At 42.9% G+C, this 243,793-nt stretch overlaps 3 protein-coding genes across 21 annotated transcripts; all 3 read right to left on the bottom strand.

Moving 5' to 3' along the window:
- Positions 1–818: 818 nt before the first annotated feature.
- On the bottom strand, positions 819–235,581 carry LOC143824016 (protocadherin beta-16-like). Of its 19 annotated transcripts, none has more exons than XM_077310818.1 (3): positions 221,282–223,864; positions 218,892–221,060; positions 819–2,895 (listed from the first exon to the last, which is right to left on the bottom strand). In XM_077310818.1, the coding sequence occupies exons 2-3, from the start codon at positions 220,866–220,868 to the stop codon at positions 2,776–2,778; spliced, it is 2,097 nt and encodes a 698-aa protein (XP_077166933.1). In that variant the 5' UTR covers positions 220,869–221,060; positions 221,282–223,864; the 3' UTR covers positions 819–2,775. The 19 variants fall into 19 exon arrangements, with proteins under 19 accessions (XP_077166933.1, XP_077166914.1, XP_077166932.1 ...); XM_077310799.1 differs by lacking the exons at positions 218,892–221,060; positions 221,282–223,864 and adding exons at positions 84,556–84,639; positions 85,480–87,842; XM_077310817.1 differs by lacking the exons at positions 218,892–221,060; positions 221,282–223,864 and adding exons at positions 9,733–11,732; positions 12,123–15,260.
- On the bottom strand, positions 193,442–201,668 carry LOC143823738 (protocadherin beta-16-like). Its single transcript, XM_077310305.1, has one exon. The coding sequence runs from the start codon at positions 196,947–196,949 to the stop codon at positions 194,442–194,444; it is 2,508 nt and encodes an 835-aa protein (XP_077166420.1). The 5' UTR covers positions 196,950–201,668; the 3' UTR covers positions 193,442–194,441.
- LOC143823869 (protocadherin beta-16-like) lies at positions 207,264–210,279 on the bottom strand. The gene has a single exon (XM_077310559.1). It carries the CDS (start codon positions 209,808–209,810, stop codon positions 207,384–207,386), a length of 2,427 nt encoding a protein of 808 aa, XP_077166674.1. The 5' UTR covers positions 209,811–210,279; the 3' UTR covers positions 207,264–207,383.
- Positions 235,582–243,793: the final 8,212 nt, after the last annotated feature.

Here is a 243,793-nt window from a genome sequence, read left to right as displayed (position 1 = left end):
GAGATGTGTTTGTTACCAGTTCAGGCGAGTCAGCATGCAAATCTGAGGCTAGCTCTAGACCCTGAAAGGACGTTGTGGAGGCTACCAAGCAAAGCAATGGATTTTCTCTCCTGCTGGTTTCCCCATTAACATCTAGTAAAACAGAGTGCAGAAAATGCAATGGAGGATGTTTGATGGGTTTGCCACATGCTGCAGGGATATCATTTTTTAAAACTATTTTAAACTATTCTTGCAGGAAGAAAGAGGACAGGGGGCCTACGGCAAGCCAAATTGTTCCTGTAGCATCCGCTTTTGTGTTGAGTTCCCATGTGTTTTAAGTTTATATATTTCTATCTTGGATTTTTGGCATTTCAGGATTCCAGCCACTGAGAGGATAGTATGACACACAAGATAATCTGGGGTCTAAAGGAATACTGTGTCTCAGCGTGGATATAATGATAAGCTGAGACACTTTGCAGATATATGCCAGCTTGGTTTGCCAGCAAATGAAGACCAGGGAAGAAAACCAGGCATTTCTCAACCTAGAACTGACAACCCTCGGAGGTGGAGTCAGTGGGGAGGGAGGGCCTTCAGCAGGTTATAAAGCCATTAACTCCTCCCTCCCAAGCAGCCATTTTCTTCAGGGGAACTGATCTTGGTCAACTGTAATAGTGGGAGATCTCCAGGTGGCACTGGGAGGTATTTATGGGCAGATAGATCTCTTTTGGGGAACAAATATTTCATCTATGAAATGTTTCCCATTGCTTGAAAATGGGCTAGGAAACAGCAGCTTCTAATGCTGGGATTTCTGCTTCAGAAATCATCATTGATCCGTACAGTTTTTAAGGAAGTGGTTTTATTATTTTTATGAACATACAAACATAATATCGAAATCTGGCAAATAATATGTAAATGTTTCCAGCATTTCATTTTCATCTCAACAGAGAGGAGAGAGAGAGCACACAAAAGAAAGGGTTTTCCAGCCTTTCATAACTCTACAAAATTAGGTTCTTACTGGAGTTTCGGATCAGTCGGCATCCTTTGAAATCATCAGGTTGGCGTTAACGATTCCAAGGGAGCCAGGCTCCCTTGAATGGGTCTCCTTGCCTAGTGGAAGGGAGGCCTTAGCTCTAATGCAAAATTTCCCCATTGGTTGCAACTGGCAATGGGATGCCGACCTCATCACTTTTCAGCTAGTCCATAATACCACCTGTTTACTCTCTTTCATCCAGAAGTCAAAATGTTTTGCCGTTGTGAGTCTTCCCCATTGCTTAAATAGAGTATACTTCTCAAAATACAAATGTTTACAAAAGAAGACCTAGTCCTAACCCACACAATCACATAACCACAACTGTGTAAGCACACCACTGTCACATACTCTACTATTCTTTTGTTAAGATGTGAGCGCTTTCCCATGGGCTTGTGCCTGGGCTTACCCCCAAGCTGTCCCTTTGGCAGAAGAGATCAGACTGGTGGCAAATCCAATTGGGTTACCATGAGAATAGTTCCCCCAGCACTGTGTGAGCCAGCATCTGAAGGATGCACAGATGGCTCCAAAAGGAAAGGCGGGTAAAGACTCCTTTTGACAAGCAGCATAGTTCATCCTTCCTCGGACATTGCAAAGGAGGAGGGACAAGCCGGCGTGATTTTTCCTCACCGTGAGGTACATAAGAACAATTAAATTTCCTGAGAGTTGAGCCCGGACCAGCCGTTACTATAGGGCTCAATCCCTTGAGCAAAAAGGGATCTCCGCTGCTGCGAATAATCACAGCGTTCTTGGTAACACGTGAATCCCATGTAATAACGTCACCCCTTGTACCTCTTGCATTTGGGGGCCTTTAGACCCTGCCATTAAGATATCCCCCCCCCCCCTTTCTATAGCTGTCAGTATGGAATCTCTGTCTAGCAGCTTCATCTGAGGCAGGGGACGGTAGTCTATGAGCGTTTCTCCCGGAATACCCAATTTGTGGGGTTTGCTCCAACAGACTGATATGGCTTCTGGGATTAATTTTCAGCGAATAAGTGTTTTGTGTCTCTGTGTGTGTGTGGACACTACAAAAGAGAAGTTTCTAGCACATGGCTAAAGAAAAAATAAAGGACAGAATCAAAGAGTTTAAAAAGTAAGTATACACACAAACTCAATATGATTCAGTAGCTATGGGCACTGCTCACAGGAAGATTCTCCCCCCTGAAATAAGCGGCAGCCGAGCGCCGGCCATCCCTTCCGCTGTGGCTTGGGAATGTCCCAATGGCTCTTTCTCGCTTTCCGCTCTGTGTGTACGTACTTATTCGCTCAGGACTTCCAAGGAAGGGGCAGGACACAGGGAACAATCAGGGGCCAAAGAAGGGCAGGCAGTGGAATTTTGGGACGATTGCAATAAGCATTGGAAATACTTTGAAAAGCAGCAAGAATATCCACAGTCATAAACTGAAGATAAGGAAGGATCACAAGCAAGCATGCAAGAGTTTCTCTTAGGCTTCCTTCACAGCTAGCTCAACAGGGCCACTGTCTATTTTCAGACTGGAACAAGCAGAAATAATGAAGCAGCGGTAGAGAGGGAAGGATCTGGGTTACAGTCCACCGAGAAGTTCTCCTGGGCAAGCCCTTCTTGAATGGATGGCAGGCGAGTGAACTGGGCTTGTGCAGGAGAACTGCTGGGTGCTTTGGCCTGGTGTCTTTCTCTTGGACGTCTCCTCGTGGGGAGGCAGGCTTCAGGCTTCTTGTGCGACGCTTGGTGTCCTGCTTCTTATTTGTCCGACAGTGCTGGAATGGCGGGCAGAGTTGGTCTTCCTCGTCTATTGATAGGAAAGCCAGTCATTTTGGCCAAGGTTTGCGTTTGCAGTTATCGGCTGGTTCCCTGTGCCACCCGGCCCCCCAGGTCTGGCGGCTGCGTCTTCAGAGGCAGCACCTCGGGCCTGCAAAGGATATAAAAGGATATGGTAAGCATTTCGGAATACGGCATTTTGTTCTCTTGGCAGGAATGCTATCAGTCAAAATCACAAGCGCTCAATCTGAATGGGTCTCGGTTACTGTAAAAATCAATGCTGAGGCTTAAATCAATGCTGAGGATTAAAGCTGTACCCGAAGGACCATCCCCTACCCAATGCCATGCCATCAAAAGCAGGTATGTTCAGTTTATACTGCAGCAAAAGATAGCATTAAGAGCTTGGCTGCTAAGATCTTGGCAGAAAACAGTTGCTGGAAGGTAGCATAGAAGGGTTTAAGGGAAGCTGTGAATTTGAGCCAGGATAAAACCAAAATCCTTCAGACTGATTCAAATGGGTAGCCCTGCATGTGTGGCCAGGACCACTAACACTTGGAAACCACATTCCTCTAGAAAAAGCTATATCAAAAAACCATACAACACTAGGTTAGGATTAACTCAGATGCAACTGTTCATTCCAGTTGGCTTAAACACCAAGTTGCTGTATTTTCATAATGAGAATAAAAATTGCCATATTCCTCTGAGTTTCTGCAAAGGCTATACCTCCCTACTTGTGCCCTTCTCTCCACAGTGATCCCCACTCAGGTCAAATGTTGGCTACCATGATAATATCTCAGCCTTCTGGTATCATAGTGCAGAACTAGACTGTAGGTCACTGCAATGAATTCAGCTCCAGCACTGGACCCATCAAATACTCTTCAGTATAGCTTTGGATTCCTTCAGGGTCTTGCCAAATGTCATTTCTCACATTTATTTCTTTTCTTTCTCTTTACAACATAACAACAATTACAAAAAAAAAATTAAAACGTTATAATTCATGCCCCCCCGACTAAAATCCCGATGGGGGAGGAGCCAATCTTCAGCATTCCTTCTCCCTTCCTCCCCTAGTGGTGAGACCAGCCATATATGGTAGATGTGATTTTTGGCCTCAGCCATAAGCCTGGTGGAACACCTCAATTTTGCTGGCCTTACTTTACATACGAAGAGAAAGAAACAAATTTTGCAAAAGAAGGAGAAGAGTTGGTTCTTATATGCCGCTTATCTCTACCCAAAGGAGTCTCAAGAACAGGGATCTTGAATGGTTGAATAACCCCTACACTTTTTGTGTTCCCCTTCATCAGGGGGATTTACTTCTATATATATTTTTTCAGTTCATTTCCATACAACACTTGAACCATGTATGTATGGAAAGGAATTGAAAAAGTATCTAAAAATAAATTCCCCACAAAACGTGTAGAGGTTATTCAATCATTCAAAATCCTTTTCCTTTTGCACCTTTTGTTTCTTTCTCTTTGTTTTGCCTTGTAGCGTCTCCCTTTTCTTTCAACTTATAACAGAGAAAATAACATGGATTGAAGAGAAGCCAGGGAATGGCTGCCAACACCGACAGCATCCGATTGTCCTACATGGATGGCCCAGCTAATGCAATCTTGTCAGATCTCTGAAGGTTGCTACGCAAAGGCAGGCAAGGGCAATCCACCCCTGTAAGCCTTCAAAACACTACGGGGTTATGATGAATCAGATGTGACTTGACAGTACTTTCTACCACCACCACTATCACCACACTGCAGTCGGTTATTGAAGTTATTGTTTAACTGTCTGGTTGAACTACGCAGAATGATCAAGTCACCAGAATCCACCCACATTCTTGATAACTTCCTATGACCGTTTATGCACTGGAGGTTTCATGTTGGGCTGCAGGGTGGAGTTTTAGTCGTGGTAGGTTGCCCCACCTTTTCCTGCACCCACATGGGGGAGCATTTGGCGTGGTGCACCTCATCTGCCCCAGATCTGTGCTCCTACATGGGGGCTGGGGCAGTGAAGTTCCCAGTGCATAACCGGTCTATGTCACACCCCTTAAAAAAACAGCTCAAGGCCCTGAAGCATAAGATGGAAACGGAGTTTTGTGGCACTTTGAACCACATAATTTGTTGTATCTTTAAGGTTTATCTATATGATTTGTTAGATTTAGCATCTCTCCAGCCTACGAAACCCCCACTGGAACCCCCACTGGAACAGAGAAAGAGCAGATGAATACAAAAAAGGGAGGGCTTCCACACAGGAGTAAGATTTTTATTTATTTATTTATACTTTGATGATTTTGAGGTCATCCTTCCTCACAAACAGGCCCAAGGCAGCTCGCATCACACAATCACATGGAAACCATATTTAAAACATGATAGAATCATTTAAAACTTTAACATTTCACTGTTTTCAGTCCCCACTGTCTGTTCAGTCATCATATCTGACACCATGATGGATTCCGCAGGTGTGGCGGAAAGGAAAAGGGAAAAACTACTTTTATGTTTTCTTTGGCACCTGTCTGGAAACACACTGTGGCATGCATGCTGATTGATAGACTACAGCCACACTTACTTGCAGACCGATGGCTTTCCTGATCAGCCACCAGTGGGGCTTTCTTATATCAATAGCTTAATATGCCGCTTGAAGAATCATAAACTGAGAATACATGCATGTGAGGGAAGTAGAAAAGGCTTTCTAAACAATAATCAATGGAAGCAGTCTTTTATTGTTTAAAAGTTAACCTCTGACCACATTTATTTGTTTGTTTGTTTGTTTATATTTATATACCACCTTACCCTGAAGCTTATGAAGATGATGATAATGATGATTATTTAAATTTCTTACGTGTCACTCTCAAGAAGCTGACTCACGGCGGGTTACAACATAAAAGCCCACAACAATAAATCCCATTAAATCCCCCATTAAAACAGTACAAAACATTACAACATGGCGGAAAAACCCAATCCTTCCCCAATGGTACTCCTGCCACCAGGGGGCAGCAGAGGGCTATGATGCCCTGAAGAGCAAGCAACCTGTGTGAGGGAACATCTGTTTCCCTTCTCACCTCATGCTTAGGCTATTCACTACCCCAGATAGACACAGTGCAGATGTTTGCAGAGTTCAGTTTTCCCCCTCTGGATTGGGCCATTATTTCTACAATTATGCAACATAATCCAGTGCGTTATTTCACTATGTCCTGCATACTGCACGGGGTTGGACTAGATGACCCATGAGGTCCCTTCCAACTCTATTATTCTATGATTTACTTAGCTTTCCCCTAAACACATTTGTGGCGCAGAGTGGTAAGGCAGCCATCTGAAAACTTTGCCCTTGAGGCTGGGAGTTCAATCCCAGCAGCCGGCTCAAGGTTGACTCAGCCTTCCATCCTTCCGAGGTCGGTAAAATGAGTACCCAGCTTGCTGCTGGGGGGTAAACGGTAATGACTGGGGAAGGCACTGGCAAACCACCCCGTATTGAGTCTGCCACGAAAACGCTAGAGGGCGTCACCCCAAGGGTTAGACATGACCCGGTGCTTGCACAGGGGATACCTTTACCTTTTTGAACACATTACACATAAAATTTTTGGCTTTTCCTTACCTGAGAGTCATTGTTTGATGCCACAGGAGCTTTAAGATCCACACCTAGTGAAGGCAGCAGAGGGCTGAGAACTTTAAATTCGTTGGTCCCATAACCAGCCGTTAAGAAGACCTCGTAGCAGTTTGGATGGGAAAGAGTCCCAGAGCCATTCGGCCCAGAAGAATTAGGAACAAAGTCCGCATCACAGTAGAAATTCCCAGAAGAAATGTGACTTCCTTTCTCGCAATTCCTTCTTTTGTGTAGCCAAAGGACTATCACCGTTACCACAGAAAACAAGAAAAGAAAAGAAATTAAACATAAGGATATTATTAAATATAAAGATAGGGGATTGTTCTGTTCTTCCTCAGGAGGCAGATCCACATTTTGCATATGTGAGTCTGAAAACCCATCCACCAGAAGGACATTAAGACTCGTCGTGCTGGACTGCGGGGCTTTCCCGTTGTCTTTCACCACTATGAGGAGTCTCTGCTTAAAAGCATCCTGACTGGTAACCACACGGGTAGTCCTTACTTCTCCATTTTGCATTTCCACTGAAAACAGACCCAGTTCTGTGGCCTTCAGGAGCTCATAGGAAAGCCAAGAGTTCTGACCGGAATCTCTGTCCACTGCCACTACCTTGGTGACCAGGTAGCCAGCCTCTGCTCCCCGGGGGACCAGGTCATTAGATGGGGAGGTGCCATTCTGAAGGGGGTACAGGATGAATGGGGCATTATCATTTTCATCCATGACAACAACTCGGACAACAACTTCAGAGCTCAAAGGAGGAGAACCACCATCCACAGCCCTCACAGTCACATGGAAATTTTTCACCTGCTCATAGTCCACTGAGCGGATGGCATACAGATTCCCAGTTTCAGAGTTGATGGAGACATAAGAGGACACGGGTTGATCACCGACCTTCCCAGGCAAAAGAGAATAGGTCACTTTGGCATTCTGTGCTGTATCCAGGTCCTTGGCTTGGACCAGACCTATGAGGAGACCTGGAATATTGTTTTCCCGTAGCTGCATATGATACAGTGACTTCTCAAATACTGGAGAGTTGTCATTGATGTCAGAGATCTGAATGTTAATTATTGTTGAGGAAGACAGCCTGGGAGAGCCCCAGTCTGAGGCTGTGAGGGAGATGTTGTACTCGGGGACCCTCTCTCGGTCTAGGGGCTGCTGGGTCACCAGCTGGTAGTAGTTATTCACTGAAGGCTTTAGCCCAAAAGGGAGGCCTGGTTCAATGGAGCAAGATGTTCTGCCGTTGTCTCCAGAGTCTCGATCTGTGACGCTGAAGAGCACAACTATCACATCTACAGGGGAATCCTCAGGCAATGTGCTGGTGTGTGATACGACCACCACTTCTGGGACATTGTCATTCTCATCTTCAACCAGCACCGAGACCTTGCAGACCCCTGAAAGACCCCCTCCGTCTGTGGCTTTGATGTTCATGTCATAGCTGGTTTCTTCTTCATAGTCAATTGGTCCCAAAACAGTGATTTCCCCAGTGCTCTGATTCAGGCGGAACAAGTGATGAATTTTCTCAGGCACCCGATGGAACGAATAGGAGAGCTGCGCGTTTGAACCAAAATCCAAATCCCTGGCTTCCACTTTCAAGACCAGAGTATCACGAGGACTGTTTTCCTTGAGCTTCACTTTGTATTCAGATTGTGTAAACTGAGGGAGGTTGTCATTGAGGTCCAGAACATTTATGTTTATTTGAACTGTGCCCGTTCTCTCTGGCACCCCTCCATCAACCGCTGTGAGAATCAGCCGAAGCTGAGACTTTTCCTCCCTGTCTAGAGACTTCTCCAGAATGAGGTCCACATATTTGCTCCCAGTCTCATCGCTTTGTACATCCAGCCTGAAATGCCCATTGGGACTGAGAGTATAGTTCTGGATGCTGTTTTCACCCAAGTCTGCATCCTGGGCAGATTCCAGGGGGAATCGTGTATTTGTAGAAACATGTTCAGATATTTCAAATGTGAATTGATTTTGAGAGAAGGCAGGAGTGTTGTCATTCACATCTTCTATCTCCATCTCCATACTGTAGATTGTTAAAGGGTTTTGCAGCACAATTTCGCACAACAGAACGCAAGAGTCCATTTTGCCACACAAGGCTTCCCTGTCTATCTTTTCATTTACAAAGAGATTCCCAGAATGGGTGTCCAGCTGGAAATGCTGCTTATTGCTTTTGGAAACCAGCTGGGCTCTGCGGGCAGAGAGCTCCCCTGCTCCTAGTTTCAAATCCTTCAGCACATTCGCCACCAGAGACCCACTTTTCTTCTCTTCAGGCAAAGAATAGCGAATGGAGACACACACCACTCCAGACAGAGAGAGTAAGAACAAAAAGTACAGACCTTTCATGATCCTGAAGGTATTGGTTCCAGACTCTCCCTGCTTAGATGTTCTGTCTCTTAAATCAAAATCTTCTGATTTTTATTGAGTGAATGATAGTTCTTCTGCAATGCCGACTACTGCATGTCACTGCCGACAACTCCCTCTCCTTTGGTATTGAATTCTCCATCTATCGGCTCTTTAAAAATAAGAGGCATGTCTCCCGCAAATCTCTTTGCCAATGCTGCCACCATGTGGCTAAATTGAGAAAAAACATGGAGATTGTACATTTTTCTCCAAATGGCAGCTCTATGCACAATACACCATTAAAAAGAGGAAATATAATACATTATTTAATATGTTATGTTTGAAATAGTGAGATGTCCAGGTAATAGTCAGCTACTGTGGCAGTTCCTGTAGAGGAAGTCAAGATTTTGGACCAAATATTCCCCAAACTTACAGTATCTATCAGTGATGAGGGCAGCATAGGGGGAAGTGAGGAGGTAGAAGAGGACCGGGCTGGTGTCTGATGTGCAGGTCCAAGAGTCAATGATGGGCATAAACCATGGCCATTGTTTTCTCAAAGACAATTTTCCCCAGAAGAGCGGCTGGCACCTGGCTTGCTGGATCCTAGCAGAAGGCTCTTTGATACGTGTGTTGGGGTTGTCTATCCCAAGGCTGATATGGCAACTCCCTGACACTGAACTGTTCTCCTGTTCCTCACTGCTTTTGAAAAACACTGTGTCCTACACAGTGACAAATAGTTCAAGAATGTAAGGAACGCAAAATGGAGGACAATAAGGAGGGCAATCCTGTCCTATAAGATCTTGCACAACATAATTATTCATGTAAGAATGGGGAAAATGTAGACAAAGAGAAAATATGGAAAAAGAGAAGGAAGCATTTCAAAGCATCAGTAATATTTTCTGAAATGCGGTACACTTGGGATTAAGAGATAAAGAGTCACCAGGTCAAAGACGTGGAAAATTACCACTGGAATGTAGCTACCAAGGGTTTTGTATAGGTTTATATATTAAAGATGTTTGTGCACCTACCCATAGGAATGGGACAGCAATTATATTCTTACCTGGCTCATGAGTTGCCCTTCTGCAGCATGACCAGGAACTTCTTGGGAACCAGATGAAATCCTCTGAGGCCCCTGGGATTGAGCAGGTTCCACAGAAATCACAGGAAAGAGAGGCCTGAGAAACCGGAACTCACTGCTCAGAGATCCACCAGCTAAGCACACCTCATAGTTGTAAGCCCGGGAAAGGGATCCACCATCAGCATCTCCGCAGTTCTCTGGGAAATTCGGTCCCACTGGGAGATTCAGGGCAGAGCTCTCTATGAACTTCCTCCTTTTCTGAATTTTGATGGCAACAAATGCCAACATGGAGACCAGAAAAATGGAGAAGATGACAGCCAAGCATATGACCAGATACATGGTCAGGGTTCGGTCTTCTTCCCCCACCACTTCCTCCTTTGGGATCTCCACCATTTTCATGTAAGGGTCAGAAAAGCCATCCACAAGAAGAATGCTTAGCGCTGCAGACGTGGACTGGGGAGGATGACCATTATCTCTGACTCCAATGATAAGTTTCTGCTTCAAGGTGTCTCGTTTGCTAATTGGTCTTGTGGTTTTCACTTCTCCATTCTGGGCCCCCACACTGAACAGACCCGGTTCGGTGGCCTTCAGGAGCTCGTAGGAAAGCCAGGAGTTCTGACCGGAATCTCTGTCCACTGCCACCACCTTGGTGACCAGGTAGCCAGCCTCCGCCCCCCGGGGAACCAGGTCATTGGATGGGGAAGTGCCATTCTGAAGAGGGTATAGGATGAATGGGGCATTATCATTTTCATCCACGACAACAACTCGGACCATAACTTCAGAGCTCAGGGGAGGAGAACCGCTGTCCACAGCCCTCACAGTCACATGGAATTCTTTCACCTGCTCGTAGTCCACTGCGCGGATGGCATACAGATTCCCAGTTTCAGAATTGATGGAGACGTAAGAGGACACGGGTTGATCACTGACCTTTCCAGGCAAAAGAGAATAGGTCACCTTGGCATTTTTGTCCTTGTCAGGGTCCTTGGCTTGGACCAGACCTATGAGGAGACCTGGAATATTGTTTTCCCATAACTGCATTTCATATGTTGGCTTCTCAAACACTGGAACATTGTCATTGACATCTGAGATCTGGACATTGATGATTCTTGTCGAAGTGAGCCTGGGAGAGCCCCAGTCTGTGGCTGTGATGGTGATGTTGTACTCTGGGACTCCTTCTCGGTCCAGGGGCTGCTGGGTCACCAACTGGTAGTAGTTATTCTCAGAGGCTATTAGCGTGAAGGGCAGGTTTGTTTCGATGGTGCAGGAAGTTCGGCCATTTTCCCCAGAGTCTTGATCTGTGACGCTGAATAGGGCTACAACAGTATCTTGGGGAGAATCTTCTGGCAAGGGACTAGTGAGGGATGTGAGCATCACCTCTGGGGTATTGTCATTTCTGTCTTCAACCTCCACCATGACTTTGCAGTAATCAGAGAGCCCCCCTCCATCTGTGGCTTTGATGCTTATCTCAAAACTTCTCTCCTCTTCATAATCAATGGTTCCTGCAACAGTAAGTTTCCCAGTATGTTTGTTTAGCTTGAAAGAACTGAGCACATTTTCTGGCACCTCGCTGAAGGAATAAGTCACTTGGGCATTAGAACCAAGATCCTGGTCATTTGCTTCAACTGTGGTGACCAATGTCTCCAATCGGCTGTTTTCCGTTAGTTTCGCTTTGTACAGAGACTGACGAAAACAAGGGGCATTGTCATTCGCATCTAAAACATTGATCTTTAATTTTGCCGTTCCAGTTCTCTTTGGGACCCCTCCATCCTCAGCAGACAGAATCAGCAAAAACTGTGGTTGCTCTTCGCGGTCTAATTGACTGTGCAATACCAATTCTGCATATTTGCTCCCATCACTGCGACTTTGGACGTCCAGTCTAAAATGGTCATTTGGGCTAAGGCTATAATTCTGAACCGCATTTTTTCCTGTATCTGCATCTTGAGCTTTCTCCAAGGGGAATCGAGCATTTGCTTGAGTCTGCTCTGGTATTTCAAAAAAGAATTCTTTTTTAGAAAACCGCGGTGCATTATCATTCACGTCCTCTATTTCAACTTCTATTCTATGTACTTGCAGTGGATTTTCTAGGACAATCTCTGAGAGCAAGAGGCAAAGATCTTTCTGACCACACAAAGCCTCTCGGTCTATTCTGTCCTGTAATATCACATTCCCAGAGTGTGGGTCCAGCTGGAAATATTGCTTGGTGCTTTTAGAAGCCAGCCGCGCTCTGCGAGCAGAAAGCTCCTTCACTTCCACCTTCAAGTCCTTTAGCACATTGGCCACCAGGGACCCACTTTTCTTTTCCTCGGACACTGAATAGCGGAAGGACTCACAGATTGCCCCACACATGCAGAGAGACAGGGAGAAAAACCAACCTTGCCAGATGCTGCTGTGAACTGCCATTGTCTCAGCCTCCTTCAGCACAGATTTCACACAGGATGTTGCTTATCAAGCTGCTGCATTCATCTCCAGTATATTCGAGAGTATATCTCCATGTGCTGCGTACCAAAGCCCCTTTCTTGATCAGTTTCCAAAGATGCTCACTCTTGAGTCCTTGCCTTTGTCTTTCAGACTGTTGCGATGATTACAGCTTTCCGGGAGATATTTCCGAATAAGCCTTTACTTGAATCGTGTTTTGTATTGTGCAACAGCACCACCTTGTGTTTATGCTGCAATATAACTCCAAAAAATGTTCTCATTTACCAGTTTTCCTGGAAATCTGTAAAGAACATTCTTTCTAGATATAGACATAGCAATAGATGTTGAGGGTTGAGGAGACCTGGCTGCAAAATGTGCACAAGCACTGGCAATTGTTCTCATGAACTGGTAAGAAGGGAAGAAGGCAAAGAATGAACATGCCAGAGGATTGGACAGATTGCTTGGAGAATCCAGATAGCTGCCTGCCGACGTAGGCAAACTAGCTACCACACTGGAGATCTACAATGAGGCCTGGGGAGAATATTTGTATTGCTGTTATTCAAAGCACTGATAAAGCTGTTCTGACCAAGCAGAAATATCAGGGCTCTCTCAGCCTCACCTCCCTCACAGGGTGTCTGTTGTGGGGAGAGGAAAGGGAAGGGGATTGTAAGCCGCTTTGAGCCTCTTTCGGGTAGAGAAAAGCGGCATATAAGGACCAACTCTTCTTCTTCCTCAGTAATCTCAGGGCTCTCTCAGCCTCATCTCCCTCACAGGGTGTCTGTTGTGGGGAGAGGAAAGGGAAGGGGATTGTAAGCTGCTTTGAGATTCCTTCAGATAGAGAAAAGCGGCATATAAAAACCAGCTCTTCTTCTTCTTCAGTAATCTCAGGGCTCTGTCAGCCTCATCTACCTCACAGGGTGTCTGTTGTGGGGAGAGGAGGAAAGGGAAGGCAATTGGAAGCTGATTTGAGACTCCTTCGGTTAGAGAAAAGTAGCATATAAGAACTCACTCTTCTAACTCTAAGGACTGGTTGAAAATATCAGCAGCATCCTTGGAATTAGGTGGAGAAGAAATATAGAGCTGGATGTAATCGATAGATTGGTGATAATGTAGCCAAAACCTCCTGATTACCTTTTCCAACAGCTTGGATTACCTTTTCATACACATATGAAGTACCATGCGGGCACAGACGAAACCCTATGGAACCCACAGGTCAATGGCTGGCGGAGCAGGAATCCCTCAGCACCACCTTCCGAGGTAACCCCCCCCCCCAGATGGGACTCAAACTATTGTAACACAGTGTCCTCCAGTCCATGTGCTGTTCAGTAGGATGCTGTGGTCAATAGGATCACAGGCCACTGAGAAATCCAGCAGAAGTAGCTGGATCCCACTGCCTTTTCTAGTTCTCAGCAGAGGTCATCAACTAAGGTGACCAAAGCAGTCTCTGTTCCAAAGTTCATCCTGAATGTCAGATTGAAATGACTCCAGAAAAATCATTAGTTGCCAAGCCTAGAAGAAAGCCTTTTTGACTTCCAGCTCTATCAAGCCTTGAGCCTTGCATATCTGAGCATATCTGAGCATATATACTCGCTCCAATTCTGAGCACATATACTCGCTTTAATTCCCTGCAGGAGGTTACCATGTATCGCCATTGTGCATTTTCTGACTAATGGTTAGCAATTTTTAAATCTATGGATGGTGTTTTTGTTTTGCTGCTTATTAATTGTGTTTTTTTTTAAGTGTGTCTTAAATACATGGCAGTTCTCTTCATCTGCTACCTTGATCTCTATGGAAAGGAATGCAATTCCTTAATGATTAGTTAACCTGTGATATTGATAGGAAAGATAGCAAGACTGACAGGGCTAATGCATTTTTAAGAGTGTATAACTTGAGTTCACAGGCTAACTTCAACTTTGGTTAAATTTTGCAGCTGTGTAAAAAGTTACTGTGCTAAATAGGATTTGGCAAAATGGGTAATATCAAGCAAAATATCCGGGATCATGGCAGAATAAGCAGAACTACTGATACAGGGAGATAAGGGAACTCTTTTTTGCAAAGCTTGTATTTGTAAGTCTACAGAAAACCATAAATATATTACATAATAAGGGAAAGAAGATATGTTTGTACTTGACAATATGTTCTTATACAGATGTGGAAACGTCCATGTTGAAAGATCTGCATGTATCTAAAATGTGTTTGTCACATTATATAAAAAGTTACTGCTAATGCTTCATTAGAATCCGTGGGTCCTTGCCACCTAGAGCCCCTTTATTGCAATAAAGTTCTGTCTACTTCTGGAATGTCCCTGTTATGGCCTTCATTGGCAATTGGCAGACCAGGCAAAAATGCTCATTTGAGTAACAATATGTTACACAATAGTTTGGCATGTTCAATTGAATGAAGTCCCATTCCTGGTAATTTTGCTGCATATGCAGGGCTGTATAAATGGCTGCAATGGGATGGGAAAAAAACAGATTGCAGCAATGAGTGAGTAGATAGCAAATGTTCCGGCTTTCTGAGATCACAGCCCAAGGAAACCTTGAAGGTGTAGCTCTATCCACAGTCTCTTGAAAGTTCTTATATTGAAACAACGGCTGTTACAACCACATTCAACCATCCCTACAAGGCCACCGCAGAGAATAAATTAAATAAATAATAATATCTCGCTTTAATTAAGAGGCTAAAAATCAATGCTCCAGTTAGAACATCCACATAAAATTTAACATAGATTGACACATCTGTGCTTTCAAATTCTTAAAAAGCTACTTCTCTCGGCATCAAAAATGTACTGTATTTGGAGAATGAATTATCACTGAACAATAGGAACAGCCTTAGGGCTGCAAGTGAGAGTCCTGAGCTTGAAACGTAAAGCAACAAAATCCATTTGCTCTGCTGAGCTCAGTTAGGAAGTCATAACAATTGTTTTCAGCAGGGACAATGAAGACATGACTATAAGAAAGACACATGCCAATACCCTTAGTTGGAATAAAATCATGTAAGTATGAAAAGAGCTGCTTCAAACTACAAATGCAAACATGGATTTACAATACCAGCAGGCTAAAATTATCAGTGACCATCAACTGAAGAAGGGAGATGTAAAGAATCAACTATGACGTTTTGCCTAGCACTATGAGGTATTCAAGAACAATATCTGACTTACCTGTTCTCTTTGTATTTGGCCCTCTGCCTGCTCAGGTGTGTCTTGAGAGAGAGAAGAAATCCTGTGATTCTGAGAGACATTTGGGTCCCCCATGGAGAAAACAGGAATGAGAGGCCTAAGGAATCTGAACTCGCTGCTTAGCGATCCACCCGTTAGGCAGACATCATAGTGGTAAGCCCGGGAGAGTGATCCACTCTGAGAATCCACACCAGTCTCTGGGATCTCGGGTAAGGCAGGTGGGAACTGAGGAAGGGCAGAGAGAAAGCCAGACTCCTTCTTGTGCAGTTTGATGACGACAAACACAATGATGCAGATCAGGAACACAAAGGACACTGCAGCCAAGCAGATCACCAGGTACATCGTCAAGGAGCCATCTTCCTCCCGGGCTTCATCGTGACGGACACTCGCAATATTCAGGTAAGGGTCTGAAAAGCCATCCACCGGAAGGACATTCAGGGTTGCAGTGCTGGTCTGGGGAGGGTGGCCGTTGTCCCTCACTAGGATAACCAGCCTCTGCTTGCTGGTGTCTCGCTCTGTCAGGGGTCTCCTGGTTTTCACCTCCCCGTTCTGGGCTCCGATGCTGAAGAGGCCGGGGTCGGTGGCCTTCAGCAGTTCATAGGACAGCCAAGAGTTCTGGCCCGAATCCCCATCCACAGCCACCACCTTGGCCACCAGGTAACCAGCCTCCACTGACTTGGGCACCAGGTCGTTGCAGGGGGAGGTGCTGTTCTGGAGCGGGTAGAGGAAGAAGGGCGCATTGTCATTTTCATCCAGGATGACAACTCGAATGGCAACTTCCGAGCTGAGTGGAGGAGAACCCCCATCCGAAGCCCTGACTGTCACTTGGAATTCTCTGATCTGCTCATAGTCCAGGGATCGCAGGAGGTACAGATTCCCTGTCTCAGAGTTGATGGAGACGTAAGAGGCCACAGGAGCACCGCTGGCATTTCCAGGCACAAGAGAATAGGTCACCTGGGCATTCTGCTCCATATCCAGGTCAACAGCATGGACTGAGCCCATCAGCAGGCCTGGAATATTGTTTTCCCACACTTGCATTTCATACTTGCCTTTCTCAAACACTGGAGGGTTGTCATTGATGTCGGAGATCTCAACCCTAATAGTTCTTTTTGAAGTGAGCCTGGGAGAGCCCCGATCAGTAGCTGTGATGGTGATGTTATACTCAGGGACTCTCTCTCTGTCCAAAGGACTTTGGGTCACCAGTTGATAATAATTATTCGTGGTGGTTTTTAACAGAAAAGGCAAGTTCATGTCCACAGAACAGGAGGTCCTGCCATTATCTCCAGAGTCTCGGTCTGTGACACTGAAGAGCACGACCAGCGTATCTAAGGGAGAGTCTTCTGCCAAAGGGCTGGTGAGGGATATGACCGATATCTCAGGAGCATTATCATTCTCATCCTCAATTTCAACCAGGACCTTGCAGTGGCCTGAGAGGCCCCCTACATCTGTTGCCTTAATGTCGATGTGATAGCTGGCTTCCTTTTCATAGTCAGCGGGTCCCAATATGGTGATTTCTCCTGTTGTTTGATGCAACTGGAACAAGGTGCTTATTTTCTCAGGAACCCGGTGGAATGAATAAGAGATTTGTGCATTTGAACCAAAATCCAAATCTCTGGCTTCCACTTTTAAGACTAGCGTATCTCTAGGACTATTTTCCTTTAATCCCACTATATATTCAGATTGCGTAAACTGAGGAAAGTTGTCATTGCTGTCCAGTACATTAATTTTTATTCGAACTGTTCCTGTTCTCTGGGGTATCCCTCCATCAACTGCTATGAGAACCAGGCCAAACTCAGCCTCTTTCTCCCTGTCCAGTGGTTTCTCCAGAACAAGGTCCAGATATTTCTTTCCACCTCTGGCACTCTGCATTTCCAAATGAAAATTCTCATTGGGACTTAGCGTGTAGTTCTGGACACTGTTTTCACCCAAGTCCTCATCTTGGGCAGATTCCAGGGGGAATCGAGTACTTGCAGGGACGTGTTCTGGAATATCTAGTTCAAATTCATTTTCAGAGAATTTGGGAGAGTTGTCATTGACATCTTTTATCTGAATCTCAATGCTGTGTATTTTCAAAGGGTTTTGGAGCACAATTTCAGACAACAGCAAGCAGGGCTCCATCTCACCACACAAAGCTTCCCTGTCTATTTTTTCATTTACAAAGAGGTTCCCAGAATGGGTGTCCAGCTGAAAATGCTGCTTATTGCTTTTGGAAACCAGCTGGGCTCTGCGGGCAGAGAGCTCCCCTGCTCCCAGTTTCAAATCCTTCAGCACATTTGCCACCAGAGACCCACTTTTCTTCTCTTCAGGTAAAGAATAGCGAATGGAGACACACACCACCCCAGACAGAGAGAGTAAGAACAAAAGGTACAGACCTTTCATCATCCTGAAGTTATTCATGCTGTTGGATCCTTCCAGGTTAGCCACTTAGGGTTGTGAAATCATATATCAGCTAAGTACTATCTAGAGACAATTTATCCAGTTGGAAAAACTGTTTTCCCCCCTTCTGTTCACTGCTTTCAGTCTTTAAATCAGCCCGTACATCCAGCCTTCTGGTTTCAGATTCTCTCTGTTCACAGCTTTCTGCTGAGTGCGGCTACAAAACTAGGCTCTTTGTGAAATGGCATCTGCAACTCATCTGCTTGCTCCTGCTGCCATCTTGTGGCACAACCTGAAGAAAACCATAAATGTTCCATGTTGTTTCATAAACTACCCAGTTTAAAACCTACTCTGTCTTTTTTGAAATCTACTTGTGGAGTAACTCCATGGAGTGTTCCCACAACCTCCATGTAAAGTGCAAGAATGTCATATCAAATGGACAAGATTATTTCACTTTTATTGTTCTCTATTTATTCAGCTAATCGGTATTGAACAGTAGGTGGCATAAGGATCTCATGGCTGTTTTCCTCATAATCAACAGGACCTCTAGCCTGTCATAACTTCTGGTAAGTCTTTTGTTCAATATCAGCATTGAGAAATGTGTAAATGCTCATCATGAGAGGAAAGGTTGCATGTTACAGCTGGATCTCATCAGTTCTTGGAAGCTAACCAAGAGGGGAGACCACCAAGGAAGACTCTGCAGAGGAAGGACAGTGGCATACCACTTCTATTTCTCACGTACCTTGAAAGTTCCTTGCTGGGATTGCCATAAACTGGAAGTTAAGAAAGGAGACCACCAAGGAAGACTCTGCAGAGGAAGGACAGAGGCAAACCACCTGTGCTTCCTATTTCCTTGACAGCCCCTTGTTGGGGCCACCATAAATCAGCTGGGCAGTGGTTAAGAGTCTCAGCCTCTAATCTGGAGAACCAGTTTGATTCTCCAATCCTCTTCCATGTGCAGCCTCACCTACCTCAGAGGATAACTGTTGTGGGGAGAGAAAGGGAAGGCAACTGTAAGCCACTATCCCTCAGGTAGTAAAAAGTGGGGTATAAAAAACATCTAGATAGTATAATATTTTAGGCATATGTTTGTAAATAACCCTTCCCTCTCCAGAATAAAATCCCACCCCTGAATACTGAACACATGGAGAAATATCAGGCTTACAGGAGCATACAGTGAATTTATTGTTTTATTATTTTATTTTAATTGTACTTCAAACTGATTTTATTTTCTTGTAAACTGCCCCTAGCCTGTCCACAGAGAGGGGTGGTATATACATTTAATAATTTAGGCTTGAGAAACAGAATTTGGCTGGAAGTTCAGTGGGAAGTTCAGACAAGGTGCAAGATTTTGTCTCTTTATGGATGCAGGCCAGGATTGATGAGACAGTTATCAGAGCAAGCAAACAAAGGAAGAGGGGGCACCGAAATAAGGCAGCTTCTCCCTCTTTCTCCTGTTCCCTCTGGGGATGAGCCAAAAACTTCCTTTTCCAAATCCCCTCATTCTTCTGCCACCTTTCTGAACTCCTGTCCTGTGAGAGATCAGCCCAATTTCAAGTCATGATTTACAGTACCAAACAGTCACACGGTCCTTATCTTTATGCTAACTCAGCATTTATATTTTACCTCAACCTTCCATTATTATTCTTTTATATATTCCCCTAAGAAGTGCAAGAGAAGACAGAGAAGAAGAGAAATGCATGCAGGAAAGAAAATACCATATTATTATTATTATTATTATTATTATTATTATTATTATTATTATTATTATTATTATTATTATTATTATTATTATTATTATTATATCATACTCCAGTCCCATTGATTCACTAGATTTCAAGCATCAAAGACTTACACTGAACTAATAAAATCATAGAGTTGGAAGGGGACATACAGGCCATCTAGCCCAACCCCCTGCTCAATCCAGGATCAGCCTCAAGCAACCTTGAAAAATGCCTGTCCAGGTGCTCCTGGAAGATCTACAGTGAGGAAGAGCTCACTATCTCCCTGGGCAGCCCATTCCACTGCTGATCTACACTACACTACAAAATAAAATCCTAATATTCAGCCATATGAATGTGGTTATGAATGTGGTTATGAATTCAGCCATATGAATGTGACCCTGGAATGGATGCAGCTGATGTATCAGGTGAAGCTGTGCAAAAGCATTCCAGAGCTCCACAGCCCTCTGGTTTCCCCATGTGACCGCTGCATTAAGTAGCCCTCCAAACCTGTGATATGGAAAAATTAATGCCATTTTAGGGTGCATACCTTGAGCTTACAGGCTTACATCATCTTCGATTAACTTTTGCTACTATGTAAAAGGTTACTATGCAAAATAGGATGTGGTGGAATGGGTAAGAAGGTAAGAAGTCAAGTAAAAAGCTTTGGAATACAGGAGATAAGGGAACTATTTTTGTGAAACTTGTTTTTACTAATGCTACCATAAATGTGTCACATAAGGGAAAGATATATGCATACTTGACAAAATGTGCTTAAACAGTTATGAAGGAAATATGCATGAAGTCATTGAAGGGCACCTGCGCATATCTAAAATGGGTTTGTCACAATGTATAAAAAGTTATTACTCATGCAGTACCAATGGAAACCTCAGGTCTTTGCCACCAAGATCGCCTTTATTGCAATAAAGTTATCACAGTCAATTTCCCCTGATACTGTACCCTGGTCTAATATTTTACTAGGCAAAATGTGCTTACAGATATGAAAGAAATATGTATGTAGTCATTTAAAGACATCTGCACATATCTAAAGTGAGTTTGTCACACTGTATAAACAGTTATTGCTAGTGCCTCATGAATGGAATCCTCAGGTCTTTGCCATCGAGATCCCCTTTATTGCAATAAATGTCCGTCTACTTCTGGAATCTACTTCATCTTGAAGTGGCACGCTAGGCAAACAAGCCTATTTGGGTAACAATATCTTACACATTTTTTTAGCATATTCAATTGAATGAAGTCACATCCCTGAGACTTTGGCTGCATATGGAAGGCTGTAGAAATGGCTGCAACAGGATGGAAAAACAGATTGCAGAAAGGAATAAGCAGGCAGAAAAGGCTCTATCGTTTCTGAGATCATAGCCCAAGAAAAGCTTAAGGGTGTAGCTCTTTGAAAGCCTTTCTTTAGAAGCCCTGGGCATACCACCACATTCAACCATCCGTATGTGGCCACTGCAGGCACATCTTGTCTTAATTGAGAGGCTAAAAATCAATACTCCCAATAGCATATCCACATAAAATGTGCAGCCCAGATTAGTTCTTTTATATCCATCTGTGCTTTGACATTCTTAATAAACTACTTCTTTCTTTTACCAGAATTTCATTCCATTGGCCTCAGGGAGGACATAAAAATAAGTACTACAATTTGGAAAATATGTTATCATTGGATAATAGGAACAGCCTTAGGGCTGCAAGTGGAAACTAAACCTAACTATTCTTGACTTTGAGAGCCCTGTGCTTAAATCTTAAAGAACAGGGGGTCATATCATGCTGCTCTGCTAAGTTATAACAATGGTTTTACAGCAGGAACAATGAAGACATGACTATAAGAAAGACACATACCAATACCCTTAGTTGGAATAAAATCATATAAGTATAAAAGAAGCAGCAACAAACGACAAGGAATATCTGTGATTAGAAAGAAAAGAACTATTTCAAAAATGGATTTTCACTACCGGGAGGATAAAATCCTCAGTGACTATCAACTGATAACTGGAGACGTAAAGTATCAACTATGACTTTTCTCCTAGCACAATCAATGTCCCCTAATACTGCGTGCTATTCTAATACAATCAGATGAGCTAATGAAGAATATCAGACTTACCGATTCTCTTGGGTTTTGGCCCTCTGCTTGCTCAGGTGTCTCTTGAGAGACTGAAGAAATCCTGTGGTTCTGAGAGACATTTGGGTCTCCCATGGAGAAAACAGGGATGAGCGGCCTAAGGAATCTGAACTCGCTACTTAGTGATCCACCTGTTAGGCAGACATCATAGTGGTAAGCCCGGGAGAGTGATCCACTCTGAGAATCCACTCCAGCCTCTGGGATCTCAGGTAAGGCAGGTGGGAACTGAGGAAGGGCAGAGAGAAAGCCAGACTCCTTCTTGTACACTTTGATGACGACAAACACAATGATGCAGATCAGGAACACAAAGGACACAGCAGCCAAGCAGATCACCAGGTACATCGTCAAGGAGCCGTCTTCCTCCCGGGCTTCATCGTGACGGACACTCGCAATATTCAGGTAAGGGTCTGAAAAGCCATCCACTGGAAGGACATTCAGGGTTGCAGTGCTGGTCTGGGGAGGGTGGCCATTGTCCCTCACTAGGATGACCAGCCTCTGCTTGCTGGTGTCTCGTTCCGTCAGGGGTCTCCTAGTTTTCACTTCCCCGTTCTGGGCTCCGATGCTGAAGAGGCCGGGGTCAGTGGCCTTCAGCAGTTCATAGGACAGCCAAGAGTTCTGGCCCGAATCCCTATCCACAGCCACCACCTTGGCCACCAGGTAACCGGCCTCCACTGACTTGGGCACCAGGTCATTGCAGGGGGAGGTGCTGTTCTGGAGCGGGTAGAGGAAGAAGGGCGCATTGTCGTTTTCATCCAGGATAACAACTCGAACACCAACTTCCGAGGTCAGAGGAGGGGAACCCCCATCCGAAGCCCTGACTGTCACTTGGAATTCCCTGATCTGCTCATAGTCCAGAGACCGCAGGAGGTACAGATTCCCCGTCTCAGAGTTGATGGAGACGTAAGAGGCTGCAGGAGCACCGCTGGCATTTCCAGGCACAAGAGAATAGGTCACCTGGGCATTCTGCTCCACATCCAGGTCGACAGCATGGACCGAGCCCATCAGCAGGCCCGGAATATTGTTTTCCCACACTTGCATTTCATACTTGGCCTTCTCAAACACTGGAGGGTTGTCATTGATGTCGGAGATCTCAACCCTAACGGTTCTTCTTGAAGTGAGCTGGGGAGAGCCCCGATCGGTAGCTGAGATGGTGATGTTATACTCAGGGACCTTTTCTCTATCCAATAACATTTGGGTCACCAGTTGATAATAATTATTTGTGGTGGTTTTTAACAGAAAGGGCAAGTTCATGTCCACAGAGCAGGAGGTCCTCCCATTGTCTCCGGAGTCTCGGTCTGTGACACTGAAGAGCACAACCAGCGTATCTAGGGGAGAGTCTTCTGCCAAAGGGCTGGTGATGGATATGACCGATATCTCAGGTGCATTGTCATTCTCATCCTCTATCTCCACCAGGACCTTGCAGTGGCCTGAAAGGCCCCCTCCATCTGTTGCCTTAATGTCAATGTGATAGCTGACTTCCTTTTCATAGTCAATTGTTCCCAATACAGTGATTTCCCCAGTCATTTGGTTCAACTTGAATACATGGCTTATTTTCTCAGGCAACTGATGGAATGAATAAGTGATTTGTGCATTTGAACCAGAATCCAAATCCCTAGCTTCCACTTTCAAGACCAGAGTGTCACAGGGACTATTTTCTCTTAGCTTCACTTTATATTCAGATTGTATAAATTGAGGGAAGTTGTCATTGGTGTCCAGAACATTGACCTTCAGTTGAACAGTGCCTGTTCTTTGGGGCAGCCCTCCATCAACAGCTGTGAGAGTCAACCCAAATTGTGCTTCCTTCTCCCTATCCAGTGGTTTCTCCAGGACAAGGTTTAAGTATCTTTTGCCACTAGCGTCACTTTGCAATTCCAGCCAAAAATTCTCATTGGGACTTAGTGTGTAGTTCTGGATGCTGTTTTCACCCAAGTCCTCATCTTGGGCAGATTCCAGGGGGAATCGAGTACTTGCAGGGATGTGCTCAGGAATTGCTAGTTCAAATTCCTTTTTAGAGAATTTGGGAGAGTTGTCATTGACATCTTTTATCTGAATCTCAATGCTGTGTATTTTCAAAGGGTTTTGGAGCACAATTTCAGACAACAGCAAACAAGGCTCCATCTCACCACACAAGGCTTCTCTGTCTATCTTTTCATTTACAAAGAGGTTCCCAGAACGGGTGTCCAGCTGGAAATACTGCTTATTGCTTTTGGAAACCAGCTGGGCTCTGCGGGCAGAGAGCTCCCCTGCTCCCAGTTTCAAGTCCTTCAGCACATTAGCCACCAGAGACCCACTTTTCTTCTCCTCAGGCAAAGAATAGCGAATGGAGGCACAAACCACTCCAGACAGAGAGAGTAAGAACAAAAGGTACTGACCTTTTCTGATCCTGAAGTTATTCATGATGCCAGATCCCCCGAAGTTAGCCACTTTGTGAAATCATATACCAGCTGAGTACTATCTAGAGACAATTTATCCTGTTGGAAAAACTGTTTCCCCCCCGTTTTGTTCAATGTTTTCAGTCTTTAAATCTGCCCGTCCATCCAGCCTTCTGGTTTCAGATTCTCTCTGTTCACAGCTTTCTGCTGAGTGTGGCTACAAAACTAGGCTCTTTGTGAAATGGCATCTGCAACTCATCTGCTTGCTCCTGCTGCCATCTTGTGGCACAACTTGAAGAAAATCGTAGATGTTCCATGTTGTTTCATAAACTGCTCATTCTCAAAGCTTTTGAAGTGGGTCCCACTTTAAAATCAGCAGTCTTTTGAAGTCTACTTGAATAGCAACCCCATGGAGCATTCCTGCTACCTCCAGCACCTCCATGTAAAGTGCAAGAATGTCATATCAAGTGGACAAGATTATATTTTATTGTTCTCTATTTATTCATAGAATCAGTATCATGCAGCAAGTTGTATCAAGATCCCCTTGACCATTTTCCTCATAATCAACACAACCTGCAGCCTATCCTACCCTCTGGTAAGTCTGTGGTTCGGTATCAACATTTATAAATGTGTTAATGGACAACATGGGAGGGAAGGCTGCATGGTATAGCCGCATCTCATCTGACCTTGGAAGCTAAGCAGAAATAGGAGACCCCTAAGCTAAGAATTTGGATGGGAGACCACTAAGGAAGAGTCTGCAGACCACCTCTGCTTCTCACTTGCCTTGAAAGTCATAATCTGGAGAATCAGGTTTGATTCCCCATGCCTCCCCCACATGCAGCCAGTTGCATAACCTTGGGCCAGTCACAGTTCAATCAAAACTCTCTCAGCCCTACATACCTTTCAAGGTGCCTGTTGTGGAGAGAGGAAGGGAAAGCGATTGTAAGCTTCTTTGAGAGTCGTTTAGGTAGTAAAAAGTGCGGTACAAAGTCCCCAGCTCTTCTACATAAACAAATGCACATCATGTATTTAAGTGAATGCATGTTCAGTTCAAACTATTACAGTCGTTCAGACCAAGTTAAAGGTAAAGGTAAAGGTATCCCCTGTGCAAGCACCGAGTCATGTCTGACCCTTGGGGTGACGCCCTCTAGCGTTTTCTTGGCAGACTCAATACGGGGTGGTTTGCCAGTGCCTTCCCCAGTCATTACCGTTTACCCCCCAGCAAGCTGGGTACTCATTTTACCGACCTCGGAAGGATGGAAGGCTGAGTCAACCTTGAACCGGCTGCTGGGATCGAACTCCCAGCCTCATGGGCAAAGCTTTCAGACGGCTGCCTTACCACTCTGCGCCACAAGAGGCTCTCAGACCAAGTTATATGAAGTTAATACATGACCAAAAGAATATGGTCATTTAATGTAATACAATTTAAAACAGATCATAAAATAGAACTTAAAATTATGCTACTCTAGAGCATCGGATTTTTATGGCGGCGGCACAAAACTTAGCCAGCTGAGTTGTCTCCTGGGGGACTCATCACTTAGCAGCCTCTTTGCTCGATCTACACCATGTATTATATTTTAGGCATATGTGTATAAATAATCCTTCCCTCACCAGAATAAAATCCCCACATGGAGAAACAGTGACCAAACTGGAGCATTTGGTGTATTTATTGTTTTTATTGTATTTAAAACTGATTTTAACATGTTGTGAACCGTCTGTAGCTTCTCTACACAGATGGGTGCTATATAAATTGAATATACCTCAAAACCGCAAAATGTTACATGTCAAGGGGCTCCGACTTTCTTGGCTTGAGAAACAGGATTTGGCTGGAAATTCAATGGGAAGTTCAGACAAGGAGCCACATTTTGCCTCTTTATCGATGCAGGCCAGGATTGACACGACAGAGTCCCAGAAAAAAGACGGGAGGGCAATGAAATGAGCAGCTGCTCCCTCTTTTCTCCTGTTCCCTTTGGGGGTGGGATCCCAAAGCTTACTTTTCCAGATCACCTCATTCTTCTCCTGCCTCCGGAGAGAGATCAGCCCAATTTCAAGTCATGATCTATGGTACTGTACACTTACACAGTGCTTATGTTTATGCTAATGCAGCATTTATATTTTACCTTAACCAATGGTCACCTTCCATTATATTCCCATAAAAAGTACAAGAGCAGTTGGAGAAGAAAAGAAATGCAAGAAAGGAAATACTACTACTACTACTACTACTACTACTACTACTACTACTACTACTACTACTACTACTACTACTACTGTATCACACTCCATTGCCATTGATTCACTAGATTTCAAGCACTGATGACTTACACTGAACAAATCTTTAAAAATAGAATAATAAAGTTGCTAGGGATCATACATGCCATCTAACCCAACCCCCTGGTCAATGGAGGATCAGCCTAAAGCATCCTTGAAAAATGCCCACCCAGATGCTGCTGGAAGATTGCCAATGAGGGGGAGCTCACCATCACCCTAGGCAGCTGGTTCCATTGCTGAACTATGCTTATTGCTAATTTTAAAAAATTCTAATTTACAGACAGACCTTTTCATACTACTTGTGCTTGATTTACGGTGCTAGACCAGTAATCAAATTACAATGTAAATAAAGTATTTATTTGTAATTAAAATAGTATAAAATTTAAAACATTCCAGCTAAAAGAAACCTTTTTGTACATAATTTAAACCAAATATTGGGAGTTCTATCCTCTGTTGCCAACAGAAAAGTCTTCCTGAACTCCTCCAAGTGACAACCTTATAAATGCCTAAAGAGAACCATCCTGTCCCCCCTCAACTTCCTCTTCTCCAGACTGAACATTACCAAGTGCCTCAGCCTTTCCTCAAAGTGCTGATAGAGACAGTACATTAAATTATTCTCACCTGGTTCATGTGCTCACTTTTCTCTGCATGACTGGAAAGATCTTGGGAACCAACTGAATTCCTTGAATCCCCCTGATTTTGAGCAACTCGCTGTTCGAGGACCCACCAGCTAAGCACACCTCATAGTTGTAAGCCCGGGAAAGGGATCGACCATCAGCATCTCCACAGTTCTCTGGGAAATTTGGTCCCACTGGGAAATTCAGGGCAGAGTTGTCAATGAACTTCCTCCTTTTATGAATCTTGATGGCAACAAATGCCAACATGGAGACCAGAAAAATGGAGGAGATGACAGCCAAGCATATGACCAGGTACATGGTCAGGGTACGGTCTTTCTCCCCCATCACTTCCTCCTTTGGGATCTCCACCATTTTCATATAAGAGTCAGAAAAGCCATCCACCAGCAGAATGCTTAGTGCTGCAGAGGTGGACTGGGGAGGGTGACCGTTATCTCTGACTCCAATTAAAAGTTTCTGTTTGAAGATGTCTCGTTTGTTAATTGGTCTTGTTGTTTTCACTTCTCCATTCTGGGCCCCCACACTGAACAGACCTGGTTCGGTGGCCTTCAGGAGCTCGTAGGAAAGCCAGGAGTTCTGACCGGAATCTCTGTCCACTGCCACCACCTTGGTGACCAGGTAGCCAGCCTCCGCCCCCCGGGGAACCAGGTCATTGGATGGGGAAGTGTCATTCTGAAGAGGGTAGAGGATGAACGGGGCATTATCATTTTCATCCAAAATAATAACTCTGACAACAACCTCAGAGCTCAAGGGAGGAGAACCGCTGCCACAGCCCTCACAGTCACATGGAAATCTTTCACCTGCTCGTAGTTCACTGAGCGGATGGCATACAGATTCCCCATTTCAGAGTTGATGGAGATGGAAGAGGACACTGGTTGATCACTGACCTTCCCAGGCAAAAGAGAATAGGTCACTTTGGCATTTTTCTCTGTGTCTGCATCCTTGGCTTGGACTATACCCATGAGCAGACCTGGGATATTATTTTCCCACAATTGCATTTCATATGATGACTTCTCAAATACTGGAGCATTGTCATTAACATCTGAGATCTGAACATTAATGATTCTTGTTGAAGTGAGCCTGGGAGAGCCCCAGTCTGTGGCTGCGAGGGTGATGTTGTACTCTGCGACTCTTTCTCGGTCCAGGGGTTGTTGGGTGACCAACTGGTAATAGCTATTCATCATGGCTTTTAACATGAAGGGTGCATCTGACTCAACGGTGCAGGCAGTTCTGCCATTATCTCCAGAATCGTGATCCATGATACTGAAAGGGCTACCACTGTATCTTGGGGAGAATCTTCTGGAAAAGGGCTGTTGAGGGTCGTGGGGGTCACCCCCGGGGCATTGTCGTTTCTGTTCTCAACCTCCACTATGACTTTGCAGTAATCAGACAGCCCCCCTCCATCTGCGGCTTTGATATTTATTGCATAATTTTTGTCCATTTCATAATTAATTACTCCTGAAACAGTAAGTTCCCCAGACCATTGGTTTAGCTTGAAAGATCTGAGCACACTGCCAGGTATCTGGCTAAAATAATAAGTTATTTCTGCATTGGTAACCAAATCCCTATCAGTGGCTTCTACTTTAAGTATAACTGTACCTGCCGGGGTGTTTTCCATTATTTTCACATGATAAAGAGACTGATGAAAATGAGGAGCATTGTCATTGACATCCAGAACATCAATGAGAATGTTTGCAGTTCCTGTTCTCTTTGGTGTCCCTCCATCAACTGCTGACAGTACAAGGAAAAGCCGTGGATCCCTTTCACGATCTTAATGTTTCTGCAACACCAATTCCGCATATTTGCTCCCATCGGGGTGACTTTGCACATCCAGCCAAAAATGGTCATTATCACCAAGTGGAGAGCGCTGAAGATCTAGACAAAGGTGAAAATGCTGTTCAGAATTACACACCAAGTGTATCTTCAGCACTCTCCACAGGGAACCGAGTATTTGTGAGAGTCTGCTTCGGTATTGCAAAAAGGAATTCTTTTTTAGAGAACTGGGGGGAGTTGTCGTTCACATCCTCTATTTCGACTTCAATTCTGTGCACTTGCAGTGGGTTTTCCAGCACAATTTCAGAATGTCAGACACAGGGGTCATTCTGACTACACAAAGCCTCTCGATCTATTTTTGCCATTAAGAGTACATTCCCAGAGACGACTGAAGATAGCGCCGTACTAGCTGGGCTTCTGTCCGGCTCTTAAGCCATGCTGAGGGTCAGGAGCAACCGCACCTGGCAGACCTGAGCAGATACGCAAATCTTGCTCGCCGGTCGCCCCAGGAACCAGGAACGGCATCCTGAGGGTCCTACAGATCCGTGGAGAGGGAGGGAGACTAAGCTCTCCGGATCGCCGCAGCATGTGCTCAAGGTCATGATGGCGCCCTTGTTGTAAATAATTTTCTAAGCTTGAAACGACCAGCTGACCCTACATTCTTCCCAGATCATCTCTTACCAGACTGACAGGAGCTGAAGTCTGCAACAGTAAAGACTGTGAGTGTTCTGGTTTTTCCTTTCTTTTCCTCACAAGCTCTTCCCCCCCTTCTCAACCAATTTACAAGTGAATTCTTTCGTTAAGTGGGAGCTCCCAGATAATCACACTCATTAATCAAACAAAGAGAGAGCTTAAAGAAAAGAGAGACTTTAAAGATTTGTTGGAGAGAATTCAGTGGGGGACGTTGACTTTATACGGAGATCGACAAACTGTTAATTTTGGATCACTCGAGCTCCCGCGAGACCTCACGAGACTTTCTGTTTATAATCTGTGACTGCCTAGAACTATGGAAGAATTAACTAAGGCACAGCTTTTCCATTTGTTATGCGAAGGGAACTCCAAGATACTGAAAGCAGTCAACAAGCTGGAAAATGAAATCCAAAAGACTAAGAAAGAGCTTTTAGACAGAACCGACGGTTTGGAAAAAACAGCTGATGAAAACACAACTCAGCCAACAATACTTCAAATGAGAATTCAATGTCTGGAAGTGAATCAACAGGAGGGGGAGAGAGCTAGGGACGTAAAAATCCAAAGCACCTTGGAAGAACTTGGGAAAACAGATTTAAGGAAGGAAAGCTCCAAAAACCTGGAAGTCTATTTAGAGCAGGAAGTGATTTGGATCAACAAAATAAATAGAGTCTATTCAAAGGCGACAGCACGCAGGAAGCTATCAGGAGATATCTCTGAGCGACCAGAGGAAGAGATCCGGATTGACAAAGAATACACAGCCTACTTAAAGGCGACTGCAAGCAAGAATCAAGCAAGAGACTTCGTTGGCCCTGACAGAAGGGCCAGAAATACTCTATACAGGAATTATCAGGCGACACTATGGAAAAAAATACAATTTCATTTTCTGCGACCACCTGAAGGATGTGATGAACAGTGGAGCATTCTCCCGGTTTCCTGTGGGAAAGACAACAGCAGTAACTTCTAGGTCAGGGCCAATATATGAAGGGAACTGATTTTATATTACCTAAGACAATAATATAATATATTCTTATAATAGATTATACTCTCATATGTATCAACAATTACTCTGCTAAGAAAGATGGTAATAACTTCTAGATCAGGATCAATAAGTGATGGGAACTGAATATGTATGCTAATATGTATGCTAAAAGAGGACGGCAAACTATACTTCATATGTATCAACAAGACAGCAGTAGTAACTCTTAGGTCAGGGCCAATATATGAAGGGGACCGACTTTATATCACTTAAGATAATAATAGAATATATTCTTATAACAGATTATACTCTCATATGTATTAACAATCATTTTGCTAAGAAAGATGATAAAAACTTCTAGATTAGGATTAATATGTGATGGAAACTGAATATGTATGTTAAAAGAGGATGGCAAACCATATCAGCTGGTCGCTTTTTTTCCTCTTTTACTTTTCTGTAAATACTTTATATAACAATAAATAATAAAATTATTACAAAAGAAAAAAAGAGAGTACATTCCCAGAGTGAGCGTCCAGCTGGAAATACTGCTTGGTGCTCTTGGAAACCAGCCGGGCTGTACGAGCAGAGAGTTCCTTCTCAGCTGCTTTCAAATCATTTAGCACGTTTGCCACCACAGACCCCCTTCTCTTTTCCACAGTCTTTTCCTCGAGCACTGAATAGTGGAAGGACTCGCAGATTGCCCCACACATGCAGAGAGAGAACAAAAAAACACAACCTTGCCTGTTGTTTGGGTGTGTTCCCATTGTCTCAGCCTCCTTCAAGACACATTCAAAGCACGGGATGGTTCTTTTTAAAGCTGCCGCAGGAAGTGATTATCTCTTGTACGTTCGCAAGGGACGTGTGTCTGTTTCTGTTGTTCCTTTTGGTGGTATAATGGCCTCCCCCCGCTCCTGAAATGTTCGACTCTTTGCTTGCTTTTAAGGTGTGCTGTTTTCTCAATGAGATCCCTTCTGTGTGAAGTGTTGGTATAATGTACCAAGTGACAGCTAACAGCGTGAAGTTGATCAAACTGATCTAACTGACAGGTGCTGATCATGTGAGAAGTGTCAGGTGGACAGGAATGACACAGCACAAATGTTTCTATTGGCTGGATAGAAAGCTGATGCAATACTAGAGAAGGTTGCATGTACATAGGTTGTGTATATAAGGAGTGATGGGGAAGCTGTCTCTGCCTCTCTAAAATGCCATTGTGCGCGCAGCACTCTGCTGGATAACATGTAAATATTCTGTACATAATATAACTGTTAAGGAACCTACAAACCTGTGTTTGCTTGTGTTCATCTGTCACATAGAAGTGACAAACCACTACAACGGCTTCCGCTTAACAACAACGCCAACAGGGTTATGGGCCCAGAGGTTGCAGTGGTTGCAGTGGTGAGTTTGTGGCAGTGGTGTTATCCTGAGTGCTTGGATGTCTGCTGAGGAGCAGCAGTTATCTGCCGGTGCTGAAGGTACGGAGGCAGGTGGGAAGAGAGACGTGTTGATGAGTTCTCCAGCTGCGATGGCGAGCACAGCTGCTATCCCCGTGGAGAAGCTCAACTCGGAAAACTACAATGTGTGGGCGCTGCGGATGAAGCATTATCTAACCAGAGAAGGGCTCTGGAGGTATGTGGAGAATCCCCCTCCCAAACCGAGTTCACAGGAAGAGGTGGCTGATAAGAGGGCTCTTGCTACAATTGTGTTAGCTGTGGATGATCAACAATTGCTGCATATCTACAATGCTGACTCTGCGAGCGAGGCATGGACTGCTCTGAGCAATGTTTATCTCCAGGACTCGGCCGGTACGCTGATATCTCTGTCAAGGAGGTTGTATAGAACTCAGATGCTGCCAGGTCAGTCTGTGAGATCACATATTGATGCTCTGGGTGAGTGCTTTCGTAATTTGGAGCTTAGAGGAAAAGATACCTCGAAATTGGATCGCATTTTCATTCTGCTTTCATCTCTGTTACCTGAGTTTGAACCAGTCGTTTCCAGCCTGGAGGGCTATGAAGCACGTGATTTGGAATGGAGCCAAGTCACTGGGCGACTACAAGATTTTGAGTCCAGGCAAGTTGCCAAGGGAGTCTTATCTGTGTCTGGGCATATGGCCAAAGGAAAAGAGTATTCCGGCTCCCAGGTGGCTGCTGTCTATGCGAGCAACTTCCAAAAGCAGGAGAAGGTGTCTGGGAGAGTGAGAAAGTGCTGGATTTGTCAGTCAACCGGACACATTGCTCGTTTCTGTTCAAAAGCTAATTCCCAATCGGTGAAGGATGTTACAAATAGTGCCCAGAGGATAATGGGTACTGCTACCATCAAGCTCGTGAACACAGCATTACCCTCAAGAGGGGACTGGGTAATCGACAGCGGAGCTACAGGAATCTTCTGCAATGACCAGAGGCTGCTGACAGACATTCAGACATCTCAGCTAAAGGAAGTGCGGCTGGCTGATGGACAAACAAGAGAAGTTGTCTGTATGGGTTCACTATATCTCCCACAACTTAATTGTACTTTTAAGAATGTAATGTGTGTTCCCTCACTTCGTTCCAATCTCCTAAGTGTGTCTGTCTTAACAAGGGAAATGTTTAATGTCATATTCACTAATAAGGGGTGTTCAATTTGGAAAGAAGGAAAGGAGTTGGTGCAGGGGTGTTTGTCTGATGGTGTGTATCTGTTGAAGGAGACTTCAGAAAGTGCACAGGTTGTTGATAACACTCCCATTCACAATAATTGTATACATTTATTGCACCGAAGGGCTGGGCATATAGGATACTCAGCATTGAAAAAAACCTTAGATATTCTTGGGGTTGGTGACATCTCGGAGTGTACAAATTATTTGGATTGCCAGGTGTGTAAGGAAGTAAAAGCCAAGGCGTATCCAGTGGCTAAAAGAAGCACAAGAGTAACACATAGACCTCTTGAGCTAATACACATGGATCTTATGGGAAAGATGCCATCTAGTGTCTCAGGACGGCAGTACATGCTTTGTATAGTGGACGATTATAGCAGGTTCTGCTGGACACTAACTATGAGGCACAAGTCAGACACATTCAAGCTATTTAAAACCTGGTGTCTTAAAACACAAAAGCAGTTGGGGTGTCAACTGTCCTCCATACAAACAGATTTTGGGGGTGAGTTTATTTCTCATGATTTTGAGCAGTGGCTGGAGAAAAATGGCATCAGCCATAGGATAGGAAATCCTGGGTGTCCCAGTGAAAATGGAGTGGCTGAAAGACATATAGGCAGACTGCAGACAGTCATGTGGTGTATGTTAAAAGACACAAGGTCGTCTACCTGTCTGTGGGCAGAGGCTGTCAGTGCGGCCTGTTATGTATGTAACCGTGTGTGGTCGAGTTCTGTTAATCACATTCCATACTTCCTATTGTATGGAAAACTGCCTAAGTTGAACTACTTGCGAGTGTTTGGGTCTGGGGCTTGGGTGTCCATTCCCAAAGCAAAGAGAACTAAGGCAGGGCCACGGTCAAAGTTTCTGAAATTCATTGGCTATCAGTCTGGAATGAAGGCATATCGTTTTCAAGAGGGACAAACTGGAGTGAGGTTCAGCCGTTCTGCTTCATTCAATGAGCAGAATAACTGGTCTCACATACAGAGTCCTGAAATGGCTATGCTGCCAGTTACTCCAGATGCTGGTGAAACAAATCACAATGACCAGGGAGGTCAAATGCCTGTTCCATCTCAGCAGATGCAGGCAAGCTCAGAGACTAAGCCAAGTGTCAGAGCAACTCTTAGAAAGACTGCAGGGGTTCCACCAAACCGCTTGCAGTATGAGACTCTGGGAACTCCAGTGATAAACTTTGTTGGCACACAGGAGCCAGAGAGTTTCAAGGAAATTCTGAGTTTTGCAGAACCAGAAAGGGGCGCCTGGCTAGGAGCCATGCAGGCGGAATTTGACTCACTGGTAAACAACGAAGTATTCACAGAGGCAGAGTTACCTGAAGGAAAAAAGCCTGTATGTATAAACAAACATGAACTGTTTAGTAACATGTTAGAACTTCACTCTGTTATCTGAGGAGGGGTGTTGGTATAATGTACCAAGTGACAGCTAACAGCGTGAAGTTGATCAAACTGATCTAACTGACAGGTGCTGATCATGTGAGAAGTGTCAGGTGGACAGGAATGACACAGCACAAATGTTTCTATTGGCTGGATAGAAAGCTGATGCAATACTAGAGAAGGTTGCATGTACATAGGTTGTGTATATAAGGAGTGATGGGGAAGCTGTCTCTGCCTCTCTAAAATGCCATTGTGCGCGCAGCACTCTGCTGGATAACATGTAAATATTCTGTACATAATATAACTGTTAAGGAACCTACAAACCTGTGTTTGCTTGTGTTCATCTGTCACATAGAAGTGACAAACCACTACAACGGCTTCCGCTTAACAACAACGCCAACATGAAGACGGCAGCTTTGTGGGAGTCTCGATACTCCCTGGATGTCTGCTCTTTGTGGCACCACTGCACCACCTTGCGCTCAAACAATAATATGACTTCCTTAAACTATAGCGTGCCAACATGCACATGATTATATTCTGTTGTAAGTGAGTGGACTGTGTGAGCTCTGTCATAATGTACACTCCCCTAACTCAAACCGTGCAGATTCCGTTTTTAAAGATGTTTGGAATCTATTGAAACACTTACTCATCCCCCTCCCCAGAACTATTAGTGTATTGTCCCATGGACTTCCCTGACCTGGATGGCCCATGCTAACAGCAGCAGCATTATCATTGTTACTGATAAGAAATTAATTAACTAACCACCCTTTCTCCTAAAACACAGGATGGTTTGCAATAGAATAAAACATATAAAAATGATATAATATATAACTCTAAATATGTATATTATAGATTAAGTCATAGCATTAAAAACAGTATCTTGTCAGATTTCAGACACTTAGCTGGGCTGGTCCTGGTCAGCTTTTGGATGGGAGACCATCAAAGAAATCGAGAGGTGCTAAGCAGCAAACCACCCCCACCATCCCACCAGCTAGAACCCTTATCAGGATACTCTGATTTCTACAGTAGATTTAAACCAGTCTTTCTCGACTTTTTCACCTTTGAGAAACCAATGAAACATTCTTCAGGTTTTAAGAAACCCCAGAAGTGGCGCGATTGTGCAGAATATGGTTGGGAAGCAGAGCTGTGTACATGGCCACCTGGGCCCCTCTCCTCCCCTCCCCACCCCCTCCAGGCCTATCATTGGTTATTTTTTTTTTTTGCTCTTCTGCTCGTTTTTCGAATGAAAAGATTTAAGTATAAAGAACTGCAATCAAATAAATGCACTACTGTTTAAACCAGGGGTAGTCAACCTGTGGTCCTCCAGATGTTCATGGACTACAATTCCCATGAGCCCCTGCCAGCAAACGCTGGCAGGGGCTCATGGGAATTGCAGTCCATGAACATCTATAGGACCACAGGTTGATTACCCCTGGTTTAAAATATTAGACTGGTGTTACTCTGTTTAGGATGACTCTGTAAATTACTTTAATGCATCTCTAGCCCAGGGGTGGCCAAATTGTGGCTCTCCGGATGTCCATGGACTATTTCTTGTGCTGGCAGGGGATCATGGGAATTGTAGTCCATAGACATCTGGATAGCCACAATTTGGCCACCCTGGTCTAGCCCTTTCTGTTGCGGAGGCATGGGGGTGGGATACGTGATTTCATCTCCACAACAGAAAATGTTCTTGATAGGCAAACACAATTAGCACCAGAAATACCTAGACAACATACCTATATTTTAAAATGCCTGCATTGACCAAATCAAGCTCCCAGAATCATACTCATGGATCCTTCAAGGTTCACATATGCCATCACTACATTCCAGGTGCATGGAGTAATTGTGATTACCACACAAAGACACATTTCATGAGACAGGATCCAGAGGTTAGGGGACCAAAAGGCCAGGTATTAGGTAGACCAGCTCTTTTCAACCTTTTGACTATGGAGGAGCCCCTGAAATAATTTTTCAGGCTTCGAGAAACTCAGGAAGTGGTGTCAGTTGGCCACACCTCCCTGCCACGCCCTGGGAAGTGACATGTCCCCAGAAGTGACATCATCACCCATGTTAACAGGCAGGCTTCAGGAGGACTGACCATGGAGAGACAGGAGGTGGTTTAAAGCAGGAGTTGGCACGCAGGTGAGCCCTCTCCAGACGAGAGCTCACTCATGCTCATACAGGGGAGGGGGACAATGAAAGCAGCTGGTTCCCTAGCTTGTGGCCAAGTCGATTAAGGCATGGGGGAAAGGCTGCAAACCCCCTCTGGAGCGGCTGTGGACCCCTGGGGGACCATGGGCCCCTGATTGGGAATCCCTAAGGTAACCCGAAGACAAACTCCCCAGCTTAGCAATGCAGTGGAAAAGAGGCCTCTGAGTAGACTAAGATGTTCAGTGGAAACAGTCACTGAATGGCAGCAGCACTGTCATCTAGGGATGTGCAGCTAAAAAGATAACATTGTTTCCCCCCCAAATCTGGATCTCAGGCAGCCAAAAAACCTGAAAAGCCCCAACTTATATACAATCGTGAGCAATGTATCTTCCTACCAGTGCGCTCTATTGGTTTGTTTCGATTTATACAGACTGGATCCAGAGATGGGGATCTAAGCAGCGCATTGGTCAATTACATTTCCCAGTCTGATCCTACCTCAGACCTCAAGCTCAGTCCTAGGTAGAATTGTTAACCACATTCCTAACATAAGCCCATCATATTTTGAGACATTATTTTCTAAACAGTATCAACATCCAAGTATAGCCATCAGTTCTCATTATGAAAGGATGAGAAACCAGGAGAGATATACACAGTCGCAGCCAAAATAATCTGGTAATTAAATTGTTTTTAAAAAATGCTAAGGAAGAGGCAGTGCTATACACCAATGATGGAAGGTGCAGAGTGGGTGGAATGTAATTTGGGCGAGGAGTGATCTTTAGGGGCAGCAGAAGGTTGGAGGGAATCCATATGCTTTTGAATTACTTTCTGCTTGGTTAGAAAAACAAGGGGGAATTAGCACAAAAGCACTCTCAGAAAACCTGGGGAAACAGCAACCAGAAAGCAAACTGAGTGCTGAAGGAAGGAAAATCAATGCAGAATGACAAAGAAAACCTGACAGATGTGCATGGTGAAAGCAAAAGAAAGGCTCCTTAAGGAGCCGCTGGATGTAATAGACCATAGTTATGGTACTAAAATTGTCTTTTTTATGTTCTACTATATAAGAGGGAGCTGATTTAGTAAATAGACGGTTATATAATTGTGTGTTTCTGGATTTCTTTTTAAAATCAAAAAAGGAAACCATGACTGAAGACACAGCATACAGAAGAAGCATGACCCAGCTATAAAGTGTTGGTGGGCTCAGAGGAAAAATCTCTTCTGGGTCTTAGGCACAACAAGGAAAAGAACAATAAAGGGATAGGCCAAAAGGAAATGGAGTGCAGCTGAATGTCACATTCTGAGTGTAAATACATAAACTATTCTTAAATGGCACATATCTAGTCCCAAAACATCTCCAAGCAACTGTCCCAGACTCACCTGGGGCTGTGTTTGTGGCCTGAGGCTCAGAGAAGGAGGGATATGGCTGTATCACTAGCCATGAACTAGCTGCATGGGGCTCTAGTTAATGTTCCCTGCAGCAGCCCTAGCCAGCCAATCAGCTGGTTTCTGGCAGGGTGGAATTCCAAGAAGATCTGGTATTCAGTTTCCACTCTGATCTGCCACATCCCCATTTTACCTCGACTGCTGTTGCTGCAAATGTGTGCTCTCCCTCCCACCTTCACTTGGATTCTCGTTGGTTACAGGTTTGTTTAGGCCAACTTTGCTTTGAGTTTGCTGCATTTTTGCCACCACTTGTTTGGGCATTGGGGCAGGTCCATAGGAGAGGAGGCTGTGCCTGAGCACATGCCTCGCCCAGGCTGGAGACTTCCTTAAAGAGCCTTGGGGGTGGAGACATTCAGCAGCGTACCCAGCCTTGGGGTTTGGCTAGCTGTCAAGGGAATCATGCAGTAGCTTGTGCCCCCAGGGCTTGACGCTCCCCAGCAGGATGGGGTCATATCAGGTGGCAAGTGGGTCGCGCAGTGCTGGATCCATCCCAAATGCTCCTGCAGTAGTCAATGCTCCTGCAGTAGTATTCAGTAAGGCTGTTGCTTGTCCCCACCCCCTTTTCTGGACATGCTGCTGCTCTTCCTCATTGCCCTCATTCCTGCTCTCACTCCAGGTACTCAATAAGGAGATACATACAACTCAGCTGAAATTTCCTTAAACATGGGGCTATTCATAAAAACTAAAATTATAGAATCACAGAGTTAGGAGAGGCCATAGAGGCCATTTAGACCTACCCCCTGATCAATGAAGGATCAGCCTATAAGATCCATGCTAAGTATCTGTCTAGCCGCTGCTTGAAGACCGCCAGTGAGGGGGACTTCACCACCTCTACAGGCCACCCATTCCACTGCTGGACTGCTCTTTCAGGAGCATAGTTAATGCTGTTACCCAGGTTTATAATCTGGTATCATCTGGTGGATCTATCTATACCCTGTGAAATCTGCCCCCCCAAAACCAGCCTGTACCGTTCTACACGTAGTTTAAACACATTACTATAGGTCCTACCATCTACTGCCAACTGGAACTACTCCCTGCCCTCCTCCAGGTGACAAATTTTAAATACTTAAAGACAACTATTTACTTACCTGTTCTCTTAGTTTTTGGCCCTCTGCTTGCTCGGGTGTCTCTTGAGAGAGAGAAGAAATCCTGTGATTCTGAGAGACGTTTGGGTCCCCCATGGAGAAAACAGGAATCAGCGGCCTGAGGAATCTGAACTCGCTGCTTAGTGATCCACCCGTTAGGCAGACATCATAGTGGTAAGCCCGGGAGAGTGATCCGCTCTGGGAATCCACACCAGTCTCTGGGATCTCAGGTAAGGCAGGTGGGAACTGAGGAAGGGCAGAGAGAAAGCCGGACTCCTTCTTGTGCAGTTTGATGACGACAAACACAATGATGCAAATCAGGAACACAAAGGACACTGCAGCCAAGCAGATCACCAGGTACATCGTCAAGGAGCCGTCTTCCTCCCGGGCTTCATCGTGACGGACACTCGCAATATTCAGGTAAGGGTCTGAAAAGCCAAACACCGGAAGGACATTCAGGGTCGCAGTGCTGGTCTGGGGAGGGTGGCCATTGTCCCTCACCAGGATGACCAGCCTCTGCTTGCTGGTGTCTCGCTCCGTCAGGGGTCTCCTAGTTTTCACTTCCCCGTTCTGGGCTCCGATGCTGAAGAGGCCGGGGTCGGTGGCCTTCAGCAGTTCATAGGACAGCCAAGAGTTCTGGCCCGAATCCCCATCCACAGCCACCACCTTGGCCACCAGGTAACCGGCCTCCACTGACTTGGGCACCAGGTCGTTGCAGGGGGAGGTGCTGTTCTGGAGCGGGTAGAGGAAGAAGGGTGCATTGTCGTTTTCATCCAGGATAACAACTCGAACGGCAACTTCTGAGGTCAGTGGAGGAGAACCCCCATCCGAAGCCCTGACTGTCACTTGGAATTCCCTGATCTGCTCATAGTCCAGAGATCGCAGGAGGTACAGATTGCCCGTCTCAGAGTTGATGGAGACGTAAGTGGCTGTAGGAACACCGCTGGCATTTCCAGGCACAAGAGAATAGGTCACCTGGGCATTCTGCTCCACATCCAAGTCAACAGCATGGACTGAGCCCATCAGCAGGCCTGGAATATTGTTTTCCCACAACTGCATTTCATACTTGGTCTTCTCAAACACAGGAGGGTTGTCATTGATGTCGGAGATCTCAACCTTAATCATTCTTCTTGAAGTGAGCCGGGGAGAGCCCCAATCGGTAGCTGTGATGGTGATGTTATACTCAGGGACTCTCTCTCTGTCCAAAGGACTTTGTGTCACCAATTGATAATAATTATTCGTGGTGGTTTTTAATAGAAAGGGCAAGTTCATCTCCACAGAGCAGGAAGTCCTCCCATTGTCTCCAGAGTCTCCATCTGCGACACTGAAGAGGATGACCAGTGTATCTAGAGGAGAGTCTTCTGCCAAAGGGCTGGTGACAGATATGACCGATATCTCAGGTGCATTGTCATTCTCATCCTCTATCTCCACCAGGACCTTGCAGTGGCCTGAAAGACCCCCTCCATCTGTTGCTTTGATGTCCATGTCAAAGCTAGTTTCTCTTTCATAGTCTGTTGGGCCCAAAACAGTGATTTCCCCTGTTGCCTGATGCAAGTAGAACAAGCTGCTTATTTCCTCAGGCATCCGATGGAAGGAGTAGGTGATCTCTGCATTTGAACCAAAATCTAAGTCCTTAGCTTCCACTTTTATGACCAGAGTATCACGAGGGCTATTTTCCCTTAAACCCACTATATATTCAGATTGTGTAAACTGAGGGAAGTTGTCATTATTGTCCAGAACACTGACCTTTATTTGAACTGTGCCCGTCCTTTGGGGTACCCCTCCATCAACAGCTGTGAGAGTCAGCACAAATTGAGCCTCCTTCTCCCTGTCCAGTGGTTTCTCCAGAACTAGGTCCAAATGTTTCTTTCCACCTCTGGCAGTTCGCACTTCCAAATGAAAATTCTCATTGGGACTGAGAGTGTAGTTCTGGACGCTGTTTTCACCCAAGTCTGCATCTTGGGCAGATTCCAAGGGAAATGGAGTATTTGTGGGAACATGCTCAGGAATTTCTAGCTCAAATTCATTTTTGGAAAATACAGGCGAATTGTCATTCACGTCTTTTATCTGTACCTCAAGATTGCAAATTTTTAGGGGGGCTTGGAGTACAATTTCAGACAGCAGTAGGCAAGGCTCCATCTTGCCACACAAAGCTTCCCTGTCTATCTTTTCATTTACAAAGAGATTCCCAGAATGGGTGTCCAGCTGGAAATACTGCTTATTGCTTTTGGAAACCAGCTGGGCTCTGCGGGCAGAGAGCTCCCCTGGTCCCAGCTTCAAATCCTTCAGCACATTCGCCACCAGAGACCCAGTTTTCTTCTCTTCAGGCAAAGAATAGCGAATGGAGACACACACCACTCCAGACAGAGAGAGTAAGAACAAAAGGTACAGACCTTTCATGATCCTGAAGCTGTCTTCCATGGTGCCAGATTCTCCCAAGTCAGATATTTATGGTTTGTAGAACAAGGAAGCTGGGTATTTTAACTTTTTGGGGAAAAATAATTCTGAGCTGCTGTATTCAGTGCCCTCCTTCACTGTATCCAGCCTCTTCCTCCCTTCTGCAGACAAAACGGATCTGCCTGTTAGGTTTCTGCTTGTGCTCCTACCAATGAAATGTCTGAAAAGCCATTTGGAATTCATCTCTTTGCTCATACTGCCCTCTTGTGGTACTACCTGAAGAAAACCATGAAAATTCTATATTTATTTGTTTATTGCAGCACCAGTTCTCCAACTTTCGGGAGCAGATCTTACACTTTCTTTTGCCAAATTGCTCCATCCTATTCCTGCTCCCCTATGAATGCAAAATGTAAGAATCTCACTTAATTTTGGGGGGAAGGTATATGTTTTATTTCAAAAGTTTATTAACAAATAGCAATAGTGAGCCACAATCTCCATAAGACCTCTCATCCATTGTGCACTTTTTAAATGCACACCTACTTGAACACAACTGCAGCTAATCACTCCCACCTAATCAAGGTGTTCAAACCTTCTTACTTACACAATATTACAAGTACGTGTTGGAATACATCATGTGAGGGAGCTCCTATTGCCTTGGTTGACAAAGCAGCTGTGTCCCCGAAAGACTAAGGAATAAAGAACAGAGCGCCTCCCCACTGATTGGGAAGCCAAGGAAATTCATTGGCTTTTCCAGCAAATCAGCAGATCACACCCGCATTATCGATGTGCTCCATGCTTTCATTTACATACCATGACAATTATGAGTACATCTAAAACCGTAACAGGTGAAATGACTCCTACTGCCATGGTTGACAAAACAGACTTCAGCCAGAAAGATGAAGGAACAAAGGGCAGAATGGCCCCCCAGTTAATGGATGCCAAAGACAGGAAGGGAATTTCATTTCCTTTTACAGCCTGTTCTAGCTTTCTTTCCCCCTCTGCCCCCCCTTCTGGTTTTGCAACACCAGTCAAGACAATATGATCCCAATCCAGAGTTTGAGAACACTGCATAAACAGTAAGCCAGTGTACATTATACTTATATCAGTGCTAGTTACTGGCTTGGCAACCTCACGTGGCTCTTTCACATGCCACTTGTGGTGCTTCTAGGCACCGTTCTCTGATGCAGCAAGACTATTGCACAGTGTTTCCCATCTTGGAACAACTGCCATTGGAGGATGACTGAAACAGGAGTCCTCCTGAGCTTCAGACCTTATGTCAGAGACAGAAAGGTCCAGCAACCACTCCCTTTTCCTCTGCAGCCTCTATGCTCTTATTACAACACCCAAATCACTTTTGATATATGGAACCACTGTTCTACAACACCCTAGCTAATTAAAAGTTCTGGAGAACTTTAAAGTTTGCACACCATTTTATGACATAAGTCTGTCTTGCAAATTTTACGTTTTCTCCATATGTTCCAGGACTGCCTATGGATCAGCCGTGAGGAGAGAGAACCTTTCATGCTCAGAGTTATTCTGCCACCTGAAATGGTTACAGGTATAGTTACATATTTAATATTAACGGGTAGATCTTATGGTATGGGTTTAGTTCTGTGGTTCTCAACCTTCCTAATGCCGCGACCCTTTAATACAGTTCCTCATGTTGTGGTGATCCCCAACCATAAAATTATGCAAGGGTTCTTTCACAAAAATTAAACCAAATCTGACCCATGGCGTAACGATCCATTGTTCATGATTGTATATAAATTGTTTTTCCCCCCAGGGATTCTCAGTTCGGTTCTGCCTCTTTTCCTACCATGCCGATCTTGCTCTTTTCCGCTGCTGACAGATGAACACTCTCTCGATCTACCCTGCAAGGCTGTTGTGTGGATGGTGCCCCCCCTGGCCAAGCTGCTTACCCTACCGCAACCCCTGTGAAAGGGTTGTTCGACCCCCAAAGGGGTCCCGACCCCCAGGTTGAGAACCACTGAGCTGTGGGGAGAGAACCTTTCATGCTCAGAGATATTCTGTCACCTGAAATGGTTACAGGTATAGTTACATATTTAATATTAACTGGTAGATCTTATGGTATGGGTTTAGTTGGTATGGTGGAACAGAGGACATGCAGCAATTGCAAATGTGGCTCTCCATGGGCCATGCAGTCGGTACTGCTTAATTAGTTTTATATTAATTTAATGTTTCAGTTCTTTCGATTCAGTGGTGTTAGAATGGGAATGGATTACATGGAACCATCACTAATAATAATACTGGGATTCAATTATTACTAATTTTATGGCAGATCTATTCTTCTCAAATGATTCCTAATCTGATCTTCTGTGCAGTGACCAGAAAGTCTTAAAATCCTCTGATTTTGAGTAGGCTACAGAGGAAAGATGGGAAAGAAAGTCCTGAGAAACTTGTACTTGCTGCTCAGGGACCTAGCCGACTAAACACACCTCATAGTTGTAAGCCCATGAAGGGGTTCCAGCAACAGCATTTCTGCAGGTGTTTGGGAAATTCTCACCAGGCTCCTGAGCTGACCTTCTGCTGCATGACTGGGCACTTCTTGGGAACCAGGAGAAATTCCTTGAACTACCTTCGACTGAGAAGGCTCCACAGAAAAGACAGGAAAGAGAGGCATGAGAAACACTGTTCAGAGATCTGTCAGCCAAGCACACATCATAGTGGTAAGTCTGGGAAAGAGATCCACCATCAGCACCTCCAAAGTTTTCTGAGAAATTCAGGGTGGAGTTCCCCATAAACTTTCTACTTCCTTGAAACTTGATGGGGACAAACACCACCACAAAAACCAGAAAAATGAATAAGACGGCAGCCAAGGATATGGCCAGATACCAGGGCATGGTCTACCTCTTCCACTACCTCATCCTTCAGGATACCCACCAGTTTCATATAAGGGCCAGAAAGTTTTAGTGCTGTAGAGGTGGACTGGGGAGGGTGACCATTGTCTCTGGCTCCATTGGAAAGTTTTTATTTGAAGGTGTCTTAGAATCATAGAATCATAGAGTTGGAAGGGGCCATACAGGCCATCTAGTCCAACCCCCTGCTCAACGCAGGATCAAACCAAAACTGACCCATGTTTGTTAATTGGTCCCATGGTTTTCACATCTTTGTGTTGGAATACAATCAGCAAGTTATTTGGAACAGGACTACCTTGTAGGGCAGGTTGTCACAAACTGCAAGGTCCGGTTCATGTGCTCAGCAGGGATACCTGGTGGCTGGAGTAACAGGAACTGCAGACAATGTCAAAAGGCATACTTGGATGTTGCCGATGAGTCATCAAAGCTTTTGTTTCAGATGGGAATACCCTTTTCCTCTTGGAGGGGGCTTTGTTCCCAGGCTCTGAATTTGACTTTGTGTGTATGTTCTTCATCTTACAACAGCATGTAAAGACTGTTTCTGCTGTAACTTGCAAGCTTTTGAAACCCTGATCTTGCAAATGGTTCCGGATCAGTGAACATGATATATTTGTACAGCAGGTAAACTTTATTCTCGGTAAGTTCTCTAAGATCCTTCCCTATGAGCCCCAGAGTTCTCTCCTGGGTCACATGACAGTTACCACTTTGCTTTGAAACTGAAAACAGAGCTTCCTAGAAGGCAAATAATGACTGCAGGATGCAAATGTGAGGATGGAACAGGGTGGATTTATCTGGATTCAGAGCTAACACCATGTATGTAAACTGATGTCTGTAAACTGATGGGAGCCTTATGGGAGGGTGGTACAGAAATTCAATAAATAAATAAAATTTTGATTGGAACTATACTGGTTATATGGTTGTTAGCCACTGGGAGCTGGCTGTGCCAGGAGCAGCAGGATAGAAATCCAGTAAATAAATAAATAAATAAAATAAGTAAATAAATAAATAACGGATAGATAGATAGATAGATAGATAGATAGATAGATAGATGCATATATGTATATATGTGTGTGTGTGTGTCTTAACTATATGTGTGTGTATATGTCTTAACTAGGCTCACTGAGAAACAGCCTATAAACTATCAATTCATATAACGTCATAAACTTCTATATATAGACAACTATAATAGCAAAGTTAAATTAAATTAATTTCGTCTACCAAACTTTAAGATACTGTACATACCTAAGATTAATTATATACTATTTTCTTTTCCTAGCCATCTGTTATTCCACAATCAGTCCAGCCACAGCATATAAAAATGACAAATTTTGAAAACATCAATTTGAATATCAAGTTCTATTTTCTAAAAATCTAAAAACAGCTTCCAAGATTCAGAGAAGTTTGTTTGTCCTCCCATTTTTCAGCTTAATCTGATCAGTCAATTTAAATAATTTAGCCAACTCCTATAATTTACTTATCTAAATCTTTACATTTAAACATTTTGCCTCTTTTCAGTAATTAGCTAATAATGTTTGGTGTTTCTCAATAACTCAAGAATCATGTTTATATGTTTTATACATAAATCTCTACACAAAATTCTCAATCTAGCAACATTTCCAGCAGGATATAATGTTCACATGTAACATATGATTTAATTTCTGAGGGAACAAATACCATTGATAAACAACTTCATAATAAATTTCCTTCTTTCCTAAATTAATTACTGATGGGGCTGAAGTAAAAATATTAAACCGTTCCTGTTCAGCTAAAAAAATCAACTATGATTTTTGCCAACTTTTAAAAACAGTACATTGTGCCAATGGGGTAGTCATTTAGAAAACACTGATATATGACTGAAACTAATCCTTTTGAACACATTACGTATATATCAATATTTCACATTGTGACAGATGCCAATGAATTTGATTAAAACCCCCAAACCATTTAACCCCATTGTTTTTCTGCAGCATATGTGTCTAGAATAATCACCATTAGAAGTGTATCTATAAACTTTGTACAGTCACTGGCAATACAACTTGTACAAGGAGGCATAAAGGAATGGTCATATAAATGATTGTAATAATGACACTGATGGACTCATTTTTTTATGTCAGAGACCCCAGATGTTTCTGCCATTATTCATTGGGAGGTAAACATATGTAAGACATTTTTTCTTCTTCCTCTGTTTTAACAGCATGCCATGGTCACGGAGTCAAAACAATCTTACATTGAGCTTATTCAAGTAAGGAGCCCCAAAGCATCCCTTTAAACATCAACCCATTTATTAATTGTTTTAATATCACCACTTGATATAATTTCAATAAATTAGGAAATGACAAAATTCTAATGCTACTCTAGGCTTCTTATTGATCCAAACACATTTCATAATTTCCCTTTGCCAATCCTGTAATGTTGCTTCAGATAGAACAGTTTTGATATTTTCTAATTTAAAAAGTAGATACAGGGCTACAAACATTTTATGGCAGTAATACTACAAAACTGAGACAAATTAATATTTATTTATTTATTCATTCATTCATTCTTTCTTTCATTCATTCATTCGATTTGATTTGTATGACCGCCGCTCTCGGAAACCGGCTTGTGGCGGTTCACAATATTTCAATACAAAACAGTACATTAAAAACCATTAAAATGCCTCATTAAAACTCCCTTAAAACAATGACTCAATCACAATGATGGCGGCAATTAAGAAAAACTATTCACAGGATTCGACTGAAGATGGCGCCGTAACAGCTGGGCTTCTGTCCAGCTCTTAAGCCATGCTGAGGGTCAGGAGCAACCGCACCTGGCAGACCTGAGCAGATACGCAAATCTGCTCGCCGGTCGCCCCAGGAACCGGGAACGGCATCCTGAGGGTCCTACAGATCCGTGGAGAGGGAGGGAGACTAAGCTCTCCAGATCGCCGCGGCATGTGCTCAAGGTCATGATGGCGCCCTTGTCGTAAATAACTTTCTAAGCTTGAAACGACCAGCCGACCCTACATTCTTCCCAGATCATCTTTTACCAGACTGACAAGGAGCTGAAATCTACAACAGTAAAGACTGTGAGTGTTCTGGTTTTTCCTTTCCTTTTCCTCACAAGCTCTTCCCCCCCCCTCAACCAATTTACAAGTGAATTCTTTCGTGGGAGCTCCCAGATAATCACACCCATTAATCAAACAAAGAAAGAGCTTAAGAAAAGAGAGACTTTAAAGATTTGTTGGAGAGAGTTCAGTGGGGGGACGTTGACTTTATATGGAGATCGACAAACTGATAATTTTGGATCGCTCGTGCTCCCGCGAGACCTCACGAGACTTTCTGTTTATAATCTGTGACTGCCTAGAACTATGGAAGAATTAACTAAGGCACAGCTTCTCCATTTGTTATGCGAAGGGAACTCAAAGATACTGAAAGCAGTCAACAAGCTGGAAAATGAAATCCAAAAGACTAAGAAAGAGCTTTTAGACAGAACCGACGGTTTGGAAAAAACAGCTGATGAAAACACAACTCAGCCAACAATACTTCAAACGAGAATTCAATGTCTGGAAGTTAATCAACAGGAGGGGGAGAGAGCTAGGGACGTAAAAATCCAAAGCACCTTGGAAGAACTTGGGAAAACAGATTTAAGGAAGGAAAGCACCGAAAACCTGGAAGTCTATTTAGAGCAGGAAGTGATTTGGATCAACAAAATAAATAGAGTCTATTCAAAGGCGACAGCACGCAGGAAGCTATCAGGAGATATCTCTGTGCGACCAGAGGAAGAGATCCGGATTGACAAAGTATACAGAGCCTATTTAAAGGCGACTGCAAGCAAGAATCAAGCAAGAGACTTCTTTGGCCCTGACAGAAGGGCCAGAAATACTCTACTATGGAAAAAAAATACAATTTCATTTTCTGCAACCACCTGAAGGATGTGATGAACAGTGGAGCATTCTCCTGGTTTCCTGTGGGAAAGACAGCAGCAGTAACTTCTAGATCAGGGCCAATATATGAAGGGAACAGACTTTATATCATCTAAGACAATAATAGAATATATTCTTATAATAGATCATACTCTCATATGTATCAACAATTACTCTGCTAAGAAAGATGGTAATAACTTCTAGATCAGGATCAATATGTGATGGGAACTGAATATGTATGCCAATATGTATGCTAAAAGAGGATGGCAAACTATCCTTCATATGTATTAACAAGACAGCAGCAGTAACTCTTAGGTCAGGCCCAATTTATGAAGGGGACTGACCTTATATTACTTAAGATAATAATAGAATATATTCTCATAACAGATCATACTCTCATATGTATTAACAATCATTTTGCTAAAACAGATGGTAAAAACTTCTAGATTAGGATTAATATGTGATGGGAACTGAATATGTATGTTAAAAGAGGATGGCAAACCATATCAGCTGGTCGCTTTTTTCTCTTTACTTTTCTGTAAATGCTTCATATAATAATAAATAATAAAATTACAGAAAAAAAGAAAAAAAAAGAAAAACTATTCCCATACAGGCCTACTGGATGAGCAGAAAGGAGTGGATGGATAATTGGGCATAGGGTGGAACATCCCAGGGAACAAGGCCAGTTCTATTTGATAATAATGATTTTGTTAGAGCTAAGCCAACATTATGTCCAGCCAAAGTGATTTTAGTAATTCCTGATTTACTTCTAATTAATTCAATGAATGGATCCATATTATTAGCAAATACCATGCTGACAATGGACGACTCTGACATGTGCCTCAGTATATCATTATCACAAGGTTGAATATATATGGTTCTTATAATATGCAAAAATGTCCCTTTAATATAAAATGCCTCAAGATTTTTGCACAAACTCCATTCAATGAAGTCAAAAGCTTTTTCTTTATCAAGTAGCATTAAAGTCATTTTTAGTTTTTTGACTCCACATAATTCAATATGGGGATAACTCTCATAGTATAATTTGATAAATAGCTACCCATCATAAATCCAGTTTGATCATACTAATAACATTAATAAAATTATTTAGTGTACCTGCTAGAATGGATGTAAAGATTTTGTGATTTACATTTAGCAGAGATATTACATACAAATCATTCTTCTCTGGATCAATATACCCAGAATATTATCATTCCTTAAGGAATCATTTAAAAGTTTCAATACAAGAATATTACATCACTGTCATTACTTCATAACTATCCAATCCATTTTTTAAAAAAATTTAACTACTTTTTAGCCTCATTAACAGTAAACTTGAAAAATTCAAACTAGGCCTATCTTGCTAACATAAGGCTCACAATTTAATAGGTTAATAATTTTATTCCAAACAACCTCAGATATGCAGATGATACCACTCTAATGGCAGAAAGTGAAGAGGAACTAAAGAGCCTGTTGATGCGGGTGAAGGAGGAGAGTGCAAAAGTTGGCTTGAAACTCAACATCAAGAAAACAAAGATCATGGCATCCGGCCCTCTCAATTCCTGGCAAATAGAAGGGGAAGAAATGGAGATAGTGACAGATTTTATTTTCCTGGGCTCCAAGATCACTGCAGATGGGGACTGCAGCAAAGAAATTAAAAGACGCTTGCTCCTGGGGAGGAAAGCTATGGCAAATCTAGACAGCATCCTAAAAAGCAGAGACATTACCCTGCCAACAAAAGTGCGTTTAGTCAAGGCTATGGTCTTCCCAGTTGCAATGTATGGCTGCGAAAGTTGGACCATAAGGAAGGCCGAGCGTCAAAGAATTGAGGCTTTTGAACTCTGGTGCTGGAGAAGACTCTTGCGAGTCCCTTGGACTGCAAGGCGAACAAACCGGTCAGTCCTCGAGGAGATCAGCCCTGACTGCTCTTTAGAAGGCCAGATCCTGAAGATGAAACTCAAATATTTTGGCCACCTCATGAGAAGGAAGGACTCCCTGGAGAAGAGCCTAATGCTGGGAGAGATCGAGGGCAAAAGAAGAAGGGGACGACAGAGAATGAGGTGGATGGATGGAGTCACTGAAGCAGTCGGTGCAAACTTAAATGGACTCCGGGGAATGGTAGAGGACAGGAAGGCCTGGAGGATCATTGTCCATGGGGTCGCGATGGGTCGGACACGACTTCGCACATAACAACAACAACAATTTTATTCCCTGACATTTCACCAGTAACTGTGGCTGGCTTCTTCAGGGGTAGGACACAGCAAGATGGGAATCTCTCCATGCCAAAATGTGTTGAACTCTGTGCCAAATTTCACACTTTGGCATGGAGACATTACCATCTTGCCATTTCCTACCTCTGAAGATGCCAGCCACAGTTACTGGTGAAACATCAAGGACTAAAACTAACAGGATATGACTACACAGCCCAGAATACCCACAACAGCTAGTTGACTTTAACTGTGAGAGCCTTTGACAATTCATCAAACACAAACAACTTTCATTCCCTCACTTTCACATTACCCTGAAACTCTTGGGAATGTATCACTCTCTATTCCCATGTCCTATAGGACAGCCCCATTTAAAGTTCTTTCTTTGTTTAATGATGTTTTTACACCTAGACAGGTGCAGTGATCAGGACAGACAGTGCTCTCCACAGGATATAGAGAGGTGTCAAAAACAAGGTTGATATAAATTTGTTTGCAGCCATCTTGGGCGGCTTCAAGCCATATCAGACAAACATAAGCAGAACAGGAAATCTATTGTTAATATACCCACCCTTTACAATGCCTGTATTCCCACCCACACAGGAGTGTATGAAAATACAAATATATGTTTAACTCCATAGCTTTATTGAGTGACATGCTGGCATACATGGAGAAGCTGTAATCTTCCCACAAATTCAAGAGCCAGCCCTAAGAGTAATAAGGTACAGAAGGTCAAAAAGCTAATGATCAGGAGGAAGATGCATTGAAGAAACAATCTCAGTGGAGATTGGAGGGAAGGACAGAGCTCTAAAGAAGAGTACCTTCAGGTTACTAGGCACTGTAGATCAATCATAAGAAAGGCCAAAGCTGAAGGTGAGCTAAGATTGGCCAGGGAAGCCCATTGTAACAAGAAAAGATTTTTCAGCTATGTGAGGAGCAAACGTAAAGTGAAGGAGGCAATAGGCCCACTGTTGGGTGCGGATGGACAAACTCTAACGGAAGATGCAGAGAAAGCAGAAAGGCTTAGTGCCTATTTTACATCTGTTTTTTCCCACAGGTCAAAGTGTTTAGGCACATCTAGAGATGGCCATAGCCAAAGGACAGTGTCTGGGTGGCAGGTTAACATGGATAGAGAGGTTGTCGAGAGGCATTTAGCTGCACTGGATGAGTTCAAATCCCCTGGTCCGGATGAAATGCACCCGAGAGTACTCAAAGAACTTTCCAGAGAACTTGCACAGCCCTTGTCCATCATCTTCGGAACCTCTTTAAGGACTGGAGATGTCCCGGAGGACTGGAAGAGAGCAACTGTTATTCCGATCTTCAAAAAAGGGAGGAAGGATGACCCGGGAAACTACAGACCAGTGAGTCTGACCTCTGTTGTGGGGAAGATAATGGAGCAGATATTAAAGGGAGCGATCTGCAAACATCTGGAGGACAACTTGGTGATCCAAGGAAGTCAGCATGGATTTGTCTCCAACAGGTCCTGCCAGACCAACCTGGTTTCCTTTTTTGACCAAGTAACAGGTTTGCTGGATCGGGGAAATTCGGTTGATGTCATTTACTTGGATTTTAGTAAAGCTTTTGACAAGGTTCCCCATGATGTTCTGATGGATAAGTTGAAGGACTGCAATCTGGATTTTCAGATAGTTAGGTGGATAGGGAATTGGTTAGAGAACCGCACTCAAAGAGTTGTTGTCAATGGTGTTTCATCAGACTGGAGAGAGGTGAGTAGCGGGGTACCTCAGGGCTCGGTGCTCGGCCCGGTACTTTTTAACATATTTATTAATGATCTAGATGAGGGGGTGGAGGGACTACTCATCAAGTTTGCAGATGACACCAAATTGGGAGGACTGGCAAATACTCCGGAAGATAGAGACAGAGTTCAACGAGATCTGAACACAATGGAAAAATGGGCAAAGGAGAACAAGATGCAATTTAATAAAGATAAGTGTAAAGTTCTGCATCTGGGTCAGAAAAATGAAAAGCATGCCTACTGGATGGGGGATACGCTTCTAGGTAGCACTGTGTGTGAACGAGACCTTGGGGTGCTTGTGGATTGTAAACTAAACATGAGCAGGCACTGTGATGCAGCGGTAAAAAAGGTGAATGCCATTTTGGGCTGTATCAACAGGGGCATCACATCAAAATCACAAGATGTCATAGTCCCATTGTATACGGCACTGGTCAGACCACACCTGGAGTACTGTGTGCAGTTCTGGAGGCCTCACTTCAAGAAGGACGTCGATAAAATTGAAAGGGTACAGAGGAGAGCGATGAAGATGATCTGGGGCCAAGGGACCAAGCCCTATGAAGATAGGTTGAGGGACTTGGGAATGTTCAGCCTGGAGAAAAGGAGGTTGAGAGGGGACATGATAGCCCTCTTTAAGTATTTGAAAGGTTGTCACTTGGAGGAGGGCAGGATGCTGTTTCTGCTGGCTGCAGAGGAGAGGACATGCAGTAATGGGTTTAAACTTCAAGTACAACGATATAGGCTAGATATCAGGAAAAAGTTTTTCACAGAGTAGTTCAGCAGTGGAATAGGCTGCCTAAGGAGGTGGTGAGCTCCCCCTCACTGGAAGTCTTCAAGCAAAGGTTGGATACACACTTTTCTTGGATGCTTTAGGATGCTTAGGGCTAGTCCTGCGTTGAGCAGGGGGTTGGACTAGATGGCCTGTATGGCCCCTTCCAACTCTATGATTCTATGATTCTATGATTCTATGATTCAGTCTTCAGCAATGGCCTTGAGTAAATCGACAAAATAACCGGATAAGCCAGCTTCAAAAGGATGTTTGGTTCAAAGCTAAAATCTTTCATAGGTTTGACACCCAGGAGAATCTGACAACAAGGACTACAGCTTAATAAGGAAAACAACATGGAAAGTAAAAGGATAATCCTAAAGGAGATAAAGAAGAACAAATAAATAACAGGAATTCAATGCAAATGCATGCAATCTTCCCAATAGGTGCTTATCTACTCAAGGTAGACATCTCCATTAAGGAGAAATACAATGAATCAACAGAGAAGCAGAAAGAATAAAATAATTTAAAAATGTGGCTGAGAGTTTACCAGCTTCCTGCAATTTGTAAAGTCATATAATCCTGCTGTATTATGTAGCACAGTTAAGAACCCAGCAAACCTGGCTATTTACTTACCTGTTCTCTTTGTTTCTGAGCCTCCAACTCCTCAGGTGTCCCTTGAGAGACAGAAGAGATCCTGTGATTCTGAGAGATATTTGGGTCCCCCATGGAGAAAACAGGAATGAGCGGCCTAAGGAATCTGAACTCGCTGCTTAGTGATCCACCCGTTAGGCAGACATCATAGTGGTATGCCCGGGAGAGTGATCCACTCTGGGAATCCACACCAGTCTCCGGAATCTCAGGTAAGGCAGGTGGGAACTGAGGAAGGGCAGAGAGAAAGCCGGACTCCTTCTTGTGCAGTTTGATGACGACAAACACAATGATGCAGATCAGGAACACAAAGGACACCGCAGCCAAGCAGATCACCAGGTACATCGTCAAGGAGCCGTCTTCCTCCCTAGCTTCATCGTGACGGACACTCGCAATATTCAGGTAAGGGTCTGAAAAGCCATCCACCGGAAGTACATTCAGGGTCGCAGTGCTGGTCAGGGGAGGGTGGCCGTTGTCCCTCACCAGGATAACCAGCCTCTGCTTGTTGGTATCTCGCTCCGTCAGGGGTCTCCTGGTTTTCACTTCCCCGTTCTGGGCTCCGATGCTGAAAAGGCCAGGGTCGGTGGCCTTCAGAAGTTCATAGGACAGCCAAGAGTTCTGGCCCGAATCACCATCCACAGCCACCACCTTGGCCACCAGGTAACCGGCCTCCACTGACTTGGGCACCAGGTCGTTGCAGGGGGAGGTGCTGTTCTGGAGCGGGTAGAGGAAGAAGGGTGCATTGTCGTTTTCATCCAGGATAACAACTCGAATGGCAACTTCTGAGCTCAGTGCAGGAGAACCCCCATCCGAAGCCCTGACTGTCACTTGGAATTCCCTGATCTGCTCATAGTCCAGAGATCGCAGGAGATACAGATTCCCGGTCTCAGAGTTGATGGAGACGTAAGAGGCCGCAGGAGCACTGCTGGCATTTCCAGGCACAAGAGAATAGGTCACCTGGGCATTCTGCTCCACGTCCAGGTCGACAGCATGGACCAAGCCCATCAGCAGGCCTGGAATATTGTTTTCCCACAACTGCATTTCATACGTGGTCTTCTCAAACTCTGGAGGGTTATCATTGATGTCTGAGATCTCAACCCTAATAGTTTTTCTTGAAGTGAGCCGTGGAGAGCCCTGATCAGTAGCTGAGATGGTGATGTTATACTCAGGGACTTTCTCTCTGTCTAGTGAACTTTGGGTCACTAATTGATAATAATTTTTCAGTGTTATTTTTAACAGAAATGGTGACTGAATCCCTACAGAGCATGAAGTCCTCCCATTATCTCCAGAGTCTTGATCTGTGATACTGAAGAGCACGACCAGTGTATCTGGAGGAGAATCCTCTGCCAAAGGGCTGGTGATGGATATGATAGAGATCTCAGGTGCATTGTCATTCTCATCCTCAATTTCCACCAGGACTTTGCAGTGTCCTGAAAGATCTCCCCCATCTGTTGCCATGATGTTCATATTATAGCTGGTTTCTTTTTCATAGTCAATTGGACCCAAAACAATGATTTCCCCTGTAGTTTTATGCAATTGAAACAAATGCCTTATTTCCTCAGGCACTTGATGGAAGGAGTAGGTGATCTCTGCATTCGAACCAAAATCTAAATCTCTGGCTTCCACTTTCAAAACTAGAGTATCTCGAGGGCTATTTTCCTTTAAACTCACGGTGTATTCAGATTGCATAAACTCAGGGAAGTTGTCATTACTGTCCAGAACATTGACCTTTATTTGAATTGTTCCTGTTCTTTGGGGCACCCCTCCATCAACAGCTGTGAGAGTCAGCCTGAATTGAGCCTCCTTCTCCCTGTCTAGCGGTTTCTCCAGAACAAGTTGCAAATGTTTCTTTCCACTCCTGCCATTTTGAATTTCCAAGCGAAAATTTTCATTGGGACTGAGGGTGTAGTTTTGAATACTGTTTTCGCCCAAGTCTGTATCTTGGGCAGATTCCAGGGGGAATCGAGTATTCATGGGGACAATCTCAGGAATAGACAGGTCAAGTTCAGTTTGAGAGAATGCTGGAGAATTGTCATTTATATCTTCTATCTGCATCTCAATGCTGTAGATGGTTAAGGGGTTTTGCAGCACAATTTCAGACAACAGCAAGCAAGAGTCCATTTTGCCACACAAAGCTTCTCTGTCTATCTTTTCATTTACAAAGAGATTCCCAGAACGGGTGTCCAGCTGGAAATACTGCTTATTGCTTTTGGAAACCAGCTGGGCTCTGCGGGCAGAGAGCTCCCCTGCTCCCAGTTTCAAATCATTCAGCACATTAGCCACTAGAGACCCACTTTTCTTCTCTTCAGGCAAAGAATAGCGAATGGAGACACACACCACTCCAGACAGAGAGAGAAAGAACAAAAAATACAGACCTTTCATGATCCTAAAGCTGTCTTCCATGCTCCCAGATCAGATATTTATGGTTTTCAAAACATCAAGCTGGGCAGAATCCTGAGATATTGTATCTTTTTAGAATAATCAATTCTGATCTGCTGTGTTCATTGCTTTTCACCCTTCAATCTTCCTGGTTATCCAGCACCTCCCTTCCCTCTGCATTCAAGAGTCTCTCTGCCTGTTCGGTTTCTGGTTGTGTTGCTAGAAATGCAATGTCTGAAATGCCATTTGCAACTCATCTCCTTGCTAATGCTGCCATCTTGTGGTCCTCTCAGAAGAAAAACATGAACATTGTATATTCTTTATTACAGGACCATTTCCCAAAGTTTTGGGGGCAGATTGACTACTTAGTCTCTTTTTCAGAGTCCACCTGCAAAGTCATTCCCTGGTATTCCTCCTGCTTCCCAGGCACACAAAGCATAAGAACCTCCTTTAAGTTATGATTGAACCAGTTAATATTCAGGTTTATTAAGGAGTAGCAATAAAGAGAAACAGTTTGTATAAGGATCTCTGAGACATTTTGCACTTAATGCCTATAAAGTACATCCTCACTTGAACAGAAGTGCAGCCAATCACATGCACCTGATCATGTGTTCGGTGTTCTCATTTACACACACCCAGTTATCACAAGATCTAAAAATGCAACATATAAAATGGCTCCTACTGCCCTGGTTGATTAAAAAGACCTCTGCTGGAAAGACCAAGGAGCCCTGGGCAGAGTGCAGCTCTACTCAATGGAAAGCCAGGGAAAGGCAGGGAATTGCATCCACTTTTACAGCCGCCTCTTCTTTTTCCTCCACCTCCCGTCTGGCCTGTCAGACAATACAGTCCCAACCCGCAGCTTGAGAATCACTGCAGAAACAGTAAGGCATTGTGCATTTGGTTTGTGGCTTGGGAACTATGTGCCTCTTTGACAGGTCACTTGATCATCATTCCCCAATGTGTCACCCACCACATATTTCAGGAAGAAGGCCAAGGCCACTGCTCAGATGGGTTAGTGGCAAGCAGCTGGTTCCCATCTTGAAATAGCTGTCACTAGAAGACAGCAGAAATGGGAGTCTCCTTGAGCTGCAGGCCTTGTGTCAAAGATAGAATGGCCCAAGAACTCTCACCCTTCTCTGCAGGCTCTGCTTATTTAAAGACTCCAGTTAATAAAGCATGCTGGAGAACGTAAAAGCTTGCATGCATGCTTGTTTCATAAGTCTGATGTCCCCTCTCTCCAGATACTCTAGGGCCACCTAAAGCTCAACAGTGGTAGCGAGAGAGAATGTGTCATGCTTACAGTAACTGAAACAATTGTATAGTTATGTGTTTAGTATTAATTCATATATCCAATAGTATGTGTTTGGTTAGGGAGATGGTACACAGAGGATTGAGATGTGCATTGGATAGATCCAGGAGGAAAAAAGGAAGAGAGGCTAGAAAATGTGAATTTGTTGTTCAGAAATCCACAAGCTAAGCATGCCTCATAGTCTTAAGTCTGGGAAAGGAACCCAGAATCAGATCTCTACAATTCTGTAGGAATGTTAGTCCCACTGGGAAATTTAGGGCAAAGTTCTTAAAGAACTGTCTTCTTTTCTGAAACTGGATGACAATAAATTCCACCAGCGAAACCAGAACAATTACTTGTATGACAGCCAAACATATGACCAGATATATAGTTAGGATACAGTTTTCCTCCTCCACCACTTTATCCTCCAGGACATCCACAATTTTCATATAATGTTCAGAAAAGCCATCAACTAGCAAAATGCTTTGAGTCATGGAGATGGACTGGGGAGAATGATTCTTCTCTGACTTCAATGATAGATTTCTGTGGCTCATTTGTTAATTGGTGCCATTGGTCTTGTCTGTTAAATGGTCTCAGGTTTTTCACTGAGAAGCCATGCTGTACAAACCCAGGTCTGTAGAAAACAAAGAGTTACTTCCAGAATCCCTGTCCACTGCTGCCATCTTGCCCTGGAAACCAGGTCATTAGATGGGGCTGTGCTATTTTGAAGACAATAACTTCAGGGGCCAGCCCTAAGAGTCATAACTGAGAAAGTCATAACAGAGAGAGCATCTAACTCCTTATGCCCTGCAAAGTTCATTGTACTCTGCAGTGAAAAATAGACTGGAGGCTCCTGGACTACGCAAAATCCACCTAGCAGAGCCAGGGCATTTTCTGCCCTGGTTTCGGCGTGGTGAAATGAGCTCCTGAAACAGCTGACGGCCTTGCAGGAGCTATCAGAGCTTCAAAGGGCCTTCAAGATGGAGCTATTCCATCAGACCTTTGGTTGAGGCCAGGTTGGAGGAAGAGAAGGAAGATCTAGCCCTTCTCTTGCTGTATTTCATCTTCCCCAGGGTGGTGGGGTGGGGAGGTGGAGGTGCGATATGTTGGGGCTGGTGTAAGAGGGGGTAGGAAGTGGGAGGGTTTAAAAATATGTTTAATTGATTTTTATACGTTGTGATCTGCCGTGAGCCAACTGCACTGGGAATGATGACCTATAAATATGAATTCATAAATAAACAAACAAATTAAAATACAGCTAATGATCAAGAAGCAGAAGTGCTGAAAAAGAAATCTCCGCATTCAGCACTGGGGTTGGAAAAATGAGCTTGAGGAAATGATCTGTGGAAGAAGAGGTCCAATTAAAAGAGAGACGAAGGACCAACAACCTTGAAGGTTGAGCCAGCTACAAAAGGGTGGCTGGCTCAAAGGAAAAAACTTTCAGGGGTCTTAAACACAAGTGGATCTGACAGTAAGGAGAACAGCCTACTGAGGAAAAGAATAGGAATCATGAACGGACAGCCCAAAGAATATGGAGTAGAGTGGAATATCATGTACCAACTGAATGCAAATACATGTACTGTTCCAAAATGGCACTCCTCTATCCACAACAGATGTGTACAGAAAGGAGAAATACATTGAGTCAACAGAGAGAAGAAATTAATAAGATTCAGATTGAGATTAGTTTTACTGCATTAGTTTTACTTTCTCAGCCTGGGTTTCATGTAACTCTGGGGTTTGATGGCCCTGGAAGGATTTCCTGAATGGGTGGAAGTTAATTAATTATTGCACATTTTTTAATTTGTTAAACATTTATTGGGGGATATGACACAATATTGGGCCTGGAGAGGCCTCAGGTGGGCGTGTCCACAGGTATGCTTCCCAACCATATTCCTCCGCTTTGGGGGTTTCTCGAAGCCTGAAGAATATTGCAGAGGTTTCTCAACAGTAAAAATAAATAGAGAAAGGCTGTATTAGCCACCACTGTCCTTCCAAATATATAGAATGAAATACAATGCATAAATTCTAAAATCAACAACTGTTAAGATTAAGAAAATAATAAATAAAAATATATGGCTGGTAGTCCATCAAAAAGTACTTCTACAGTCCTATAACCCAGCTGAATTTCCCCTAGAACATGGAGCAATATGAGAGAAAACTATTTACTTACCTGTTCTCTTAGTTTTTGGCCCTCTGCCTGCTCAGGTGTCTCTTGAGAGAGAGAGGAAATCCTGTGATTCTGGGAGACATTTGGGTCCCCCATGGAGAAAACCGGGATGAGCGGCCTAAGGAATCTGAACTCGCTGCTTAGTGATCCACCCGTTAGGCAGACATCATAGTGGTAAGCCCGGGAGAGTGATCCACTCTGAGAATCCACACCAGTCTCCGGGATCTCAGGTAAGGCAGGTGGGAACTGAGGAAGGGCAGAGAGAAAGCCAGACTCCTTCTTGTGCACTTTGATGACAACAAACACAATGATGCAGATCAGGAACACAAAGGACACCGCAGCCAAGCAGATCACCAGGTACATCGTCAAGGAGCCGTCTTCCTCCCTGGCTTCATCGTGACGGACACTCGCAATAATCAAGTAAGGGTCTGAAAAGCCATCCACCGGAAGGACATTCAGGGTTGCAGTGCTGGTCTGGGGAGGGTGGCCATTGTCCCTCACCAGGATAACCAGTCTCTGCTTGTTGGTGTCTCGCTCCGTCAAGGGCCTCCTGGTTTTCACTTCCCCATTCTGGGCTCCGATGCTGAACAGGCCGGGGTCGGTGGCCTTCAGCAATTCATAGGACAGCCAAGAGTTCTGGCCCGAATCCCCGTCCACAGCCACCACCTTGGCCACCAGGTAACCGGCCTCCACTGACTTGGGCACCAGGTTGTTGCAGGGGGAGGTGCTGTTCTGGAGCGGGTAGAGGAAGAAGGGCGCATTGTCGTTTTCATCCAGGATAACAACTCGAACACCAACTTCCGAGGTCAGTGGAGGGGAACCCCCATCTAAAGCCCTGACTGTCACTTGGAATTCCCTGATCTGCTCATAGTCCAGAGATCGCAGGAGGTACAGATTCCCCGTCTCAGAGTTGATGGAGACGTAAGAGGCCGCAGGAGCACCGCTGGCATCTCCAGGCACAAGAGAATAGGTCACCTGGGCATTCTGCTCCATGTCCAGGTCAACTGCATTGACCGAGCCCATCAGCAGGCCTGGAATATTGTTTTCCCACACTTGCATTTCATACTTGGTCTTCTCAAACACTGGAGGGTTGTCATTGATATCGGAGATCTCAACCCTAATCGTTCTTCTTGAAGTGAGCCTGGGAGAGCCCCGATCGGTGGCTGTGATGGTGATGTTATACTCAGGGACTCTCTCTCTGTCCAAAGGACTTTGGGTCACCAGTTGATAATAATTATTTGTGGTGGTTTTTAGCAGAAAGGGCAAGTTCATCTCCATGGAGCTGGATGTTTTTCCATTGTCTCCAGAGTCTTGGTCTGTGACACTGAAGAGGACAACTAGTGTATCCATAGGACAGTCTTCTCCCAAAGGGCTCGTGATGGATATGACCGATATCTCAGGTGCATTGTCGTTCTCATCCTCAATTTCCACCAGAACCTTGCTGTGGCCTGTATGACCACCACCATCTGTTGCTTTGATCTTCATATAATAGCTGGTTTCTTTCTCATAGTCAATTGGGCCCAAAACAGTTATTTCCCCAGTCTTTTGCTGCAATTGGAACAAGTTGCTTATTTTCTCTGGCACCTGATAGAAGGAGTAAGTGATCTCGGCATTTGAACCAAAATCCAAATCTCTGGCTTCCACCTTTAAGACCAGAGTATCTCGAGGACTATTTTCCTTTAATCCCACTAAATATTCTGATTGTGCAAATTTAGGGAAATTGTCATTGATGTCCAGAACATTAATATTTATTTGAACTGTGCCAGTTCTTTGGGGTACCCCTCCATCAACAGCTGTGAGAGTCAACCCCAATTGAGCCTTCTTCTCCCTGTCTAGTGGTTTCTCCAGAAAAAGGTCCAAATGTTTCTTTCCATCCCTGCCACTTTGAATTTCCAAACGAAAATGTTCATTGGGACTGAGGGTGTAATTCTGAATACTGTTTTCACCCAAGTCTGTATCTTGGGCAGACTCCAGGGGGAATTGGGTATTTATGGGAGCATTCTCAGGAATTGTCAGGTTAAGTTCAGTTTGAGGGAATGCTGGAGAATTGTCATTTATATCTTCTATCTGCATCTCAATGGTGTAGATCATTAAGGGGGTTTGGAGCACAATTTCAGACAATAGTAAGCAAGGCTCCATCTCACCACACAAGGCTTCCCTGTCTATCTTTTCATTTACAAAGAGGTTCCCAGAACGGGTGTCTAGCTGGAAATGCTGCTTATTGCTTTTGGAAACCAGCTGGGCTCTGCGGGCAGAGAGCTCCCCTGGCCCCAGTTTCAAATCCTTCAGCACATTTGCCACCAGAGACCCACTTTTCTTCTCTTCAGGCAAAGAATAGCGAATGGAGACACACACCACTCCAGACAGAGAGAGTAAGAACAAAAGGTACAGACCTTTCATGATCCTGAAGGTATCATCCATGCTGTTAGATCAGATACTTATGGTTTTCAAAACATCAAGCTGGGCAGAATCTTGAGCTATTGTATCTTTTTAGTATAATTAATTTTGACCTGCTGTGTTCATTGCTTTCCCCTCTTCAATCTTCCTGGTTATCCAGCACCTTCCTTCCCTCTGCATTCAAGAGTGTCTCTGCCTGTTCGGATTCTGGTTGTGTTGCTAGAAATGAAATATCTAAAATGCCATTTGCAACTCATCTCCTTGCTAATACTGCCATCTTGTGGACCTCTCAGAAGAAAACCATGAAAATTGTATATTCTTTATTATAGGACCATTTCCCCAAATTTAGGGGGCAGATTGACTGCTTAGTCTCTTTTTCAGAATCCACCTGCAAAGTCATTCCCTGCTATTCCTCCCCAAGCACACAAAATGTAAGAATCTCATTTAAGATGTTATTCAACCAGTTAATGTTATATTTTAAAATGCATTAAGAAATATCAATAGCGAGAAATTTTTTGTATAAATATCTCTCAGCCATTTTTCCTTTTATACACATAAAATACATACCTAGTTGAACAGAAGTGCAGCCAATCACACCCGCCTTATCAATGTGTTCAATACTCATTTATACACAAAATTATTAGTTCATCTCAAAACGCAACTTATGAAGTGGCTCCTACTGTTCTGGCTGTTTAAACAGATCTTTGCCAGAAAGACCAAGGAACCCAGGGCAGAGTGCAGCCCTACTGAATAGGAAGTGGAAGAAAGACAGGAAATTTCATCTACTTTTACAGTCTCACAGCTCAACGTTTCCCTCTGTCTCTCTTGTGGCATTGAAACTGGCCTGTCAGACAATACAGTACTAACCCACAGTTTGAGAACCACTGCATTAACAGTAAGCCAATGTGCATTTTGCTTAAATCAGTGATGCTTAGCAGCTTGGGAGCTCTATGTTAATACAGCTTGAGGTTCTGCCACTTGATGTTCTGAGCACCATTCCACAATGTGGCACCCACCACCTATTTCAGGAAGGAGGCCAAAGCCTAGTGGTGTTATTGGCAAGCAGGTGGTTCCCATCTTGAAATTGCTTTAATTAGAAGACAGCAATAATGGGAGTCTTCCTGAGCTGCAAGCCTCATGCCAGGGTCAGAACGGTCCAAATCACTGTTCTCTCTGCAGGCTCTGTTTATTTAAACACCCCAGTCAATAAAGTGTGTTGGGGAATTTGAAAGCTTGCTTATAACTTTGAGTCATAAGTCTCACATCCCCTCCCTCCCTATATTCCAGGACTGCCCAAAGTTCAACAGCGGAGGGGAAAGAGAATGTTTTATGCTTAGAGGTAAGTAGGGGGAAATGCAGTAATAGTTATGCATTCAGCATTAATTCATATATCGAATAGTAGGTATTTCATTAGGGAGATGGTACAGAGGGGAGTTGGGTGTGCATTTGGATATATCTGAGCAAAAGAAAAATAAAGGATTCAACTAAATATACATTCCAAGATAGTTTTGGCTATCAAATATAGGCGATCATGAAAAATCCCCAAAATGTTTGCGATTATATGAGAATGTCAGTTGATGATGGTGACGTTAGCCATTCAGTTGAGTCCAACTCTTGACAATCCTATGGCTCAACTATTGCCACAATTTTTGATCTTGCACAGCTTCTTTTAGTTGTGTAAAGTTCTTGCTGGTATCCATTTTGATTGTATCTAAGCACTGTGTTCTTTGTTGGCTGGGTTTCCTTTTTCCGTTGACTAACCCTACTATAATTGCTTTCTCCAGTGAGTCAGATTGCATGATATGGCCAAAGTAAGTGAGCTGAAGTTTTGTGATTTTGCCATCCTGTGATATATCAAGCTTTACGCGCTGTAGTATTTCCTTGTTAGTGAGGTTTGCTGTTCATGGAACCTGCAGAAGTCATCTCCAACACCAAAGTTCAAATGAATCCATTCTCATTTTGTTGATTTTTCATCATCCATCTCTCACAGCTATAAGTGGCTACTAAAAATATGATAGATCAAACTAATCTGCAATTATTAACCAGGCCTATATCCTTGCTTTTCCATGTTCGGTTCAAGCTCATCCTTATTAATGACATTTTATTTCCCTATTCGACATCTTATTTCCCTACTGCAACCACCACTCTCATCAATTTGTGATCCCAGAAAAATGAATTCTTGAATGCATTCATTCTCTTCACCATCAATTGTTATTGTGATACGTCTTGGTTTTTGCAGTGGCCATTATTTTTGTCTTTTTAGTGTTTTAAGAAAAATCCAAATTTCTTGCTTCCTTCATTGACCTGTGTAATCAGTTGTTCTTAGCCTTCTGACATCAGTATACCAAATATTACTTATATTCTTTCCTCCAATCTTAATTCAATCTTTGATTCTTTGAATTCAATCTCTCTCATAATGATCTCAGCATACAAGTTAAACAGGAAGGGAGAAAGAATACAACCTTGGTGCACTTCTTTCTCTATTTTGAACCAGTCAGTGTCACCAGATGGTGTATGTACAATGGTTTCTTGATTTGTGTAGAGCGACTATATCAGCTTGATCAAATGCACTGGCACCAGAAATTTTGCAGGGATTTCTACAATTTGTTGTGATCCACACAATCAAGTGCTTTCTTGTAGTCAATAAGGCAGATATAGACATCCTTCTGTATAATTTTAAGCAGGATCCTACTACTATGAGAAATGAGGGCTATTGTACGGTAATTGGAATAGTTTTTTGAATCACTCTTTTTCAGTAGTGGGATGGACACAGATTGTTTCCATTCTTCTGGCCAGTTATTAGTTTCCCATATTTTCTGGCATGAAGCTGTAATGGTTTGTGCCAGATAGTCACAGTAAAAGGGCATATAAAGGGATCACAGTCCCTTAAAGTGCTGTCCAGGTGAAGCATTAGCTAGGAGAAAGCATTTAAAGGGACCAAGGCCTTTTAAATGTCTTTGGAGTGAATATATAGCTTGCAGAACACATTTAAAGGGACAAGCTCTTTAAAAGTTTTTCTCCTTCAGTGGAAACAATGGAAACTTTTGGGGCCCCACAGAATTGTATCACCCGATATAATTGTTTTGAATTTTGGTAGTTCATCTGAAGAGAGGCACCAGCAGATAACCCTCAATAGAACCCATTATACCCTATGAGGACCATTGACCATAATGGTCTCCATAGGCTATAAGGAAGCCAGAAAAAATTGGGATTCCTGAAAAATCCCATATCTGAATACCATATTAGTACTGGAATTTAGGAATATTAGTGCCATTACACCAAAAAATGATGAATTTGTTTTTGTTCACACCCCTACAGGGCATGCAGCATTCAGATGGCTCTTTTACTTGATAGTAGTTGCAAATATGGTTCTCCATAAGCCTTGCAGTCAGTACAACTGGCTTAGATTTTTATTTGTTTGCCAGTTGTAATATTTTATGTACTTAATGCTCATATGAAATTTCCTCTGTATGTGCAAAATGAGAAACAAGTGCAAAAAAAGAAGAGAGAGATTTTAGGGTGCAATAATTAATAATGAACACATTTGTTTCAGTTCCATCGATTCATGTGTCTTAGTAAGTAGATTGCACTGAACTGTTATTAATATTAATATTTGTGGGATTCAGTTATCCCACAAAGTGTTATGATAAATTAAGTCTTCTTGCCTGACTCCTGCATTGATCTTTTGCAGGGTAACTGCAAATCATTGAATCTTCCTGATTTTGCGCAGGTCCCACAGAAAAGACAGGAAAAGAGGCCGGGGGAACCTGAATTTGCAGTTCAGCAATCCACCAGCTAAGCTGGTGTCAGTCTGGGAAAGGAATCCCAAACCAGATTTCTACAGTTCTCTCAGAAATTCAGTACCACTGGGGAATTCAGGGCAAGGATCCCTAGGAACTTTTTTCTTCTGTGACTCTTGATGACAATAAACGCCACCAAGCAACCAGAAATATTATTGAGATGACAGCTAAACATAGCCTCCTCAACCACTTTCTCTTCCAGGACATTCACATAAGGCAGGGGTAGTCAAACTGCAGCCCTCCAGATGTCCATGGACTACAATTCCCAGGAGCCCCTGCCAGCGGACTACCCCTGACATAAGGATCCAAAAAGCCATCCACTAGCAAAATGCTTAGAATTACGGAGATGGACTAGTGAGGGCCATTCTTTTCTCTGACTCCAATGATAAGTTTCTGTGGCTCATTGGTCTTGTCTGTTAATTGGTCTGTTTTTTTACTGACCCCCATACTGTACAAACTCAGGTCTCTGGAGTTATTTTCAGAATCTCTGTCTACTGACACCATCTTGCAAACCAGGCTGCCACCCTCAATACCCCTGGGAACCAGGTCATTGGATGGGGAAGTGCCATTTTGAAGACAATAACTCTGGAGCTCAGTGAAAGAGAACTGTTCTCCACAGCCCTTAAATTCAGATGAAATTTCACATGTTCATAGTCCAGTGATTGGATAACATATAGTTTCAGAGTTGATGGAAGCATAAGAGAACACAAGCTGACTGCTGACCTTCTCAAGCAAAAGAAAATTGGCAACTTCAGCATTTTATTTTGTGTCCAAATTCCTGGCTTTGACCAAAACCATGAGCAGACCTGGAATATTATTCTCCTATAACTGCACTTCATAAATTGGCTTTCAAATACTGGAGAGTTGTCATTGACATCTGAGATCTACGCATTAATTATTCTCACTGGTATAAACCTGGTTGAGCCCCAGTCTGTGGTTGTAAGGGTGATGTTATATTCTAAGACTCTTGGCACAAGTACCTTGCTGGCTCTTTTCCATTAGTTTCACTTTCGACAGAAACTGATGAAGCTGAGGGACATCATCATTGTTGTCATTGTCATCCCCTTTTTTCTTTGTAGAATTTCTCATGCTATTCTAGGCTTCATAATTATCCAGGCATAATTTCCCATTGCTAATCTTGTAATAGATAATAGAATTATTTTCAAATAATAATCCTACTGAAGGAAGTAACATTTAACATGGTCCACTGGACCAGATTCAGCCTTCTCTGATGCCATAGTGATCATTATTACTATTTTGTATGAGAGCAAAGCCAAGAACTCAGGTATCTCCCAGTAGTTTGGGAATGATTCAATTCCAATACAGCTGAAATCCCTTTTTGTATGTTTTCAGCTAATTTCAATCCAATTAAACATTTTATTTATTTTCTCTTTGTATGCCACCCTTCCCTTGTGGGCTAAGGGTGTTCAACATAATAATATAACATTTCACAATAAAATAATATATAAAATTGCATTGGGCAATTGAGGACCTTATACATTATGTTTTTGACTCTTCTCTGCACGGCAACCTGAGAAACAAATACATTAAGAAATTACTGCCCACTGCTTGGGGTACAGAAAAATCAAAGTGTATGAACTTGTTTTTAGATATCAATCCATATATTTCTAACAGAGTTGCCCTATTTGCTCTTGCCACTAAGAAAATTAGGTCTATCTATCTGAACAAATTGTGTTGCCCTAATAATTTTAACTCTGACTCAGTATCTGTTAGTCAATTTTAGTTTTATCAATTTTAGAACTTTTAATTTTATTCTATGTCATTTGTGTACTCTTTAGACTGGATAAGATTTTGGTGACTAATGGCTAATACAATAAAACTAATCTTCTATCAAAAATCTAAAATTATAGTTTTGTGAATTAAAATTAAAGATTAAATCCCAACAGTTTCAGAGTAGCCACCTCCTTCTCTTTATAGAGAGGAGTACATCTTTACTGATCAATATGTGAGTGTTCTGAATTTCCTCAGGTAGGAGGACCAGAGAATTGATCATAGACCTGATGGAACACCTCTGTCTTATAGGCCCTGCAGAACTATCTGAGGTACTATGTGGCCCTGATCTCTTTAAGCAGATTGTTCAACCAGTCCAGCGACAGGGTTGAAAAAGCTTATGAAGTTGCATATTAATAGTATTTGTTTAATCAGAAATTAAATCACATTTTACACATGAATATTATATCCTGATGGAAATCTAGCTAGATGTGGACTATATACATTTTTTAAAAAATTATGAAGTTTTGAAGTGACAGAATTAGGAAATTTTAAAAATCATACAAATAACTTATATGTTTATGACTGGGAATTTTGTGTAGAGATGTATGTATAAAACATATAAGTATGATTCTTGAGAACCACCAAATATTGTTAGCTAAATACTGAAAACTAATGGGTCAATTAGCTTGACTCTATGATCAATCAAAGTGGTGGATGCAGCCGTGAAATCAAACGGCAAATAACACTGGGCCAGAATGCAATGTTAGGCATGAACCTAATATGGAAGAGTAAGGATATCAGCCTTAATACAAAGTGCTGGCTAGTCAATACCATTTTCTTCCCCATAACAACCTACGGATGAGAAAGCTGGACCCTGAAGAAGGAAGACAGGAGGAGAATAGATGCTTTCGAATTATGGTGTTGGAGAGAATGCTGCAAATACCACGGACAGCCAAAGTTACCAACAAGATAGTTTTAGAGAGGAGCAAACCAACTATGTCATTAGAAGGCAAGATATTACGGCTAAAGCTCACTTACTATGGACACATCATGCGATCAAACTCACTAGAAAAATCATTAATGCTCGGCATGGTCAGCGGCAAAAGGAAATATGGTTGCCAAAGGATCCGCTGGCTCAACATGATAAAGCCGATACAGGGATGACCATGAACCAACTAAAAGAAGCAGTCAGAGACAGGGGCACGTGGCGAAGTCTTTCTTATAGAACTGCCGAGGGTCGGACACGTCTGAACAGATAACATCATCATCAATGGGTCAATATTAACAGCAAATAAAATTGCTGGCAATGGACAACTCTGACATGTGCCTCCATTAATCATTATCAGAACTGATCATTTATTTACCTGAAGACGCTCGTTGACTCATGGCTCGTATAATGTGTAGGAATTTTCTTTTAATATTAAATGACTCCAAGATTTTTGCACAAACTCCATTCAATGCAGTCAAAAGCTTTTTCTTAATAAAATAGCAATAAAGTCATTTATAGTTTTTTGACTCTACATAATTCAATATGGAGATAACTCTCCAAATATTATTAGATAAATTGCTACCCATCAAAAATCTAGTCTGGTCATAGCGTATATACCCCTTTTATGCCATTAAAGGTTATCTGACATTGTAACCTGCCACAAGCCTTCGGGGAGTGGTGGGAAATAAATTGCAGTAATAATAATAATAATAATAACAACAACAACAACAACAACAATAACAACAATAACAATAATAATATATTATTATTATATTCATTTTTGGATTTGTATCCTGCCACTCTATAGAGATTTGTGGCACCTTACAATATACCTTTAATAACATTAGTTCAAGAGCCTCTTGTGGGGCAGAGTGGTAAGGCAGCCGCCTGAAAGCTTTGCCCATGAGGCTGGGAGTTCGATCCCAGCAGCCGGCTCAAGGTTGACTCAGCCTTCCATCCTTCCGAGGTCGGTAAAATGAGTACCCAGCTTGCTGCTGGGGGGTAAACGGTAATGACTGGGGAAGGCACTGGCAAACCACCCCGTATTGAGTCTGCCATGAAAATGGTGGAGGGCGTCACCCCAAGGGTCAGACATGACTCGGTGCTTGCACAGGGGATACCTTTACCTTTACCTTTAACATTAGTTAGTCTATCTGATAGAATGGATGCAAAGATTTTATGATTTACATTTAGCAGAGATATTAGTCCATATAAGCTTGAATTTGTAGAGATCTTATCTTCCTTAAACATACAAATTACCCATGTCTGGTACAATGTAACCAAAATACTACCATTGTTAAGCAATCATTAAAAAGTTACAATACAAAAATATTATATTGCTGTCATTACTTCATAACATTCCAAAATAACACCATTCAGTCCAATTATTTTTAATTAGCTTTTAAACTGTATTTTCAGCCTTATTAACACTAAATTCTTCATTCAAACTATGCCTATCTTGTTAAGGCTATCAATCTAATCTGTTTTTCTTAATGCTTTTATTTTTTTTAACCTCTGCTTTATTCTGAGCTGCATGGCTGTGGTTTCATAGTCTTATTCCCTGATATTTCATCAGAAACTGTGGCTTCAGAGGTAGGAGAAGGAAAGATGGGAATCTCTCCATGCCAAATTGTGTTGAACTCTGTGCCAAACTTGGCTCTTTGGCATCAAGGACTAAAACTACCAGATCACAGCTACACAGCCCACAATACCCACAAGAGCTAGTTGACTTCAGCCATGAAACTTCTCAAAATTTATCAAACAAAAACTACTTTCCTTCCCTCACTTTCACATTAATCAGAAACTCATGGCAATGTGTCCCTCCCTATTCCCATGTCCTAAAAGATCACCACATTAAAGTTATCTGTCTGACTGTTTATTTAATGATGTTTGTACATCTTAACAGGCACAGCAATCAGGCAGGAATTGCTATGGCTCCACAGGAAATTGAGAGGACACAAAAACAAGCTAAGGATGAATTTGTTTGCAGCTATCATAGGGGAGCTTCAAACCATATGAAGCAAATATAAGAAGAACAGGAAATGTTTTAATAATATACACACATTTTAAAATGCCTGTGTTCCCACTCACATAGGAGTGTATGAAAATACAAATATATGATTAACATTCCATTGCTTTATTTGTGACTTGCTGGCATACATGGAGAAGCTGTAACCTTCACACAAAGCCAGGAGCCAGCTCTAAGAGTAAGGTCAAAAAATTAATGACCAGGAGGCAGAAGTATTAAAGAAACAATCTCAGCATTCAGCGCAGGCCTAGAGTAAATAATCAACAAAATAGCTAGATAAGCCAGCTTCAAAAGGAAGGTTGGCTAAACAGGAAAACCTCTCATAGGTCTGAGACAAAAAAAAAATCTGACAATAACAATTACAGCCTAATAAGGAAAAAAACAGGGATAATAAAGGGACAGACCTAAAGGAGATGAAGAATTACAAATTTATATCATGAATTCAATGCAAATACATGCAATGTTCTTGATTGGTGCTTATCTAATCAAGATAGACATCTCCATTAAGAAGAAATGCAAAAAATGAAAAGAGAAAAGCAGAAAGAAACAAATAATAATAAAATTTGTGGCTGAGAGTTTACAAACCCACCAGAATTTCTGAAGTCACATAACCCTGCTGAAATTTCTGTATTATATGGGACAATTAAGAACCCAGAACCCCCAACTATTTACTTACCTGTTCTATTTGTTTCTGACCTGCTGCCTGATCAGGAGTCCCTTGAGAAACTGAAGAAATCCTGTGATTCTGAGAGACATTTGGGTCTCCCATAGAGAATACAGGAATGAGAGGCCTAAGGAATCTGAACTCACTGCTTAGGGATCCACCCGTTAGGCAGACATCATAGTGGTAAGCCCGGGAGAGTGATCCACTCTGAGAATCCACACCAGTCTCTGGGATCTCAGGTAAGGCAGGTGGGAACTGAGGAAGGGCAGAGAGAAAGCCAGACTCCCTCTTGTGCAGTTTGATGACGACAAACACAATGATGCAAATCAGGAACACAAAGGACACAGCAGCCAAGCAGATCACCAGGTACATCGTCAAGGAGCCGTCTTCCTCCCGGGCTTCATCGTGACGGACACTCGCAATATTCAGGTAAGGGTCTGAAAAGCCATCCACCGGAAGGACATTCAGGGTTGCAGTGCTGGTCTGGGGAGGGTGGCCGTTGTCCCTCACCAGGATAACCAACCTCTGCTTGCTGGTGTCTCGCTCCGTCAGGGGTCTCCTGGTTTTCACTTCCCCATTCTGGGCTCCGATGCTGAAAAGGCCGGGGTCCGTGGCCTTCATCAGTTCATAGGACAGCCAAGAGTTCTGGCCTGAATCCCCATCCACAGCTACCACCTTGGCCACCAGGTAACCGGCCTCCACTGACTTGGGCACCAGGTCGTTGCAGGGGGAGGTGCTGTTCTGGAGCGGGTAGAGGAAGAAGGGCGCATTGTCGTTTTCATCCAGGATAACAACTCGAACGGCAACTTCCGAGCTGAGTGAAGGAGAACCCCCATCTGAAGCCCTGACCGTCAGTTGGAATTCCCTGATCTGCTCATAGTCCAGAGATCGCAGGAGGTACAGATTCCCAGTCTCAGAGTTGATGGAGATGTAAGAGGCCGCAGGAGCACCACTGGCATTTCCAGGCACAAGAGAATAGGTCACCTGGGCATTCTGCTCCACATCCAAGTCAACAGCATGGACTGAGCCCATCAGCAGGCCCGGAATATTGTTTTCCCACACTTGCATTTCATACTTGGCCTTCTCAAACACTGGAGTGTTATCATTGATGTCGGAGATCTCAACCCTAATGGTTCTTCTTGAAGTGAGCCGGGGAGAGCCCTGATCAGTAGCTGTGATGGTGATGTTATACTCAGGCACTCTCTCTCTGTCCAAAGGACTTTGGGTCACCAGTTGATAATAATTATTTGTGGTGGTTTTTAACAGAAAGGGCAAGTTCATCTCCACTGAGCAAGAGGTCCTCCCATTGTCTCCAGAGTCTCCATCTGCAACACTTAAGAGGACAACCAGCGTATCTAGGGGAGAGTCTTCTGCCAAAGGGCTGGTGATGGATATGACCGATATCTCAGGTGCATTGTCATTCTCATCCTCAATTTCCACCAGGACCTTGCAGTGGCCAGAACGACCCCCTCCATCTGTTGCCTTGATGTTCAGGTAATAGCTGGTTTCTTTCTCATAATCAATTGAGCCCCAAACAGTGATTTTCCCTGTAGACTGATCTAAATGGAACAAATGCCTTATTTTCTCAGGCACATGATGGAAGGAGTAGGTGATCTCTGCATTTGAACCAAAATCTAAATCTCTGGCTTCCACTTTCAAAACTAGAGTATCTGGAGGGCTATTTTCCTTTAAACTCACGGTGTATTCAGATTGCATAAACTCAGGGAAGTTGTCATTACTGTCCAGAACATTGACCTTTATTTGAACTGTGCCGGTTCTTTGGGGCACCCCTCCATCAACAGCTGTGAGAGTCAACGCCAACTGAGCCTCCTTCTCCCTGTCTAGCGGTTTCTCCAGAACAAGTTGCAAATCCTTCCTTCCACTCCTGCCACTTTGAATTTCCAAGCGAAAATGGTCATTGGGACTGAGGGTGTAGTTTTGAATACTGTTTTCACCCAAGTCTGTATCTTGGGCAGATTCCAGAGGGAATCGAGTATTTGTGGGAACATTCTCAGGAATAGACAGGTCAAGTTCAGTTTGAGAGAATGCTGGAGAATTGTCATTTATATCTTCTATCTGCATCTCAATGTTGTAGATGATTAAGGGTGTTTGCAGCACAATTTCAGACAACAACAAGCAAGAGTCTAGCTCACCACACAAGGATTCTCTGTCTATTTTTTCATTTACAAAGAGGTTCCCAGAACGCGTGTCCAGCTGGAAATACTGCTTATTGCTTTTGGAAACCAGCTGGGCTCTGCGGGCAGAGAGCTCCCCTGCTCCTAGTTTCAAATCCTTCAGCACATTCACCACCAGAGACCCACTTTTCTTCTCCTCAGGCAAAGAATAGCGAATGGAGACACACACCACTCCAGACAGAAAGAGAAAGAACAAAAGGTACAGACCTTTCATGATCCTGCAGGTATTATCCATGCTGCCAGATTTTCCCAAGTCAGATATTTATGATTTTCAAAACACAAAGAAGCCAGGTACTATCCAGAGATGTTTTATCTTTTTGGAATAATCAATTTTGCTCTTTTGTGTTCATTGTTTTTCTCCCTTCAGTCCTCCTGGTTATCCAGCACCTTCCTTCCCTCTGGATTCTGTGTCTCTGCCTGTTCGGTTTCTGGTTGTGTTGCTAGAAATGAAATGGCTGAAATGCCATTTGCAACTCATCTGTTTGTTAATACTGCCATCTTGTGGTCCTCTCAGAAGAAAACCATGAAAATTGTATATCTTATATATGTTTTGGGGTCAGATTGACAGCTATCTTAGTTTTTCAGAATCCACGTGCAAAGTCATACCCTGCTACTCCCCCTCCCCAGGCACACAAAATATAGGACCCTTATTTTTTTATTAAACCCATTTATGTTTTATTTTCAAGTATTATTAATAAGCAAGAATTGTGAGAAACCGGTTACATAAAGATTATGCCATTATGCACTCTTGTCATGTAAAAGACACACCCACCTGAACAGAAGTGCAGCCTATCACACGCACCTGACCATCGTGTTCCGTGCTCTCATTTACATACACCCAATTATCAGTACATTGAAAAACGCAACAATTGAAGTGGCTCCTACTGCCCTGGTTGATTAAACCGACTTCTGCTAGAAAGACCAAGGTACCCAAAGCAGATTGCTGCCCCACTGAATGGGAAGCGGAGGAAAGGAAGGAAATTTCATCCACTTTTACAGCCACCTGGATTACCTTTTCCTTCGCCTCCCTTCTGAATTGCAACTGACCTGTCAGACAATACAGACCCCACCCACAGCCTGAGAACCATTGCACAAACACTAAGCCAGTGGGCATTTTGTTTAAAGCAGTGGTACTTAGCTGCTTGGCAGTGCTATCTGCCTCTCTGACGTGCACTTGAGGTTCAGAACCCCATTTCCCAGGGTGGGACCCACCACATATTTCAGGAAGGAAGCCAAGACCACTGCCCAGTGGTGTTATTGGCTGGCAGGTGGTTTCCATCTTGAAACAGCGATCGTTAGAAGACAGCAAACATGGGAGTCTTCCTGAGTGACAGGTCTCATGCCAGGGATAGAATGGCCCAATAGCCCCTCACCCTTCTCTACAGGCTCTGCTTATTTAAACACCCCAGTTAATTAAGTGTTCTGGAAAACTTGAAAGCTTGCATACACTTTTGTGTTGTAAATCTCAGTTGCAAGCCTTTCCCGTCCCTCCAGATACTCCAGGACTGCCCAAATTTCAATAGTGGTGGGAAGAGAGAACATTTCATGCTTAGCGGTGACAAAAAATTGCAGTTACAATTATTTATTTAATGTGAATTGATATAGCTTATTGTATTTCTTTAGTGAGATAGAACATAAGGAGTTCAGAGATATCTAAGGTGGTGGGGGGGGGGGATATTCAACCAAATATACATTCCAGGATTTTTTGAGTTATCAAATATAACTTATCATGAGAAATCACAGTTAAAAAGCAGTAAAAGATATCATTGTCCCTTTAAATGCCTTCCGGGTGAAGTAGTAGTTTGGAGACGACATTTAAAGGGAACCAGAGTCCTTTAGATGTCTTTGGAGTGGATTTATGCTTGCAGAAGGTATTTAAAGTTCCATTGATTCAGGGGTGTTAGTAAGTAGGTTACATGGAAGTTATTAATATCAATATTTGCAGGATTCAGTTATTACCAATTCTATGTTAAATCTCAAATACTTTGGCCACCTCATGAGAAGGAAGGACTCCCTGGAGCAGAGTCTAATGCTCGGAGCAATTAAGGGGAGCAAAAGAAGAAGGGGACGACAGAGAATGAGGTGGCTGGATGGAGTCACTGAAGCAGTCCACGCGAACTTAAATGGAATACGGGGAATGGTGGAGGACAGGAGGGCCTAGAGGATCATTGTCCATGGGGTCGCGAGGGTCGGACACGACTTCACTCCTAACAACAACAATGTTAAATCTATTCTTCTCACTTGACTCCTGCACTAAAGAACAATAAAGAGAGGCCTGAAAAACCTGAACTTGCTGTTCAGAGATCCATCAGCTAAGCACACCTTATAACTGTAAATCTGGGAAAGGAATCCAGAACCAGAACTGCCACACTACTCCTAGAAATTCAATCCCACTGGGAAATTCAGGGCAGAGCTCTCTAGGAATGTTCTCTTTTTCTGAAACTTGATGACAATAAACTCCACCAAGGAACCAGAAGAATGAATGAGACAACAGCCGGACATATGGCCAGATGCATAGTCATAATATGATCTTCTTCCTCCACTACTTCATCCTCCAGGATAACTACCATCCACCATTTTCATATAACGGTCAGAAGAGCCATCCACTAACAAAATGATTAGAGTTGCAGAGATGGACTGGGGAGGGTGACTCTTACCTCTGATTCCATTTATGAGTTTCTGTTTGAATGTATCTCATTTGCTAATAGGTCTCATTGGTCTTGTCTGTTAACTGGTTTTCACTTCTGCATTCTGGGCATCCATACTGAACAGACCCGGTTGTGTAGAAAACAAAGAGTTCTGTCCACTGCCACCACCTTGGAACCAGGTAGCCAGGCTTAATCCCTCAGGGAACCATTGGATGGGGCTACTCTGAAGAGGTGATTGGGGCATTCTGAAAATGTAATTGGGGCATTATTATTTTCTTTCAAAAAAAGAACCTCAAGCAATAACTTTTGGAGCTCAGTGGAAGAGAACTGCTATCCACTGCCCTTATGTACACTGGAAATCTTTCACCTGCTCATAATCCAGAGATTGCAGGGCAACCAGATTCTCTATTTCAAAGTTGATGGAGACATAAGAGAACACAGACTGATCATTGACCTTCCCAGGTAAAAGAGAATTATTATTATTATTATTATTATTATTATTATTATTATTATTATTATTATTAGATTTATTTCCCGCCTCTCCCGATATGCTCGAGGTGGGTCACAACAACTAATCCCATTAAAATTCCCATTAAAACATCAATCTACTAACATGACGGCTAAAAATCCCATCCCTCCCCCAATTATCAAAGAGGTGAAGATGAAAGGATAGGGGAGTAGCGTACACTCAAACTCCTAGGGGGGGAGCAATGTCCCTGATTCGCTGACCCCAGCCTCAACCATAGACCTGGTGGAAGAGGTCCATTTTACAGGCCCTGCGGAAAGCTGACAAATCCCGCAAGGCCCGCAGATCACCCGGGAGCTCATTCCACCAGGTAGGGGCCAGGACTGAAAAAGCACTGGCCCTGGTCGAGGCTAGGAGCACTTTCTTCGGGCCGGGGATGACCAACAGGTTCTCACCCGCAGAGCGTAAGGCCCTGCGGGGGGCATAGAGCGGTAGGCGGTCCCCCAGGTATGTGGGTCCCAACCCGCATATGGCCTTGAAGGTTAAAACCAAAACCTTGAACCGGATCCGGGCAGCAATTGGCAGCCAACGCAGCTGCCTCAGCACCGGCTGGATGTGGGCCCTCCAAGATGTTCCAGTGAGGACCCTGGCAGCTGCACTTTGTACCAGCTGTAGTTTCTGGGTCAGGGACAAGGGTAGGCCTGCGTAGAGCGAGTTACAGAAATCTATTCTGGAGGTGACTGTCGCATGGATCACTGTGGCCAAGTGGTCAGGGGACAGGTAGGGTGCTAGTAGCCGGGCCTGGCGAAGGTAGAAAAATGCCTGGCCCGCTACTCTCTTGACCTGAGCCTCCATAGTCAGGGAGGCATCAATGGTCACACCCAAATTCCTAGCTTGGGGCACGATGGTAAGTTGCACCCCTGCTACGGTGGGTAAACACGCTACCTGTTCCCACCCCCTTCCCCCCAGCCACAGGACCTCCGTCTTGGAGGGGTTGAGTTTCAGGCGACTCTGCTCGAACCATTCTGTCACCGCTTCCAAACATCTGGCAAATGGTTCCGGGGGGGAGTTCGGGTGACCGTCCATTAGGAGATAGAGCTGGGTGTCATCAGCGTACTGATGGCAACCCAGCCCAAAGCTCCGTACCAGCTGGGCCAGAGGGCGCATAAAGATGTTAAACAATGTGGGGGAGAGGACCGCACCCTGAGGGACCCCGCAAGGGAGTCTATAGGGCCGCGAGAGCTCTTCCCCCACAGCAACCCTCTGGGACCGGTTATGGAGGAAGGAGCGTATCCAGCACAAGCCTGTGCCCCGTATCCCCGTACTGGCCAGGCAATGGACCAACAGTTCGTGGTCCACGATGTCAAAGGCCGCTGATAGGTCTAAAAGGACCAACACGGCTGACCCGCCTCTATCCAGCTGGTGACGGAGGTCATCCAGCAGGGCGACCAAAACCGTCTCCACCCTGTGGCCAGGGCAGAAGCCAGACTGATATGGATCGAGTGCTGAAGTTTCCTCCAAGAATGCCAGGAGCTGGTCCGCTGCCAGCCTCTCCACCACCTTGCCCAGAAACGCTAAATGTGACACTGGGTGGTAGTTAGCAGGGTCCAGCGGGTCCAGCGATGGTTTCTTCAGGAGAGGGCGGACCATCGCCTCCTTGAGCTGCTCAGGAAACTCTCCCGTACTCAGGGAGGAGTTGATGATGTCTCTGAGCTGGCCTCCTATCTTCTGGCCACCTCCCTTGAGGAGCCAAGAAGGACAGGGGTCGAGGGGGCAGGTGGTCGCCCTGACCGAACCTAGCAACTTGTCCACTTCAGAAGAAGAGAGCCGCCTGAAGCCATCAAACCTCACTACCAATGGCGGCCAACAGGTCTCCAGTGTATTAATTGTGGTGGGAAGGTCGCGGCAGAGAATAGGTCAGTTCAGCATTTGGTTTTGGTTCCAAACCTATGAGCAAACCTGGAATATTATTTTCCTGTAATTGCATTTCATAAACTGACTTCTCAAATACTGGAGAGTTGTCATTGAGATCTGCACATTAATTATTCTTGCTGATATCAGCCTGGGTGAGTCTGTGGCTGTGATGGTGATGTTACATGCTAAGATTCTTTCTTGGTCTAGGGGTTGCTGGTTCACCAATCAGTGATACTTATTCACTGAGGTTTTTAACGTGAAGGACTGGTTTGTATCAATATTGCAGGAAGTTCTTGATCAGTCTCGATCGGTGACACTGAAGAGGGCTACAAAACTATTTTGGGAAGGAATCATCTGGTAAAGGATTGGTGATGAATGTTGCACTCATCTCTGTGGCATTGTCTTTTCTGTCCTCAACATCCACAATGATTTTGCAGTAAGCAGATCACCCTCCTCCACTGGTAGCTTTGATATTTATTGCATAATTCTTGTTCTCTTCATAATCACTTAGTCCCACAACTATATATTTCCTAATCATCATCTTGAAAGATCTGAGTACATTTTCTGGACCTCGCTGAGGTAATAAATTATGTCCCTAAAGAAACCAAGATCCTTGTCAGTCACTTACACTCTCGGTCTGTGTACTTGGCTGGCTGTTTTCCTTTAATTTCATTTTATACAGAGACTGAAGAAATTGAGGGACATTATCATAGCTCTCCATTATCATTGTAGTCGCCTTTTTCCTTTGTAGAAGTTCTCATGCGACTTCAGGCTTTTTATTTATCCAAACACATTTCACAATTTTACTTTCCAATTTTGCAAAATTATTGTGATAAAAACCATAGGATTATTTTCAAATAGAACTACTGAATCCTACCAAACAAAGTAAAATTTAACATGGTCCATCAAGCCAGATTCAACTTTATCTGATGCCGTACTATTGATAATTATTATTACTTTGTGTTTAAAGAAAACCAAGCAGTTTGGGATCAATTCATGTCCAATGCAGCTGAAATCTCTTTTTATATAGTCTCGCATAAATTCAGTCCAATTAAATCCATGCTATATTTGATAATTCCATAACTCTAAAGTGCACTAGATTCCTCTATGCATATCAGCTAAAATGGCTCTAAAGACATGTTAATTAATGTTCAACAAATATATTGATCTATATGAGCTTCAATTTGTAGAGTTCTCAACTTTCTTGTGCATGTAACTTCCCCTTGTCTGATTCAGTGTAGCCAAAATATTGCCATTTTAAAGAAAACATTAAAAAGCTTCAACATAGGAGTTAATATGACATAACTCTCAATACTTTACACAATTTTCACATAAAACTATCAATCCCATTTTAACCTGCTTCTTTAGCCTCATTAACAGTAAAATCTAGTAACATTTGTGAGGGTGAAAGAGTAAAGATAATAACAACTGTAAAACTTGTTCAGTTCATTCAAACTTGTTCAGGGCCTCTTCTGCATGATGGATAAGCTGATAACAACTCACTAAATACATGGTTGTTTTTCTGATCTCTGCACAGAAGAGTGAATTTACTCCGGAAATCTGATTTTGCTCTGCATGGTTACATTAGATTAGATCTAGTGCCCCACCCTAAACAAGAAGGGATTATGAGAGATTATGGTCACCATTGTGATTGTTATTTTAATGGAGATTTTATTTGGGTTTTATAGTTTTAGAATTTTATGTGTAAACCGCCGCGAGGCTGCGGCAAGCGGCGGTATAGAAATCTAATTGATGATGATGATGATGATGAACTGCCTCTTCGGTGCTTTGTCTTTTAAGCGTTGTTTCTGAAAGATGCTTTTCACCGATTCGTTTCTCTCTTGCCTGCCTGAGATGGGCTATTAGCTATGCAGAGAAGCTCCTTAGTTATGCATATTAGTGACTGCACTAGAGAACAAAGTGGAGATGGCAAAACTACAGGAGGCAGGGCTATGAATTGTTTCATGCAGAGAGCATTGCAACTTAGTTTTTCAACAGACTATATTCAATGTAGAACAACAATTGTAATATATTAAAGCTGTCTAAACTGGTTGTTTTTTAAACTGTGTTATTTGACTCCATGCAGAATACCTCTAGTTAAGGCTCTCAGTCTATGCTGACGTAAACACAAATCTGTTTTCCTAGCTAAACTTTCCCTTGCACATAGCAAATGCAAGAAAAAAGCAACTATCTACCTACCTGATCTCTTCGGTTTTGGCCCGCCATGTCCTCAGGAATTTCTTGAGAGACTGAAGAAATTCTGTGATTCTGAGAGACGTTTGGGTCCCCCATGGAGAAAACAGGAATGAGAGGCCTAAGGAATCTGAACTCGCTGCTTAGTGATCCACCCGTTAGGCAGACATCATAGTGGTAAGCCCGGGAGAGTGATCCACTCTGAGAATCCACACCAGTCTCTGGGATCTCAGGTAAGGCAGGTGGGAACTGAGGAAGGGCAGAGAGAAAGCCAGACTCCTTCTTGTGCACTTTGATGACAACAAACACAATGATGCAGATCAGGAACACAAAGGACACCGCAGCCAAGCAGATCACCAGGTACATCGTCAAGGAGCCGTCTTCCTCCCGGGCCTCATCGTGACGGACACTCACAATATTCAGGTAAGGGTCTGAAAAGCCATCCACCGGAAGGACATTCAGGGTTGCAGTGCTGGTCTGGGGAGGGTGGCCGTTGTCCCTCACCAGGATAACCAGCCTCTGCTTGCTGGTGTCTCGCTCCGTCAGGGATCTCCTGGTTTTCACTTCCCCGTTCTGGGCTCCGATGCTGAAGAGGCCGGGGTCAGTGGCCTTCAGCAGTTCATAGGACAGCCAAGAGTTCTGGCCCGAATCCCCATCCACAGCCACCACCTTGGCCACCAGGTACCCGGCCTCCACTGACTTGGGCACCAGGTCGTTGCAGGGGGAGGTGCTGTTCTGGAGCGGGTAGAGGAAGAAGGGCGCATTGTCATTTTCATCCAGGATAACAACTCGAATGGCAACTTCCGAACTCAGTGGAGGAGAACCCCCATCCGAAACCCTGACTGTCACGTGGAATTCCCTGATCTGCTCATAGTCCAGAGATCGCAGGAGGTACAGATTCCCCGTCTCGGAGTTGATGGAGACGTAAGAGGCCTTAGGAGCACCGCTGGCATTTCCAGGCACAAGAGAATAGGTCACCTGGGCATTCTGCTCTACGTCCAGGTCAACAGCATGGACTGAGCCCATCAGCAGGCCTGGAATATTGTTTTCCCACACTTGCATTTCATACTTGGTCTTCTCAAACACTGGAGGGTTGTCATTGATGTCAGAGATCTCAACCCTAATCGTTCTTCTTGAAGTGAGCCTGGGAGAGCCCCGATCGGTAGCTGTGATGGTGATGTTATACTCAGGGACTCTCTCTCTGTCCAAAGGACTTTGGGTCACCAGTTGATAATAATTATTCGTGGTGGTTTTTAATAGAAAGGGCATGTTCATCTCCACAGAACAGGAGGTCCTGCCATTGTCTCCGGAATCTCGGTCTGTGACACTGAAGAGGACAACCAGTGTATCTAGGGGAGAGTCTTCTGCCAAAGGGCTGGTGACAGATATGGCCGATATCTCAGGTGCATTGTCGTTCTCATCCTCAATTTCCACAAGGACCTCGCAATGGCCTGTATGACCACCTCCATCTGTTGCCTTGACCTTCATATAGTAACTTGTTTCCTTTTCATAGTCAATTGCATCCAAAATGGTGATTTCCCCGGTCATTTGATGCAACTGGAACAAGTTGCTTATTTTCTCTGGCACCTGATGGAAGGAGTAGGTGATCTCGGCATTCAAACCAAAATCCAAATCTCTGGCTTCCACCTTCAAGACCAGAGTATCTCGAGGACTATTTTCCTTTAATCCCACTAAATATTCAGATTGTGTAAACTGAGGGAAGTTGTCATTGCTGTCCAGAACAGTAATATGTATTAGAAGTGTGCCGGTTCTTTGGGGTACCCCTCCATCAACAGCTGTGAGAGTCAGCACAATCTGAGCCTCCTTCTCCCTGTCTAGTGGTTTCTCCAGAACAAGATCCATTTTTTTCTTTCCATACTTGCTACTTTGAATTTCCAAGTGAAAATGGTGATTGGGACTGAGGGTGTAGTTCTGAATACTGTTTTCACCCAAGTCTGTATCTTGGGCAGATTCCAGGGGAAATCGAGTATTGGTGGGTGCATTCTCAGGAATAGACAGGTCAAGTTCAGTTTGAGAGAATGCTGGAGAATTGTCATTTATATCTTCTATCTGCATCTCAATGCTGTAGATGGTTAAGGGGTTTTGAAGCACAATCTCAGACAACAGTAAGCAAGAATCCATCTCACCACACAATAATTCCCGGTCTATCTTTTCATTTACAAAGAGGTTCCCAGAACGGGTGTCCAGCTGGAAATGCTGCTTATGGCTTTTGGAAACCAGCTGGGCTCTGCGGGCAGAGAGCTCCCCTGCTCCCAGTTTCAAATCCTTCAGCACATTCGCCACCAGAGACCCACTTTTCTTCTCCTCAGGCAAAGAATAGTGAATGGAGACACACATCACTCCAGACAGAGAGAGAAACAACAAAAGGTACAGACCTTTTCTCATCCTGAAGCTATGGTCCATGGTGCCAAACATGGCCAGCTATTTATAGTTTTCCAAACAGGAAGCAGCCTGGTACTGTCCAGAAGAAAGAATTAATTTTCATCTTCTGTGTTTATTGCATTTCTTCCTGGAATCTTCCCATCTATCCAGCACCTCCCTTCCCTCTGCATTCAAGAGTGTCTCTGCCTGTTCGGTTTCTGGTTGTGTTGCTAGAAATGAAATGTCTGAAATACCATTTGCAACTCATCTCCTTGCTAATGCTGCCACCTTGTGGTCCTCTCGAGAGAAAACCATGAAAATTGTATATTCTTTATTATAGGACCAGTTCCCAAAGTTTAGGGGGCAGATTAACTGCTTAGTCTCTTTTTCAGAATCCACCTGTAAAGTCATTCCCTGCTACTTCTCCCCCTTCCCATTTATTATTAAAATAGTTAATGTTTTATATTCTGGTTTATTAAGGAGTAGCAATGGTGAGAAACAGTTTGGATAAGGATCTCTCAGCCATTTAGCACTTTATACCTCTAAAGTACATCCTTTCTTGAACAGAAGTGCAGCCAATCACACACCTGATCGAGGTGTTCTTGTGGTCCTCACTGAAGAAAACCATGAAAATTATATAGCTTATTATTGTTGTTGTTGTTGTTGTTATTATACTATCTTTGTCTTTCAGAATCCATGAGCACAGTCATTCCCTGCTACTCCCCCTCACCTATGCACACAAAATCTTATTTAAGTTATTATTGACCAAGTTAATATTTTGTTTTGAAATTTTATTAATACCAATCGTGAGCAATAGTTTGCATACAGATCTCTCAACCATTTTGCATTTTAGGTATTAAAAATGTACACTGACTTGAACACAACTGCAGCCAATCACACCCCCTTGACAAATGTGTTCAAACCTAACTTCTGCGCACAAAATTATTAGTACGTCTCAAAATCCATAATGTGAAGGAGTTCTATTGCCTTGGTTCACAATGCAGATGTCTCCCCGAAAGACTAAGAAAAAAAGGGCAGAGAAACTCCTCACTGAATGGGGAGCCACGGAAATTTCACCTCCTTTTCCAGCCTCTTCTTCTAGCTCATCTTTCCCCTCTGCCTCCCTTCTGGCATTGCAACTGATCAGCCAGACAATATAGTTCCAAACCCACAGTTTGAGAACCATTTCATAAAACAGTAAGCTAAGGTATATGATGCTTCACTCAATGATACTCAATAGCTTGGGAACTGTAAGTGGCTCTTTGACAAGCCACTTGTGCTTCTGATCTCCATTCCCTAATGGGCTACCCACCATGTCTTTCAGGAAGCTGGGCAAGGCTCCTTGCTCAGTGGTGCGATTGGCAGGCAAGTGGCTCCTATCCTGAAACAGCTGTCATTGGAGGATGCCTAAAATGGGAATCCCCTGAACTGAAGGCCTCATGTTGGCGCCAGATAGGTCTAACAGCCCCTGACCAATCTTTGCAGTCTTTGTGCTCTTATTGCAATACCCGAGTTGTTTTATGATTGATACAACTCAGCTAATAAAGAGTGCTGAAGAACTTGAAAGTTTGCACATATTTTTTTTGTCATACATCTGTCTTGCAAGCCCTTTCCTTCCTTCCTTCCTTCCTTCCTTCCTTCCTTCCTTCCTTCCTTCCTTCCTTCCTTCCTTCCTTCCTTCCTGCCTGCCTGCCTGCCTGCCTGCCTGCCTGCCTGCCTGCCTGCCTGCCTTACACTCCAGGATCAGCTGTGATGGGGTGACATTTCATACTAGAAGTTTGCACATACTTTTTTGTCATATGTCTTCCTTCCTTCTACTCCAGGATCAACTGTGATGGGGTGAGAGAATCTTTCATAGATGTTTTCTGCTACCTGAAAACGTTACCAATATAAGGCTTAAGACTTATACAGTCCAAGACCATCGAGATAATATCAGAAGAAATGTAAAATATAATACAGCTTGTCAAGTAAAAGTGCTTACATGAAATCAACAAAAACCCATACATACTTGCAGATATTTTTGGCTACCTAGGATCTGTATATCTAAATTTTAAACATTCTTTCTGACATTATATAATCAAACTACCATATTTAGCCATGTTGAATGTGATCTTTTCATTCCCACCTTTTATCTTTCCTAAGAATTAGTGTGCAAAGGAATCTATGAGAGTTTCTCACATGTGCTTGGACAATTGACACTCAAACATAAAATGCTCCAAGAACTCAACCTTTCAGTTCCTGCACACACATAAGTGGTCTTGATATAGAAACCTCCTAAATTAGCCATCCAGTATGGTGGTGGGTAAAGCATCTTGTCTTAGGAGAGTAAAAGCTAAGCTAAGGTCTGGATTGCCTCAGCTTTTAGACAGCCCATTGTAATAACCCTATTAAGATTATTCTGGCCAAGTAACTTGCTCTTAACCCGATTTAGAGTGTGCTCCCTTTCAATATCTGATATGCTTTGTTTAACAAAGACCTTGGCTTGCCTGTATTCCATGCTTAACAGAAATTGATGGGACAAACCATGATAGCCCAATGTATTCTTTACCAATCTCACCAACAGGGAAATTACAGATACATATACATAATACATAATATTGTTATATTTTATTTATAGTGTTTGGTTGGTAAGGTAGCACACAGGGTGTACAACTCAAGTATCTCTTTTGTAGGTAGTTGCAAATAATTTTATGGTAAAACAATTATTCTCACCTGCCTCCTGGTTTGATCTTCAGCACAGTTACCAGAAATCCGTGAATCCCCCTGATTTTGAGCAGGCTCCACAGAAAAGACAGGAAAGAGAGGCCTGAGAAACTTGAACTCGCTGTTCAGGGACCCGCCAGATAAGCACACTTCATAGTTGTAAGCCCGGGAAAGGGATCCACCATCAGTATCCTCACAATTTACTGGGAAATTCGGTCCCACTGGGAAATTCAGGGCAGAGTTATCTATGAACTTCCTCCTTTTATGAATCTTGATGGCAACAAATGCCAACATGGAGACCAGAAAAATGGAGGAGATGACAGCCAAGCATATGACCAGGTACATAGTCAGGGTACGGTCTTCCTCCCCTACCACTTCCTCCTTCGGGATCTCCACCATCTTCATGTAAGGGTCAGAAAAGCCATCCACAAGAAGAATGTTTAGTGCTGCAGAGGTGGACTGGGGAGGATGACCATTATCTCTGACTCCAATGATAAGTTTCTGTTTGATGGTGTCTCGTTTGCTAATTGGTCTTGTGGTTTTCACCTCTCCATTCTGAACTCCCACACTGAATAGACCCGGTTCAGTGGCCTTCAGGAGCTCGTAGGAAAGCCAGGAGTTCTGACCGGAATCTCTGTCCACTGCCACCACCTTGGTGACCAGGTAGCCAGACTCTGCTCCTCGGGGAACCAAGTCATTGGATGGGGAGGTGCCATTCTGAAGGGGGTACAGGATGAATGGGGCATTATCATTTTCATCCATGACAACAACTTGGACAACAACTTGAGAGCTCAAGGGAGGAGAACCACTGTCCACAGCCCTCACGGTCACATGGAAATTTTTCACCTGCTCATAGTCCACAGATCGGATGGCATACAGATTCCCAGTTTCAGAGTTGATGGAGACATAAGAGGACACGGGTTGATCACTGACCTTCCCAGGCAAAAGAGAATAGGTCACTTTGGCATTTTTGTCCTTGTCTGTGTCCTTGGCTTGGACCAGACCTATGAGGAGACCCGGAATATTATTTTCCCATAACTGCATTTCATACAATGGCTTTTCAAATGCTGGAGCATTGTCATTGACATCTGAGATCTGGACATAGATGATTCTTGTCGAAGTGAGCCTGGGAGAGCCCCAGTCTGTGGCTGTGAGGGTGATGTTGTACTCTGGGACTCTTTCTCGGTCCAGGGGCTGCTGGGTCACCAACTGGTAGTAATTATTCTCTGAAGTTTTTAAAATGAAGGGCAGGTTTGCCTCAGTGTTGCAGGAAGTTCGGCCATTTTCCCCAGAGTCTTGATCTATGACACTGAATAGGGCTACAACAGTATCTGGGGGTGAATCTTCTGGAAAGGGGCTGTTGATGGATGTTACAGTCACCTCTGGTGCATTGTCATTTCTGTCCTGCACCTCCACAATGACTTTGCAGTAAGCAGAGAGCCCCCCTCCATCCGTGGCTTTGATGTTCATGGCATAATTTTTGTCTTCTTCATAATCAATGGTTCCTGCAACACTAAGTTCCCCCGTATGTTTGTTTAATTCAAAAGATCTCAGCACATTTTCTGGCACCTGGCCGAAGGAATAGGTGATGTCTGCATTAGAACCGAGATCCCTGTCCGTTGCTTCAACTTTAGCTACAAGCGTACTTGGTTGGCTGTTTTCCACTAGCTTCACTTTGTACAGAGATTGCTGAAACTGAGGGACGTTATCATTGGTGTCCAGAACATGAATAACAATTTTTGCTGTTCCTGTTCTCTTTGGGGTCCCTCCGTCAATTGCCGACAGAATCAAGAAAAACTGTGCATTTTCTTCACGGTCTAATTGCCTCCCAAGTACTAATTCTGCACTTTTGCTACTATCGCTGTGACTCTGAACATCCAACTTAAAATGGTCATTGGGATTAATTGTGTAATTCTGAACAGCATTTTCTTCTCTATCTGCATCTTGAGCACTCTCCAAAGGAAATCGAGTATTCAGTGGAGTTTGTTCAGGTATTTCAAGAAGGAATTCCTTTTTAGAGAAGTGGGGGGAATTGTCATTCACATCCTCTATTTGGACTTCAACTCTATGCACTTGCAATGGGTTTTCCAGTACAATCTCTGAAATGAGGATGCAAGGGTCCTTCTGACCACAAAAGCCTTCTCTGTCTATTCTGTCCTTTAGTAACAAATCCCCAGAATGAGAATCCAGCTGGAAATACTGCTTGCTGCTTTTAGAAACTAGCCGAGCTCCACGAGCAGAGAGCTCCTTCACATCCACATTCAAATCCTTCAGCACATTTGCCACCAGAAACCCACTCTTCTTTTCCTCAGGCATTAAATACAGGAAGGATTCGCACATTCCCCCACACATGCAGAGATACAGGAAAAAAGACCAACCTTGCCTTTTGTTGAGATGCCTTTCCATTTTCTCTCCTTCCTTGAAGGCAGCCCTAACTCTCAGGATGGTTCTTTGAGAAGAAGGCAGTTGCTGGAATTGGCTTTGATGTCTTTTCCCAATGAAAATGCCTCTTTTTCCTGTATTTGTTTTCTATAATAGCTGCAGTGGCTTTTTCCTTCCAAGATTTCTGACTATGCCTGCAATGACGATTGTCTTTGGTTTCTCTGTGAGATCCCTCCTATGCTCTTTTGAAAACCCAATGCTCCCTGAATGCCTGCTGTTTGTTGTGCAATTGCACCACCTTGTGTTGGAACATGTCTATGACTAGCATAAACCACCACCAACCAGCATTTAATGAAATATGTCTTGCAATACTTTTAATAGTTCACAGACCTCTAGTTGATAAGTTTTGAAGACAGTTTGGATTCAGTGAAGCACACGTTAAAATAAATGTTTACTGGCCTTCCCACAAGCTAAATATCTGGTCAATTAAAAAACTAAAAAATCTCATTGTAGTACCTAGCCAATATGAAGTTTGAGGTCCCAAGAATTCTGCTGATAGCTGCTCCTCTCTTCCATATGGTGACCCATTATTGGCCTAGAAATATGAACCCCCATTACTCCAGCTTGGTTTAGTGCAGGGGTGGCCAGACTGTGACTCTCCAGATGTCCGCAGACTACAATTCCCATAAGTCCCTGACACATGTGCTCATGGGAATTGTAGTTCATGGACATCTACAGAGCCACAGAGTGCCCCACATGTGTGAGTCACAGAGTACCCCCGGTGTAGTGTTTAAGAGAAGTGACTCCTGATCTGGCAAGCCAGGTTTAACTCCCCACTCCTCCCCATGCAGTTATATGGGTGACCTTGGGATAGTGCAGTTCTCACAGAGCAGTTTCTCTCAGAGCTCTCTCAGCCCCACCTACCTCACAGGATGTCTGTCATAGGGAAAGGAAGGGAAGGCGATTATAAGCTGCTTTGAGTCTACTTCGGATAGTGAAAAGTGGGGTATAAAATCCAACTCATCTTCATAGTTGTGTTTTATTTTCTTTCTTTGCACAGTCTCTGTGACAGTGGAGAAATTATGATGGTAGTGTGATGAGAAGTCTTCCTTCTCTTGCCAACCTGTCATTCTGTTTAATACTTACAAAAGGGAAAGTAACATGATAGCCCTCTTTAAGTATTTGAAAGGTTGTCACTTGGAGGAGGGCAGGATGCTGTTTCTGTTGGCTGCAGAGGAAAGGACATGCAGTAATGGGTTTAAACTACAAGTACAACGATATAGGCTAGATATCAGGAAAAAGATTTTTCACAGTCAGAGTAGTTCAGCAGTGGAATAGGCTGCCTAAGGAGGTGCTGAGCTCCCCCTCACTGGCAGTCTTCAAGCAAAGGTTGGATACACACTTTTCTTGGATGCTTTAGGATGCTTTGGGCTGATCCTGCGTTGAGCAGGGGGCTGGACTAGATGGCCTGTATGGCCCCTTCCAACTCTATGATTCTGTGATTCTATGATTCTATGATTCTAACATTTGACTGAGAATCTGAAGTGAAATCCCTCTGAAGAAGCTTGACGCAAACCGCATTGAAATTTCACATATATTAAAGATTATTTCCCTACAAGCACCATTTTTTTCGTGTTTTCTACATAGGCTTGAAGAGAGGTCATAGATTTTAACCAACTATGTTAGGTTATATAGGTAGTGATTTCCCCCACCCCCTTTCTTTAAAGGTTTGCTTCCCAAACTGTGGGAAATAGATGGCAGACATAGCATGAATTTGGTCCTTCAGCTTTTCTTCTTCCTCTCCAAGCAGCCATTTTCTCCAGAGGAGCTCTATTGCCTTGAGATCAATTATCTAATAGCAGAAGATCTTCAGATCTGGAGGTTGGCAACCTTGATCATATGTTATGCATTGGTGTAATTTGACATTTGAGTTACATCCATGTAGATTTTTGTTTCCAATCCCAATCCAGTGCACGAGATGTAACTGCACTATATCAATAACTATAGAAACTGCACAATGTATCCATACTGGTTCTGTTGTTGTTGTTGTTATTATAATAATTATTATTATTTCAATTTATTTCCCGCCACTCCCAAATGGCTCGTGGTGGGTTACAGTGTCTTAAAACCCCATTAAAACTCCCATTAAAAGACTTTAAAATATCACAACATGGCGGCACAATAATAAGATCCCCTTCCTACCCCCCTTCCTAAAAAGGGGGGGGGTGGAGGAGAAGGAGGTCAACGATGTTCAAGAAGAAGCCTGGGGGAGAGCTATTGACTGGGATGGCAATTCTTATGTCCGTTCTGTTGTGTCGTTTTCCACATCTGTGATCTTAATCCTACAGCATTGCTCAATCGAGGTTTTTTTACTGTCATACTGAATTGTTTTGCATAATTTGTAATCTTGCTTGCCTCTCAGTGAGAAAGGCAGGCTGTAAATCAGGGGTGGCCAAACTGTGGCTCTCCAGATGTCCGTGGACTATAATTCCCACAAGCCCTTGCCAGCATATGTGTTTGCCCACCCCTGTTGTAAATGAAATGAATGGTAACAGTAGCAACTGATTTATGAAAGGGATGAAGAACTGTCAGCATTTTAGATGTTAATTGTTGACATGACAATGTAAATATTTCTGTATCCACTGAGAGCATCGTTTTGAGCTGACATGAAGTCGAAGGATGAGAAGGAGGTCCTTATATCTACCTGGAGTCTTAAAGTGGCTTATATTCACCTTCCCTTTCCTCTCCCCACAACAGACACCCTGTGAGGGAGGTGAGGCTGAGAGAGCCCTGATATTACTGAAGAAGAGGAAGTTGGTTCTTATATGCCACTTTTCTCTACCCAAAGGGGTCTCAAAGTGGCTTACAATTGCCTTCCCTTTCCTCTCCCCACTACAGACACAACAGCCTGATATTACAGCTCAGTCAGAACAGCTTTCTCAGTGCTGTGATGAGCCCAAAGTCACCCAGCTGGTTGCATGTGGAGGAGGAGCGAGGAATCAAACCCAGATTAGACATCAGCACTCCTAACCATTATGCCAAGCTGGCTCTCATAACAGAAAAAGAGGAGGAATTAGGGAGTTCTGTAACTACAGTTGATGGAATAGTAGATCATGAGCAGTGGATTTGGGGGCTCATCAAATTTGTGCATAGCAATGGGGTAGGGGAGCCAGAGTATGTAAGTGTGTGTATCAATGATTAGTTCTGCTATTGTTTATTTGAGGGCGGACTGTGCTACTCAGACTGTCCATGGCTGCCTTTGTTCTCACAAATCCACCCCAGCATTATTTAACTTCCGCCACACAACAGAGTGCTAAGAGGTGCCCAGCCCTCACCGTGAGGCACCAATAAGCCACTACCAGGTTAAGGAAGAAGTTACTCAGCACCATCGGCACTCCAGCAAGTGATGGACTGGGTGCTCATTGTTTATCCCTGCCTAAATGAACAAGCCTGATAAACTAGTTATGACCTGAACCTTTAAAGACCAGCCTACTTAATCCTGAATTCATTCATTCATTCATTCATTCATTGTAGGATTTCTATTATACCCTGTCTTTGGAAACTCAGGGCAGATTGCACATTCACTTTACTAACAAATCCCTATAAAGCTCACAAAATTAACAGTTAAAACAATTATATTATCCATTTTAATAAAACATTTTAAAATAATAAGTACAGTATTAAATAATTAAAATTGACCACTGTGATTTCTTAATGAGATTTCTGATTAAAAGCTACGGTGCAGGTTTCCAGTCTGCCCAACCCCAGCAGACTGGAAACCTGTGCTTTTAATCAGAAATCAGACACAGTGGTCTCTGATGTTACTAATGTTACCTCTGGCCTCAACCATAGACCTGGCGGAACAGCTCTGACTTACAAGCCCTGTAGAACTGGGGAGGGTCCCACAGGACTTGGATCTTTGAAAAGTGACTCAGGACAGAAAGCTGACTATATACAACTTTAATAATATGCAAGAATTTACTATTAATAATCAATGCATCATGGATTATGGACAAAAAAACCCTCCATTCAATATGTTCAAAAGCTTTTTCCTCATCAAGTAGCATTAAAGCCATTTTCTCCTCTTTCTGCTCAACATAATTCAACAAGGAAATAACAATCCAAGTGTTAATTGCTAAATATCTACTCTTCATAAATTCAGTTTTGGCATGATTTTTATACCTTTCTTTCAGTCTATCTGCTAGAATGGTTGTAACTATCTTATAATTTACATTAAACATTATATGGTTCTGTATCAACTTGCATTTGTAGAGTCCTTACCTTTCTTGTGACTGGAAATTACCCTTGCTGGATTAAATATAGCTGGGATATTACCATTTCTTAAGGAATCATAAAAAGTTTCAACACAGGAGTTAATAATACATCATTCTCATTATGCTGCCAATTTTCTAATTGAGTATATTCTGTTGCTGGATTTATGTGTGCCTTATCATCCTATATCAACAATGACAACATTTTCCAAGAAAAGAATAGAATAGTGACTGTTTGAACAATCTTATGGAAGAAAGAGAAGCCTCTATTAGGGTAGATCTTACTTTTTTGCCCATCTCCACCGAGCAGTGACCCTGGTTGAGAAAGCCTGCTCTAGAAGTTTCCCAAACTGGAATTAGCAACTCAACTACTTCAATCCCTGCCAATGGCCAGGGGAAACCTGGCAAGCCTATAATATTAGCACATTTTTTAAATGCCTGTATTCCTAGCCACATGGATATGAGTGTTCAAAACTGCAAATGTATCACTAACACTTCATAACTTTATTGTGGGGCATGGATAAGCTATAATTTTCTCACAAAGTCAAGAGTCAGCCTTAATGGTAATAAAGTCCAGTCACAAATCTAATTACCAGAAGTGTTGAAGAAAGAATCCTGGCATTCAACAATAGGGCTGAGGAAATGATCTATAGCACAAGAGGTCCAATAGAAAGTGGGGAAGAGGACAAAAAAAAATAGAAGCCAGCTTCAACAAGATGGTTGGCTCAATAGAAAAATGTTTAATTGGTTCTAGACACAGGGTGATCTGACAGTAAGGAGTACAGTCTAATGAGGAAAACAGAAGGAATCATAAAAGGACAACCCTAACAGAAATGGAGAGAAACAGCTGAATTTAATGCACTTAATGAAAACATACACTATTCTCCAATACCACATATCTAGTCACAATAGATATCTCCAATAAGGAGAAAAGCAGTGAATTAATAGAATAGAGAGAAACAAATACTGATAGTTCATCAAAAATATTTCTCATTTCATACATACAACCTAGCTGAAATTTCCGTACTTCATAAAGGAATCAGAAAACAAACAAACAAATTCTTACCTTTTCACTTTGTTTTTGGCCCTCTGCCTGTTCAGGTGTCTCTTGAGAGAGAGAAGAAATCCTGTGATTCTGGGAGACATTTGGGTCCCCCATAGAGAAAACAGGAATGAACGGCCTGAGGAATCTGAACTCGCTGCTTAGGGATCCACCCTTTAGGCAGACATCATAGTGGTAAGCCCGGGAGAGTGATCCACTCTGAGAATCCACACCAGTCTCCGGGATCTCAGGTAAGGCAGGTGGGAACTGAGGAAGGGCAGAGAGAAAGCTAGACTCCTTCTTGTGCACTTTGATGACGACAAACACAATGATGCAGATCAGGAACACAAAGGACACTGCAGCCAAGCAGATCACCAGGTACATCGTCAAGGAGCCGTCTTCCTCCCGGGCTTCATCGTGACGGACACTCGCAATATTCAGGTAAGGGTCTGAAAAGCCATCCACTGGAAGTACATTCAGGGTTGCAGTGCTGGTCTGGGGAGGGTGGCCGTTGTCCCTCACCAAGATAACCAGTCTCTGCTTGCTGGTGTCTCGCTCCGTCAGGGATCTCCTGGTTTTCACTTCGCCGTTCTGGGCTCCGATGCTGAACAGGCCAGGGTCGGTGGCCTTCAGCAGTTCATAGGACAGCCATGAGTTCTGGCCTGAATCCCCATCCACAGCCACCACCTTGGCCACCAGGTAACCAGCCTCCACTGACTTGGGCACCAGGTCATTGCAGGGGGAGGTGCTGTTCTGGAGCGGGTAGAGGAAGAAGGGCGCATTGTCATTTTCATCCAGGATAACAACTCGAACGGCAGCTTCTGAGATCAGTGGAGGAGAACCCCCATCCGAAGCCCTGACTGTCACTTGTAATTCCCTGATCTGCTCATAATCCAGGGATCGCAGGAGGTACAGATTCCCGGTCTCAGAGTTGATGGAGATGTAAGAGGCCGCAGGAGCACCGCTGGCATTTCCAGTCACAAGAGAATAGGTCACCTGGGCATTCTGCTCCACATCCAGGTCGACAGCATGGACTGAGCCCATCAGCAGCCCCGGAATGTTGTTTTCCCAGACTTGCATTTCATACCTGGCCTTCTCAAACACTGGAGGGTTGTCATTGATGTCGGAGATCTCAACCCTAATAGTTCTTCTTGAAGTGAGCCGGGGAGAGCCCCGATCGGTAGCTGTGATGGTGATGTTATACTCAGGGACTCTCTCTCTGTCCAAAGGACTTTGGGTCACCAGTTGATAATAATTATTCATGGTGGTTTTTAACAGAAAAGGCAAGTTCATGTCCACAGAGCAGGAGGTTCTCCCATTGTCTCCTGAGTCGTGGTCTGTGACACTGAAAAGCACGACCAGCGTATCTAGAGGAGTGTCTTCTGCCAAAGGGCTGGTAATGGATATGATTGCTATCTCAGGTGAATTGTCATTCTCATCCTCAATTTCCACCACAAGTTTGCAGTGGCCTGAAAGGCCTCCTCCATCTGTTGCTTTAATGTCAATGTGATAGCTGGTTTCCTTTTCATAGTCAATTGGACCCAAAACAGTGATATCCCCAGTTGTTTCATGCAAGTCGAACAAGTATTCTATGTTCTCAGGTACGCGATAGAAAGAGTATGTGAGCTCTGCATTTGAACCAAAATCCAAATCTCTAGCTTCTACTTTAGACACCAGAGTACCACGAGGACTGTTTTCCTTTAGCTTCACTTTATATTCAGATTGTATAAACTGTGGAAAGTTGTCATTGCTGTCCAGAACATTAATATTTATTTGAATTGTTCCTGTTCTCTGGGGCACCCCTCCATCAACAGCCATGAGAGTCATTCGAAATTGAGCTTCTTTCTCCCTGTCCAGTGGTTTCTCCAGAACAAGGTCTACAGATTTGCTTCCAATTTCATCACTTTGAACATCCAGTCTGAAATTCCCATTAGCACTGAGTGTGTAGTTCTGAACACTGTTTACACCCAAGTCTGCATCTTGGGCAGATTCTAAAGGGAATCGGGTATTTGTAGGGACATGCTCTGGAATTGCTAATTTAAATTCCTTTTTGGAGAATTTGGGAGAATTGTCATTCACATCTTTTATCTGAATCTCAATAATGTAGATAGTTAAGGGATTTTGGAGCACTATTTCAGACAACAGCAAGCAGGGCTCCATCTTGCCACACAAGGCTTCCCTGTCTATCTTTTCGTTTACAAAGAGATTCCCAGAATGGGTGTCCAGCTGGAAATGCTGCTTATTGGTTTTGGAAACCAGCTGGGCTCTGCGGGCAGAGAGCTCCCCTGCTCCCAGCTTCAAGTCCTTCAGCACATTTGCCATCAGAGACCCACTTTTCTTCTCTTCAAGCACAGAATACCGAATTGAACTACACACCACTGAAGATACAAAGAATAGGAACAAAAGGTACAGACCTTTTCTGATCCTGAAGCTGTCCTCCATGTTCTGAGTAACATCCAGTGATTATTTATATTTCTTAGAAAATTGTTCTGTTCTTTTGATGGTTTTCTTTGAATGTTTTATTTCCCATCCATCCAGCACTTACCCTTCCTGTAGTTTCAGATTCTAACTGCGGATATGTTTCGGATAGTGCTGCTACAAAATAGAGGATTCTTTTTTCAAAGGGCTGCTGCAACTGATCTGTTGGCCAATGCTGCCATCTTGTGGTATGCTCTTAAGAAAACTATACAAATTATACCTTTAAAGAAAAAGACCACTGTCTTTCAAAGTTTTTCAACTGGGATCCATTTCTAGGTATAGTTGGTCTTTCAGAACCCACAGGCAAAGTCATTCTATGTAACATGACATCAACCACCGCCACCACACACAAAAATGCAATGCGATAATATCAATTAACTTAGTAGTGGACAAATGTCTCCTGCTCTGTGGGCAGAAGAAACAAGATTATGCAAGGCAAACACAGGAACTATTCACATTGCCACTTACTGGGAAATTTAGTCTCCAGCACTCAAAACAAGAATAAATGGATTTTATACTATGATTTTCACTACCCAAAGGAGTCTCAAAGTGGCTTCCAATCGCCAGCCGTTTCTCTTCCTGCAGCAGATACTCTGTGAGGTAGGTGGGGCTGTGGGAGCTCTGACAGGGCAGCTTTGTGAGGACAGCTCTATCAGGACTGTGATGAGCCAAAGGTCACCCAGTTGGCTGCATGCGAAAGAGTGGGGAATCAAACCTGGTTCTCCAGATTAGAGGTCGCTGCTCTTAACCACTACTGAAATAAAGCAATTCCTCCCCCCTTTTCTCCTTTTCACTCTGCTGGGATGAGATGAGTGTGCTCCCTCCTCTTCAACTTCACCTTATTTCTTCTATCTCCTACTGAGGTCATGCTTAACTTGCAAAACAGTGTCAGCTAACCTTGGCCCATGCCACAAAGCTTTTACCTGAAGCATATACTAGTTTAGCATTTATATAAAAACTTTAAACATGGTTCGCACTCATAACAGAGAATATAATTTTTGTAAGTTTCTATAAAAAACACATAAGCAGACAGAGAAAGAAGAGAAATTACATGTGGGAATACTGAAAAAGAGTTACCTTTGGTTATTATTATTAACATTATAATATTAGAAACTGAATAATTAGGGATTTACAATAATTAATTACTCTCACCTGATTTAAGAGTTCACTTTCTGCTCCATGACTGGGAACTTCTTGGGAACCAACTGGATTCCTTGAATGCCCCTGATTTTGAGCAGGCTCCAGAGAAATCACAGGAAAGAAAGGCCTGAGAAACTTGAACTCGCTGTTCAGGGACCCGCCAGCTAAGCACACCTCATAGTTGTAAGCCCGGGAAAGGGATCCACCATCAGCATCTCCACAGTTCTCTGGGAAATTCGGTCCCACTGGGAAATTCAGGACAGAGCTCTCTATGGACTTCCTCCTTTTATGAATCTTGATGGCAACAAATGCCAACATGGAGACCAGAAAAATGGAGGAGATGACAGCCAAGCATATGACCAGATACATAGTCAGGGTTCGGTCTTCCTCCCCCACCACTTCCTCCTTTGGGATCTCCACCATTTTCATATAAGGGTCAGAAAAGCCATCCACGAGCAGAATGCTTAGGGTTGCAGAGGTGGATTGGGGAGGGTGCCCACTGTCTCTGACTCCAATGAAAAGTTTCTGTTTGAAGGTGTCTCGTTTGGTAATTGGTCTTGTGGTTTTCACTTCTCCATTCTGAGCCCCCACACTGAACAGACCCGGTTCTGTGGCCTTCAAGAGCTCGTAGGAAAGCCAGGAGTTCTGACCGGAATCTCTGTCCACTGCCACCACCTTGGTCACCAGGTAGCCTGTCTCTGCTCCTCGGGGAACCAGGTCATTGGACGGGGAGGTGCCATTCTGAAGGGGGTACAGGATGAATGGGGCATTATCATTTTCATCCATGACAAGAACTCGGACCATAACTTGGGAGCTTAGGGGAGGAGAACCGCTGTCCACAGCCCTCACAATCACATGGAAATCTTTCACCTGCTCGTAGTCCACTGATCGGATGGCATACAGATTCCCAGTTTCAGAGTTGATGGAGACGTAAGAGGACACGGGTTGATCCCTGACCTTCCCAGGCAAAACTGAATAAATTACTTTGGCATTATGCTCTGTGTCCAGGTCCCTGGCTCGGACCGACCCTATCAGCAGCCCTGGAATGTTATTTTCCCATAACGGCATTTCATATGTTGACTTCTCAAATGCTGGAGCATTATCATTGATATCTGAGATCTGAACATTAATTATTTTTCTTGAAAGGAGTCTGGGCAAGCCCCTGTCTGTAGCTGTGATGGTGATGTTGTAATCAGAGGCTTTTTCTCTGTCCAGGGCCTGCTGGGTCACCAGTTGGAAGTAATTATTCACAGAAGCTTTCAACAAAAATGGTAAGTTTGCCTCCGTGGTGCAGGCAATTCTGCCATTGTCACCTGAATCTCGATCTGTGACACGGAAAAGGGCCACCACTGTATCAGGGGGAGAATCTTCTGGCAAGGGGTTTGTGAGAGAGGTGAGGATGACCTCTGGGGCATTGTCATTCATGTCCTCAACCTCCACCATGACTTTGCAATACGACGAGAGCCCCCCTCCATCCGTGGCTTTGATATTTATCTCATAACTTTTCTCCTCTTCATAATCAATGGTTCCAGCAACAGTAAGTTCCCCGGTCTGTTTGTTTAAACTGAATGCTTTGAGCACACTTCCTGGAACCTGGCTGAAGGAATAAGTGATGTCCCCATTGGAACCAAGATCTCTGTCAGTTGCTTCAACTTTAGCTACAAGTGTACTTGGTTGCCTGTTTTCCATTAGTTTCACTTCGTACACCGACTGATGAAACTGAGGGACATTATCATTGATGTCCAGAACTTTGACAACAATGTTTGCAGTGCCTGTTCTCTTTGGGGTCCCTCCATCAACCGCATACAGAATCAGGAAAATCTGTGCATTCTCCTCACGGTCCAACAGTTTCTCCAGTACTAATTCTGCATATTTGCTCCCATCACTGCGATTTTGGACGTCCAGTCTAAAATAATCATTAGGACTAAGTGTATAGTTCTGAACAGTATTTTTTCCTATGTCTTCATCTTGACCTTTCTCCAATAGGAATTGGGTATTCAGGGGGGTCTGCTCAGGTATTTCAAAAAGGAATTCACTTTCAGAGAATTGTGGGGAATTGTCATTCACATCCTCTATTTGGACTTCAATTCTGTGCACTTGCAGTGGGTTTTCCAGCACCATCTCTGAGAATAAGACACAAGGATCCTGCTGACCACACAGAGCCTCTCGGTCTATTCTGTCCTGTACTATCACATTCCCAGAGTGAGGATCCAGCTGGAAATACTGCTTAGTGCCTTCAGAAACCAGCCGGGCCCTGCGAGCAGAGAGCTCCTTCACATCCACTTTCAAATCCTTCAGCACATTTGCCACCATAGACCCACTCTTCTTTTCCTCAGGCACAGAATAATGGAAAGTCTCACACACCACAATAGCAAAGCAGAAAAACAGAGAGAAAGACCAGACTTGCCTGTTAAGGTGGCTCCTTTGCATTCTTGCAGGTTTTCCCAAGGCAGAAGTGAAACACAAAGAGCTTCTTTGTAAAGTACCTGATTCCCTTTCTTTCTCTTTGGCCTTCTTATTACTGAAAATAGATTCAGAAGCCTTTCCCTCCTAACAATTCTGACTGTTATCTTGCAGTGCAGAGCTTCTGCCTGTCTCCATGCTCCTCCTTTGTCTAATGGCCGCAGCTTTTGCAAAGAGAATTCATTGTTGGACAATTTTTGTTCTGTTGGCCAACAGCACCACCTTGTGCTTTAATAAAAATACAGCAGTGGTACATTTTCCAAATTTTTCCAAATTATTATTATTAAAACAATCCTCTGGAATAAGAGATTGCAATGGATTTATTGCATAATGATCACACAGATGTCTTAGAAGTAAAAATTTAAAATCTTAGGTACAGAAAGTCTGGATGACACATTAAAATCTACTGATTTTTTTCTGTCATTATTTCCCTTCTGCTGCTAATGAAAACCAGATATAATTTAAAAACAAACATCAAACAGAGGCAAAACATGTTATAAATAAAATGATTAAAGAACCAAGATAACCGAAATGACCCAACTAAGGTAAATAAAATTAGGCTGAGGTTGAAAATATTCTCCAAATGAATGCAAATGTTAATTTTGGTGTCTACTTTATATCACGTGGTGTCTCAGGCTGATGGCCTGGTTTCATTCATTACAAACGAAATCAATCTCTGGTTGTTAGAGTACAGCAAGGCTCAGCTCAGTCATGGCGAGAGAGGTTTTACCTCTCACTCATGATGCTTCATTGTGGGACTCTGCTAGAGTTTCCAGCCCCCTCCCCCCACCCACTGGTGGGTGGTTTGGAGGGGATGGGTTGGCAGATCCACACTGAGAAACTCCTGGATAACTGGAGGTGGTGCCTGGAGCGGACAGGGACTTCAGTGGGGCACAATACCACAGTCCACCCTCCAACCATTTGTTTTCTTTAAGGGAACTGAAAATGAGCTGTAATTCCAGGGAATCCCCAGGTCTCACCTGGAGGCTGGCATCCCTATACTCTGCTGCAGTTACTGGGATTCAGGTTGGAATTAAACTTTATGGAACTTTGGGTGGGGGTGGACCTCCAACAACTTAAATCTTTGTCTTAGATTTGGTATCAGCGGCCACACTGTGATTAACATTTGAAGAGAAAATAGATTGGGATAGAGTTCTGTATTCTTTTTGAGGATGACTCTTACTGGACAGGGGCAGGGGATAGAGGCATTTGCAGAGAGTTGGATTGGGTGGGGGGATAATGTGTGCATTGTCTGATGTGTATCGACAAGAGATGATGTTGCTATCTTCTGGAAGCCATCATCCTTATCTTCATCATCAGCCTGGAAACTGTGTCAGCAAGCTAGGATGTAACATTATGTGTGACTCAGCTTTATTGCCCCTTTCACCTCATTTGTTAAACTTCTGCTGCAATCACTTCAGTGCATTCCTGTTTTGTTTTAAATTGATGACACTGTCTACACCAGATTCTCTGTAATTCAGTTTATCTTGGGGTATTTCCGCACATCTAAAATAATAGTGTTGCACTAAAAATAATCCTGCCTTCGGCCATTCCTCACCTTCTGCCTGTCTTGCTGTTGTCTGCCGCCTTTTCACACTTCTTACACTCCACATGCCTGCTTGAAATGGCAGAAGAAATGGCACTTTATACGCGACTCTCTTCCACCTGTCAATCAAGCCAGGCAACCAATCTCCTTTCTCAACCTTTTAAAGGGCCCGCAATGTCCGCTATTTTTTAAAATCAATCCTCCTCCATTGAAATGCCTATGCATCTAATCAGAGGCGCATAGTGCTTTTTGAATGCCACCCATTACGGACTCACAAGACTTGATATCTTGATCGTATTCCTGATTTTGGGGGGGGGAGTTTAGAGAGGCATTCCTTGTGTGACAACGTGGGAAAAATATTTTTGGCTTTGCCTGCACACTTGTATGCGCATTCATTGCTCCAGGCAGTTTGCTTTAAAAAAAAAAAACCGTCCCCGGGAGAAGGGAGAGAGAGGCAGGTGTGAGGGCGGGATACTGGAGGCAGAGATAGTGCATCTTCACCTCCATACATTTCTTTAGCATGTGGCCTGCTGGTTGTTCTCATGTAGCTCGTGCTACATAGGTTGGGGAATCTACTTTATGCGATTCCCCAGCTAGCGCTTTAAAATGGAGGATGTAGCTAGCGATTTGCTGCTTGGATGCTGGATGTTGGCGACATCATGTGAAATGCCAAAAATGTAGCGTCTTCACCAGGTAAGCATTTCGCTATATTTATGTTGTGTGGAAAGGCCCTTGGATTCTCCATTAGTATGGTGTAGTGGTTACAAAGCTGGATCAGGATCTGGGAGGCCTAGATTCAGATTTCCACTCTGCTGTGGGAATAGGGATAGGCGCAAAGCAGGAAAGTGCAATTCAGTTCATGATTCATGGCATGCCCAGTTCCCCAATCATAGACTGTCATGAACTATTAAGCATTGAGCAAACTAGTTCAGATTGTGAGGTTTATAACTTGGCAGAATGTTGCACTGTGTGCCAGAGACACCAAACTTGCAGGAGATCCTAGTTGGAGACGACCAGGTTTGCAGAATCCAAATCACAGTTCCCCAAAGAAAGTGCACCCAGAAAAGTTATTTCTGAGGAAATAATGGGTGTAAGTTCAGGAGGTTCTATTCTTTTTCTCTGCCGTTTCTCCTCTGCAATTGCTAGTTCCAGAAAACTCTTGCCAGTTTCAAGATGGGCCCCCCACTCTTGACCAACATACATTTCTGCCCCCCCCCCACCAGGTGTGTATTTCTTCTGACGCTGTGCTTTGAAAGCAAACAGTCGTTCAGCTTGCTTTGCTGTAATGGTATTGGATTCTGCTGGGCATCTTGTACATTGAACTGGTTGTATTGAGCTTGAAAAAGCCCCCTCACACATTTTTTATTGCACAGATTCTGTGGTCTGATGATAGTCCTCTTTTGCCTGCATAGCTGCAGTGACAGGAGTCTACAGAACAACTCAGGAACAAGCCAGTGACACCAAACTCACAGGGAAACTTCCACCTCTCCATTGCTTTCAATTTTGCTTTGGATTTTTTAACAACTTGATTGAGCAGAAACCATCTGAAAATGTATAATGTATTCATTCACAAACTACAATGAACCTCTATGAACAGCTTCAAAGTTCATGGGAAATTTGTGACGGTTGACCTGTTATGGACATGACTTCACAAATCATGAGCCAGTGAAAATTCATGAAGAACTTTAGTTCATGAGCCAGCTCATGCCCATCCCTACTAAGGAAGCTTGCTGGCGACTTGGGGCCAATCACACACTTAGCCTAATCTACTTCGTTGTAAGGATAAGAAGAGAACAATGTAAGCCACTTTGGATCACCATTGAGAAGAAAGGCATGATATAACGGAAATAAAATGATAAAGCCATCAAAATCCGTTTATATGAAATGCAACTGTCAATTGAATTGCAATTAGATATCAGAGGCAGAAGAGTGTTCTAGCAGAGTAATTCCTACCCAACTATATATATATATACTTCCCCCAGATCCTAAATACCTTATGGTCCCCACCACAAGAGAAAACATATGCAAACATTTTCCCTCCACTAAATGTACCTCTGCAACAATCTCAGGCAAAGAAACAGCAGCCCCCCTCTCATATAGTCAATATTAATACATTTCATACATCTAGCAACCCCGCCCAAAATATACACCTACTCTAGTACTTTTGTTGCTAATTCTATCAAATACTCCCTACTATGATTGCCTCCACCCCTACCCACTTCGAAGTGCCATCTATTCCTATATATCTCTTTCCAGTTTTTTTCACATGAACCATCCACAAGCACTTGCCCTAATGCACACTTGCCCCAAGTACTAACTGTGATTTTGACCATCATTGCCAGAATATTGAATTAATTGCTGGAACGTGTGAGTGAACACTATATATCTTCAAGCTTCTACAACAACTGAAAAACAACTGTTTTAAAAGTGCCTAAAGAGGGCCACGTTTTAAACCAAAATGTGACAAAATTATTAGTCTACTTATATATATCAAAAGTAAATATTCAAAGGTAAATTAAGAAATGTTAACTTTAATGCAATCTATTTTGGAACAATATTTTACTGTGGAATCATTTTATTTGGCTACACATGCTTACCTTGTCAGTGTAATTTTTGTGGCTGTTTTCTGTTAGCCAAGGCATTGATGTCCAAGTCAAGGTTTGTGACAGACACTATTAAAATGTCGTGTAAATGTTCACCTGTAAGATTTGACCTACACTTTGATTTCACAATTTTCATCTTGGAAAAGGTTTGTTCGCAGATGTATGTGGTGCCATAGACTGTAAACATGCCTACAGCAAATGTCTTTAAGTTGATAAATATATCAGGTAGACCAGAAAAGAAATCTAACAGAGTATTTTCCTTGTAAATGTATCTGTGATGATCGCTGGCTTCCAAATCAATTTGTTCTATCTGAAAAAAAGTTACTTGCATTTTCTGGTGCTACTTCAAATGGATTTTGGAACATTCTTATTTCCTTTCCAAGCTTATGGCAATCAGTGAAACTATTCTGAAATTCCACCTGCAACAAGACCAATGCTTTGATGTGTCTTCCAACATTGAATTGTAAACTCCCATCCAGCTCAAACTTTAGTCCAATGCAGCATGGTAAGTTTGAAAAGTTACCTTCACTAACTTGCTTTACAAAAATGTTTAGTTTTGCTTCAAAAGCTTTCAGTTCAGCATACATGTCACACACAAGATTTCCTTTCCCCTGCAACCTTAGATTTAATGTGTTCAGATGCTTTGTGATATTCGTTAAGAAAGCCAAATCAAAAATCCATTCAGGGTCAGAAAGTGTTTTTTTACTTTTTTCTTTCTCCTTAAAGACATCAATTTTATAATTAAGACTTTAAAAATGATTGAGGACTTTGCCTCTGCTAAGCCACCTGACTTCTGCATGGTACAATACATCCCCATATTCTGCATCTATCTCTGAGAGAAATTTGAAACTGATGATGAGCAAGGCCATGATGCCTGATGTAATTAATGTTGGATACAACAATATATATCACCACTTTCCCACTTAGTACACAAGTTTTGTTGGTGGATGATGGAGTGAAATTGCATGGGAAGTATACCGTTCAATATCTCTTAATTAATTTTTGCAACTATACCGGCTTTACTTACTAAACTATTTCTGACACTATCAGTTCCAATGCGTTTCAATTTATCCCAACTTAGACCAAGATTTGTTACTGATTTACACACCTTAAATAATATATTGTCTGCATTTGTGGTTCCTTTCAAACTCTGCAGTGAACACAACTCTTCTGTAATTCTGGTTGGAATCTATCCTCCTGATAAAAATTAGTAGTTGAGCAGTTTCTATAATGTCATTGGTCTCATCTAATGCCAAAGAAAAAAAAATCAAAACTTTTTGCCTTGACAGCCAGTGACATATGCAACTCTTCTCCTAGTTCTTCAACACACCTGGTGATTGTAGATACAAATAAACTGAATCCAGTGGCACCTTTAAGACCAACAAAGATTTATTCCAGGTTTGAGCTTTCAAGTGACACAACTTACACTAGACACCTTCTCACGGCACATTTCCTCAATAAAGCAGTGTCTATGATGTCATTGCTTTCATCTATTAGAAAAGAAAAAAAATCAAAACTTTTTGCCTTGTTCTTCAACACACATGGCGATTGTAGATGCAGATAAACTGACACAATTAACACAAGATACATTCTCAGGGCACATTTCCTCCATTACTTTAACCATGCACTTTTTAACGAATTCACCATCAGAGAATGGTCTACCACTCTCAGCAATACATTTACTAGCCCTCACAGTAGATAGGTTCTCTTTAACATGCTTTCTAGAACTATTTTGGTGCAAAAACATTATTTTTAACAGTGTTTATCTTGTTCACTTGCAACTCTCCTTGATATATTGAGTAGCTATTGTGACAGGATTCAAAGTGCCTTTTAATATTGTACTCCTAAAATACTGAGACAGTTTCAAGATATATCAGGCAAACTGCTTTATCCTTGTTTAAAACAAAGAAGTACTCAGTAGTTCATTTGTCATTAAAGACACGGTGGTCATCGGCAATTTTTCATTTCTCTGAAACAGAAATTCCTTTTGCAGACATCTTACAGGGTTTTTAACAGAGCAGTAATTGTTTCAATGTTATCCTTGAATAAATAAAAAATATTAGTATAATTTTAGGGGCCTAACTCCTCCTTTTCCCATTAAATCCACTCTACTATAGCTGCTATTAGCTGGGGATTTTCAATGTGACCATGGCAAATAATAGAAGAGAACCCTGCCCCCCCCCCATCCACTACAGTTCTCAGAAGCACTGGGCTATACACAAAGGCTAGGAACAAATGGATTGTGAATCTGGCCTGCCAGATGGTAGAGTTGCAATCCTAAGTACATTGAATATTATGAGATTTATTTCTTAATAAATACAGTCCCTTGAATTTTAAATATAAACCTGCTAATATGTTTTAATTTTAATACATTAAAAATTGGGGGCCCTCCAAAAATGGGCAAGTAGACAGAAAGAGTGAATGAGGACAGCCTTTCCCCAAGAACAGAGGATGTGCCACCAACTTGGCTTCAAATAATATGCAGAGTACACATGCACATAACTGCTTGCCAGCCAAAACTCAATCATGAGAAATAAAATGGCAGCCAGAAGGAGGGGAACTTGGCTGAAGTAAGATGTGAGAATGTATCACAGATGTATAAGAAGACTCCGAGCTGGAGTGATGAAAGGAGGAGAGGCAGTAGCAAGCAAGGCCAGAAGTCAGAGCAACCAGGTCTTGTTGTGGAAAGAAGAATGATTTTGCTTGCAGCAGCAAACTAACCAGTAACTTTGGAAGCATTTGGGACCCCTGCTTTAGAGCCAGTTATTAAACAGGGTTGGAAAACCAGCATAGTATAATGGTCAGGAATGGCCAACTTTAGTCTGGAGAACAGGGTCTGGTTTCCCACTCCTCCACATGAAGCCTGTTGGGTGTGGGCCAGTCACAGCTCTCTTATCTCACAAGTTCTCTGTTGTGGGGAAAGGAAGGTAGAAGGAGAGTCTAAGCTAAAGTGACCAGATCATCCAACTTTTGGAGGGACATCTGGGGGTACCTGGCAAATTGTACTTATGTTGAAATTAAATATATATATATTACAATACTATTTTTGTGTTCTATGCATTCTATGAAATTTTTTGTAGCTCCATATAGACCAAATTTTTAATCAAGAACCCCCCCCCCCCAGTCAATGGTATCCTGCTTTACCAATGTTAAAATCTGGTCACCTTAGTCTAAGCTGCCATCATTCTGTATTTGTATTGATTTGAAATCTCTTCTTGTAACTCAGCCTCTACATCTATAGTAAAACAGAAGTTGAGATCCAGCTGCTTATAATAAAGACTATGCAAAACCGGAAAAAAAAGTGTAATAGCCCTGCATTAGGCCTCACATATTACATAGAAGCTTTAGAGCTACACGTATTTCACTTCATTTTAACTATATACAAATGGAATTTGATGTTGTCAACCACCCCAAGCCTGCTCGTAGGGACAGGTGATCTACAAATAAAATGAATAATAAATAAATAAATTATATTTTACAAATTAGTAATCATTTGCTGAACTCAATTCGATATTCTATTTATCTCTGTCATACTTGTGTGTGTCCCAGACTACAATGAAAATAAAAGTACCGGGGCAAGGAGTAACCAGAAATACCATACACAGCCATCTTTACTGGGAACAAAGAAAAAGTTAATTCTCAGACTCTAATTATTTTTTTTTAAAAGGCTTGGAGATCAGGAATGGAGGAAAAGATGAGAGGAAAAAGAGAGGCTCATGGGCAGAGAGACTGGAGATACATTAGATCAGGGGTGGACAATCTGTGACAATCTGTCCATGGACTACAATTACCATGAGCCTCTGTCAGTACTGTGGTACTCTGTCAGTACTGTGGTACTCTAGTCCCTGGACGTTTGGAAAGTCACAGTTTAGCCATCACTGTGTTAGACTGAACAAGGATGATCAGTGTAAAGCGTGGCAGTAAGCGGAGAAAGAACAGTCACAGGTTACTCAGGTGCAGAAGTGTTGCATGCTGACATTGAGGAACAAAGTCTAGGAGAAAAGGGAACTGGGAAAATAGATAATGGAAAAGGAGATGCAGGAAGAGACTGGATGCTGCAACACAGGCCAGAGGCCAACAGCTGCCTAATCACCATCCAGGGAACATTATTGGAAAAAGGGATGGGAGAAATGATTAAATGTGACAATTCAACAAAAACTATACTCAGCAGTGCATTCTTGCTGAAACGTTTTAAAAGGAATGGGAATAAAAACACCTACTTACTTACCTGTTCTGTTTGTTTTTGGCCCTCTGCCTGTTCAGGTGTGCCTTGAGAGAGAGAAGAAATCCTGTGATTCTGAGAGACACCTGGGTCCCCCATGGAGAAAACAGGAATGAGCGGCCTGAGGAATCTGAACTCGCTGCTTAGGGATCCACCCGTTAGGCAGACATCATAGTGGTAAGCCCGGGAGAGTGATCCACTCTGGGAATCCACACCAGTCTCCGGAATCTCAGGTAAGGCAGGTGGGAACTGAGGAAGGGCAGAGAGAAAGCCAGACTCCTTCTTGTGCAGTTTGATGCTGACAAATACAATGATGCAGTTCAGGAACACAAAGGACACTGCAGCCAAGCAGATCACCAGGTACATCGTCAAGGAGCCGTCTTCCTCCCTGGCTTCATCGTGACGGACACTCGCAATATTCAGGTAAGGGTCTGAAAAGCCATCAACCAGAAGGACATTCAGGGTTGCAGTACTGGTCTGGGGAGGGTGGCCGTTGTCCCTCACCAGGATAACCAGCCTCTGCTTGCTGGTGTCTCGCTCCGTCACGGGTCTCCTGGTTTTCACTTCCCCGTTCTGGGCTCCGATGCTGAAGAGGCCGGGGTCAGTGGCCTTCAGCAGTTCATAGGACAGCCAAGAGTTCTGGCCCGAATCCCCATCCACAGCCACCACCTTGGCCACCAGGTAACCGGCCTCCACTGACTTGGGCACCAGGTCATTGCAGGGAGAGGTGCTGTTCTGGAGCGGGTAGAGGAAGAAGGGCGCATTGTCATTTTCATCCAGGATGACAACTCGAACGGCAGCTTCCGAGGTCAGTGCAGGAGAACCCCCATCTGAAGCCCTGACTGTCACTTGGAATTCCCTGATCTGCTCATAGTCCAGAGATCGCAGGAGGTACAGATTCCCCGTCTCAGAGTTGATGGAGACGTAAGAGGCCGCAGGAGCACCGCTGGCATTTCCAGGCACAAGAGAATAGGTCACCTGGGCATTCTGCTCCACATCCAGGTCGACAGCATGGACTGAGCCCATCAGCAGCCCTGGAATATTGTTTTCCCACACTTGCATTTCATACTTGGCCTTCTCAAACACTGGAGGGTTGTCATTGATGTCGGAGATCTCAACCCTGATTGTTCTTCTTGAAGTGAGTCGGGGAGTGCCTCGATCAGTAGCTGAGATGGTGATGTTATACTCAGGGACTCTCTCTCTGTCCAGTGGCCTTTGGGTCACTAGTTGATAATAATTATTCACAGTGGTTTTTAACAGAAAGGGCAAGTTCATCTCTACTGAGCAGGAGGTCCTCCCATTGTCTCCAGAGTCTCCATCTGCAACACTGAAGAGGATGACCAGCGTATCTAGAGGAGAGTCTTCTGCCAAAGGGCTGGTGACGGATACAACCGATATCTCAGGCGCATTGTCGTTCTCATCCTCTATCTCCACCAGGACCTTGCAGTGGCCTGAAAGACCCCCTCCATCTGTTGCTTTGATGTTCATATTATAGCTAGTTTCTTTTTCATAATCAAGGGCACCCCAAACGGTAATTTCCCCAGTGTTCTCATTCAGGTGGAACAAGCTGCTTATTTTCGCAGGCACCCGATAGAATGCATAAGAGATCTGTGCATTTGAACCATAATCCAAATCTTTGGCTTCCACTTTCAAGACCAGAGTATCACGAGGACTGTTTTCCTTTAGCTTCACTTTATATTCGGATTGTATAAACTGAGGGAAGTTGTCATTGCTGTCCAGGACTTCAATAGTTATTCGAACTTTGCCAGTTCTTTGGGGCATCCCTCCATCAGCAGCAGTGAGAGTCAGCAAAAACTGAGCCTCCTTCTCCCTGTCCAGTGACTTTTCCAGAACAAGGTCCACATATCTGCCCTCAAACTCATCGCTTTGTACATCCAGCCTGAAATGTCCATTGGGACTCAGAGTGTAGTTCTGAATACTATTTTCACCCAAGTCTGCATCTTGGGCAGATTCCAGGGGGAATCGAGTATTTGCAGGAACATTCTCAGGAATTTCTAGATTAAATTCAGTTTTGGGGAATTCAGGAGAATTGTCATTCACGTCTTTTATCTCAATCTCCATATTGTAGATTGTTAAGGGGGTTTGGAGCACAATTTCAGACAACAGCAAGCAAGAATCCATCTCACCACACAAAGCTTCTCTGTCTATCTTTTCATTGACAAAGAGGTTCCCAGAACGTGTGTCCAGTTGGAAATACTGCTTATTGCTTTTGGAAACCAGCTGGGCTCTGCGGGCAGAGAGCTCCCTTGGCCCCAGTTTCAAATCCTTCAGCACATTTGCCACCAGAGACCCACTTTTCTTCTCCTCAGGCACAGAATAGCGAATGGAGACACACACCACTCCAGACAGAGAGAGTAATAACAAAAAGTACAGACCTTTCTTGATCCTGAAGCTGTCTTCCATGGTCCCAGACTCTCCAGATCAAAATCTGCAGCAGCTGGGTACTATCCAGAGACAACTGATGGAAAAATTAATCTTGATGTGTTATGTCCATTGCTTCCCTTCCTTCAGTCTTCCATTGTAGCTCCCATCTGCTTACTGAATCAGTCTGTCTGTTCATAGGTTTCTCCTAGGGCTGCTGGAATAGAGGATTCTTTCTAAAATGGAAGTTACAACTCATCCATTTGCCAATACTGCCATCGTGTGGTCTGAGCAGAAGAAAACCGAAAGGATTGTATGCTGTCTGTTAAATAAAGCTGCTCTCAGATTTTTGGAAGAGAGATCCTTGTCTAAATTGTATGACTCTATTCTGACCCACTTGCAAAGTAACCCAAATAAACTAACCCACACACATAAGAGGCACGAATCTCTTATCACTTAACAATGAACATATTCATTTATTAAGATATAGCAATATTGAGCAACAAGCTATGAGAAGATTTCATGGTCCTTTTGCAAACCATGTAAAGTCATTCCCAAATTTGGCACTCACTACAGGATCATCAGGATCTGCAGCCAGCCACGCCCTCCCAAGAGATCCAGTGCTCACAGCTATACATGGCCAAATTCAATTTGCATTTTTAGGAATACACATAAAATTATTTACACCTAAAATGTAATGTGTGCAATGGCTTCTACTGGGTTGTGTGAGGAAAATGAAGAACAACGGGCAGAGTGTGTCATCAATGAATAGGAAGTGAAAGCCACAGGCATAGCTTTAAAGGGGATTAGATAGATTTAGGGGGAATAGTTCTAACCATAGTGACTAAATAGAACCTCCACATTCAGAAGCAGTAAACTGCTGAATCCCAGGGCCACAAAGAAACATCAAGGGAAGGTGACAGCTTCTATGCCTTGTTGTTGATTACCTAGAGGAACTCGTTAGCCCCTTTGTGAGACAGGATGCTGGACTAAATGGAACACATCTAATCCAAGAAGAAATTGCATCTGTCTATAGCATATTTTCTCCTATGGAGAAGAGCAATGGCTCAGTGCATCTCCTTGACCAGCAGAAGGTCCCAGGTCCAATCCCAGCATTCACAGTTAAAAGACCAGGTAGGAAGTGTTATGCAAGTCCTCTGCCTGAGTCCCTGACAGTCTCAGTAGACAAGATTGACTCTGATTGAACAAGGGTTTGATTCAGCATAAGGCAGCTTGATATGTGTTCTTCTTCTCTCCTGACAGTAGGACCTCCCAATGGACAATATTGACCCATTTTATGGTAATTTAATAATCTGGAATTAAACAGTAATCCAGTCAATATTATGCTTGATTTACACTAATGTCTCAGGTATATTATTTCATACATGGTTCAATTTCATATGAGGTACTATTTAATTTTTGCATGTTTAAAAAGAGGTACAAGAGCAGACAGATTGGAAAAGGATTAATTTGAAGGCAGTGAAAAGCATACCCTATCACTTCAAATGATTCAATAAAAATCAAAACTCAAATACTTACCTAAATTGATTAGGCAGGATTAATTCAATAATAATCTTACATTAAATTAGTGTTTCTCACTTGGCTCATTAGCTGACTTTCTACTGCCTGACTTTGCACTTCTTGGGAACCAGAAGAAATCCCTCAAATTGCCTGCAACTGAGCAGGAAACAGAGGCAGGAGAAACCAGAATCTGCTAGCTCAGTGCACCTCATAGTTGTAAACCCAAGAAAGCGATCCAGCATCAGTATCTCTGCAGTTCTCTGGGAAATTTGGTCCCATTGGGAAATTCATGGCAGAGCTATGAAGCTTCCCATTTTATGAATCTTGATGATGGCAACAAACACCAGCATAGACACCAAAAAAACAAAAATTGGGATTAGACATGAGTACCATCAGTATCCCCTCTCCACTTGCTAAGGGGGAATGGGTAGTTGATTAGCCGCTCTTGCCAGGTAGTCATTAATATTGACATGTTAATTGGTTTTAATGTATTTTATGGGGTTTATACTGTTGTAACAGTATATGAGCCTCTTGTGGCGCAGAGTGGTAAGGCAGCCGTCTGAAAGCTTTGCCCATAAGGCTGGGAGTTCAATCCCAGCAGCCGGCTCAAGGTTGACTCAGCCTTCCATCCTTCCGAGGTCGGTAAAATGAGTACCCAGCTTGCTGGGGGGTAAACGGTAATGACTGGGGAAGGCACTGGCAAACCACCCCGTATTGAGTCTGCCATGAAAACGCTAGAGGGCGTCACCCCAAGGGTCAGACATGACTCGGTGCTTGCACAGGGGATACCTTTACCTTTACCTTTACTGTTGTAACCCGCCACGAGCCGCAAGGGAGTGGCGGGAAATAAATTCAATAATAATAATAAAAATAATAATAATAAAAAAACCCAAAGGTGATGACCACCAAGCATATAACCAAGTAAATGGTCAGGGTACGGTCTTCCTCCTCCACCACTTAGTCTTTCAGGATCTTCACCATTTTCATGCAAGGGTCAGAAAAGCCATCCTCGAGCAGAATGCTTAGTGCTGCAGAGGTGGACTTGACAGGGTGACCATTGCCTCTTACTCCAATGATGAGTTTCTGTTTGAAGGTCTCTCGTTTATTTATTTATTATTATTATTATTATTATTATTATTATTATTATTATTATTATTATTATTATTATTATTATTATTATTATTAGATTTATAGCCCGCCACTCCCTAATGGGCTTCATGGTTTTCATTCTGGGTCCCCACACCAAACAGACCCGGTTCTGTCACCTTCAGGAGCTCAAAGGAAAGCCAGGAGTTCTGACCAGAATCTCTGTCCACTGCCACCAACTTGGTGACCAGGTAGCCAGCCTCTGCCCACCAGGGAACTGGATCATTGGATGGGGAGGCGCCATTCTGAAGGGGGTACAGGATGAAAGGGGCATTATCATTTTCATCCATGAAGACATCTTAGACCATAACTTGGGAGCTCAGGGGAGCAGAACCGCTGTCTGCAGCCTTCACAATCACATGGAAATCTTTTAGATGCTCATAGTCCACTGAGCAGATGGCATACAGATTCCCCATTTCAGAGTTGATGGAGACATACAAGGACATGGGTTGATCAATCACCTTCTCAGGCAAAAGTGAATATGTCACTCTGGCATTACGCTCTGTGTTCACGTCCCTGGCTTGGACTGACCCTATCCGCAGCTCCGGAATATTATTTTCTCATACGTGCATTTCATATCTTGTCTTCTCAAATACTGGAGCACTATCATTGACATCTGAGATCTGAACATTAATTATTCTGGTTGAAATGTGCTGTTTGTAGCTATAATGGTGATGCAATCACAGGCTTTTTCTCTGTCTAGGGACTGCTGGGTAAGCAGCTGGTAATAGCTACCCACAGACACATTTAAGACGAACTACAAGTTTGCCTCCGTGGTAAGGCAGTTTTGCCATTTTCTCCTGAATCTTGATCTGTGTCACAGAAAACGGCAACCCCTGTACAAGGGGGAAAGTCTTCTGGTTAGGGGCTTATGAGCAATGTGACAATGACTTCTTGGGCATTGTCATTCATGTCCTCAACCTCCACCATGACTTTGCAATAAGTAGAGAACCCCCTTCCATCCATGGCTTTGATGTTTATCTCACAACTTCTCTCCTATTGATAATGAATGGTTTCAACAAAAGCTGAATGCTTCAAGCACATTTTCTGGCACCTGAAAAGGAGTGAAGGTTGAAGCGTTTGTAAAGAGTTGGATTTGGTGGGGGGATAACATGTGCATTGTCAGACTTGCATTGACAACAGTTGATGTTGCTATCTTCTGGAAGCCATCTCACCACTGCTTGCAAACCATGTCAGCAAGCTAGGATGAAAGATTATGTGGGACTCAGCTTTATTACCCCCTTCACCTCATTTGTTGAACTTCTGCTGCAATCACCTTAGTGCATTCCTGTTCTGCCTTAAATGGATGGAATTTTTTAAAACAGAACTGCAAAGCCTCTCTGTAATTCAGTTTATTGGATTCTCTATTAGTGTGGTGTAGTAGTTAGTGCTGGACTAGGATCTTGGAGGCCTAGATTCAGATCTCCACTCTGCTATGGAATAGGGATAGGAACAAACCAGGTAAGTGTAATTCAGTTCATGATTGATGGCATGCCTGGCAAACCATAGATTGTAACAAAAAGGAGTCAAACATGACCGGGAAGAATGGCTCACTGGCATGTTAGAGACACCAAACTAGCTGGGATCTCCAGCTGACTCGCCTCTACCTGCTCTCCAAGTCGATGAGGATTGGATTTAGGAAATTTGAATCATGCCCCCCCAAAGAGTGCTTTCTGAGTGCACAAGTACAGGAGGTTTTGTTCTTTTTTCTACTTCAGGGTTTCTCCATTGCTTGTTAGATCCAAACAACTCTTGCTGAACCTAATCCCCCCTACCCAATTTCTTTTGACACATTGCTTTGGAATCAATCAGTTATTTAGCTTGCATTACCATAGTGGTACTGGATTCTGCTGGACATTTTGTACACTGAACTGGTTGTACTGGGCTTGAAAACCCCCCCCCCCATTTTTTTTAGTGCAGAGATTCTCTGGTTCAATATTAGTTTTCTTTTGCCTGCATTGCTGCAGAGACAGGCATCTACATAATAGCTCAGGAACAAGCCAGTGGCACTCAACACACAGGGAAACTTCCACCTCCCCTTTGCTTTCAAGTTTGCTCTGAAGTTTTAAAAACATCTTGATTGAGCAGAAACCATCTGGAAATGCATTCATTCACAAACTTCAATGAACGTCTATGAACAGTTTCAAGGTTCATGGAAAATTTGTGCCAGTTTTCCTGTCACAAATCATGAACCAGCCAGAATTAATTCGGAAGTTTAGTTCATGAGCCAGCTCATGCCTGTCCCTACAACGGAAACTTGCTGGGGACCTGGGGCCAGTCACATACTTAACTTAATCTACGTTGTTGTGAGGATAAGAAGAGGAGAACAATGCAGGCCACTTGGGATCACTATTGAGAAGAAAGGCATGGTATAAAAAAAATGATAAAGCCATCAAAATCCATTTATATGAAATGCAATTGTCAATTGAATCGCAATTAGAAATCGGAGGCAGAAGAGTGATCTAGCAGAGTAATTCCTAGCCAACTATATATATACTTCAACCAGAGCCTGCATACCTTATTGTCCCAACTGCAAGAGAAAACATACAAACATTTTACTACCACCAATTTCCCCAAATCTTGCTTGAAAGAAATACACGTCTTTTCCTCACTAAATGTAACTCTGCAACAATCTCAGGTAAAGAAACAGCACTCCCCCCTCATATATTCAATAGTAAAGCACTTCATACATCTAACAACTTTGTCCAAATATATACCTTGTTCATTTGTTGCTAATTCTAGCAAATACACTCTACTATGTCTGCCTCAACCCCTACACACTTCATAGTGCCATCCATTCCTATATATGTCTCTTTCCAGTCTTTTTCACAAGAACCATCCACAAGCGCTTGCCCTAATGCACACTTGCACCAATGCCTGGATGTTCCCAGTCTTCTCTCTCAGCCCCTATTCACATTTTATTAGAAGCATATCATAATAAGTAATAAATGCATAACAAGCAACTTCCAAATAGAAGAAGAAGAGTTGGTTCTTATATGCCGCTTTTCCCTACCCGAAGGAGGCTCAAAGCAGCTTACAGTTGCCTTCGCATTCCTCTCTGAATATACAATAATCTGAATATACAAAATTTGTGGGTTGGGATAAGGGGCAGGAGAATGTACTACTTTGATTTTTATTTAAATAACAGCTTGGTCTGTGGAGTCTAATTTTAAGTCTGCTCCAACACTATAAAAAAATTCTCTTTTGCATATACTGAGAAGGCATTTGATAAGACTGAGTAGAATTTCCAAATTAAGGTTTTCTTTAGATTTGGATTTGATCAGTGGTTTAGAAATTAGATTCAGTTTATAGTGTAAATGCCCCCATGTAAAAAATTAACCTCGTCTTATATTGGGGCACAACAAGTTCTGAATAACATTACAATTGGACACAAAGAATTTTTCTCTGTTGGAGAACTGTTGTATCAGCAATGCAGTACAGATTACTTGGAGATAGCTGTCTTTTTTCTCATTCTTCTTCTGCATCTCACACAGTTTAGGGTTCAGGACAGGTTCACCTTTGCGGAAGGGAACATGAGAAACTGAAAGAAATCTGATGGGGGATGTCTTGTGGCACAGAGTAGGAGAGCCCCTACTGCCAAGGATGAACCAAGTGGAAATTCATGAAAGAATGGTTTTGAAGTTCTTGTGCAATGGCAGCAAGTTGAGAGAACTTTCCCATTAAGCTCCTTCAGCTCCCCTATTCTTGGGCTTAAAAGGCAGGCAGAAGGAAGGAAATGCTGCTGGGAAGTAGCTGCAATATTGTATGGTTTTAATTAGGAAGGAGATTTAATGTTTTGCTCCTAGTTAGCTAGAAACATCTTTGCAGATACAGAAGTAGTTTCACATTGCTGTAAGAGATAATTGCGTTTCCACCCAATATTTTACTTATTTGCTTTCACTTATTAAAAACTTACTTTGCTTTCCTTATTTCAAAACTCTTTTTTTAATAGCAAAATTAACTGTTTTAAATTTTTTGAACTTAGCCAAGTACTATCTGGAACTTTGAACATCATTGCTTGAATATCAAATTCATTGCTGGAATACTTAAGTGAACTCTATATATCTTCAAGCTGCTATAACAACTGAAAAACAACTGTTTTAAAAACTAGCTTTTAATAAGTGAAAGCAAATAAGTCCTCTTTTAAACTATTGGAAACTGGCCAAGTTCAAACTGGAACTTCAAGCTTTGCTGTCATGACATTGAATTAATTACTAAAATAAGACTGAGTGTATATTTTCAGGCTACTATATTGATTGTCTGTGATGCAATACTTTCAGTACAAAAAAAGTCACAGCATAAACTGGACAAAATAGCCGGATATTTTGACTTTCTCCTGGAGTAAGTAACAAGGCTGATTAAGATTATCTTGAATTTCTATTCAATGGGAATTGTTGCCTCCTACTCGTCAGAATTAATATTTTGAAAATGGATCTTTCCAAATTAGATTTTTTAACTCAAAGTCTGCCTAACTCAAAGCTATTTCTACACAATTTGGAACTTTAATAATACAAACAAAACAAGAGAACTATAAAATTCACACTCGGTTATCACAGATGTCAAAATCTCTTTATGATCAGTGGACACCGATTGCTACTCAACAATATCAAATCAAAGATGATAATGAGAAGGAACTCACTGGATCACCAAAGGCAAACTGAAGTGCTGTGAACCTCCGACTGCCTCAAGAGATGGAAAATATTGAGACAAATGTAACAATAGAACAATGGGAATATGTATTCCTAAGTTTACTAAAATTCCTAAAGTTTACTAATAGTCAAATTCTTAAAGAAAATGGGTATAAAATGTTTTACAGGTGATATGTGACACCAAAAGTAGGTTCCTTCTTTCATATGTAGTGGAAATGTGAAAAAAATTATAAATTTGGGGCTAAAGTACATAGTATTCTGGAGAAAATGTGGACCCAAAATTTTCCTTTCAAACCTGAATCTATGTTATTAAGTATACCAACGCAGTGCTTTCCAGTTGAAACCAAAAATCTTTTCTTCCATGTGACCACTGCAGCAAGACTGGTAATGGCCAGAAAGTGGAAATCGCAAGAATTATCCTCAATTGTTGCTGCTTATTGATAATTGCTTGGAGACCACTGAACAGGTAGCCAAGTTTTTATCTATAGTAATGACCCACAGGGTAAAGAAGTAAACGTCACTTCTTTTTATCTTTTGTATTTGCTGCTTCCTTGCCTGCTGTAATTTTCCTTACAGCTTTTTAGACTTGTATTACAGAATTGAATTTGTATATTGTTTTGTATTGTGGATGCCATTAAAGGTTTTGTATTGTATCGTATTGTTGTACCTTCAATTGAGGATTGGTTGGATAAACTGGCAGATCTCGCCAAAATGGCTAAACTAACTTTAATGGTCAATGGGAAAATAGAAGATGTCTTTCAAGAACAATGGGGCCCATATCTGAGCTAAGATAAAGCAAAATGAGTTATTGTATGGTGGGGGGTATAACAAAATATATTGTATACTTAATAATTGATAGTTTTTCTTAACGGTATTAAGTTAGATTTGTGTACTTGCAGTTAGTGTGTATTTTTTCTATCTTGTATAAAATGAAAATGAAAATATATGTTTAAAAAATGAGAGATGGAAAATCAGAGAAAATCTTAAAACCAATGGTGAACCTGAGAGACTTTCTCCAGCTACAGGACAGCCAGATCTACCTAAACCCTTGAACCAGAAAGGGAGAGGTATAGAAGGTGGTAGGTACTCCGTGTGAGTGAAGGAGTGTCCCAAAGGTCTTCTTGAAAGAGGTCTGTGTCTTAAAATCTGTGCCACAAGGGCTGCTGTAGAGAATGATACTCATGTTCCTTCAATGGAAACAGCCATCACTCTTCTTTTGAGCTGCTGACCTCACTTTAGCTGGCCGTTCACATAAAACATCATTCTGTTTCAAAATCTCATCCTCTAACTCAGCCTGCACATCTATAGTACAATAGAAGGGTGAGATGCTTACAGTAAAGACTACTGCAAAAAATGCTATGCAACAACAGGGGGGGGGAAAGTATAGATTATAGTCCTACATTTTAAAGCACCTCATATATTACATCAGAGCTTGTAAGTAGATGCTTTTACGATACATGTATTTCATTTCATCTTACCTATGTATGAATGAGATTTTATGTTCTTAACAACCCCATGCCTAGGGAGGGGCAGTTCTAAATTAAACAAACAAATAAATAAATTACACCTTACAAATTATAGATCCCCAAAATTAACATACAATGCCATCTTTACTGAGAACAAAGCTCAAGTTAACTCCCATATTTGGTATTTAAAAAAAGGCTTGGAGGCCAGCAAGGGAGGAAAAAGAAAGGTCCATGGTCACAGGGACAGGAGATACATTAGATCAAGGGCAGCCAATCTGTGACTCTCTAGACATCCATGGACTCTGTCAGTACTGCCAGGGGCCTGTGGTAACTCTAGTCCATGGACATCTGGAAAGTCTGGACACCTGTATGTTAGACTGAATGAGGATGATCCATGTACAGCATGGCAGTAAGCTGAGAAAAAATACTCAAAGACTACTTAGGTGCAAAAGTATTACATGCTGACATTGGGGAACAAAGTCTAAGAGGAAAGGGAACTGGGAAAATGGATAATGGAAAAGGAGATGCAGGAAGAGACTGGATGCTGCAACACAGGCCAGAGGCCGACAGCTCCCTAATCACCATCCAGGGAGCAATATTGGAAAATGGGATGGGAGAAATAATTAAATTTGACAATTCAGCAAAAACTATACTCAGCAATAAATTCCTGCTAAAACGTCTGTTAGCAGGAGTGGGATTAAAAACACCTACTTACTTACCTGTTCTGTTTGTTTTTGGCCCTCTGCCTGTTCAGCTGTCCCTTGAGAGAGATAAGAAATCCTGTGATTCTGGGAGACATTTGGGTCCCCCATGGAGAAAACAGGAATGAGAGGCCGAAGGAATCTGAACTCGCTGCTTAGTGATCCACCCGTTAGGCAGACATCATAGTGGTAAGCCCGGGAGAGTGATCCACTCTGGGAATCCACACCAGTCTCTGGGATCTCGGGTAAGGCAGGTGGGAACTGAGGAAGGGCAGAGAGAAAGCCAGACTCCTTCTTGTGCACTTTGATGACGACAAACACAATGATGCAGATCAGGAACACAAAGGACACTGCAGCCAAGCAGATCACCAGGTACATCGTCAAGGAGCCGTCTTCCTCCCGGGCTTCATCGTGACGGACACTCGCAATATTCAGGTAAGGGTCTGAAAAGCCATCCACCGGAAGGACATTCAGGGTTGCAGTGCTGGTCTGGGGAGGGTGGCCGTTGTCCCTCACCAGGATAACCAGCCTCTGCTTGTTGGTGTCTCGCTCCGTCAGGGGTCTCCTGGTTTTCACTTCCCCGTTCTGGGCTCCGATGCTGAACAGGCCGGGGTCGGTGGCCTTCAGCAGTTCATAGGACAGCCAAGAGTTCTGTCCCGAATCCCCGTCCACAGCTACCACCTTGGCCACCAGGTAACCGGCCTCCACTGACTTGGGCACCAAGTCGTTGCAAGGGGAGGTGCTGTTCTGGAGCGGGTAGAGGAAGAAGGGCGCATTGTCGTTTTCATCCAGGATCACAACTCGAACGGCAGCTTCCGAGGTCAGTGGAGGGGAACCCCCATCCAAAGCCCTGACTGTCACTTGTAATTCCCTGATCTGCTCATAGTCCAGAGATCGCAGGAGGTACAGATTCCCCGTCTCAGAGTTGATGGAGACGTAAGAGGCCGCAGGAGCACCGCTGGCATTTCCAGGCACAAGAGAATAGGTCACCTGGGCATTCTGCTCCACGTCCAGGTCGACAGCATGGACTGAGCCCATCAGCAGCCCCGGAATATTGTTTTCCCACACTTGCATTTCATACTTGGCCTTCTCAAACACTGGAGGGTTGTCATTGATGTCTGAGATCTCAACCCTGATTGTTTTTCTTGAAGTGAGCCGGGGAGAGCCCCGATCGGTAGCAGTGATGGTGATGTTATACTCAGGCACTCTCTCTCTGTCCAAAGAACTTTGGGTCACCAGTTGATAATAATTATTCGTGGTGGTTTTTAACAAAAAGGGCAAATTCATCTCCACAGAGCAGGAGGTCCTCCCATTGTCTCCAGAGTCTCGGTCTGTGACACTGAAGAGCACAACCAGTTTATCTAAGGGAGAGTCTTCTGCCAAAGGGCTGGTGATGGATATGACTGATATCTCAGGTGCATTGTCGTTCTCATCCTCTATCTCCACCAGGACCTTGCAGTGGCCTGAAAGACCCCCTCCATCTGTTGCTTTGATATTCATATAATAGCTAGTTTCTTTTTCATAATCAAGGGGACCCCAAGCGGTAATTTCCCCAGTGTTCTCATTCAGGTGGAACAAGCTGCTTATTTTCTCAGGCGCCCGATAGAATGCGTAAGAGATCTGTGCATTTGAACCATAATCCAAATCTTTGGCTTCTACTTTCAAGACCAGAGTTCCATGAGGACTGCTTTCTTTTAGCGTTACTTTGTATTCAGGTTTTGTAAACTGAGGGAAATTGTCATTGATGTCTAGAACCTTAATGTTTATTACAATTGTGCCTGTTCTCTGTGGCATGCCTCCATCAATAGCTGTGAGAATGAGCCCAAACTGAGTCTTCTCCTCTCTGTCCAGTGACCTTTCCAGAACAAGGTCCACATATCTTTCCCCAAACTCATCACTTTGTACATCCAGCCTGAAATGTCCATTGGGAATGAGGGTGTAGTTCTGGATACTGTTTTCACCCAAGTCTGCATCTTGGGCAGATTCCAGGGGGAATCGAGTATTTGCAGGAACATTCTCAGGAATTTCTAGATTAAATTCAGTTTTGGAGAATACAGGAGAATTGTCATTCACATCTTTTATCTGTACCTCAAGATTGCAAATTTTTAAGGGGTTTTGGAGCACAATTTCAGACAATAGTAAGCAAGGCTCCATCTCGCCACACAAGGCTTCCCTGTCTATCTTTTCATTTACAAAGAGGTTCCCAGAACGTGTGTCCAGCTGGAAATACTGCTTATTGCTTTTGGAAACCAGCTGGGCTCTGCGGGCAGAGAGCTCCCCTGCTCCAAGTTTCAAATCCTTCAGCACATTTGCCACCAGAGACCCACTTTTCTTCTCTTCAGGCACAGAATAGCGAATGGAGACACACACTACTCCAGACAGAGAGAGAAACAACAAAAGGTACAGACCTTTCATGATCCTGAAGCTCTCTTTCATATTGCCAGTCTCCCAGGTCAGATACTTATGGCTTTCAAAATGTGAAGCAATTGGGTAATATCCAGACACAACTGCTAGAAAAATTAATCTTGATATGCTTCCCTTCCTTCATTCTTCCAATGCATCTCCCCTCTGGCTTCTGAGACTGTCTGTCTGTTCACAGGTTTCTTCTAGGGCTGCTAGAGTATAGGATTCTTTCTAAAAAAAAACCCTGCATGTTACAACTCATTCTTTTGCCAATACTGCCATCTGGTGGTCCAAGTGGAAGAAAACCCAAATGCTGTCTGTTAAACCAGCAGTCCTCAATTTTTTTTGAAGAGATCCATGTCTAAATTAAATTACTCTACTGGGACTCACTTGCAATTTAACCAAAATAAACTAATCCACAGACATAAGATGCAAGAATCTCATATCACTAAACAATGAACATATTTATTAATTTACAGCAAAACTGAACAACAAGTTGTGTAACGATTTCATGGTCCTTTTGCACACTAAGCAGAGGCATCCCCAAATATGGCACTCACTACATGCTCATCAGGATCTGCAACCTGTCACACTCTCCAAAGACTTTGTCATCCAATGCTCACAGCTATACACGTGCAGATGCCAAATTCAGTTTGCATTTTTAGGAACACACATAAAATTATTTACAAATACACCTAAAAAACTTAATATATGCAGTGGTTTCTTCTGGGTTGTGTGAACAAACAGACCAGCTGGAATAACAAGAACAAAAGGGCAGAGTGCGTCACCAATCAATAGGAAGTGAAACTTTAAAGGGGATAAGACACATGTAGGGAGAACAGTTCTATCATTCACTACTAGACATATTTTTAAATATAATACTAGCCATAGTAAAAGGCAAAAGATTTATGTGATCTGAAGAGAAACCAGAGTATTAATAATACTAGTCATAGCTAATAAATAGAAACTCCACATCCAGAAGCACTAAACCTCTGAATCCCAGTGCCAAAAGGAAACATCAGGAGAAGGTGTTTGGCCCTACAGAGGAACTGGTTAGCCACTGTGTGAGACAGGATGGAACACTGGTCTGATCCAACAGGGCTCTTTGTATGTCCTTTGTCAAACACTTTGGCCACCTCATGAGAAGGAAGGACTCCCTGGAGAAGAGCGTAATGCTGGGAGCGATCAAGGGCAATAGAAGGGGACGACAGAGAATGAGGTGGCTGGATGGAGTCACTGAAGCAGTCGGTGCAAGCTTAAATGGACTTCTGGGAATGGTAGAGGACAGGAAAGCCTGGAGGATCATTGTTCATGAGGTCGTGATGGGTCAGACACAACTTCACAACTAGCAACAACAATAACAACAATAAAAGAAAAAAATTACATCTGTCCCTAGCAACTTTTCTTTGATGGGGAAGGGAAATGGTTCAGTGCATCTCCTTGACCCGCAGAAGGTTGTGGGTTCAATCCCAGCATCCACAGTTAAAAGGCCAGGTAGGAAGTGCTATGCAAGTGCCTCTGCCTGAGACCCTGGAAAGTCCCTGACAGTCTCAGTAAACAAGACTGACTGACTGAAAAAGGATCTGATTCAGCATTTATGTTAAGCTCATCCTGGTTATTCTGATCATGTGACCTCCCTATGGACAATGTCGACCCAATTTATGATGGTAACCCAGAGTTTGAGAACCGTGGAAAACTAATCTGAAGCAAAAAGGATTAAATTAATAATAATTGTATGTTAATTATTCTCACCTGGCTCTTGAGCTGACCTTCTGTTGCATGACGGGGCACTTCTTGAGGACCAGGGGAAATCCTGTGAACTCCCTGGGACTGAGCGGGCTCCAGAGAAATCACAGGAAAGAGAGGCCTGAGAAACCGGAACTCGCTGCTCAGAGATCCACCAGCTAAACACACCTCATAATTGTAAGCCCGGGAAAGGGATCCACCATTAGCATCTCCACAGTTCTCTGGGAAATTCGGTCCTACTGGGAAATTCAGGGCAGAGTTCTCTATGAACTTCCTCCTTTTATGAATTTTGATGGCAACAAATGCCAACATGGAGACCAGAAAAATGGAGGAGATGACAGCCAAGCATATGACCAGGTACATAGTCAGGGTTCGGTCTTCCTCCCCCACCACTTCCTCCTTCGGGATCTCCACCATTTTCATGTAAGGGTCAGAAAAGCCATCCACGAGCAGAATGCTTAGTGCTGCAGAGGTGGACTGGGGAGGGTGACCATTATCTCTGACTCCAATGATAAGTTTCTGTTTGATGATGTCTCGTTTGGTAATTGGTCTCATGGTTTTCACTTCTCCATTTTGAGGCCCCACACTGAACAGACCTGGTTCTGTGGCCTTCAAGAGCTCGTAGGAAAGCCAGGAGTTCTGACCAGAATCTCTGTCCACGGCCACCACCTTGGTGACCAGGTAGCCAGCCTCCGCCCCCCGGGGAACCAGGTCATTAGACGGGGAGGTGCCATTCTGAAGAGGGTAGAGAATGAATGGGGAATTATCATTTGCATCCATGACAACAACTTTGACAACAACTTCAGAGCTCAAGGGAGGGGAACCGCTGTCCACAGCCCTCACAGTCACTTGGAAATCTTTCATCTGCTCATAGTCAAGTGAACGGATGGCATACAAATTCCCAATTTCAGAGTTGATGGATATGTAAGAGGCTGCAGGTTGATCACTGACCTTCCCAGGCAAAAGAGAATAGGTCACTTTGGCATTCTGCTCTGTGTCTAGGTCATCAGCTTGTACCAATCCTATTAAAAGGCCTGGAATATTATTTTCTTGTATTTTCATTTCATACTTTGACTTTTCAAACACTGGAGCGTTGTCATTAACATCTGAGATCTGGACATTGATTATTCTTGTTGAAGTGAGCCTGGGAGAGCCCCAGTCTGTGGCTGTGAGGGTGATGTTGTACTCTGAGACTCTTTCTCGATCCAGGAGCTGTTGGGTCACCAGCTGGTAGTAATTATTCACAGACGCTTTCAACATAAAAGGCAAGTTTGCCTCAATGGTGCAGGAAGTTCTTCCATTGTCTTCAGAGTCTGGGTCTGTGACACGGAAAAGGGCCAACACTGTATCTGGGGGAGAATCTTCTGGCAAGGGATTAGTGAGGGATGTGAGGGTCACCTCTGGGGCATTGTCATTCGTGTCCTCCACCTGCACAATGACTTTGCAGTAATCAGAGAGCCCCCCTCCATCCGTGGCCTTGATGCTTATCTCATAATTTCTCTCCTCTTCATAATCAATGATTCCTGCAACAGTAAGTTCCCCCGTATGTTTGTTTAACTTGAACAATCTGACCACATTTTCTGGCACTTGGGCAAAAAAATAAGTGATGTCCCCATAGGAACCAAAATCCCTGTCCGTTGCTTCAACTTTAGTTACAAGCGTACTTGGTTGGCTGTTTTCCTTTAATTTTACTTTGTACAGAGATTGTTGAAAGTGAGGTACATTATCATTATTGTCCAGAACATGAATAACAATGTTTGTTGTGCCTGTTCTCTTTGGGGTCCCTCCATCAATAGCTGACAGAATCAAGAAAAGGTCTGCATTCTCTTCACGGTCTAATTGTTTCCCAAGTACCAATTCTGCACTTTTGCGACCATCGCTGTGACTCTGAACCTCCAACCTAAAATGGCCGTTAAGACTAAGGGTATAGTTCTGAACAGTATTTTCTCCTTTATCTGCATCTTTAGCACTCTCCAATGGGAATTGAGTATTCAGAGGAGTTTGTTCAGGTATTGCAAGACAGAATTCCTTTTTAGAGAATTGGGGGGAATTGTCATTCACATCCTCTATTTGGACTTCAATTCTATGCACTTGCAATGGGTTTTCCAATACTATTTCTGAAACCAAGACACAAGTGTCCTTCTGACCACACAGAGCTTCTCTGTCTATTCTATTCTGTAACATCAGATTCCCAGACTGAGGATCCAGCTGGAAATATTGCTTGGTGCCTTCAGAAACCAGCTGAGCCCTGCGAGCAGAGAGCTCCTCCACATCCACCTTCAAATCCTTTAGCACATTTGCAACAAGAGACCCACTCTTCTTTTCCTCTGGCACGGAATAGTGGAAAGACTCACACACCACAATAGCAAGGCAGAAAAACAGAGAGAAAGACCAGACTTGCCTGTTAAGGTGGCTCCTTTGCATTCTTGCAGCTTTTCCCAAGGCAGAAGTGAAACACAAAGAGCTTCTTTGTAAAGCACCTGGTTCTCTTTCTTTCCTTTGGTATTCTTATTGTTGGAGATTGATTCAGAAGCCTTTTCCTCCTAACATTCCTGACTGTTATCTTGCAATGCAGAGCTGCTGCCTGTTTCCTTGATGCCTCTTCATCTAATGGCTCCAGTTTTGTCAAGCAGGATTTACTGTTGGACTATTTTTGTTGTGTTGGCCAACAGCACCACCTTGTGCTGTATGAAAAATACAGCATCTGTTTGTTTTCCAAATTATTCAACTTTCAATGATTAGCAGCACAAAATATTCCTCTACGTTGAGAGATTGCAATGGTTTTATTGCACAATGCCTACACCCATGTAAACACAAGAAATGTTATATAAGAAAGGCGCAGATGCCACATCATAGTCTATTGTGCACACATGGATATACACACGTAGACAGAGTCTTAATCCTAAAAAATTAAATAGATTATTTGTAGTAGGAAAAGAAACTTCAGACAGAGAATAGGAAATGGCTACGTCCTCTTCATAAGGTAGCATGACAAAGGATGCAGTGCTGGACACCCCGGACTGGAATGGGTAATATCTTGGTTTTATTTTGTCCACTTGTGTTTTTTGCTATGTTTTCATCTCACTCATCTATGTGGCACAGATGGACATTCAGAAATCAATCATTCCAAACTATTAATAGCTTTAACAGACCAAATCCGATAGCTAAAAATTAACAACCTTCAATAATTTCTGACATTCTCCAGAAAGTATAAGGGAAGAGCAAGCAGTGAGAGGGTCAGTGAGAGGAGAGGCTTCATCAGCAGAGAGTGTAACTGACAGGGTCCTTTTTCAGCCCCAAGAGTTAATGGATACTTCCACTCAAAAATGCAGGCAGCATTTGCACTTTACCTCGATCATGGCATCCTCTGAAGGGCTTCAAGATGGTTTTATTTATGCTATCGAAGTAGAATTCAGAGAGGGGCTGTGGCTCAGTGGAAGAGCCTCTGCTTTGCATGCAGAAAGCCCCGGGGATCTGCAGTAGGTGATATGTAAAAATCTTGAGGCACTGAAGAGCTGCTACCTGTCTGGGAAACAATACTGAACTTGAGGGAGTGATGGTCTGATTTAGTGTGAGGAAGTTTGAGGTGGAATAGGTTTTTGTATTTAAAAAGTGGGCATTCTAATTTAAGCAAAATCTAAGGAGACAGGTGCTGGGAGTCAAGACATGCCTCCTTTTCTGCCTTATTCCAGTACTTGAAGCCTTTCCGCCCCACCTCCCAGCCTGGTCTAGAGGCAGGAATTATCTCTCACGGCCAGAAAAAGCCCTAAAACACTTGTTTCTTATCTGTTTCTGGCCTGTCCTAGATATTGGAGACCTTTGGGCAAGATGCTTTCACCTGGCTCTTTCTCATTCACTTCATTGCAGGTGGCCTTCTGCCTCAGCCATCCATGCACTCAGGCAGGAGATGGCTCCTCCTGACCACCCTTCCTGTTGCAGCCACACACAAGCATTTTCAGAAAGCCAGCAGATGAACAAATGGTGAAACTCAGCTGCAGCAGTGCTCCAAGTCGTGGTTGGCCATTCTGGGCTCCTGAACATTCAGCAGGTGAGTGCTGTCTGCATCCCAGTGAGATGCATTAATGGCGGCTTGGTAGGAGGGGAACTGGCTTACAAGGCAAACCTAAACAGAGTTATACTTCTAGGTCCAGAGACATCAATTAATTTAGAAGAATTTAACTTTTTTTAAGGATTACATTGTTAAGGAAAACCTGACACATACCTATCCTTGTTTGCAGGAAAAAAAAAAACATTGGTAGAGATTGAGGAAGGGGGGATCAGATGCACCTCTGACCTATAGAGCAAACACACGATATTGCTATCATTCCTGCCACTGCCTGGGGAAAATGGCAACAAAGCCTGGCATGAAAGTCTGTTGAAGACCCAGTTTTATTGCCCCTCTCAGCTCTTTAGTTAAACTTCCCTCCAGTCCTCCCAAAGCTTTACTGTTCTGCTGATGACTTTTTAAAATCTCCAAGCCACAAGAATATCTCTGCAATTATCTTGTATTCTTCATTAAATACACAAAATCACTTCCATATAAAAATTGAAATGATTATCCTGGCGTTACCATCTGAGATTTCCATCTGTGAACAACAAAGATCAGTTAGGATTCTCACTTCCGGTTTCCAAACCTACATGCTGAATGGAGGGGGGAACGTTGATGTTTTATGGTTCGCCATCTTGTTAGTGTGATGTTATATTGTTTTTAAGGGTATGGTTGGAAATTGTATTGCATTTTATCAATTCTTTTAAACTGCTGCGAGACATCCATGAGCGGCGGTATATAAACTTAATGATAAATAAATAAAATAAATAAATATCCTGCAATTCAAATTGCATATGGAACTTCCTTTCGGTTAGGAGGTTGGCAAGTCCAAATTTCAAAGAAATCATATGAACAAGGGATGACCTCTTGCCATTTTAAAAGCAGAAACTGATCAACCGGCTACACCAGTAAAGCCAATAAGCGAAGTCCTCTTTTATTCCAAAAATAAAGGGTGCAAGAATGCAGACCGGTTATTAAACATTTTCAAATGTATTTTCTTCAGTGGCAGATCAACTAACAATATTACAAAGAAATTGTTCTATTTTATACAGGACCAGTATTAATAATAATCTAAACACCATAGTTCAAGTGAAAAGTCTTCAAAAATTATTCTCATATGTAATAGAGTCTTATTCCAGCTAGTTCGGGTGGCAAGCAAGTGTGGCAGAAGCCACACCAATGCCTACCCACTTATGTTTATGAATCACGTTTATGAAGTCTTTGCCACTTTGGCTGGGGTTAAAGGTTCCGTTTTTATTACGGTGAACACAGACAGGATTACCTCTATATTTATGTAGACACTACACTTTAATCATAACTTTAATAATAAATAATATTAATAAAATATATAAATACTATTATAAGAAACTATATGGAGACTAGAATTAAGTTTTGTGGTAGCAATAATACATATATTCTCTAAAATACAAAACCCTAAAGGCTGAAATATGAGTCTCATTCCTAAATATTTGGAATGACACCTAGAACTAAAGAAAATGTATCAACACATGGCTTAGATGCTCCCAGACCTTCATCACACAATGGCTGTCCTGCCTCTTCCTGTGCTCACATGGGCCCATTATGCACGGCCGCCGAAACAGCGATTTCGGGTCACATGGAAAATGCGGAGGGGGAAGACACGACGCACACCGGTTATGCACGGGGCGGGGCGCGATGGTGGCAAAACCCAGAGTAACCAATTATGCACGCGGCGATCCGGGCGCCGCTTATGGTTGCGCCCCGGTCACCCGGAAGCTGCTCTTTCTTCCGCGTTTCACTGATGCGGCTTTTTTGGCGGCATGCACCAAAGCTGCGGCCGGTTGCAGCCGGCTCCGTGCGTTATCGGTGATTTTAGTCGCCGCCATTCCACCCCGAATGTGCGCTAAAACCCCCGTGCATAATGGGTCATGGAGGAGCATTGTGCTGATTGCATCTTGTCCACCCTGGATTTGTGCCCCCACATACGAGCCAGGGTAGTGAGGTTCCACTGTGCTATGGGATGGCAAAAGCCTTTTCCCCCTGTTTACTAACTTGGTATTGCTTTGGCTCTGCACAGTGTGGCAGACCTGGCTAGGGCATTTTTGTCCCTTCCTGGACAACCTGATTCTTCCCTTCCAGGTGACCCAGATCAGACATAGACCCTGTTGAAGCCTGGGGTAAAAAAAGGAATGCATATATATTTGTGTTCCCTTGCCCTGGGACAACTGAGGGCTTGAGTCAGGCCAGGCCTGGGATGGCCCCAGCCCAGCACTGACATCAAGTAGAACTGGGAATCTGTCCAACCACCAGATGAGTGATGAGTTGGGGGAAATTCCTGGTGTGGATACAGTCCTACTCTCTCTCTTTCTTCACATGCATAACCATAATGTCTAAATAAGCCTTGACATATGTAATTGATACATTTGGTATAAGCTTCAGCTTGATCTGCTGAGCCAAATTTTAAGTCCATCCAGAGAGTTACTCCATTCATACTCAGAAATTCTATTTTACAGACACTGAGAAAGCATTTGATAGGATTGAATAGAACTTATTAAGAGAAGCTTTACTAAAATTTGAATTTGGTCAGTGATTTAGAAATTAGATATAGTGCACTTACTGAAAAGGCAGACTTGGGCCTCTAATATCAGGACAAAGCGTGTTTGATATATGTATAGAAGGTTTAGTAATACAGACCTGATCTGGACCAAATTTACAAGGTATTGTATTCTGGAGAAGATTACTACAATCTTTTTTAAAAGGTGGTATAGTTTTCATAATAAGAGACACTTGGGGTTCATTTTTCATTGAAATAATAAAATAATATAATTTGAAGGCTTACTATCGATATGGATAAACTGTGAAGGTATTAAGAATTAATAGATAAACTGGATTTGGGAAATTGGATCTAGGTAAAAATCTAAGGGTATCATATATTTCACAGTATAGCTCTCAGATTTAGTGAAACCTTAAATGAAAGATAATGTAAACCCTTCTTTAAAATAGATTTCTAAATTCAAGAATATTCAATAATTAAAATATTCCCTCAAAAAAGGATCTGAATCATGCAATATAGTATCTGCAGATATAGTGTCAGAAGGATGATAGAAGTTGAAATCAAATGTCTCAAAAGCCACTAAAAAAAGTCTTTCAATAAACAGGCCAATAGACTATCTGATTGAACCCTACTTCACTCAAATCCAGACTGAAAGTCAGAGTGATCCGAATTTAGATTACTGTGACAGCAAAAGGGCAGAAATCTACCGGTAAAATGCGGCTGGAGACTCACCGTAAGCCGCCATTGACGCGGCGGCGTGGCGGGAGGGGAAGGAGGATGCTCCCAGGAGCATCGGGGCAGTGTGTGCGGCTCAGGGAGCCGCATCACGTGGGAGACATGGGCTCGCAGCGCCTTAAAAGGCACCACATGCTCTGAGCCCAGCCTTTTCCCCCACCGGCAGCAGAACGAGCAACAACCCACCCTCCCTCCCTGTGTTTGGTTATGCCAGATTGGCGGTTTATGTTGTTTTCTTCTGTCACAGCTGGGCAGGGATTGCAAGGGAATGGAGCCTGAAGATGGTCAGGGAGTCTAGAAGCAAGAAGGGACTCCCCGAAGGTGATGCCGCCTCAGGATTGAGGGGTAAATGGGTGTTGAGCTTACCCGGCTGGGAAGCTCGACGGGATCCAGAGGGTGGATAACCTGTGATGGGCCAAGGGAGGTCTATGCCTCCCGAGGCATCACTGGCATCCACTCTATGGGTCAGAAACCCCACAGCAAGGAGCCCCGGAGATCCAAGGGGATTCTGGTCGGGGTCTTCAGGCAGCTGTGGGTTGTTTGGGTTTATAAATAGGCCCGAGGGGCAGGGTCAGGCTCCCTCTCCCCTTCCTGGCCAACACAATGTTGGAAAATTTGTTGAGGTTAATAAAAGCTGTGGCCTGTTTTGCCAATGTTAAATGGTGTGTGTGTCTCCTTCCTGAGCAAAATGCCCACCTGCAAGTCAAAAGGTTAACAGTGTGTATTATTGCAATTTCTCATTCATTAGTTTCAACCAGGATCTTGAAAGTTCCACTTCCATTTGTTACTTTCATGTTTATATGAACACATGTTTATATGAACAAAATCAAATTGCCCATGGTGATTCCTTCAGTCTCTTTACTTACTTACTGCCCAAACATTATACACCAGTGCTAGTGCATTGCCAACTGTACATAGTATACAGTTTGTCAGTATCCCACTCTATGGAGGAAACAAATGTGAAACAAAAATCACTTACTGAGACACAGAGAGCATAGTGATTGCATGGGACTCCACAATAACCCCCCAAAATATCCACCAGTCACCATACATGTGTTATGGTTCTGGTACTGCCATGAGTGGAAAACAGGAAAGTACATGATAGAACGCAGCTGCCAGGGTCCTCACTGGCACACCTTGGAGGGCCCATATCCAGCCAGTGCTGAGGCAGCTGCACTGGTTGCCAATTGCTGCCCGGATCCGGTTCAAGGTTTTGGTTTTAACCTTCAAGGCTTTACGCGAGTTGGGACCCACATACCTGAGGGACCGCTTATCGCCCTATGCCCCCCGTAGAGCTTTACGTTCTGCGGGAGAAAATCTATTGGTCGTCCCCGGCCCTAGGGAAGCACGCCTGGCCTCAACCAGGGCCAGGGCCTTCTCGGTCCCGGCCCCTGCCTGGTGGAATGAACTCCCGGGAGAGCTGCGGGCCCTGCGGGCCCTTCCATCGTTCCGCAGGGCCTGCAAGACGGAGCTCTTCCGCCAGGTTTACGGTTGAGACCAGGCTTAACATCTACGCCCCCCCAGGACCTGAGGATTGGGATTAGACACGAGTACCATCAGTATCCCCTCTCCACTTGCTAGGGGGGGGAATGGGTAGTTGATTAGCCGCTCTTGCCAGGTAGTCATTAACTATTGACATGTTAATTGGTTTTAATGTATTTTATGGGGGTTTTATACTGTTGTAACCCGCCACGAGCCGCAAGGGAGTGGAGGGAAATAAATTCAATAATAATAATAATAATAATAATAATCCATGTAATATCCTTTATTAGGACCTACTCAATGAGACATAACAGCATGCAAGCTGTTGGCAATCAGAAAAGCTCCTGTCCTGCCACAAATTTTGTTAGTCTTTAAAGTGCTATTGTATTTTTGCTCTTTTCTACTGCTGCAGGCAGACTAACATGGCTACTCTTTGTCATGCCTCATGTCAGAAAATTAAAAAATTTAAAAAATTAAAGTAGCCAACAGTACATGTTTGTGTGCGCACACAGTGATGTCAGACCTCTGCTCCCAATTAAAGGAAAATATTGAGGAAGTGAGCTAACAGAACACAGTCTCCTCCACTAGAAGAAGCACACCAGGAAGAGACCTGAAGGTACTCCAGAGAACTCTGCGGATGTTACTCAGTTATAACTGTGAAGGGCTTGATAGCCATCCAAAACTCATTGGATATTGCATTTTTATTATCCTTTTAATTTTCTCTACATACTCAAATTAATAGCTGATGGTCACATTTATACCTAAATCCCAATCTCCAGCTTCTATTTTCAGAGATCAGAATGCCTGAAGGCTGTTTCCCCTTAATTTCACTTCGTATGCAGATAATGCAAGGTAATCTGAGACTAATAAGCAAAGGACGTCGATAAAATTGAAAGGGTACAGAGGAGAGTGACGAAGATGATCTGGGGCCAAGGGACCAAGCCCTATGAAGATAGGTTGAGGGACTTGGGAATGTTCAGCCTGGAGAAAAGGAGGTTGAGAGGGGACATGATAGCCCTCTTTCAGTATTTCAAAGGTTGTCACTTGGAGGAGGGCAGGATGCTGTTTCTGTTGGCTGCAGAGGAGAGGACATGCAGTAATGGGTTTAAACTACAAGTACAACGATATAGGCTAAATATCAGGAAAAAAATGTTCACAGTCAGAGTAGATCAGCAGTGGAATAGGCTGCCTAAGGAGGTGGTGAACTCCCCCTCACTGGCAGTCTTCAAGCAAAGGTTGGATACACACTTTTCTTGGATGCTTTAGGATGCTTAGGGCTGATCCTGCGTTGAGCAGGGGGTTGGACTAGATGGCCTGAATGGCCCCTTCCAACTCTATGATTTTACGATTCTAAGGTTCTTCATTACAAAAGCATTTCTACAGCAGTTATCAAGCTAGAAATGCTTCTTCAAGCTTGTTGAAGGAAGTTGGGCACTGAAAACACAATTCTAGTACCAATTATCAATCTTCAGCACATTCGCCAGAATCCCACTTTTCCTGTCTTCAGGCACCTAATAAGAAATTGATATGCATATTATGCCAAACAAAGGAAACAGTATGTCTTTTTTGAAGATATCATCAATGGCACCTAAGTGCACAACAAAAGTGGAACCTTTCAGCATTGGGGAGGGATATATTTTTTTCTTGTTGGCTGACATTTTTCCAGAGCCTTCAGATCCACCAGGTTTATTGGGAATATCCCCAAAATTCTCAACAGCTCTAAGTGCTGAAACAACAGCAACAGTTAGTGAGGGGTTAAAAATCCTCACTAGGCAGAGGAAGTCATAGCAACAGGTTCTGAGTCCTGTGACTGGACAGCTGGGTGGAAGTTGATTTACTGGCTACAGGGAAGAGAATTCAGTCTGAGACTGATAGGAGAGAATCTGATTCTGACTGAACTTAGCTGAAAAACTCCTCTAAGGAAGAACTCAGTGTTTTCTATTGAGAGCTAATCCACATAGAGTCTGGACAACCAGAGCAGTTATTGGCAGAGAGAATTAGAGCAATCAAGTGTTTACTTCCAAAGTGGAAGGTGATTCCTTCTAAGGATGAGGAATCCTGCCTAGTTATTTTTTTTTAAATGTATATCCCACTACTCTCAGTGAACTGGCTCACGGTGGGTTACATATGAAACCCCACAATACAATAATATAAAACCCATCCACCATCTGTTCCATATAATATATTTCAGGTAAGGGCTTGGAGGAGGAGCATGCCACATGGCTTAAGTGCCACTCAGTGTTTAACACCCACTCAGGGAGGCTGAGTACCTCCTCCTCCAATCGGCTTGCCTGTCCGTCCTCCACCCCTGATCACCCCTCCTCCTTCCACTTCCTTCAGAGGTTCGGAGGCTCCAGATCCCTGCTGTGTGAGAGCTGCCCCTACCAGTGAGTTCCCTAACAACTGCCTGCAGTCTTTCCAGATCCTGGGGGAAGGGAGAGGCTGTCTGCGGAGTTCTCCACCTCACCCCAATCTAACACCTGTTGGATTCCTGAATGCAACGGGACTGGTCCCTAGTACAATTATAATCTGTAGCATGGCAGAAGGAAAACAACCTCAAAAATCTGAAAAAACCGTTTAATTAAGAACTAGAAACTGTGAACTGATTTCTGTAAAGAAAATTGAGTCGTCAATTCCAATTCCCCTTTACCTTTTTGCAAATAAAATCTTAAATATTTTTGTTGGTAAAAATGCCTCAGTGCCATTCTGACAAAGGGTGAATTAAGAAAAGGCAGATCTGCAACCTAACAGGTTGGGACAATGAGCTTAATTTATTATTATTATTATTATTATTATTATTATTATTATTATTATTATTATTATTATTATTATTATTATTATTATTATTATTATTAGATTTATATCCCACCACTCCCTTGCGGCTATTTTTATAACAAAGAAAACTACTCTACTGAGGCAACTCTGTAAGAGAACAACATTTCTTTTGGGAAGGAAAATTTACCTCAGAGTAGAGAAGTGAGTGTAGAGGCAATTGTCATAGCTCTTTGCTGAAAGGGAAATAATTTGGTTCTATAGGAATAAATGGGTTCCATTCTTCAACCAAACCTCCATTCATTTTAATTCAGTCTACTTCTCATGATGGTAGCTTCACAGCAAGATTCTGTGTTCTAACAAATATATACTGCAATTCTACCAGTTTTTATTTTGATGAGAAACATAGCTGAGTAACATATACTATTAGGAGGATAAGCTTAAATTTACGCTCAGTTACCTATTATTTTTTAAAAACCACACTATATGAAATATGACAATAGTATACTTATTTTGTCCTAGAAAAAGTTTTTTATCCTCCCATTGAAAATGTTTTCAATACAGAACAACTGTGCTTAACTCCTATGTAAAAACCAACTAGATAGTGGCTAAGAGATTTTAGTTACAAATTCAAATATTATAAATTTCTATTCGAAAATATTTAGCCATTCAATGGAATGCGAGTGATATTCTCACCTGACTCCTGACCTGGTCTGTTTCGTGAATGGAAAGATCTTGGGAACCAGATGAAATCCTTTGAACTCCCTGGGACTGAGCAGGCTCCAGAGAAATCACAGGAAAGAGAGGCCTGAGAAACCGGAACTCACTGCTCAGAGATCCACCAGCTAAGCACACCTCATAGTTGTAAGCCCGGGAAAGGGATCCACCATTAGCATCTCCGCAGTTCTCTGGGAAATTTGGTCCCACTGGGAGATTCAGGGCAGCGTTCTCAATGAACTTCCTCCTTTTATGAATCTTGATGGCAACAAATGCCAACATGGAGACCAGAAAAATGGAGGAGATGACCGCCAAGCATATGACCAGATACATGGTCAGGGTACGATCTTCCTCCCCCACCACTTCCTCCTTTGGGATCTCCACCATTTTCATATAAGGATCAGAAAAGCCATCCACGAGAAGAATGTTTAGCGCTGCAGAGGTAGACTGGGGAAGGTGACCATTGTCTCTGACTCCAATGATAAGTTTCTGTTTGAAGGTGTCTCGTTTGTTAATTGGTCTTGTGGTTTTCACCTCTCCATTCTGAACTCCCACATTGAACAGACCCGGTTCTGTGGCCTTCAGGAGCTCGTAGGAAAGCCAGGAGTTCTGACCAGAATCTCTGTCCACGGCCACCACCTTGGTGACCAGGTAGCCAGCCTCTGCTCCCCTGGGAACCAGGTCATTGGACGGGGAGGTGCCATTCTGTAAGGGGTACAGGATGAATGGGGCATTATCATTTTCATCCATGACAACAACTCGAACCATAACTTCAGAGCTCAGTGGAGGAGAACCACTGTCTACAGCCCTCACAGTCACTTGAAAATCTTTCATCTGTTCATAGTCCAGTGATCGGATGGCATACAGATTCCCAGTTTCAGAGTTGATGGAGACGTAAGAGGACATTGGTTGATCACTGACCTTCCCAGGCAAAAGAGAATAGGTCACCTTGGCATTCTGCTCTGTGTCCAGGTCCTTGGCTTGGATCAAGCCAATCATCACACCTGGAATATTATTTTCATGTAATTGCATCTCATACAACGATTTTTCAAATACTGGAGAGTTGTCGTTGATGTCTGAGATCTGAATGGTAATTATTTTCACTGAAGTGAGCCTAGGAGAGCCCCGGTCTGTTGCCAAGATGGTGATGTTATATTCTGAGACCTTTTCTCTGTCTAAGGGTAGCTGGGTCACCAAGTGATAATAATTATTCACAGAGGCTATTAACAGGAAGGGAAAATTTGGCTCAGTAGTGCAGGAAGTTCTGCCATTATCTCCAGAGTCTTGATCTGTCACTCGGAAGACAGCTACCACTGTATCTGGAGGAGAATCTTCCGGTAATGGACTGGTGGGGGATGTGAGGGTCACCTCTGGGGCATTGTCATTTCTGTCCTCAACCTCTACTATGACTTTGCAATAAGCGGAGAGCCCCCCTCCATCCGTGGCTTTGATGTTTATTGCATAATTTTGATTCATTTCATAGTCAATATTCTCTGCTACCCTAAGTTCCCCAGTATATTGGTTTAACTTGAATACTCTTTGTACATAATCTGGCACCTGGCTGAAAGAGTAATTGATCTCTGCATTGGAACCCAAATCCTGGTCAGCTGCTTCCACTTTTGTTACAAAGGAGCCTAGTGGGCTGTTTTCCATGAGTTTCACTTTGTACACATTTTTATCAAAATGAGGAGCATTATCATTTGAATCCAGGACTTCAATGATAATTTGAGCTGTGCCTGTTCTCTTTGGGATCCCTCCATCAACAGCCAACAGAGTCAGGGAAAGATGTCCTTCCTCTTCCCGATCTAATTGTTTCTTTAATACTAATTCTGAAAATTTCATTCCATCAATGTGACTTTGAACATCCAGTTGAAAATGCTCATTTGGACTAAGCGTGTAATTCTGGACAGCATTTTCTCCTCTGTCTGAATCTTCTGCACTCTCTACAGGGAATCGGGTATTTGTTGCAGTGTGCTCAGGTATTTGAAAAAGATATTCCTTTTTAGAGAATTTGGGAGCATTGTCATTCACATCCTCTACTTGAACTTCAATTCTGTGCACCTGCAATGGGTTTTCCAGCACAATTTCAGAGAGTAAGACGCAAGGGTCCTTGTGGCCACACAGAGTTTCTCTGTCTAGCCTGTCACCTAATATCACATTCCCAGAATGAGGGTCCAGCTGGAAATACTGTTTGGTACCTTCAGAAACTAGCCGGGCCCTGCGAGGAGACAGTTCCTTTGCATCTACTTTCAAATCCTTCAGCACATTTGCCACCACAGACCCACTTTTCTTTTCCTCGGGTATTGAATAGTGGAAGGACTCACAGATTGCCCCACACATGCAGAGAAAGAAGAAAAGGAACCAACCTGGCCTGTTGTTGAGATGCATGTCCATTGTCTCAGCCAGGCACATTCAATTCATAGGATAATTCTTTGTAATGAAGCTGCTGGAAGTGGCTGTCTGTCGTTTGATTCCAAGGCAAATTTTTCCTTTTTTCTGAACTTGCTTTTGGTTAAAGAGAGCAGAGGCTTTTGTCTCCTGAAATTTCTGACAGTCTGCCTTCTATGAAGGCTGTTTTCTATTTGAGATCTCTTCTATGTGAAGACAGCAGCTTTGTAGAAGAGCTGATGATATTCCCTAAAAAGTGTGTTTTCTGTGGTGCAATTGCACCACCTGGTGTTTGAACAATGATATGATGTCTCTAAATAGCCTTTTAGTACTGAACAGGAACCATCTATTCAAGGAGATTTTGCATTGTTTGTTCATCCATAATGCATATTCTTCTAACTTACAATTAAGTGGCTTGGCTTCTATAGGCCTCCCTTAAAATGTCCCCCTCCCCACAGAAAAAGTTGTTAGTGTACTTTGCCTGAGAATGGACAACTGATTCAAGACAGGGTTTGTTAGAAAAACATCAAACTGGGATTTCATCTCTGTATTCAACTGTGGATTTAGAATTCTAATCAAAAATACTTGTTGGACAGCTGAAACTTCATCTTGAGAGTCAGTGTGGTCTAGCTGTTAACACTAGCAGACTCAAATCAGGAGAACCAGGTATGATTCCCCACTTTCCCACATGAAGCCTGCTGGATGACCTTGGGCCAGTCAGTTTGCTCAGAGCTCTTTCAACCCTACCTGCCTCACAAGGTGCCTGTTGTAGGGAAGGCAAAGGAATGCATCTGTAAGCCCCATTGAGACTCATGAGGCCAGCTGGGTGACCTTGGGCCCATCATGTTCCTCGGAATTCTCTCAACTCTATCTGTTCCACATAATATATTTCTTGTAAGGCCTAGGAGGAGGAGCTGGTCTCATGGCTTAAGTGCCACTCAGCGCTTAACACCCACTCAGAGCTGCTGACCTGCCCCTGAGTGCCTCCTCCTCCAACCAGCTTGCCTGTCTGTCCAATGGCCAGCCAATCACCTTTCATCCCCCATCCCTAACTACCCCCTCCTCCTTCTACTTCCCTCCAAGGCTCAGAGGCTAAAGATTCCTGCTGCATGAGAGCTGCCCCTGCCAGTTAGTTCCTGTCCCAGGGGCTTGCAGACTTTCCAGGTCCTGGGGGAAAGGAGAGGCTATCTGCAGAGTTCTTCCACCCCCACCCGCACCCCAACCCCCACCCCAATCTAGCGCCTTTGTATTCCTGAATGCAACGCGCTTTGTCCCTAGTCTAGTCCATAAGGTGTCTGTTGTAGAGAGGGGAAATAAATGCAATTGAGACACTTTAGGGTTGAGAAAAGCAGGGAATAAGACAAATTCTCCATCATTTCCTCATATGTGTGTTTTGTGTATTTTGTTACCTCATCATCCTTAACCTCATGACATATAACCTCATAACTGGACAAGTTAAAGCTTGTGTTGGGGAAGGAAGATTCCAGCATCCATCAGTAACTCATGCTTGCAGAAACCATGTTTTATTTCCTTGTGCAATATGTAAATATAAATGTATGTTAAAGTTCACGATTTAAAAATACTTATGTCCTTTACACTTTGTAAATTTTATTTCTGAGGTAATATACAAATAAAAAAATGAAAAAGCTATTAACAATTCAACTGCACTAACATTAAAAATAAAACTAGATGTCTAAAAGTTCTCTGTATTGATAACAAAACCACTATTAACAGTAACAGGGTGCCAAGAGAATAAATTTTTTATTTGTTTAACAAGAGGGGAGGAGGAAAAAATGAACAGAATGCTCTCGGAAGGAAATTGAGGTGGCAATACAGAAAAGGCTTTGCCTCTGAAGACATCAGATATCTAATGTTGATCTTAACTGATGAGCTACTTCTAGGACTTTAAATACTCTGGTCTTACACCCTGCAGTGTTTTATAATGGCCAGCAACTGGAACTGAGATCATAACTGGTGAAATGGCTAAGTATTGCAACTAAAAGGATAACTGGCAGGTGCATCCGCCACAATAGACCAAAATCCCTCTATGCCCCGCACCCTGAAGAGATCCAAGAGCTTAAACTAGAGTGAAAGGAACCACCTGGACCTAACTGGTTATAATCCACACCTACATACCTACTGATAAAAGCTGTTGAGTGTAGAGTTGCAATACGAGAAAGGAAGAAAGGTTCAAAACACAAACAGAGAAAAACAGAACCTTTCCAAGGCAATTGGTAATAAATTTTATATATCAATAATTTTTTAAGGACCAACCAAAACGATTTCTAGATATACTCCGTTTTCACAATTTTTCTTCAGTGGTTGATTCCTTATACTCTTATCAAGCAATTTTTATATATAAAGATAGGCCACCGGCTCTGTAAAGTATTGTGGGGAATGACAGTCAAAAAACTGTTGTTTGAGTGTAGAGTTGGCAGGTCCTTCTTGGCCAATAGTGAGGTATTGAAGGGTGGGAGTAGGGCTGCCAGTTCAGGAAACTCCTAAAAATTTCAGGATAGAGCCTGGAAAGGGGTATAATGCCACAGTGTTCATTCTCTGACCACTTCTGAATTAGGAGACATACTTGGTTTTAACCTTTCTTTGGATTTTGATTACATGCTGTGAGTTTGTGAGGATCTTCTATTACACAGAATAGCAAATTCTTGACTGATAGTAAAAGATTTCTTTACTAAGCAAGAAAGTACTCTCATTAAGACATTATCGAAACTGAGGTTGAGAATACCAGTCTACATATATCCCAACCCCTGCCCCCCTTCCATGGGAATCCAGAAAAAACATCAAACATTCTTAACACTCCAATGAGAAATTTGGCTCCAAAGAAGAGGGGGAAAGGAAAGGAGCAAATGGGTTGCTTAGGGGTAAAAAAGAGAGGGGGGGATGGAAATGCAGGAAGGAACATCAGGACCATAAAGCAAAGGAAACAAGCTGCCCCTAACTCCTACACAGGAGACAAGCTGCCCCCAGCTCCTGCAGAACCAGGCTACATAAATATCACTAAATAATGGCAGAAACAACAGGATTTTGACAAAGTTGACGCTTTGATTTCTGCATGTGGGCTTTTCTCCCCTTGTTTTCCATGCGTCATTCATCATATGTTTTCTGCATTGTGGGAAGGCAGCAGTCTCCCTTCCCCTTTTCTAAAAGGTTGGGTTTTTTAAATTGTGCCCTTTTCTTTTAATTGCACGCCTTCATTTCACCATTTCATGCCCTCGTGCTAGTGCGGAAACAATCTCTAAAGCATCAATTTTCTTCAGGTGGTCTGGAGAAGAGCTGTAAATCTGGAGGATCCCCCTGTTCTACCTGGATGCTGGCATCACTAGATAAGTGCATACCGCACATGGCAAGTGGCATGTGAAGGGTGTCACAATAAAGGTCAAGCCTTGACTCATGCGTCTTCAGAAGCAAACATATAGAGGGCCCTTCCTGTTTGTGTTCTGTTTTTCTGTTTTCTTCTGCTGCTAATTCTCCTACTTTTGTTTGCATCAAAAGGATTCAGAAGATAAAATAGTACATTTAGAGAGGCAATTTCCAGAACGAGATGTTAAAAAGAGGATGCTAAATACCATATTATTAAAACAAGACAAAATATGTAAACAAGTAAGAAATTAACTTAGAGTTTCATGTCCTTAATAATATTTTTGCTATTAGAAACCTATTTGGGACTCAAATAGAGTGTTCTTGAGAGGCATTACATTTCAACAATATAATACAGGGAAAAAAAGAACTGTCATAAGTTAAAGAAAGATTAATTAAACTTTAATTCAATACAATTGTTAGAGCAAGAGGCAAAAGGAGACACTAAATGCAGGCGTTCAGTTTCAACAGTTTATAAACTAAGTTTCTTTGACCCACCACAAGCTAGCTTGCTGGGAGCGGCAGTATATTAATTCAATAATAAATAAATAAAATAAATAAAAACCAAGAGAAATGATCAAAATACAGAAAGCTAGTAAAGCTTTGTTAAGCAAAAGTATTTTGAAAAGTTAGTAAGACTGCTAAGATAAGGAATGGATGACCCAACTTGTTTTTTTCTCAGATAACCACAGACATTAACAATAACTGATTAAGAGACTTCTCAAGTATTTAGAGATTTTTATATTTATTTATATTCCTCTGGTAATCTAGCGTAAAGGACACTGTGCATTAAAAAAGGCGTTCATATGTTCATTTGATGATGACAGAACTAGTAGAAATCAAGCAATTACAATCAAAGTGGCAAACAGAGCTATTGAAACTATGAAAAATAAAAAAGCCAGATGAATGTTATAAGAAATTTTGTGGTGCAATGTTACATCCCTTAATGAAACATGCAAGCACATAGCTGTGTTGATCTGAAGTAGCAGAACAATATTTGAGTCCAAGGGCAACTTTAAGACCAACAACATTTTATATTCTAAATAAGTTTATTCTAGAATAAGACTTTGTTGGTCTTAAAAGTGCCACTGGACTCAAATGTTATCCCTTAATGAAGAGTTTCACTGCATGTATTTTTTTAAGTCATAGTGTTTTATGTTCATTTACAAGTCCGTATCATTCATATTATCTTTTTTTTTTTTTTGCACCAACACAAATTTGGGGATTGTATGACCCAACCTTGGGGAAGATCAATTTCACCTACTGCATAGCTGCAAAGAGGTCCAGGAGCTGCTGAACTGAATGGCAGCAAGGTGAGGAGATACAAGGCTTGGTTCACAATTTATTAGGGCTGCTGAAAATGGTATGGTCAGCAGTCAGGCACTTTTCCTACAAACTTTGCAGCACCTCTAGTGCACATAATTGCGGTGAAGCTCTATTATTCTTTCCCAACATTGTGCCTGAGCAGCACCATCTGGTAGACTTGTTCCAGGTAGGCAGAGATTTAGTCACCGCCCTCAAATATACATGTGTGTGAATGCCGTGTCATATTTACACAAAAATCTGTGGATCAAAAGAGACACATCTGTTATAAATTGTCCTCAGTGTGTTTAGAACTCTACAGACTGGATCAGTGTAAGACTTCCTGACTTCCCTTTATGACACGAAGTCTCCCTGCCTGCACCTGTCACTGCTGAAAATATCTCCCACTCCACAGTCCTGGCAAGGCTGAAAATATTGGCGCCCTGTGTGCTGCTTTGTCACTTCTGCAGCTGTCACACCAGCTTTACTCCTCTCTTGGTTCATGTAAATAAAGATGGTGGACAGAGATACTAGGGACATATTAGAAGGAAGAAGGATGAGCCCCATAAAGAGTGGTGGTGATCTCAGAGAAAAACGCTACGTCAATATCAGGGGCAGGAGATCCCTGTTCTGAAAGTGAAAGCCTAACAGGGAAGGGAACTAAGAAAACAAAGGGGAAAAGTAAATGGAGAAGTGCGGCGGAATTTCACATATTGACTTCAAATACTGCAGCTATACAGTAACTGTTGAAGGATAAATAGACAATGGGAAAAGGAAGGGTGGAAAATAAACAGCAATAGCAGAAATCATTATATTATATCACAGATGAAATGGAATAAGGGTTAATTTAGAAAAAGAGCTACACACCTGTTCCCTTGTTTTTCCTACCTCCACTTGTTCAGGTGTCTCTTGAGAGAGAGAAGAAATCCTGTGATTCTGAGAGATGTTTGGGTCCCCCATGGAGAAAACAGGAATGAGCGGCCTAAGGAATCTGAACTCGCTGCTAAGTGATCCACCCGTCAGGCAGACATCATAGCGGTAAGCCCGGGAGAGTGATCCACTCTGAGAATCCACACCAGTCTCCGGGATCTCAGGTAAGGCAGGTGGGAACTGAGGAAGGGCAGAGAGAAAGCCAGACTCCTTCTTGTGCACTTTGATGACGACAAACACAATGATGCAGATCAGGAACACAAAGGACACCGCAGCCAAGCAGATCACCAGGTACATCGTCAAGGAGCCGTCTTCCTCCCTGGCTTCATCGTGACGGACACTCGCAATATTCAGGTAAGGGTCTGAAAAGCCATCCACAGGAAGGACATTCAGGGTTGCAGTGCTGGTCTGGGGAGGGTGGCCGTTGTCCCTCACCAGGATAACCAGCCTCTGCTTGCTGGTGTCTCGCTCCGTCAGGGGTCTCCTGGTTTTCACCTCCCCGTTCTGGGCTCCGATGCTGAAGAGGCCGGGGTCAGTGGCCTTCAGCAGTTCATAGGACAGCCAAGAGTTCTGGCCCGAATCCCCATCCACAGCCACCACCTTGGCCACCAGGTACCCGGCCTCCACTGACTTGGGCACCAGGTCATTGCAGGGGGAGGTGCTGTTCTGGAGCGGGTAGAGGAAGAAGGGTGCATTGTCGTTTTCATCCAGGATAACAACTCGAACACCAACTTCCGAGGTCAGTGGAGGGGAACCCCCATCCGAAGCCCTGACTGTCACTTGGAATTCCCTGATCTGCTCATAGTCCAGAGATCGCAGGAGGTACAGATTCCCCGTCTCAGAGTTGATGGAGACGTAAGAGGCTGCAGGAGCACCACTGGCATTTCCAGGCACAAGAGAATAGGTCACCTGGGCATTCTGCTCCACGTCCAGGTCGACAGCATGGACTGAGCCCATCAGTAAGCCTGGAATATTGTTTTCCCACACTTGCATTTCATACTTGGCCTTCTCAAACACTGGAGGGTTGTCATTGATGTCGGAGATCTCAACCCTGATTGTTCTTCTTGAAGTGAGCCTGGGAGAGCCCCGATCGGTAGCTGTGATGGTGATGTTATACTCAGGCACTCTCTCTCTGTCCAAAGGACTTTGAATCAAAATCTGGTAGTTGTTACTCCCAGTGGCCCTTAACATGAAGGGAAGGTTTGTGTCTATGGCAGAAGAAGTTCTGCTGTTCTCTCCAGAGTCTTGGTCTGTGACGCTGAAAAGCACCACCACAGTCTCCAGGGGAGAATCTTCTTGCACAGTGCTGGAGATAGATATGAGAGAGACTTCTGGGGCATTGTCATTCTCATCCTCAATTTCTACCAGGACTTTGCAGTGGCCTGAAAGACCTCCCCCATCTCTAGCTTTGATGTTCATATAATAGCCAGTTTCCTTTTCGTAGTCAATAGGTCCCAAAACAGTGATTTCCCCAGTTGTTTGATGCAACTGGAACAAGCTGCTTATTTTCTCAGGTACCCGATGGAATAAATAAGAGATCTGTGCATTTGAACCAGAATCCAAATCTTTGGCTTCCACTTTCAAGACCAGAGTACCACGAGGACTGTTTTCCTTTAGCTTCACTTTATATTCAGTTTCTGTAAACTGAGGAAAGTTGTCATTGCTGTCCAGAACTTTAATATTTATTTGAACTGTGCCCGTTCTCTGTGGCACACCTCCATCAATAGCTGTGAGAGTCAGCAAAAACTGAGCCTCCTTCTCCCTGTCCAGTGACTTCTCCAGAACAAGGTCCACATAATTGACCCCAAACTCATCACTTTGTACATCCAGCCTGAAATACGCATTGGGACTAAGAGTATAGTTCTGGATGCTGTTTTCACCTAAGTCTGCATCTTGGGCAGATTCCAGGGGGAATCGAGTATTTGAGGGAACATGCTCAGGAATTTCTAGATTAAACTCATCTTTAGAAAACTTGGGAGAATTATCATTCACATCTTCTATATTCATCTCTATACTGATGACCTCTAAAGGTTTGTCCAGTGCGATTTTAGAAAGGAGTAAGCAGGGATCAGTCTGGCCACACAAAGCTTCCCGATCTATCTTTTCATTTACAAAGAGGTTCCCAGAATGGGTGTCTAGCTGGAAATGCTGCTTATTGCTTTTGGAAACCAGCTGGGCTCTGCGGGCAGAGAGCTCCCCTGGCCCCAGTTTCAAATCCTTCAGCACATTCGCCACCAGAGACCCACTTTTCTTCTCTTCAGGCAAGGAATACCGAACAGAACTACACACCACTGAAGATACAGAGATTAGGAACAAAAGGTACAGACCTTTTCTGATCCTGAAGCTGTCCTCCATGGTGCCAGACTCTCCCAGATTAGGATTTTTGGTTTTCAAAATATGAAACAGCTAAGCATTATCCAGAAAAAAAATAATCTTGATTTGCTATGTTCATCGCTTTCATTCCTTGAATCTTTCAGTGTATCTTCCCTCTGGCTTCTGGGTTTGTCTATCTGTTCATTGGTTTCTCCTTGCCTTGCTAAAATGCTATTATATCAGAAAAATGCAAGTTACAACTCATCTGTTTGCCAATGCTGCCATCTTGTGGTCCATGCAGAAGAAAACCAAAAGGAATGTATGTTGTACAATTAACCAGTGGTTCTCAAATTTTTAAAAAGGGGGATCCATGTCTAAATTTAATGAGTCTCTCAGCATCAACTTGCAAACTCACATAAATAAAATAGCCCACATACATAAAATGCAAGAATCTCATATCACTTCAGAATGAACAAGTTTACTTATTAATATATAGCAATATTGAATAACAAGCTGTGTAAAGAACACATGGTCCTTTGGTACATTATTTGGTACTGACTTCCTGGAGAAAGTACTCCCTGGAGAAGAGCCTAATGCTGGGAGCGATCGAGGGCAAAAGAAGAAGGGGGCGACAGAGAATGAGGTGGCTGGATGAAGTCACTGAAGCAGTCGGTGCAAACTTAAATGGACTCTGGGGAATGGTAGAGGACAGGAAGGCCTGGAGGATCATTGTCCATGGGGTTGCGATGGGTCGGACACGACTTCGCACCTAACAACAACAATATGCACAATAGGAACGGCAGTCTGTCATACTCTCCAAAGAGCATGTCATCCAAATCCTCACATTTATAAATGTGTGGATGCCAAATTCAATTTGTATTTTTAGGGACATATATACAATTATTACATGTAGATCTAAAATGTAATATGTGCAGTGGCTTCTAATGTCTTGGTTGAAGAAGTAAGATTTCTTCAGGAAATCTGAAAGAACAAAGGGCACAGAAAGCCATCAAGGAAGGACAAGTGATGGCCATAGATAAAGAGAGCTTTAAAAGGAGATTAGACAAATTCAGATAGGGTAAGTCTATCAGTTGCTATTAGCCAGGGTGACTAAATGGAATCTCTAAATCCCAGAACCATGAGGCAACATAAGAGGAAGGCTTCAGTCACGATGCCCTGTTGTTGGCCCTCCAGAGGAGCTGGTTGGCCAGTGTGTGAGGCAGGAAGATGAACTAGATGGACCCCTGGTCTGATCCAGCAGAGCTCTTCAGATGTTCTTATCAGGGGAAGGATTCAGCCTCTATGCCCTCTTGCTGACCCTCCAGAGGAACTGGCTTGTCTCACTGTGGCCCATTATGCACGGCCGCCGAAACGGCGATTTCGGGTCACATGGAAAACGCGGAGGGGGAAGACGCGACGCATACCGGTTATACACGGGGCGGGGCGTGACGGCGGCAAAACCCAGAGTAACCGATTATGCACGCGCCGATCCGGGCGCCGCTTCTGGTTGCGCCCCGCTCACCCGGAAGCTGCGCTTTCTTCCGCGTTTCACTGACGCGGCTTTTTCGGCGGCATGCAACGAAGCTGCAGCCGGTTGCAGCCAGCTCCGTGCGTTATCCGTGATTTTAGTCGCCGCCATTCCACCCCGAATGTGCGCTAAAACCCCCGTGCATAATGGGTCTGTGTGATACAGGATGCTGGACTATATGGATCACTGGTCTGATCCTGCAGGGTTGCCCTTATGTTCCTAAAAAAAAAAAGAAATTTCATCTGTCTATAGCAGACTTTCTCAGGCAGGGTTTCATGGAGCCCTGGAGTTTCTTGAATGCGTGGGAGTTAATTTTTATATGTGTTAAAAAAAAACATTTATTGGGTGATATGACCATATAAGGTCATGTCAACCCACCCACCCATCCCAAAATAGCCAGTGATGGGCCTGGATGTGGTGAGAAAGGGAGGGGCCCTAGGTGGATATACAGCTATGCTTCCCAACCATGTTCTGCATGATTGTGCCACTTACGGGGTTTCTCAAAGCCTGAAGAATGTTTCAGGGATATCTTGATGGTAAAAAAGGTTGAGAAAGGCTGGTATATACTGTATTCTCTTCCGTGGGGAATGGCAGTGGTTCAGTGCATCTCCTTGGCCTGCAGAAGGTCCTAGGTTTAATCCTGACATCTCCAGTTAAAAGGACAAGGTAAGAAGTGACATCAAACTCCTCTTCCTGAGACACTGGAGAGACACTGCCAGACTTTGTAGGACAAGACTGATTTTGATTGAACAAAGCTCTGATTCCTTTCATTTGATTAAAGGTCTTTTGAGCAAAAAGCATGAGCAGTCATTTACTTCCTTTGATAAACTTTATCTTCAAAATTTCAAATCCAAATGATACAAAATTTTAGTGACAGCAAGGGCAATTTTAGGAGATCTATCAGATAAAATGAGTGAGATTATAGTGAGTAAAAAAGGAAATCAATTCCTAGGAATCACAGACAAGGGACATTACAATAAAACCTGAACCAATGCACTGATTTTCCTTAAAGGCCCATTATGCACGGCCGCCGAAATGGCGATTTCGGGTCACATGGAAAACGCGGAGGGGGAAGACGCGATGCATATCGGTTATGTACGGGGCGGGGCGCGATGGCGGCAAAACCCAGAGTAACCGATTATGCACGCGACGATCCGGGCGCCGCTTCTGGTTGCGCCCCGGTCACCCGGAAGCTGCGCTTTCTTCCGCGTTTCACTGACGCGGCTTTTTCGGCGGCATGCACCGAAGCTGCGGCCGGTTGCAGCCGGCTCCGTGCGTTATCGGTGATTTTAGTCGCCGCCATTCCACCCCGAATGTGCGCTAAAACCCCCGTGCATAATGGGTCAAAGAAGAGCTTCATAAATATTCCTAAAAGGGGGTCCTCTTTAATCTACCACTCCAAAAAGGCGCCGGTTGTGTGCTTAGCTAAGTCAATTTAAAATCTTTAAAAGAATTAGAGATGGACTAATGGAAGGTATAAGAACACAGTGTCCATGGTGGAATGGTTCCAAAAAATAAGGAAGAACAAACCCTGGATATGTTTTGAACAAAGGAATTTACAGCTATAGAACCTCATTTGTGAATCATGTCAGGAATTAATCCAATGAATGGAAGTTCTGAGTCAACATCTTAAGCCAGGAGGATTGGGAAGAATCTGCTTTTTATCAAAGGTACATACCCAGAATAACTAAAAACAACAACTTTAAAATAGAAACTGAAAGCCAATTGCCAAGCTCTAGCTTCCAAGGATAGTTGACTCAGTTTGACACACAGCAACAATCCTGTAACTGTCAAATGTAGCTAAGAGCCTCTGGAGCTCGATGTGGGAACAATACAGTCAAACCATATCATCTGCATATAATACGAGTGGGATCACTTCATTAGCTAAATAAGGGCAGTGACAATATTTTACAATCCACAAAAGAATTCCTATTTCTAGAGTCTGCTTCTGGAAATAATATCAAATGCTCATATGACAGATTAAACAGTAAAAGAGTCATTCTGTTTACGCTTAGGCTAATGCACCAGTCTTATGGTTTAATAGATGGCTCCAATTTATATGAAGTACAATTTTATTTCATGTGTTCAAAAAGCCATAGAAAAGCAGACAGATCAGAAGAGGATTGATCTGGGTGCAAGGAGAAACACTATCTACCATTTCTAGCGATTCAGTGGGATTCAAGAATCAATTAGTTAACTAACTTGAAGCTAAAAGGATGCATTCATTAATAATTTTATATTAAATTAGTTAGTCTCACCTGGTTCATGACTTCTGCTCCATTACATGAGATTTCATGGGAACCAGATACAATCTTTTGAGGTCCCTGGGACTGAGCAGGCTCCACAGAGAAGACAGGAAAGAGAGGCCTGAGAAACCGGAACTCACTGCTTAGAGATCCACCAGCTAAGCACACTTCATAGTTGTAAGCCCGGGAAAGGGATCCACCATCAGCATCTCTGCAGTTCTCTGGGAAATTTGGTCCCACTGGGAAATTCAGGGCAGAGCTCTCTATGAACCTTCTCCTCTTATGAATCTTGATAGCAACAAATGCCAACATGGAGACCAGAAAAATAGAGGAGATGACTGCCAAGCATATGACCAGATACATGGTCAGGGTACGGTCTTCCTCCCCCACCACTTCTTCCTTTGGGATCTCCACCATTTTCATAAAAGGGTCAGAAAATCCATCCACGAGAAGAATGCTTAGTGCTGCAGAGGTGGATTGAGCAGGGTGACCGTTATCTCTGACTCCAATGATAAGTTTCTGTTTAATGGTGTCTCGTTTGTTAATTGGTCTTGTGGTTTTCACTTCTCCATTCTGGGCCCCCACACTGAACAGACCCGGTTCTGTGGCCTTCAGGAGCTCATAGGAAAGCCAAGAGTTCTGACCGGAATCTCTGTCCACTGCCACCACCTTGGTCACCAGGTAGCCAGCCTCTGCTCCCCGGGGAACCAGGTCATTGGATGGGGAGGTGCCATTCTGAAGGGGGTACAGGATGAATGGGGCATTATCATTTTCATCCACGACAACAACTCGAACCATAACTTGAGAGCTCAGGGGAGGGGAACCGCCGTCCACAGCCCTCACAGTCACATGGAAATCTTTTACCTGCTCATAGTCCACTGAGCGAATGGCATACAGATTCCCAGTTTCAGAGTTGATGGAGACGTAAGAGGACACTGGTTGATCACTGACCTTCCCAGGCAAAAGAGAATAAGACACTTTGGCATTTTTGTTGTTGTCTAGGTCTTTAGCTTGGACCAGACCTATGAGGAGACCCGGAATATTATTTTCCCATAAGTGCATTTCATAGGTTGACTTCTCAAATACTGGAGAGTTGTCATTGATGTCTGAGATTTGGACACTGATCATTCTTATTGAAGAGAGCCTAGGGGAGCCCTGGTCTGTGGCTGTGATAGTGATGTTGTACTCCGATGCTTTTTCTCTGTCTAGGGCTTGCTGGGTCACCAGTTGATAGTAACTATTTGCATGTGCTTTCAATTTGAAGGGCAGGTTTGCCTCAATGGTGCAGGAAGTTCTGCCATTGTCTCCAGAGTCTCGATCTGTGACACGAAAAAGGGCTACAGCAGTATCTGGGGGAGAATCTTCTGGTAAGGGGCTGGTGAGGGATGTGAGCATCACCTCTGGGGCATTGTCATTCATGTCCTCAACCTCCACAATGATTTTGCAGTAAGCTGAGAGGCCCCCTCCATCTGTGGCTTTGATGTTTATTCCATAATTTCTATTCTCTTCATAGTCAATAATTCCGGCAACTGCAAGTTCCCCAGTATTTTTATTTAACTTGAATGATCTAAGGATATTTTCTGGTACTTGGTTGAAGGAATAAGTAATGTCTGCATTGGAACCGAGATCTTTGTCTGTTGCTTCCACTTTAGCTACAAGTGCGTTTGGGGAGGCATTTTCCCGTAGTTTCACTTTGTACAGAGATTGTTGAAACTGAGGGACGTTATCATTGTTGTCCAGAACTTCAATTACAATCTTTGCTGTGCCTGTTCTCTTTGGGGTCCCTCCATCAATAGCTGCCAGAATCAAGAAAAGCCGCACATTCTCTTTACGGTCTAATTGTCTCTCCAGTACTAATTCTGCACTTTTGCTTCCATCATCGTGACTCTGAACATCCAACCTAAAATGGTTGTTTAGACTGAGAGTGTAGTTCTGAACAGCATTTTCTCCTCTGTCTGCATCTGTAGCACTCTCCAGTAGGAATCTGGTATTCAAGGGAGTCTGCTCAGGTATTTCAAAAAGGAATTCCATTTTAGAGAATTGTGGGGAATTGTCATTCACATCTTCTATTTGGACTTCTATTCTGTGCACTTGCAGTGGGTTTTCCAGCATAATCTCTGAGAATAAGACACAAGGATCCTGCTGACCACATAGAGCCTCTCGGTCTATTCTGTCCTGTACTATCACATTCCCAGAGTGAGGATCCAGCTGGAAATATTGCTTGGTGCCTTCAGAAACCAGCCGGGCCCTGCGAGCAGAGAGCTCCTTCACATCCACCTTCAAATCCTTTAGCACATTTGCAACAAGAGACCCACTCTTCTTTTCCTCTGGCACGGAATAGTGGAAAGACTCACACACCACAATAGCAAGGCAGAAAAACAGAGAGAAAGACCAGACTTGCCTGTTAAGGTGGCTCCTTTGCATTCTTGCAGCTTTTCCCAAGGCAGAAGTGAAACACAAAGAGCACCTGGTTCCCTTTCTTTCCTTTGGTATTCTTATTGTTGGAGATTGATTCAGAAGCCTTTTCCTCCTAACATTCCTGACTGTTATCTTGCAATGCAGAGCTGCTGCCTGTTTCCTTGATATCCCTTTACCTCATGGCTCCAGCTTTTGCAAGCAGGATTTGTTTGACCATTTTTGTTGTGTTGGCCAACAGCACCACCTTGTGCTTGACAAAAAATACAGCAGTTGCACATAATATTCTATTTTCATTGAACTGCTCAGAACTATCTTCTTCTGAAATAATAGGTTGCAGTGGTCTTTCTGCATAATGCTTACACCAATATCTTACAGGTAAATGATATATAAAAAAACCCAATCCCATAGTCTGTGGTGTATATATGGATATATAAAGACGCAGACACAGAGAATCTTAAACCTAAAAGCCTAAGTACATTATTTATCCTGGGAAAAGAAACTTCAGGCAGGGAATAGAATTGGGAATGCCAATATCCTCTTTTAAAGATGGCAGCATAGAGGGCTCAAGTGCTGGATCACACTGAGATGCCTTTATTTCAATCATCTATGTCCCATGGATGTGCATTCATAAATTCATTTATCCAAATCTGACTTATATTCCTGTATGCCTTAATATTGTTAATAGACCAAATCTGATTAAAAAAAATTAACCACCTGCAATTATTTCTGATAATCTTCAGAAATGATTGTCTAGCTTTTATGTACCCACAATGCAAGGGAAGGGCAAGCAGGGGGGCCAAGAGGCTTAATCAGCAGGAAAAGTAACTCACAAGGTCATTTTTCAGCCTCAAGAGTTAATGGATACTTCTACTCAGCAATATCTCAATAGATGTACACAGCTTTTCCATTTCACCTCAACCACTGCATTGTTTGAATGGCTTTGAGACAGTTTCATTTTACTACAAAAGTAAAATTAGTAGAACAAGTAGAAATGGGGAGGGACAGTGGCTTTGTGGAAGAGCGTCTGGTTTGTATGCAGAAGGTCATGAACATCTTTAGTTAATAGGACCAGGCAGTAAGTGATGTGTAAACCCCCTACCTGAGATCCTGGAAATTCTGGAAAATCACTATCTGTCTGGCAAAACAATACACAACTTGAAGGGCTGATGGTCTGATTCACTATAAGGCAGTTTCAAACTATGAAGATATTTGTTTTGTGTGTAAAGAAACAGTCATTCTATTTTTAAACCAAAACTGAGGAGACAAGTGATTGGAGCTAACATCCCTTTGAGCCTTACCCCAGTATGTTTTGAGTCTTACTCCAGTATTTTTCCTGCAGCATGGTCACTTCTGATATTAAGAGCCTGGCTGTGAGAAAACTATATACTAAGACAAGGTGCAAGATGGGCAGAGGTTAATTCCTCTCAACAGAATGAATGAATGAATGAATGAATATGCATTTTTAAAGAAATCATCCCCTCCCCCCCAAAAAAAAGAAACTTTCAGAATTTACTCAAAGTTGTCTTATGGTCCTGCAAAGACATCAATTTAATAGTCTACACAGGTAGACTTTGCTTGAGATCTGTAGAGGATGACCCAATAGATAGCACAATTTCAAATGGCCAGTGAGAGAAAAAAATGTTAAAGATATTAAGTACTTGCTTCATCACCTTTTCCCTCAAAGGGACTGCAAAGAAGTATATATTATTCTCCTCTCTTCCCCTCCATTTTATCCTCATAACAAACTTGTAAGGTAGGTTAGGCTGAGAATGTGACTGTCCTAAGGTCACCCAACAAGCTTCTGAAGAAAAATGAGGATTCAAACCTAGGTCTCCCAATTGTAGCTAGGGATGGGCACGGGAAGCAAGGATGAAGGTCTTTTGTGCTGAATCCATCAGAGCAGACAGAACTCTTAGCAAAGGTCTGGAGAAGGTAGCCATTAGTCATTTGGTAACTGAGTTAACAGAAGAAAGTTTCAAGGTAATGGAAACTCTGTTGTTGTTGTTGTTGTTGTTGTTGTTGTTGTTGTTGTTGTTGTTGTTGTTGTTAGGTGCAAAGTTGTGTCCGACCCATTGCGACCCCATGGACAATGATCCTCCAGGCCTTCTTGTCCTCTACTAATCCCCAGAGTCCATTTAAGTTCACATTGACTGTTTCAGTGACTCCATCCAGCCACCTCATTTTTTGTCTTCCCCTTCTTCTTTTGCCCTCAATCGTTCCCAGCATTAGGGTGTCCTTCCTTCTCATGAGGTAGCCAAAGTATTTGAGTTTCATCTTCAGGATCTGGCCTTCTAAGGAGCAGTCAGGGCTGATCTCCTCTAGGACTGATTGGTTTGTTCGCCTTGCAGTCCAAGGGACTCGCAAGAGTCTTCTCCAGCACCAGAGTTGAAAAGCCTAAATTGTTTGATGCTTGGCCTTCCTTATGGTCCAACTTTCACATCCATACATTGCAACTGGGAAGACCATAGCCTTGACTAGACACACTTTTGTTGGTAGGGTGGAAACTCTGTAGAAGTCTGTAATTCCCTGTGCTAAGGAGCCTATCCTATATTCTAAAGTCTGATAGGGCATGTATTGAGAGAGGGTCAGAAAAGTTGTATTTAACTGATTTTATATATCCCTTGCTCAATCTGGTGCTGTGCTAAAAGTAGGTTTGTAAACATTTTCTTTTAAATAACTACTTTATAACTTTTGATGATGCTGGTTGTGGTTCTCCGTATAACACAGATCTCCACTGTCTGGACATGCTATTTTAAAAGGAGCACCAAAGGAAAGGCTGGCAGTTGATGTGGCCATTCCTGCAGGAGTGCACAAGGCAGTAAACTGTGCCCATGAAGAACAAACACTGGGCAGTGTGAGATGCAAAGCAAGGCTTCAAAACTTGGACCTTACCAGTGGGCGAATGTCAGGTGCTGGTGGCAAGTTTCCCAAGAAAGAGAAGCCTCTCCAAGGCCCATTATGCACGGCCACCGAAACGGCGATTTTGGGTCACATGGAAAACACGGAGGGGGAAGACGCGAAGCAAACCGGTTATGCACGGGATGGGGCGTGACGGCAGCAAAACCCGGAGCGGCGGGTGTCGAGGTGTCGACGCGGAGCCAAGGAGAAGCGAGGCGAGCGTGCCACTGTGTTGGCGAGCGTCGGAGGCGGAGACCAGGAAGGGCGGAAGCAGCCTGCGCAGGCGCAGACCTGCCGGGTTTATCGAGCACGGAGGGGGAGGGAGCATGTTTCCCCTTCCCCTTAGTTTACTCCCAGTTCGCCTCTCCCCTTCTTTGCTGCCCCGGTTCCTCTGCCCCATAGGTTTCCCCTTTATATTGTTTCCCCTACTTTAAGCTTTATATTGTATATTTGTGCTTTGTTCATTCACACTGTTTTATAAAGTTTTTGTATTTTCTTAGAGACCTCACCTCCGTTTTTGTTTGTGGTTGGGGTGTGTGTTTGGGAATGGGTGGGAGGTGGGTGGCCGGCCTCTCTGCCGTCCTTAGCCGCGGCGATCCCCTCGCCCCCCTCCACTGTGAGCTCTCCGGCCGCCTTTCCGTCCGTGTTCCCTTGGGTTCCCCCCGACCTGCGCCGCCGTTCGTTCCAGCAGCCACTTGAGCGGTCACGCCCCCTCTGACCCTCCGACCTCCCCAATTATGCATGTGGTCAATTCGGCGCCGCCTCCGGTTGCGCCCTGATCGCCCAGGAAGCTTTGCTTTCTTCCGCGTTTCACTAACGCGACTTTTTTGGCGGTGTGCACCGAATCTGCGGCCGGTTGCAGCCGACTCCATGCATTATCGGTGATTTTAGTCGCCGCCATTCCACCCCGAACGCGCGCTAAAACCCCCGTGCATAATGGGTCCAAGTGTTGGGAAAACCCTGGAGGGCAGTGTGGAATAGGGTCTGAAAGCCAGAGCAGGCCTGCTCTACCACTCCTACAAAATTAGGCCTGAGTATTGAAAATATCCTGCAACTCAAAGCAAATATTGATTTTGATGTCTAGCCAATATCTAGTAATAGGCCTGACATAGTCAGAAATATCATGGTTTCATTTACAACACTCTCAGTCATTTTGGGTTGTTTGTGTGCTCAGGGCCTCCCTCTATGGCAGTGACTATGCCATGGCTCTGCCCATTCAAGGTAAGAAGACTTTTCCTTTCCCTCATGCTGCTTCATTTAGAGCTTTGCTGAAGTTACTGGAGTCTTCTCCCCATAAAGTACATCATGTAGGACAGAACACGTTGGTTAAACTTCATGTAACTTGGTTTGTTTGTGAGTCTCCAATGCTCTAGATCTTTTTTAATCAAAAACGATACCAGGTGATAGCCTCTGAATAACTTCTGGGGAGCAAATAGAGGTGAGTAGAGCTTTGTGCTCTCTCTGAGATCTTATACTGGGTAGAGGCATGAATAATCTCTCTCAAGCAAAGAAGCCCTAAAATCCCTATTTCTTATCTGTTTCTCGTCATTGTTATTTCTGGCAGTAAATCCAGGGGATCTTCTGATGGTAGTAGCCCTCGAACAAGATGCTGTCAATTGGCCTCTTCTCGTGTATCCTTACTGGTGGCCTTTGATCCTTGTTATCCATGTGCTAAGTCAGCGATGTTTCCTTCTGACTATTCTTGCTGTTATGGCCACCTGTGTCCTTCCCAGAGAGGCAGCAGAGAAACAAAAAACGAAAAGCAGCTTCAGCTGAGGGATCCGGGCAATGGATGGCCATTCTAAGCTGCTGACAGTCCAGCAGCTAATCAAGAATGCCTGCACGGAATAAACTCTGCAACCCAGCAAGCTCCATTAAGGGAGATTCAGTAGGAAGGAAACTGACTGCAATACTAAAGCGAGTTATTCACTTCTGAGTCCATGAAATAAGAAGGGATTGCTGTGTTAGCCAAAGCCTGACATACAGCCACTGATGTTTACAAAGAAAGCACTGGTATCTTCATCTGTGCCTGCTTTCAATTACAAGGTCAGCAAGTGATGCCACTGTCTTCTGAAAGCCATCATCCCTACCACTGCCTGAGGAAAGTAGCAAAAAACCCTGGAATGAAAGTCTGTGCAGGACCCAACTTTAAGGCCCCTTTCAGTTCAATTGCTGAACTTCCCTCCAGGCCCTTAACACTTTACTGTTCTGCCTTAAACTAGTGATTTTAAAAAATCACAGAGCTACAAAAACATCTCTGTAATTCTCTTGAATTCTCTGTTAAATCCTCAAAATCCATATTAAGTTGAGATGATTTGTGCTGAAATTCCTTAGATTATGAGATCAGGAATTCCAAATTTCAGAGAGATCATGAAAAAATGAATGAGCTACTGTCATTTAAAAGTTAGAGGCAGAAGAGTGTTCTGTGAGCAATTAATGCCCCCCCCGCATTGTATCCTCCCCCCATTCCTGAATGTCCCTCTGTCCATACTCAAAGAGAAAACATGTTCAAATAAAAAATTATTACATCCCTTGTTCACAAATCTTGCTTCTGAGCATCACTCACCTCTTTCCTTCAACCCTATATGTATACATCTGCAGAAATTTAATATCTACTTCCCATTATGGTAACACCATTTGCAATCAGGCACACTTCAAAATTAAACCATAATATATACCACTATCCCTTCCCTAAACGTATATTTATTGCAGCATCTTTGTTACCCCTTCCAATGCAAAATTTCCACTTTGCCTGTGGAGGGGCTAGAATATAGGTTTTTTTTGTAGTAATACAAAAAAATATGATCATTGAAATATAACAATTTAAAGACTGAAATATGAGTCTGGCTCTTAAATATCTGGACTGGCTCCTACAACACACAAAAAATTGTCAAGGCATGGCTTAGACATTCAAAGTCTTCTCTCCTCCATATTTTATTTGACATTTATTTTAAAATTTTATAAGAATTTCAAAATATGTCTTAACATACATAATTTATAAATTTGGAATTCAGTTCAGGAAAAGGCAAGTTTTTCTTGTTAAAAATAGCTTTGTCTGCTGGGTCTAATTTTGAATCCATCAGGAATGTTACTCCATTTGTACTGAGAAACTATTTTACAGAAATTGAGAAGGCATTTGATAGTATTGAGTAGAATTTCTTAAGAGATGTTTTACTAACATTTGAATTTGGTCAGTCTCTTAGAAATTAGATAGATTTAACTTATAGTGTACTTATTGCAAAGACAGAATTGGTATCGCTTCTCTATTATCAGGACACAGAATGTTTAATATAAGTACAGATGTTCCGGCAATACAGATGAGAATTGGGGTGATATACAAGGTATTGGTATTCAGCAAAAGATGGCTCAGATCTTTTAAGCAAATGATAGTTTCCATTGTAAGATACTCTTAGGATTCATTTATTAAGTTGAAATCATCAGGGGATATGGAAGGCAGCATATCACTTTGGACAATCTGTGAAGCTCTTCAGAATGAATACACAAGCTGAATTGGGAAATAAAATAGGAAATGGGACCTAGATAGAAATCTAAGAGTATAACTTAAGTGCATGGCTCTTGGTTTCAGTGAAGTTTTTAATGGAAGATAATCTTTTAAAAAATTTTCTAAAGTAGAGAAATTTCAGTAAGTAAGGTGCTCCCTCTAAAGGATCAAAATTATTCAATGTGGATCTGCTGATGTAATGTCAACAAGATGATAGCAAAGGAAAACAAAGTCACTAAAAAGCCCAGGAAAATGCGTGGTAGTGATTATAAACTAAACCAACCAAAGCTGCTCCATTGTCAAAACCAAGCTGAGATTCATCAGAATCTGGACAAAACTGTAATACCAATAAATAAATAAAAAATACATGCCACTTTTCTGCACAGTTCTCTGATTACCGCAAGTACTAGCAGATAGTCATCAAGGACGTTCATCCAGGCCTGTTAATAACATTCACTTAGTTAAGTTGTGGATCTGGTATGAGAGAAATTCATTCTCACCTGGAAAGTTCCATAGATACTACCTAGTGTCTTCCTGGCTAGTGAGAAGAAGGGTTCCTCCTTGCTTTTATCTTTTCTTTCCTCTATGATGCCAAAAAAGATACCTTCATTATGCTCAAGAGGCAGCTAGTTAGCTTCCTTGTTTTATCTATGTTCTTTACTACCACTTTAATAAAGCCTTATTTGTTTTATTGTGCATGAATTTTCTAAGACCAAACTCAGTTACAGCTTACTTATATTACTGCACCAAGGGAGCCGTGACATCTTCTCTTCAACCAGTACTCCAAACTTTTTAATTCTGTTTGCTTCTCATGATGATATCTTTAACACAAGATTCTGGGTTCCCACAAATATGTTTTCCAGTTCCACCCCTTTTTGTTTGATAATAAAAGCAGCTCCAAGCCAGATACAGTTAGAAGGAAAAGCTTAAATTGGTGTTCATTTACAAGCTATTTTGTAAAACTGTGCTACATAAAAATGCATCAATTAAATAGTCACTATTATTCTCCCTCATAAAACAAGATGAAAATAGTTTTATCCTCTTCTTTATGTTTTCAATGCAGAAAGCATGTGCTTAATCCCCACTGAAAAACTAAATGATATAAATATTACTGACAAATTAAAATATTAGGAATTTCCATATGAAAACATTTATTCAACTGAATGCCAGTGAAACTCTCACCTGACTCCGGAGCTGATTGCCTGCTTCATGACTGGGCACTTCTTGGGGACCAGGGGAAATCCCTTGAACTCCCTGGGACTGAGCAGGCTCCAGAGAAATCACAGGAAAGAGAGGCCTGAGAAACCGGAACTCACTGTTTAGAGATCCACCAGCTAAACACACCTCATAATTGTAAGCCCGGGAAAGGGATCCACCATCAGCATCTCCACAGTTCTCTGGGAAATTTGGTCCCACTGGGAAATTCAGGGCAGAGCTCTCTATGAACTTTCTCCTTTTATGAATCTTGATGGCAACAAATGCCAACATGGAGACCAGAAAAATGGAGGAGATAACAGCCAAGCATATGACCAGATACATGGTCAGGGTACGGTCTTCCTCCCCCACCACTTCCTCTTTCGAGATCTCCACCATCTTCATGTAAGGGTCAGAAAAGCCATCCACGAGCAGAATGCTTAGCACTGCAGAGGTGAACTTGGGAGGGTGACCATTATCTCTGACCCCAATTATAAGTTTCTGTTTGACGGTGTCTCGTTTGTTAATTGGTCTTGTTGTTTTCACTTCTCCATTCTGAACCCCCACACTGAACAGGCCTGGTTCGGTGGCCTTCAGGAGCTCATAGGAAAGCCAAGAGTTCTGACCAGAATCTCTGTCCACTGCCACCACCTTGGTGACGAGGTAGCCAGCCTCCGCACCCCGGGGAACCAGGTCATTGGATGGCGAGGTGCCATTTTGAAGCGGGTACAGGATGAAAGGGGCATTATCATTTTGATCCAAGATAATAACTTGGACAACAACTTCAGAGGTCAAGGGAGGAGAACCACCATCGACAGCCCTCACCATCACATGGAAATTTTTCACCTGCTCGTAGTCCACTGATCGAATGGCATACAGATTCCCAGTTTCAGAGTTGATGGAGACATAAGAGGACACGGGTTGATCACTGACTTTCCCAGGCAAAAGAGAATAGGTCACTTTGGCATTTTTGTCCTTGTCCAGGTCTTTGGCTTGGACCAGACCTATGAGGAGACCTGGAATGTTATTTTCCCATAACTGCATTTCATATGTTGGCTTCTCAAATACTGGAACATTGTCATTAACATCTGAGATTTGGACATTAATGATTCTTGTTGAAGTGAGTCCGGGAGAACCCCAGTCTGTGGCTGTGAGGGTGATGTTGTACTCTGGGATTCTTTCTCGGTCCAGGGGTTGTTGGGTCACCAGCTGGTAGTAGTTATTCTCAGAAGCTTTTAGCATGAAGGGCAGGTTTTTCATGACAGTGCAGGAAGTTCTGCCATTGTCTCCAGAGTCTCGGTCTGTGACATGCAAAAGCGCCACCAATGTATCAGGAGAAGAATCCTCTGGTAAGGGGCTGGTAATGGATGTGAGGGTCACTTCTGGGGCATTGTCATTTCTGTCCTCAACCTCTACTATGACTTTGCAGTAAGCGGAGAGCCCCCCTCCATCCGTGGCTTTGATGTTTATTGCATAATTTTGATTCATTTCATAGTCAATGTTCTCTGCTACAGCAAGTTCCCCAGTTTGTTGGTTTAACTTGAATACTCTTTGTACATAATCTGGCACCTGGCTGAAAGAGTAATTGATCTCTGCATTGGAACCCAAATCCTGGTCAGCTGCTTCCACTTTTGTTACAAAGGAGCCTAGTGGGCTATTTTCCATGAGTTTCACTTTGTACAGATTTTTCTCAAAAATGGGAACATTATCATTTGAATCCAGAACATCAATGATAATTTTTGCTGTTCCTGTTCTCTTTGGCATCCCTCCATCAACAGCTGACAGAATCAGAAATATACATGTTTCCTCTTCCCGGTCTAATTGTTTCTCCAATACTAATTCCGCAAATTTAGTTCCTTCACTGTGACTTTGCACATCCAGCCGAAAATGGTCATTGGGGCTAAGCGTATAATTCTGAATTGTATTTTCTCCTCTGTCTGCATCTTCAGCGCTCTCCAAGGGAAATCGTGTATTAGTTGGCATGTGCTCAAGTATTTCAAAGGAGAATTCCTTTTTAGAGAATTGTGGAGAATTGTCATTCACATCCTCTACTTCAACTTCTATTCTGTGCACTTGTAGTGGATTTTCCAGCACAATCTCTGAGCGCAAGATGCAAGGGTCCTTCTGGCCACACAGAGCCTCTCGGTCTATTCTGTCCTGTACTATCACATTCCCAGACTGAGGATCCAACTGGAAATATTGCTTGGTGCCTTCAGAAACCAGCCGGGCCCTGCGAGCAGAAAGCTCCTTCACATCCACCTTCAAGTCCTTTAGCACACTGGCTACCAGAAATCCCCTTTTCTTTTCCTCGGGCACTGAATAGCGGAAGGATTCACAGATTGCCCCACACGTGCACAGAAAGAAGAAAAAGAACCAACCTGGTCTGTTGCTGTGATGCATTTCCATTGTCTCAGCCTTGTTCAGGGCACATCCAAATCACAGTAAAGCAGCTACTGGAAGTGATTGTTGTTTGATTCCCAGGCAAATCTTTCCTTTTTTCTGTCTTTGATCTTGGTTACAGATTGTAGTGGCTTCTTTCTTCCGAAATCGCACACTCTTTGCCTGCAATTAAGGTTGTTTTCTCTTTGCTTTCTGTGTGAAGACTGCAATTTTGTGGGAGATTCAATATTCCCTGAAAGTGTTTTGTGTGGAGCAACTGCACCATCTGGCGTTTGAACAATAATATGACATTCCTTAATTCTCTCTTATTACTGAACATGTGTAAGAAACACTTGCTTTCAGTTTACACAGCTTACATAACAGGTTCTTTGGGCTCTCTTAGTCAGCCCCCCCCCCAAAAAAAAAACTAGGTTACTTTCCCTGAAAATGGACAGCTGATTTAAGTCATTGCTTGTTAGAAAAACCTTTAAAAGGGGTACATGTCTCTGTTCAACTGTAGATTTAGAATTCTATCCCAATATGCTTGTTGGATAGCTGAAATGCAACTTTTTCCCATGTGCGTATATATGTGTTTTATACATTTTATAACCTCATGTCCCTTAACTTCATCAATGGTCAAGGTGAGGCTTGTGTTGTGAAAGGAAGGTTTCCAAAATTGACCACTAATTCATGTCTGTGGTTATACAAACAAAGGTTGCAATACATAAATACATGACCCAGAATTTGTGATACGCCAGGGTTCAGGGTTTTTAAAAAGACTCTCTGTTAAATCTATTTCTGAGGTAATTTACAAATTGAAAAATAGCAACCTACGATTAACCATCCAGCTTTACTAAAGTTAACAATAAAACCAACAGGTTAAAAGCACTCCATATCAACAATAAACTATTATTAGTAGTAAGCATCAGGCTGCTAGGAGAAGAAATTACTTATTTGTATAACAAGTGGTAAGAAAAGAAAAAACAGAGTGCTCTAGGGAGGAAATTCTATCATTGTAATGGATCAACCGAAAAGGTTTCATCTCCGAGGGTACACCTGGGACATGATTAATATGTACAGTCCTTTATTTTATAAGCTTACCCACCCCCTACTCTAGGTTAAAATCATGGACTAATATTGCCACAGCCCCTTATCTGGTAAACATCAATTATCCCAATCCCAGATGGGCCTTCACCAGAGCAAGGATGGACACGCTTCCATCAGCAGAACCATTCGGGAGTTATCAGCAGCAACCTCTGCACTTAAGACTCTTTTTATGTCATAACGCTGTGGAGACAACATCCCATATTCTGCTGCGTTGTACACTATATCAGGATGAAAGGAACAAACCAATAATCCCCACTCTATCTTGCTTTAAACCCTTGGAAAGTTATTTGGATCATGCAGAAGGGTATCCTGTGACATTTTCACTGGGAGACAGGATTAAGACAGTTTCAAGTGATGTAGCAAAATATTGTTTTTTAATCTCCGGGAAAAGGAAAGTTTTAGCTAATCGAATTTGCCAGTTTTAATAGCATATTGTACTATTTTATGTCATCAACGTGTTTTGTATTTGGTGATCAATTGTGTTTGTTTGTGTGTGTGTGTGTGTGTGCGCGCGCACACACATGTGCGTGAGCATATAGACACACACACACATATATTTTTGCTGGTCATTGACCATATTAATAAACTACATACAAGCTTTTAGGTGGCTCACTGGGGGTGGCTGCACACATCACCTTGAGATTCCATGCCAGCTACCCTTCCTCAAGGTTACTATTTACTGATGTACAACATGCACACTACATTTGCCCTTATTCTGATGGCCTAGAGTGTTTGAAATTAGCCATTCATGTATTCCCCAAATGCATCCCACCTGACAACACCCCTCACCTTGAAGTTGGGCAAGAGCTGAGGCAAGAGGGCAAGAAATCACTGCAACCCAACTGGTTCTAATCCACACCTTCAGCCCTACTGAGAAAGCTGCTGACTGGCCAGTAAGCACATGCCACAGATCCATACAGTAAGGGGCATATGAAAGGTGCCAGGTTGGGGGCCACAGTCTTGACTTATGGGCCTGCTTAAATTCTTTCAGCAGTTAGAAAGCAAAAGGCATAAGGAGATTTTGCTAAAGATATTCAAGGTCAATTTCAAGTTTGTAAACACTAACTGGAAATGATCCACGTACCCTAATCAAGTAAAGCTACTGCATTGCTAAGCAAGGAGCTAGCTTGGTATAGCAGTTAAGAGCGGTGGCCTCTAATCTTGAGAACTGGATTTGATTCACCACTCCTCCGCATGCAGCCAGCTGGGTGACCCTGGGCCAGTCACAGTCCTCTTAGAGCTGCTCTCACAGAGCACTTTGATCAGAGCTCTCTCAGCCCCACCTACCAGGGTATCTGTTATGGAGAGAGGAAGAGAAGGTGATTGTAAACCCCTTTGAGACTCCTTCAGGTAGTGAAAAGCTGAGCGTAAAAATCAATTCCTTTTCTTTTTTTTCATCAGTTTTTGGCATGCTTGTGTTATCTGTTTTTTTGGAAACAAAGGTACAGTCAGCCTGCCTCACTCAGACGAGGCACAGACTAATTTCCTTTTGGCTGATCTCTGCCCTTCTATATCTGTTGCCACATTGATACATTTATCAATTAAATTAAGGAAGAAATTTGTTGAAGGAAATGTCAAGAGAATTTAAAACTGAAGTTATATTTGTTTTTTTCTATATTTAATGTTTGTGGTCTGGAGTTTTGTTGTTGTTGTTCTTTGATTTATTCCCCACCACACCCAGAACCGGCTTGTCGCGGGTTACAGGCATTCGATAAAATCCCATTAAAACCCCCATTAAAAGGACAAAGAAACCCAAGACATAAAAACACATTAGAACAGAGAACATGACAGAATACCACCCCCTACCCATCCCTACCTCTTGAGGGTGGAGGAAGGAGGGTCAAGATTGTAGGGAAATCTCTGGAGTTTAATTTGAGTCTCTAAGATTCCAGGAAGGGGGGGGCCTGAAGGCTCTGCTCCAGAATCAGCCCCTCCCCTCTGTGTGTGTTTACAGTTGAACTGTCGTTTTCTTCCTCTCTGCCTATATATACACACATACATACATACACTAAGGTGACCAGATTGCCCCACTTTTGGAGGGATATCTGGGGGCACCTGGCAAATTGTATTTAGGTTGCAATTAAATATATATATATATATATATATATATTGCAATACTATTTTTGCGTTCTATGCGTTCTCTGAAAAATTTTGTTGCTCCATATAGACCAAATTTTTAATCAACCCCCCCCCCCCCCGGTCAATGGTGTCCTGATTTACCAATGTTAAAATCTGGTCACCTTAACATACACTCATTGACTATAAAGACATTTCAGACTCTGCTACATTAGAAGAAGAAGGTGGAATATCCTGCATATGGTGAGAGCTGGGATATTACCCCAAGGGAAGGGAAAGGCTTTAACAAAAATGATTCAAGTTTTGTGTTTTTTTCTGTGTGTTTATTATATTGCACATTCTATCCAAGGTTTATTGTTGTGATCATCATTCTTTTGTTTTCTTTTCCATTTTGAATTTATAATAATGTTAAGGCTTATAGCTACAACATCTAAGAGATAAACTGAGACATGCACAGGCAAATGTTGGCTTATTTAATCAGTTTATTTGGAACTCTAAAACCACTGAAGCAAAGCATAAGTGTGAACATGCAAAACTAAGGAGAGTTACTCCAGACTAAGCCCATTAACTTCAATGGACATAGACCAGAATATATACAGTAAGTAGTACAGATCACAGTCCCCAAAAATAACTTTGTGAAGTCTTTACCACTATGTCACTTCCAGGGAAAACCCAGAAATGGGCTCCGATCAAAACTCTATGGTCTTCAGAAGTGATGTAGGGGAGCACAGAACTCACACCTCTTCCACGTTCCCCACTTCTAAAGCACTCATAGGGTGCCAGATATTACTGGGGACCTCTAGATCTATATGCCAGCCAACATCCTACTTAAGAGAAGTACCTGGAAGATTTTGTAAAGTCCTAGATATGCATCCTTGGTAACTTTAAGACTAGATTACTGCAATGTGTTCCACATCAGGGGCCAGTAGAGGGTCACTCAGTCTCCAAGGCATTAAAAGAAGCTTTCAGCCCATCCTCCAGTTATGTCCTAATCCTTTCATTGTCCTTACCTTTAAAGGTATCAGAGCAGCTTCACTCTTTTTTGTTCACATAAATCAAGATGGTGGACAGGGAGACTAGAGACATATTAGAAGGAAGAAGCCACAAAGGAGTGATCGTGATCTCAGAGAAAAATGCTACATGAATATCACGGGCAGGAGATCCCTGTTCTGAAAGGAAAAGACTAACAGGGAAGGGAACTAAGAAACCAAAGTGGAAAAGAAAATCGAGAAGTGCACCAGAATTTGACACATTGATTTCAAATACTGCAGCTATTCAGTAACTGTTCAAGGAGAAATACACAGGGAAAAAGGGTGGGAAATAAACAATAGCAGAAATCGTTATATTATATCACTGATGGAGTAGAATAGGGGTTAATTTAGAAAAAGAGCTACTCGCCTGTTCCCTTGGTTTTCCTCCCTCCAATTGTTCAGGAGTCCCTTGAGAAACGGAAGAAATCCTGTGATTCTGAGAGACGTTTGGGTCCCCCATAGAGAAAACAGGAATGAGCGGTCTGAGGAATCTGAACTCGCTGCTTAGTGATCCACCCGTTAGGCAGACATCGTAGTGGTACGCCCGGGAGAGTGATCCACTCTGGGAATCCACACCAGTCTCCGGAATCTCAGGTAAGGCAGGTGGGAACTGAGGAAGGGCAGAGAGAAAGCCAGACTCTTTCTTGTGCAGTTTGATGACGACAAACACAATGACGCAGATCAGGAACACAAAGGACACTGCAGCCAAGCAGATCACCAGGTACATCGTCAAGGAGCCGTCTTCCTCCCGGGCTTCATCGTGACGGACACTCGCAATATTCAGGTAAGGGTCTGAAAAGCCATCCACCGGAAGGACATTCAGGGTTGCAGTGCTGGTCTGGGGAGGGTGGCCGTTGTCTCTCACCAGGATAACCAGCCTCTGCTTGCTGGTGTCTCGCTCCGTCAGGGGTCTCCTGGTTTTCACCTCCCCGTTCTGGGCTCCGATGCTGAAGAGGCCGGGGTCAGTGGCCTTCAGCAGTTCATAGGACAGCCAAGAGTTCTGGCCCGAATCCCCATCCACAGCCACCACCTTGGCCACCAGGTAACCGGCCTCCACTGACTTGGGCACCAGGTCGTTGCAGGGGGAGGTGCTATTCTGGAGGGGGTAGAGGAAGAAGGGCGCATTGTCATTTTCATCCAGGATAACAACTCGAACACCAACCTCCGAGCTCAGTGCAGGAGAACCCCCATCTGAAGCCCTGACTATTACTTGGAATTCCCTGATCTGCTCATAGTCCAGGGATCGTAGGAGGTACAGATTCCCGTTCTCAGAGTTGATGGAGACATAAGAGGCCACAGGAGCACCGCTGGCATCTCCAGGCACAAGAGAATAGGTCACCTGGGCATTCTGCTTCACGTCTAGGTCGACAGCATGGACTGAACCTATTAGAAGGCCTGGAATATTGTTTTCCCACACTTGCATTTCATACTTGGCCTTCTCAAACACTGGAGGGTTGTCATTGATGTCGGAGATCTCAACCCTGATTGTTCTTCTTGCAGTGAGCTGGGGAGAGCCCCAATCGGTAGCTGTGATCGTGATGTTATACTCAGGGACTCTCTCTCTGTCCAAAGGACTTTGGATCAAAATCTGGTAGTTGTTACTCCCAGTGGCCTTTAACATCAAGGGAAGGTTTGTGTCTATGGCAGAAGAAGTTCTGCTGTTCTCTCCAGAGTCTTGGTCTGTGATGCTGAAAAGTGCCACCACAGTCTCCAGGGGAGAATCTTCTTGCACAGTGTTGGAGATAGATATGAGAGAGACATCTGGAGCATTGTCATTCTCATCCTCAATTTCCACCAAGACCTCACAATATCCTGAAAGACCCCCTCCATCTGTTGCTTTGACATTCATATAGTAGCTGGTTTCTTTTTCATAGTCAAGGAGACCCAGAACAGTGATTTCCCCTGTTGACTGATGCAAGTAGAACAAGTTGCCTATGTCCTCAGTCACCTGGTGGAAGGAGTAGCTGATCTGCGCGTTGGAACCAAAATCCAAATCTCTGGCTTCCACTTTCAAGACCAAAGTATCTCGAGGGCTGTTTTCCTTTAATGACACAATATATTCAGATTGTGTAAACTGAGGGAAATTGTCATTGCTGTCCAGAACAGTAATATTTATTTGAACTGTGCCTGTTCTCTTTGGCATCCCTCCATCAATAGCTGTGAGAGTGAGCAGAAATTGAGCCTCCTTCTCCCTGTCTAGCGGTTTCCTCAGAACAAGGTCCAAATTTTTCTTTCCACTCCTGCCCCTTTGTATTTCCAAGTGAAAATTCCCATTGGGACTGAGCGTGTAGTTCTGGATACTGTTTTCACCCAAGTCGGCGTCTTGGGCAGATTCCAGGGGGAATCGAGTATTTGCAGGAACAGTCTCAGGAATTTGTAGATTAAACTGATCTTTAGAAAACTTTGGAGAGTTATCATTCACATCTTCTATCTTCATCTCTATACTGATGACCTCTAAAGGTTTGTCCAGCGCAATTGTAGAAAGAAGTAAGCAGGGATCAGTCTGGCCACACAAAGCTTCTCTGTCTATCTTTTCATTTACAAAGAGGTTCCCAGAACGGGTGTCCAGCTGGAAATACTGCTTATTGCTTTTGGAAACTAGCTGGGCTCTGCGGGCAGAGAGCTCCCCTGCTCCCAGTTTCAAATCCTTCAGCACATTCACCACCAGAGACCCACTTTTCTTCTCTTCAGGCAAAGAATAGCGAATGGAGACACACACCACTCCAGACAGAGAGAGTAAGAACAAAAGGTACAGACCTTTCATGATCCTGAAGCAATTGTCCATTTACAGGTCAGATAAATCCATCAGGTTGCAATGCAGATCTTCAGATGTTCATTTGTTGAACATACACACTGCTAAGGACCCAGTTTTTTCTCTGCAGGGTTTTTAATTCCTGTGAATATTCTTTCTCTATTGCTGATAAAAAATGAGCTCCTTCTGCCTCTGTCTCAGCTTCCAGGAGTGTTTTTTGCCACAAAACTCAATTCCAACTAGTGTGTTTGACAATGCCACCACCATGTGGCTCAGTAAGGAAAAACAACTAACTTTCTGTGTATTTCATTGCACGGCAAACCCAATGCAAGATTCATTTAACCAGACAGGCCTACATTTATTCTGTCCGGCTACAAAATGCCTGTGAAATGGTGAGATCACTTATGGAAATCTTGTCACAAAGGTGAGCCACAGGCATAGAGTTATTTGTGACTGCTCCCTTTTCTGTGGCCAAAGTCATTCGTGACCTTTAGTCTATTAAGCACAGGGGCTTTTGTCCACTGACTGCATAGCTTGCAAATAGGGTTACAACCAAGTGTGAGGGTTGTTGTGTCCTTGAGGGAAAACATTTCCTCTACTCTCATTTAGAAAAAGAAGAAGAGTTGGTTCTTACTCTTCTACTCTCATTTACTTTCTTCTGATGTTCGGATCTTGTCCTGTTCCTCTCTCATGCACAAGAAGATATCATGGTGTGATTAGCAGAACTAACAAAAAGTACGCAGGTCCTCAAACGCAATGCAACTGTACTGCAACATCACAACGAAGAGATTAAATCCACCCAGCGACTGGGTGGAAGTATGATTTAGCGTTGTAGGTTATTTTCTATAATTTCATCACCCAAAAGATTACATTTAGAGAAGATTGAGTTATTAACAATACTGAGGTGTTTCCATTTTTATTTTTGCGATTTTGATTCTTATGTTGAACTAGCTTCAAAGCCCATTCCTAAAATGGGCCTTGAAAGGGCCCCCTCCCCTGGCCCCTGGCCAGGCAGCTTAAGGTAGCTTTGGGCTGCAGCTTGCAGCCAGATCAAATGGGGCGGGTGGGGGCTGGGCAGCTCGTTAGGAGGCCTGGGACAGAGCTCCTTAGCAGGCAGTCAGCAGGCCCAGCCTAGCAGGCTAAGAGGCCCTTGTTAGGAGGCCCTCCAGCACAATCCTTTGCCCAGGGCCACTCCCCTTACCTGCTGCTGGCTTCAGGCACTGAGGCATCTGAGAGCCAAGAGGCTAGAGTCCAGGGACGGAGAGCAGGAGCTGCAGGGGCAGGGCCAATCAGGGCAAAGCTGGCTGCACCCTGATTGGCCCTATTCCAACTTGGACAGCCGGACATGTCCCACCCCCTAGGCTGTTTCATAAATATATAGAAGAACAACAATGGATAAGGATTAACATGTAGCATGGGGATATATTTACATGTTATATGGTTGTAGTTAGGATATCACTGATGAAGGTATCAAAAATGGACTGTACATAGGAATCCATTTTGAAATTGTTTTGAACATTATTTTCATTGGAATAAATAATTCTGCCATCAATAGCTTGAGACTTTTTTCTTCTGCCCATGTGTTAAACTTGACACTTGGTATGGAGGCAATTGTGACCACCTGGATGAGGTTTCTGCCTGTTGATTCTTTGTACCCAGGTCACATAAATGTAGACACAGACAGAATCAGGAGTGTCATAGTCATAAATAATAATCAGGATAATAATCAGAATAATTCATGCTGGTGATTCCAACTCTAAGTTCCTTTTCCATTGGATAGAGGAGCAGCTCCCAAATAGTTGTCTTTTGAGGACAGAGGGGAAGGAGTTGGGTTACCTAAGGGAAAGTCTTGCAGCACCTACTTTGATCTAGCTGTAAGTACCTTATAGGTTGTTGGTATCTTGTCCTGGGTGGGGTAGATACAAGAAGCATAATTTTTTTTTCAACAAGTTCATCTTCTGTTGTTAGGATAAGATATTGTCGCAACAGAAAATAATAAAGATATTCATAGGATTGATCTTTTGAGGTCATGCAGTCCAAAGAATGGATCCAGTTGTTTAATAGTTCTGGGTGATGGGTTTGCCTTACATGTGATAGTTGAAGGTGGAGGGGAACAAATTTGCAATGTATTTTATATGATTTTTCATTACATATATATCTGTTTTATGGGTGAATAAATATTGTTGAATGATATCATTGCAACACAATACAACACCCAGAATTCTGGAAGACATTAGAAGATTCCTGGAGAAATACCAAATGGATGGTGTTCATCCCCAAAAGCTCCTTCATAAGTTACTAGAAAAGTTCACAGGATGCCTGACAATCTCCATTGCTGTTATTTGGTTTTATACCTGTGGACTCCGAATGACTAAGTGTCTCGATGTGACCTTTCTTTCGATAAAATATACATTTTGCATCCTTGAACTGGAAAACATAGCATCAGGGTGACCACTCTCAGCATGAACATGGCCTTTTCTGCGTGTACAGCTTGAAGGGTCTGAAAATGAACTGTCCAACATAGCTTCTTGGCCAATAAACTATGCTGTTTTTCTGAGACCTTGCCTCCTTCCTGAATGCGGTTGGGCAAGAGAACGGGGGCACAACAAGCTAAATTTCAATTATCACCACATTGAAGTTGGTACCCCTTTAATCCGTATCCTGTTCCTGCACACTGCACATTCCTTCTTCTACCGATTCTTCTCCTCCGTATAGCAGAGTATAACTCTACATATTAATAAGAAAAACCATATTGCTGAGGTTCTTTTCTTTTCTGTTCTTTTCTTTTCTTGTTCGTGGTGGAGGTGTGGCCTCCAGGAGAGGAGGGGGAATCATATGGAATCATTCTGCTTGTGAATTTCTTTCACCTTGGAAACCAAGAAAGGGGGGAAATGGAGCAATAGGACTTCTAAAAGAAATCGCAATACAGCAAACAGAAAACAAATTGAGCTCTGAAGGAAGTAAAAGAAAGCCTAACAGTCTCCAAAGTGAAAGTGGGTATGCAAAGGAGAAAAATACACCTGAGGGACATGCAGGGTAAAAGCAATGGAAACCTCCAGTGCATAAAATGCCCAGGAATTGGAATGGCTTATCTGCATTTGCTGAAGGGGGTGCATCCCCTATTTTCTGCTGGTCCAGATGCTGAGAGCTCTCTTCTTGCTTGCTGCAGGTGGTGGTGGCATGCTTTTATTCCCAGTGCCACTGGAGGGAGAGAGGGGAAAGGGGCTTTGTTGGGGCTGTTGAAATTTGTCCATGCTTGCTGGGCTCAAAGAAGGGTGGAGATGAGTATGATATGTACTAGAAAGGAAGATGAGCCTGATTTTAAGATACTGACACCCACCCCACCCAGCATACCATCTTTTTATTGAGTAGCTATCTTTACGAGATGCATAAAGAGGACATGTTAGATTTTGTATTGTTAGTCAGCCACAACTTGGAAGAAATCAGAATACAAAGATATAAAGCCACAGGAGTAGTGGAGAAGACGTTGAAGCCCTGGTTCAGCATTACAAAAGTTTATGTTTTATTAATTTCATGAGATCAAATGATACCTACACTGAAAGTCAAATGTTAAGATGTATATAATAATAGGAATGTCATAATTATAATCTTACCTGGTTCATGACATGCCCTTCTGCTTCATGGCTTTCTTGGGAACCAGATGCAATCCTTTGGCCACCCTGAGACTGAGCAGGCTCCAGAGAAATCACAGGAAAGAGAGGCCTGAGAAACCGGAACTCGCTGCTCAAAGATCCACCAGCTAAGCACACTTCATAGTTGTAAGCCCGGGAAAGAGATCCAGCATCAACATCTCCACAGTTCTCTGGGAAATTCGGTACCACTGGGAAATTCAGGGCGGATCTCTCTAAGTACCTTCTCCTTTTATGAATCTTGATGGCAACAAATGCCAACATGGAGACCAGAAAAATGGAGGAGATGACAGCCAAGCATATGACCAGGTACATAGTCAGGGTACGGTCTTCCTCCCCCACCACTTCCTCCTTCGGGATCTCCACCATTTTCATATAAGGGTCAGAAAAGCCATCCACGAGCAGAATGCTTAGGGTTGCAGAGGTGGACTGGGGAGGGTGACCATTATCTCTGACTCCGATGATGAGTTTCTGTTTGACGGTGTCTCGTTTGTTAATTGGTCTCATGGTTTTCACTTCTCCATTCTGAACCCCCACACTGAACAGACCGGGTTCGGTGGCCTTCAGGAGTTCGTAGGAAAGCCAGGAGTTCTGACCAGAATCTCTGTCCACTGCCACCACCTTGGTGACCAGGTAGCCAGCCTCTGCCCCCCGGGGAACCAGGTCATTGGATGGGGAGGTGCCATTTTGAAGTGGGTACAGGATGAAAGGGGCATTATCATTTTCATCCACAACAACAACTCGGACCATAACTTGGGAGCTCAGGGGAGGAGAACCGCTGTCCGCAGCCCTCACAGTCACACGGAAATCTTTTACCTGCTCGTAGTCCACTGAGCGGATGGCATACAGATTCCCAGTTTCAGAGTTGATGGAGATGTAAGAGGACACTGGTTGATCACTGACCTTCCCAGGCAAAAGAGAATAGGTCACCTTGGCATTTTTGTCCTTGTCAGGGTCCTTGGCTTGGACCAGACCTATGAGGAGACCTGGAATATTGTTTTCCCATAACTGCATTTCATATGTTGGCTTCTCAAATACTGGAACATTGTCATTGACATCTGAGATTTGGACATTGATGATTCTTGTTGAAGTGAGCCTGGGAGAGCCCCAATCTGTGGCTGTAATGGTGATGTTGTACTCTGGGACTCTTTCTCGGTCCAGGGGCTGCTGGGTCACCAACTGGTAGTAGTTATTCTCAGAGGCTTTTAGCATGAAGGGCAGGTTTGTTTCTATGGTGCAGGAAGTTCTGCCATTGTCCCCGGAGTCTTGGTCTATGATACCAAAGAGAGCGACAACAGCACCTGAGGGAGAATCTTCTGGCAAGGGACTTGTGAGCGATGTGAGGATGACCTCTGGGGCGTTGTCATTCCTGTCCTCAACCTCCACCATGACTTTGCAGTAATCAGAGAGCCCCCCTCCATCTGTGGCTTTGATCTTTATCTCAAAACTCTTCTCCTCTTCATAATCAATGGTTCCTGCAACAGTAAGGTCCCCAGTATGTTTGTTTAGATCGAATGCTTTGAGCATGTTTTCTGGCGCCTGACTGAAGGAATAGGTGATGGCTCCATAGGACCCAAAATCTCTGTCTGTTGCTTCCACTTTGGTCACAGGAGTCCCACTTGGGGTGTTCTCTTGCAGTTTCACTTTGTACACAGAGTCACCAAACTGGGGGAAATTGTCATTGTTGTCCAGAACTTTAACGATAATTTGTGCTGTGCCTGTTCTCCTTGGGGTCCCTCCATCAACAGCCGACAGAATAAGGAAAAGTTCTGCATTCTCTTCCCGGTCTAGTTGTTTTTGCAATACTAACTCTGCAGAGTTGGTACCGTCACTGTGACTTTGCACGTCCAACCGAAAATGGTCGTTAGGACTAAGGGTATAGTTCTGAACGGCATTTTCTCCTTTGTCTGAATCCTGAGCTGTCTCCAAAGGGAATCTGGTATTCATTGGTACCTGTTCAGGTATTTCAAAGCTGTATTCTTTCTTAGAGAACTGAGGGGAATTGTCATTCACATCCTCTATTTCAATTTCAATTCTATGCAGTTGTAATGTGTTTTCCAGCACAATCTCATAGAGTAAGATGCAAGGGTCCTTCTGGCCACACAGAGCCTCTCGATCTATTTTGTCCCTCAACAGGACATTCCCAGACTGGGGATCCAGGTGGAAATACTGCTTGGTGCTTTTAGAAACCAGCCGGGCCCTGCGAGCAGACAGCTCCTTCACATCCACCTTCAAATCCTTTAGCACGTTTGCCACCAGAGACCCACTTTTCTTTTCCTCGGGCACTGAATAGCGGAAGGACTCACAGATTGCTCCACAGACACACAAGCAGAAGAAAAAAGACCAACCTGACATGTTGTTGAGATGCATTTCCATTGTCTTCTCACCTGGCTTCTAGGTTCAGCTGCGTCCCAGGGTAGCTCTTTGTAAGGTAGTTGCCAGAAGTCCTTGTCTGCTTTATGTCTCCAAGGCAGATGGTTCCCTTTTCTGCATTTGTTTTAGAAATAGATGCAGAGGCTTTTTCTCCTTCTGAAATGTCTGTAGGTTTGCTTGCAGTGAAGGTCTGTTGCCTTTTGCTCAGAGACTTCTTCATCGGATGCCTACAGAGTAATTCTTGAAAAGTGTTGTCTTGTCCAATAGCACCACCTTGTGCTCCAACTATGAAGTGACTCCTATATTTTTATCATTTATTCAACAACCATAAATACCTTTCATAATAAAAAGTGAAATCCTTATTATATTTATTGATTTATTTACATGTATCATATATGGTAATAGTATCAAGATGCCTGGACCACCTCCACAGTCACTGTATCTTCAAAAACAAGCAAAATCCCAAATGTGGCACACCTGATTATTGGGTGGGAAATAATAGACTTACCTGTCTCTCCCCTATATAGCCGGATTTCTTTTAGACTTAAAGCCATTTCTATTAACAAAAGCTTATGGGTTAGAGTTAGGTTCAAAATAGTGGATTTCCTGTCATATTTTGTTTGTTTCAGTTTGTTTCAGTCTGTACTCAAACAACCAAAGGGTATAACTAGAATCATCGAGTTGGAATGGACCTACAAGGTCATCTAATACAACCCCTTGCAGGATGCAGGAAATTCACAACTACCAGCCCACCACAGTGACCCCAATTCCATGCCCAGATGGTGCCTCCCCCACAACCAGAATGCTTGGCCAATCTAGACTGAAGGAAATTTGCTTCCCACTCCCAAAGTGACAATTGGCATTTCCCTGGGCATGCAAGAAAGGGCCACAAGAGCCAAGCATCTACACAATCCCTTCTGTCCACCCACTTACAATCCACCTAAGTTCACAGAATCAGCATTTCTGTCAGATAGCTATCTAGATTCCGCTTAAAGACTTCCAACGAAGGATAACCCGCTACCTCTCAAGGAAGCCTGTTCCACTGAGGAACTGCTCTAACTGTCAGGAACTTCTTCCGGATGTTTAGCAGAATATTCTTTTGAATTAATTTTATCCCACTGGTTCCGGTCCAACCCTCTGGGGAAACAGAAAACAACTCTGCTCCCTCCTCTATGTGACAGCCCTTTAAGTACTTGAAGATGACTATCATATCACCTCTTAGTTGTCTTCTCTCCAAGCTAAACAGACCAGTCTCCCTCAACCTTTCCTCATATGTCTTGGCCTCCAAATCCCTCACCGTTTTCTTTGCTCTCCTCTAGACTTGCTCCAGTTTGCCTATATCCTTCTTCAATTGTGGGCCCCAAAACTGAACACAATACTAAATGAGGCCTAACCAGAGGAGAGTAAAGTGGTGCAATCACCTCACACAATCTGGTCAATGTACTTCTGATACAGCCCAAAATGCCATTGGCCTTTTTAGCCACCAAGTCACATTACTGACTCATGTTCCATGTATGGTTACCTAGATCATTCTTGCATATACAACTGCCAAGACAGGTCTCTCCCATCCTATATTGATGCATTCGATTTTTCCTACCTAAATGCAGAACTACATTCATCACTACTGAAATTCATTTTATTCATTTTAGCCCAATTTTCCAAACTGTCAAGATCATCCTGTGTCCTGATCCTGTCTTCTGCTGTGTTTGCTACCGCTCCCAGTTTAGTATCATATGCAAATTTGATAAGCACCACCTCTATTACCTTCTCCATATATTATATATAAATATGTTAAACATCACAACATGGACTCAACAGGACTCAAAAAAGATCCCTGAGGCACTCCACTTGTCACTCATCTCCAAGAGGAAGACAAACAATTAACAAGCAAACTTTGGGTGTAATCTGTCAACTAGTTATCAATTGGGAACAAGATGAAATCCCCGAACCCAGGGTACTCCAGTAGATGTTTTATTTATTTAGTGAGACCAAATAATAGCAAAAGTAAAATTCAAATATTAAGGAGCATTTAACAATGTAAATGGGATGACAGATCCTTACCTGGTGCATGACTTGACCTTCTGCTCCATTACTGGAGACATCTTGGGAACCCGATGAAATTCTTTGAGCACTATGGGACTGAGCAGACTCCAAAGAATAGACAGGAAAGAGAGGCCTGAGAAACCGGAACTCGCTGTTCAGAGATCCACCAGCTAAGCACACTTCATAGTTGTAAGCCCGGGAAAGGGATCCACCATCAGCATCTCCGCAGTTCTCTGGCAAACTTGGTCCCACTGGGAAATTCAGGGCAGAGCTCTCAATGAACTTCCTCCTTTTATGAATCTTGATGGCAACAAATGCCAACATGGAGACCAAAAAAATAGAGGAGATGACAGCCAAGCATATGACCAGATACATTGTCAGGGTACGGTCTTCCTCCTTTCCTATGACATCCTTTGGGATCTCCACCATTTTCATATAAGGGTCAGAAAAGCCATCCACGAGCAGAATGCTTAAGGTAGCAGAGGTGGACTGTGGTGGGTGACCGTTATCTCTGACTCCAATGAAAAGTTTATGTTTGATGGCATCTCGTTTGTTAATTGGTCTTGTGGTTTTCACTTCTCCATTCTGGGCCCCCACACTGAACAGACCTGGTTCTGTGGCCTTCAGGAGCTCGTAGGAAAGCCAGGAGTTCTGACCAGAATCTCTGTCCACTGCCACCACCTTGGTGACCAGGTAGCCAGCCTCCGCCCCCCGGGGAACCAAGTCATTTGATGGGGAGGTGCCATTCTGAAGGGGGTATAGGATGAAAGGTGCATTATCATTTTCATCCACAATAAAAACTTGGACAATAACTTCAGAGCTCAAGGGAGGAGAACCGCTGTCTGCAGCCCTCACAGTCACATGGAAATCTTTCACCTGCTCATAGTCCACTGAGCGGATAGCATACAGATTCCCAGTTTCAGAGTTGATGGAGACATAAAAGGACACGGGTTGATCACTGACCTTCCCAGGCAAAAGAGAATAGGTCATTTTGGCATTTTTGTCCTTGTCAGGGTCCTTGGCCTGGACCAGACCTATGAGGAGACCTGGAATATTGTTTTCCCATAACTGCATTGCATATGTTGGCTTCTCAAATACTGGAACATTGTCATTGATATCTGAGATTTGGACATTAATTATTCTTGTAGAACTGAGCCTAGGAGAGCCCCAGTCTGTGCCTGTGATAGTGATGTTGTATTCTGGGATACATTCTCGGTCCAGGGGTTGTTGGGTGACCAGCTGGTAGTAGTTATTCTCAGAGGCCTTTAGCATGAAGGGCAGGTTTGTCCCGACAGTGCAGGAAGTTCTGCCATTGTCTCCGGTGTCTTGGTCTGTGACACTGAAGATAGCCACAACAGTGGCTGGGGGAGAATCTTCTGGTAAGATGCTGGTGAGGGATGTGAGGGTCACCTCTGGGGCATTGTCATTCATGTCCTCAACCTCCACTATAGCTTTGCAGTAAGCAAAGAGCCCCCCTCCATCAGTGGCTTTGATCTTTATCTCAAAACTTCTCTCCTCTTCATAATCAATGGTTCCTGCAACAGTAAGGTCCCCAGTATGTTTGTTTAGGTTGAATGCTTTGAGCACATTCTCTGACGCCTGGCTGAAGGAATAGGTGATGGCCCCATAGGAACCAAAATCCCTGTCAGTTGCTTCTACCTTGGTCACAAGAGTACCACTTGGGGTGTTTTCTTTCAGTTTCACTTTGTACACAGAGTCACCAAACTGGGGGAAATTGTCATTGATGTCCAGAACTTTAACGATAATTTGTGCTGTGCCTGTTCTCGTTGGGGTCCCTCCATCAACAGCCGACAGGATGAGGGAAAGTTCTGCATTCTCTTCCCGGTCTAGTTGTTTTTGCAATACTAACTCTGCAGAATTGGAACCGTCACTGTGACTTTGCACGTCCAGCCTAAAATGGTCGTTAGGACTAAGGGTATAGTTCTGAACGGCATTTTTTCCTTTGTCTGAATCCTGAGCTGTCTCCAAATGAAATCTAGTATTTGTTGGTATCTGCTCAGGTATTTCAAAAACAAATTCCTTTTTAGAGAATTGTGGAGAATTGTCATTCACATCTTCTATTTCAACTTCAATTCTGTGGACTTGCAGTGGGTTTTCCAGCACTATCTCAAAGAGCAAAATGCAGGGGTCCTTCTGGCCACACAGAGCCTCGCGATCTATTTTGTCCTTCAATAAGACATTCCCAGAGTGAGGATCCAGCTGGAAATATTGCTTCGTGCTTTTAGAAACCAGCCGGGCCCTGCGAGTTGAGAGCTCCTTCACATCTACCTTCACATCCTTCAACACATTTACAACCAGAGATCCACTTTTCTTTTCCTCGGGTACTGAATAGCGGAAGGATTCACAGATTGCCCCACACATGCAGAGACAGAAGAAAAAAGACCAACCTGGCATGTTGTTGAGATGCATTTCCATTGTCTCCTCACCCTGCTTCTAGGTACAGCTGCGTCCCAGGGTAGCTCTTTGTAAGGCAGTTGCCAGAATTGCTTGTCTGCTTTATGTCTCCAAGGCAGATGGTTCCCTGTTCTGCATTTGTTTTAGAAATGGATGCAGAGGCTTTTTCTCCTTCTGAAATGTCTGTAGGTTTGTTTGCAGTGAAGGTCTGTTGCCTTTCGCTCAGAGATCTCCAGAAGAGGAATTCTTCCTTGAAAAGTGTTGCCTTGTCCAATAGCACCACCTTGTGCTTCCACTATGAAGTGACTCATATAACTTTTATCGTTTACTGAAAAACCAGAAACACCTTTCATAATAACAATGCAATATTCTTCTTATATTTATTAATTAATGACGATTTCTTCATATGTTGTAACTGTGACAGGATGCCTGAACCCCTTCCTCATTGACTGAATCTTTGAAAAAAGGAACACCCAAAATGAGGCACACATATACGGATGTTCTCATTACTGGGTGGGAAATAGTTTACCTGTCCTTCTTTCTCCAGATTTAGATGTTAAAACCATTTCCATTAATTAGAAATCTGAGAGATAATTAAAGTTTATGGGTTCAAAATAGTGGATTTTCTGTCATATTTTGTTTGTTTGCTTCAATCTTCTGTCATTGCCAAAGGCCATAACTATCCACATCATATTCTGTTTCTTGCCTGGATATGAGATTATTAGACTCTCTGTAATAGGGGATTGTTGTGTTTTGGGGGGATGGGGAGTGGAACTGCTGATTCCCATGAGGACTTTTTAAGTACTACCCAACAGCTAATGGTTAAATCAGTCTAGTACACATCTGTCTCGCAGTTATCCAAAGGAGTGAAGCATAGTATATATGATCATCTCTCCCCCAGCCCCAATTATTTTTCACAACTCTGTGAGGAAATTGAGAGAGGAAACTGACAGATAGTGATTGGTCTTATAAGGTTACCCAAAGCCATACCATTGGGAATATGCACGCATTCTGTGTGGCACATACCTCTTGGTATGTGGAAGTACTATTAGTAATTCAGCTGTTCAAAGTAGCATCCCTCCCCATGACATCATCATGCGCTACCCAGTATGACTAAGAATTCAGGAGGATGGGGATCTAGCAAGCCAACCATAGCCTTAATACATACCTACTTCCTCATCATGAATTTTGTAGACACAAACCTAATCCTGGCTGGCATATATTCTAGTCCAGGGGTCCCCAACCTGAGGCCCGACGGTCACATGCAGCCTCTGACCTCTTTCAGTGTGACCAGCCTGCTTTACTGCTGCTATCACCCTCAGGGCATTTTCCCTCAGACCCATAGAGTTCTTCCTGCTTCCAGAGGCACCATCTACTGCTGTTCATCTTGTTCCTTTCTTGCAAAAAAGACATTATTTGTTTTGGTCTCCATGGATACTTCTGTCAGTCCCCTCTTGTTATTATCCTCCATAATAGCATTTTGGACATTCTACGGCTTTGATAGGCAGCAAAGTTCAAGTTCCCATACTACTCAGCTTTTTAAGCCCTCCATGAATTACCATGTTGAAGCTATGTATGTATATAAAGAGGGTAAAGTCACTGTGTGAACGAGTTCAGGAGATGTCAGGTCTGCTTTTGCAAAAAAAAAACAACAACAAGTGGGAAAAGGACAGTAAAAGACCAGGTATTTTTGCAAAAAGAGGATACAAAGTGTTTTGCATACTGTACATTTCTAGAGGCTCCACGAATCAAAACAACTAGCTTCCAAAGTTACTGGTTAGGTTGATGCTGCAAGCAAAATCAATTTCTTTCCATAACAAGACCTGGTTGTTCTGACTTCTGGCCTTGCTTGTTTCTGCCTCTCCTCCCTTCCTCACTCCAGCTAGGAGTCTTCTTATACATCTGTGATTCCAGGAGCCGGTAAGTGGCCTCTTGAGAACTCTCTTAGCAGGGAAGCTTATGGCATTCCCCTTCTCCCATCTTCCTCCAGCCAAGTTTCCCTACCTCTGGCTGCCATTTTACCTCTCATGATTGAGGCTTGGCTGGCAAGCAGTAATGTGTATGTGTACCCTGCATATAATTTCAAGCCAGTTTAATGGCAGATCTTCTGTTCCAGATGGAAGGTTACCCTAATTCACTCTTTCTGTCTATTTGCCTTCAATTGGAGTGCCCCCAATTTTTAATGTATTACAATTAAAACGCAGGTGTATATTTAACCTTCAAGGGACTGTATTTATTAAGAAATAAATCTCATAGTATTCTATGTACTTAGGATTGCAACTCTACCATCTGACAGGCCAGATTCACAATCCATTTTTTAATTGTTCCTAGCCTATGTATATAGCCCAGTGCTTCTGAACAATATAGTGGATGGGGGGAAGGGGGTCTCTTTTCTTCTTTGTCATGGTCAAGTTAAAAATCCTCAGATAATAGCAGATAGAGTGGAGTGGATTTGATAGGAAACAGAGGAGTTAGGCCCTTAAAATTATACTAATATTTTTATTTATTCAATGATAACACTGAAACTTGCAAACTTAAATGGACTCCGGGGAATGGTAGAGGACAGGAAGGCCTGGAGGATCATTGTCCATGGGGTCGCGATGGGTCGGACACGACTGCGCACATAACAACAACAACAACACTGAAACTTTGTAACTGCTGCTCCGCTAAAAACCCTGCAGGATGTCTGCAAATGGAAGTTACGTTTCAAAGAAACAAAAAAATTGCAGATGAGAGCCATATCATTAATGACAAATGGACTACTGAGTACTTCTTTGTTTTAAACAAGGATAAAGCAATTTGCTTGATATGTTTTGAAACTGTCTCAATATTAAAGAGGTATGATATTAAAAGGCACTTTGAATCCTGTCACAAGAACTATTCAATATATCAAGAAGATGTACAAATGAAAAGTCTCTTAAAACTCAATGTTTTTGAAGAAAAATAGTTTTAGAAAACATGTTGAAGAGAACTTGTATACTGTGAGGGCCAGCTATCATCTTCCTAAATGTGTGGTAGACCATTATCTGATGGTGAATTTGTTAAAAAGTGCATGGTTAAAATAATGGAGGAAATGTGCCCTGAGAAAGTATCTTGCGTTAGTTGTGTCAATCTATCTGCATCAACAATCGCCAGGCATGTTGAAGAACAAGGCAAAAAGTTTTGATCTTTTTTCTTTGGCAATAGATGCAAGCAATGACATTATAGACACTGCTCAAGAACTAATTTTTATCAGGGGAATCGATTCCAACTTCAGAATTACAGAAGGGTTGTGTGCACAGCAGAGTTTGAAAGGCAACACAATTGCAGAAAACATATTCTTGAAGGTGTATAAATCATATCTTGATCTGAGTTGGGATAAATAGAAAAACATCACAACCAATGGTGCAAGAAGTATGGTAGGAAGTAAAACTGGTATAATTGCAAAAATCAATGAAGAACTATTGAAATTAAATAGTACACTTCCCATGCAATTTCATTGCATCATCCATCAGAAAGTCTTGTGTAGCACGATTCTTCAGTAGGAAAGCATGATGCATATTGTTTTAATTAATTACCTCGGGCATCATGGCCTCGATCATCATCAGTTTCAACATTTTCTCTCAGAGATAGATAAAGAATATGGTGATTTACTGTACCATGCAGAAGTCAAGTAGCTTAGCAGAGGCAAAGCCCTCAAATGTTTTTTCAGTCTTCATCATGAAACTGATGTATTTCTTAAGGAAAAAGGAAAAGGTCAAGAAGCACTTTCTGACCCTGAATGGATTTTTTATTTGGCTTTCTTAACACAAAGCATCTGAACTCACTGGACCTAAGGTTGGAGGGGAAAGGAAAACTTGTGTATGGCATATATTGAACTGAAAGCTTTTGAAGCAAAACTAAACATCTTTGTGAAGTAAGTTAGTTAAGGTAACTTTTAAAACTTATCACGCTGTAATGGACTAAAATTTGAGAAGGATGGGAGTTTACAATTCAATGTTGGAAGACACATCAAAGCACTGAATTTATTGTAGGTGGAATTTCAGAACGGAATCATTGATTACCATAAGGTTGGAAAGGAAATAAGAATGTTTCAGAATCCATTTGAAGTAGCCAGAAGATGTGAGTAACTTTTTTCAGATGGAATTGATTTGCAAGGCAGTGATCATCTCAGAGACATTTACAAAGGAAATGGTCTGCTAGATTTCTATTCTGGTCTACCTAGGATATTTATCAACCTAAAGAAATTTGCTGCAGACATGTTCACAGTCTTTGGCACCACACACAGGTGAACAAACCTTTTCTATGATGAAAATTGTGAAATCGAAGCGTAGGTCAAGGCTTATAGATGAACATTTACATGACATTTGAAGAGTGTCTGTCACAAATCTTGACTTGGACATCAATGCCTTGGCTAACAAAAAGCAACCACAAAAGTTACACTGACTAGGTAAGCATGTGTAGCTAAATAAAAGGATTCCACAGTAAAATATTGCTCCAAAATGGATTGCAATAAAGTTAACATTTCTTCATTTACTTTTGAATGTTTACTTTCGATCTAAATAAGTAGGTTAATAATTTTGTTACATTCTGGTTCAAGATGTGGCCCTCTTTAGGTACTGGGCACGCTAATGCATCCCCCATGTGTCAAAAGGTTGGGGACTCTTGTTCTAGTCCAACACTTTCACTACTACAACTAGATCTTCCTTAGATCCTGTCCATTATATCCAAATAAGACAAATTTTGATCTAAAAATAATTATTCATACGATATAAACACACACAGGATATTTGCATAGAAAACCCCAGAATAGAAAGAAGTTCTTATCTTTCCAGATCTTTAGAAGATAAGAATGAAGTGATTACTTTCAAAGTGGCTAAATACTCCAGTTTGATAATACAACCCTGGGAACAATGATTAAAATGTAGATGTATATATTCTGGGTAGCCAAGTATATCTACAAGTATGCATGAGATTTTTATATATATATATATATATATAATTTTATTATTTATTATTATATAAAGCATTTACAAAGAAATTGAGAAGAAAAAGCGACCAGCTGATATGGTTTGCCATCTCTTTTAACATACATATTCAGTTCCCATCACATATTATTCCTAATCTAGAAGTTTTTACCATTTTTCTTAGCCAAGTGATTGTTAATACATATGAGAGTATGATCTGTTATAAGAATACATTCTGTTATTATCTTAAATGATATTAGGTCAGTCTCCTTCATAAATTGGCCCTGACCCAAGAATTACTACTGCCGTCGTGTTAATGCCTATGAAGTATGGTTTGTCATCCTCTTTTAGCATACATATTGACATACATATTCAATTCCCATCGCATATTAATCCTGATCTAGGAGTTATTACCATCTTTCTTAGCAAAGTAGTTGTTGATACATATGAGGGTATAATCTATTATAAGGATATATTCTATTATTGTCTTAGATGATCAGTTCCCTTCATATATTGGTCCTGTCCTAAAAGTTACTGCTGCTGTCTTTCCCACAGGAAGCCAGGAGAATACTCCATTGTTCAACTCATCCTTCAGGTGGTCGCAGAAAATGAAATTGTGTTTTTTTCCATAGTAGAGTGTTTCTGATTGTCCTTCTGTCAGGGCCAAAGAAATCTCTTGCTTGCAGTCACCTTTGAGTAGGCTCTGAATCCTTTGTCAATCTGGATCTCTTCCTCTGGTCGCACAGGAATATCTCCTGATAGCTTCCTGGTTGCTGTCGCTTTTGAATAGACTCTTTTTATTTTGCTGATCCAAATCATTTCCTGCTCTGAATAGACTTCCAGGTTTTCGGTACTTTCCTTCCTTGAATCTGTTTTCCCAGGTTCTTCAAAGGTACTTTGGGTTTTTACATCTCTGGCACTCTCTCCCTCCAGTTGATTAACTTCCAGACTTTGAAGTTTCGTTTGATTTATTGTTAGCTGAGCTACGTCATCAGCTGGTCTCTCCGGACCATGGGCTCCATCCAAAAGCTCCCCCTTAGTCCCACGGATTTCCTTTTCCAGCTTATTGACTGCTTTCAGTATCTTTGAGTTTCCTTTGCATAACAAATGGAAAAGCTGTGCCTTAGTTAATTCTTCCATAGTTCTAGGCAGTCACAAACTATAAACAGAAAGTCTTGTGAGGTCTCGTGGGAGCACGAGCGATCCCAAATTATCAGTTTGTCGATCTCCGTATCAAGTCAAATTCCCCCACTGAACTTTCACCAACAAATCTTCAAAGCTCTCTCTTTGTTTGGTTAGTGGGTATAATTAGCTGGGAGTCTCTCACTCAACGAAAGAGGGAATTCACTTGTGAATTGGTTGGGGGAGGGGAGGGAAGAGCTTGTGGGAGAAGAAAGAGAAAAGCCAGAAAGCTTTCAATTCTTACTGTTGCAGATTCCAGCTTCTGTCATCGCTCCTGTCGATCTGGTAAAAGATGGTCTGGGAAGAATGTAAGGTCAGCTGGTCGTTTCAAGCTTGTAAAGTTGTTTGCGACAAGGACGCCATCGTGACCTTGAGCACAGGCCGCTATTAATCCGGGGAGTTCGGTCCCCCTACCTCCCCATGGATCTGTAGGACCCTCAGGATGCCGTTCCCGGTTCCTGGGGCGACTGGTGAGCAGATTTGCGTATCTGCTCAGGTCAGCCAGGTGCAGAAGCTCCTGACCCTCGGCATGGCTTAAGAGCTGAACAGAAGTCCAGCTTTTTTATGGCGCCATCTTCAGTCGTCTCCTGCATGAGATTTTATTTAAGTGCCTTATCAGACATACTCTTCTTTACATTGCTTCGATGGTACTTTCTGATGGTCTTGGACCTTATAGTAAATGATACAATGGTTATCTGAATAAGTGTCCTAGCTCGAACTTGAGAAGCCCCAGTGGATCGCAGCATTCTTACATGAATAGTGGAATCTAATATATGTCAAGTGGTGCAGAGTTTTGAAATGGCCTTTTCCTGACTCTCCTTTCCTGCTGCAGTCCACAGAACTTAGAACGTCCTCAGATTCTGCTCCTGGGGGCTGGGGGATTTTCACAGGCAGGAGAGTAGTCAACTATACAGAGGAACAATACCAGCAAAAATGGCTCTCACATCTATTGATGAAGACAGGTGAGGCCCATCAACAGAAAACAATGGTAGGATACAAGCCCATAATTAACTATCATATAGAAATACTAATAACAAACAAAGTTCACAGGGCAAATCCCTCAGTGTTTGTGACAGAAAATATATAAGGTACTATAGACCTAGTCAGTAATGGTAATGCAATTTCCTTTTGGTCTCGTCTTCATGATACACTTAGCTGTGGTAAAGAGGGAAATTAGGTGAGACTGAGTGGTAAACCTTGAATGATCCAAGCTTCTGTTGTTGTTGTTGTTGTTGTTGTTGTTGTTGTTGTTGTTGTTGTTGTTGTTGTTAGGTGCGAAGTCATGTCTGACCCATCACAACCCCATGGACAATGATCCTCCAGGCCTTCCTGTCCTCTACCATTCCCCGGAGTCCATTTAAGTTTGCACCTACTGCTTCAGTTATACCATCCAGCCACCTCATTCTCTGTCATCCCCTTCTTCTTTTGCCCTCGATTGCTCCCAGCATTAGGCTCTTCTCCAGGGAGTCCTTCCTTCTCATGAGGTGGCCAAAGTATTTGAGATTCATCTTCAGGAACTGGCCTTCTAAGGAGTAGTCAGGGCTGATCTCCTCTAGGACTGACCAGTTTGTTCGCCTTGCAGTCCAAGGGACTCGCAAGAGTCTTCTCCAGCACCAGAGTTCAAAAGCCTTAGGATCCCACTTTCACAGCCATACATTGCAACTGGGAATACCATAGCCTTGACTAAACGCACTTTTGTTGGCAGGGTGTTGTCTCTGCTTTTTAGGATGCTGTCTAGATTTGCCATAGCTTTCCTCCCCAGGAGCAAGTGTCTTTTCATTTCTTTGCTGCAGTCCCCATCTGCAGTGATCTTGGAGCCCAGGAAAATAAAATCTGTCACTATCTCCATTTCTTCCCCATCTATTTGCCAGGAATTGAGAGGGCCGGATGCCATGATCTTTGTTTTCTTGATGTTGATTTTCAAGCCAACTTGTCGCTCTCTTCCTTCACCCGCATCAACAGGCTCTTTAGTTCCTCTTCACTTTCTGCCATTAGAGTGGTATCATCTGCATATCTGATGTTGTTGATATTTCTCCCTGCAGTCTTGATCCCAATTTGTGACTCCTCTAATCCCGCCTTTCTCATGATATGCTCCGCATACAAGTTAAATAGGCAAGGCAACAGTATACTGCCTTTCCGAACTCCTTTCTCAATTTTGAACCAATCAGTGATTCCATGTTCAGTTCTCACTGTTGCTTCTTGACCTGCATATAAGTTTCTCAAGAGACAAATAAGATGCTCTGGTATTCCCATCTCTTTAAGAACTTGCCACAATTTGTTGTGCTCCACACAATCAAAGGCTTTAGTATAGTCAATTAAGCAGAAGTAGAAGTTCTTCTGGAACTCCCTAGCTTTCTCCATGATCCAGCGTATGTTAGCAATTTGATCTCTAGTTCCTCTGCCTCTTCAAAATCCTGCCTGTACTTCTGGAAGTTCTTGGTCCACATATTGCTGGAGCCTAGCTTGTAAAATTTTGAGCATAACTTTGATAGCATGAGAAATGAGTGCAATGGTGCGGTAGTTTGAACATTCTTTGGCATTGCCCTTCTTTGGGATTGGAATGTAAACTGACCTTTTCCAATCCTGTGGCCATTCTGTTGTTATACACACCTTCAAACCTTGTGGTACTGAAAAGAGTCACCATTGGACTCAGGAACAATCCTTACATATATGCGGGTGAACATTTTGATTGACACCTCTGGAAAGTTCTCAGTCCACACAAAGACCTGGTAGTGCCACACATCTATCAGTTTGAGACCCATGTGATAACTGGCTTTTTTCCCATATTCAATTTGACCCCAAACACAGATTTTCCCAGTTTTGATTAAACTGAAACAAGTAACATGGTTCCTCGGGCCCTCGTTGTAATGTCTATACGCTCCATGCACTTGAATCAAAACCCAAAGCTTTAGCTTCCGCAAAGTGGACAAGAATACACTGGGATACTCTGTACATAGAATTTGTCATCAGACAACTTGGGATTATCATCATTCATGTCTTCTATCCATATTTTTTAAAAACCTGCAGAATTCAAAGAGGTGTTCAAACAATATTGGAGACCATTGTCAGGAAGCATCAACTTAGAGATTCCCATTCTAGTTTTTAACAATATATTCAAAGAAATATTGATTAATGTTTTTGGAATACGGCTGGACTTTCCAAAGAGACATCTCCCCAGTTCCTGGTTTTCAAATCCTTCTGTACTTTAGTAATAGAAGAATCTGATTTCCATTACCAATAGAACAAAGAATTGAGATATTAATCAGTCCCAACATCAAAAGCAAGATAAATACCACACGTGCCTCCTAAGTGGTTTGTTACATGAAGGGTTGCTGATACTGAAAGCACATACATCACACAGGTACAGAATCAAATATCACATAATTCCAGGGATGATCAGGGCCATAGACATCATTGTGTCCCATATGCTCTTGCAAATCTCTCTTCTTAGGACTTGCTTATGAAAAGAGGTGGCCCAAATGTTCACCAGATGTCTATGGCCTTCAATTACCATGAGCCCCTGCCAGGATAATGACAGGCTCATAGAATGGTAGTCTGTGGACATCTGGAGACCCACACTTTAGCAACTCCTGTCAGCTATAAAGGAATTTAAAATGGGATAGAAGAAGAGTTGGTTCTTATATGACACTTTTCTCTACCTGAAGGAGGCTCAAAGCAGCTTACAGTCGCCTTCCCTTTCCTCTCCCCACAACAGACATCCTGTGAGGTGGGTGAGGCTGAGAGAGCCCTGATTTCACTACTCAGCCAGAACAGTTTTATCAGTGCCATGTCGAGCTCAATGTCACCCAGCTGCCTGCATGTGGGCGAGTGCAGAATCGAACCCAACATGCCAGATTAGAAGTCCGTACTCCTAACCACTACACCAAACTAGATAAATAAATAGATTGCCAAATACATTCTCCTAAAGGTCATGATTTGATTGTGCTCTGCATTTTTGGACAGTCCTTAGGACCAAGATGAAATCTTTGAATCCAGGGTACTCTAGTACAGTGGTCCCCAACCTGCGGGCCGCGGCTCCCTCTCCCCGCCCCCCCCCCGCAGTAAAAAACTTCCCAGGCCACAAGCTTGCGGCCCGGGAAGTTTCTTACTGCAGGAGGGCGGGGAGAGGGAATCAGGGCCGGGCGCGGCCCATGGGCGCGGCCCGATACGCAGGCGCAGCCCGATGCCCTGCCGGTCCCCAGCCTCAGAAAGGTTGGGGATCACTGCTCTAGTAGATATTATATTTATTTCATGAGACCAAATAACAGCAAAAGTAAAACTCAAATGTTAAGATGCATTTGACAATGTGAATGGAATGACAATTATATCCTTACCTGGCTCAGGACATGACCTTCTACTTCATTACTGGGGACTTCATGGGAACCAGATAAAATGTGAGCACCCTGGGACTGAGCAGGCTCCAGAGAAATCACAGGAAATAGAGGCCTGAGAAACCGGAACTCGCTGCTCAGAGAACCACCAGCTAAGCACACTTCATAGTTGTAAGCCCGGGAAAGGGATCCACCATCAGCATCTCCACAGTTCTCTGGGAAATTTGGTCCCACTGGGAAATTCAGGGCGGAGCTCTCTATGGAACTTCTCCTCTTATGAATCTTGATAGCAACAAATGCCAACATGGAGACCAGAAAAATAGAGGAGATGACTGCCAAGCATATAACCAGATACATGGTCAGAGTACGGTCTTCCTCTCCCACCACATCCCTCTTCGGGATCTCCACCATTTTCATGTAAGGGTCAGAAAAGCCATCCACTAGCAGAATGCTTAGGGTTGCAGAGGTGGACTGGGGAGGGTGACCATTATCTCTGACTCCAATGATGAGTTTCTGTTTGATGGTGTCTCGCTTGTTAATTGGTCTCATGGTTTTCACTTCTCCATTCTGGGCTCCCACACTGAAAAGACCCGGTTCGGTGGCCTTCAGGAGCTCGTAGGAAAGCCAGGAGTTCTGACCGGAATCTCTGTCCACGGCCACCACCTTGGTGACCAGGTAGCCAGCCTCCGCCCCCCGGGGAACCAAGTCATTGGATGGGGAGGTGCCATTCTGAAGGGGGTACAAGATGAAAGGGGCATTATCATTTTCATCCATGATGATAACTCGGACAACAATTTCAGAGGTCAAAGGAGGAGAACCACCATCCACAGCCCTCACAGTCACATGGAAATCTTTCACCTGCTCATAGTCCACTGAGCGAATGGCATACAGATTCCCAGTTTCAGAGTTGATGGAGACATAAGAGGTCACTGGTTGATCACTGACCTTCCCAGGCAAAAGAGAATAGGACACTTTGGCATTTTTGTCCTTGTCTAGGTCCTTGGCTTGGACCAGGCCTATGAGGAGACCTGGAATGTTGTTTTCCCATAACTGCATTTCATACGTTTGCTTCTCAAATACTGGAACATTGTCATTGATATCTGAGATTTGGACATTAATTATTCTTGTTGAACTCAGCCTAAGAGAGCCCCAGTCTGTGGCTGTGAGGGCGATGTTGTATTCCGGGACTCTTTCTCGGTCCAGGGGTTGTTGGGTCACCAGCTGGTAGTAGTTATTCTCAGAGGCCCTTAGCATGAATGGCAGGTTTGTCCCGACAGTGCAGGAAGTTCTGCCATTGTCTCCGGAGTCTTGGTCTGTGACACTGAAGATAGCCACAATAGTATCTGGAGTGGAATCTTCTGGTAAGGGGCTGGTGAGGGATGTGAGGGTCACCTCTGGGGCATTGTCATTCATGTCCTCAACCTCCACTATGACTTTGCTGTAATCAGAGAGCCCCCCTCCATCAGTTGCTTTCACACTTATCTCATAACTTTTATCCTCTTCATAATCAATGGTTCCAGCAACAGTAAGGTCCCCAGTATGTTTGTTTAGATTGAATGCTTTGAGCACATTCTCTGGTGCCTGGCTGAAGGAATAGGTGATGGCCCCATTGGAACCAAAATCCCTGTCAGTTGCTTCCACTTTGGTTACAAGAGTTCCACTTGGCGTGTTTTCTTTCAGTTTCACTTTGTACACAGAGTCACCAAACTGGGGGAAATTGTCATTGTTGTCCAGAACTTTAACGATAATTTGTGCTGTACCTGTTCTCTTTGGGGTCGCTCCATCAACAGCTGACAGAATGAGGAAGAGTTCTGCTTTCTCTTCCCGGTCTAGTTGTTTTTGCAACACTAACTCTGCAGAGTTGGAACCGTCACTGTGACTTTGCACGTCCAGCCTAAAATGGTCGTTAGGACTAAGGGTATAGTTCTGAACACCATTTTTTCCTTTGTCTGAATCCTGAGCTCTCTCCAAGGGGAATCTGGTATTCATTGGTACCTGCTCAGGTATTTCAAAAACAAACTCCTTTTTAGAGAATTGAGGAGAATTGTCATTCACATCCTCTATTTCAACTTCTATTCTGTGCACTTGCAGTGGGTTTTCCAGTACTATCTCTGAGAGTAAAATGCAGGGGTCCTTCTGGCCACACAGAGCCTCGCGATCTATTTTGTCCTTCAATAAGACTTTCCCAGAGTGAGGATCCAGCTGGAAATATTGCTTTGTGCTTTTAGAAACCAGCCGGGCCCTGCGAGCTAAGAGCTCCTTTACATCCACCTTCAAGTCCTTTAGTATATTGGCCACCAGAGACCCACTTTTCTTTTCCTCGGGCACTGAATAGTGGAAGGACTCACAGATTGCCCCACAGAAACACAGACAGAAGAAAAAAGACCAACCTGGCATGTTGTTGAGATGCAATTCCATTGTCTCCTCACCCTGCTTCCAGGTACATCTGAGTCACAGGGTAGCTTTTTGTAAGCTAGTTGCCAGAAGTCCTTGTCTGCTTTATGTCTCCAAGGCAGATGGTTCCCTGTTCTGCATTTGTTTTAGAAATGGATGCAGAGGCTTTTTCTTCTTCTGAAATGTCTGTAGGTTTGCTTGCAATGAAGTTCTGTTGCTTTTTGCTCAGAGATTTCTTCATCGGATGCCTACAGATTTCCAGAACAGCAATTCTTCCTTGAAAAGTGTTGCCTTGTCCAATAGCACCACCTTGTGCTCCAACTATGAAGCCATTTCTATTAACAAAAGCTTATGGGTTAGAGTTAGGTTCAAAATAGTGGATTTCCTGTCATATTTTGTTTGTTTCAGTTTGTTTCAGTCTGTACTCAAACAACCAAAGGGTATAACTAGAATCATCGAGTTGGAATGGACCTACAAGGTCATCTAATACAACCCCTTGCAGGATGCAGGAAATTCACAACTACCAGCCCACCACAGTGACCCCAATTCCATGCCCAGATGGTGCCTCCCCCACAACCAGAATGCTTGGCCAATCTAGACTGAAGGAAATTTGCTTCCCACTCCCAAAGTGACAATTGGCATTTCCCTGGGCATGCAAGAAAGGGCCACAAGAGCCAAGCATCTACACAATCCCTTCTGTCCACCCACTTACAATCCACCTAAGTTCACAGAATCAGCATTTCTGTCAGATAGCTATCTAGATTCCGCTTAAAGACTTCCAACGAAGGATAACCCGCTACCTCTCAAGGAAGCCTGTTCCACTGAGGAACTGCTCTAACTGTCAGGAACTTCTTCCGGATGTTTAGCAGAATATTCTTTTGAATTAATTTTATCCCACTGGTTCCGGTCCAACCCTCTGGGGAAACAGAAAACAACTCTGCTCCCTCCTCTATGTGACAGCCCTTTAAGTACTTGAAGATGACTATCATATCACCTCTTAGTTGTCTTCTCTCCAAGCTAAACAGACCAGTCTCCCTCAACCTTTCCTCATATGTCTTGGCCTCCAAATCCCTCACCGTTTTCTTTGCTCTCCTCTAGACTTGCTCCAGTTTGCCTATATCCTTCTTCAATTGTGGGCCCCAAAACTGAACACAATACTAAATGAGGCCTAACCAGAGGAGAGTAAAGTGGTGCAATCACCTCACACAATCTGGTCAATGTACTTCTGATACAGCCCAAAATGCCATTGGCCTTTTTAGCCACCAAGTCACATTACTGACTCATGTTCCATGTATGGTTACCTAGATCATTCTTGCATATACAACTGCCAAGACAGGTCTCTCCCATCCTATATTGATGCATTCGATTTTTCCTACCTAAATGCAGAACTACATTCATCACTACTGAAATTCATTTTATTCATTTTAGCCCAATTTTCCAAACTGTCAAGATCATCCTGTGTCCTGATCCTGTCTTCTGCTGTGTTTGCTACCGCTCCCAGTTTAGTATCATATGCAAATTTGATAAGCACCACCTCTATTACCTTCTCCATATATTATATATAAATATGTTAAACATCACAACATGGACTCAACAGGACTCAAAAAAGATCCCTGAGGCACTCCACTTGTCACTCATCTCCAAGAGGAAGACAAACAATTAACAAGCAAACTTTGGGTGTAATCTGTCAACTAGTTATCAATTGGGAACAAGATGAAATCCCCGAACCCAGGGTACTCCAGTAGATGTTTTATTTATTTAGTGAGACCAAATAATAGCAAAAGTAAAATTCAAATATTAAGGAGCATTTAACAATGTAAATGGGATGACAGATCCTTACCTGGTGCATGACTTGACCTTCTGCTCCATTACTGGAGACATCTTGGGAACCCGATGAAATTCTTTGAGCACTATGGGACTGAGCAGACTCCAAAGAATAGACAGGAAAGAGAGGCCTGAGAAACCGGAACTCGCTGTTCAGAGATCCACCAGCTAAGCACACTTCATAGTTGTAAGCCCGGGAAAGGGATCCACCATCAGCATCTCCGCAGTTCTCTGGCAAACTTGGTCCCACTGGGAAATTCAGGGCAGAGCTCTCAATGAACTTCCTCCTTTTATGAATCTTGATGGCAACAAATGCCAACATGGAGACCAAAAAAATAGAGGAGATGACAGCCAAGCATATGACCAGATACATTGTCAGGGTACGGTCTTCCTCCTTTCCTATGACATCCTTTGGGATCTCCACCATTTTCATATAAGGGTCAGAAAAGCCATCCACGAGCAGAATGCTTAAGGTAGCAGAGGTGGACTGTGGTGGGTGACCGTTATCTCTGACTCCAATGAAAAGTTTATGTTTGATGGCATCTCGTTTGTTAATTGGTCTTGTGGTTTTCACTTCTCCATTCTGGGCCCCCACACTGAACAGACCTGGTTCTGTGGCCTTCAGGAGCTCGTAGGAAAGCCAGGAGTTCTGACCAGAATCTCTGTCCACTGCCACCACCTTGGTGACCAGGTAGCCAGCCTCCGCCCCCCGGGGAACCAAGTCATTTGATGGGGAGGTGCCATTCTGAAGGGGGTATAGGATGAAAGGTGCATTATCATTTTCATCCACAATAAAAACTTGGACAATAACTTCAGAGCTCAAGGGAGGAGAACCGCTGTCTGCAGCCCTCACAGTCACATGGAAATCTTTCACCTGCTCATAGTCCACTGAGCGGATAGCATACAGATTCCCAGTTTCAGAGTTGATGGAGACATAAAAGGACACGGGTTGATCACTGACCTTCCCAGGCAAAAGAGAATAGGTCATTTTGGCATTTTTGTCCTTGTCAGGGTCCTTGGCCTGGACCAGACCTATGAGGAGACCTGGAATATTGTTTTCCCATAACTGCATTGCATATGTTGGCTTCTCAAATACTGGAACATTGTCATTGATATCTGAGATTTGGACATTAATTATTCTTGTAGAACTGAGCCTAGGAGAGCCCCAGTCTGTGCCTGTGATAGTGATGTTGTATTCTGGGATACATTCTCGGTCCAGGGGTTGTTGGGTGACCAGCTGGTAGTAGTTATTCTCAGAGGCCTTTAGCATGAAGGGCAGGTTTGTCCCGACAGTGCAGGAAGTTCTGCCATTGTCTCCGGTGTCTTGGTCTGTGACACTGAAGATAGCCACAACAGTGGCTGGGGGAGAATCTTCTGGTAAGATGCTGGTGAGGGATGTGAGGGTCACCTCTGGGGCATTGTCATTCATGTCCTCAACCTCCACTATAGCTTTGCAGTAAGCAAAGAGCCCCCCTCCATCAGTGGCTTTGATCTTTATCTCAAAACTTCTCTCCTCTTCATAATCAATGGTTCCTGCAACAGTAAGGTCCCCAGTATGTTTGTTTAGGTTGAATGCTTTGAGCACATTCTCTGACGCCTGGCTGAAGGAATAGGTGATGGCCCCATAGGAACCAAAATCCCTGTCAGTTGCTTCTACCTTGGTCACAAGAGTACCACTTGGGGTGTTTTCTTTCAGTTTCACTTTGTACACAGAGTCACCAAACTGGGGGAAATTGTCATTGATGTCCAGAACTTTAACGATAATTTGTGCTGTGCCTGTTCTCGTTGGGGTCCCTCCATCAACAGCCGACAGGATGAGGGAAAGTTCTGCATTCTCTTCCCGGTCTAGTTGTTTTTGCAATACTAACTCTGCAGAATTGGAACCGTCACTGTGACTTTGCACGTCCAGCCTAAAATGGTCGTTAGGACTAAGGGTATAGTTCTGAACGGCATTTTTTCCTTTGTCTGAATCCTGAGCTGTCTCCAAATGAAATCTAGTATTTGTTGGTATCTGCTCAGGTATTTCAAAAACAAATTCCTTTTTAGAGAATTGTGGAGAATTGTCATTCACATCTTCTATTTCAACTTCAATTCTGTGGACTTGCAGTGGGTTTTCCAGCACTATCTCAAAGAGCAAAATGCAGGGGTCCTTCTGGCCACACAGAGCCTCGCGATCTATTTTGTCCTTCAATAAGACATTCCCAGAGTGAGGATCCAGCTGGAAATATTGCTTCGTGCTTTTAGAAACCAGCCGGGCCCTGCGAGTTGAGAGCTCCTTCACATCTACCTTCACATCCTTCAACACATTTACAACCAGAGATCCACTTTTCTTTTCCTCGGGTACTGAATAGCGGAAGGATTCACAGATTGCCCCACACATGCAGAGACAGAAGAAAAAAGACCAACCTGGCATGTTGTTGAGATGCATTTCCATTGTCTCCTCACCCTGCTTCTAGGTACAGCTGCGTCCCAGGGTAGCTCTTTGTAAGGCAGTTGCCAGAATTGCTTGTCTGCTTTATGTCTCCAAGGCAGATGGTTCCCTGTTCTGCATTTGTTTTAGAAATGGATGCAGAGGCTTTTTCTCCTTCTGAAATGTCTGTAGGTTTGTTTGCAGTGAAGGTCTGTTGCCTTTCGCTCAGAGATCTCCAGAAGAGGAATTCTTCCTTGAAAAGTGTTGCCTTGTCCAATAGCACCACCTTGTGCTTCCACTATGAAGTGACTCATATAACTTTTATCGTTTACTGAAAAACCAGAAACACCTTTCATAATAACAATGCAATATTCTTCTTATATTTATTAATTAATGACGATTTCTTCATATGTTGTAACTGTGACAGGATGCCTGAACCCCTTCCTCATTGACTGAATCTTTGAAAAAAGGAACACCCAAAATGAGGCACACATATACGGATGTTCTCATTACTGGGTGGGAAATAGTTTACCTGTCCTTCTTTCTCCAGATTTAGATGTTAAAACCATTTCCATTAATTAGAAATCTGAGAGATAATTAAAGTTTATGGGTTCAAAATAGTGGATTTTCTGTCATATTTTGTTTGTTTGCTTCAATCTTCTGTCATTGCCAAAGGCCATAACTATCCACATCATATTCTGTTTCTTGCCTGGATATGAGATTATTAGACTCTCTGTAATAGGGGATTGTTGTGTTTTGGGGGGATGGGGAGTGGAACTGCTGATTCCCATGAGGACTTTTTAAGTACTACCCAACAGCTAATGGTTAAATCAGTCTAGTACACATCTGTCTCGCAGTTATCCAAAGGAGTGAAGCATAGTATATATGATCATCTCTCCCCCAGCCCCAATTATTTTTCACAACTCTGTGAGGAAATTGAGAGAGGAAACTGACAGATAGTGATTGGTCTTATAAGGTTACCCAAAGCCATACCATTGGGAATATGCACGCATTCTGTGTGGCACATACCTCTTGGTATGTGGAAGTACTATTAGTAATTCAGCTGTTCAAAGTAGCATCCCTCCCCATGACATCATCATGCGCTACCCAGTATGACTAAGAATTCAGGAGGATGGGGATCTAGCAAGCCAACCATAGCCTTAATACATACCTACTTCCTCATCATGAATTTTGTAGACACAAACCTAATCCTGGCTGGCATATATTCTAGTCCAGGGGTCCCCAACCTGAGGCCCGACGGTCACATGCAGCCTCTGACCTCTTTCAGTGTGACCAGCCTGCTTTACTGCTGCTATCACCCTCAGGGCATTTTCCCTCAGACCCATAGAGTTCTTCCTGCTTCCAGAGGCACCATCTACTGCTGTTCATCTTGTTCCTTTCTTGCAAAAAAGACATTATTTGTTTTGGTCTCCATGGATACTTCTGTCAGTCCCCTCTTGTTATTATCCTCCATAATAGCATTTTGGACATTCTACGGCTTTGATAGGCAGCAAAGTTCAAGTTCCCATACTACTCAGCTTTTTAAGCCCTCCATGAATTACCATGTTGAAGCTATGTATGTATATAAAGAGGGTAAAGTCACTGTGTGAACGAGTTCAGGAGATGTCAGGTCTGCTTTTGCAAAAAAAAAACAACAACAAGTGGGAAAAGGACAGTAAAAGACCAGGTATTTTTGCAAAAAGAGGATACAAAGTGTTTTGCATACTGTACATTTCTAGAGGCTCCACGAATCAAAACAACTAGCTTCCAAAGTTACTGGTTAGGTTGATGCTGCAAGCAAAATCAATTTCTTTCCATAACAAGACCTGGTTGTTCTGACTTCTGGCCTTGCTTGTTTCTGCCTCTCCTCCCTTCCTCACTCCAGCTAGGAGTCTTCTTATACATCTGTGATTCCAGGAGCCGGTAAGTGGCCTCTTGAGAACTCTCTTAGCAGGGAAGCTTATGGCATTCCCCTTCTCCCATCTTCCTCCAGCCAAGTTTCCCTACCTCTGGCTGCCATTTTACCTCTCATGATTGAGGCTTGGCTGGCAAGCAGTAATGTGTATGTGTACCCTGCATATAATTTCAAGCCAGTTTAATGGCAGATCTTCTGTTCCAGATGGAAGGTTACCCTAATTCACTCTTTCTGTCTATTTGCCTTCAATTGGAGTGCCCCCAATTTTTAATGTATTACAATTAAAACGCAGGTGTATATTTAACCTTCAAGGGACTGTATTTATTAAGAAATAAATCTCATAGTATTCTATGTACTTAGGATTGCAACTCTACCATCTGACAGGCCAGATTCACAATCCATTTTTTAATTGTTCCTAGCCTATGTATATAGCCCAGTGCTTCTGAACAATATAGTGGATGGGGGGAAGGGGGTCTCTTTTCTTCTTTGTCATGGTCAAGTTAAAAATCCTCAGATAATAGCAGATAGAGTGGAGTGGATTTGATAGGAAACAGAGGAGTTAGGCCCTTAAAATTATACTAATATTTTTATTTATTCAATGATAACACTGAAACTTGCAAACTTAAATGGACTCCGGGGAATGGTAGAGGACAGGAAGGCCTGGAGGATCATTGTCCATGGGGTCGCGATGGGTCGGACACGACTGCGCACATAACAACAACAACAACACTGAAACTTTGTAACTGCTGCTCCGCTAAAAACCCTGCAGGATGTCTGCAAATGGAAGTTACGTTTCAAAGAAACAAAAAAATTGCAGATGAGAGCCATATCATTAATGACAAATGGACTACTGAGTACTTCTTTGTTTTAAACAAGGATAAAGCAATTTGCTTGATATGTTTTGAAACTGTCTCAATATTAAAGAGGTATGATATTAAAAGGCACTTTGAATCCTGTCACAAGAACTATTCAATATATCAAGAAGATGTACAAATGAAAAGTCTCTTAAAACTCAATGTTTTTGAAGAAAAATAGTTTTAGAAAACATGTTGAAGAGAACTTGTATACTGTGAGGGCCAGCTATCATCTTCCTAAATGTGTGGTAGACCATTATCTGATGGTGAATTTGTTAAAAAGTGCATGGTTAAAATAATGGAGGAAATGTGCCCTGAGAAAGTATCTTGCGTTAGTTGTGTCAATCTATCTGCATCAACAATCGCCAGGCATGTTGAAGAACAAGGCAAAAAGTTTTGATCTTTTTTCTTTGGCAATAGATGCAAGCAATGACATTATAGACACTGCTCAAGAACTAATTTTTATCAGGGGAATCGATTCCAACTTCAGAATTACAGAAGGGTTGTGTGCACAGCAGAGTTTGAAAGGCAACACAATTGCAGAAAACATATTCTTGAAGGTGTATAAATCATATCTTGATCTGAGTTGGGATAAATAGAAAAACATCACAACCAATGGTGCAAGAAGTATGGTAGGAAGTAAAACTGGTATAATTGCAAAAATCAATGAAGAACTATTGAAATTAAATAGTACACTTCCCATGCAATTTCATTGCATCATCCATCAGAAAGTCTTGTGTAGCACGATTCTTCAGTAGGAAAGCATGATGCATATTGTTTTAATTAATTACCTCGGGCATCATGGCCTCGATCATCATCAGTTTCAACATTTTCTCTCAGAGATAGATAAAGAATATGGTGATTTACTGTACCATGCAGAAGTCAAGTAGCTTAGCAGAGGCAAAGCCCTCAAATGTTTTTTCAGTCTTCATCATGAAACTGATGTATTTCTTAAGGAAAAAGGAAAAGGTCAAGAAGCACTTTCTGACCCTGAATGGATTTTTTATTTGGCTTTCTTAACACAAAGCATCTGAACTCACTGGACCTAAGGTTGGAGGGGAAAGGAAAACTTGTGTATGGCATATATTGAACTGAAAGCTTTTGAAGCAAAACTAAACATCTTTGTGAAGTAAGTTAGTTAAGGTAACTTTTAAAACTTATCACGCTGTAATGGACTAAAATTTGAGAAGGATGGGAGTTTACAATTCAATGTTGGAAGACACATCAAAGCACTGAATTTATTGTAGGTGGAATTTCAGAACGGAATCATTGATTACCATAAGGTTGGAAAGGAAATAAGAATGTTTCAGAATCCATTTGAAGTAGCCAGAAGATGTGAGTAACTTTTTTCAGATGGAATTGATTTGCAAGGCAGTGATCATCTCAGAGACATTTACAAAGGAAATGGTCTGCTAGATTTCTATTCTGGTCTACCTAGGATATTTATCAACCTAAAGAAATTTGCTGCAGACATGTTCACAGTCTTTGGCACCACACACAGGTGAACAAACCTTTTCTATGATGAAAATTGTGAAATCGAAGCGTAGGTCAAGGCTTATAGATGAACATTTACATGACATTTGAAGAGTGTCTGTCACAAATCTTGACTTGGACATCAATGCCTTGGCTAACAAAAAGCAACCACAAAAGTTACACTGACTAGGTAAGCATGTGTAGCTAAATAAAAGGATTCCACAGTAAAATATTGCTCCAAAATGGATTGCAATAAAGTTAACATTTCTTCATTTACTTTTGAATGTTTACTTTCGATCTAAATAAGTAGGTTAATAATTTTGTTACATTCTGGTTCAAGATGTGGCCCTCTTTAGGTACTGGGCACGCTAATGCATCCCCCATGTGTCAAAAGGTTGGGGACTCTTGTTCTAGTCCAACACTTTCACTACTACAACTAGATCTTCCTTAGATCCTGTCCATTATATCCAAATAAGACAAATTTTGATCTAAAAATAATTATTCATACGATATAAACACACACAGGATATTTGCATAGAAAACCCCAGAATAGAAAGAAGTTCTTATCTTTCCAGATCTTTAGAAGATAAGAATGAAGTGATTACTTTCAAAGTGGCTAAATACTCCAGTTTGATAATACAACCCTGGGAACAATGATTAAAATGTAGATGTATATATTCTGGGTAGCCAAGTATATCTACAAGTATGCATGAGATTTTTATATATATATATATATATATAATTTTATTATTTATTATTATATAAAGCATTTACAAAGAAATTGAGAAGAAAAAGCGACCAGCTGATATGGTTTGCCATCTCTTTTAACATACATATTCAGTTCCCATCACATATTATTCCTAATCTAGAAGTTTTTACCATTTTTCTTAGCCAAGTGATTGTTAATACATATGAGAGTATGATCTGTTATAAGAATACATTCTGTTATTATCTTAAATGATATTAGGTCAGTCTCCTTCATAAATTGGCCCTGACCCAAGAATTACTACTGCCGTCGTGTTAATGCCTATGAAGTATGGTTTGTCATCCTCTTTTAGCATACATATTGACATACATATTCAATTCCCATCGCATATTAATCCTGATCTAGGAGTTATTACCATCTTTCTTAGCAAAGTAGTTGTTGATACATATGAGGGTATAATCTATTATAAGGATATATTCTATTATTGTCTTAGATGATCAGTTCCCTTCATATATTGGTCCTGTCCTAAAAGTTACTGCTGCTGTCTTTCCCACAGGAAGCCAGGAGAATACTCCATTGTTCAACTCATCCTTCAGGTGGTCGCAGAAAATGAAATTGTGTTTTTTTCCATAGTAGAGTGTTTCTGATTGTCCTTCTGTCAGGGCCAAAGAAATCTCTTGCTTGCAGTCACCTTTGAGTAGGCTCTGAATCCTTTGTCAATCTGGATCTCTTCCTCTGGTCGCACAGGAATATCTCCTGATAGCTTCCTGGTTGCTGTCGCTTTTGAATAGACTCTTTTTATTTTGCTGATCCAAATCATTTCCTGCTCTGAATAGACTTCCAGGTTTTCGGTACTTTCCTTCCTTGAATCTGTTTTCCCAGGTTCTTCAAAGGTACTTTGGGTTTTTACATCTCTGGCACTCTCTCCCTCCAGTTGATTAACTTCCAGACTTTGAAGTTTCGTTTGATTTATTGTTAGCTGAGCTACGTCATCAGCTGGTCTCTCCGGACCATGGGCTCCATCCAAAAGCTCCCCCTTAGTCCCACGGATTTCCTTTTCCAGCTTATTGACTGCTTTCAGTATCTTTGAGTTTCCTTTGCATAACAAATGGAAAAGCTGTGCCTTAGTTAATTCTTCCATAGTTCTAGGCAGTCACAAACTATAAACAGAAAGTCTTGTGAGGTCTCGTGGGAGCACGAGCGATCCCAAATTATCAGTTTGTCGATCTCCGTATCAAGTCAAATTCCCCCACTGAACTTTCACCAACAAATCTTCAAAGCTCTCTCTTTGTTTGGTTAGTGGGTATAATTAGCTGGGAGTCTCTCACTCAACGAAAGAGGGAATTCACTTGTGAATTGGTTGGGGGAGGGGAGGGAAGAGCTTGTGGGAGAAGAAAGAGAAAAGCCAGAAAGCTTTCAATTCTTACTGTTGCAGATTCCAGCTTCTGTCATCGCTCCTGTCGATCTGGTAAAAGATGGTCTGGGAAGAATGTAAGGTCAGCTGGTCGTTTCAAGCTTGTAAAGTTGTTTGCGACAAGGACGCCATCGTGACCTTGAGCACAGGCCGCTATTAATCCGGGGAGTTCGGTCCCCCTACCTCCCCATGGATCTGTAGGACCCTCAGGATGCCGTTCCCGGTTCCTGGGGCGACCGGTGAGCAGATTTGCGTATCTGCTCAGGTCAGCCAGGTGCAGAAGCTCCTGACCCTCGGCATGGCTTAAGAGCTGAACAGAAGTCCAGCTTTTTTATGGCGCCATCTTCAGTCGTCTCCTGCATGAGATTTTATTTAAGTGCCTTATCAGACATACTCTTCTTTACATTGCTTCGATGGTACTTTCTGATGGTCTTGGACCTTATAGTAAATGATACAATGGTTATCTGAATAAGTGTCCTAGCTCGAACTTGAGAAGCCCCAGTGGATCGCAGCATTCTTACATGAATAGTGGAATCTAATATATGTCAAGTGGTGCAGAGTTTTGAAATGGCCTTTTCCTGACTCTCCTTTCCTGCTGCAGTCCACAGAACTTAGAACGTCCTCAGATTCTGCTCCTGGGGGCTGGGGGATTTTCACAGGCAGGAGAGTAGTCAACTATACAGAGGAACAATACCAGCAAAAATGGCTCTCACATCTATTGATGAAGACAGGTGAGGCCCATCAACAGAAAACAATGGTAGGATACAAGCCCATAATTAACTATCATATAGAAATACTAATAACAAACAAAGTTCACAGGGCAAATCCCTCAGTGTTTGTGACAGAAAATATATAAGGTACTATAGACCTAGTCAGTAATGGTAATGCAATTTCCTTTTGGTCTCGTCTTCATGATACACTTAGCTGTGGTAAAGAGGGAAATTAGGTGAGACTGAGTGGTAAACCTTGAATGATCCAAGCTTCTGTTGTTGTTGTTGTTGTTGTTGTTGTTGTTGTTGTTGTTGTTGTTGTTGTTGTTGTTAGGTGCGAAGTCATGTCTGACCCATCACAACCCCATGGACAATGATCCTCCAGGCCTTCCTGTCCTCTACCATTCCCCGGAGTCCATTTAAGTTTGCACCTACTGCTTCAGTTATACCATCCAGCCACCTCATTCTCTGTCATCCCCTTCTTCTTTTGCCCTCGATTGCTCCCAGCATTAGGCTCTTCTCCAGGGAGTCCTTCCTTCTCATGAGGTGGCCAAAGTATTTGAGATTCATCTTCAGGAACTGGCCTTCTAAGGAGTAGTCAGGGCTGATCTCCTCTAGGACTGACCAGTTTGTTCGCCTTGCAGTCCAAGGGACTCGCAAGAGTCTTCTCCAGCACCAGAGTTCAAAAGCCTTAGGATCCCACTTTCACAGCCATACATTGCAACTGGGAATACCATAGCCTTGACTAAACGCACTTTTGTTGGCAGGGTGTTGTCTCTGCTTTTTAGGATGCTGTCTAGATTTGCCATAGCTTTCCTCCCCAGGAGCAAGTGTCTTTTCATTTCTTTGCTGCAGTCCCCATCTGCAGTGATCTTGGAGCCCAGGAAAATAAAATCTGTCACTATCTCCATTTCTTCCCCATCTATTTGCCAGGAATTGAGAGGGCCGGATGCCATGATCTTTGTTTTCTTGATGTTGATTTTCAAGCCAACTTGTCGCTCTCTTCCTTCACCCGCATCAACAGGCTCTTTAGTTCCTCTTCACTTTCTGCCATTAGAGTGGTATCATCTGCATATCTGATGTTGTTGATATTTCTCCCTGCAGTCTTGATCCCAATTTGTGACTCCTCTAATCCCGCCTTTCTCATGATATGCTCCGCATACAAGTTAAATAGGCAAGGCAACAGTATACTGCCTTTCCGAACTCCTTTCTCAATTTTGAACCAATCAGTGATTCCATGTTCAGTTCTCACTGTTGCTTCTTGACCTGCATATAAGTTTCTCAAGAGACAAATAAGATGCTCTGGTATTCCCATCTCTTTAAGAACTTGCCACAATTTGTTGTGCTCCACACAATCAAAGGCTTTAGTATAGTCAATTAAGCAGAAGTAGAAGTTCTTCTGGAACTCCCTAGCTTTCTCCATGATCCAGCGTATGTTAGCAATTTGATCTCTAGTTCCTCTGCCTCTTCAAAATCCTGCCTGTACTTCTGGAAGTTCTTGGTCCACATATTGCTGGAGCCTAGCTTGTAAAATTTTGAGCATAACTTTGATAGCATGAGAAATGAGTGCAATGGTGCGGTAGTTTGAACATTCTTTGGCATTGCCCTTCTTTGGGATTGGAATGTAAACTGACCTTTTCCAATCCTGTGGCCATTCTGTTGTTATACACACCTTCAAACCTTGTGGTACTGAAAAGAGTCACCATTGGACTCAGGAACAATCCTTACATATATGCGGGTGAACATTTTGATTGACACCTCTGGAAAGTTCTCAGTCCACACAAAGACCTGGTAGTGCCACACATCTATCAGTTTGAGACCCATGTGATAACTGGCTTTTTTCCCATATTCAATTTGACCCCAAACACAGATTTTCCCAGTTTTGATTAAACTGAAACAAGTAACATGGTTCCTCGGGCCCTCGTTGTAATGTCTATACGCTCCATGCACTTGAATCAAAACCCAAAGCTTTAGCTTCCGCAAAGTGGACAAGAATACACTGGGATACTCTGTACATAGAATTTGTCATCAGACAACTTGGGATTATCATCATTCATGTCTTCTATCCATATTTTTTAAAAACCTGCAGAATTCAAAGAGGTGTTCAAACAATATTGGAGACCATTGTCAGGAAGCATCAACTTAGAGATTCCCATTCTAGTTTTTAACAATATATTCAAAGAAATATTGATTAATGTTTTTGGAATACGGCTGGACTTTCCAAAGAGACATCTCCCCAGTTCCTGGTTTTCAAATCCTTCTGTACTTTAGTAATAGAAGAATCTGATTTCCATTACCAATAGAACAAAGAATTGAGATATTAATCAGTCCCAACATCAAAAGCAAGATAAATACCACACGTGCCTCCTAAGTGGTTTGTTACATGAAGGGTTGCTGATACTGAAAGCACATACATCACACAGGTACAGAATCAAATATCACATAATTCCAGGGATGATCAGGGCCATAGACATCATTGTGTCCCATATGCTCTTGCAAATCTCTCTTCTTAGGACTTGCTTATGAAAAGAGGTGGCCCAAATGTTCACCAGATGTCTATGGCCTTCAATTACCATGAGCCCCTGCCAGGATAATGACAGGCTCATAGAATGGTAGTCTGTGGACATCTGGAGACCCACACTTTAGCAACTCCTGTCAGCTATAAAGGAATTTAAAATGGGATAGAAGAAGAGTTGGTTCTTATATGACACTTTTCTCTACCTGAAGGAGGCTCAAAGCAGCTTACAGTCGCCTTCCCTTTCCTCTCCCCACAACAGACATCCTGTGAGGTGGGTGAGGCTGAGAGAGCCCTGATTTCACTACTCAGCCAGAACAGTTTTATCAGTGCCATGTCGAGCTCAATGTCACCCAGCTGCCTGCATGTGGGCGAGTGCAGAATCGAACCCAACATGCCAGATTAGAAGTCCGTACTCCTAACCACTACACCAAACTAGATAAATAAATAGATTGCCAAATACATTCTCCTAAAGGTCATGATTTGATTGTGCTCTGCATTTTTGGACAGTCCTTAGGACCAAGATGAAATCTTTGAATCCAGGGTACTCTAGTACAGTGGTCCCCAACCTGCGGGCCGCGGCTCCCTCTCCCCGCCCCCCCCCCCCGCAGTAAAAAACTTCCCAGGCCACAAGCTTGCGGCCCGGGAAGTTTCTTACTGCAGGAGGGCGGGGAGAGGGAATCAGGGCCGGGCGCGGCCCATGGGCACGGCCCGATACGCAGGCGCAGCCCGATGCCCTGCCGGTCCCCAGCCTCAGAAAGGTTGGGGATCACTGCTCTAGTAGATATTATATTTATTTCATGAGACCAAATAACAGCAAAAGTAAAACTCAAATGTTAAGATGCATTTGACAATGTGAATGGAATGACAATTATATCCTTACCTGGCTCAGGACATGACCTTCTACTTCATTACTGGGGACTTCATGGGAACCAGATAAAATGTGAGCACCCTGGGACTGAGCAGGCTCCAGAGAAATCACAGGAAATAGAGGCCTGAGAAACCGGAACTCGCTGCTCAGAGAACCACCAGCTAAGCACACTTCATAGTTGTAAGCCCGGGAAAGGGATCCACCATCAGCATCTCCACAGTTCTCTGGGAAATTTGGTCCCACTGGGAAATTCAGGGCGGAGCTCTCTATGGAACTTCTCCTCTTATGAATCTTGATAGCAACAAATGCCAACATGGAGACCAGAAAAATAGAGGAGATGACTGCCAAGCATATAACCAGATACATGGTCAGAGTACGGTCTTCCTCTCCCACCACATCCCTCTTCGGGATCTCCACCATTTTCATGTAAGGGTCAGAAAAGCCATCCACTAGCAGAATGCTTAGGGTTGCAGAGGTGGACTGGGGAGGGTGACCATTATCTCTGACTCCAATGATGAGTTTCTGTTTGATGGTGTCTCGCTTGTTAATTGGTCTCATGGTTTTCACTTCTCCATTCTGGGCTCCCACACTGAAAAGACCCGGTTCGGTGGCCTTCAGGAGCTCGTAGGAAAGCCAGGAGTTCTGACCGGAATCTCTGTCCACGGCCACCACCTTGGTGACCAGGTAGCCAGCCTCCGCCCCCCGGGGAACCAAGTCATTGGATGGGGAGGTGCCATTCTGAAGGGGGTACAAGATGAAAGGGGCATTATCATTTTCATCCATGATGATAACTCGGACAACAATTTCAGAGGTCAAAGGAGGAGAACCACCATCCACAGCCCTCACAGTCACATGGAAATCTTTCACCTGCTCATAGTCCACTGAGCGAATGGCATACAGATTCCCAGTTTCAGAGTTGATGGAGACATAAGAGGTCACTGGTTGATCACTGACCTTCCCAGGCAAAAGAGAATAGGACACTTTGGCATTTTTGTCCTTGTCTAGGTCCTTGGCTTGGACCAGGCCTATGAGGAGACCTGGAATGTTGTTTTCCCATAACTGCATTTCATACGTTTGCTTCTCAAATACTGGAACATTGTCATTGATATCTGAGATTTGGACATTAATTATTCTTGTTGAACTCAGCCTAAGAGAGCCCCAGTCTGTGGCTGTGAGGGCGATGTTGTATTCCGGGACTCTTTCTCGGTCCAGGGGTTGTTGGGTCACCAGCTGGTAGTAGTTATTCTCAGAGGCCCTTAGCATGAATGGCAGGTTTGTCCCGACAGTGCAGGAAGTTCTGCCATTGTCTCCGGAGTCTTGGTCTGTGACACTGAAGATAGCCACAATAGTATCTGGAGTGGAATCTTCTGGTAAGGGGCTGGTGAGGGATGTGAGGGTCACCTCTGGGGCATTGTCATTCATGTCCTCAACCTCCACTATGACTTTGCTGTAATCAGAGAGCCCCCCTCCATCAGTTGCTTTCACACTTATCTCATAACTTTTATCCTCTTCATAATCAATGGTTCCAGCAACAGTAAGGTCCCCAGTATGTTTGTTTAGATTGAATGCTTTGAGCACATTCTCTGGTGCCTGGCTGAAGGAATAGGTGATGGCCCCATTGGAACCAAAATCCCTGTCAGTTGCTTCCACTTTGGTTACAAGAGTTCCACTTGGCGTGTTTTCTTTCAGTTTCACTTTGTACACAGAGTCACCAAACTGGGGGAAATTGTCATTGTTGTCCAGAACTTTAACGATAATTTGTGCTGTACCTGTTCTCTTTGGGGTCGCTCCATCAACAGCTGACAGAATGAGGAAGAGTTCTGCTTTCTCTTCCCGGTCTAGTTGTTTTTGCAACACTAACTCTGCAGAGTTGGAACCGTCACTGTGACTTTGCACGTCCAGCCTAAAATGGTCGTTAGGACTAAGGGTATAGTTCTGAACACCATTTTTTCCTTTGTCTGAATCCTGAGCTCTCTCCAAGGGGAATCTGGTATTCATTGGTACCTGCTCAGGTATTTCAAAAACAAACTCCTTTTTAGAGAATTGAGGAGAATTGTCATTCACATCCTCTATTTCAACTTCTATTCTGTGCACTTGCAGTGGGTTTTCCAGTACTATCTCTGAGAGTAAAATGCAGGGGTCCTTCTGGCCACACAGAGCCTCGCGATCTATTTTGTCCTTCAATAAGACATTCCCAGAGTGAGGATCCAGCTGGAAATATTGCTTTGTGCTTTTAGAAACCAGCCGGGCCCTGCGAGCTAAGAGCTCCTTTACATCCACCTTCAAGTCCTTTAGTATATTGGCCACCAGAGACCCACTTTTCTTTTCCTCGGGCACTGAATAGTGGAAGGACTCACAGATTGCCCCACAGAAACACAGACAGAAGAAAAAAGACCAACCTGGCATGTTGTTGAGATGCAATTCCATTGTCTCCTCACCCTGCTTCCAGGTACATCTGAGTCACAGGGTAGCTTTTTGTAAGCTAGTTGCCAGAAGTCCTTGTCTGCTTTATGTCTCCAAGGCAGATGGTTCCCTGTTCTGCATTTGTTTTAGAAATGGATGCAGAGGCTTTTTCTTCTTCTGAAATGTCTGTAGGTTTGCTTGCAATGAAGTTCTGTTGCTTTTTGCTCAGAGATTTCTTCATCGGATGCCTACAGATTTCCAGAACAGCAATTCTTCCTTGAAAAGTGTTGCCTTGTCCAATAGCACCACCTTGTGCTCCAACTATGAAGCGACTCAGCTACCTTTTATCGTTTACTGAAAACCAGAAACTATAACGTGAAATCGTCGTTATATTTTTGTTTTTCTTTACTTGAATCATATTTAATAGCTACATCACTATGCCTGAACCCCTTCCCTCATTCATTGAAGCTTCCAAAAAAACAACAACATCCCAAATGAGACACACATATCAAGATTTTCTGATTACTGGATGGGAAATGATATACCTGTCTTTCTTTTAAAACTATCTCTATTAGCTAGACATCTGAGAAATAATTAAAAGTTTATGGGCTCAAAATGGTGAGTTTTCTGTTATATGTGGATTGTTTGCTTCATTATACTGTCACAGCCAAAGGCTATAACTATCATAGAATCATAGTATCATAGAGTTGGAAGGGGGCATACAGGCCATCTAGTCCAACACCCTGCTCAACGCAGGATCAGCCCTAAGCATCCTAAAGCATCCAAGAAAAGTGTGTATCCAACCTTTGCTTGAATACTGCCAGTGAGGGGGAGCTCACCACCTCCTTAGGCAGCCTATTCCACTGCTGAACTACTCTGACTGTGAAAAAAATTTTTCCTGATATCTAGCCTATATCGTTGTACTTGTAGTTTAAACCCATTACTGCACGTCCTTTCCTTTGCAGCCAATGGAAACAGCATCCTGCCATCATCCAAGTGACAACCTTTCAAATACTTAAAGAGGGCTATCATGTACCCACTCAACCTCCTTTTCTCCAGGCTGAACATTCCCAAGTCCCTCAATCTATCTTCATAGGGATTGGTCCCTTGGCCCCAGATCATCCTCGTCGCTCTCCTCTGTACCCTTTCAATTTTATCTACATCCTTCTTGAAATGAGGCCTCCAGAACTGCACACAGTACTCCAGGTGTGGTCTGACCAGTGCCGTATACAATGGGACTATGTGATGCCCCTATTGATACAGCCCAAAATGGCATTTGCCTTTTTTACTGCTGCATCACACTGCCTGCTTATGTTTAGCTTACAAGTACACCAAGGTCTCGTTCATCTTGTTCTCATTTGCCCATTTTTCCATTGTGTTCAGATCTTGTTGAACTCTGTCTCTATCTTCTGGAGTATTTGCCAGTCCTCTCAATTTGGAGTCATCTTGATTTGTAGTCCCTCCACCCCCTCATCTATATCATTAATAAATATGTTAAAAAGTACCAGACCAAGAACCGAGCCCTGAGGTACCCTGCTACTTACCTCCCTCCAGTCTAATGAAAATGACTCTTTGAGTGCGGTTCTCTAACCAATTCCCTATCCACCTAACTATCTGAAAATCCAGATTGCAGTCCTTCAATTTATCCATCAGAACATCATGGGGAAACTTATCAAAAGCTTTACTAAAATCCAAGTAAATGACATCAACCGAATTTCCACGATCCAGCAAACCCGTTACTTGGTCAGAAAAGGAAACCAGGTTGGTCTGACAGGACCTGTTGGAGACAAATCCATGCTGACTTCCTTGGATCACCAAATTGTCCTCCAGATGTTTGCAGATCACTCCCTTTAATATCTGCTCCATTATCTTCCCCACAATAGAGGTCAGACTCACTGGTCTGTAGCTTCCCGGGTCATCCTTCCTCCCTTTTTTGAAGATTGGAATAACGTTTGCTCTCTTCCAGTCCTCCGGGACATCTCCAGTCCTTAAAAAGGTCCTGATGATGATGGACAAGGGTTGTGCAAGTTCTTCGGAAACTTGCACAACCCTTGTCCATCATCTTCGGGACCTCTTTATCCACATCGTATTCTGTTACTTGCTTGGATCTTAGATGATTGGACTCAACTGAAGAGCTCTCTGTAACAGTGGATTATTTTTTTTCACGGGAGGGGGGGTGGAGCTCTTGATTCCCTTGAATACTTTTTAAATTGCCCTCTACTTGAAAAGCAGTTTCCAGAGGGGCACAGTGGGTTTCTGTTTAAAAAGCAGCAACAACTAGGAAACCACCAACGTGGGCTCAGACAACCAGCATCACGGTTCTACCATCTTGTACACTGTTATCCTCTGCTTCTTCCAAAGCACTGAAAGCTTTGGAAGATTCTCTCTTTCCCATTTCATCCGCACAGCAATTCTGCAAAGGAGGTTAAATAGAGAGAAAGTGACTCACCTAGGTATTTATCATATGGAAGAATAACCCACAGGAAGCATATAATAATATAAAATATGCAGCCAAGTAGGTACAATGGTTTTATAGACAGACTGGACAACCCCTTAAATTCTAATATGTAAGTTTTCAATCCATTCAGCCACAGCAGAAGAGGGAACAAGAGCTCCTTCCTTCATCGCCTTTCTTTTGCGACTTGGAATTTTATTATGGTCTCTTCCCAGGGATCACACCAAATTTTCCAGATTCACCTTTGGGATCACTATTGAGAATATTGGCTGACTATGTCTTAAGTTAACCACTCATAGATATTGGTTGCTTTTTTTCTCAGGGCCTTTCCGCATGCAATTAATGTAGGATCATACTTACCTTATGAAGACTTTATATTTTTGGCATTTCCCACAATGTCGCCAACCTCCCATGTCCGGCCAGGAAACCTAATGCTACATCCACCATTTTAAAGTGCAAGTTGAGGAATCGCATAAAGTGGATTCCCCAACCTAAAAAGTGTGAGCTACGGAGGGCAACCAGCAGGCCACACACTAAAGAAATGTATGGAGATGAAGAAGTGCTTGCCTCCAATGTCCCACCCTCGCACCCGCCTCCCTCTCCCTTTTCCTGGGGACTTTTTTTTAAAGCAAACTGCCTAGAGCATTGAATATACATACAATTGTGCAGGCAAAACCAAAAATAATTTCTCTCCAAAGTTGTTACACAAAGTATGCCTCTCTAAAGTCCCCCCACCCCAAATCAGGAATGAGATTAATTTTTTTTAAGATTCCAGACTCTTGATTCCATAAGGGGTGGCATTATAAAAAGCATCATAGATGCATAGGCATTTCAATGGAGAAGTATTAATTTTTTAAAAATTAGCTAGCATCGCAGGCTCTTTAAAACATTGAGAAAGGGAACTGGCTGCCTGGCTTGATTGACAGGCGGAAGATACTTGCATGTAAAGCACGTTGCTTCGTTCCGCCATTTCCAGCAGGCATGCAGAGTGTAAGAAGAGTGAAAAGGAAGCAGATGGAAACAAGACAGGAAGACGTTGCAGAATGGCCAGAGGCGTGATTATTGTTAGCGCTACGCCATGACACTGATGTAACATTATTTTTTCAAAGTACAGAAGTGTCCTTAGTGTGCATTATCAGCTATAACTGCTGATTGAAACAAAGATAAATCATCTTCAGCATTTTAATCCGAGCATGATGGTCAATAAAAAACCTTGGTGTATAAAAGAAAGGATTTATTTGTGTACTTATTTTAAAAGGAAAATGGCATGTACACTTGCATAATGGAGGGGTGAAAGATAGTTTCCAATAACAAGCACATGGAGAATTAGGGTTCTTTTAAGCACAATTAATGTACAAATGAGATATCTATCACATGTGCCATAGGGTGGAAAACTCTAATACAACACAATGTTATTCTTTTCCCAGCTATGGAAAATACAAAGGTTTATTTTTTCCAAATACATTTTAAAACAATAAACATACATCTTAAATGTCATTCTAATCTAATTTATAAACTTTACATAATAAATAAGAATGAAAATTCAAATTTCAGGGGAAAAGAGCTCAAAGAGAAAAGCATGGCTCCTCAAATATTCCAGAACCACCAAAGACTCTCATTCATTCATTCATTCATTCATTCATTCATTCATTCATTCATTCATTCATACTCCACCTCTCCTGGTGATGTTGGTGTGGGGTGGCTTATAGCATATTTATTTTACATAAAATATAAAATAATACTTAGAACATAAAAACAGCAGTTAAAAACACAATAAAATAAGCCCAGGGCATCTCAGTTTCCAAGAGGGATATCCATATAGAGGGAGCCCAAGATGTTGAATATATTGTTTCATGTATACATACAGAAAAGTAAATTTCAAAAACTCTGCATGTTATGCCCTGCTCTGTGTCGTTCTATTGCGATTCTCACAACCTATCTTCTACTAATTTGCTAATTTTTTATACTTAGGTTTCCTTTTCAGTTATGCTGCTTTTCTATCATCTTAGCCAATTATATCATTCCCAGATCTGTGACCTTTTCGGTAGGCATGCAGTTACAACTTCAACACAATGCAACCACCAGGTGAGAGAACCTTGACTGAATTTCCTCACACAGCCCAAGCCAAGCTCCTGAACTGATCAAGTCAAGGTTTTGTGTCAAATTTTGCCTAAAGCGCCATGCTAAATAATTTCATCCCTTTGCAGGAGTTGCTTATTTTACAGAATCAGGGTGTGTCTGGGTAAATAACAAATAATTCTGCATCTTGTGGTTGTCTTTCTCCAGTCCGAGAATTAAATCATCTCATACTCTCTTATGAACCCAACCAAGAGCTACAAGCATCTTCGGAGCCTCTGCTTCAGATGCCTCCACCTTCTGAGGTTAGGGTGGTGACAACCTAGGAGAGGGCCTTCTCAGTCAGGATATCAGAACTCCGGAGTCCTCTCCGTAGGGAGATTCATGTATCCCCTTCTGTTGTCATCTTCCACCAACTGGTGAAGACTTTTTCGCCGGTCAGTATACATTTACTGGCATTAAAAGACCAATGAAACTTACAGCGAGTAACTTTCACAGCAGAAAATTTTACAATTGGAGCAGGTACAATGATATAAGTATAGGTCTAATAACAACAAGACAATTTAGAAATCTTTATCTTTTAGACCTAAGCAACATAACTGTAGATAAAAACTCCATGAACTGCTCAGTAATTCCCGGGGACATCAGTCAAGAAGCGGCTGATAGCCTTGTCATTTGGTATATTAACAGAAAGTAACAAAGGCAGAATAACATGTTGGCATCATAATTAATACAACTTCAAATAATATGATAAAGTGAATCTGGTTCATTACAGCAGTAGCTGCAAACTCTTTCATTACAATGAGTGTCACTGTATCTGCCCATAACCATAGCCAAGGGGGAATATGTTAAATCTGGCTAACATAAAAGCTCTATGATTAGATGGAATGGCTAGATTAGAAAAGTATTGGGCCATAAAATCTGGAGGATACGTAAGAGCCAGGGAGCACGGGGAGCACATCTCACCCACACCAGCAGAGATTGATTGGCCTTCAAAGTCCCAAATTCTTTTTATTATTGTTGTTGTTTGATTTATTCCCTACCACTCTCAGCACACCGGCTCATGACGGCTTACATAAAAAATTCAATACAATAAACAAAATGCCTAATAAAAACCCCATTAGGTAAAGGTAAAGGTATCCCCTGTGCAAGCACCAGGTCATGCCTGACCCTTGGGGTGACGCCCTCTAGCGTTTTCTTGGCAGACTCAATACGGGGTGGTTTGCCAGTGCCTTCCCGAGTCATTACTGTTTACCCCCCCAGCAAGCTGGGTACTCATTTTACCCACCTCGGAAGGATGGAAGGCTGAGTCAACCTTGAGCCGGCTGCTGGGATCGAACTCCCAGCCTCATGGGCAGACAGCTTCAGACAGCATTTCTGCTGCCTTACCACTCTGCGCCACAAGAGGCCCTAAAACCCCATTATACCCTCATAAAATTACAAAAATATATAATCATATGGTGGAAAGAATAACAGATCATCTTAACAACCCCACTAACAGCCAGGGCAGCTAGGGGAGGGGTGTGACAACCAGCCACACCAATGGATGGACCAGCATGGGAGCAAATCTTCCAGGGGGGGGGAGCCCCATCTGATCTTCTACTGGCACTAGCCTCATCCATAGACCCAGTGGAAGAGCTCCATTTTGCAGCCCCTGCAGAAAGCTGAAAGCTCTCCCGAAATATGTAATCATTACCAGAGTTGGCAAGAGAGTCCAAGTCAATGCATAGAGATCTGATGACTTTTTCTTTTCTTTTCTTTTTTTGGCATGCCTGCCCAGTATTTGAATTATTGCTTTATGTTTTTACATGTATTTTAGACCTGGTTTTAATTGTTTTAATGATGTGTTTCTGTTGGTTTTAATGGTTTTTAAATGGTAGTTTTACTATGCATGTTTTAATTGCTAGTTTCCTTGGTGGACGTTATGAAGACAGAAAGGTGAGGTATAAATATATATATAGCGTGGAGAGCAGGAAGTGAGTCAAACCAGCAGGTGATTGTCCTTGATTAGTTGCCATTACCATTACCACCCTCAATTTTCACAAGGAAAATGCAGTGCCCCAAAACCCCTTTATTCTTCTGACTTTTATGTATACGTGGCTTCTTTTTCACTATCAATTTGATTCAAAACACTGATTTCCTCAGAGATTTAATTGAAACAAGCATGAAGGGAGGCGGTTGTCAATTTATTTAGAAACCATCACTGGGGAAGAATGAGATGACCAGTCAGCATCCCATCTCTAATCTGCCCTTTCTCTGCAAGATAACGGACAGAGTAGTGGCAAAGCAACACCTTGTCTTACTGGATAATACACCTGCTCTAGACCGCCTTAACCAGGCTCCTGTCCAGGATAAAACATAGAGAAGGTGTCCATGGATTTAGCTGATTATATTGCCACGACTGCAGACTAATGTTATACATCTTTGTTGTTGTCATTGGACCTGTCAGCAGCCATTGAACAGTAGACTATATCATCCTACAGAGATATTTGGAGGTACAAGTAAGTAGCAAGGGCCGTGCTCTGGAATGTTGTTTACAGACTTTGAGAGTTGCCAAAAGGAACCAGTTGTTGAGATAACATAAGGCTCAGTCTTAATCTCCCATGTTATGTAGTCACTGGGAGAAATCATTTGTAGCTTCTAAATTGGTTGTCAAGAATATACGGATGATACTTGGATTTTCTCAGTTTCAACCACCTGATGCTGCCGTAGCTGGCCTGAGTCAATATCTGACTGCAGTGGTTAAATGCATACGAGAAAACAAGTTAAATTCTGACAAGACAGAGGTAATAATGGTTGGATAGACTGAGGACTTCAAGAGCATTGGGCTTCCTGCATTGGAAGGGAGTCAGATGACCTTCATTGCTTTAGTTAAGAGTCTAGGGGTTACTACTGGATGTAATATTATTGCTGAAGAAGCAAGTTAATTCAGTTGCAAAAATTTGTTTCTTCCCCTGCTGGAGGGGGACCCAGACGGCATTTAGCATGGATTATGGCTATTTTTTTTTACCTGATTGATCTAGCCATGAGGATACAGGTGGCTAGGTAGTAAGGCAGTCTACATAAATCTGCCAACAACACTGACTTGGAAACTCCACCTTGTACAGAATGCTACAGCTTGGTTATTCTTGGGAACATGATGGAGTGTACATACTTCACCTATCCAGGGCCTCTTCTGCATGATGGAAACGCTGATGAAAACTCACTAAATACATCGTTGTTTTTCTGATCTCTGCACAGAAGAGTAAATTTACTCCGCAAAACTGATTTTGCTCTGTATGGTGAACTGCCTCTTCGGTGCTTTAAGCGTCTTTTAAGCGTTGTTTCTGAAAGATGCTTTTCACCAATTCATTTCTCTCCTGCCTGTCTGAGACGTAATATTAGTCATGCAGAGAGGCTCCTTGGTTATGCAGATTAGTGACTGCATTAGAGAACAAAGCAAAGTTGGCAAATCTACAGGGGGCAGGGCTATGAATTGTTTCATGTAGAGAGCATTGCAACATAGTTTTTCAACATACTATATTCAATGCAGAACAACAATTGTAATATAATAAAGCCGTCTAAACTGGTTGTTTTTTAAACTGTTTTATTTGGCTCCGTGCAGAATACCTCCTGTAGTCACCCAATCTGTTACCTGGTAATTCCCAGATTCTGTTCAACATGTTGGTTATTCCCTAGAAAGCCCTTCATGGCTTGGGACCTAGATATCTTCAGGACTTCCTGTCTTGGTATGCTCCCCTCATCAGAGCAAAACTCTTTTTAAAGTACCCCCTGCAACAGCTGCCTGTTGGAGATACAGTCAGTATTCCATTGCTTCTTTAGTTACATAACCAAGTTTTGTTGCACTATTTGTTGTACACATCATACCTGTCTTTTCATAATTGATTTATAATTCTGTTATCTTCTTTGAGTTCCAACAAGAAAGGCAAACTATAAAGGAAGTAAGCTAATAATAAGTAGCTATTTTCCCTGACTTTCTCCTTTTCTGAATAGAATGAGTAAATATTGTATTTGAACCATGGTCTAGATCTGGAGACCAGAATATTCTGAGAGTAAAGGTAGGCTGATTCAGGAGTAGCCTCTGTCCCATGGGACCTGACAGCAGGTAGCTCCTCAGTCTGGCCAGCTGGAGTAAGTGTGGAGGCCAGACTGCCTCCCCTGGACCGTTTATGCATCGGGAACTTCCCTGCCCCAGCTCTCATGCAGGAGCACAAATTGGGGGCAGATGAGGTGCACCAGACCAAATGCTCCCCCCATGTGGGTACAGGAAGCGGTGGGACAACCTGCAACAACTAAAACTCCAGCCTGCAGCCCAACATGAAACCTCCAGTGCATAAACGGTCCTGGACAAGCAACAAAACTACGCTTCATAAATAAACAAACTTAAGACATCAGCAGCAGCAAAAAAACAACAACAGATAATTCTCGGGGGGTAGGGGTTCAATAGGTCATGAAAGTTTAAGGATTCCCCAAGTTCAGGCTAATGCTTTCCTATCTCTCTAAGATTTTAAATATTACCATTATAAGGAATTCTAAAATTGGAAATAAGAATTAGAGTAAAATTATAGTCTCACCTGGTTCATGAGATGATCTTCAGCTGCCTGGCTGGGTACTTCCTGAGAAGCAGATGAAATCCTTACTTTCTCTTTGTTGTGAGGAGGCTCCACAGAAAAGACAGGAAAGAGGGGCCTGAGAAACCTGAACTCGCTACTCAGAGATCCGCCGGCTAAGCACACCTCATAGTTGTAAGCCCGGGAAAGTGATCCACCATCAGCATCTCCACAGTTCTCTGGGAAATTTGGTCCCACCGGGAAATTCAGGGTGGAGCTCTCTAAGTACCTTCTCCTTTTATGTACCTTGATGGCAACAAATGCCAACATAGAGACCAGAAAAATGGAGGAGATGACAGCCAAGCATATAACCAGATACATAGTCAGGGTACGGTCTTCCTCCCCCACCACTTCCTCCTTCGGGATCTCCACCATCTTCATATAAGGGTCAGAAAAGCCATCCACAAGAAGAATGTTTAGTGCTGCAGAGGTGGACTGGGGAGGGTGACCATTATCTCTGACTCCAATGATAAGTTTCTGTTTGACGGTGTCTCGTTTGGTAATTGGCCTCGTTGTTTTCACTTCTCCATTCTGGGCCCCCACACTGAACAGACCCGGTTCGGTGGCCTTCAGGAGCTCGTAGGAAAGCCAGGAGTTCTGGCCGGAATCTCTGTCCACTGCCACCACCTTGGTGACCAGGTAGCCAGCCTCCGCTCCCCGGGGAACCAAGTCATTGGATGGGGAAGAGCCATTCTGAAGAGGGTAGAGGATGAACGGGGCATTGTCATTTTCATCCATGACAACAACTCGGACCATAACTTCAGAGCTCAGGGGAGGAGAACCGCTGTCCGCAGCCCTCACTGTCACATGGAATTCTTTCACCTGCTCGTAGTCCACTGAGCGTATAGCATACAGATTCCCAGTTTCAGAGTTGATGGAGACATAAGAGGACACAGGTTGGTCACTGACCTTCCCAGGCAAAAGTGAGTAGATCAGTTTGGCATTCCGTTCTGTATCGAGATCATTAGCATGCACCAGTCCCATTAGAAGTCCCGGAATATTATTTTCCAGAAGTTTTACTTTATACAATGTCTTATCAAATACTGGAGCATTGTCATTAACATCTGTGATTAGGACATTAATAATTCTAATTGAAGTGAGCCTCGGATTGCCCCTGTCTGTGGCTGTGAGGGTGATGTTGTACTCCGATGCCTTTTCTCTGTCTAGGGACTGCTGGGTCACCAGTTGGTAGTAATTATTCACAGAGGCTTTCAACACGAATGGTACGTTTGTCTCCATGGTGCAGGCAGTTTGGCCATTTTCTCCAGCATCTCGATCTGTGACACGGAGGAGGGCCACCACTGTATCTGGAGGAGAATCTTCTGGCAATGGGCTGGTGAGCGATGTGACCATCACCTCTGGGGAATTGTCATTTCTGTCTTCAACTTCCACAATGACTTTGCAGTAATCAGACAGCCCCCCTCCATCCGTGGCTCTGATATTTACCTCGTAGTTTTTGTTTTCTTCATAATCCATGAGGCCAGCTACAGTTAGCTCTCCAGTATGTTTGTTTAACTTGAATAATCCAGCCATGTTATCTGGCAGCTGACTGAAAGAATAAGTGATATCTCCATAAGAACCCAAATCCTTATCAGTTGCCTCCACTTTAGTGACAAGTGAGTTGGGCAGGCAATTTTCCTTTATTTTTACCTTGAACACAGAGTGAAGAAACTCGGGTGCGTTGTCATTGGCATCCAGAACATCGATCACAATTTTCGCTGTGCCCGTTTTCCTTGGACTTCCCCCATCCACAGCTGACAAAATCAGGACATGCTGTGCTGCTTCTTCTCGGTCCAACTGTTTCTGCAAGATTAATTCCACGTATTCACCACCCTCACTTCGATTTTGCACATCCAGGCTAAAATGGTCATCAGGACTGATGAAATATTTCTGAACACTATTTTCTCCTTTGTCTGCATCTTCAGCCTTCTCCAAGGGCATTCGGGTTTTCGTTGAGGTATGCTCCGATATTTCAAAAATATATTCCTTTTTAGAGAACTGAGGGGAATTGTCGTTCACATCCTCTATTTCAACCTCAATTCTTTGCACTTGCAATGGGTTTTCTAGCACAATATCACAGAGTATGACGCAAGGGTCCTTCTGACCACATAAAGCTTCTCGGTCTATTCTGTCCTGTAATAGAACATTCCCAGATTGAGTATCCAGCTGCAAATATTCCTTTGTGCCTTCAAACACCAGGCGGGCCCTACGCTCAGGCAGCTCCTTTGCATCTATTTGCAAATCCTTCAGCACATTGGCCACCAGAGACCCACTTTTCCTTTCCTCGGGCATGGAATAGTGGAAGGACTCACAGATGGCCCCACACATGAAGAGATAAACAAAAAAAGACCAACCTTGTCTGCTGTGGGAATACTTTTCCTTCATCTCAGTGTCCTTCAAGGCACACTTGATACAGTGGATGATTCTCTGTAAAGCAGCTGCTGGAAGTGAATGTCTTCCCTGTAATTCCAAGGCAAAGCTTTCCTTTTCCTTTAACCCTTTTGGAAATAGATGCTGTAGCCTTTCAAGAATCTGTTTGCATTGCAGGTCTGTTGCCTTTCTCTCCGAGATGTCTTTCTTTGAACGCTACAAGGTTTGAGGAGAGTATATTCCCCAAAAAGTGTTATGTTGTGCAATAGCACCACCTTGTGCTGGACCAAGAATATAACTCCCACAATCTTTACTGATTACCAGAAAAATATTGAAATATCTTGCTGGATTTCCTTTTTGAAGAAACTTGAACCTCTTCCTTCTTTCTTGCAGATTCAAAACCATGTAAAACCAAATGAGGCATGCATACAATGAAAGTATACTTGGATTACTGGGAAGGAGTACATTTATTTGAGTTCATTCCTCAATGGGGCCCAAAAGTGGTTTACAACATTCTCCTCTCCTCCAATTATCCTACGAGGTAGGTTAGGCTGAGAGACTGACTGGCCCAAGGTCATCCAGCAAGCTTCCAAAAGAGATCAGGGATATGAACCTGCACCTCTCCAACCCTAATCTGACAGTCCTACGATGAAAACACAGAGGTTCTCATAGCTGATTCTCTCTCTGTTATAAAGATTTGTACTTTCAAACCTGCTTCCTAGACATCAAAAATCTTCTCACAGTTCATGATTTAGACTTGGGCTGCAAGATTGTGGATTTTGAGTTTCATCTGGTGTGTAAGTTTCATCTTACCATCAAAACAGAAGGCTATAACTATCAACACAGAGCTCAGTTCCCTCTCTGGACCTTAGGTAGGTAGGCTGGTCCAAGTACTTACCTTTACAGTGTTTTTATTGTTGTTGCTGTTGTGTGTGTGTGTGTGTGTGTGTGTGTGTTTTTTTTTATCCTCTTCAACCTGAAAAGCAGTTTGTTGCAGATCACTGTGGGTGGCTCATTAAAATAAAAATTTAAAAAACACCATTTGAAGTTCTCAGAACTAGCTAATGGTTCAAACTGTATCGCATACATCTCATAGTTCTCCCACAGTTCTCTCTCAGTGCATACCTGCTTCCTCACCATAAAATTTCTGGCCATGGACATAAACCTGGCCAGCATATATTCTAGTCTTAACGTTTTCACTATATATGTCTCTTCTTTGGATCCTGTCCATTATATAAACATGAGACAAATGTTCATCTAAAAATATTTATACTGTATAAGCACATATGGGATACTTGCATAGCTCTTATGCGCAGAAAACCCCAGAAAAGATAGAAGTTTATATCTTTGCAAATTTTTAGAAGATAAGAATGAGATTACATTCAAAGTGGCTGAATTTTCCAGTTTGATAATACAACAACAGAAGGAAAGATTACAATATAGATGTCTAGATTCTGCACGTACATGTGAGACTTTATTGAAGTTTTTATGTGTGCCTTATCTGACATATTGTACTCTACATTTGCTTGGATGGTACTTCCTGATGGTCTTGGACCAGAGAATAAATGACTTGACACAATAGTTATTTGAATAAGCATCACAGTTCAAACAGTCCACAGCATTCTTACATGAATAAATGTCAAGTGGTACGGAGTTTTGAAATGACCTTCTCCTGCCTCTCCTTTCCTGCTGCAGTCCACAAAAGCTCCTGAGATTCTGCTCCTGGGGGCTGGGAGACCTTCACAGGCAGGAGGATAGTCAACTCTACAGAGGAATAATACCAGCAAAAATTGCCCTCACATCTATTTCTGACAGAAGGGCTCGCCCATCAACAGAAAATGATGGTAGGATAACAATCCTACAGAAATCCTAACAGCAAACAAAAAAGGTCCCAGGGTAGATCCCTCAGGTTCTGTAACAGAAAATGTATAGGGTACCAGACACCTAGTCAGTAATGGTGATGCAATTTTCCTTTGGTCTAGTCATCATGATACACCTAGCCCTTGGTTAGAAGGGGAATTAGATGAGACTGAGTGGTAAACCTGGATTGATCCAAGCTTCTGTTGTTATACACATCATCTAACATTGTGGTATTGAAAAGAGTCACCACAGGACTCTGGAACAGTATGTGCTTGTGAACATTTTGATTGACACCTCTGGAAAGTTCTCACCCTACACAAGGACCTTACAGTGCCACACCTTTGTCATCTATCATTCAGAGACCATGGTGATACCTGAGTTTTCTTTGTTCATAATCAATTTGACCCAAAACAAAGATTTTCCCAGATTTGATTAAAATGAAAAGTATTTTCTGAGGCCGCCAACATAATGAGCATGTGTTCTGTGCACTTGAATCAATATCCAAAGCTTTAGCTTCCACACAATGGACAAGAATACATTAGGGTCATCTGTACATGGAATTCATCATCAGACAACTTGGGATGATCATCATCATTCATGTCTTCTATCCACATTTTTAAAGAACCTGCATAGTTCAAACAGGTGCTCAAGCAGTATTGGAGACCATTGTCAGGAAGCATCAACTCAGAGATTCCCATGCTACTTTTTAACAATATATTCAAATAAATATTGTATAATATTTTTGGAAACTGGCTGGGCTCACCAGAGAGACATCTCCCCAGTTCCTGGTTTTCAAATCATTCTGTATGTTAATACTGAAAGACTGATTTCCATTATCCATAGAACAAAGAATTGAAACATTCATCAATCCAGGTATCAACAACAGGACTAATAACACACATGCCTCCTAAGACACCATTGCAGCCCATATGGTCTCCCAAGTCTCTCTTTGTGGGACTTGCTTATGAGGAAGAGGTGACCAAACTGTGGCTTTCCAGATGTCCATGGACTACAGTTCCCATGAGCCCCTGCCAGCATGATTGTATACCACAGACATCTAGAGAGCCAGTTTGGATACTCCTGTAATGGGTTTGTTAGTCATTCAGATATTAAGGATTTCAAATTGGGATACATAAATGGGATGCCAACAATATTCTCCTAAAGTTCATGACTGGCTCAATAGGGGCAGCCTATAAATATAAATGAATTGATTATCTTCTGCATCTTTGGACAGTTCTTGGGAACAAGATGAAATCCCTGAATCCAAAGCAATCCAGTAGATGTTCTATTTATTAAATGAAACCAAATAATAGCAAAAGTGAAACACAAATGTTAAGGTGCATTTGACAAAGTGAATGCGAAGACAATTATATCCTTACCTGATTCATGACCTGACCTTCTGCTCCATTACTGGAGACTTCTTGGGGACCAGATGAAATCCTTTGTGCTCCCTGAGTCTGAGCAGGCTCCACAGAATAGACAGGAAAGAGAGGCCTGAGAAACCTGAACTCGCTGCTCAGAGATCCACCAGCTAAACACACCTCATAGTTGTAAGCCCGGGAAAGAGATCCAGAATCAGCATCTCCATAGGTCTCTGGGAAATTTGGTCCCACTGGGAAATTCAGGGCTGAGCTCTCTATGAACTTCCTCCTTTTATGAATCTTGATGGCAACAAATGCCAACATAGAGACCAGAAAAATGGAGGAGATAACAGCCAAGCATATGACCAGATACATAGTCAGGGTTCGGTCTTCCTCCCCCACCACTTCCTCCTTTGGGATCTCCACCATTTTCATATAAGGGTCAGAAAAGCCATCCACAAGTAGAATGCTTAGTGCTGCAGAGGTGGACTGGGGAGGGTGACCGTTATCTCTGACTCCAATGATGAGTTTCTGTTTGACGGTGTCTCGTTTGTTAATTGGTCTTGTGGTTTTCACTTCTCCATTCTGGGCTCCCACACTGAATAGACCCGGTTCGGTGGCCTTCAGGAGCTCGTAGGAAAGCCAGGAGTTCTGACCGGAATCTCTGTCCACTGCCACCACCTTGGTGACCAGGTAGCCAGCCTCCGCCCCCCGGGGAACCAGGTCATTGGATGGGGTGGTGCCATTCTGAAGAGGGTAGAGGATGAACGGGGCATTATCATTTTCATCCATGACAACAACTTGGACAACAGCTTCAGAGCTCAAGGGAGGAGAACCGCTGTCCACAGCCCTCACAGTCACATAGAATTCTTTCACCTCCTCATAGTCCACTGAGCGGATGGCATACAGATTCCCAGTTTCAGAGTTGATGGAGACGTAAGAAGATACGGGTTGATCACTGACCTTCCCAGGCAAAAGAGAATAGGTCACTTTGGCATTCTGTGCTGTGTCAAGGTCCCTGGCTTGGACCAGCCCTATCAGGAGACCTGGGATATTATTTTCCCGTAGCAGCATTTCATATGTTGACTTCTCAAATGCTGGAGCATTGTCATTCACATCTGAGATCAGGACATTAATTATTCTTGTTGAAGTGAGCCTGGGAGAGCCCCAGTCTGTGGCTGTGAGGGTGATGTTGTACTCTGAGACGCTTTCGCGGTCCAGGGGCTGCTGGGTCACTAGTTGATAGTATTTATTCACAGATGCTTTCAAGATGAAAGGCAAGTTTGCCTCAGTTGTGCAGGCAATTCTGCCATTATCTCCAGAGTCTCGATCCGTGACACGGAAGAGGGCCACCACTGTATCCAGGGGGGAAACTTCAGTTAATGGACTGGTGATGGACGTGAGGGTCACCTCTGGAGCATTGTCATTCCTGTCCTCAACCTCCACAATAATCTTGCAATATGCAGAGAGCCCCCCTCCATCCGTGGCTTTAATGTTTATCTCAAAACTTCTCTCCTCTTCATAATCAATGGTTCCTGCAACAGTAAGGTCCCCAGTATGTTTGTTTAGATTGAATGCTTTGAGCACATTCTCTGGTGCCTGGCTGAAAGAATAGGTGATGGCTCCATAGGAACCAAAATCCCTGTCAGTTGCTTCCACTTTGGTCACAAGAGTCCCACTTGGCGTGTTTTCTTTCAGTTTCACTTTGTACACAGAGTCACCAAACTGGGGGAAATTGTCATTGTTGTCCAGAACTTTAATGATAATTTGTGCTGTGCCTGTTCTCATTGGGGTCCCTCCATCAACAGCCGACAGAATAAGGAAAAGTTCTGCATTCTCTTCCCGGTCTAGTTGTTTTTGCAATACTAACTCTGCAGAGTTGGTACCGTCACTGTGACCTTGCACGTCCAACCTAAAGTGGTTGTTAGGACTAAGGGTGTAGTTCTGAACAGCATTTTCTCCTTTATCCGAATCCTGAGCTCTCTCCAAGGGGAACCTGGTACTTGTTGGTACCTGCTCAGGTATTTCAAAAAGGAATTCCTTTTTAGAGAATTGGGGGGAATTGTCATTCACATCCTCTACTTCAACTTCTATTCTGTGCACTTGCAGTGGGTTTTCCAGCACAATTTCTGAGTGCAAGATACAAGGGTCCTTCTGGCCACACAGAGCTTCTCGGTCTAGTCTATCCTGCAATACCAAGTTCCCAGAGTGAGGGTCCAGATGGAAATATTGCTTGGTGCCTTCAGAAAGGATCATGGCCCTGCGAGCAGACAGCTCCTTTTCACCTATTTGCAAATCCTTCAGCACATTGGCCAACAGAGACCCACTTTTCTTTTCCTCGGGCACTGAATAGCGGAAGGACTCACAGATTGCCCCACACATGCAAAGAAGGAAGAAAAAAGACCAACCTGGCCTGTTGCTGAGATGCATTTCCATTGTCTCTGACTCCTTCCAGGCACATCTAATCCACAGGACAGTTTCTCACAGCTATTCCTGGAATAGTCTTTTTCCTTGATTCCAAGCCAGATCTTCCTTTTTTTGGCTTTGTAAGTGCCTAATGTGTCTTTTTATCCTGCAATCTACTTGCAACAAGGAGCAGATTCCTTTAGATCTGAGATTTCTTTGTTTAATGGCTGCAGCTTTCCAGAGAGCACTTACTCCTTGATGTTTTGTCTTGTGTTGGGCAATGGCGCCACCTTGTGCTTGAACTACGATATAACCCCCATAATCGGTAACATTAACAAGGGTTATATAATGAAGGGCTGTACTGACTAGTACATATTAAGTAAATCATGCCAATAAAGGTATTTGCGCACTGTGCATATAAACAGCAGTCATAGTAAGAACATCCAATCATTGCGATATTTAATGTTTTCTTTCCCCACCTTACCATGTTCCCAGTGCATAAATGCTCAATGCTTGGAATATTTCAATCATTGTGACTTTTTAAATGTACAATATTTTTCCACAATATTAAACCACAACTGAGTTACATGTACAATGAATTATATTCTGAATGTTGCAAAGGTGCATCAGTACATATTCAGCTCCATATAACTTTATTTATTTCAAGCATATGTCAGCTAAACATTTGAAATATCATAATAATTTTTCATAATTTATGTTAGCACTTGTAATCATATGTATAGTTTTACATACATTAGTAACATAAAACTTAAATGGAGATATGAGTGGGGTTTACAGTTTTTTATCGTCCTTGCTGGAGGCCATATCTTTCATCTGTGACTTGCCTCGATCTAAAGAGCTCATTGAGCAGATCCTAACAGGGGTTCTATTATTATTATTATTATTATTATTATTATTATTATCATCATCATCATCATGATCATCATCATCATTTGAATAGCATTACATATTTCAAAGGGCCTCACAAATTCAGTAGCAGCTCCTATCGGTGCACTGTGGTAGATAATAAACAGAGAGAAAAACCTCATGGGACAAGATTAATTGTCCTTTGGATTCTTAAATACAAATTAGGCAGGTGTCCAAATAAAAAGAGTTATTCAGATAAAAATAATCTAACCTCTTAAATCCAAATTGACCATAATGTTGTTATATGGTGACTTCTATCTAAGAAGAAGAGGTTCTCAAGGTGGCTTACAATCATCTTCCCTTCCTCTCCCCACAACAGACAACCTGTGAGGTAGCTGGGGCTAAGAGAACTCTAACAGAACTGCTCTGTTAGAACAGCTCTATCAGGACTGTGATTGGTCCAAGGTCACCCTGGCTACATGAGGAGGAGGAGAAGGAGGGGGAGTGAGGAATCACAACCAAATGTCCAGATTAGAAACCACTACTTAACCACTATACCAAGCTGACAGTGCAAGACTTACAGGAAATGGTGGGGTTGTAGCTCAGTGGCAGTGTATCTGTTTTTTCATACAGAAGGTTTAATCCTGGCATCTCAAATTTAAAGCATCAAGTAGTGGGTGAAGTGAAAGACCTGAAACCCTGAGTAGACGATACTGACCTTGACGGATCAGTGGTCTGATTCAGTAACAGGTGGCTTCCTGTGTCCCTGTGACCTTGCTGGTCTTCTTCCTGCTGCAGACTATTGCACTCCTCCCACATAAAAGCCTGCTCTTGAGGGCTGGTGGATGTATCCACACAAATGGGAGTGAGGTGACCGTTCTTCTAGGATGGCAGGACACCAGCTCCTATCTTTCATCATTATCACCAGACATCCTTATTGATTGTTCCTCTTAATATTTGTGAAACAGCCTGGGGGGTGGAGAGTGTCCTGGGTGTCCGAGATGGAATAGGGCCAATCAGGGGGCAACCAGAAAAGCTGGATTTGCAGCTAGTCTTGATAATAAAAATACACAATTTAATGCAACATGTACAATTTCACAAGAGCAATTGGGGCCTTTAGAATTCACTTCCAGCAAGAAAAAAAAATTACCCCAAATCAATGTTATATCTAGGTTTCATTACCCAAATAAACTAACATTCTGGAATCTACTCCTCCACCCCAAGAGCATAATAGGATCAACCATTCCCTCCAATGGAGAGTGGGGGTTGGGGTGTTTATGGTCTTCTTTGTATGTAATAAAACTGCAGTTCTTGTTTCGGAAGCCAATTGGCCACCTGAACTCAAAGGCTCAGGACTGCATCCCCCTATCATGAGCAAGAAAGGCAGGTAGACATGGACCACTTTTCCCAGTCTAAATCTAAATCTAATTTGCCATAGAAAGTGAAAATGAAACAAGAAAACATAACATCAGTCTCTTAAGAAGTTTGGGAAGTGGCAAAAGAAATGTTTAAAATCCATCATAAAGCAAAGATGTCCCCAAAAGCACATTTTCATCATTGGCTTGATGTAATTCTTGAAATCCCTGAAGGCTTGGCTCTTGAAAGAGGGATCCATAATACAGTAGCGGCCATTGACAATGCCTGAGCCAAACGACTATTCAATATTCTTTTCGATAGATGGAATAAGGAGCAAGTAGGGTCTCCAGATCATCCTGGCCACCAGTGCATGCAAAAGGGGGAAATAATACTATCCCTTCTGATATTTGGCCTCCATAATCCCCCCCCCCAGGATCTGCTTCCCTGACATTGAATGAAAATCAAATATATATTTAATAAGTAGATACTTCCAGTCAGCTTTCCCAGCATGAGTGGTTAGAGGCAACGGCTCAGCTCCATCATACATACTTCATTTTTTGCTGAGGGAAAGGGTTACAGATCCCTTCCAACTCTATGAATCTATGAAAGACCAAACTAACCGTAGGATATCTGGAGGAACTGTGATTACCACACGAAGTCCAGAGCTGCTTGTGAAGGCAGGGGAGAAAAAGGAGGATGGACCAGTTGCAAAGCGCCTTGAGGGAAAGCCATCAGACTTATGCAGAGAAGAATTGATGTTTTGTCGGTGAGGAAGGCAGCCTACTGGGAGTAAGCCGACTGAGAAAACAATGGGGCATTGAAAAGGGAGACATGAAGCACTTTATTTATGTCCAAATGATGACTATGTGATAGCAGAAATGTATAAACTTTTTGCTAAAATATGACACAGAAGAACAGGTGAAAGGAAGTATGGTAAACTGGGCAAAGGATTTGGGGCACGATATATCAATGGAGCAATGAGATGTGGTTGAAGGGGCTTAAATTTACATTATGCAGTAACCTGAAAGAGAATTTGTATAAAATGATGTATCTGTGGTATATGTCTCCTGACGAGTTGGGAAAGATGTATAAAAATACTTTGAATAAATGTTGGAAATGTGAACACAAAGGAATTTTTTATCATACGTGATGGATGTGCAAAAAAGCGAGATGGTTTTGGATGCAAATACACTTTTTAATGCAGAAGATTTTGAAGACTCAGATAAAGATGAAACCTCATGGATTTGATAGATAAGCAAACTGCAAATTGCTATGGAACTTTTTATATGTGGGAAAGGCAGCGAGGACTGGATAATGAAAAGGGTGAAACTTGCAGAAATGGCTAACTCAATACTTTGAATTAGACTCGTGGTTCTCAACCTGGGGGTCAGGACTCCTTTGGGGGTTGAACAACCCTTTCACAGGGGTTGCTGCAGGGCAAGCAGCTTGGCTGGGCAAGGGACACACCACTGTCGCCTCTCCTCCTGAAGGCGCCTGCCAATTTCACAGAATCACAGAATCATAGAGTTGGAAGGGGCCATACATCTAGTCCAACCCCCTGCTCAATGCAGAATCAGCCCAAAGCATCCTAAAGCAATTTATAACTAATTTATATGCAATTTATAACCAATTTATATACAATTATGAACAATGGATCTTCACGCCACTGGTCGGTTTCAGTTTAATTTCTGTGAGAGAATACTTGCATCGTTTTATGGTTGGGGGTCAACACAACATGAGGAACTAGATTAAAGGGTTGTGGCATTAGGAAGGTTGAGAACCACTGAATTAGAAAAAAGAATTTTACTTCCTCTGTTGCTAATTGGAAACCCTATTTTGACTTTTTGCAGAAAAGTGAAATGAAGGAGTTGATGAGTTGTGGATTTGCAGGATAAGTGTAAAGAAACTTAGAACTCTATAATTGTTCATAACAATCTAAGAGCAAGTGAACGGTGTTCAAGTAGATTATTGTTTGGAAATTGTGGTGACTGAAAAACTGTAAGTGTAACTGATGTCCTTCTGTTTTATCTTTTGTATTCTTTATATTGTCCTTTCCCTTCTGGATCTTTTCTTTTATAACTTAATTAGATATTAATTTTTAAAAAGGAAAGGGAGACAAGAAGCTGAAGTTTGTGGCCAGGGTGGAGGTGCCCCAACTGGCCATGTGCTGAAATTGCAGGGATTTATGGAAAGGAACACACCACAGACTCCAGGAGGAAGCATGGAACAAGCACACACTGATATATTATCATGAGTTTAAAGTTACTGGCTGGCCAGAAAAAAATTTTTAAGTACTCATTTATAAACAATATTATCACATATAACTGATGAAGGCATCAAAAATGGAATACACCAAGCCAGTTCTGGCTTGATAAAGTGGTTGATTTGTAGAAAATGGCAAAACTCACCTGTATAATTAATAGAAAACCAATGACAGAATTTCAAGTACACTGGCATTTTTACACGAATTATCTTGCCAAATGAAAAAGATTAGGAGACAAGCAGGATTCTGGGAGGATGGGGAGTGGGGGTATATTGTAACTTGATGTGTGTGTTTTTTTCTATTCTGTTCTTTCTGCTTTTCTTTATATTCAAAATAAAAAGATTTAAATTAAAAATAAATAGAATATATCTAGGAGTCTGTTCTGATTTGGGGTTTTAAATATTTTTGGAACCTTGGTTTTTCATTGGAATAAATAATTGTTTGCCATCGTCAGCTTGAGACACATTTCTTCTGCTTCCGTTATAATGCTCTCCCTTCTGCTTTTCTGGAAGGAAAGTTTAAGGGGCTACCGATAGAAGCAAACAAGTGTGTCAGTGACTAAGGCCAAATAGAGACAGCTGAACATGTCCTATTTGAGTGCAGACTCTATCGTCAGCTCCGTACGGATTCACTGGCCTCGTTGCTTGCAGAATGCCCTAGAGGTTGAAGGAAACAGTGTCTTAAGCTAGTACTGTCAGACACAAATAAAGACCTAACGAAAATGATTGCCAAATTTGCTTGGGTAGCTAGAAAAATAAGGCAGAGCTGGACCAACCCTCTACCCTAATACCTTTACACTGGATCCATATGCAATTGTTCTTATTTCTCGTTTTTATCCATTCATAATTGATTTTATATCTGTAATTTTATGTTTTCTACTGGTTGGTCTATGACTGTAAATAAAAATTGATTGATTGGGCTGATGGGTCTTCACCGGGTGGTTTAGTTTCTGGGAAACGGCTGACCTCTGAAGAGAAACTCCCATTATCATCATCATCATTTCAACTTGTATACTGCATATCTCCAAGAATGGGCTTGCAGCAGCTCACAACAGTAGGATAAAACAATCAATAAAACTAATTCTGTCTTTAAAATCTTCCAGTACCTTAGAAAGATGAGAAATAACATTTGAGTCCAGACTCCAGAGGGACCTTTAAGACCAACAAAGTTTAACTCTGGGTATAAGCTTCCATGTGCATTCACACTCCAGTATGCTTTGCTTTCTATTACACACCAACCAATAAACCATCACTCCAGACACCGACAGCAAGAAAAAAACACAGAGTTGGTTCCCAAGTGGCCTTTCAGCATACTTAAGGTTGCTGATTTCCAGAATACCAAAAACTAGCAAGCCTGATTTTAAGCAATAAGGTGTTCATAGACTGTCAAATACTAAGGATTTAAGTCCATCCCAACATATGAACAAGGTGACAGTGATATTCTTACCTGGCTCATGAGTTGCTCTTCTGGTGAGTGCTTAGGAACTTCTTGGGAACCAGGTGAAATCCCTTGAACTACTTGGGACTGAGCAGGCTCAACAGAAAAGACAGGAAAGAGAGGCCGGAGGAACCTGAACTCGCTGTTCAGGGACCCACCAGCTAAGCACACCTCATAGTTGTAAGCCCGAGAAAGGGATCCACCATCAGATTCTCCGCAATTCTCTGGGAAATTTGGTCCCACTGGGAAATTCAGGGCAGAGCTCTCTAAGTACCTTCTCCTTTTATGAATCTTGATGGCAACAAATGCCAACATGGAGACCAGAAAAATGGAGGAGATGACAGCCAAGCATATGACCAGGTACATGGTCAGGGTTCGGTCTTCCTCCCCCACCACTTCCTCCTTCGGGATCTCCACCATTTTCATATAAGGGTCAGAAAAGCCATCCACTAACAGAATGCTTAGGGTTGCAGAGGTGGACTGGGGAGGGTGACCATTATCTCTGACTCCAATGATAAGTTTCTGTTTGACGGTGTCTCGTTTGTTAATGGGCCTCGTGGTTTTCACTTCTCCATTCTGGGCCCCCACACTGAACAGACCCGGTTCGGTGGCCTTCAGGAGCTCGTAGGAAAGCCAGGAGTTCTGACCGGAATCTCTGTCCACTGCCACCACCTTGGTAACCAGGTAGCCAGCCTCTGCCCCCCGGGGGACCAGGTCACTGGATGGGGAGGTGCCATTCTGAAGGGGGTAGAGGATGAATGGGGAATTATCATTTTCATCCACAACAACGACTTGGACCATAACTTGAGAGCTCAGTGGAGGAGAACCACCATCCACAGCCCTCACAGTCACTTGGAAATCTTTCACCTGCTCATAGTCCACTGAGCGGATGGCGTACAGATTCCCAGTTTCAGAGTTGATGGAGATGTAAGAGGACACTGGTTGATCACTGACCTTCCCAGGCAAAAGAGAATAGGTCACCTTGGCATTTTTGTCCTTGTCGGGGTCCTTGGCTTGGACCAAACCTATGAGGAGACCTGGAATATTGTTTTCCTTTACCTGCATTTGATATGTTGTCTTCTCAAATACTGGAGCATTATCGTTGACATCTGAGATCTGAACATTAACAATTCTTGTTGAAGTGAGCCTGGGAGAGCCCCAGTCTGTGGCTGTGAGGGTGATGTTGTATTCAGAGGTTGTTTCTCGATCTAAGACTCGATGGATCACCAGCTGGTAATAATTGTTCACAGGTGGTTTCAGCACAAATGGCAAGTTTGCCTCAGTGGTGCAAGCAGTTCTGCCATTGTCTCCAGAGTCTTGGTCTGTGACATGGAAAAGGGCCACCACAATATCTACGGGAGAATCTTCTGATAAGGGGCTGGTTAGAGACGTGACAGTCACCTCTGGGGCATTGTCATTCATGTCCTCCACGTCTACAATGACTTTGCAGTAAGCAGAGAGCCCCCCTCCATCTGTGGCCTTGATGCTTATCTCATAATTTTTCTCCTCTTCATAATCAATGGTTCCAGCAACAGTAAGTTCCCCAGTATGTTTGTTTAACTTGAACGATCTGAGCACATTTTCTGGCACCTGGCCGAAGGAATAAGTAATGTCTGCATTTGAACCCAGATCTCTGTCCGTTGCTTTCACTGTAGTCATAATTGTCTCTCTGGGGGTGCTTTCCTTCAGTTTCACTTTATACACAGAATCACCAAACTGAGGGAGATTATCGTTGGCATCCAGAACATCGATGACAATATTTGCTGTGCCAGTTCTCTTTGGAGTCCCTCCATCTACCGCTAACAGAACCAGATAAAGACGTGTTTCCTCTTCGTGGTCTAATTGTTTCTGCAATACTAATTCCACATATTTGCTATCCGCACTGTGATTTTGAACATCCAGCACAAAATGGTCATTAGGACTAAGTGTGTAATTCTGAACACCATTTTTACCTTTGTCTTGGTCCTGAGCTTTTTCCAAAGGGAATCTGGTATATGTTGGTACCTGCTCAGGTATTTCAAAAAGGAATTCCTTTTTAGAGAATTGTGGGGAATTGTCGTTCACATCCTCTATTTCAACTTCAATTCTGTGCACTTCCAGTGGGTTTTCCAGCACCATCTCTGAGTGCAAGATGCAAGGGTCCTTCTGGCCACACAGAGCTTCTCGGTCTAGTCTATCCTGCAATATCACATTCCCAGAGTGAGGATCTAGCTGGAAATACTGCTTGGTGCTTTTAGAAATCATCCGGGCCCTGCGAGCAGAGAGCTCCTTCACATCCACCTTCAAGTCCTTTAGCACATTGGCCACCAGAGACCCACTTTTCTTTTCCTCGGGCACCGAATAGCGGAAGGACTCACAGATTGCCCCACACATGCAGAGGTATAAGAAAAAGAACCAACCTTGCCTGTTGTTCAGATACATTCCCATTGTCTCAGCTTCCTTCTAGACTTATCTGATAACACCAGATGATTCTTTGTAAAGCAGCTGCTAGAATATTCCTTGTTGTATGCTTCTAGAAGTAATCTGTCCTTTCTCCTGGATTTCTTTTGGAAATGGATCCAGTGGCTTTCCCCCCCCCCCTGAAATCTCTAAGGATTTGCTTGTAAGCAAAACCCGTTGCATTTGTCTTTGAGATTTCTTTGTCTAATGGCTGCAGATTTCTAGATGAGCAGGTTTTTGGTTGATGGTCTGTTTTGTGCTGTACAATGGCACCACCTTCTGTTGGATCGGTGAACTAGTCCACTTGCATTATAAAGCGTGTAATGAAATATATAGAAACTTTCTCTGTATTTTAGCATGCTGATATTTCCATAGGGATACACACTTCCTTCTGTCACAAATCAAGGACAAACTGTATATGTTCAAGTATATGTTCTGAGGAAGTGGGTGTGCATACAAAAGCACATGACTTGAATAAAACTTTGTGGGTCTTATAGGTCAAACTCTATGTGTGTGTTAACTTCCACTAGGAGGTGCCTATATTTTGTTCTGTGTTTCATGCTTTGTTTCTCCAAGTACCTGGACAAAAAATGGTAAGTGGTACCCCATAGTTCAGTATTTCAACTATGTTATGCTTAGTTTATAGGTAACAATATTTTTTAATTATTCATTTAACATTTATTAATTAAAAATTAAATTATTCATTTAATTTAACAATTCTCATGAGCCCCCTGCTCATGGAGGTGTCCTAAATCAGCTGTGACTTGATGGCTAAAAAGTAAAAAAAGGACTGTGGAATACAGTTTCATGGAAGGTACCATTAGAATCTGAACCTCCAAATCGCTGGTTAGCAGGTGGCTATATCATGGGATGTAGAAAAAAATCTGTTTGTGTGCTATATAGATGTGATTAAGAAAATATATATATTTTACTTGCAACATAAGTACAATTTGCCAGGTGCCCCCAGATGTCCCTCCAAAAGTGGGACAATCTGGTTACCTTACCTAGGACCAATCTTCTCATCCACCTCTTTGAGAAAGAGAGCTCACCTATTTATCATGGTGGTCATCAAGAGTCCCACCTTGTAATGATTTGAAGCACACGTCTCAACATCTAGAATTGAGGTGCTGGTTCACACATGCAAGAACCCTGTTTGATTTATCACTTGCTTATTCGACAAAACGGCTTGCAGGTAAAGTGGTTCCACTGAAAAGCACCATGCTTCATCTAATAAGGCATTTCTGAGTCTGATCACTTCATTCAAACACCAGTTAACACCTGACAGCCACCAAAAAGCAAACACACATGGCTGAATTGTATTGGTTTTGATATGGTGCAAAGTCCTTGTAATCAAGCACAAAGAGGATTCTTGACCTCTTGACAGCTGTGTCCTAATCTTGACAGCACCACAACAAACATATCAGCATAAATTTCACAGAAACAGCTCCTTGGTTTAATTTTTTTAAAGATCTGCATAAGAGCACCTTACCTGGCTAATAAAGTTTCAAGTAATACCTACAGCTCTGCATTTTGATCAATTCTCATGTTTTCCAAGACCCCAACATCACTGTGTCTGTAGGATCCTGGGCGGTGAGGACCTTACCTGTTGTGTCCTAACACGTCCCCTCTAGGATGAGCCAAGGAGTAAGTTTGTTTTAAGGTTAACCTGTTTGTACTCATGATGTCAGAGCACGATATGTTGATTTTTCTGTCGTCTCCTTCCAGCCCATCAGTCTCTAGTAGAGCAGCTCTTTATTGTGCACTTGCAGCCAGGAAGATCAGAGCCAAAATGGTTTTGTAACAAATGCTAGCCCCAGACATTTGGATTCTGGTGACTGAAGTTTCAATTGCCTATGGAATTTTATTTGTTGTTTTGTCTTATTTATATTGTTATTGTCATATGGCAAAGGCCTTTGGCCAGTACAATAAAAGCTATCTGCACACCTGATGTAGTGCTTAAAATCGGCAGCTTCTAATCTGGAGAGCCGAGTTTGATTCCCTCCACATGCAGCCAGCTGCCTGACCTTGGGCTAGTCACAGCACTGATAAAGCTGTTCTGACTGAGCAGGAAAATCAGGATTCTCTCAGCCACACCTGCCTCACAGGGTGTCTGTTGTGGGGACAGGAAAGCGAAGGTGACTGTAAGCCTCTTCGAGACTCCTTCAGGCAGAGAAAAGCGGCATATAAGAACCAACTCTTCTTCTTCTTCAGTAATATCAGGGCTCTTTCAGCCTCATCCACCTCACAGGGTGTCTGTTGTGGGGAGAGGAAAGGGAAGGTGACTGTAAGCCTCTTCGAGACTTCTTCAGGCAGTCCTAGAGCTTTCTTCCCATTGCCACAGCTGTTTCCAAGCTGCTTCTCATTCCATTTGATGCTGCCAGCAATGTTCTCATAGCAGCCGCTGCCTTCTTTCCTTACTGCATACAGTTCCCTCCTTCTTTCTTTGCGTCCAATGAATGCTGTGACTGAAGCTATGAAATGAGACTCTTCCAGGCATTCCTTTTGGGAGGCAACTGCTTCATCTTGTGGGTTTTGGGGACTTCAAACTACTGTAGATGATAATATTCATAGTTATTACTTGTAAAGTACCAATCGCTAAATATGCCCCCAGGTGATTTTCACCTGCATCAAATCTGTAAAACCGAATAACTTGCTAAGATGAATCCTACTTTTTCCCCTTGACCTATTTGCATAGAGTTTTTTGTTAGCAATCACATTTATCCATAAAACCGGCACATTTTTTAACATAGCCATGAATCACCCCACTATTCCTCCCTTTTGTCTGGAGAAATGTCCCCAATTTCTCTTCCTAGCTACAGTCCAGCAGATTTTACTTCTTCACCCTCAAGCCTTCCATTCTGCTCATCTGATTTTTCTACCCATCTTCTTTGGATCAAAGTGAGAGGGGTGGTTGTTTTTGATCTTTGCAATTAGTTTATCTTTCAAAAAATCAATAATGCCACGATGCCACATGACAACAACTTTTAAATTGAAACCATCAGAAGATTTTATTGGCAGAACAAATATACAGCTAGTTAGCGCTCAACACATAGAGACAGGGGGAGGGGCGGGGAGAGTACAACACATGGAGTAGGTGAAGAATATATCAGTTTGTCAAAACATTATTCAATCATTAGTATTCCATTCCCTCTAGGATCAAATCTCAGTCCATTCCCTCTATTATAGAGAACATGATTAAGTTTAAATTCTGTTATTGCCCTGGAATTAGTGCATTCCAAAAGAGAACCTGGGTAGCTTGATATGAAGAGATCTCACCATATGTGAGAAGCTAAACAAGTCCAGCCCTGATTAGTATTTGGATGGGAGACCACCAAGAAGGTCTAGGGTTGATATGCAGAGGGAGACAATGGCAAATCCCTCAACATTTCTCGTCTTGAAAACCCTGTGGTAGGGGTGGCCAGACTGTGGCTTTCCAGATGTCCATGGACTACAATCCCCATGAGCCCCCTGCTCATGGGGTTGTCCTAAATCAGCTGTGACTTGATGGCTAAAAAGTAAAAAAGGACTGTGCAGCACAGAGCTGAGAAAATCGAATTCACTCTTGGCAGATCCATCATTAAACTAGCATCATAAGTCTAGGAGGTGAACCAGAGTGCCAGAATCTATGGCATGAGCATGTTGGGGCTCAAAGCAGATGTAGAGGCATGCATCATTTTGTTCACAGGGAACCTCATGGGGGGGGGGGAACCCAAGACAATAAAAGAAATTGTAACTATCAGTTACACAATCAAAAGTATTGTATCCCCTTTCCTCCTCCTTAAGGATTTCTTCAGATTTAATTTAAAGATATGAAAGGCCACCCCTTTAAAGTATATGGTGAATTGCACAGGACTGAAGATCATTCGATGCCAGCATAATATGCCACTGTGTCTTGCTGTCACGTCTCAGTTTTGTACTCCGACAGTGAACAGTGTACTTTGCCAGCTAACAAGGAAGTCCATCTCCATCCACCATGCACATCTGGTGATGAGGAAGCTCTCCTTCTCTTCTTGGGAAACAGTTGAGAAGTGATCTTCTGCCATGGATCATGGACGGAAAAGAAAGATTGTCGTTTGCATTCAGGACCATTCCGACAAGGTCTTCTGGGCGCCATAAAAAGAATCACAGAAGCTTTCCTGGAAGCCTGAAAGTCTTTAATCTCCTCATTGTCCATGAACATTGCCACATTTTGAAATCACTGAAATAAAAATTGCTTTGATTCCCACATCCTGGCAATTATTGAATATGCAAACAGTCTTGCATTCTGCTGGTGTGCTTTTACAGTAACACCAAGTAAAAGTGATTGGTTGTATTTCTTTCATACATAGGCCTTTTGGCTAAACATAGGAGAGATGTGATTAACACCTTGACATCCAGTCTTACAGTTTCCAGAGAGTTTAGATGAGGACAGCCAAAATCTTCTCTGTTTGCCTTGTTGCATTGGAAGATGCGATGTCCAGATCATTTGCTATTTGGTAGGTAGTAATTCTAGAAACCGGTTGTATTGAAGGATAGTTCTTCTTCCATTGTCTTCAGAGACAGTGTTTGTTTCAGAACAGAACCGTCCCCATCTGAAGAGGGGACTCTACTGGGATGGGATTGGGAAGAGATGCGAGTTTGCTCAACAACATACACAACGATGCCATCATCCAAAGCTCTAATTCCCATCTCATTACAGCTGGCTCTGTTATAATTTACTTTCCCACATGTATGTTTGTCTAGTATTTGAGATTCAATTTAAACACTTGCAATATTTGGGGCAAATGGATGTCCCATTCTCTTATTCAGTCCTTCATCTGAGACAGGCACACTAACTGTGACCAGTACTTGATCTGGACAAGTATTTTCCAGAATACAGACATGGTAAACCTCATACAAGGAAAGGCAGGAGTAGTTGTTGGCATCCAGGGCTGTGTCATGAAGCAGAGCTGTGCCAAACCTGGGTGAACAAGAGTTACTTTTAATGCAAATCTAAGATGGTTTCGTCTTCTTGGTCCAGGACTTCTGTATCACCAAGTCACCTTCTTCATCCCCCCTCACAATAACAAGAGACCTTCAAGGGAAATTAACGTGTAGTCTTGAAGTCTGCTGTTCCCAACATTCAGATTGGGAGCCGATTCTAGAAAGCATCTGGATCGAGTCAGGATAGTGTCCTCAATTTCAAAAACAGTCTCATTCTCAGGAAAAAGAGAGGAATAATTTCCCACAAACCTCCATCTCCAGCTGGATCTACTGGAAAGGGAATCCAGGAATATTTCAAAGACTTGTGGATACCTCTCATGCTGTAGACACAGCTCTTCACTATCTGACCTTTCATCATGACTTGATCTCCGTTGTAGACGTTTATCCAGAAGTGAGAATATCCAACTTTCGAAACAAGGCAGACCTTTTGAACTGACAAAACGACTCACAGATCTTCAGCCGTGTTAGTAACCAACGAATCCCTTTTCATCTCTAGAGGACAGTGGATTGCCTAAGACCCCATCCCACCGACAGAGAGAACAATTAAAGTGATTACTTGCCTGTGAAGAGACAACCTTGAGACCATAACCTCTGTTTTAACCTTGAAGACTCAAGGAAGCCTTGAAGACTTTCCTGTTAAAACAGCCTGCTTTTTCGGCACAGCTCCTAAGATGGCTTCTCTCCTTTATGAGACAAAGAACTGCATTGCAAAGATGACTGGACAAAAAGCATCTGCAGGCAAAGCCAAGCTGTTCTTTGGTCAACTTCGCCACCCTGTGTCTGAAATGTACATTGCAGGACCCTTTCTTCTAATAAAGTCTCACTGTCTGACAAAGGCAGCTTTGACTCTCGGAATCTTATACCTCGAAAATCTCAGCCTAGCTCTTCCTCTACTAAAGTACTCCAGAAGAACACAGGTGACCAGACGTTGTTTTCAGTTCAGGCTATACTATCCCACCCCCACCCCCAGCCCTCCCCAGCTTGGATCTTTTGATAAAATAGAGTTGCACTGATATCACTTGGATGTAGTTGGCGATGTTTGGAGGGAAACAAGGAGAAGAAAAGAAACGCTGCTGTTTCAGCCCGGCCTGCATGTTAATAGCATCATTCGATTCGTGAATGTCTTATTCAAGTTTTATAAAATGAAGACATGCTTTCTGCCCTCACCTGGATAGCCCAAGATAGCCTGATCTTATCAGATCTTGGAGGCTAAACAGCGTCGAGCCTGGTTTGTACATGGATGGGAGACCACCATGGAAGTGGTCTAGAGGCTGGCAGCGGCAACCCACCTCTGAACATCTCTTGCCTTGAAAACCCCACAGGTTCTCCATAAGTTGGCTGCAATTTGACGGCACTATCCACCCTCACACACACACACACACATACACACACACACTGACAGTGTACGGAGTTGCTTGGACTTTATGATGTCAGCTTGTTCAGTATAAATACAGAAAAATAAAGAATCCTTGCCAAACAGATGTAACTAGTAAACCAATGGAAAAAAGATGAATCTTGTCTGTTTTTCTTTTTTCTAATTTATTTGTAGTCTTCACCAAAGCACCGTCTGGTAACAACCGCTTTCAAAGTATTTTCTTCAGTGACAAAAACATCATAAGGGGTCTAAATAGACCCTGGAGTAAATTTCAAACAGGGAACACTAAATCCTCAAAAGTGGTATCATACCTATAAATATATAAACCCACATATGCTTCTATTTAGGCTTTTTACCATTCTGAAAGCAGATCTCCTTGGGAACAGAATTTTGGAAAATTATAATTCATGGTTTGTAGGGATTTTTTCATAGATTCGATGATCTTCTGTCTACGCATTCTTACACTATGTTTTTGGGATATCTGGTGGTCTTTTCTCCCTGCTGTTTTGATTTGATCTTCATGGATAAGTTCTCTTGCATCAGGAACAAAATAAAATGTCCATGGTGTCCATCCTCATTTTCCACCATTCCATGTTGGGGTTACGTCTGTCATTCTCTGGCTAAAAATTGGTTTCTTTGTTTATCCATCTTGGTGGACCCAACCAAGTTGGTCAATGTACAGCATCCCAGAATTGCAAACCTGCCGATTCCTGTAGAAATTCTCACCCAGTCTTCAAAAAGAGAGTTTGCCCAAGAGAATATCCAGATGCTGAAAGGGTGCAGCAGTTATGGAGCTTGGCATCAACAGTTTCCCAGAAAACAAGCCAAAATATTTTTTATTATTCTTTCAATACTTTTATTTCCAATGCATTGAATATTTATTTGCATGTTTCTAATATTCATATTCTAGCATATTGGCTAGAAATAAATGTATTCTACCATCAAAGTATCTGTATATGTTTCGTTGTGATGATACCATAGATCAAGGTTGCTTGTTGCAGATTCTCCAGGATCTAAAAAAGGGATCCAAAAATGAAATCACGCCAGGGCAAGAAAAAAAAATGGAAGCCTCTGCCTTCTCATTAAGTCAGCCTTCCATCTCCTCTCTCTTGTCACATTGCTTTAGGATGCTTTGGGCTGATCCTTTGAGCAGGGGGTTGGACTAGATGGCCTGTATGGCCCCTTCCAACTCTATGATTCTGTCAAGAAGAGGAAGAGGAAGAGGAAGAAGAAGATTGCTTGTACCCTGCTTTTCAGTACCTGAAGAGGTCCCAAAGCAGCTTGCAAACACTTTTCCCTTCCTTTCCCTGTCCTTTCCACAGACAGCCTTGAGGGGTGTATGAGACTGAGAGAGCTCTAAGAGTACTATGAGTAGCCTAAGGTCACCCAGTTGGCTGCATGGGGAATCAAACCCCATTCTCCAGATTGGAGTCCGCTGCTCGTTGACCACTGCCCCATGCTGGCTGGCTCTCCAATGGCAATCAATGGTCTCCAGATGTCAAGATCTGCTGGCTTCTTGGTGTTCACACCCAGAGTTCCTGTTTGGTTCCTTACTGCTCCAGTTCTTTTACTTACAGCCAAGTGAATATCCAGTCTATAGAAATCCCAGACTTCAACTGGCACAGTAGACCCCAGAAGATTAGTGCACTCTTAGGCATTGTGCACCTTTGATGTTGGAGGTGAAGAATAAATTTGTTTAATATTTCATTCTTCCAACTTATTTGTTTAGTTTTTTTATTCCTTATTTATGAATCGTGGTCTCATTCAGCAAACCAATTCCCTTATTGACATATTTACACAACCACTTGGAATTTTTTTTAAGGATTAGGCAGCTGCATGGAGAATCGTTAACTTGACAGCTAAAGGGAACTTCCATGTACCAAGGCAATATACCTCAGAATGAGAGCTGTGGCAGTCATTGCTCTTCCTCGTGAGTTCCCCCAAAAGCATCTGTTTGTCCAAATCTGCAAAGAAAATTCTGGACTGGGCTTTTGGTCAGCTCCAGCAAAGTAAGTTTCTGTGCTATTATTATTTCTTTGTTATATTTTATTTTTCAACTTTTTCAATCATCAGAAAGGCCAAAGCTCTCAAAGAGTGAGCTAAGATTGGCCAGGGAAGCCCATTGTAACAAGAAAAGATTTTTCAGTTATGTGAGGAGCAAATGTAAAGT

The sequence above is a fragment of the Paroedura picta genome, chromosome 14 (assembly GCF_049243985.1).
Source record: "Paroedura picta isolate Pp20150507F chromosome 14, Ppicta_v3.0, whole genome shotgun sequence".
NCBI classification, from domain to species: domain Eukaryota; kingdom Metazoa; phylum Chordata; class Lepidosauria; order Squamata; family Gekkonidae; genus Paroedura; species Paroedura picta.
The sequence above is the reverse complement of the archived record's forward strand: the minus strand, read 5'-3'. Positions and strand labels throughout refer to the sequence as shown.

Excerpts from the sequence above, each read along its gene's own strand:
- LOC143823738 (XM_077310305.1), bottom strand. The coding sequence starts at position 196,949 with ATGGAAATGCATCTCAACAACATGCCAGGTTGGTCTTTTTTCTTCTGT.
- LOC143824016 (XM_077310798.1), bottom strand. The coding sequence starts at position 138,330 with ATGTGCCTGGCTGAGACAATGGACATGCATCTCAACAACAGGCCAGGT. Across the intron at positions 2,896-135,897 it reads CAGACCAGGTCAGGAGTCAG|GCCCGAGGTGCTGCCTCTGA; the intron begins GTGAGAATATCA and ends TATCCTTTGCAG.
- LOC143823869 (XM_077310559.1), bottom strand. The coding sequence starts at position 209,810 with ATGGAATTGCATCTCAACAACATGCCAGGTTGGTCTTTTTTCTTCTGT.